The sequence below is a fragment of the Schistocerca piceifrons genome, chromosome X (genome assembly GCF_021461385.2).
Source record: "Schistocerca piceifrons isolate TAMUIC-IGC-003096 chromosome X, iqSchPice1.1, whole genome shotgun sequence".
Classification (NCBI taxonomy): Eukaryota; Metazoa; Arthropoda; class Insecta; order Orthoptera; family Acrididae; genus Schistocerca; species Schistocerca piceifrons.
In genome coordinates, this window is record NC_060149.1 from 751,201,228 (window position 1) to 751,489,585 (window position 288,358).

Genomic DNA, 288,358 nt, shown 5'->3' on the forward strand with positions numbered 1-288,358 from the left:
GGTAATATGACCTAATTGCTATGTCTGAAATGCACACAAATGATTTCACCAAACATAGAAGCTCTAGTAAAAGTGAAGAAGAGCAAGAATATCAAGAGTGAAACAGCTGATTAAGTAAAATTGGAAATATGTACCTACTTAATAAGAAAATTATATGGCAGCATTACGTTTTTTTAGTTTATTTTATAGTGGTGAACCTCATTAACAGTGACTAATATACTTCTCGTTGCACAATTAACTAGCCTGAGAAACACACAGTGTCTGCCTCATCCTCTCCCAAGTCTCCATGCGGCTCCCCTCTCCCTTGCCACCACTCAGACAATGGAGGTGGTACAGCACTCACTCCTCTACTACTATTACATGCCTGCATTCGCAGAGCACATTGGCGATAGAGTTATGTTAGGATAAGCAGCAGACTTGCACAATGAATAAAAAGGCTTACATTTTCTTTCAGGGTATATAATATATCTGTGACCACACAGTGAAAATCAGTGATAACCTTCAAAGTTGGTGGTGGAAATGTTGGAGATTATACAGGGTGTATCAGAAAGAATCATCCAATTTTAAAAAATCATAACTATTATGTTATTTGAGATATGTGCGTGAACAACATACTACCAGAAAGAGCAAACTCTCAAGTTTTACATGGTTCTGCTAGGTAGCAGCAGTGTGCGCCCAGTTCAGTTCTAGTAAAAATGGTGTCGGGACAACAGAAAGTGTTTTGTGTTCTACATTTTGTGCAGTGCGGGTCAGTAATAACTGTTCAGTGTCACTTTTGTACTAGGTATGGTGTGGATCCTCCTACAGTGTGGAGTATTAGATGATGGCACGGACAATTCCGAGAAACAGGTTGTTTGTGTAAACGTAAATCACTGGGGCACCCCTGAGTGTCCAACACAGACATCAAACACATCCGACATAGTTTCACAAGGAGTCAGAAGAAATCCATTCGTTGTGCAGCTCGACAGCTTAACATGCCCCCGATGTCCGTCTGGTGTGTGTTGAATCAACGTTTACACATGAAACCATGCAAAATTTGGCTACTGCAAGCTCTTTGTGAAGGTGACAAATAACAATGCATGGAGTTCTGTAATTTTGTTCTTGGCAAGATGGAGGATGGCAGTTTTCTTCCACACTTAGTGTTTAGTGACGAGGCAACATTTCATTTAAATGGAAAGTGAACCGTCATAATGTGAGAATATGGGGTACAGAACACGCACATGAAGTTGTAAAACATGAGAGGGACTCTCCAAAGTTTAATGTGTTATGTCCAGTTTCACAGGATAAGGTCTATGGTTCATTTTTCTTTGCTGAGAACACTGTTACAGGAAGCACATCTCAGCATGCTTGAGAACTTTCTTTTCCCACAGTGGAAGACTGATTTGAATGACTTCATTTACCAACAGGATGAGGCACTGTCACACTGGCATCTGAATGTGCAAGAATTTTTAAATCAAAGAATTACTGAACGATGGATTGGTGACACTGGACCAAATGATTCAGCCTTACATTACTCGCCTCCAAGGTCACTGGACCTGACTGTATGCGACTATTTCTTGTAGGGATTTATAAAGGACTCTGTTTTGTTCCTCCATTACAATGAATGAACTGTGACATCACATAACAGCAGCTGTGGAGGCTGTAACTCAAGACATGCTCGCTGCAGTGTGGGAACAATTTGAATACCGCATTGAAATATGCCATGTTTCTCAAGGGGGACATATTGAACAAATAATTTTTTGAGTTTCCTGTTCATCAAAAAACATAATTATTGTATATGTTTATTAGTTTCAGAAATGTAGATGTGCCAAATTGGATAATACTTTTTTGATACACCCTGTATAACAGAACAACAGTAATTGTTATTTGCAATAGAATAATAGAGTTTCTCAATATTTTAGAATGCTGTCAGCCAATCTGGGTTCAAATACATACAAATCTTGAAAGATGACTAACACTCTTTTGAAATAAAAACAAGCACCAAAAATATCATCAAAGTGAAATTCATAAAAAGCTAATTTATTACGGAATACAGTGAATTTATTACTGAATAGAATTGTAGGACCGAATCAACATGTAAAAACTGAAGTGTGAGAAGTATTTAATGATTTGCTAATTTATCAAAACTCACATTGCTATCACACTTAGGTCCTGTTAGAGGCAGGTGGCCTAGAGTGTGATTAATCTGAGTGTCACACATCAGATATGTAACTGTATAGTCTAGACAGTACATTACTGTGACGACTGTTTCTTTCAGTCAATTGCTTATTATGCTATATTAAACACGAAGACATACAAGTAGCAACAGTAGAGGCAGAAGAAGAAAAATTAAGGAAAAAGTTAAGAACAAAGAAAAATGGCTTGATTAGGCTAGTAAAAAGTCTGTAAAAGCTGGAAGCAAAGCAAGAAAACTATATCTTATCTCTATGACAATCAGTGTGAGAGTAAAAGGGAAGCAGTCAAAAATCAAAAGAAGCAGATAGCTGAAACAGTGCACAGTGAGAAGTGGAAGTTCAGGTTGTAGACGACAAAAGAAAGAAAGAAAAACAGACAGAAAGAGAGAGAGAGAGAGAGAGAGAGAGAGAGAGAGAGAATGAGCAGTAAGAAAGATAGCAGACAAATGTTCAAAAGAACATAAAGCAGATAATGAATGGATAAAGGAATCCAACACTGATTAATAACTGTAGAAGCAGACATGTTCACTAGTAAAGAGAAGATATAGGGCAGGTGTGTGAATATTCTGAATGTAGAGGATCCACTTAAGAGGTTCCCAGTTTCTGAGGATGTAAACAAGATGGAAGAAGAAGTTGAACTCACTGAATAGGATGTGAGTGGTGATTAGAAAATTTGAAACACAGAAAGACCCCCAGCCACAGTGAGAACAAAATAAACTGCATAATTGTTGAAGACAGGAGAGAAAACACTGCAGAGCGAACTTCTAATCTCATTCAGATGGTGGTGATAATTATCTTAATGCCCAAGAAGAAGAGCAAAAGGGACTGTAAAAAAATAATATAAAAGGATGTCATTGTTGAGTGCGCAACACAAAATCCTTTCATTAATCTCATTATATAAATTGAAGAAATCGATTAAACAATTAGTTGAAGGTTACCAGGCACTGCTTCATGCAGGAGGACCAACTATAGAGCAAAGATTTACCATGAGACAAATCTGGGAGCATTGGGAGTTGAACAAATCACTGCAAGGCATGCGATAGCATGAAATACCACTGTTGTAATAAGATCAGCAAGACCTTTTTTTTATTTATTTATTTTTTTTAATTTTATTTGCCACTATGAGTTTGAAGCAGTGGCTCATTCTCAAGTGATATCTTATAATGTACTACATGAAAATGGACCATTGCTAGAAACCAGTAGTGGCAATTACAATATAAAAAAGACAACTCTGATGGATATTATTACAACAGTGCACACTAATACAATCTGTTAAGACTGCAGAACAGCATACAGAAAATGTTCAAACCATATGACAATGTCCACAGTCAAGCCTGTAGAACTTCCTGATGCAGCATGGCATACCAAGGAGTTGAATGACGCAAAATTGGATGTTGAGAAGTATTAGTAGTTGAACGAACAACGTTCAGGGATTTCTGCAGCCCACAGCAAAATGTAGATGACATTAACCAGTGGACATTTTCAGTCTTCTCAGACTATATTTGAGCAAGAGTCTTCCAATCATTGTACTTAAATGTTAAAACTGTCTCAAGTCTTGTATGAGAGGCGTTCAATGAGTAACATTTTTCTAAAAGCAGGTTGGTTTTATTCAGAATTCCAATGCACCATATTATTCCCCACTCTTTGGGCTACAAAACCCTAGTTTTCAACATAATCTCCGTTCAATGTGATCGCCTACACCACCGGTTGGGGGGGGGGGGGGGGGGCCTGTATGCCCACGTGGTACCACTCTACTGGTTGAAATCAGTGCCAACATCTTGCTGCATCAATGACCACCAATGTAATGTGCAAGCAATTCTCCACTGATGATCCTTCATTCTATTTACAGTCTTCCACTAGGTGACAAAGAAGCCTGCAGGCACACACTCTGAGTACCCCAACTGAACGATGAGTGTGTCACCACCACTAGAGACGTCCAGTTGTGCAGCTATGCATTTCATTGTGATCCATTGATCACCTCAAATGAGTGTGTCCACAGATTCCAACACTGCAGGAATCAAAGCTGTGTGTGGCTGACTGGCAAGTGGGAGATTGAGCAACCTTGTTGGAATTATGACAGACACCTCACCCAACGACTCACTATGCTTTTGTTCACTGCCTTGTCTCCGTAGACATTCTGCAAGCACCTATGAATATCTGCAATGATCTCGTTTTCTGCCAAAAGAAACTCACCAACAGCTCTCCACTTGGGACATGCCTCCATTGCAAATGGAATTTTGAAGCCTACATACAGTGCTGCCACCTATCAGAACTTCATGAAACTGTAGGGGCTGAAGAGGGGATATTCCATAATGTTCCACAACAAACTCTGCATTTTGCAATCAAAATAGGCCAAGAAAAAAAAATGTGTTGCATTACTTATTGAACACTCCTCATAAACTGACACTAAAGTTCTAACTCCATGTCACTAGAATCACCAACATTTTAACTGTTGAGAATAAAACAAGCTCTGTATTTGCATTTGAAACATTATTATTCAAATTAAGGACCTAAATAAACTTGTAAAAGGGAGCTGAAATGCTGACATAGCTGAACAGAACTGTAAAAATTTAAGCAATCAGAAAAATAAAGAGGGGGGGTGTTAACAGAGAGAGGAAATCAGTGAATGCCTTACTGTCGGAGGGGTAAGTTAATATACGTAATTTGGCAATGGAAATAGTAACCAAAGTTAAAATGCAGAGAAAGACCTTGATTGCAAAATGTATAAACTGCAGTAGAAGTATTTATTGTACCTTGAAAGCAGGTATAAAAGGATGGTCAAGGCAGTAAGAAAGGACACCTGAATCAAAAGCCTTCTGGCAACATACATGTGGTTTCAACAGAGATTTGTGCACCTGTTAAAGTAATGACTGACCAGCTTCCCCATATCGAGTTTGATTCAGCAAACAATCTAAAACAAAGGCAACTCACATTAAACTATGAACAAACAAATAATTTGACTCCTGGAAAAGGCCAAGTTATTGAAACCTCGGCCTAAATTATGATAGGAAAATTAATTGTAAACAATGAGACCTAAATGAGAATGGAAAAACAGAAACATAATAAGATGGCTATAAAGAAATTTTCCATTTAACCAGAATTTAATTTTCTAATTTTTTTTTTGTTAGTGCACAACACTGTTAATAAAATCACTCAGAGAAGAAACTGTTTCAGTTAAATTTAACCATGACATGGAATGTATTGATTAGGCATTGTGGAAGGAATCTGCTCAGAATTTGCCTAGGGTGGTATATGAAAACTGTTGATTACATCAGTTAGTCAGAATAACCTGCAATTGCTGCTTTGGCAAAAACAAGATATTTGAGTGGCATCTCATCAAGCATTCAGTTTTTTCCCTACACTAGTATGGAAACAATAAAAAAACCATGTACAAAGACATTAATAGGTTGTACTTATTAATACATGAAGAAATAGTTCCACTGTAAGGAAACCATGAGTACAGAATGAGAATTCTCGTTTTTTAGGTAAAAATTGGTTCTTGAGTGCTAGGAAAACACAGTGAAAACAAAAGGGTTTGGAGAATATTTCTCTTGTTGATAATTACTGAAGTGGTTGTGTGAATCTCCTGCCTCTGGTCAATCACTTGACAAATCTTACACTAATAAAGTAAATTCTGGTCCCTTTACTTTCACCTTATGTACTGCTGGTGATTTCTATGTGAGATTAGGTTCAGTCTCGTCTTAATGGAGCAGATATGTTCTTTCTTACTTCATTTGTTCAACACAACTAACTTGTTCCCTTTTCAACTCACATGTACAAACTCATTTACATCTTCACTTCCTTTTTGTGACCCTCCCCGCTTGTCCCACGCACTTACTCTCTTCTTCTAGTAACTGGATAGCATATTCATGTACCCCTTCCACAATTTAACTGCTATTACTGACATTTTGACGCTTACATGTCCCTTAATTTGGTCTCGAGTTCCCTGTACGTTTACCCTTCCCACTACAGTATGCTGAGTATTTTTTATTTATCAGTGTTCAAATATTCCATAAAAGAGTGATGAGGTTACACTATATTAGCATTTTTGTTCATAAACTGTGTGACTAATCTATCATTGTGTTCCTGATGGAACCAGTAAGTTCCTTCAGATCAATGCAAATGAAAATTTGGATCCAGATGGTTGGACTGTGATTATATTCTTTTTTTTTTTCCACCAGATAAGTTAACGGCATTTCTTATCAATATTATTAAATGAGGAGAATGTCGTCGTCCCCCCCCCCCTCCCCCCGTACTATGGCACTTCGGAGCACTAATCCATAGTAATCAAGAAATTGCAACAAGGTGAAAATGAGGTTAAATGATGTTAAGGTGTTGAAGTTCAGGTATTGTGTTCTGTACTATTATGTCATATTATCGTAATACTGGATTTTCTAAAAGATAACTATTAAAAAAAATAAAAATAAATAAATACTCTCTTACATACGAGAGAATACAGATCTGTGTAAATTAGTGTACTGCAGTCAGCTTGAGAATGTATATTAAGTGCTGGGATTGTCTACAATAGCAAGTGCACCTTGTATTTCCACAGCAATTTTAATTGACAGGAAGATTAAGAGGGACTACTGTTGAACATCCTTCTGATTATTTAATCATTTGAGACAGGGCAGTGGCTTGGTGTGGCTAACGGTGGGCAGGAAATCAGTTATGGACTTTCCAAAGATCCCAGATTTAGAAAAACCTTGGGAAACAAGAATCTGGACAGACAGGTAGGAAATGACATGAGCAACCGAGTCCACTGCCTTGACTACGACCACAATACCAGTTTAGTCAGCATATTCTAATGGACAGTAAGTGAAATTTGATAAAAATACGAGGGTTGGAACTTTAATAGTGGTAACTATTTACTTACAGCTTGTACAAAATAGATACGTGTTTCAAAGTTTTACTGACCTTCAAAGTAGTCACCAGCATTGTGTATAACTAATTGCCAGCGATGTGGTAGTCGTAGGATCCTCTTAGCAGTGCCAGTTGAGTTGACAGTTCGAACAGCGGGGTCTATTGCCCAATGAATTTGTAGCAGTTCTGAAACAAGTGCCGTGAACTGTTTCCTTCAGTTTAAAAATAGAGTTCAACTTACGAGGGCTTAAGTCAGGGGAGTACAAACAAATCAATAACGGCTTGCAATATATGTGCTTGGGCATAGTACTACAAAGTGTGGGTCAGGTCCTTGAGAAAGTGTCATCACTTCTGTCTCTAAGCTGGTCATAGGTTGTGTTCCAAAAATGAACAAGATAGAGACAGAAGTGATGAAACTTTCAGCAGGACCTGACCATCATTTTGCAGGACAAAGCTCAAGTATGTACAGTGCAAGCGGTTACTGATTTGTTTGATTGATGGGGCTGCTAAGTGCTATCCACATACTGCACTCCCCTGACTTAAGCCCTTGCAAGTTCAACACGATTTCTAAACTGAAGGAAACACTTCACGGCATTCGCTTCAGAACTGCTACAAATTCGTTGGGCAATAGACTGCACCGCCCAAACTGTCAACACAACTGGCACTGCTAAGAGTATCCTACAACTTCAACATCGCTGGCCATGGGTTATACACAATGCTGGTGACTACTTTGAAGGTCAGTAAACCTTTGAAACACATTTCTATTTTGTACGAGCTGTAAATAAGTAGATGCCACTATTAAGGTTCCAACCCTCGTATGTTTTAGGGTAACATCTCTGCCTAAAAGGCACTTTACGTTCTAAAAGTATTTTATGCCATATGAATCTAAATCAGTTTCTTCTGTTTCCCTCATCACAGTGTATCAGAGAAAAATACTTCACAAGTAGGTAAGAAACAAAGAGCCTACATCCATAACACACAAGCAAAATGTCAAATCTATATGGTAATTAGGTTACCATTACTATTGTAACTGTTTTAAAGTAAGTTTAGTTTCAGAAATTTATACTGTATACTTCAATACAGAAATAAACCACCTATCTGAAATGCAACAATGTCTTCTCATGCAACATCAAGAGTTGGTACACAAAACAAATATAATATTGATATGAATATTCGATAGGTGGTAGGTAGCAAAACATGTAATTTTTTGTTTTTAGATATAATGCACTAAAGTATTTTTCAAAAATTTGAATGAAATATTTAAAAATTCACAACTGTATAAAATGGTGAGAGGCACTTAGCACAAGAGAGATGCTGACCTGCAGTGCAAAAAGTAATTGCTGTAAATGTTTCATTTTCTGATTGTTTCTGTTGGGCATTAAGCTGTGATGAAACCATAAATAGTTTTCTGACACATTTCCATCTGACTCCTCTGAACTGAAAACAAAATGGAGGGATGGGAAAGGGGGGGGGGGAGTAGTGGAGGGGAAAAAACTACCTTACACATCTGTGCTAATTGACCCACATGACATACTCAACTTTACATCTGTTCACACAACCTACTCAGAAGTGTTGTTTAGAATGTACGTCATACTCAACTTTATGAACTTTACAAGGTTAACACTGCAAGACTAGTCTTAACAAACTGTAAATGTTAAGTCTGCAAAATTTTCAGGAAACTGCCTTACACTATGCTGTCTCACTGTGTCCATAATGTTGGTTTCTTTTCTTTTCACTACAATATACAGAATGTCCCACTCAAACCTCCCTGATTTCAAGGACCCAGGAGAGAAAAACCACAGTAGATACGACAATGAAAGAAGCACCACATTGTAGAGCATCTCAAAGAATTTATATTCACACATCAGAAGGGCCAAGTATCATCGCCAGAGTGCAGCATGGTCGCATGAACTGAAAATGGCGACTCCACAACAGTGCGCGCCAGCAGTCGTGTGGTTTGCAGAAACAAAATCGCAGATTACTGTGCAAAGAAATTATCATCATGTGTATGAATATGATCCACCTTATGTGAAAACAATTAAGGAATGGTATAGGAAGTTACTGGCAACGGGAAGCATTCTGGCAGTGCATGTTACGGAGTTTCAGAAGAGACAGTGGAAGACATCAGACAAACATTTCTCAGAAGCTCACATAAGTCAATTTGTCATGCATCTAGGCAACCTGATGGACCTTGATCAACATTGCATCGTGTAGTTCACCAGCGTCTTTGTATGTGTGCTTACAAAGTGCTAATTCTGCGACATCTGATGACAAACCATGCCAACAACAACTTGCTGCGGATACGCTGCAGCGTATTGATATGGAACGATGTTTATTCTCAGATGATGCAACCTTTCATCTATCAGGAAGGGTTAATAGGCATAATGTTTGGATTTGGGGTTGGCAAAATCCGCACGTTGTCATTGAACATGTTCATGATAGCCCTAAACTAAACGCTTGGTGCAGGCTAATGCACGAAAGGATTGTTGGACTGTTCTTCTTCACGGATCAAACAGTGAATGGGTCAGTGTATCTGGACATGTTGGAGCAGTTTATGTACCCTCAGATTCATGACTTGCAACCCAACATCATTTTTCAGCAAGTTGGAGCTCCGCTACATTGGTCAACGGCTGTTCGCAAATCCCTGAATAGGAAATTTCCCAATTGTAGAATCAGATGCAGAGGACCTGTTGCCTGGCCACCACATTCAGCCAACATTATATCGCTTGTTTTCTTCATGTGGGGATTCGTGAAGGACCGTGTGTATGCAATCAAAGTGGATGATATTCCTATGTTGCGACATCGTATCACTAATGCGATTGCATCAATAACAGAGGAAATGTTACAAAGAACTTGGCAAGAAATTGCATATAGACTCGATATTCTTTGTGCTACAAATGGTTCACATGTAGAGGTGTACTGATGATAAATAAATAAATTCTTTGAGATGCTCTACAATGTGGTGCATTTTTCACTGCCGTATCCACTGTGTGTGTGGTTTTTTTTTTTTTTTTTTTTTTTTTCTGGGTCTTTGAAATCAGGGAGGTTTGAGTGGGACATCCTGTATTATTTAATAAATTATGGTTAGTTAAATTACATGAGAAGTAAACACAGATTTTTTATATTTCACTTTAATTACATTTTAATACATGCAGAGCCCTGCACTTAGAAAGAAAAAAATTAATGAAGACTATCTGAAGCAATGTACACTAGTTTCTTATAAAATCTATATCATGCAAGAAAATACCTCATTTCTGACAAAAAAAAGAACAATAAGTAACAGCTTTGCGCACAGTGAATGCAAACTTTCAAAACCAAGTTAACAGAGGTTTTGAAATAAAATTTTCACCACTATTGTTAAAAAAAAAAATGCATAGAAAAGATATTACATCACAACACTTTATTAATTTTGTCATACTGTACATGAACCGCTTTATCATTAGTGGAAAACCAAAGTCCTATCAAATAATATCAAATCTAATAAAGTTTTGACCCAAATCTCTAATGAAAAGTATTTCGAAAACTGCATTCAGTATGCTGCTATGTAACTATACATTACCAAAGTAAAACTTTCAGTAATAGTCAAAATTACTGCTAAGCGATATGCATATATTTAGAATTACATGGTATCTTATTCTAAAATTGTATTTATTTATATCAGTTATTACAATTTTGTGAGGTATACTCTTTCATATTAATTATGCATGGACTGACATTTGGTCCTCTTAATTATACTTAAATTTATGAATATCAGCTATTTGTAGCTGCTACTCTTAAGAAGCTTGTATGTCACTATCAAAATTGATGCTATGGTGCTTGAATACCTACTATCATACACTCTTTCTTTTAATCTGATGGGCAAATATAATTCCGAAAATCTTCTCAGTGTCTCAGCCAGCTGAGAAGTTGAGAAGGTTTCCCGAATTATACACAATGCTTATAAAATACAAATGTTCTACTTATGGTGATCTATATTTCAACAACGTATCTTAAAATTTCAAGTATAATATTCATAAGTACTCTTGTATTATTTATGTGCTACACATCATTTAATAAGTATTATAACCATCACACATATAATCTACAATTATCAATACAATAATTTTATTTGATTGTTCTTTTTACAAAATGAAATTTTTAAAAATGAATAATTGATGTATCTGTTACGTATCAGTAAACAGATGATGTGCATTTTAATCCACTGATTTGCTCTAGCCCACATCGCAATCAAGCACTCAACTGACGTATTATCACTTGAAACTACAAGCAGCAGCAAACACACAGTTCACACTGCTGTAAACATATGCACTGTCAATAAAGGAATCAGTTTCTTCATTTGCACATTCATACAAAACAGATTTTTTTTTTTTTAAAAGTGAAATATCACCTAAAACTCCACATTTCATATAGGACTATGCATTTGTTAGTTTTATAATTGCACCACAGAACTCCATTATTAATGACTATTAACTCATATACTGAACATTGGTCAGTAATTAAGACGACAATTTGGTGTTGCTCCTGTATAGGCACTTTTTGACAATTTATATTGAAATAAAAATTACATTTTCAAAAACTTACAGTTAAGTCATACCACGTAAACTTCAGCACTGATGCATAACTACATACTACACTCACCTTCCTGTTTCTCCTCATAATCAAAGTTTTTCAAGTGTGTGTGTGTGTACTCCTAGATAAAATAAATTATATTTCTTAATCAATTCACATAACTCTTTACAACATGCTCTGTTGTGTGAAAACAGTAGGCTTTCATTAATTAATCATCAGATGCTGACAAGTTCACAAGTGTTGCCAGGTTCTTTCACAAAGGAAAAACATTAAAATGATTTTTTTCTAAATATTAATTCTGACAAGTAACATTTGTGGACAACAACTCATTTAAAGGTTCCTACAACAATGTAAATTGCTTTTCATCTGCTATAATAGATTATTCTTTTCTCCAAGACTATAAGAAATAACTCTCACTACATCTGCCTCTTTCCTTATCATAAAGACTATTTCCCTACATCAGCTCCAATAGCAGTTATTGGGACTCCTTTCTTTCAAGTGAAATTAATCCGGTGATCAGATGAAACCATTCTTGGTGTGAGAAAATTTTGCACAGCAAGCAGCATACTAATCATTTAACGTCCACCAGAATATTAGCAAAGCTGACTAAGGAACCAGACTGGATAATTATTGACTTGCATACATGCATTCATATACTGGCTGTAATTACAAATATGAATAATCACTTTTAGTCTTGTTTAATATTAAATACAAAGACATTAGGTTTGAAAACAATTATTGGATTATATCTCTTCCTTAATTCATAACCATTGCTTCATTCTAAGGGATAAACGTTTTACAGGACCTAAATTGGAGCACCTGTCAGAAGCATGCGACGTCATCAGTCTCTGTTAACCCCTGTAACTGCACTAAATTTCTTGCAAATTTGGTACATCCCAAAAATGTTTCAAGATTATTCTAACCATTACACAAAGCAATGTATACTAATTATCTACAACTTTGTTGTTTAACAGTAGGAAGTTAGTAGTCTCAGAGGTGAATCATTCTTTCACAATACATACAAACGTTTAAATATTAGAAGGTATTTGTTAATTACTAAGCAACATGTTCCACCACTTAAGAAAAGAAAATAATGTTGACCGATTCATCACTTTTGTTTCATAGAGGCACCAAAACTATTACTATTGATTTCACTGCTACTGATTCTGACAACACTCATGACCTTCCCAGTGAGGGTGGAATTTGTCCTTCAAGAGTGTTTATTATTTCATTTAAATCTCAACTGCATCAAGTTCATTTTCCCTCTTAAATAATGATTTCAGAAAAGCCAACAGTTCTAAAAGCAAACAAGTATTCTCATTGCGAGTTATGAACTTCTGCGTGGCAATATTATTATTTTTGATTCATTAGTAATTACATTCTGATACCATATTTCTCCCAAAGAACAATGACAAAGGCACAAATGACTAACTAGAAAATATTTAAAAACTCTCATTTAATTTTAAACAAAAATGTTACTATATTTGTACATAATGGAAGACTATTTATGAATGGTTGTCAGGTCCTGACGGACACCTGCAGCTCAGCTGACAGCAAACTGGTATTTATCCTGAAACTCTGCACACACTGTCCCCATGCTTTCCATTCAATTTAGAGATTATTACCCGAATTAAAGTTGGCCAACAGACACACAGACTTTTAAAATGGCCCTGTGAATACTTTACTGGCCAAGTATACTACCTAACTGAAGCCTAGATCATTGTTCACTCATCACTCCTGATATCACATGGCCTTAAACTAGTATCAGCATACGCCTTGAGACTCCAAAGTGAAAATACTACCTTCAGTCAAATGGCATTTCAATTTGCTTCCGTTGCAATTCTGAGACACAGACTGACATTACCATACATAATTTCCGATGGATCATTCATCACTGCTCATTTAGAATATGTTTATGATAGGCTTGTTGGTCTGTATGTGAACTGAGATATAGAAGTAAAACAGAAAATTATCATACTGGCATCACAAACCACCAAGACATTCACATTCACAAAACCTGAGAGAAAAATATTTTCTCTTAATAAAGACATATTTGCTACAACTATTAGTAATTCCCTGTCCCCCTGGTGTTCACACTGCCTTTTAAATGTTAGACATAAACAATTCTTGCTTATCTGGTGTTTTATTAAGGCACAGAATCGTCTTATGAAACATTTAACACTAATTAAAAACTTGAGTTGTCTTCACAAATTAGGTAATCAGATGTTTAAAATTATATTAAACTTTTGTTCACATCTGTGTAATCCTATGCATCAGAATGGAATGACTTCACCTGTAAGGCATATATGTTGCATTATTTTCAGACACAAACTGACCATTCCAACAATATGCATACTTCTGACTGAAAACTCATGCAGACCTCATACTCAAAAAGCTAAATCATAGCTGCAAATAAAATTTTCACCCGGGATCACTCTACAATCATGGTTAAAATAATTACAACCCGTAATGCAACTTTCAAAAGTCAATGACACACATTTACATATTTAACATGTGTGTGAAAGATATGGCACGCATGAAGAAAACTCACTATTACAAATTTTGTGCACATTAATCTTTCAAATTTATAATAATTTGTTCTATATGACATGCAATGCAAAACAACAGTGCTCGTTCTCAAGGTTTACCACAGTTGGAATTCAATTGCCACACTATGACTAGTGCTCTTTGACATTCAAGCAAAAAATTGAGTACTGGCAGTGATCTCCATGAGACAAATGCAAATACATTTCTTTAACAGTACGTTGAAAAGAAAATGTGCAACAATTTTATCCAAAATACAATGACACATAAATTCACAGAAAACTTTGTGAATAACTAATATACACTGTATCCTCTAATCCTTCCCCCATCCGGCACACTTCTATTGGGATTCATATTAGTCATTACAATGTTTGAGTGTGACAAGCTTAAAAATGGCTTAAAAAATTGATGACAGTAAAGCCATTATTTTCCAAAACACAAAATTTCTCACACTTACTTAAAAATTGTATCTGTAGCTGTATTTACAAATTGAAGCATTAATTTGAATTTTGCAGTTTACCCCAAATGGAACAACTGTGCCTGGTAACAGAAAGTACAAGGTTCATCTCCACTTGGTACTTTCGGATATTCATAAGCAATATTACACTAGTTATTGCTTTTTGTGGGCACTTCCATTGATGGGATGTAATTTTTTTGTGGTGTTTTTTTTATTTTTATAAACATAAATGTCATTTTAAATTCCTTGTAATTCTAGCCTCTTTCGAACTTCAAAGGATGGATTCATTTTCACCACGTTACTCCGCTATAAATATTTTTGTCACAACAGACTAGAAATCTAATTTGTTTCAATGGCATTTTCATACTACTAAATAGACTGAAGGTCAACAGCTACTAACTGCTTAGAAATTGTTGTTCTCCCAAAAATGGTATGTTAAAAGGAAGAAAATGGAGAAGCGAGTATATTTTTTGATGAGCTGCGTACAGTTCCCAATAAAATTAGGTGTCCTGCTCAAAAATCAAGGGTGTAGAAACACAAATTAAGTTTGTGAAAGTTAAGTTCATCATTTGTATTTATCATCTATCTAATATTACCACTATATATGTAGCATCTAAAAGCAAATCATGCACTTCACACCACAACCTCAGCTAGTATCTGGTAACGAACTCATTAAACAGTTTCCAAGCACAGCAGGGTATGTCGCCCAACAAAGTGCTGTGCCCGCGCATGCGCGCACACGCACGCACGCGCACACACACACACACACACACACACACACACACACACACACACACACGCACGCACGCACACACCTCAGGCAAGCAATGGATGCAGAAATAAAGAATGGTTCACAACAAATGATGTTAACCTCTCTGTGTGTAGGAGGGAAGATTTGGGAGAGGGGGGGGGGGTTTGTAGGTGTAGTGGCAGCTGTCACGTGCATGGATCAGAGTAGTGCATGCACACATGGGCAGTTGGCAAAAACCCTCTCAATAGTTTTCAGACTGCAGCAAACCCACAACCAAAAATCATTCACTACTTATGTTGCAAAAAAAGAATCCAATTATACTGAAACAACCCCTAAGGTAATAATAGTGAGAATTAACTGTAACCCACCATGTTACTTATTGAGATAGGAAATGAAATAAGCCTATAGCAATCATTCAATACCATGTAAAATTCAGGCTAGGAACCACATTATTGATAAACCATTAGACACTTTTAGACATCTGCATGACGAGCAGAGATATTATGAGCAACACACATGTGATAGTACAATGATGGGCAAGCGAAGATGCTTCCAATACCAAACCATATGTAACCATTCATTCTGAAAGAAGAAGTAATAATCACAATAATAACGAAATGTGTTGAAGCCAAGCAAAATAACAGCTGGGAAAGGAAGTTTGGATAATTATCTTTAGTTACAATAGAAATTAATGGCTTTACAAAGCAAGTCATGCCCACTATTTGAGCAGATATTCGCATTGTGGCAATAACCCGATACACCAAAGTGATAAATAAGAAGAAGTGAATTTAAAGTGGGAAGTGACCTCATGTGTCTTCTCAGTTGGAAATGTAGCATTACAGAAATAGTTTGTTGTACTCAAAAGGTTGAATGAAATTTAAATAAACAAATCCATTACTGTAAATGTAATGCATTGAGAAGTGGCTACAAAAACACGTTCATGTCAAAAACTGAAAGAAGTTATTGTATTAGGCCAAATTGGATATACGCAGAACAAAATTGATATATAGTTGCCATTTACAATCAAGATCTCTGCCAAAATAGCAAACAGATCCTGCAAATAATATGCATTTCATAGTATTTTGTTAAGGAGCATTAGGATTCACAACCCAAATCATTATTTTGACATGTTTACAAATAAATTTAGGAAAATATATTTGACAATTGTTTAGGTGATGTTTACAAAAAAAACACTTATGAATAGATGAAAGATTTTAGAGAAGTACACTGTTCATGCCACTTTCATATAAAATTATTTTAAGTGGAATTATACTCTCAGCTGGACTGAATGCAGATGGCCAGTGGTTCATAAGAGTGAACACTGGCCATCAAACTGTATTACAGCACAGATACAAAACTGATGGACAATACACTAATGAATATTTAAGAGTCCTAGTTTCTTACAAGAATTATGACTTTAGGAGTCAATTACTGAGGGAAAAACACTTCCACTGCAATGGCAAATTAATGGAGCAACACTATCTTCTATTGCTGTTGCAAATAGTTACATAGCAATTTGTGGCAAGGAACTTGAAAATCATTTTTAAAATATAAAGAGTGTTTGCCAAGACATTTGCTATAAATGGCCTAATTCTCTTAATGTAAGGAATGAGGCAACATGGATGATATAAAAACAATAAAAGCTCTTTAAGAGAGAATTGTGACATGGAAAGTACCCAATTGCTTGTAAATAAAGTTACAAAATGAAAAAAATTTATCTGCGTGAAGTTTTCCATTTCTGTGGAATGGCCCAGGTAGGGAGAAGTGCAAGATCATGCCAAACATTGTAAAATATGAGAATCATAAAAAGGGCAATAACACACTAATACAGAACTTATGACATTTACAATTTGGCTAACACCCTCAAAAACAACTACCAGTCATGATGTTTTCTATTCACACTGGAATTTCCTCACAAGAAGACTACCAGAATGGCAAGCTCTAGCATAAGAACTAATTTATGATACTTCCCCAAATTTTAGCCAATATGGTATTTTACATGATAGCATCTAATGTATTAATTTATGATTTCTTCACTGAATCACGTATTTTGTAGATACAGCTCTGATACACAGCTGTCAGTTACTTACAAATGTACAATTTGTGTTCTCTGTTAGTATACACCAGTCATTTATCTCTCAATATATTGGAAAGTAGTATGAATCACATGGGAATTTAGGGGAAAAAAATCACAAATATCAAAAGGAAAATTCACCTGAGAAACATGAAAAATTACAAGATGACAGTATGACTGGCCAATATTTACATTCTGGAGGTGAAATTCTAGTACCAATACTGCCAATAGACGCAATAGAAGTAGAAAAAAAAAATTATTCCTACCTTTCAGAACGGTCAGGTATTTCATGGAGAAAAGAGGGATGGGTTAGGTTAGACTGGGTATGTCAACCAGACTCCACGATGAGAAGAACCCATTCAATGCAAGGAGAAGGGGATTTCTCCCTCTTTTCCAACTTTCCAAAATGTAACTATTACTACTCCCTGAAGAAGGAACTATAACAGTTCTGAAAGCTGAGAATAGTTTTTCCTATCTTCATTGTGTTTACTGGAAGTATTTGAATTTTGTCTCACAAAGGTAAGCACTGGTTAACCATACTGCCACCTTGGGGAAAAAAATCATGACAAATACGTGCCCAAAATAAACTGGACTCTGCAAATATTTATAATATAAGTTACACAGCACTCATGACTTCACTCATCAAAACTGGACATATCCTGCTTCAACTGTTTAGGAACAGATAAAACTAATTTCAGCAGATTGTATCATGAACTTGTTAATGACTTTCTCTGTGACTTAAACAAACCTAATCCTGACATTATGTATCCCATTCATCAATAAAAACACTAACCGTGACATCACTCAAGTAAACACAGCAGTAAGTTTCAAAGTGACTAGGAAATTTTTAAAAAATGTATTAAAGGGCTCATTATTTTGAACTCTAAACCATAATATAAAATCATAGCTGATAGGAAACTGTCCTCATAATAATAATAATAGCATATTAATAAACAAATCTGTCACAGTGTTACCAGAACCTTTTTTTACAATGATCATAACTTTTAATCCAGAAGGGAATTTACTTTTAGACTGCACTAGAGCTTGCAACACTACACAAAACATGCAGTACTTTCAGTTTGAAACATCAGTTGTAAATCACAAGTTTTGCATGTATTCCTGGAGAGGATGATGATGATCATGCATGCTGAGAGAGGAGCCATATTAAATACCAATTATTTTACAAAACCTGGTATGAAAAAAAAACTTTTTTCAACTCTCTCTATAATCTGCAATAAATTATTAATAAACCCACTATTTAACTTAATATACTATTGAGATTGATTATATGTTTGCCAACTCAAGCTGTTCTAAAAGAGAAAGCCAGGATGAGCATTCAACTGCAGGCAGTTCATAAGGAAAGGCAACTGTAAAATTCAAGCATTGTCATCCATTCTCATGTAAGATTAATACTAAATATGATTTCTGTACACATATTTCAGTTATACCTACTTCAAAGCTTAAGTTACCAGATGTCTTGCATGAATATAAATGAATCTCACTATCCATTCCTGTAATTACTATTCATCAACTGGTACAGAAATGGATTATGATTTAAGATCCTCAGCAGAAATTTGAGAAAAATGTAGTATGCTACCAAATCTGAGTTTTGTTGTTGTTCTCATACAATAACATGGGGTTTGTACTTTTATCACAAAATCCTATACAAAGACTTAATAGGCTACATGACAGCTTCCACTTTCCACTTTATTAATCATAGCATTTCTTACTTCATGAAGATAAGGCTGTCTGCAGTATGGAACTGACAATAAAGGCACCTCGGCTTCTTGTTCATATTCTTAATAGCTTCCATAACATACATACCATCCTGACACATTAAATATGTACATCAAATTACGGTGTATGTTTCCATAGATTAGTAGGATTACAGCCTACAAAAAATATGTCAATTTAGAATAAAAATGTTGCTCATTTTTCACTATGATATGCAGAACTGAGAACACGTTACATCAGCTATTGAATGTCTGTCGCCACTGAATATTATGAAACAGTGCAACAAAAAATTAGAAAAAACACACAACAGTCCTTTCATACAGTTCACATACCAGTCATATGAACATTGCTCTGACAATAGCAATTAAAAATCCACTCCATATATATCACTGTTGTGACTATGTCTTTTATACTGTTTTCTTCATAAGAATCTCAATTCGTGATCACAAATTACAATACCAAGATTGGTAAGCTCAACTGAAGCAAACCAATGAGACGACTTTTTCTGGTGCTGTAGGTTGAAGAAAAAAATCTAAAAAAAGGTACAATATGAACAGGTAACTTATTTAACAAGAATATTTTTGCAAAGAGCTGATATGAAATAAATATATGTAGCCATGCTGCATCATACTTATGAAACTATAAAATGGAAGATTAATACAGAAATTCATCTGCAAAATACTAACATACAAAAGCCATATATATAGTGCAGCGCTACCTTCATGATATTTTTAAGAAAATCAAACCAAATGAATAAACAAAAGTACATTTCTCATGCAAAACTGTACATTAAAAAGGAACTAACAATCTTCTTACAACTTAGGGTGCTGCATCACAGATAGTGCACATTTTTTTTCCCTTCTAGTTCAAATTCACAGACATGTCAAACTGTGTGCACATTTTTATACATACATGTATACTCTGCATAATGCTCATGCATGTAAGTCATACAATCATACAGACTGATATTAATTATTAGTTTTCATGAATTACAGAGTTATTACCAAACAATTTTAACAAGGGCACTTCCTAAACAAAATTCTGCACCCCATCCATAAATGAAAATTAAAGTGCCACAGTACCTTGCACTTGTCACTCAATTTGAGTGCAAGCACGAGATCCCCCTCCTCGATGTCAGGTGATGCAGACGTGAACACAGGAACACCTACCTTTGAAGTTACTTATGCAACTCAGGAGATATCTAAATGATGGCTGGTTATTCAACTTAAGATTTGACAACAGATTGTTCTGCATCTGGCAATTATGTATTTACCAACCAACAAAGTTGCAAAAACTATGTAGCTGTGTTTGTAAGGACACAGAAAACCACACTGTGATTGGTTTAAATGTACATCATGGAAATTGGCAAACTCCTGTACAGCAAACAATGAACAATGCCTGCTATTACACTACCCATTATGTCACGAAAACTTCAGATTTTATAGTCACAGTAAGTGTACTACTTACAATGGTACATTTGATATGAATTGGTCTTTATCATTATCTACTAAATACAGTTAAAAATTACGCACACTGTGCTAAATCATGTTTTAAATTGCATTTAACATTTTTCTGGGTCCCATTTCTTTTCTGAGGATTAAGTATTTCAGAAATGAGTAGAATTTAAACGAGAGAGCCACTAATTACCTATTCACTGGAGAGACTTTTTACTTTCAGATTTAAGCTATTCAGAGGAGTGTACACATTCGCATTCTCTGCCAAAAAGAGAATCAATGAGATGATACACACAGTGACACAGCAACTATAAACTTCTAACACATTGAAAAAATGCAGTAGATTCTCAATTATAAACTGTGGTATTGTTTTGTTTATTCGATTTATACTGCCTCAACATAATATTGAGCACACAGTTGTCCAAAATGCTGTTTCTTGATTAACTATGTTGGAATATAAAAATGAATTGCTTCAGATGATCCAATGAGTGCAAAAAGTATGCAGTCACTGAAAAATTTTTAATAATGAAAACTCATTCAGCAGTTAATGAATGACAGAACTAATAATTCAGGATGGAGAATTAATGCTCTTCTTCACAAAGACTGTCAGATGCAGCTGAGCAAAAAATACATTCTAGGTCAAGTTATTCATTGCGATTAAGGTCCTTTTGTGTCCTTTTGGCAAATCATTTTATTTATGTCTACGTTAGAATATGAGTAGAAAGTTCACATTCTCCTGCTGTCTATGGTGTATTATGGAATATCTTTTATATTACCTGTATGGGGGAGTTGAGGTTCAACAGGCCAGCAAATGAAGTAAAACATTTTTTCCTAACAAATATACATGCATGACTGATTTATTCTGAATACACAAAATGAAGGTGGTATCAGATGGTTACCATTCTTTAGGTGTGAAGTAATGGCAACAAACATGCCTGTAACATTTCTGGCATTCAGTTTGTGGTCCTCGAATATCCTTATTCAAATATTCTTAATTTCATGACTTTCAAAAAGTACTATGAATGGTTTGTTTTGCTTAATTTTTTGAAGCACAGCATAGTATGTTAACTTGCCTATGTATGACCTGATCGAGTACTATAAGAAATAGTTGGAGGTTAGAACATAAACAAATTAAAATTAATTAATTTAAAAGCAATTTATTTAATGAAGCTACTTTTAAATGAAAGAAATATTTATTTTCTGATTGAGAAGCAGGTCATTAGTTTTATTTTCTTTACAATAATCAAAAAGATATAGATCAGCATCTAAGAATCGTATAATTCATCAGAAAAACTGATGTATTTTATGAACATAGATGTAGAACAGGTGTCCTGATCATAAAGATGCACCTGAAGTATATTTTCACAATTTGGCTCATAATATATTATCCATGTTAGGTTCCATGTAGTTAACATTAGTAATATGAGTCAACTCTCACAAAGGCAAAACACAGTATCTAGAAATCTTCAGTCTCTCACCTCATAAACCTTCTTACAGTTCAGCAGCATATTTTAGTCACTTCAGCATTTGCCTGTTGAAACCTCATTCATCTCACTCCCATGCACACTATTATTAATGGTGATAGTTACTTAATCTCACACAATACTCCACAAGTGTACGACTGGCACTGGTCATATTTCCTTTATAATCATGTCACTTAAACTAATTGTGTACACAGATAGACATTTCTATAAAGCCAGCAGCAATTTCAGCAAAATGTGCACTGTTTACTGACAAAAAGAAAAGTCCCTCAAATTTAATGAGTTCTGAATTTTGTCTTGTGGATTTATCAGTACTAATTTCAATAACAAATCAATTACATCAATATGTTTAATACGTTGCAAACTTTCCCTTCTATCATACACATTTAGCTTACAAAGTTATAACTGGGGGAAAAAAAAAAAAGAGAAAAACCAACTACAGAAAAACTGTGCGCCTGAATTGTAATGGATTCTCTCTGAAACTGAATCCAACAAATACCTTGGGATTAGGTCGCCATAGTGCAGAAACCCACAACAGACAAATATTTACATGAATGAACTAAGACCAAACCTGCAGGGTACCAAAATGAAGTGGAAAACATGGAAAATGTGCTGCAAAAATAAATTATACTTCAGAAAGATGGGGTTGTTACATGCTGACAGACAGCCAAAAACACTGACCCTCTCAGAGATGAGGGGGATGGGGGGGGGGGTTGATGGGGGGGGGGGGTGATGGGTGGGGAGACAGAAAGGGAGAGGGGGGCAGGGGGAGAGGGTGGGTGGGACGGAGGGAGGGAGGGAGAGAAAGGAGGGGAGGGGAGGGAGGGAGGCAAAGGGAGAGGGAGAGGGAGAGAGAGAGGGAGAGGGAGAGGGAGAGGGAGAGGGAGAGGGAGAGAGAGAGAGAGAGAGGGAGAGGGAGAGGGAGTTTCTACCCATAAAAACATGTCACTTCATCAGATAAATTTGTGTTATTGCACAAAATCCCAATAAGCACAATGTACAGCACACATAATATTGATAAATAAGAAATGCACTATTGCCCACTTGCTGCAGATAATGTTTATACATACGTATTTCTTCCTCTGTTTATCTGATTGTGTCCATTCTTATTCTGATCAACTGAGTGTAGCAAATGTTATGGGCTGATAGACAATAATTGAGAGCTACTTCTTTCACTTAACCAATAACTAATTTGTCTATTTCTTTATATAAATTGTAAACCCAATCGCACAGATGCTTATCATTGGCCTGCAACTTCAGTAAAACAATGTTTTTGGTACAAGTCTATCTCTAGTGCACTCAAACAACTGTTTTATTTTTTTGAACCTTTTATATTCAGTATCAAAATAAATATTTTGTAATGCCCTAAATATTTAACTATCCTAAGAAAAGTGCCATCACCAAGCAGTGTTGTCAAGATTGGCAGTAACATAAGAGTGTCAATGGTCAAGCTATAGTTCTTGAAACAGGTCACTTGTGCATTTCCTACTAGTGGAAAATAAAAGATGAGATGTATAAAACTGGAACACAAAAAAAGTACCCAACAATGGGTGTACATTCAGAAATGAAGTGTATATCCACCCCCTTTGTCCCACCATCACCATTTACCTAAAACAAAGAAATTCTGGGTTGCAAATGGTGGTCAAAACATCATAATAGTGAAGTGTAAAAATAAAACAGTTTTTTAGGCTCAGAACAAATAGAAAGGCACAAAACATTGGATTTTTATCTGAAGTTGTGTAAATATGATACTGCAAAGATCATAAAGTTATTTTTTATCAGAATCTGTCCTAGAATTACACCTAGTAAAAGCTATTTAATGTACAATATCAGAACTCTCACTCCACCCAAGAGACTAGAATACTAGAGCACATGATACTGTCATCTAAAAAATTAAAAGAAATATAGTGTGCATATTACTAATGTTAAGCTGAATTAGGATTGTGGAGAACATTTTCTACTGTTGCAACCAATATTTTGAAAAGAAACAACCAGGTAAAATGAAATGAGGATTGAGCACAAAAAAAACTTTCTATATGTATCATCATCATCATCATCATCATTTCCAAGAGCTGAGGATAGGGGCAGTAAAATAGCGGACAAGTATATTAATGATCTAGTGCACACCATTAGTTGTAGTTCAGAAATGATTTTGTCTTCATGGAGAGATTTAAAAACAGAAGACTTTTGCAGATGATACACAGGTTTTTCATGTGTTACAGTAACACTAGAGTATATCTGATGACAGATGAGAAAGCACTGAACTACATGTAACATTTTACAGCTAAATCTGTCTCCGGCTTTTTCTGAAGATAAATGGGTATCATACTACTTAATGGCACTCTGTTTCTGTTTTTCAGTTGCTGCTTTTCTGTATGCATTAACTAAGGCAATGATTAATACGAGTCCAATGTTATACCAAGACTTCACCACTTTACCAGCCATGAAAAGTAAAGCAAAATTTCATACATATGTAGATATGATTTACAACTGAATGGAAACTATTTTGGGCGACATCGCATGAAAATGTAATTTTTATGCTACAGTAGATACATCACCACATCCATATACAACTGTGAAATTTGCGAAGTCTTTCAGTCACTTGTAAGTGAATTTAAGCATAGTGAAAGAGAAATTCAAGGTTTGTAATGTCATTGAGGTTCCCAATAATGAAATAAGAAGAAAAGCAAGAGCATTCCCAAGTGCTTGCACAACACTGCATGTCTTGTTTGGTGTTCAGTAGAAAGCAGAGATGAGAAATTATTACAAAAATAAAGAGGTATTTTCTATATGGTTATTCTACTTCATTCGTTACACTTTATGGACCACTCTCACTTTTTAAAATAACACTCCTAGCACACACAGAATTATTTACACAGCCTGAATTTTGCAGAAAATGCTGCTGGCTTTATTGCAAAATTGATACATAACATCATAACTTGTAATGAATTAGAAAAATAGGTATGTACAAATAGATTTGTAAATATTGTACCCATTGTTTTCATTATACATTCCCGAACACTGACATGAATTGGGAAGCCTGACCTACACGACAGTTAAATTTATAATGTCAACTGAACAATTAAAAGAAAGGGTCCCAACTAATGATGACATTAAAAACTTTTAAATAAGGAAAACGCTTCTGGATGAACAAAGGGAGGGAAATGAATGAGGTTTATTATTTATATAACATATCACTCCGAACATTTTGTCTTTCTATTGAGGGAACACATTGTGTCAATAATAAAAATAGTTCAGATTCTCAGATGCTATGTGGAAAGAAAGCATGTTGAAAACCAGCCATTTTGCAACTACTCAGAACAGTTTGGAAATGAAAACTTTTAATAAAACAACATTTTCATAAAACACTATGAATAAAAACTTGATCATAAACCAATGTGGTTATTCTAAAAAATAACTAACTCCACAAGAGTTGCTTGTATATATCACAGATAAAAATTTCTTTGTCTTTATTCAAAAATTGTCCTGTGTTCACTTGCATGCCCAAAAACAGTCTTTTAAGGATGGCAATTTTCGTGCACCTTGTACTTAGAATTCTATCATAAGACTTAACAACATAATTAATTTTAACTGCAAATATGGTAAATTAATAGTATTTCACCATTACATTCATCAATCAAAACAAGATGGACGTGCACATTTCAACACAGAAACACTATTAAAGGAGCAACAAATTAGCAAAACATACAAAAATTATTAGTACACGAAATTTTAAAATATTTGTTCCAATCTCCTCAGCAAGTACTCCTTTACATTACACAAGAAAAACACAGATATAACAAATGTGTGTCACACAAACACCATGGGGTGCTCACACATTTAACTGCACAGGAAGTCTTCAACCTAATACAGGCTTAAGCTATGATAAAATGTGACAACATATATCTAATCAAAATATCTCTTGAAATACTGTAACTGAAATACGTATGAAATTATGGGTTCCTAGGTATAATTTGTAGATCTGAAGAAAAAGTGCAAGCTTTACGTCATCATGTCAGAAAAAAGTCATTTTATGCTCTAAGTTGAAATCTTCAAGGAAAAAAAGATCTGAAAGGAGAAAGGGCACAATGAGTCATGGTGACTGGGGAAAATGAAATTACAGCTGAACAAGAACGCAACTGTTCACTGTTATATATTAGGAGCAACATAATAAATTTTTGAATGACACTGTGTGTTTACCTTCTTTTACTTATATCACGTTGTATTTGATTCCTTTTTACAAAGAAAGTCACACTGCAGTTCATAGGAAAAAATTAATTGACAATTAGAGCATTCACAATTGTTTTCTAGTGAAAAATAAATAAATAAATAAATTGGGTCTGCACGTGTCCTACTTATTTTTTGAACATGGAATTGACTTATTTACTTGAAACATTTCCGAAAAAGTGACACAAGAATGTAAACATGGGATTATTAACATGCTTTGCCATTGAGCCACAAAAGTTTGCATGCAAGCATTGTATTCTTTTGTTAGAGAGGGTTGTTTAAAAGAAGATACTGAAATTACAAAATTACCATTGACGCATTCACAGGAAGTGCTCCCGGTGAGCAGCACCAACTTTTTGATGAAATTAACTGAATTTAAATACAGAGAACTATCACGTAAATGCAACTAACTGTAAGGACACCTGACAAGTGGACCGTTTTTGAAATGCGTAATACCTTTCAAAAATGTAAACAAAATCTGTGACTGATACAGCAAAACATCTTCATTCATAGGATGACAAGATTGAGATTTCTATTTTGGAGGCAACAGAAACAGAGACTAAGCAAATGCATTACATTTCCTTTCAAATGATTTTTATAAAATGGAACATATTGCAATGAGTCAACAGGAAAAAATTATACTAAAGAGCATAATGAAACAGAGAAATAGGATGGTTGGCACACATTACAAAATTTGTTGTTTCTAAAAACCATAGTTGAAGGAACAGAAGGGGGAAAGAATCTCACAGGCAGGTTTAGATATGAGTGCAAAAGGCAAACCATTAATGACATGAGGTGCAACAGTTATACAGAAATGAAGCGAATAGCTGATAAGTGACAAGAATCAACCTTGTGATTGGTGACCAAAAAGAGACATTCTTAACATAAGACAATAACTATCAAAAGTAAGAAATAAGGAGTGACCTATAACCCAATTTACAGTAATCTGATTCTTAAAAAGACTGAATGATTGGGCATCAGTAAGTCGGAGACTACCTGTGCATTATTACTTCAGTTAAACACTTTTATCAGTTTTCATTCCCCATGTTTCTGTGAATTAGTCTTGAGACTAAAACATCATTCACATTTAGTAGTTGAGGAACTGGAATATCTGAAAATAAGAGTGTTTCAAAAAATTTTGCGGGGTAAGAGAAATGTATCAAAATATTTGTAAATATGTAGCTTATTATGCTGAAGTTTCATCACTATGAGACGCTTGAGTGACATCAGCATCAGACACTTGAGTGGTGTCATTATCAGATAGTTGAGTGCTTGGAGTTTGAGATACCTCTGTGGCCTCAGTACGAAACACATCAGCAGATTCTGACTGAAACACTTCATTGGTGTCTGTACTAAACACATCAGCAGTGTCTGTATTAAACACATCAGTAGTGTCTGTATTAAACACATCAGTGGCATCTGACTGATACGGCTCAGTGGTGTCAGTCTGAAATACATCAGTGGCATCTGTCTGAAATGCCTCAGTGGAGTCTGCATGAAACTCATCAGCAGAATCAGCATGAAACTCATCAGTAGAATCAGCATGAAACCCTTCAGTAGAGTCTGGATGAAATGCACTAGTAGAGTCTGCAGGAAAAGCCTCATTTGGATCTTCATGAAAGGCCCCATTAGTTTCTTCACAAAATGCCCCACTGATGTCTTCATGAAATGCCCCATTGGTGTCTTCAGGAAACGCCCCATTGGTGTCTTCATGAAATGCCCCATTGGTGTCTTCATGAAATGCCCCATTGGTGTCTTCATGAAACGTCCCATTGGTGTCCTCATGAAATGCCTCACTAGTGTCTTCGTGAAACGCCCCATTGGTGTCTTCGTGAAATGACCCATTGGTGTCTTCGTGAAATGCCCCATTGGTGTCTTCATGAAACGCCCCATTGGTGTCTTCACGAAATGTCTCATTTGTGTCTTCACAAAATGCCTCATTCGTGTCTTCACAAAATGCCTCATTTGTGTCTTCATGAAATTCCCCAGTGGCATCTGTACGAAATGTATCGGCGGTGTCTCTATGATATGCCTCAGTGGTCTCAGTATGAACCAACTTAACGGTGTCGGTGCGAACTACCTCAGTTGTGTCAGTATGAAGCACCTCAGTGGTGTTAGTACATACCACTTCAGTAGTGTGAGTCACTTTAGTGGTGTCAGAATGAACTAGTTCAGAGGCGACAGGAGAATTAATCTGACTGGTGTCAGTATGAATCACTTCATTGGTGTGAATCATTTCAATTCCGTCAGGGAAATTGACTTCGGTGGTATCTGTATGAGACAGTTCTGTGCTGAGAAACACTTTGGAGGTGTCACCAAAATTCTTTTCTCTGGCACCAGAAAAACTCACTTCTGTGGTATTATCAAAATTCACTGCAGCGGATGACTCTTGATCATTTCCTGGTTCACCTTGGGAACTTACATGTGATTCATTATCCATGACTTGCTTTTGGTGGTCCGACTGATTGTTACTTGGACAAGGAGTGTTTTCCCCACAGTCTAGATCTGTTGCAGATTCTGAAGTCACACATTTCTCAGAATTAACACTTTCTTTCTGTTCACAGTGCTCTTCAGATTTTATAGAACACACTGATGATTCATCTACTGCCCCTGACCTTTTAAACGTAGTGTCACTATTATTTTCCACACCAACTTCCTCAAACTTGTCTTCTTTAGGAGAAGCACTACTCCACCGGGACCGCCTATTACGATCCCTTTCTGATTTTCTAAATACCTTCTCCTCCTTACATTTTTCTGCGGATGGCAAATCCTCAGCTTTTGCACGCTTTGCTGGACTCTGAAGTAGTGGTGACTCCTCCTCACGTCTACGGTTTCCTGCATGAGGAGCAAATCCAGGTCCAGGTGTTCCAGGACCTCTTCTTGGACCCTGTCCACGGCCCCGTGCATGCCTCCCATCTTCCCACTGCCGCCGCTCCATGTCATCAAATGGTGGTCTCTGAAAGAATCCATCTGGCGGTGGGCCCTCGCCAGGAGGTCCTTCGAATCCTCTTGGTGGATACATAGGAGGTCCCTGATTATCCATCCACATACCTAAAAACACATAAACACTACATTATACAGTTGTCTATTACATATGAGATTATAAAATTATAAAAAATTCTGTATTTCAATAGCTGTAGTTGAAAACTGCAACAGCTTGATAATTTCTCTCTTTGCATTTCTATACAACAGAACACAGTGACAGTCCATAACCTAATTGTGCAGATATCATGCAAGCTCTTAAATCTGTTACAATTGTAATAAATGTTCTTACTAACAGAACAACAAAAATGAAATCATTAAAAAATTTCACAATGTTCTTTGCTCTCTAGCTTCCTATAAATGAAATTTGTTTTCCTAACCTATGCACACTATAGAAGAAAACAATATTATTAAAGAAAATATTCATTGAATAATTATATTTACCAGGTCTTGGACCAGGCCCTGGTCCTGGCCCCGGTCCCGGTCCTGGTCCCATTCCTCTCATTGCCATTGGATGAGGTGGTCCTCTTGGGTGGAACATGGGTCCTACAGAGTTGCAGAAATAATGGACAAATAAGTTGGAAGTCATTTTAGACCATTAATAAACATACTGACAGCAGGACACAGTCTGACATTTATGTCTTTACATGTTCTGGTTTCCCACTTTATGATAAAATGCTGTAAGCTGATTCAATATTCTCTTAATTTTGACAGACGAGACAGCAATCATTTGGCTAATAATAATGATGATGATGATAAATAATAACAACAATAACCTTCTGTTCTCATAACACAATGCATAACGATCTATATCAGCAGCACTACAATGACAAGAGATTTACACCAATGAGATAACAAATTAACGTTAATTAAATGAAAAATTTCTCATGATGCAGACTCTCACAAAAATATCATTAGTAGTAGCATTTAATTTACTATATTAAGACGATTGTAGGGGAGATATAAATGCTAGTATTTACAGTACAGTCATCAATGTAGTTATTAACCATGAAACCAGCATTTAGTAAACTGCAAGAAGAGCTGCAGAAGACCAATATTTGATGGAGGAATTGACTGTTGACCATCAACATAAATAAATGTAATATATTCCACATAAATAGGCAAAAAGGCCTGTTATTGTATGAGTACATGATTGCAGAACAGTCACTGAAAGCAGTCACTCTATAAAATACCTGGGAATATATGCATGGGGCAATTTTAAAGTGGAAAGACCACATAAAACTAATCACAGGTAAAGCAGATGCCACATAGATTCATTGTAAGAGTCCCCTAGAATTGCAGTCTACCCACAAAGTATGTTTCATTACAAGTTCATTTAGTATGTGTGAAAGTGTCACAAAGACACTCGGTCAACTCCAGTTGCAGATGCTCGATGCTATAAGTGAGGCATTGTGGATCATGGTGTGGTTTGCTGTAAAAATGTCAAGAGTGTACACTCCTAGTAAAGTCAATCAGTATAGTACTTACACCTCCATATACTGTATCTTGTGGAAAGACCACGAAGATAAAATTAGAGAGAGCTGAGCTCAAACAGAAGCTAAACAATAAACATTCTTCCCATGGACTATCCACAATTTATAAAGAAAAGGGAGGAAGTAATGATAGTGCACTCAGTACCCTCTGCTGTGCACCATAATGTGGCTTTTTTGGGATGATGCAGATGCAGGAAAGTAATGGCGAATTGATCTCATGCCAGTTAAAATCCACATGTTCCTAATTATGCGTGATATCCCACAAAACATACAGAATGACCAAATTAGTAAAACATTACACTGAAAATACAGTCCTTACTTATTGTTTCTATCAATATCATTATGCCTACCACCTGATCAATTTTCAAAAAAGGTACGAAATCATGGAATAACAGAATGACTAAAGCTGTGGACTTTTTAAATGTAATTAAGAGCGTCATTGCGTTGTGTTTACATCATTGTGTATAACTACATTAGATCTGAAACTTTATGACAGATTAAAACTGTGTGCCAGACCGACACTTGAACTTGGGACTTTTGCCTTTCAAGGGCAAGTGCTCTACCAACTGAGCTACCCAAGCACGACTCACTGCCCGCCCTCACAGCTTCAATTCTGCCAGTACCTCGTCTCCTACCTTGCAAGCTTCACATGGCTAAGCCATGTCTTCGCAATATCCTTTCTTCCAGGAGTGCTAGTTCTGCAAGGTTCGCAGAAGAGCTTCTGTAAAGTTTGGAAGGTAGTAGACCAGGTAATGGCAGAATTGAAGCTGTGAGGACGGGTCGTGCTTGGGTAGCTCAGTTGGTAGAGCACTTGTCTGCAAAAGGCAAAGGTCCTGAGTTCGAGTCTCGATCCGGCACACAGTTTTAATCTGTCAGGAAGTTTCATATCAGCACACTCCGCTGCAGAATGAAAATCTCATTCTGGTTCTCCACTAGATTTGTTAGAACAAGGGTCAACACAGTTAAGAACTGTACGAAGGAATACAGAAAGCAGTGGAATGAAATTTTGCCTGGAATGCAGCAGAAATAGAAATATGCAGCAGAAATAGAAATGAATGTTGTGGGAGTGATGGTAGTGGACATCATAAAGGAACCATAAGTATTTGGCATCACCCACCTACACCTACAGTTCTAAATGATTAATGATGCACGATTTGCATGATTTCACAACACAACGAGAAAACGAAAATCCACTGACATCAAGTACAAATGTTGCACATTTCTACCCACTGTTACTATCAATTTTTCATACCTTTAAGCAGGGAACAAACTCAATGGGAATTACACTTAGGATCTTAGTCTGTAAACACATATATTCTTCACTACTTCTTTTTTCTCTATAATATTACCCTCTGTAATACTTGCACCTTATAACAGAAATCAAACAAGTTTCATAAAATGTAGTAAATACAAAAGCAAGACTGCTAATGTCACGTTTGATATTATTATTACCAAAAGGATAATCTAGAGAGGCGTGATTACAACTAGATTACACTTTTCTTTCCCCTCTTCTTTTTTAAGTTCTGTATCGAGTGCTTTAAAGTCAAGCTAGGCAAAACACACTTACTATGGGTACAATAACACCCTTTTCTTACAAGATAAACAAAAATAATCTTGCCAACCATTACGGACACACATTCCTCCTAAATTTGCTGGAATTTATATACGAAAGAACAACAGATAAACATTTTAATTGTAAGAATTTCAACTTACCAGGTCCACGCATTAGCATTGGACGAGGTCCAAAGCCTTCAGGTCGCATTGGACCTCTGGGGCCCATCATTCCTCTTGGTCCAAACATTTCTGGGCCTCGAGGTGGAAACATGTCTGGTCTAGGACCTCGCACACGGCCAAAGTCATCAGGATATGGGCCTCTCGGTTCAAACTCTTCAACAGGCGGTCCACGGGAAGGCCCTCGGCGTTCAAAATCGTCTGTTCTCAAAGACATATTGAAATCTTCTGCATGGTGTGGCCCCCTTGGAGGAAAATCTTCATGACCTCTTCTATGATCAAAGTCTTCCCTGTTCTGTACAAAGTCATCAGGTCTCTGTCGACCTTCAAACATCTCATGAGGTGGTGGTCCCCTAGGATCAAAATTCTCTCTCTCATGTCCTGGTGGCAACGGTTCAGTAACCCCTCTTGCTAAAAACTGTCCTGGACCTGGTGGCCTAAAACCCATTTGTCCTGGAGGAATGAACCCATCAGGACCTGGAGGCCTGAAGTCACTTCTAGGACCAGGAAACACTGGTGGTCCAGTAGCTGAAAGAAAATGGAAAGGAGGTGTTCACAATGACAATAAAAACTACAAATATTCTTAGAAACTGACATTATTTTATCATATGATGTAAAGAGAGTTCAGCAAAATTTACATCCTAATAAGTTACTACTCTAAGTGCCCATCACAAACAGTTGGTGAGAGTTTAATATGGTGTATTAGATGACCCAGTCCACAAAATAGTAGGCATTTGTTAGAGAGAACACACACCGATATGAGGTCAGAAAATTTACTCAAAATTTCAGTTTTTCCTGCTCCTTGGTATATTTTCCCCATTTCAAAATAATCTCGGCTGTAGGTTTTGCTACCAGACCTCTTCCCAGTCTTCAACATTAGTTTGATCTACCCTGCATGTTGAGGAGAGTTAGGCACAGGCGAATTCATAAAATTCACACAGGGTCACTTGTGCACCACACCAATGGGTAAATATGACACTTAAATGGTTCACATTCCCAACACTGAAGGTAAGCACTTGATGTATACCAGTGGAATCTATATATAGTTCCCACTGTGTTATATTCACTGTTAAGTTCAGGGACAATCAACGTTCCAAATTATAGCTTGAGCACCTATATTTGTTATGGTGTGCTAACTGTGTGTAGTATGTCAGGGGGCATGCAGATGTTGTTGTACATCTACATTCTTGATCAATTAATGCAAAAGTATTATTTGTGAATGAACTGGATTGATTATTTTGGTGGCAACAACTTATTTTTTGAATTCTGTGTTCATTGGATAAAATATTTACTAAAATGGTCAGCGGTTTCAATCAATTACAATCATATGCAGAATAAATCTCAGAATTACAGATGATGTAACAACTTAGAAAACAATGAAGTTAAAAAACTAAGACCAATAAAATAACGTAAAATTAATGGAAAGATGTTTATCCCAGGTGGTGAGTACAGACGGCAGTCAGAGCACGAAACATATATGCAAAGATACAAATGTCAGTTGCTGAAAAGCTTGAATACACCACAATTATAAATTTGAGCACTAAAAATTAAAAATAAAGACATTAAATTACATCAGCATTAACTGGTACAAGCCGTAGTTGATCAGTAAAACAATGATAAAAAGTAAATGCAAAACAAACTAGTAACAATCAGTTATATGCGTATTAGCTGCCCTGTGTGAACAGTATGTAAAAGTGTAAAACAAATCAAAGGAATACGCAGTAAAGATGATTAAAAGTGAAGCCATCAATTGTCGTGGAGATGGCACAAAGAGTATCAATATGGTACGTCATTGGTAAGCAGACTATAAACCAAAGGTGTAATGCCGACAGGTGACACAATCTGTCGCTACACGGACAAAGTTTCGGTGAACCACTATCGCATCGAAATGGATGCCACTGATCCCCGTGGAGATGTATACAGTTGATGAGACACCAGGAACTGATGAGTTTAAAAGTCGTATTTCTGGTATCTGTGGTGATGTACATGTTGTGCCATTGTTGTTGTGCCAACAAGAAGATGCCACAGGACACGGTGGAGATGCGAAGATCGGTGAACAAACTGGAGTATGCAGGTTGAAAAGTTGTTGGCCTGGAACTTTAACACAGAAAACATATACCAGCAGCCAAAATATGCTGTCTAAAACTAGTCAGCTGGGAATTGGAAAAAATATACAAATAGCCAAAAATAATCAAAATTACCACTAACTGGGAAATAAGTACAGTTTGAGACACTTTATACCATCTATGTATCATGTAGCCCAAGAATAAAATAAGACTGAAACCGATAACTAAAAAAATGTAAAAATATATGTTATGTTATGTTATAAAGATGAAATAAGATAAAAAAGGGAAACAAAAGAGCAGGAATATTTACTAGCAGACCATCGAAAAGACAATAAAAATGTTTTTAAGTCCAGTTGCTCATTTAGTGAAGAAAGATGGCTCATTTTTGTAACGTGCATAAATCTCGATTTCCTCAAGGATATTAGGAAAGTACCCTTTGGGGGCATTATGAAGAATTTTTAAGTTTTCCGGAGAGAACCTTCAGAATGCTTATTTTGCATAAGGTGTTGGCCAAATAATGATTTACCACAGGCACTACCTGTGTGTACTGTGAAGTGGATACGGAAACTTCGGACAGTTTGCCCGATGTGTTGTTTATCGCAGCCATCACAAAGAACTTTGTAAATACCAGACTTTGATATTCTAGCTACCAACTGCAAGTTTATGCACCTTCTGTAGAAAATTGTTGGTAGAGAAAAATATGGTGATGTCAGTACTGTTAAATAATTTATTTATATTACCCATATCAGTAATTAAAGTAAATTTTAAATTCATTGCATTTTGAGAGTATCAATTTCCATAAGTTATCGACCAAATCATCAACTTCATTAGTGTTGAAATTGTTGGCCGTAGCAATCTGTTTAAGAATAGCTATGTCTTTTTGGATTTTGTCTGACTTTAGCCAAAATTTTAATATTCTACGAATCATTGAATGAAATAACACTTTTTTATATTTGAGTGGGGAAAAAAAGTTTATGATAACATCTGTTGCAGTTGGTTTCCTGTAAATAGTAAAATAAATTTATGATTGTGATTAGAAATGGTGTAAGAGCAAGAAAATTGATTCTTCTGACATTTTCATGTCCTGCAACAAATGAAAGTTTGGGACCAATGTATTTAAAAGTTAGGCTGAAGTATGTTTCATCTTTTTTGAAGCAACAGTGTATTGTCACGACATATTTCTTATAATTAATGATTTACTGGTAATTTCAGGATTTTCTTCAAACAGTTTAATTTCGAAATGATTAACAAAAATGTCTGCTTAAGTCCCAGTTAAAGAATTCCCCACTGCTAACGCATTTTTTAAAATAAATTTTATCACTGAAATAAATGTAATCAAAAGCAAGTGTATTTTCAAGCAGTTCAGTACGTTCAATTATTTCTCCTATGCTAATTATATTGCTGTTGTTGTTGTTTCTGTCTTCAGTCCTAGGACTGATTTGATGCCGCTCTCCAAGCTACTCTATATTGTGCGAACCTCTTCATCTCCAAATAACTACTGCAGCCTAAATCATTCTGAATCTGCTTACTGTATTTCAGCTCTTGGTCTCCCCCTATGATACCCCCCACCCACTTCCTTCCAATACTATAGAGGTGATCCCTCAATGTCTCATAATATGTCCTATCAACCGATACCTTCTTTTGGTCAAGTTTTGCCACGAATTTCTTGTCTCCCCAGTTCCATTCAGTACCATCTCATTAGTTACATGGTCAACCCATCTAACCTTCAACATTCTCCTGTAACATCACATTTCGAAAGTTTCTATTCTCGTTTTGTTTAAACTGTTTATCGTCCATGTTTCACTTCCATACATGGCTACATTCCAGGCTGATCCTTTCAGAAAAGACTTCCTAACACTTAAATCGATATTCGATGTTAGCAAATTTCCGTTCTTCAAAAATGCTTTTCTTGCCATTGCCAGTCTACATTTTATATCCTCGCTACTTCAGTCACAATCAGTTACTCTGCTGCCCAAAATTCATATACTATTTTAAGTGACTCTTTTCCTAACCTAATTTCCTCAGTATCACCTGATTTAGTTCTACTACACTTCATTATTCTTGTTTTGCTTTTGTTGATGTCCATCTTATATCCTCCTTTCAAGACATTTTCCATTCTGTTCAACTGCTCTTCCAAGTCCTTTGCTGTCTCTGACAGAATTGCTGTCATCGCCAAACTGCAAGGTTTTTATTTCTTTTCCCTGACCTTTAATTCTTACTCCAATTTTTTCTTTGGTTTCCCTCACAACTTGTTTAATGTACAGATTGAATAACATCGAGGACAGGCTACAACCCTATCTCAATCCCTTCTCTACCACTGCTTCCCTTTCACACCCCTCACCTCACGTAACTGACGTCTGGTTTCTGTACATGTTATAAATAGACTTTTGCTCCCCATATTTTACCTCTGCTACCTTCAGAATCTCTAAGAGTATTCCAGTCAACATTGTGAGAAGCATTCTCTAAGTCTACAAATGCTATAAATGTATGTTTCCCTTTCCTTGACCTATCTTCTAAGATACGTTGCAGGGTCAGCATTGCCTCGCCTGTTCCTACATTTCTCCGGAAACCAAACTGATCTTGTCTGAGGTTGGCTTAAAACAGTTTTCCACTCTTTTGTAAAGAATTCATGTTAGAATTTTGCAAACATAACTTATTAAACTGATAGTTCCATAATTTTCCCATCTGTCAGCAACTGCTTTCTTTGTAATTGGAATTATTATATTCTTCTTAACGCCTGAGGGTATTTCGCCTGTCTTATACATCTTGCACACCAGATGGAATAATTCTATCATGGCTGGCTCTACGAAGGCTATCACTAGTTCAGAGTATCACCTACACCCGGGGCCTTGTTTCAACTTAGACCTTTCAGAGCTCTGCCAAATTTTTTCTGGCAGTATCATGTCTCCCAGTTCATCTTCTTCTACATCCACTTCTCTTTCTATAATCTTGCCTTCTAATTTGCCTCCCTTGCACAGACCCTCTATATACTCCTTCCATTTTTCAGGGAAACTTGAACCTTTTTTTATTACCGGTTTCCCATCTGAGCTTTTGATGATTATACAGCTGTTTCTCTTCTCCGCAAAGGCCTCTTGAATTTTCCTGTTGGTGGTATCTGCCATTCACCTAGTGAAATACACTTCAAAATCCTTACATCTGTCCTCTAGCCATCCCTACTTAACCATTTTGCACTTCCTGTTGATCTCATTTTTTAAACATTCATATTCCTTTTCGCTTGCTTCATTTGGTGCATTTTTACATTTTCTCCTTTCATCAATTAAATTCAATATCTCTTGTGTCACCCAAAGATTTCTACTAGGCCCCCTGCCTCCAATATTTCATCTCTTAAAGCTATCTATTCACCTTCTACTGTTTTCCTTTCCCTTTTTAGTCAACCGTTGTCTAACGCTCCCTCTGAGACTCTCATCACCCTCTAGGTCTTTCAACATATCTATGTCCTATCTCCTTAATAACCCATCTTGCTTCAATTTCTTAAGTTTTAATCTACAGTTCATAACCAACAAATTATGGTCAGAGTCCACATCTGCCTCTGAAAATGTCTTATAATTAATAATCTGGTTTCTAAATCTACATCTTACCATCATATAATCAATCTGAAACCTTCTGGTGTCTCCAGTTCTCTTCCACGTATACAACGTTCTTTTACGATTCTTATACCAAGTGTTAGCGATGACTAGATTATGTTCTGTGCAAAATTCTACCACGCGGCTTCTTCTTTCATTCATTTCCCCCGAGTCCTACTATTTTTCCTTCACTCCCTTTTTCTGCTGTTGAGTTCCAGTCCCCCATCACAATTAAATTTTCATCTCCTTTCTTTAACTATCTGAATAATTTCTTTTATCATATATATTTCTTCAATCTCTTCATCACCTGAAGAGCTAGTCAGCATGGTCTTGGCTATGATATGCATGACTATGCAGTTCATATTAGCTTACCCACATTCCTATTTTCTTTTCATTATTAAACCCACCCCTGCATTACTCCTATTTGATTTCCTATTTATAGCCCTGTATTCACCTGATCGTAAGTCCTCTTCCTCCCACCACCAAACTTCACGAATTTCCACTATACCTAACTTCAAATCCATCCATTTCCCTTTTTAAATTTTCTAATCTACTTTCCCAATTAAGAGATGCTCATGCCCCGATCTGTAGAATACTAGTTTTGTTCTTCCTGATGATGACATCCTCCTGAGTATTCCCCACCCAGAGGTTCATATGGGGGACTATTTTACCTCCGGAATATTTTACCCAGGACAACGCCATCATCATTTAACCATACAGTAGAGCTGCAAGCCATCGGGAAAAACTGCAGCTGTAGCTTCCCCTAGCTTTCAGCCGTTCACAGTACCAACACAGTAAGGCAGTTTTGGATGATGTTTCAAGGTCAGTTTAGTCAATCATCCAGGCTTTTGCTCCTGCAACTATGAACTATGGACCTTGCCCCATGTGGAATGGCTTGTGTGCCTCAGTGACACAGATAGCCATAGTGTACGTGCAACCACAATGGAGGGGTATCTGTTAAGAGGCCTCATTATATTATGTCTTATCAAATTATTTTTAATGATGTCCATAGCTTCTGAAATTCGTATGCTGGTGTATAAATCTGTCAAGGCTAATGAGGCAAATGTAGCAAAATCGGGAATGTCTGTGTTATACATTGTTTGGGCAAGTTCATAGTTATTCTTAATGTTATTTTCTTCATAAATGCAACAGATAATAAAACATCATTAAGATTTTTGTTCAATTTATAAGGAGAACATCTTATTTGTTCACAATTAGAGTATTTGCATATTTTGTGTAACTTAATTTTTGGCCTTAACTTGGATGATTACGGATTCATAATTTTCAAAGAAATCTCTTCTCGCAAAAATAAAAAAAAATAATAATAATAAAAATAAAAAAAAATGCTATGATCAATTGGCATTTTAATTGCAGTTTTAAATTTTGATAATACATCATTATTAATTTCTATGATGTGATTTTCATTGAAAAATTATGGAAATACACTCACCTTTTTCTGCTTTGGTTACAGTTGTTGTATCTTTTGTCAATTTACTATTTAGACTTTTTACTTAGTGAAAATCATTATTTAATTTGTGTTTACTTACTTATTTTGTAATAAGTTCTCCAGTTTCACAGCTTCAGAAAGCAAAGAACTTATTACAAAATAAATAAGTAAACACAAATTAAATAATGATTTTCACTCAGTAAAAAGTGTAAATAATGAACTGACAATACTTAAAGCAATTACAACCAAAGCAGACAAAGAGACTACATTAGTGATTACTAAAGACTAATATGTTTCCAAAACTTAAAAATTTTTCAATGATAATGATATGGAAATTAATAAAGATCTAACAGCTTAAACTTCAAACTACAATTACAAAGCTAATTGATAACAGCATTTTTTAATTTTTGCCACAGGAGATTTCTTTCAAAATTATGAGTCCAGAAATACCCAAGTTGAGGTCACACTTCAAGTGACACTCACAAAATACGTGTATGCATTGAAGCGGGAACCTATACATAAAACAAAAACCTAATTGATATTTTAAAATCTGTTTCCATTCATGAAGAAAATTTTAATATTAAGAATAGCTATGAAGTTGCCCAAACAATTTATAACATTCCCGACGATGCTAGATTTGCATCATCAGACATGACAAATTTATACATCAACATACCAATTTCGTAAGCTATTGAAAGCATTAATAATAATAGCAGATGGTTATAATTAAACTTTCCCTAACACAGAAATTAATTACTGTACGAGGACCAAACTCGGTAGCATTAATGTCAAGGACATGGGGAAGAGAAATACTGCAGAATCAATTCAATTGAAACACTTTTAATGTGCTGCTATGGTACATCATACCATTACATACCTGCACCATTGCTGCTACAAAAGGGGCTCAATATGGTGGCCATCAGTGTCCAGAAGAGTCTGAAAGCACAGGATTGGATTCTGCACAGCAGAACGATGCATGTCCATAGGTATGCTGGCTACCTGTCTTGAAATGCTGCGTTTCAGATCAGCACTTGTGTGAATGTTCCCCTGGAAAACCCTGTTCTTCAGGTAGCCCCACAACCAAAAATCAGAGTGAGATCAGGTGGTCATGCCGGCCAAGAATTTGGAAACAATCAGATGATAAGTCGATCATTTCTAAATGTGTTTCGGAGAAGCAGATGAACTTCACAAGCAAAGTGCAGTGGGGCCTCATCTTGCATGAGAACTGTTGATTTCAATGCGTCTCTCTCCTGTAGGGCAGGTATGATACGTTGGTGACGAATATCACAGTAACGCTGGCCAGTCACACTGCACGTCTTTGGTCGTTGAGCACAAACCTGTTCAAAAAAGGATGGGCCAATGATGAATGTAGCCGTGAAGCCACACCATATGGTGACACATTCACCACACCAAGGAACTTCATGCACAGTGACTGGGGGTGAAGATCCTGACACTCGGCAATTCTATGTGTTCACCTCCCCCATCAGAGAAAAATGAACTTCATCTGTTCATAGGATGGTCCACTGCCAGCCCTCGCCAACTCCAATCCTTGCGAGAAAGTGGAGAGCAAAATCAACATGTTATCACACATCCTGTGGTGCAAGCTGCTGTACAAAATAGATTTTGTACAGATACCACTTGAGAAAGTTCCGAAGCACATTTATGTACAGTGGATCATGGGCTGTTCAACTGTCATGACACAGCATGCGCACTGCCTGATGATCGGGAATTGTGGGCAGCGCTGCCTGCCATAGCAACAGCAATTTCATCAGGAACCTGTGGTGCAACCAGTCATCAGCCTCTTCCCAGAGCAATGCCCAGTTCTCCAGTTGATTTGAACTACTACTTCATGCTCTGTACAGCAGGTGAGAAAGAGGACCCTCCTGTAATCCTTTCAGCTGTCAATAGTCTCGAAGTATATCTGCAGCATTACTGTTGTTTTGATAATAGAGCTTCACCAAAAATGCCCTACTCCTTTTCTCCAAGCTCATGGTGCCACGTCAACAATTGCACTGTGACTTGTCACATGTGTAAGGCTATGAATTATGATGAATGGTCACAGCACCTGGTAGGCGTAGTTGGAAATGGACAGTGGCACGGTGACACGTGGAAATCATGCACCCCATACGCTGGTCATTAATGCTACCAAGTTTGGTACTCATACAGCAATTAGTTTCCATGTTAGAACACATTAAACAGCAAAATTTTAATTATATTAGTTTCTTTCAGTGATAAAATTAGCACTGCATTAGCAGTGGGAAATTCTTTAACTGGGACTTAAGCAGACTTTTTGTCCATCACGTTGGAATTAAAATTTTTAAAGAAAATCCTGAAATTACCAGTAAAATCATTAATTATAGATGTGACAATAATAGGAAATATGGTGTCACTGTTGCTTCAAACTGGCTGAAACAGATACTTCATCCAAACATTTCAACACATTGATCCTAAACTTTCATTTGCTGTACGACATAAAAATGTAAGAGGAATCAGTTTTCTTGATCTTACCATTTCTAATCACAATGATAAACTTTTTGCTACTTACAGAAAACAAACTGCAACAAATGTTATCATAAATACAAAAAAGTGTTGTCTGATTCAATGATACCTAGAATATTAAAATTTCTGCTCAAGTCGGAAGAAATTCAGAAAGAACTAGCTATTCTTAAACAAATTGCTAGGGCCAACAGTTTCATTACTAATGAAGTTGATGATTTGGTCAATAAATTACAGAAATTGGCAGTCTCTTAATGGAACAAATTTAAAAGTTAGCAAAAATACTGATATGGGTAATATAAATAATTGTTTTAACAATACTGACACCACCGTAACTTACTTTACTAATACCTTTCTACAGAAGGTGCGTAAACTCACAATTGGTAGTTACAATAACAAATACTCAGATTCTGGTTTTTACAAAGTTCTTTGTGATGACTGTGGTAAACAACACATCGGGCAAGTGGTCCGAAGTTTTCTTATCCACTTTACAGAACACATTACAGGCAGTGCCTGTGGTAAATCATTATTTAGCCAACACCTTATGCAAAATAATCATTCTGAAAGTTCTATCGAGAATAACTTAAAAATTCTGCATAATGCACCCAAAGGGTACTTGATAATAATACCCTTGAGGATATTGAGATTTATGCACATTACAGAAATGAGCCATCTTTCCTTACTAAATGAGCAACTGGTCTTATGAGAAAAACATTTTTATGATCTTTTTCATGACTTGTTATTAAATATTCCTGCTCTTTCTTTCCCTTTTTATCTTAGTCTCTCTTTATGGCATAACTTGTATTTTTACATTTTTCACTTATTGGTTTCAATATCATTTTATTTCTTGGGCTGCATGGTCCATAGATGGTATATAGAGTCTCAAACTGTACTTTTTCCAATTACTGGTAATTTTTATTATTTTTGTCTGTTTGTATATTTTTTCCAATTCCTGGCTGACCAGTTTTAGGCAGCATATTTTGGCTGCTGGTATATGTTTTCTATGTTCAAGTTCCAGGCCAACAACTTTTTAACCTGCATACTTCAGTTTGTTCACCTATCTTCACACCTCCACCGTGTCCAGTGGCATAATCTTAATGGCACAACATGCGCATCATCACAGATACATTCATCTGTTCGTGGCGGCTCATCGACTGTATACATCTCCACAGCAACTAATGGCATCTGCTTTTCGACACACTAGTCATTCACCAAAATTTCGTTTGTGTAGCACTGTATACAGTCTGCATTACACCTTCGGTTTGTCGTCAGCTTACCGAGGGTGTACCACTTCGGTACTCTTTGTGCCATCTCCATGACAATCCATGGTTTCACTTTTAATCATCTTTGCTGCAGTCGTATTCTACAATTAGTTTTATTCTGTTACTTACTGCCCATAGAGGACAGCTAATAATCCCATAACTGACTATGACTGGTTTCTGTATTCACTTTTTATCATTGTTCCACTGATTAACTACTGCCCATAGCAGTTACTGTTGATATAATTTAGTGTATTATTTCTATTTTTTAACACTCAAATCTATTTTTCTAATATGTTTGACATTTTTACCTCACATATCGCCTCAATGGGTCTTACGATTGTCACGCAGCAGGCTGTCTGAGAGGCTTCTCCTATTTAAGCCATAGTGTATTGACACTTCAGCATTCAACGTTTATGTCTTTGCACAAATGATTTGCACTCTACCGCTGTCTTTCACTCACTCACCATCTCAGGGTATACACCTGTTCATTAATTCTGTTTTCCTTTACGGTGTTTTTGACTTCATTGTTTCTGTGGCGTCCTAAATTGCAGCATTATTTGTATTTCATAGATCTGTCTTAAAGATGATCATAATCAACTGAAACCGGTACAATTTTAATAAATACTTTATGCATTCAAGACTGTTTTAAATTTTTAAAAGTATATGCCTATATTTGCCAACTTTCACTGAAAATCACAGAAATATTGCAAGGTATGTTAGTGGGAACTATTTATCCCACTGAACTGTATGTGAGGTGCTAGGGGTGAGGCTGTGGAATCAGCATTGTGTTTATTTTACGTTTCTCATTTTTAGAATGTGTGCACACCAAATGACATTCTGGTAATTTTGCACTCTGAAATCAGATGATGTAGAAGACTCAGGCTGCCATACTGACTCGATTCTCATGAAGACATTAACTCACCAAATAGTTAACAGGTTTCCAATGAAATAAATGATAACATTATTGTACCAAGTGATGTTATGGGTTTTGATTTGAAAACAGAAGCTAGTGAAACTGGAAATGTGTCTCCTTGTCATAATGTATCCAACTCAGCCCTGGAAGGAGATGCTTCCACATTTTCTCCTAGTGCTAACAATGGAGTGAGAATACTTCTCATTTTGAAAATCTTCCAATGACATTAGGAGGAGGCACAGAAAACCAAGCTAGCTTCTGAGAACGTGATATTGAAATAATATATTTCCAGCCTTTATTTACAGAGATATTTTGTCACACTTTTGCAATCAAATGAACTGATCTGGAGAACAGAAAAGGTGTGTAGGTAAGTCAGGGAAGAAATCATGTAACTTCCAACAGGTAATACATTACTGTTCCTGAGCTAAAAGCTTTTATACATTACTGTTCCTGAGCTAAAAGCTTTTATGGGAATTATTACTTTTGATGGATATACATCAGAGCCCACACTCCTGAAATTATTGGAGTAACGATCCTATTGCTGGTGTTTCTGCAATCTTATCAATGATGACAAAGCATGGGGGGGGGGGGGGTTTGAGCATTTGCACTCCAATGACAACAGCACGGCTGTCAAAAATGGACAACTGGGGTATTACAAGCTGCACACAGTCTGATATGTCATCACCGCTCTATCAAAGAAATTGTGCCAACTGTGGCAACCATCTCTTGTTTTGGCACTTTACAAATGTAGGGTGGCCTTCAAAGGACATTCAAACAAATAATATATGTCAATAAAACCAATCATGCATGGCTATAAAGTGGTGCCTAGCTTTAGGCTGGGTACATTATAAACTTTGACATCTACACAGGAAAAAGATGATAGGTCCGAATTTTTGTTGGATGAAGAAGTTGCTTATACTAACCAAATGTAATGGTTGGAAGCAAAAGGCTGGTGGCATTTGATAATTATGCTGCAGATGCTGAGCAAGCATTTAAGGAGACCAAACAGCTATTCACCCCCCCCCCCCCCCCCCAAGGACACAAGCAATGTATCCAATTTGTCTGTGTATAGAATAAATTGTGTGTGGAAGTGTGAAAAAGTGTTTTAAGTGTACGCTTAGCATGTATTTGAGGCAGAACATGGGAACCAGCTCAGTATTCACCTAGTGGAATGTGGGAGACCACCTACAAACCACATCTATACTGGCTGGCACACTGACCCCTCACTGTTAATCTGCTAGGTTAATTTGATCCGGAGTCGGCACACCTTCCTGTTCTGCAAGTGGTCACATTAACACACACACCTACTTCGGTGGGTTTTGGTAATTATTTTACAATTTATGAACAATTATTTTACAATATATCGAATAATGGAAGAGTTACAGTCTCACGGACTTTATGATATTGGAACTGTTCATTCAAACAGGAAGGATTTGCCAGATATGCTGAAAAAAAAATCACAACTTAGCAGAAGAGAATTTTAATTTGCTGTCAGGTCCTGCACTGCAGCAGCAGTCAAATGACAGGATGGTAAACCTGTGTGAGCATACTATCAAATTATCACAAACCAAAAACATAACTATCGTTTTGAGAACAAATGAAAATGGTAGCAGAAATGAAGTATTCTAACCTCTGGCTGTGTCAGAGTACAATAAAATAATGGGAGGAGTTGATAGATACGATCAGCTGCAAGAATGGTATGCTGTAGGTCATCGTTCATTGAAATGGTGGCACAGACACTTTGTTCCTACATTACATGGAAACTTCATAGGACACAGATGGACAAGCTACCGTATTTACTCTAATCTAAGCTGCACTCGAATCTAAGCCGCACCTGAAATTTGAGACTCGAAATTCAAGGGGAGAGAAAAGTTTTAGGCCACATCTCCAAATCGAAACAAAGTTGGTCCATTGTAATATGAGACACAATTTAGGTCGAATGAATGACGATACAGCTACAGTAGTTTGGTTCGAGTCGTAAGCTTGGCAGTTTAAGCTTTACCAGGTAGCCACTGCTATGCGTCAGGCGCTCCATCCATATTTATACGGGTACCCTTCCCTTTTCACGTGCTTTGTCTGGTTTGAATTGATTGCTTATTTTTCTTTGATCTGATAAGCGCAGTTTTCTTTGTTATAGGTGTTTATGTCACTTTAAGCTGAAAATGCATTACTGTACTGTGTCATGCATTGTTTGTCGCATTCTGATAGTGCGTGTAGAGAGAGAGAGAGAGAGAGAGAGAGAGAGAGAGAGAGAGAGAGAGAGGGAGGAATCGTCTCATTAGCGAAACAATGGCAAGAGACTTCTATTCGTTGTTACTTATACTGCTGCTTTCTTTGATAATGATCAACAAGAACCAAATAATAGACTGCGTATGATAGAAGATGTTCTGAACAAGAGTTTAGCGAAAATTTTTCTCCATTTGAAAATCTTCACAGGCGCCTCTTTAGTACATTACGTTCTGCACAGAAATTAGAGTCATCTCAGATTTAAAAATCTAGTCAATTGCCGTACTTCATTTCTGACTGTATCACTGTTAAGTACAAGAATAATACGAATATAAACATGACATGATATGTATATTCTTCCGCGTTTGCTGTTGTCTCACTCTAGTTTTGTGGTTTATTAGGCAGACAGGATTTAAATGAGATAGCAGCAAACACGAAACAATACATGGCAAAATGTTTATATTCGTATTATTCTTATGATGACAAGAATAATGCATCTGATTCTCAATTTATAAAAGTTCCTATTAGCAACCATCTCTTCTCACAGGTAGGAAAAAATCCAGAATGTAGAGTTGGCCATATTGACAAACATCCCAAACAGTCTTGCCAGTCGGGTTTTCGTAGTACATTGAAATGCTGCTACATTCGAAGATGAACAATATGGAATTTGTATTTACTTCGTTGGATAATGTATGAAAATGCAGCGGTTGAAACTCGGGGCGGAGAAAAAAGCTCGTCTTTCAGCCTTTTTTTAAGAATTTATTTACTGACGCAGAGGTTTTGGCGCCAGTATTTATCTTTGTACCTACAAAGCATGCCTGTGTAGCGCTACATATATTCGACAGCAGAAGTAAGTTGTGGCGGCACCCACCAACACTTTTCAGAACTTCCGCTTGCTTTGCACTCGATTCTAAGCCGCAGGTGGTTTTTTGAATTACAAAAACTGGAAAAAAAGTGCGGCTTAGATTCGAGTAAATACGGTACCTTTAAGGTTGCAGTTGGCAAGGCAGCTCATCTTTGGCTTCTCAAGTCAGAAGCGAAGAGTGCATTTCTGAATGCTGACAAGAGGAATGTATGGAGTTCCATATGCAGAAAGTAAGGACTCATTTGCCCAAAAAAGATGCAACAAACAGAATATGCCACCAATATAGCACAAATAATGAAGAAAAGACAACAAACATAACATGTAGTAGCTGTCAAGTACATTGTGTGCAATACTACGCCTCTCTAAGTTCCATGGTAGATCACCTCAGTGGGCTCAAAGGAAAACAGAAATTAACACAAAAAATGTAAAATAAAGACGTTTTCTGTACTTAGAAATAAATATTTTCTTTTAAATTCTCAAGTTGAGGTACTCAAGCATTTAGTGGGAACAATAACCTACATTCTTTTTTTTTCCTCCAAAAGACTAATCTCTCACTTTCAAGATTTAAAAAGTGATTTTATGAGTGATTTCTTAGCTCAATAAAGTGCTCATAAAAAGTCCACAAGTTTTGTAAATAATTTGGTCATGATAGGATTAAACTAGCTACCAAATTATCACTGCTTAATGAAATAGGTGTCAATAAATATTGTATAATTGTTTACAGAGGTTCTGTGACACACGACATGTCTTCTCAAACTGACTGAAATACAAGTAGTTAATAAATATCATGATTTTGTCATCATGGCGACTAGTCACTTTAAAAACTAAATGAATTATTGCAGAAATTTTTTATTACTTGCTGAAATGAACAGTATGTTTTACAAAGTTACTTCCATTTCTACATGGATTGTTAGATACTGTTATATCTTCCTGTTTTTAAATTTTGCAATAAAGAAGAATGATATTTTATTATCGATTATGCAAGGTGTCCAAGGAGGATTAATATTCAGGGATAAGAGGGGAATGATCATTCGAAGCAAAAATGTCTAATAGACATGGGCTCTAAAATGTATACCTTAAGAGATATAAGCACTACTATGTCTTTGAGACTGTGAAACAAATCCATTCTACTACATGCTCTTTGCTTTCCATATTTTGAGAGATGGTAGCATGGACCAAAACAAGGAAAAAATGTCCAATAAACATGGGCTCTAATGTGCATACCTTAAGAGCTATGAGCACATATTTATCTTCCCTACTATGAAACACCTCTTCCACTGAAAAAGTGCTCATAAAACTTGAAGTATGTGCTTTAGAGTCTACGTTTACTCGACTTTTTTGCTTTGAATGAGCTTTCATGTCATATCCCTGAATATTGATCATTCCTCCTGGGACACCCTGTATAAGTTCTCTAACAGTAGAAGCCATGAATGGAGGAAGAAGTCGCACTTTACTTACAAAGTTTCATGTGACTGATGATATGAGAAGTCATTTGCAGCTAACGCACAGCTCACATCTAGTTATCATAGTACATAAAATAATCTACATATCATTGTATATGCCCTGGCAATCATAAAATACAGAATTATGTAATTTTGTCACTTATTCTTACTTACAGTTCCATAGGATTATCAAAATCATAACTCTGATGGCTATGAAACAAAGAGGCAAGGTTACTGTTAAAGATGTCATTGATGAAGAGATAATTAGGATTGAAGTACAAGCTCACATTGTACAAGAGAGTGGAACAAAATTAGTCATATAGTTTTCAGAAAGCACATCCTCACATTCATCTTGAGTAATTCAAACACCTATGGAACAAGTTAACTCATCACAACATACAAGCAGTGTTCACAGAAGTTACATTATCACTATTATGGAACTTGAATTGTGGTGGTAATCACCTTCATTGGTGTATATATATAAATAATAAAACCATCACTAAATCATAGTTTCTGTAGTTAGTTATATGTTCTGTAGGTCATTTGAATGATTCTTTTATGGAAATGATGTGGAACGAGTCAGTTTGTGGGATATGTATACGTGATTAGTATTAACATAAATGATCATATTTATCATTTTATTCCTACTCATGCTTGAAAACAAGCTGCATTTTCAAAGTAGAAATTTGCCAGTGGAATAGGACGAGTTGTCCAGGATAAATAATTTTCCTTTTTGAGACACTGACAACAACTTTAATAATAAAGGATATTTTTCCCTCTAGTACTGTGTGTATGTTCCTATTCCTCTCAAACCGTAAGGGATTATTTATGACGAATCTCATTAGCGGAAATATGTACTCTGATGGCATAGTTAAAATGCCTAGCTTCTTCAACAGGTACCTACACGACATTCATGGGTGAACACGACATACTATTCTTACTGCTCGCTTTTGCGCAAGCAATACTTTCTTTCTAAGTGATGAGTTACAAGAAACAAGATGAGTTACAAGAAAAGTATTCTGTATGACATTATCAAGTGGAAATATGCAAAATATGTCATGAGGTTGATATGTCTTGTTTCCAAGATTATCAGAAGCAGCTGAACTTAATTGTTTGAGAAGCTCAGTAATACACTTATTCCAGTTCATATTTTCATCAATGTGTATACCCAAAAATTTGGAGCAATCTACTCTACTTACTGATACACACTCATGTGCTACATCAGTTGTTGGTATGAGTATTTGTTGTACAGAACTGACTGATGTAGGGTGTCTTTGTTTTCTTTTCTTTCTTTTTTCCCTCCCCCTTCCCCCTCCTCTCAAAATTCTGATAGAGTCCATTATCAGAGAACCACTTAATAATTATTTGGAAAGTATAATTTACAACTCTTCTGTTTCTTTCTCTCTAAATGGATTTACTGTAACACAAGTATCGTCTGCAAAACATACGAATATTTCTTGTAAGTGGAAGGTTATTCACATATACAAAGAACAGGAGTGGATCCAAAATTTTACCCCAGCCACCAAAATTTTCTACCTTTCCAACACTGTCTGAATTATGCAGAAAACCTCTTGCATTCTGTTTGTCAAATATGATTCAAATCAACTGTGTGTGAAGCTTTCAGTTCCATGAAACTAGAGTTTTTCTAAGAGTGTATCATGACATTTGAAAGACTTTGAGGGATCACAAAAAAACAAACTGGCAATATATTATTAGACTTATGAAACGGTAATGTAGAGAAATTTATTTGTGCAAGATAATTTTGTCAGGTGTCATGACAATTTCAAAACTTTTGATGGAATTTAATATCAAGGCACAACAAAGTTATATGGAAGAATTGTGTAATTTTCATTACAAAAATGGTTTTGCAATTATTTAGGTTCTTACATTAACTTAAAAGCTGAGAAACACAATATATTTCACAAAACAAAAAACAAACAAACAAAAAACTCACTGTGAATAGGGTACAACTTTTTAACTTAACACAAGTTTTGGGGGTGTTTATGTAAAATAAACGATGTTCCCACACAAACATTTAGTCTCACCATGTGGCAAAACCATAAATCAGGTAGCCATTGTAGACATTAATAGCTGTTAGAGTCCAAGGTCTTACACATACACCATTTCCTGGTCATTTGCAAGCTGGATATTGAATTGAAAACCAAGTACAGGAGAAACAGCAATAGACTATCTGGTATTAAAAGAAAGAAACTGAACCACAATAAAGTAAGGCTTGGTTACAAATTGTAAATTAGGAATCAGTTTGATAACACAGAAGAAAGAAATCAACCAGAGGGTGAAGATGCTGAATAAGGTATTTGATGACGAAGACAGTGAAGGCAACTATTGAACACAACAGAAGAGAAATTAATTAAAAGCACGTCAACTTGTTTAAATATCTGGGTGTAATGTTGCAAAGCGATATGAGATGGAAGGTGCATGAGAGAACTGTGGTACAGAAAGTGAATGGTCAACTGCAGTTTATTGGGAAATTTTTTAGGAAAGACAGGTTCACCTGTAAAGAAGACTGCATATAGGACACTGGTGCGACCTATTCTTGAATACAGCTCTAGTGTTTGGGACCCGTACCAGGTCAGATTGAAGGAGACATCGAAGGAATTCAGAGGCGGCCTGCTAGATTGGTTACCAGTAGGTTTGAACACACACACAAGTGTTATGGAGATGCTTCGGGAACTCAAGTGGGAATCTCTGGAGGGAAGGCAACACACTTTTCAAGAAACACTAGTGAGAAAATTTAGAGAATCAGCATTTGATGATGACTGCCAAATAATTCTCCTGCTGCAACATACACTTAGACAGTAGTTTTTCTCTTGCTCTGTGAACGGAACAGGAAATTAAATCAAAAGTAGTGGGACAGGGTACCCTCCACCATGCACTGTACAGTGGCTTGCAGAGTATCTACATAGATGTAGATGTCAACACACAACTGATTCAGAAGGAGGAGAGTTGAATGACTAGCCATTGCAATCATTGACAAGAGGAAAGAACTTTTCTGGGAGGCCAGAGGGGGAAACGAAGATTAATACAATCAGAAAAAGTAAGTCGGTGACAAACTGAGGCAGCTCTTCTAAACAATTAAAAACTCAAGAAGAAGAACTGAAATGAGAGCCACTTTTATTCTAGATAGGAATAGTTGCTTAGTGGCCAGTAAAGACAAAGTTTTAAAGACAACACTTCACCACTTAAATTAAGCTCCACAAGATCAATATAATGTACTGAGAATCACGAGGTTAAAGAACAACATGACATCTGGAGAACATGAAATTGTGGCAGAAATGCTGAAAGAAAAGAAATTTGTGATCCAAAGTGAAATACTGCATTTCACTCATAAGATATGAAACACAGGAGGAAATGTCTTAATAATAGAAATAACTCTGAAATACACATTCTCCAAAAAAGGCCAAAAGACAAACTGCTGCAACTAACAAGGCATTCCCTCTGTAACGTAGTATACAAAATATTGCCTACATATACAACTAAGGGCAATGTATTCACACTATGAGCATAACATGAACTTTTCACCCTATACATCGACTTTAAATAGGAACAAAACAGAATTCACATAGAGAGACTAAATAATACTGCAAGAGTGTTTAATGACACAAAAATCTGGCCAATCTAACAAGAATGTGCATACAATGGTTTGCAGTGTGATGGAAATGTGTCAGACACTTTAAATGAAATACAGCTCAGAGAGGGTGACACAAACTTCTTCTTCTTCTTCTTTTCCCCAATCTAAAGCTGCAGTGGGCCATAAGGAATGCAGTGGTTCAGAATTGAACGTACCCCGTACGTGGTGGATGTATGTAAATTATAATGTAGGAATATGTCAAGACAAAGATGAGCTGAAAAATGTGACAGAAGAAATCATATAGCATGCTGCAAAATGTGCAACTGGGCCACCTGGTAGTTAGAATACAGTGCCTGTGTCTGCCCATGAGTGAGCTGATGTGCACCCTTATCCAACGGGGCACTGTCGAACACCCTTCCCCAGGATTTCTAAGTCCTGGCACATACAACAAAGATAAAGATAGATAAGACATCATCGTCAACCCATTGTGACATACAGCTCATATGTAGAAAGATAAGTATGTAGAACAACACTTGCTTCCTTCAATATAAGGGTTATGACAAGGATATTCAGACCAGTTAAAGATGAAGATGAGTGGAGACAACAAAAAAATAAAGTAGTCTATTATATGATGGATAGGCATTAGATTACATACACTGTTAAAAAGCAAGCAGACCTATTGAACTAGTCACATAGCATTGTCACAACAATTCATGAGAAGTAAACAGCATATTATTAGACTACTCACCATCCCTTTCTCGATCCCGGTCAAGATCACGTTCACGGTCTCGATCCCGATCACGTTCCCTGTCTCGACTGCGTTCACGATCTGGTTCACGCTCCTTTTCTCTATCGCGGTCCCGACCACGATTACGGTCCCTCTCACGATCCTTAGGCCGTTCTCTTTCAGCAGATGTTCTTTCTTGTGTTGCTTTACCCTCTCTTATGTTGAAACCATGCCTGTCAGAGGAAGTATGATCTAGTCAGTCATTGTTTACATGAAAATTAAAAATCATTCACATCAAAAACACTGCAATTTACAGTATTTTAATGTTACACAGAAGAACATCAACGAAAAGTTTTGCAATATGACTTGAGATGAACAAGGCAGAAGCAACTTTTTGTTTCTGTTTGGGTCATCCATAAATGCACTGCAGCCAGAAGCTTTACCTTCTCCAGGCAGTTTTGCCACAGCTATTATTGGTTAAGATCGAGTAACGTTACAGAAGAAGAAAGAAGATAAATTAGTAGTTTCACAATTTGCAACAGACTGACAGCTGTTCAATGCTTAGGGGAAATATTTCCTGTGTTTGCAGAAAACTGTCTTCATTGTTCCACCATATTCCAATGGTTCAATGACAACCACCTTCACTGGTTCTTGAAGGGAAACTAATGAAGATAAAATGTTATGTCAAAGAGATGTAGTGCTAACAACAACAACAATTATTATTATATATTATTTATATTATCATTATTATTATTATTATAACAATAATTAAAGTTGTTAGAAAGTGGTGTGCAGGACAATGCCTGCCTTGAGTTGCAGATGCCTCAACACCATCCAACTAACACCGAGAGCCAAGAGCTGGATCTTTAGTCACAATGGTGTTCCAACACATTGGTTAAAATTCATATTGACTCAGTATGCTGCAAGATTCTGTGGTCCCTTCCTTGATCTTCCCCGGTGTGACTGCTTGCATTTTCAGAAGTGAAAATTTTGTATGAAGGAGGGTTGTTTACCAGTGTGAAACAATGAATGTGTTCAGCAGATTGAAGAGATGCAATTATTTCAAGAAAGTAAAATAAATGGGATAATATGGAAAAGTATCCTATCATATTCATAGTCAAATAAATCTGAACTAGTTTAGCTCACCTACCTCCTCCATGACTGCTACATACTTGAAATTAAGGAGCATCAATTAAAATTTTGCTTTACCTGGCTTCCTCTTTGTTACAAGTTGCAATTCCATCATTCGCTAGGCTCCTTAGGCGTTCCAGAAGACTTGGTTTCTCTCCTCTTTCTGACCATGGTGTAGAAGGTGTATCAGGAGCTGACGGATCTTTCCTATCTGGCCTGTCTCGATCCCTATCACGATCACGGTCACGATCTCTTCTATCCCTATCTCTGTCACTCCATCTACTGCCACGATCTCGATCCCTGTCACGTTCACGATCACGATCCCTATCACGATCACGATTTCTGTCACGACCTCTGTCTCTATCACGATCTCGATCACGTTCACGGTCCCTTATATCTCTTTCCCTATCTCTGTCTCTGTCACGGTTCCTTTCTCTGCCGCGAACCTGTCCTGGATAATCCCCACTGCCCTCTTTCAGGGAATCCAATTCATTTACAAGCACTGAATTATTCTGACGACTATTATGATCACCAAGATGTTGACCAGAGTTCTGATGGTGTGACAATGGGCCCATGTGATTTGGCGGAGGTGCCGAAAATGGTGACATTCCATGGCCAACACCTGCAAGAATTTGACCAGCAACCCTGAAAAAAAGAATGTAAAGCAAAAAATAAAATTGTGGGAGAGTTGTCAAATTGATAAAATGAATACATCACAAGAATTAAAAATGTTTCCACACCATAATGATGAAAACAGTGTGTCTCATAGTCAAAGTTTCCTGTAAATAAAAATTCAAAACAGAGTGGGCAGCGGAGGGGGAGGCGAGAGGGGGCAGAGGGGCGAGAGGGGGCAGAGAGGGGGCAGGGGGGGCAGAGAGGGGCTGAGAGGGGGCAGAGGGGCAGAGAGGGGGCAAAGAGGGCGCAGAGGGGCAGAGAGGGGGCAGAGGGGCAGAGAGGGGGCAGAGGGGCAGAGAGGGGGCAGAGGGGCAGAGGGGGGGCAGAGGGGCAGAGGGGGGGCAGAGAGGGGGCCAGAAGGGCAGAGAGGGGGCAGAGAGGGGGCCAGAGGGGCAGAGAGAGACAAGGGGGGAGGGGAGAGATGGGAAAGAGGCGGGGGAGGGGGGAGTGATGGGGGAGGAGGAGGAGGCGGAAGGGGAGGGGGAGTGATGGAGGAGGAGGGGGGAGGGGGAAGGGGGAGTGACGGAGGAGGAGGGGGAAGGGAGGAGTGACGGAGGAGGAGGGGAGGGGGGGAAGGGGGGAGTGACGGAGGAGGAGGGGAGGGGGAGTGATGGAGGAGGAGGGGAGGAGGGGGAGGGGAGGGGAGGAGGGGGCAGGGGAGGAGGGGAGTGACGGGGGCGGAGGGAGAGGCGGGAGGTGGGGAGTGACGGAGGAGGAGAGAGAGGCGGAAGGGGACGAGGAGGGGGGGAGAGGTGGCGGGAGCGGGAGAGGTGGCGGGAGCGGGAGAGGTGGCGGGAGCGGGAGAGGTGGCGGGAGCGGGAGAGGTGGCGGGAGCGGGAGAGGTGGCGGGAGCGGGAGAGAGGCGGGAGCGGGAGAGAGGCGGGAGCGGCAGGGGAAGAGGGGCGGGAGCGGCAGGGGAAGAGGGGCGGGAGCGGCAGGGGAAGAGGGGCGGGAGCGGCAGGGGAAGAGGGGCGGGAGGGGGAGAGGAAGAGGGGCGGGAGGGGGAGAGGAAGAGGGGCGGGAGGGGGAGAGGAAGAGGGGCGGGAGGGGGAGAGGAAGAGGGGCGGGAGGGGGAGAGGAAGAGGGGCGGGAGGGGGAGGGGAAGAGGGGCGGGAGGGGGAGTGGAAGAAGGGAGGGAGGGGGAGGGGAAGTGGGGCGGGAGGGGGAGGGGAAGAGGGGAAAGGGGGAAGGGGGAAGGGGAAGAGGGGCGTGAGGGGGAGAGGAAGAGAGGCGTGAGGGGGAGAGGAAGAGAGGCGTGAGGGGGAGAGGAAGAGAGGCGTGAGGGGGAGGAGAAGAGAGGCGTGAGGGGGAGGGGAAGAGGCGGGAGGGGAGGGGGAGGGGAAGAGAGGCGGGAGGGGAGGGGGAGGGGAAGAGAGGCGGGATGGGGAGGGGAAGGGAGGCGGGAGGGGGGAAGAGAGGCGGGATGGGGTAGGCGGGGGAGGGGGTAGGCGGGGGAGGGGGTACGCAGAGGAGGGGGTTAGGCGGGAGGGGGAGAGGAGGGGGTTAGGCGGGAGGGGGAGAGGGAGGGGGTTAGGCGGGAGGGGGAGAGGGAGGGGGTTAGGCGGGAGGGGGAGAGGGGCGGGAGAGTGGAGAGGGGCGGGAGGGGGGAGGAGGGAGCGTGTGGGAGAGAGGGGAAAGGCGGGAGCTGGCGGTGGAGGGGGGAGAGGTGGGAGCGGGTGGGGGTTGTGGAGGGTGGAGAGGCGGGAGCGGGTGGGGGTTGTGGAGGGGAGAGGCGGGAGCGGGTGGGGGTTGTGGAGGGGAGAGGCGGGAGCGGGTGGGGGAGGGGTGAGAGGCGGCAGCGGGTGAGGGAGGGGTGAGAGGCGGGAGCGGGTGGGGGAGGAGGGAGAGGCGGGAGCGGGTGGGGGAGGAGGGAGAGGCGGGAGCGGGTGGGGGAGGAGTGAGAGGCGGGAGCGGGTGGAGGAGGAGCGAGAGGCGGGAGCGGTTGGGTGAGGGGGGAGCGGTTGGGTGAGGGGGGAGCGGTTGGGTGAGGGGGGAGCGGTTGGGTGAGGGGGGAGCGGTTGGGTGAGGGGGGAGAGGCGGGAGCGGGTGGTGGAGGGGGGAGAGGCGGGAGCGGGTGGTGGAGGGGGGAGAGGCGGGAGCGGGTGGTGGAGGGGGGAGAGGCGGGAGCGGGTGGTGGAGGGGGGAGAGGCGGGAGCGGGTGGGGGACGGGGGAGCGGGTGGGGGACGGGGGAGCGGGTGGGGGACGGGCGAGCGGGTGGGGGACGGGCGAGCGGGTGGGGGACGGGGGAGCGGGTGGGGGACGGGGGAGCGGGTGGAGGGGTGAGAGGCGGGAGCGGGTGGGGGAGGAGGGAGAGGCGGGAGCGGGTGGGGGAGGAGGGAGAGGCGGGAGCGGGTGGGGGAGGAGGGAGAGGCGGGAGCGGGTGGGGGAGGAGTGGGGGAGTTAGTGGGTGGAGGAGGAGTGAGAGGCGGGAGCGGGTGGAGGAGGAGCGAGAGGCGGGAGCGGTTGGGTGAGGGGGGAGCGGTTGGGTGAGGGGGGAGCGGGTGGTGGAGGGGGGAGAGGCGGGAGCGGGTGGTGGAGGGGGGGAGAGGCGGGAGCGGGTGGTGGAGGGGGGAGAGGCGGGAGCGGGTGGTGGACGGGGGAGCGGGTGGGGGACGGGGGAGCGGGTGGGGGACGGGGGAGCGGGTGGGGGACGGGGGAGCGGGTGGGGGACGGGGGAGCGGGTGGGGGACGGGGGAGCGGGTGGGGGACGGGGGAGCGGGTGGGGGACGGGGGAGCGGGTGGGGGACGGGGGAGCGGGTGGGGGACGGGGGAGCGGGTGGGGGACGGGGGAGCGGGTGGGGGACGGCGGAGCGGGTGGGGGACGGGGGGGGGAGAGGCGGGAGCGGGGAGAGAAGTGGGAGCGAGAGAACCGGGAGGGGGAGGGGCGGGAGAGCCGGGAGGCGAGAGAACCGGGAGGGGGAGGGGCGGGAGAGCCAGGACAGGGAGGGGCGGTGGAGCCAGGGCAGGGAAGGGCGGGGGAGCCGGGGCGGGGATGGGTGAGGGGAAGGGGTGGGAGGGGGAGGAAGAGCTGTGAGGGGGAGGGCAGTGAAGGGGGAGGAAGAGCTGTGAGGGGGGAGGGCAGTGAAGGGGGAGGGGGCTGGGAGGACGGGGAGGGCTGGGAGGAAGGGGAGAGCTGGGAGGGAGGGGAGAGCTGGGAGGGAGGGGAGAGCTGGGAGGGCTTCACATAACCTCCCCCTCCTCTCACCTCCCCCTCACCGCACCACCTCCTTTTCACCTCCCCTCCCCTATACTACTCTCTGGCCCCTCTCCTCCCGTCCCAGCTCTCTCCCCCTCCCCACTCTCTCCCAAGTGGAGATGGAGTGGGATATGTGAAGCTCTACGGAAAAATTTTCACGTCAGATATATACTTTCAAGATGGATGAAATGTAAGTTTTGTTACATTGGCACATTTTGCAGTAACATGTCAACTTAATTGATGGAATAGATTTGTTTGTAATTTTTGTGTGTACTGTCTACTTTGTGCAAAAAATAAACTGGAACACCAGGCCACTAAAAAATGATATGCTCCATATATTTTATCACTGATGCAAATTTATCCACAGTCTGTGAATATTTTTAGGAATCTTCACCTTTACTTGGAACATATAAGAAATGACCACTGAAATCAAATGTGGCCTTACTGCTCAGAATATGATGTGCATGGAAGACAACCCAAAAATTCCACCACATGTGAATTCATTATAACGGGGCACAATATGGTATTGAACAATTTGTGACTAAATATATATGAAAAACCTTACAGCAAAGCTATGTTAAAACAATGAGTATGATTTATTTTACATGAAGAATTGATAGCTTTCAGTAAGTTGGGTGTTGCGTTTGCTGAATGCTGGCCCAAAACAAATGCGAAAAGAATTTCCCAGCAATGTTAGGCTTTAAAATAATTCAACTGACCTTATTTACCAATGTGCTACTGTAGATAACATTTAGATTAATTACTTAATATTATAAACAAAACAGCAACCATAATTGTGTGTGGATGTTGTGCCCCTGCACCAATGTTGATCTGCCAGGAAGAATATAGCCTTTGTTTTCTGTGACTCTTAATGATTACTTTATGACAGTTGAAACAGTAAGAGGAATATACTAAGCACGTTTTCTGGAATAATTTGATGAAAATATGTGACCACAATTGTTTTGGCAATGGTAAAACTAAGCAAACTGACGTACAAATTGCTGGACCATCTATCTACCTTATTAACCAGGTTTGGCAATCTACAACTCTCAGTTATTGATACATAAAATGAAATTTGTGTCCAGAAAGCTGTTTTGAATCAAATGAAGTTATGGCAGTCATGAATGGGTATTCAGCACACCTTCCAAAATAACATATCAATGAATGTGTTCACGATGAGAAGAAAGTGGTTGAACAAAATACACTTACCTCAAAGGGGGTTGTGTCGGAAAAGAAGTGCATTTTTCACATAAGACACACAGTTTTAGACCATGAAATGTTTCCCCAGACCCTGTATATAGTCTTTTGGGCACCACAGGCAATACCTGATGATAGTTTGGAGCTTAAATAAAATAGACTTAAGAGTATTGCTTGAATACTACAAGCTCCAGACTTCTTAATGCTAACTGGAAAATTATGTCAGACTAAAAAATCCAAACTATTTATGATAGTTTCTTTGCATGTATGTCTCCTATAAAGGATATCAGCAGATGAGGTGTAAACTGCTTGTGGCTAAAATAAAAATATCCTTATGATCTCAACAGTAAATTATCACAGTCTAGCCTTAAAGCATAAAACTTTTAATTTAAGGGACAAGCTTGAAGAGACATGTGTGTGTGTGTGTGTGTGTGTGTGGTGTGTGTGTGTGTGTGTGTGAGAGAGAGAGAGAGAGAGAGAGAGAGAGAGAGAGAGAGAGAGAGAGAGAGAGAGAGAGGGGGGGGGGGGGGGCAGATGCACAGCAAAATTAGATGTCTACCTGGATGATGAGTCTGCAGAACTGTTTGCTTTACCATCAATATCTTCCATATCCATATCCATGTTGGAAGTGTCATCACGGCTAATTCTAGGCACCTGAACACCTGCAAATAAACCAAAAATGTTATACACTCTTAACGTGTGTAACTCTCAAAGACCCAACTTACTTCTCCACTCCACAGATTTTCTTTGATACTAGCAACTGACAGCACAAATAATAATAAAAAGAGTTTCTCTGCCGCTTGAAGTCTCAGTTAAGTATATCGTCTCCAGAAAGAATTTATCAGATGAAATTTTTAAATGTCAGTTATCAGTTAGGACAATTAAAATGTGTCATCACTAATGATCATAACAGTCAACTATTAACTGCTAATGACTCATCATATGTGGAGGATAGTGATGAAAACTGATTGCACGGGAAGAGCAAGGATTAACTTTTTGTAACATACCTGGTAGTGAAACAAATGACGAAAGTTACAGCACCTTCAAGAATAGAAAAATTAAGTCCACGATATACATAGAACTACTTACACTCCCGTCACAGTGAAAAACTGTAGTCACATATCATGTCATAAAGGTTAGTAATAAACATGGTAATGGGCTCAGCTTGCTCATACATCACTAGCTAGCACAATTCACATAAAAATATGCATTATATTTGGTATTACTGTCAAATTAAGTTACAACTTACTTTCACATATATGAATTCCATGTGTAAAATGAAAAATGCAAACCTTATGCAGGTCTTTGTCACTAAGTCAGTGTAAACTACACTGAAATCCGTTAGCTCGCATTTCAAATAAAATTGCACATTACATGTTTAAAATCCAAAGCTCAAAAGACCTTCATGTCGAATTTTACTGGCACAATTGTGTTATCATAGATATGAAAATAGCTTGAACAAAAGACATAAACACTTGGTCAAAGGCATATGCCTGAACTACAAGGGGTGTTCAATAACCAGTGAAACACTTTTAGCAGGTTAGTTCTATTCAGGATTCCAATACACTATATTATTCTCCACTCTTCTGACTACAAAACCCTATTTTTCAATACAATCTTCATTCAATGCGATGGCCTTACACCACCTTATTAGGAGGGCCTGCATGGCCACGGGGTAGCCCTCCACTTGTTAACGTAGGAGCCAATGTTTTGCTGCATCAATACCCTCCCTATCATCCACATACTTCTTCCTGCAGAGTGCATCCTTCATTGTCCCAAACACACGGAAATCGGAAGGCATAAGATCACAGCTGTAGGGCAGATGACGAAGAACAGTCCAATGAAGTTTTGTGAGTTCCTCTCGGGTGTGCAATTTTGTGTTACCACACAGAGGAGCAGTTTGTTTACATTATTGTGGCAATGAACATGCCAAAATCGTTTCTTCCGTTTCCTGAAGGTAGCACAATATGCTTCAGAGTGGACCGCTGCACCATGATGAAAGACGTAAATCAGAATAATCCTTCAGAGTCCCAGAAGACCGTCACCATGACCTTACCAGCTGAGGGTGTGATTGTAAACTTTTTCTTGAATAAGATGCGGTGTGGCGCCACTCCATGGATTGCTTTTTAGGTTCCTGTTTCGAAGTGATGAACTCATATTTCATTGCCCGTGAGGATGTCTGACAAAAAATAATCACGATCAGCATCATAATGTGCAAGGAATTCCACACAGATAGGCCTTTGTTGTTCTTTATGGTCCTCTGTTAGGTGGAGAGGAACCCAGTGGACACACACCTTTGCATACCCCAACTGGTGGACAAGTGTGGCAGTAATACCAACAGAGATGTCCAGTTCTGCAGTGAGGTGTTTGCTTGTGATTCATTGACCACCTCGAATTAGAGTGTCCACACATTCTGGCATTACAGGAGTCACAGCTGTGTGTGGCCACCGGAATGCCAGAGATCAGAAAGGTTTATGCAACCTCGTTGCAATGATGACAGACACCTCGCCCAACAACTCACTGTGCTTTTGTTCACTGCCAGATCTCTCTAGACATTCTGCGAACCTCTGAATATCTGCAATGCTCTGGTTTTCCAACAACAGAAACTGAATGACCACTCTTTGCTCGGAGCACACCTCCATTACAGCCACCGTTTTGCAGACTACATTTAACACCACTATCTATCGAAATTTTATGAAACTATATGAGCTGACTATTTCACACTGCACACAAAAAATTCTGCATTTCTTCAACTGAAATTGGCTGAGAAAAAATGTGTTGCATTAATTCTTGAATGTCCCTTGCCAATAGCACAAAAGCATGAAATAAAGTGTTTTCTTTACAAAATAAAAACAGCCTATGCAGGGCAGTGACTTCCTTCACGAAATTAGCAGCAGCTCTGGACACACGTATACAAAACACTACGCATGCATTACCTCACGAGGTATTGGGTAAGGAGCTCAAATACCACTGAAAAAAAGTTAAAATAATTCAGCGTATAGAGAACATTCATTTTAATAAGATGTGTTTGAAAGACAAGCTTGTTCCTAATTACACTGCAGTTACTGCGTAGCGTGGAGCACAGACACACGATGCAGGCCAGGGCACAACTACACAGAATGGAGCAGAGTGTTCATTGTTGCGCAGCAATGTTCCAATGAGCATCAATAAAGTTGGAAAACTAGAAGAGCCATCCAGAGCACACATGAACAAAACAAAAAATTTCCTTTGATATACCAACACAGTGCAAAACCAGTTCATTGTTGTGCAGAGTTACACAGTTTCAAGTGAACAATGCACACGCCATGCTGCACTGAACCTCCTTCCTTGGTTTTGTGTGTTACAGTAAAATGCATAAAAATGTACTGTGAAGTTAAGTGGTTTAAAGAGGAGATTCGTTATCAATTTAAGTGTAAAACTGATTACATTGTGATTTGTATTTAGCTCATATGGCGTCGGGTACATCTCTGACAGACACACAAGTTGACACGTGTACAAATAATGGAGCCAATACTTTGTACATCTGGTAAACAAAGAGGTCAGTTCTAGGCACAAGAGGAAGTTAGATGATCTCTATACCACTAAATGTATACAAGTTAGTGACATTAAGGATGAGAAAATAATGTTTCCAACTTAAATTTAGTAAACAAGGAGAAAACCTAACAAACATAATATTTTCTCAATCTGAGCTTAACCTACTCAAGAAAGGCCTTAAATTTAATGTAGAGCCCACATTTAAAGACAGTGTGATCAACCACTTAACAGCTAACACAAAAGTAGCACTTGACAAGACTCGCCCGCGAATTTACCACAAAAAATAGAATTACAAGCAAAATCGCTATCTTAACTGAAGAGCAGCTAAAACATGACAGGAATACCAAACATAATAGAGATTACATAAACAAAGTAGTGTGGTATGAACAAGAATGTAGAACCACAGTACAAGCTTTTGACGATAATAATAATAATGTTATAAATCTTGAGAAAGATTTGACAAATTTAATGCAATGATTAAAAAACTCCCAGCAAAACTGTGGAATGTTATTCTCAGCACAATAGGTTAGGGTCTGTGTAGTAATCAATCCCAGAACTCCCACTCTCAATCAAAAATTCACAAGCAAACTGCATTAACAGTCCTGCATATCTAATTAGTAAAAAATCGAATATAATAAAAATGAGTACACTTTTGAAACAAATTACTCAGATAAAAATGTTGTGAACACGGTGAATGAAATAAAAATAGTGGAGCAAAATTTGTCTCGTTTGATATTTTAAACTTATATTACAATGTGCCAGAAACAATTAATATTATAAAAGATAATCTACTTCCTTACAGAATGGTTATTATAGCAGAGATAGATGAAACTGTAGGATTAGGGCAGTTGATCTTATCATTTAACTACTTTTTATTCAATGAGGTGTACTCTCAACATGAAGGTGTTGACATGGGTAACTCTATAGCTGGCACATTAGTGGATATTTTTGTAACTCACACTAAGAACAAATTTTTTAACGAATACACATGCATAGGTGAAAAGATAATTTACTACAAAAGACATGTAGACAACGCACTTGTCTTATTCAACTGAGGCACACATGAAATCAATACAATGGTGGCTCAACTGAATAGTTTGCATCCTAAGATGAAATTTACTGTGGAAATAGAGCAGCATCATAGTGTTACCTTCATTGACCTGACCCTCGCCAACATTAATAGTAGAAACTATTTCAGTGTTTATTGAAAACAAACAACAGACACTGTCAGCCACAGCCAGAATTACATAAGAAAGCTAGATCCCTGAAAATGTCCATCAGACAGGAAGAGTGTTATATTGAAATAAGTCACTGTTACGAATGGGTATTAAAGCAATATATTGATCAGTTGGTCACAATGAAGAAACATGGTCACTATAAGATGCATTCACAAATGGAAAAGAGTAAAGAAATACCAAGATATGCTGTACTGCCATACTACAACAAAATATCTGACAGAATAGCTCGTTTGCTCAGTAATATGGGCGTGCACGTCAGTTTCTGAACCCTCATCTCTTTAGGCAAGACAATCAGGCGTGCTAAAAAGAAAATTACCGAGTTGGGATTTACAAAATCAGCTGTGACACATGCGATAATTTCTAAATCAGAGAGATGATTTAATACAAGATTGAGGGAACATATTCTTCTAGCAACAGCAACACTTCATCAAAAGTCTCACCTGCATAGTAAGAGCTATATCACTAAAGATACTGATGCTGCTGTGGATCAATCACATAAGGTAGGCAAAGGATGTCTCACGAATATTTTAGAAGAGATCGAGACTTATAGTGATTTTAATAAACACACAGAAAAGATTTTAAATCAACAGAATTGAAAAACAGATGGTTTTTAGACAATTTTTATACAACTTTGAAACAGTAATAATATTATGTTGTTCTTCCGTCTCACTTGGAATGCATCTCCCTATCTGTAAATGTATATGATGTAACTCTTTTATAATGGACCTTCCTAAGATGTAATTATCACCATTTGTAATGATCTCCTGCCACAATTAGTAGACAATTCCCAGATATCTGAGACAATTTTATTTCATTATACTGTGACCATACCTATATCCATGCTTCAATGTTTTGTTTATTATTTGTATTATTGTTTTAAGAGATCCCATTTTGCAAGGTAACATGCAACGGTCATATGAAATGGTCCCAACGGCTGAGGGAGAACTGCACGCCATCACTTACAGAGACGGTAGAAGACTTTGAGAACGCAGTCCCTTGTTCCACATATGCACTGTAGCAATTTTGTGACTGGGCCATGTTTTGATAGTGTTTTGACTAGCTCTTTGCACCCTAAAATATGCAATAAAGGCCTGCACAATCCCCGTCTAAATCATAAAATTTTTTGGAAGCTTCAAAGCTTCATGTGTCCCCAATATTAGCATGTTTCACTAATGAGATTTTCTGAATAACTTTTAGTAATGCCTTTGACCAAATGCGTATTTCCACTGTTTAAGCTATTTTTATATCTCTGATGATACAACCATGCATTAAAATTCGTTCAAATGTATGTCATTTGATTTTTGTCGTTGACCATATTATGTTTAGTTTTATTTGAAATGTGAACTAACAGATTTTAGTGTGGTTTACAATGGCACAGTGACAAAGACCCGCATAAGGATTGCAGTTTATCATTTTACATACCAGAATTCATATCTCATAAGCTATATTTTTACATTTTTATGTGAATTTTGCTAACTAGTGATGCACATGCAGGTTGTACCCATTACCACAATTTTCATTAGTAGTATTCATTAGAGAGAGCATTAGATGGAGCTTCCTGCACACTAATGTGTGGAAGATACGATACGTGACTACTGTTTTTCACTGTGGCAGAGGTGTATAAATAGTTTTTATGTATGTTTCTGACTTCATTATTCTGTTCTTGAAGCTGCTGTAACTTTTGTGGTTTGCTTCACTACCAGGTAGCTTGAAAATACTTGGAGGAGAAAGGGGGGTGGAGAGAGAGAGAGAGAAAATTAGCTAATAGTGTAAAAGCATGAAATAACACGTTTATTTCCAGTATAAAAACAGCCTACACAGGACACTAACTTCCCTCACGATATTTGCAGCAGCTGTGGACTCATACACACAAACAACTATGTACGAAAAACGTTGTCTGCTGAGATTTGCAACAATGGCTGTAGCTCTTTCAATATGACAAATCTATGACACACTATGACGGAAATAGTGAGAGTGTCAAAGTAAAATACACCACTCACTACAGCATTTCTTCCTCATCCAAATGTTCTTAATCACTTCAACATTATTGTATGTAAATTCACATGAACAGTGATCTACATTAAATAATATAAGACAAAGTAAAAAATACATTTGGCCACCATGACAATACAGACGTTGAGAGTGAAAACAGTGACAATTCCTAAAAATGCTGAACATTTCTGGTTAACACTGCTACTTGAGTATCAGAACGATTCAGCATCAGTTTAAGGGTTTGCAGCTCATGTTCTAGTGGCTAGCGTTGCTGCCTCTGGATCACGGTGTCCTGGGTTCGATTCCTGGCTTGGTTGGGGATTCTCTCTACCCGGAGACTGGGTGTTTGTGTTATCATCATCATCATCATCATCCATGACAGTGGCTAGACTGGATTGTGAAAAAATTGGACTGTGTAAAAATTGGGACTTCATACGGGCACTGATCATCGTGCAGTTGAGCACCCCACAAACCAAACATCATAATCATCATCAGTAGTTTCAGGTCACCCATTCAAAAGCAAACAGATTACCCACATCATGGAGACCAGCATGAGGCATATCTAATAAGACAGCAACAGAGACTGCTGGGTGGCAGCACTGACTGTAGTGGACCAGCCCACCAGCAAGCCAGAATGAACGAAACATTGTTTGGCCACTCTGACACAACAGATGGCTGATACACTCCACAGAGGGACTGATAGCATGGGCACACTGGCTGTTCTGCAATCTTTCTTACACCATTTTAAAGAAACTATTAGGTAAAAAAAATTATTCTTTTTTATCATGTAGCTTCAGTCTTCAGTTTCACAGTGAAGTGCCCATCATTTAGTTAATGGTCATACTTACTGTGAAATTTCCCAATGAACTAACACACTGCACAAAATTCAAACAGATTGCGACAAAAAATAGGAGTTGCTATGAATTTACACTTTGTGCAGGTTAGGTCATACACTGCTATAAATGAAATGTAGCTAACATACTCAATTTTTCTTTAAACTTGGGAGGAAATCTATATCTAACTCCAATCTCATGAAAATGGATTTTAAGTAGCGGGTTCACTTTTACTCATGCACTCTTAAAAGTACAGTAGTAATGAAATATTCATAACATCTGTTGTATCTCCTAACTTGTTTGAGATACTGAAATGGGTTTCTCGCACACAAAGAGGGGAGTCTTTCACTATACGATTAACACAAAATCATAATTAATGGAATAATCCATTTTTTGCAGGGACAGCGATAGCTGTTGGAATGAGAATTAGTGTGGCTTTGTAACAACACAAGTGAAGAAATTACATACTTATTTTTATCCTGAGAATGTGGTTTTTCATTAGCTGTTCACCTGATTTGTCCTCCGTTCCTTATTTTATTAAACCACTGTTTCATGATTCCATCACAATTGCAACTGCATTAGCATGTTAGTGGGATTCCTGTGTAAACTTCACTGTGTTTTGCACAAGCAGTAAATTTTAATGTGACAACAAGAGAAATGTAGATGTTACTCAAAATTCACCACTGACAACACTTCTCTGAATGTAAAGAAAGGTTAATAAGGAAAACGAAAATAAACAGCTCTTGCTTCAATTTCAATGGAATCTGTAACCCAGTAAGTTTCTAATAATGAACAGCTTGGGGCATGGTGGGTTATTCTCTCATTATCCATTAAACAATCAGTCCATATGCCTAGATAGGTTTAAGGTTGTCTGCCCCTTCACGCTGCAATGGTAGATACTTGTTTAGCTGACAAATGCAGTGTTGACGAAAATTCGACTACATACCTACCACGCAAAGGCCACATAACTCCAGTCCATGAGCAGTAGCTGAAAGTTGGTTAAACTTGCACGATTCATTTGAAAAAATGTCTACAATTTCCTTTAAGTTGGTTTGTTGTCATTAAAACACAGAAAATACCTTTCAAGCCCATATTTAATATCCCGACATCATTATGCAATTCTACTGACATCTCTGTTAGTAAAGAAGTGCTCACTATAATGTCTTGTAATCAGTAGGAAACACACCACGTGGAGTTTATGTATGAAATGTGATGTTCAAATGTGAATATCTCCTAAAATCAACTACTCTCAAAGCTCAAACTTTCCCAAAATACAGGATACTGTACTCGCTTTTCATCAACGACACGTAGAACCAATCAAACTGTGCGAATTTCTTAATTTTGGTATAAATTTGATCAGCATTGTTTAACGTAGGTGTTTACCAGAAGATTGCTCCCAAGTGACTATACTGACTCATAGATTTTAGGCACAGAGCCCGACTTGAATGTGCGGAAAATGCTAAATTCCTACTAGCTAGTATGTGAAGCAGCCAATCTAATTACCACAAGTAATTTAGACTACAAATCTCAATGTTGAAACTAAATAAAATTTAATGAAAAAATAAATACAATTACTTTCCACAAAATAAATTACTAATAAATTTAATACTCAACACCCCTTCTGGGTGCCTTTTACAAAATCACGTTGACTCAAACATACATCACAAATCCTCCTATTGCACAACAACCTTCTCACATACATTTACACAGTTTCAATAAAATACCACATCCTCACTTTAAGTATGCCCTTCATTCACTCTCCCACTCTCCCCAAAACACTCACACCACCACAACACGATGAAACAATAATTTTCCAAAAAACTTTTAACTATTTCAGAAATTTGTGGTAATGAAACCAAACATAATTCCAGAAAATCAGATTATAGGAACCTATCCTCTTGGCTGTAGTTTCAAATGAAACTATAGATGTATACATTACAGTTCCTTATTCAGTTTCTCAATGCCAGCACAGGTATTGTGTGTTTTAGGTAAAGAATTACATCTCCGAAAGTACTGAAGTTATTGATTTGAAATTTTAACAATAGGGTTGTGTTACCCATAGAATTTGGTACACTAAGTGTGAAAAAGTTCGATTAATATTTAATGGTACTTCTTCAGATGCACAGAGTGTATGTGTAATGTACTGCATGCAGTGCTAAGTAAGTATCTGGCTCGCTCAGCCCAGTAGCCAGCCCCAGCTGTGTCAGTGTGAGAACGAAACATCAGCTCTCCTCCCAGCTCCACGGCAAGCTATGCTTTCAATGCAAGATGACAACTCATAATAATCTGCTATGTTAGAACATGGTACTGAAACTTAGCGAAGTATTTACTTTCTACACCTCAATGATCTGAGAAATATGAAAAATTCACACCATATTTTTGGTCCTATGAGGCAAGGACTAAACTTATTCACCTCAGATATCTTTTAGTTTATATAAGATACTGACAGTCTATTTTCCCCTTGACAAGCAGTTGGCATGATGCTGCAAGTCGGTGAAGTGATAACAGCTTCAAAGTTACAACATACATTGCCTCAACAAGAAGAACTATTCTGTAGCCAAAAAGGAGCATAGTTCTATTTGTTAAAGCACCATTAATTCCTTTTATATGCTGCTGTAACTACTCATCAAGGCCAAAACAGATTATATCTTTAACGTATCAAAAAGATCTTTTAGGTGAAATAGTTCAGCAACACCATTTAAATGGGGCTAAGACCTGTGTGCTGCGAATTGTTTTCGTATTTCTCACTGGAGCATAGAAATAAAATCCCTCAGCCACTATTCATTATTACACACACACTGGGTTACCAGAGTCGACTAAAACTGCAACAGGAGTTATTTATTTTCGATCAACTTACTGAACTTACTTTACTTTCTGAGAAGCAACATCAGTGGTGAATTTGGAGTAACACTAACATTTCTCCTGTTGCCATATTAAAATTTGCTTATTCTGCCATAACACAGTGAAATTTACATACTGTCTCCTCACTAACATGCTATCGCTGTTGTGATAATGACAAAATCCTGAGAGAGAGTTTAATTAAACAAGGAACTAAGGGGAAATCAGGTCAACAGCTTATGAAAGAGAACATTCTCAGAAAAAAATAATTATTATCATAAATGTGTATCAGTAATTTCTTCACTTCTGCTGTTGCAAGGCACACTAATTCTCATTTCATCAGCCATTGATGACCCTTAAAACATTTTATTACCATTGAAAAAGTGTGCAGTTACTGAATATTGAAAGAACTGTGACAGACACCCAAACAACAGGGAACTGACATGCATTGAGACTACCAAATAGTGCATTGATAATGGCTAGGCACTAGCCAAAATCTGGATTTGCCAAATGAAACCTGCAAAAAAGGATGACTGACTGCTGTGCTCTATCATTTATAAATCAGATCACTGTCACTGAGTGCACCCACGTTCCTTATGGAAGGTAACCTGATGAATTTCTACAGAAACAGAAACTACTACATAATAGGTATAAAACAAAGCATAGGGCTATAGACAGAGATGCTGAATGAAACACATTTGTCAGGCAAGAGAGCAATGCATAAAACCTTCAGTGACTTACTGTAGCAGAATATTGTCAAATTAGCTTTGACAAAACCCACAGAAAGTTTCATCATATGTAAAGGCTGTTAAGTGGCACCAAAGTTAATGTCCCATCACTCACTGACAAGACTGTAACTTAAGCTGAGAGTAGCAAAGCAAAAGCAGAAATGCTCAACTCTGTTTTCAAATATTTCTTTACAAAGAAAAACCCAGTATTGCCCCAACTTAATTCTTGTACCACTGAGAAGATGAATGAAATAGATATTAGTGGCAGTAGTGTTGAGAAACTGTTGAAATTGTTAAAAATAAACAGAGCTCCAGTGTCCGATGGAATCCTTATTAGATTCTATACTCAATTCGCTGCTGAGTTAGCCCCTCCATTAACTGTAATCTATCATGGATCCGCAAACAAAAAACTGTGCCAAGTAGTTGGAAGAAAGCATAGGTCAGACCTGTCTACAAGAAGGGTAACAAAAGTGGCCCACAAAAGTACCATCCTATATCCTAGACATCCATGCAAGATGACAACTCATAATAATCTGCTATGTTAGAACATGGTACTGAAACTTAGCGAAGTATTTACTTTCTACACCTCAATGATCTGAGAAATATGAAAAATTCACACCATATTTTTGGTCCTATGAGGCAAGGACTAAACTTATTCACCTCAGATATCTTTTAGTTTATATAAGATTCTGACAAGCTCCAATGTAATGAGGTATCTCGAATAGAATGACCTCCTCCATGCCAACCTGCAAGGATTTCGCAAACGTAGATCATGTGAAACCCAACTCACACTTTTCTCACATGGCATCCAGAAAGCCATGGATCAAGGCAGTCTGGTAGATGTAGTATTTCTCAATTTCTGAAAAGCATTTGACTCGGTACCACACCTATACTTTTTATCAGAAGTTCTATAACAGGGGGTACCAGATGAAATATGTATCTGGATTGAGGATTACTTGGTAGGGAGGACACAGCACATTATCTTGGATGGAGAATCATTAACAAATATAGAAGTAGCTTTGAGTGTACTGCTTGGAAGCATGTTGAGTCCCTTGCTGTTAATGTTGTATATTAATGATCTTGCACACAATATTAATAGTAACCTCAGACTTTTCACAGATGATGCAGTTATCTACAACAAAATACAGTCTCAACAAAGCTGTACAAGTATTCAGACAGATTTTGATAATATTTCAAAGCGGTTCAATGATTGGCAGTTTGCATTAAATATTCGAAAACGTAAAATTGTGCGCTTCACAAAAATAAGGTACCCTATGAATGTAATATAAGTGAGTCACAGCTGGAATCTGTAAACTCAGATACTTGCATGAATGACTTAGTAGGGACATGAAGTTGAATGACCACATGGGCTCAGTCATGGGTAAAGCAAGTGGCAGACTTTGGTTTACTGGTATAATACTAGGGAAATGCACTCCGTTTACAAAGGATACTGCTTACAAAGCAACTGTGTGACCCATCTTAGAATACTGCTCAAGTGTGTGTGGCCTGTACCAAATAGGACTGGCAGAGGCTATTGAACGTATACAGAGAAGGGTAGCAAGAATGGCCATAGGTTTCTTTGACATGTGGGAGAGTGTCATGGAGATGTTGAAAGAACTGTACTGGCAGATTCTTTAAGATACACAGAAACTGTTCCCAGAATGTCTACTAATGAAGATTTGAGAACAGGCTTTAAATGATGACTCTGGAAATATACTACAGCCTCCTACATATCAGTCCCATAGGGCTCATGAGGATAAGATTAGATTAATTACAGCATGGACAGAGGCAAAAGAACATACCCTCTGCCACGCACTTCACAATGGTTCACAGAGTATAGATGTAGACATAGAACAGTGTCACATGACTTCACTTCACGAGACACTGCAGGGAGGTTTGGAATTTAATCCAAGACAATGGTGGAAAGACTGGTGATCGGAAACTTTACACCACCACCTTTCCTCTCCTTGACAGAGAAATACTGGCAGCGAAAATTTCATCCCCGGTTTGAACCAGCTTACCTCCGAGTCGAGTGCTACCCCAGAGGCACGAGTTAGCGACCTTGGCTATGGAGGCACGTAAGTAATGCACATTATACAATAAAAGATTACTTAGAAGACTCAGAGTAGAGAATAATGATGAAAAGAGAAAACTATAACACCGTCAAATTATACTAAATAATGACAATGCAATACTCCTGTAAGAAAATGTGCCAAGGTCTATAGTGCATAACTAATGTCTTGTCAATCCTCTGAATTCAAAATCTCGCTCCTCAGAGAAGGAGGAAACTCTGATGGTCTGAAAGGAGTGTGTCGAGACATACATGTTCTTGGTCCTGGAGTAACCAGTGGGTATTATGACAAATCCTGTATTATTGTGAGATGAGCCCTGGATGAGTAAATAAAAGATTACTAGCTACCAATTAGCACAGCACCGTACACACTAATGTACTCCCTAGACGGCTGCAGTGGCCGAGCGGTTCTAGGCGCTTCAGTCTGGAACTGCGCGACTGTTATGGTCGCAGGTTCGAATCCTGCCTCGGGCATGGATGTGTATGATGTCCTTAGGTTAGTTAAGTTTAAGTAGTTCTAAGTTCTAGGGGACTGATGACCTCAGATGTTAAGTCCCATAGTGCTCAGAGCCATTTTTAATGTACCCCCTACCGGGTGCCATCTTTGGTTTGGTGTTGGTGGACTAAAGGAATGTGTATACTCAGTTCACAGTGAAATAATTTGCTACCTAACTGTGGTTGTAGACAATGTGACACTTGAGACAGTGCACCAATGCTGTGCCAATAATAAAGATGAAGATTTTGAAACTTCTGTTCACCTCAACCCATCTTCTACTCATGCATACACCTATCACTAGAGTACAACTGCATTGATGAGCCAAAACACTATGACCACTGCCCACTGCAAGACTGACTGTTGCCTAGTGTCGCTGTCGGTACATGATGCAGTACAGAAAGTATGTAAGAGGAGCAGGGATGAATGGGGAAATCCACTGACATAAGCGACTTTGCAAAAGAGTAAATTGTTTTGGCCCAGCTCCTGGGAATGTGCATCTCTGAAATGGTGTAGCTGGTTGGCAGTTTTCATTCTATTCTTATGACCATCTATGGAAAGTGGTTTAAGGACAGTGAAACCATGAGTGGGCAATTAGATGTTGGACTCAAAGCATCATCACAGAATGTGGAGGTCTGAGGATTGTACACGCTGTCCAAGCAAGATAGTAGGTGATCTGTGGCAGATCTGATGCCAGAGTACAACGCTGGTGCAGGCACAAGTGTTTTGAAGCACACCTTTCAGTGTACACTGTTGAAAGTGGGTGCCTGCAGCAAACAAATACTGTGTGTTCCCTTGCTGACACACTAGCATCATCAATTATGATGGCAGTGAGCACAGGATCACTGAGATTGGACCATGGATCAATGGAAAGATGTTGCCTGGTTGCATAAATCATGTTTCTTGTTACACAAGGCTAATAGTAGTTTATGGACACCCTTTCACCTTGGAGAATGGTTACTCGAAACACGCACTATGCCATGGACACAGTGCAGTGGGAACAGCATTATACCACAAGGGATGTTCACCATAGCTTCCGTGAGACCTCTGCTAGTAATCAAATACACCTCAACAGCTGTGGACTGTGTGAATATTATTGCAGACCATCTGCATACCTTAATGCTTTATTTCTTTCCTGATGGAGATGGCATCATCCAGCAGGATAATTGTATGCCTCAGAATGCCACAATCATGCTACAATAGCAAACTGACACTTACGTCCTGGCCATCAAATTTGCTTGATCTGAACCCAATTGAACATCTGGAACACTATCAGATGACAGTTCCACACTAACAAATCACCAGTCTGTCATTTACGAAAATTGCGTGACCTGTGCATAGACATCTAGTGCCACATACCTTCAGAAACCTAGCAAGAATTGTCAAATCCACATCATGTAGTCTCGCTGCTGTATTGCATTCCAAAGGTGGACCAACATGGTATTTATTACTTGGCAAAGTGAAGTGGCAATCTCACCAAGGTGGCAACACTGTCGCACTTATGCCCAAGAAACAAAAAGGGGAAGTAATACTTGTGCACACACCAGTATTCTTACAAGTGGAGCACTGTTACATGTAGTCTGTTTATCACCGCTTATACATGACACAATCTGTGGAAGATGAAAATCTAATTTTGAAATCAGTATCTGATGTCTGCTATCGTGTTTACATGTTAGGCCTGAAACTATTTTGCTAAACCAATCAAATATCAGTTTTTGAATGTCACTTGTCAAATACGATTTTTTTTTTTTTTTTTTTTTTTTTTTTTTTTTTTTTTTTTTACAGAGAGAGGAGCAAGAAGAGATATTCAAAAGTCTTATCCATGCAAGATAGTTTTATTGCTCTCACCAGATCACTTGCATTATGGAAACTGAACATTATTGTAATGAAAAATTTTGGACACTTACAATGGCTAAAAATATTCAAAATGGAAAATGGTTCAAATGGCCCTGAGCACTATGGGACTCAACTTCTGAGGTCATTAGTCCCCTAGAACTTAGAACTACTTAAACCTAACTAACCTAAGGACATCACATACATCCATGCCCGAGGCAGGATTCGAACCTGCGATCGTAGCAGTCGCGCGATTCCGGACTGAGCGCCTAGAACCGCTAGACCACCGCGGCCGGCTTCAAAATGGATATAAATATTGTCACTTATCACATAGTGAACGCATTATTGTGGCCAAGACAGATACGAAGCCCACACCTACTACAGTAGTACAAGTTTATATGCCAACTAGCTCTGCAGATGATGAAGAAATTGAAGAAATGTATGATGAAATAAAAGAAATTATTCAGATTGTGAAGGGAGACGAAAATTTAATAGTCATGGGTGACTGGAATTCGAGTGTAGGAAAAGGGAGAGAAGGAAACATAGTAGGTGAATATGGATTGGGGGACAGAAATGAAAGAGGAAGCCGCCTTGTAGAATTTTGCACAGAGCACAACATAATCATAACTAACACTTGGTTTAAGAATCATGAAAGAAGGTTGTATACATGGAAGAACCCTGGAGACACTAAAAGGTATCAGATAGATTATATAATGGTAAGACAGAGATTTAGGAACCAGGTTTTAAATTGTAAGACATTTCCAGGGGCAGATGTGGACTCTGACCACAATCTATTGGTTATGACCTGTAGATTAAAACTGAAGAAACTGCAAAAAGGTGGGAATTTAAGGAGATGGGACCTGGATAAACTAAAAGAACCAGAGGTTGTACAGAGATTCAGGGAGAGCATAAGCGAGCAATTGACAGGAATGGGGGAAAGAAATACAGTAGAAGAAGAATGGGTAGCTTTGAGGGATGAAGTAGTGAAGGCAGCAGAGGATCAAGTAGGTAAAAAGACGAGGGCTAGTAGAAATCCTTGGGTAACAGAAGAAATACTGAATTTAATTGATGAAAGGAGAAAATATAAAAATGCAGTAAGTGAAACAGGCAAAAAGGAATACAAATGTCTCAAAAATGAGATCGACAGGAAGTGCAAAATGGCTAAGCAGGGATGGCTAGAGGACAAATGTAAGGATGTAGAGGCCTATCTCACTAGGGGTAAGATAGATACCGCCTACAGGAAAATTAGAGACCTTTGGAGATAAGAGAACGACTTGTATGAATATCAAGAGCTCAGATGGAAACCCAGTTCTAAGCAAAGAAGGGAAAGCAGAAAGGTGGAAGGAGTATATAGAGGGTCTATACAAGGGCGATGTACTTGAGGACAATATTATGGAAATGGAAGAGGATGTAGATGAAGATGAAATGGGAGATATGATACTGCGTGAAGAGTTTCACAGAGCACTGAAAGACCTGAGTCGAAACAAGGCCCCCGGAGTAGACAATATTCCATTGGAACTACTGACGGCCGTGGGAGAGCCAGTCCTGACAAAACTCTACCATCTGGTGAGCAAGATGTATGAAACAGGCGAAATACCCTCAGACTTCAAGAAGAATATAATAATTCCAATCCCAAAGAAAGCAGGTGTTGACAGATGTGAAAATTACCGAACTATCAGCTTAATAAGTCACAGCTGCAAAATACTAACACGAATTCTTTACAGACGAATGGAAAAACTAGTAGAAGCCAACCTCGGCGAAGATCAGTTTGGATTCCGTAGAAACACTGGAACACATGAGGCAATACTGACCTTACGACTTATCTTAGAAGAAAGATTAAGGAAAGGCAAACCTACGTTTCTAGCATTTGTAGACTTAGAGAAAGCTTTTGACAATGTTGACTGGAATACTCTCTTTCAAATTCTAAAGGTGGCAGGGGTAAAATTCAGGGAGCGAAAGGCTATTTACAATTTGTACAGAAACCAGATGGCAGTTATAAGAGTCGAGGGACATGAAAGGGAAGCAGTGGTTGGGAAGGGAGTAATACAGGGTTGTAGCCTCTCCCCGATGTTGTTCAATCTGTATATTGAGCAAGCAGTAAAGGAAACAAAAGAAAAATTAGGAGTAGGTATTAAAATTCATGGAGAAGAAATAAAAACTTTGAGGTTCGCCGATGACATTGTAATTCTGTCAGAGACAGCAAAGGACTTGGAAGAGCAGTTGAATGGAATGGACAGTGTCTTGAAAGGAGGATATAAGATGAACATCAACAAAAGCAAAACAAGGATAATGGAATGTAGTCGAATTAAGTCGGGTGATGCTGAGGGAATTAGATTAGGAAATGAGGCACTTAAAGTAGTAAAGGAGTTTTGCTATTTGGGGAGCAAAATAACTGATGATGGTCGAAGTAGAGAGGATATAAAATGTAGGCTGGCAATGGCAAGGAAAGCGTTTCTGAAGAAGAGAAATTTGTTAACATCCAGTATTGATTTAAGTGTCAGGAAGTCATTTCTGAAAGTATTCGTATGGAGTGTAGCCATTTATGGAAGTGAAACATGGACGATAAATAGTTTGGACAAGAAGAGAATAGAAGCTTTCGAAATGTGGTGCTACAGAAGAATGCTGAAAATTAGATGGGTAGATCACATAACTAATGAGGAAGTATTGAATAGGATTGGGGAGAAGAGAAGTTTGTGGCACAACTTGACCAGAAGAAGGGATCGGTTGGTAGGACATGTTCTGAGGCATCAAGGGATCACCAATTTAGTATTGGAGGGCAGCGTGGAGGGTAAAAATCGTAGAGGGAGACCAAGAGATGAATACACTAAGCAGATTCAGAAGGATGTAGGTTGCAGTAGGTACTGGGAGATGAAAAAGCTTGCACAGGATAGAGTAGCATGGAGAGCTGCATCAAACCAGTCTCAGGACTGAAGACCACAACAACAACAACAACAACAACAACAACAACAACACAAAAACTATTTCACGTGATGTTCTACATAATTAAAATTAATATTCATGTTCAAAGCATTGGCACAGCATGGTAGTTAAGATACAATCATAACAAGCAAAGGCTTGTGGGTTGGAATAGTGTCAGGTGCTTTGAAATTTTTACTTTTTAATCCTGAGGAAAATGACTTGATTAATTATTTTTACCCAATTGATTGTATTTATTTTAGTTCCAATCCTTTGTCATGTCATTTAACCTCTGTGTTAAGTTTCTATTTGCCCATTATGCTACAGATGGTTTCAAAAAGTCGACTCCACATCTTCACTTGTAAGTTACCGGATATTTTGTCACCAGGAAACAAATGTGGACAAGTGCATTTGCCAGTAAGAGAAAGTGGGTATAATAATTTAAAAATTAACCCACAACAAAGGATAATACAGCTGTCATCAATTAGTCTAATTTTGTTAGTTCAGAAGGTATTTCAGCATGTGTGTATCTCGTTTTGTAAAAGAAAGAGAAAATTTGATTCTCCTCAAATAGATAAAGTAAAGACTTCACAATTAGCAAAATGCTTTTCTTCCCTTTATTCCCCACAAAATCACTTCCACCAAATAATCAAGAGTTTAAAAGGCGAGAAGAAATCTTGTAACTGCCGTGTTGCAGGCAATTTGTTTTTAAACTCATATATGAGAAGTGAATCCAAACTGAAACCCACATCACTGCCTTGCATGCAGAACAATAGAATACTGACCAGCACTTTTATTCAACAATACTCACCTGACACTGTCACTTTGCCAACATTTGTTTACAGTGCAATGTGAGTGAGCCCGTGTTTCATCAAAGTAAATCTCTGTCCATTTTGTTTCTGGTGCTTTTGATTGTTGCAGAAATGGCATACTACATTAGGTCCCATAAAAACCTAATATAATATGTCCTTTCAGCAACTATGTCCTCTCATTCACAGATAATAGCACTTTTACTTTGGCACCTTTTAACACTAAATCTCATACAGAAAACAATTTTTCTACAAGTTTCTTTGCTAGCTTTGAAGCTTGGTTATGTATAACAAAACTTGTGTGGTTTTTGCAAAGTTGCTATCTTTTTATGTTGTTTGTAATAGCGTAGAAATTGCTGCCTGATGATACCTTTCTTCGCACTGTCAATGGAATACTTCTTGCAAGGATCTTGCTTCTCCTTCCTTAGCACCGAAACTTGAATTCCAGTACCTCCTTCCATAATTTGCAAACCATTCTGTTGCTTAGTTTTTAACTTTCTGGCTGTACGTTCCATCGCCTTCTCAAACAGCACAGTATGTCCCTTTTCTTTCTCATTGTCAACAAATTTAATCACATTAACCACAAGCAGTCATGCCAGCCACAAAGACTTTTTTTTAGCGTCCATCTTCTATGCTTGTACTGTGATGAAACAATGCACACTACATTAATTGGAACGTGGTTGTATCCAATAATGTGGTTACGTTAGTTCCTGACATTGCTGAATTACCACTTTGCCTTGCCAAGTACTAGCACGTGATCATAATGGTTTGGCTCATCGATGTGTGAGTCACACATGCCACCATTTCACCACCATGAATCACATTAAGAAAATACTAAACATTTGACCTCTTTAAAATTCTAGAAACTCACCACATAGTACAGTATAGTGTTGACAAGGCTTAGCAATCTCCCCTGCTCTACTTACGACAGATAATTACAGAAACAAAACTTTTACGATAAACATAGTGACTGAATTCAGTGGACAGTGTAATATCATATAAATAAAATAGCCTCTTTCTTTGTCCCTCATTATTTAACATCAGGATGCTTCAATAAGAAAATTTATACAACAGTACAAGTCAGTTAATGTTTGAGATGCCCTGCTTACCTGCTAGTTGTTGCATCTGTGCAGGTACCCCAAAAGGAACTCTGAGCAAAGCTTCACTAATGCCTGGAAGGTTTGCCTCCGATGTGGGAGGTGGAACTCCAACAGGAGCAGGAGGAGTACCATGTGGAAGACCAGTTGCTGTTTTATCCTGTGGAGCAGCAGGTGCAGGCAATGGGATCTGTGAAAGCTGTCCATGCACTGGGCCTGTCATCATTCCCACTGGGCCACCAGCAGCTGGAAAGTCAATCACACTGGAGATTCACTTAACCATTTTATACACAGTACAGTAAATGATCTTGTTATATATAATTTTCACTATGGGCAAAATACATACACTACAAATCTTTAACAACTGCACATAACTTGGCAACCGTAAGCACACTGGTCTTAGATTGTTCTTACATACTCACTGGTGCACGAGACTGGCCATAGGCGACACTGCATGATGTGGGCTGAGGTCAGTTCAAGCCCTACATTCATAACATTCAAACTCCACAGCAGTACTCTGAATAGTGCCAACCTGGCTAATGCCAGAGGTACACCAATCATCCTGCAGCGTTTGGGAGGTTTCCTCCTTTACCATCACATCATACGCAGCTTGCTACAACTTGCAAATAGTATTGTGTGAACACTGCAAAAATGTGATGTCCTTGGACATATCTTGACTGACTATCAGTCACCTCTGTGGATTCTGTCATTATTATTCGAAACACTATGTATCTGTAGGCGGTATTTCCTTCTTTCTGGTAGGTTTCTTAGCAATTCTGGACTCAGAATATGACGGTGATGACCAAGGTGAAAGCAATTAAAATAAATAGGAATTCATACATGAAAAAGATATAAATCATAACTTATGCTGTGTTAACAGTGGCACTGACAACGGTCGCCAGACACAGTCACCACAGGCTGCCTGATAATACTGGCCAACAGTTTAGTCACAGTGCGTCCAATCCCAGTCGTCAGTTTTGGCAAGACTAAGGAGGTTACAATCTTTTCAAACCAATATTAGCCTTGAAAAGAGCATGAAGATTACTATACAATCTTTTGTCAGTTATTAGACAACCAGACAAATTTTACAAATATATGACATGAAGGGAGAAACATGCTATTACATACTTGAGATGATTGGTGGTGCCTTTAAAAAGCAATATTACAAACACACTGCACAATTTCAAATAAATTCAGGAAAACAGACATACATCAATCAACCTTTAATGACTGTTACACATTTGGCTTTCAGACAAAGCCTCCTTAAAACACACACACACACACACACACACACACACACACACACACACACGGTTGCCATCTCCAGCAGCTCGGACCAGGATTGACAGCAGGCCTAACCTTGTTGGCAGGGATTAGTGATCACAATTTCACTATAGCGATGGTGGTTATTCCAGTTAATACAGCCATAAGGAAGGCCAGGAGACTATTTGTGCTAGAACAAGTAGATAAGCAGTTGTTAACATCCCACTTAGACAATAAATGCACATCATTTAGCTAAATACAATGGATGTAGCAGATTTAAGGGTAACGTTTAAACTGATTGCAAATCATGCTCTGGCAATGTATGTGCCTAGTAAGTGAATTAAGGATGGAAAAGACCCTGCATCATTTAATGATCAAATTCAGAAAATCTTAGGAAAGAGAGACTGTTGCACTCTTTGTTAAAAAATGAATGCACAAATGTTTACAGGTAAAAGTAGAAAATCATGCGTCCGTAAGATCAATGCAGAAAGCATACAATAATTTCCACCATCATATGTTAGCAATAGATGGTGCGAAGAAACAGAAAATTTTGGTCACACATAAAATCGCTAAGCAGATCAAAGACTTCTATCCAGTTATTTGTCGATCAGTCTGATGTGGCAATAGAAGACAGGGAAAGGAAAGCTGAAGTTTTAAATCTCATGTTTAAGAAATCATTTAAGCAGGAGGAATGTACAAACATTCTGTCATATGACTGTACGTTTTACAGAGAATACTCTGCAGCACTGGCCCTTTACTTAGCTTGCTTTTATTACGAATCTCTTGCCCAGAGCAAAGTCCCATGCAGCGGGATAAAAAAAGTGCAAATGACTCCTGTTATAAAGAAAGGTAAAAGAATAGACCTACATAATGACAGACCAATACCCTTAACAGAATTCTTGAACACATACCGAGTTCAATTATTACAAAATTCCTTGAGAAAGTAAATCTTCTGTTCACAAATCAGCACAGATATAGACAGTATTGCTCGTGAGAAACTCAGCTTACCCTTTTATCACATGATATTCAACAAACTATTGATGGAGGGCAACAGGTAGATTCCATATTCTTAGATTTCTGGAAAGTGAGTGACACGGTGCCCCACTGCAGACTGTTGACAAAGGTCCGAGAATACAGATTAGGTTGCCAGACACGAGGGTGGCTCAAAGACTTTTCAAGTAATAGTACATTTTCCTCAACAGCAAGTTCTCATCAGAGCCAAGGGTGTTGTTAGGAATGCCGCAGGGAAGAGTGATAGGATCACTCTCATTCTCTATATAAATAAATTATCTGCTGGACAGGATGAACAGCAATTTACAATTGTCTGCTGATGACGCTGTGGTGTGCAGGAGGGTGTCATCATTAAGTGACTGTAGGAGGAAACAAGACGAATTAGACAAAATTTATAGTTGGTGCGATGAACGGCAGCTTGCTCATGTGGATGAATAGGAAAAACACCCTATAATGTTCGATTACAGCATTAGTAGTGTGCAGTTTGACACTGTCACATCAATTAAATATCTAGGTTTACTGTTGCAAAGCAATATGAAATTGAATGAGCACGCTAGGTTGGTAGCAGAGAAGGTGAATGCTCAACTTCGTTTTATTGGGAGAATTTTGGGAAACTGTAGCTCATCCATAAAGGAGACAGCCTATAGAACACTAGTGCAACCCGTTCTTGAGTACTGCTCAATGGGTTGGGATCCCCACAAGTTTGGATTAAAGGAGGAAATCGAAGTATTTCAGAAGCATGCTGCTAGATTTGTTATCGGTAGGTTTGATCAGCATCCAAGTATCACAGAAAGGCCTCATCAACTAAAATGGGAATCCCTGGAGGGAGGATGAAGTTCTTGTTGAGAGGCGCTATTGCGAAAATTTAGAGAATCAGCATTTGAGGTCAACTGCAGATTGATTCTACTGCCCTCCAATGTACATTTTGCGTGGGAATCATAAAGATAAGACGTAAGAAATTAGGGCTCACACAGAGGTTTACAGAACGTCACTTCTCCCTTGCTCAATCTGCAATTGGAACAGGAATGGAAATGACCAGTAATGGCACGTGTAACCCTCCGTCATGCACCATAGATGTAGATATATGGTGTAATACATCCACAATCAACTTCTTATGACTTCCCACAGTGATCATAGGAACCCAACAAGCAGTTGTAAAAATGAACTGAAGCCTAAAAATGATGCTACAGTTTGATTTGTTATGTATCACACCACCATTCGTGTTGCTTCCCAAAATACCAACTCAGTTGCTCAAATAGATGTACAAACATTTTTCTGTGTAGCTCGTCTATCAGTCAATCATTGGTAGAGACCTGGAAAATCTGTTTGTAGTAAATACAAATATAGATAAGAATTCTACCTCAAAATAAAAAAATGCAAAATTATCTAATAAATACTAATTCACAGCAAATCGTACTGAGGAACCATTTTATCAGAGATACTTTGAAACAGATTTATTTTCAGAATGCAAATATAAAAAAGCAACAAATTTTCAGTTACTGGTATCTCACAACTTTTGGCAAAGCTCAATTAGGAAAGAGTATGAACACATTTGCAAAATAAAGAGGGCACTTGTACACGAAAGCAAGGACATATCAGTGCACCTGTTGAAGTTATAAACTGCTGCCACATCAATTCCATGAGATTTAGCATTTTAGAAGAAACAAACACATAAATCTAGCTGCTGGCTAAACCTGGTATTTAAGCAGGCACTTCAATGTGCCAGTTTTAGGTGGGGATATTTTGAATTGTGGTTGTGTAAGATTCCAGAAGAGGTTGGGCCTGAACTACTTCATTTACAATGCTGCAAACCTCAGCAACCCGGTAGTTCATTACCAAATGCTACACACACTCTGTTTTGATTTGGGTTGTGTGTCATTTTCTTTTCTTAATAATGGCCAACCATGAGGTTCAAGCACGGCACACACAATAGCGGGAGGGATTGGTGACCACTGACCATGTGACAGTTCTGCTTTCGCAGAAACAGAGTACACAGATGTATGCTGGCTGCCCATCAGTAGAGTGCTGCATCTGAATGGCAAATCTGTATGAGCAGCTTTCATTTACATCAATCCCTGCACACGAGCATGCAAAATTATGTGGCTGGCAGTTCACTCATTGGGTAACACGTTGTGCTCACTGATGGAGTGACAGGCAACAGCTGCATGGCCCTGCCATGGGGCTAAGGAACCAAAGCCTCTACCTATACAGCTTTGACACAACGTAGTAGCATTAATGGGCCTGGTAAGTAATCAAATGTGTTTAGAATTAGAGTTTCTTTTAAGCTGTCAATTTTCCATGTTTTATATAGAGAAGGTGCGTGCTGTACACCTGGGATTCACCAAGTGTTACAACAGTACCGTGAAAATTAAGTGATAACCAAATATTGAATGTTATTGTTTCAGCTATGGAACTGTATATTTCCATGAAATAATAGCTAGCGAGCTTTCAGTCAGCTGCTAAAATCACATTGGACTTTTGAACAGAATAAATCCAAAATAATTATGTTGAGGAGTGTGACAATAGACTATAATTGTCAACTTTGTTTATAATTAACAAAAGAAACTTCAATCTAGCAACACCATATGCTTTCATGAGTAAATTGAGCAAATTAACTACAGTAAAACCCCGTATTAACGAACCTGCTTTTAAGGAAATACCGCTTTTAAGAAATACTTTTGTTGGTCCCGGCGATAACGCCATAAAAACAGTGTTCCTGAAATTCAGTTTTAACAAATTGCACTTTCTTTTAAATCCCGCTTTTAAGGAATAAGTGTGTTACAATTGGCATATTAAAATATGGTCTGCAACTGCATTTCTTGTTTTCGGACATTAAACCGTAACGTTAGGCTTTGATCATTTGCATTCTTAAAATCAATGTCCGCGTTAGCGTTCTGATATTGGTCTCGTATCGATAGCTGTGAAGTTATCGAGATTTGAAAACACAATTCTTCAGCGCTACTGCGCTCCAGCTGACGTGTCTGACGCTATAAAGTGAAAGCATTAAGTGTATACGGTAGTTGTGTAGTCTACTTACAATAGTGTTTTTGTACATGTAATATGGCCAGCAAACGAAGAAAACTGACAATACAGCAGAAGCTAACAATTATTCGGGATTTTGAAGAGAATCACAATACCTGTATGAAATTATGCGATGTTGCAAAGAAGTACGATTTGCCGCCATCATCTTAGTGCAGAATAATAAAAAATAAGGAGGCTTTATTAAATTTAGAAGCACACGGTTCATGTTCATCAAAAAGGAAGAATATTTGTGAGTCGTCTTTCAAAGCCGTAGAAACTGCTCTTTTAGACTGGTTTCAGGGAATAAGAGCCGCAAATATTCCCATAGGTGCCAATGTGTTGCGTGAGAAGGCGAGAAATTGCACTGAGGATGGGACATGAGAACTTCAGTGCATCTATCGTTTTTAAAAAAAACATGACAATCTCTCAACCCAAAATTTAAGTGGAGAAAGTGCGTCTGTGGACAATGAAAGTGTGGAGCACTGGAAAAGTTATACTTTGCCACATCTGATTCAACGGTATGATTCCAAAAATATTTTTAATGCTGATGAGACTGGTGTATTTTATAACCTCCTTCCATCTAAAACACTTTCAATTAAGGGTGAAAAATGTCATGGAGGACAAAAAAGTAAAGAGAGAATGACAGCATTATTGTGAGCGAACAATGATGGAAGTGAAAAGTTGCCACCTTTAATTATTGGTAAATTTAAAACTCCGAGGTGTTTTAAGAACATAAAGACACTTCCATGCAAATATGAGTTTAACAAAAATTCCTGGATGACGAGAGATATTTTTATAAGGTTTCTGAGGATCTTGGACTCAAAGATGGGTGCAGCAGGAAGAAAGATTGTACTTATCCTACATAGATGCCCTGCTCATCCCAAAGATACCCGATTTTTTAAGAAATATAAATGTTGTGTACCTTCCTACTAACTGCACAAGTCACTTGCAACCACTGGACTTAGGCATAATCCATTCAGCTAAAGCTAAATATAGAATGGCTCTAGTGCAGAAATCAATTTCATTCTTGCAGAGGAAGCAAGTTACGAAATTGAATATTTTACAGGCCATGCATATGTTTGTTGCCCCCTGGAATGCAGTCACACAGCAGACTGCCATAAACTGCTTTGCAAATTCTGGCTGTGGTGCAACATCATTTGTGGAGGACGATATCCATGAAGAAGATTGGAATGTTATACATGTTCCTGAGACTGTGACATTCGAAGATTTTATTTTGTGTGATGATAATGTCCTTACTTCTATACCCACTATGGACATGAGTGAGCTGTTTGTTGCTGATATTGGTGTAAAAACTGAAATTGGTGGTGACGAGGATGATGATGATGAAGATGTGGACTCACCAACACCAAGTTTTTCTGCAACTGTGGAAGGACTTGAGACTGTTTTCGGAGATGAGGCATTTGGGTTATCTGAAAACTGAATGCATCCTTATGGAGGAAGGAGTTTAACAAACAATAAAAGAACCTTTACATACCAACTACCTCAGACTAAGTATTTTACAGAATGAACTTTTGGCACTCTGGCAAATAAATGGAGAATGCAGAATTTTCCATTGCCCAATGGATGTTCGAAAAGAATTTGTAGCTTCCATAATACGTGTGTGCTGTGTTTTATAAAATTATGTGCCAGAGAGATGGCTACAAATTTGAAGACACATTGAACATCCTCCGGAACTGGAAATTCCCCACATGTGTTCTGCACTAGACACCCTGGTCACAACCACCTGTACAGAGCCATGTGGCTACTGTGCAGTCTGATGTGTGCTAGTGACTGCCACAGCCAGGAAACTATAGTTGCCCAGTACACAGACTACAATGCACGTCACTTTTTTATTGGCTGCTGTAGACAGCTTGGCAAGCGCTTTACAGCCCTTGCACTACTGGCTCAGAACCCTTCAGCTATCTCTGCATCTGCCAATACGTTTCCCCCTCCCACTGCTCACATGGTGCAAGTACTCTACACAAGCAGCCAACAATAACTCTCCATCTTCAGAACCTTTCTTGGATTGCTAACAATATCAGATAAGCGTGTCTCCTTAGTATAATTACGCAAATCATGGTTGTAATGCTACAAAATGGGTGAACCAAGCAAGGGCACAGTGGTTCCTAATGATTAACATCGTCAGACGTTTAATAAATGTCTCCTAAAATGTTATGGAAAGCCCTTGGAAGTTCAAAGTCACCCAAAGTCTTTTAGGATTAACTCTGAGTAAGTTTGCTGTTAGAATACGGAATAGTTTTTTTTGATTCAACATCTGTTTATGCAATTACACAGAGCTCTGAGATTCAAAAATTTCAGAAGAGACTCTGAGTTCATGTATATAAAAGAGTTCGTAATATTGCACTTGCAACTTGTGTACTGTGAAAGTGTCAAGATACAATTAAAAAACATTTTTGCCATTCTATACCAAACAAAATTCTTGAAGTAAAGTCTTACATGTGATTCAAAATAGTTGTAGTTCGCCTCTGTTGGCATTTATGACCAATGGAGGATTACAACAAACTTCCAGCATATAATAGCCAAAGAAATGTCAAAGAAATTGGGTCACGAGTTCTGAGTGACATTATGATGTAAAAAGAAGTTTTTGTTTGGAATGTGAGTTGAGCAGCAAAGTTAAAGTGGCATCATACCAAATTATTCAATGAAAACTACCGCGGGATCGATGATTTCTCAATGTTTGCTGAAGAAGCTCGTGAGCTGAAAGTCACGCAATGAAGTCATGATTAAAGATGAATTCCAAAGTGCATTGCATGTGTAGAATGTATTACTTTATTGTCACAACAGTAAATCTCTGTCAATCAAAGTTTCTGATGAGGTGTTTCAAAGTAAGAGTTTTTATGACCACTAATTTAAAAGAAATGAGAAGTACACTCATTTAATAAATGATAAAGAAGTGAAGCAATAAATGCAGTTGGATTTCAACTTTATCTATTATTCTTAACACTTTTTGTTCACTAATACGAATAAGTGTTTTCATTTGTGTAAGTGAATAATGTTTTGAATAACATTTGTTATTCACAAATAACAAAGAGTAATTTATATCCTCTTTCCAGTATTCGCATAAGTTTTGCCATAGTCTGGTGCTAAGCGAAGTGCACTGAGCATGTGCACACTACAAAATCACAACCTATGCGTAAGTGGGTGGAGGCATGTGAAATTCCCATGACTGCGGACAAGCCCTCATGCACTGTGACCGCCCTGCAGCTGGTGTACATGTGCTCACGCAATTGTCATTATTGTCTATCTTCAGCAACTTCCACCAATGTATGCGAAGTGTATTCACACTCTCACTTGCACACTGCCAAGTACATACGAGCCGCCAGCTTGCGGGGCTCTACCAGGTGAGCAATAGGTGGAGCTTCTCCACGCTGCTCCTCGCCCCACAGATGGTGGAAGTTCTCATTTGGTTATGCTAGTGAGCGATTATAGTGTATGTACTATACAGTCCAGAGACAAAACTGGTAATGTATTTTGACCACACAGAGTCTTTCTGTAAGCGTAAATCAACACTTTTTGGTCCTACTTATACTTAAGCACCTTGTCAGTTCTATCTGTAGCATTGTCAAATGTCGATTATGAGTTGCACAGCTTTGAATCACCATGAAAAGGCTCTCTAATATGCTAATCAGGGGCTATATGCTACTGGTTCATAAGCAGTGTTCTACAGATCTTTAAATAATCTAAAAAGATGCAAAAAGACGAATAATGTTGAGAAGAACCTGAATTCAGAAAACCATGTAAGAAAAAGAAAAAAAAAAGTGTTAAAGGTTTTGTAGAAGCACCAAACGCTGTTGCTATAAGGATTTAAAAAAATATTTATTCTCTTTTGTTTTATCTTCAATCAGCAGCATTCAAATGAAAATGTTGAAACTTTTGCAGTACAATGCCTAATATTTTCTGGAGCAGCCTTTATGGCTTGGTGTGGAGTTGCATGTTACGTAGAAAAGATATTATTTGTTACTTTTTAAAATGCTTATGCACATACATTACCTATGGGACAATTTCCACTTTAATGTATCTGTGCTTAGTTGTGTTACTCCTATTTTATGTGTTTACTGGGTTTTCTTCCATTGCAAGTTCCCTTCTGGCTAAACACTTCAACTCAGTACAACACACAATTCATCTTTTTCCACCATATCTCTATTCAATCAGATAATGGTACTGTCCTAGTGCCCATCTCGTATCTTCAGTCAAATGCGGCATAAAAGTAAAGCAGCAAAAAAGTGAGAAGAGTACTTAACGATCAATGAAGTAGCTACACATTCAAGATGCATAGACATGATTTACCTTGATTCATCTGAGTTTATGATTAACACAGTAATTTGTTCCTTTCTGCAATTTTTATCATGATTATTGTCTACATAACGAAGATGCGTGACAACAAGACATGATCTTTGGTTGTATAAGCATAACTGCTTACAAAGGTTCTTTCCATGTGTAACTTGTTCATAACAAATACATTTTCTCTAACACACAAAACACTTTCACAGGTGTGATGAATCCTTAAGGTGTCTTTACTTCCTGAAGGTCAGAACTCTATGGATGAAAACGTGTATCCATATAAAGAGCGCATAGTTTGGGCATGTGATAATAAAAATTGCCAAATGTACACATTATAGATATTTCATTTATGCAGCTTCCAACTGTGACATCTTTTAACACTTTTGCCACCAGTGAAATTGATAAAGACACATATTAACTGAAGTAACTGCCTCCTCTAGTCATTTATCTATGACACAATACACTTATTACACCAATACTATCACTACAACAATAAATGCAGATAGTGACCAGTCAGTTCTAAAAATAGAACTCTATCAGACACTAAGAAAACCTGAAAAACATGTCACAGCACAAATTTCTCAACAAATTCTGGAACAATTTCACCATATTCTGCTGAATATTAGAAAACTGCACTGCTATTTTTTATTAGAAATTTACAGGCAAGGAAAACAAAATTTCAGATGGTATTCAAACCAATGACTGATGTTAAATCACCAGAAAACCACATACATCAATGCCAACATGAGGAGACATACAAAAACTGTCCACAAATTTATCAAACTACAGATTGTCATTGTTTACATCAAGAGTTGGACGAGAATTCCCATTCCTAAAATTTGTAGATGTCACTATTATTTTCTGAATGTCGTACGTATACAGCACTCACAAATTATGATTCTAAATTTTACAATGATACAAACTAACAATATGACAGCACTATATGCCTCTTTGTACATCTGTTTCACTCACTTGAAGTAAATGGGGAGTTCACTGGTTGAGGTACCCCACCCATCATCTGCTGGTGGTGGACCATCTGATTCCCAGGCATCAGCAAACTCTGCATACCTGGTGGTGGTACTCCAATTGGCACACTAGGCATAATACCATGTCCCATTGTCATGCTAATGGGTGCTGAATTGTGAGAGGAAACATCACACATTAGAACTGCTACAAAAAGTGAACATTATAATCTTACAAAACAACTAGCAGAATAATCTAAGTTCACATGAAAAGTACATCCCCCACAGGTATTCATAGCATATAATTAATTAAATGCAATAGGAAATTTTCAACAGATCCATAAGCAAAACATAATGCTATGTTAATTCACTCACATTTCTGCCATTAGGTTGATTTATCTTGGTTTATTCTCTCTTATCAGTCTTTAAACATATTATTATTCAATTTCTGTCATTCAAAAAATTATACAATTTATTACCAATTATTTTTGTGCACCACAACTATATTGAGAACACAGTGCAAACAGGTTTTTTGTTACCAATACCCGTTAACACTCAATAAACAGACGGGCTAAAATATCTAAACTTGCCTCGGTCAACAGTCATTAACAGCAGTAACGTAAAGTATGAATAATGGAGGATGATTTTTCTCTAAACAATTTCTGAAGAAATACAAAATATTACATCAAACCATCAGTACAGCTGATCTTCATATCTATCTCATCATCAGTTAGCTGAAGGGGGAAAAAATTCTTTAAGTAAACATTGCAAAAATTTGGCTTTGGAAATATCAAAATCAAAGAGAAATCAGTAGGTAAACTGAACATCACCGATTAGATTGCCTTATTATCCTTACTGTGTACCCAATTAATGCTTATAAGGGGATTCATTTTAAGGGACATTAAAGTCGAATTGCTACTAACATCAATCAGATGTTGAAATGACAGTTTTAACTCTAAAACACTTGGAATTTTCCACTTTATTCTCAAGATAACTTACTGTGAAATATTCCTCAGTACTTTTTACACACATCAAAAAGCATTTTTCACTTAAATGACTATTCATTAATAATCGATTACAAAAGAATCTGCAAAAATGCGAATACGATTTTTATCAGTGACATCGATATGACAAAAAGACGACTTACGAGGCACATTAGGAATCCCAAATGGTGTTACAATGGGCACTGGAGGTCCAGAGGGTGGAGGAACAGCAGTAGGAATTTGTGCAGGCAGCCCAGGAACTCCAGCTGGAGCTGTTACACCAGTTATATCAGCAGTTCGCAGTGGAGGTGGCTGGGAGGTGTCAACATTTTGGGCAGCTGTGCTTGGTACAGGAATTCCATCTGGTAGCGGAATATAAGCTGCTGGAGCTGGGGCTGGGGCTGGAGCTGGGGTTGGAGCTGGAGACAGAGCTGAAGATACTGCTGGGTCTGATGCGGTGGTCTGCTGTTCTTGCTGCTGCTGTGGTCCAGGTGGCGGGGGAGGTGGCGGTGGCGGCGGTGGTGGCGGCGGCTGCTGTTGCTGAGTCTGAGCTACAAATTTATTTTCATTGTATAGTTAACAATGCCATTATTTTTGGATAAAACCTGCAGAATAACAGATTGTGGGCAACACATTAGTTCTGAGCATTCTGCCTCTTACCTCTAAGCAAATACAAAGTTTATTACCGTATTAAGACAAAACCTCTGACTGTTTTATAATATATTGATCATTGTCCATAACAAAAAATGGTTCAAACGGCTCTGAGCACTATGGGACTTAACATCTGTGGTCATCAGTCCCCTAGAACTTAGAACTACTTAAACCTAACTAACCTAAGGACATCACACACATCCATGCCCGAGGCAGGATTCGAACCTGCAACCGGAGCAGTCACGCGGTTCCAGACTGAAGCGCCTTTAACCGCACGACCACACCGGCCGGCTGTCCATAACAATAATAAGGCAAGTGTTGATGCAAAGAAACAACTGTTACTTTTTTAATTATCTTTATTGTGTCTTCATATGGAATAAGTTAAGGGGTCGTTAGGCAGAAATTTCTGTTTGACCACAAGAAACTTTTACAGTACCACGAAAACCAGAGGTGACAGTTTTCTACAGGGTGGAGCCAATTTTAAAATCTCTGATGTAGATTAGGATCTACATTTTAGTCATCAAAGGATGAATTTGCACCAAGAAGTATTAAGATAAAATACAAAAATGTTAGAGTAAAAAATTTAGTGAAATGAGGATTTCGTCGTAGAAATTAATTAAACACCATATGTGCTGAATAAAATTTGTGTGAGAATGGGACAAAGGTTTAGATGATGTACAGGATTTTGTGTTTGCAGTAAAGTTCCCATTCCCTCTACACGCTATGTCAACAGCTTCCCTAGTTGTCGTCCTCAGGCATTTGCTGCTTGCTATGTGCTACCATAGTTGTCGTTTCCTGGCACCATTAAAAAAATAATTATATATATATATATATATATATATATATATATATATATATATATATATATATATATGGTTATTCTGTGTGTATGTTTGTGTTTGTTTGTGTGTCTGTCGACCTGCCAGCACTTTCATTTGGTAAGTCACATCATCGTCTTTAAATATGTCTGCTTGTGTCTGTATGGGTGGATGGATATGTGCGTGTGTGCGAGTGTATACCTGTCCTTTTTTTCCCCCTAAGGTAAGTCTTTCCGCTCCCGGGATTGGAATGACTCCTTACCCTCCTCTCCCTTAAAACCCACTTCCTTTCGTCTTCCCCTCACCTTCCCTCTTTCCTGATGAGGCAACAGTTTGTTGCGAAAGCTTGAATTTTGTGTGTATGTTTGTGTGTCTATCGACCTGCCAGCGCTTTCGTTCGGTAAGTCACCTCATCTTTGTTATATATATATATATATATATATATATATATATATATATATATATATATATATATATATATATATATATATGGTAAGTCACATCATCTTTGTTTTTAAATATATTTTTCCCGTGTGGAATGTTTTCCTCTATATATATATATATATATATATATATATATATATATATATATATATATATATATATATAGGGAAACATTCCACACGGGAAAAATATATTTAAAAACAAAGATGAATATAGGGAAACATTCCACACGGAAAAAATATATTTAAAAACAAAGATGATGTGACTTACCATACGAAAGCGCTGGCAGGTCGATAGGAACACAAACAGACACATACATACACACAAAATTCAAGCTTTCGCAACAAACTGTTGCCTCATCAGGAAAGAGGGAAGGAGAGGGAAAGACGAAAGGAAGTGGGTTTTAAGGGAGAGGGTAAGGAGTCATTCCAATCCCGGGAGCGGAAAGACTTACCTTAGGGGGAAAAAAGGACGGGTATACACTCGCGCACACACACACACACACACACACACACACACACACATATCCATCCACACATATACAGACACAAGCAGACATCAAGTTATAAGACATAACTAAAGCAAAAGGTAATGATACAATTAGAAAAGTCTTCATAGGATGTAGAGCCTCATTTATGCGATTTAAAATGTTTACCCAATGAGATAACTTTGCATATTTTCTGAAGAGTTACTTATAGTGTCAATATTTTCCGAGTTATGATACAAAAACTGGTAGCAATTATTAAATTATTAAGCATAGCATACACTTTTAAAACGTAATAGGGGTTTGAGTACAAAAACATTATGTCTCACACTAAGTTTAACTTAATTTTGTTTTCCTCTGGAATAACAACTCAAAATTTTGCTCTTATTATTATTATTATTATTTTGTCCAGATAGCTCACATTATGAAGAAAGTTTTCCGAAATAGCCAATGAAATTCTTCAACTAAAATGGACTACATTACCTTACTGAAGAAATTTGCTAACTTTAATAAGAAATTGTACTTACATGAGCACAAGAAAAGTTTGCAAAGTAGCAGCATAATGTTGTTAACAGGCTATAACAATAAACCTCTTGCCTTGAAAGAAAGGTCCTATGAGCCTGAACAATCTAACAGGCATAGTCCGTATCAATTCAGGCAGGCTAGGAAAAAATCTTACCTTCATAGTCTCGGATGTTATTGAATTTAGCATATGTTAAAATGAAGGACAAAGTAAGGAACACGTGTTTTCTGCAAAAATATTTCTGCTACGAGATACAGCCCGCCAACGATGACACTGCGCATACCATTTTGAAGATGTGGATTTTGGAAAAAATCTTAAAATGCTGTCTCTCTGGAACAGTTGAAACATAATTGCTTTATGATTACAAATAAATCCTCCATGTGGACTTACCTGCCAAAGTTCTTTTACTATAGCATTCTGAACTTTTTTCATAATTTATGAAAAGAATTTTTTTTTTTTTTTTCAAAATGCCAATCCATAAAATTTTGATTTTTTTCTGTTGGTTAGTGCCATATAGATCTACATACCCTCAAAAGGAGAGCTTCCACTTTTAGGCTGAACAGCTTTTATGAACAATTGAAATTTTTGCCATACATAAAACCTGTTTTAGTACCACATTATCACATAACAGGCTCATAAAAATCAAAACATAGCCTTATTTAACATAATTTTAGTTTTGAAAGATGAGAAAAAGTCTCATTTTTCAAGAATTTTAAATAGTTCCAAAATGTATGTGAAAGGTCCAAAGACTTAAAGGTTTCAATTTATACAACTTCTGTGCACTCTGTGTTCCACTGCTTCAGTATCTCCTTGTCCGTCCCCAGTAACTGAATGATCAGCGTGACGGACTGTCAATCCTCTGGGCCCAGGTTCAACTCCTGGCTGGGTTGGGGATTTTCTCCACCCAGGAACTGGGTGTTGTGCTATTCTCATCATCATCATCCTATCATCCTCATCGACTGTAGGTCGCCCGAGTGGCGTCAAATTGAAAGACCAGTACCCAGAGAATGGTCCGCCCGACGGGGGCAGTATCTTTCTTTGGTATAAAGTGATGCCTTCCTGTTGAACCAATAGGAACTGGAGCACTTACGAACTTCAAAACATTGTGAACAGGAAGTGAGCACTGATGGAGTTGTTGCTGTCCTTCAGCTGGAAACCTATATCCAGCAGCTAGTCCAAATGGTAGCATAAAGTTCACTATAATTTCGTTTAACTCATAACTGGTGTCCATAATCTCTGCAATCCACAACTCACAGTCATACACACATGCCACAAACATCCCCCTTCAAAGATTGTGAATCTGAATATTACCTTACTGTTTCTGTGGTGTTGGTAAAATGAATGAAATTTCTTCTATTTTGCTCTTTCAAGTGTGTGCAATATGAATTTGCCCATCACTTCAAGTCCAAAAATGTGTATTTTGGCTTTCTTTTACAGGATTAGTTTGTTTGGACTATTCTTCTTTTTTCTGCTCATGCAATTCTTCAATATCCTCTTTGGACAAAAGAATGAGGGCTGTGGATGTGTAAGATTAAACGACTCTCATAAAATCCTCAGCATTCTGAATCACAGCTGTATTTGGTCTGCAAAGATTATGTTTTGTAGTATGGTGCTTCAGTACACTACACCATAACATGACCCCTTCCTGTGACCAGTAGCACTGTATACCCAGTCAGTTTCTGCAAACTACTTACTCAATTCAAACAGCTGGTAATGAGTTTTAAAATTACTAGGAGCACAATTAGAAATAATAATGATCTGCTCTGCCCCTGTTTGCAGTTGAAGAATTTTGCGCATTGCTTGCAAAGCTTGGGCTGAGTCATGTTCTGTGCCATCACTCATAACTGCAACACTTGTGGTCTTGTTTTGAAAATATGTAAAAATTGAAACCTGGTCATTACTTCAATGATACCCTTTGTACTTCTTTTGGGAGAATTACAGACCAGTTCTCAGCAAAATCACAGTGAAGCACTAAACATAGTTCTTCAGCCTGTACACACCCTTTCACTTCTGCAATGTGCTGTTGTTGCAATTTCTTCAGATGCTGGTGTGTTACTACTTTCACTGACCATTTACCAGGTTCATCAATGAAACTGTCCTTTATTTTCCTTCAATGTCGCATATGTAATTTTTGCAGAGTTATCTACTACGTCTTCCAGGCCAAGCGTCTGTAAAGACATTCCTCCTTTTCCAGGGCAGTCAGATTCTTGAAACAAACAAGTCTCTCGTTTTACGTCACAGACTACTAATTACTTCACACACCCAACCAAGTAAGGTCTTCAAAGTTACCACACAAAGTTCAAAATTTGCGCAGTACACACATAAACAGACATCTCTAGATGGGTGTGGAACTACCCTCTTAGGTAGTAGTGCATAAAATTGTGATCTTCCAGTATGATAAGTTGTATAGTTGCTCTTATGAATTGCAAAAGTTTCTTTAATACTGTGAGTCATGTACCTCTTCGCTTTCACAACTTTTTGACCTTCAACTGTTACAGTTCTAATGTCGTCCTTGTTGGCACTCTCACGAGAAGAGTCCCATTTATCTTCCAGATAAAATGACTGCACTATTTGAACTTGAGCTACAGAATACCATAATAGGGATCTGGTCTTCCAAAGACTCCTTTTACAGACCTCACATTTCTTGATTTGTCTACCATTTACTTTGATACTGATGGAATGTGATTAAAAAAAAAATTTTTTTTTTTGAAAATTTTTCTGGAATAACAGTTAAAACTTGCATCTTTTCATTGTAGGGTGCACAATATTCAACAGCTGAATTGATATTTGTGAAAAATTCCTGGCAAGAGGTGCAAGAGTGCATTGGTTCATTTTCTTCTGAAGATGGAATTTCTACTGTGAAGAGTTTGGTCAGTTTTGCTGTAGTGTATTCATCCACACTTCAGTCATTTCTCTGTGCTTTCTTGATGCATAGAGCTTACGACTTGCCTTCACTGACCACAGTTTCTTAACAAGATTAACACCTACCTCTGTAGCTGACTGATTCAGGGTATTTAATTCTTCCTCTACTGATGCAAAATCTGCATCATATGAACCATTGGAGGCTTCACTCTTTTCAGATACTATCATTGTTGTTATTCTGTCAAGACATTTAGAACACAAAAGTCGTCACTGGAAACACCTTCAATTTGAAACAGTCTTCAAATGAGAACACTTTATTCCCAACCTGAACAAAGTCTGGTTTCTTGTTTCTCTTAAATATCACTCTTTTATGGATGTGCAAATAGTCAGCACACTCCACTCTCCTATGGACCCAATCAGAAAACATTTTGAACAGCCCTTTCCACAAAACACTGCAACTGTGTCCACTGGCAAATTCCTCACGAAAACACTGAACCCACTGGAAGGTCTCAGCTTTCTTAAAAGCCTCTTCAGTAAACAAATTAACACTGAACGACTACAATACAGAAACTTACTATGAACAAACATGACAAAGAAACTGACAAGAAACTACAACAAAGTGTAAGAAATATCTGCAACAATGAAAGTGAAAAGAAATAAATGCAACAAAGAAAGTGATAAGAAATAACTGCAACAAAGACAATAGAAATGAATGTTGTAACAAAGAAATTAGTAAGAAACAACTTCAGTGAAGACATACATTACCCTTGAAAGTTAAAAAAAATGATTTTTTAAAAATAAAACCTGTCCAACTTAAAAGTAGAAGCTCTCCTTTACGGAGAATATAGTATTACATGGTACCAACCAACAGAAAAAAATCTAACTTTCCTGGATTGGCATTTTTGAAAAAATGGAGGATACCATTGAAATCAAAAAGCAATTTTTTTCAAATAAAAAAAACTCTAACAAAATATCTAGAACTGTTACAGAGATACAGCATTTTAAAAAAAATTCCGAAATTCGCATCTTCAAAATGGTGTCTGTAGTGTCATCTTTGGATGCCTGTATCTCAGGGCACTTTTTTGTGGAGAAAACAAAAAAAAACAGTGTTTTTTACTTATGCCTGAATTTTAACATATGCTAAATTCAATAACATCTGAGACTATGAAGGTACCACCCCCCCCTCCCCCCCCCCCCCCCCCCCCCCGCAGTGATACACATGCAAATAGCACATTAATATTTAGCTTTTACTGAATGCAGAAACCTTTCATACAGCCTTGAGGCTGTAGTGTGCCAGAAATGTCACACAACTCTTTCTTCAGATTATAAAAATACTATGTAGTGTAAATAAAACAAAACTGCAACTGGAATATAACTTAGTAATTTAGTTACCTGAAGAAACTGAAACCACATATAGCATCTGATATTAACTACTAGATTTACTTTAAAAAACTACAGGAGTTGTGAATAATCTTGAATAGAGCTCATTCTTTATGATACATATTGATCTCACCACTGTATCCACTGCTCAAAACAATGTTTTTCCTTCATCCTTTTCTTGTTTGTTTGGAAAATGACAAGAGGCAAGAAAAATAATGTACACAGTAGTTAGACAAAATTCTCTCTCAGTAGTTTTTGTTAAAGCATGCTCCTGATTTGCCACATTTAACACAGAATTTGATGTATATCCTCAACTCGTCCAATGACAAATGTGACTGATAGCACTACCGGTTACAAAAACAAAATTTTAAATTAGTAAAAATCAGATATATCATGGTTTGTGCACTACAGGTTTAGAGGAAAACCTCAACTCAGGCTGCTTAAGTTTACATTACTCTGCTCCAGGTTCATGATAGCAAATGAAACAGATGATGATGTGTTTACATTTGAGATTTAAATAAATTTTAGGTTATTGTGTCTTGAATGAAGTGTACAGTTGTTGTGAGTTACGTAATAAGTTTTCAGTTTAACCAACACAGTATGTTCATTTTGAGATTAGTCAGATTATGATATTTACGCACAGTCATGCACATACCAACAGACTTATGGCTCCACACCTGTATCAAAATATGTTCCTAGATGAAAGATACCACTTTTCATGGTATTTATTTCAATACGTCTGAGACAGGATATCTACCATCACAAATGGTGAATCAAGGTAGACCGACATTTGCTTGTACCCCTGAATGCAAAGACTGCATCATGCAAGCTGTCTATGAAGATCCAGTGCATGTGAAACTTGTTACAGGACAGAATGGAGGGCATTTCACGTAGTCACATTATCTTCAATGTGTCAAGAGTCTTCCATTGATGATCACTGACCAAAGAACAATTTGTGCTGATGGTTTATTGCATGAACTGTCAATCTATAGTCTGTATCTTCAATTTTATTTACAAAAAAATGGCTCTGAGCACTATGGGACTTAACATCTGAGGTCATCAGTCCCTAGACTTAGAACTACTTAAACCTAACTAACCTAAGGATATCACACACATCCATGCCCAAGGCAGGATTTGAACCTGCGACCGTAGCAGCAGTGCGGTCCCGGGCTGAAGCACCTAGAACAGCTCGGCCACAATGGCTGGCATTTTCTTTACAGATAAGGTAACTTTTGAAAGAGGTGAAAGAGCAAATTTTCATTACATATATCTGTAGACGTATGAAAATATCTGATACAATTTAAGCTGAACATCAGCAGCAATTTAAGATTAATTTGTTGCAGAAATGCTGGTTCACTGTTGGGTAGATCCAAACGTTCTTCCATCACATCTTGAAGATGTGGTGTACAAGAACATATTTGGAACCCTCTTCCCAATTTGTCACTATAATAAGAGGAAAGATATGGTTTGCATGTAATGGAACTCCAGCACATTTTGGTCATATTGTTTGAGACACTCTAGATGATATCTACCATGACAGACAGACAGTTACAAGAAGATTAGTTTTATGGCCTGCACATTCAACTGACCTCAATCCTTTCGAGTACCTGTCAGACAATTGAAACAACTGGTTGTGCAGTCATGAAAGGTTGTGAAACCATCTGACATTGTCCTGGATTTCTTCAAAGTAGCGTGACGATACATAAACCAATAAATTAATTCATATGTTGAAGCAAATGGACATTTTTATTGTCTGTTACAAATTTCTGATTTGAGAACTATATAAAACACTCTATCATCAATAACTTTTAAGAAAATGAAGGACTTTGGAACATTATGTTCCCATGGACTCTTTAAGGAATGACAAAGACATAATGACTCATTTTTCTAGTTTTTGTCCAAGGAATACTGCTCTTCCTCTTCCGCCCCCCCCCCTCCCCCAAAAAATTGTGTACACCCTGTATGAAAATTGACCTGAGACACAAACAGTGAAGAAACCTGTCACATGTTACCATTAGAATAGCACTTTCTGAAGGTATCACATCAAATGTAGTGTAGTTTATGGTGCAATTATTATGAAAATATTAATACATACCTTTCAGAAAATCAGGCACAGTTTCTTCATCAATCATGCCACCTTCTTCTAAAGCATCTAAATCTGCTGCTTGAGTGAGCTTATCCCAAGGAATGTAAGATACTCCTAAATCAACTTCCCAGTAATCCTTCCACTCTTTCCCCTTCACTCCTTTACCTGGGGCCCACGCAAGCTAAAAATGAAATTCACACTTTAAAACTCATCTATGTACATGAAAGACTATAATGTAATGAAATACTACAAAGCAGGGCATGACCCATGCTTTTAAGTAAAATTCTTGGTTCATTTGCGATTTAAGCTCAATCATAATAGGAGCACTCCAAAATTATGAGAGTTTAAAAATTCCAACTGATTGGCAATCCTGATTAAATTCCAGAAGACAACAAACTTCAAATGATGTGTTGGACACATACCTTCCAAATAATCATCATACAGTTGTTTGCATTTGAGTAACAGCACATTAAAATAATCGGGAAAGTTGGAACTCCTAGCAGTAATGAAGTCTGATCAGCAGTTAGGTGTATTAGTGTGATTGTGTAACACACTGTAAATTGTGTGAAACATATCACTATACAAAATTTATTACATGAGAAATGATGCCATGGCACCATGAATTGGGGAAAGCCAGTCAAATTTTCATGATGAAAAATGTGACATGCTTTGAATATAAATTGGCAATTTCAATTTCATGGTGTGTACAACCAGGAAAGTGAAATTTTCACCCTGAATCATTTATCCTTTCAGGAAGTTTCAATTCCAAAACAGTTCAAAATTTTAAATGTTATGAAGTGCTGGGGGCAATTTTTCCTCATTTGTAGTCTTTACCACATGGTGCAGTTTCACCATTAAGTTTACTCACATTCAATGTGGCTGACTACCTCACCTCCCAAAGCTATCATAGTGAACGGCCTACAGCAATTTGTTTGGCAGTAAAATGCTGTTGCAGGTGCAGATGTATCTTACAATAACTGAGAGTTTTTTCAGCATAATAATGACAACACACTAAGCACTTTAACTGAAGCTGTAATCCTCTCTTTCTGCACTTTAGTACAAATAGTAATGGAACATAGACCGAGGAGAAACGAATAATATGAGGAGGCACCTGGTAGAATTTTGCACACAGTACAATTTAATCATTGCTCGTACTTGAATTAAGAACCATGGAAGAGGTTAGTATATGTGGAAGAGATCTGAAGACACTGGAAGGTTTCAGACAGAAAAAGAAAAAGATTTTGAAATGACATTTTAAATTGTAAAACATTTTCTGAGGCAGATGTATACTTTGACCATATTTCATTGGTTATGAAGTGTAAGTTAAAACTTGGAAATTGCAAAGAGGTAGGAAAATAAGGAGATGACACCTGGATAAATTGAAAGAACTGAGGTTGTTGAAGAGTTTGAAAAATAGAATTAAGCAATGAGTAACCAAAACAGGGGATAGTAGTAGCGAAATAGAAGGATGGGTAGCTTTCAGATATGAAATAGTGAAGGCAAATGAGGATCACACGAAGAATAAGACAAGACTCAGTAGAAATAAATGGATAGCACACAAGATACTGAATTTAACTGACAAAAGGAGAAATATAAAAATGCTGCAAATGAAGTAGACAAAAAGGAATATAGATCTAAAAAAAATGAGATTGACAGAAAGTGCAAAGTGGCACAGCAGGAATGGCTAGAGGAGAAATGCAAAGCTATAGAAGCATGCATGAAGGAAAATCAAAGAGGCCTTTGGTGAAATGTGAAGCATTGGTACGAATATTAAGATCTCAGATGACAAGCCCGTACTAAGTAAAGAAGGGGAGACTGAGAGATGGAAGGAATATATAGAAGATTTATACAAGGTTAAAGACAGTATCATAGAAAGGTAAGAAGTAACAGATGAGTATGTGATGGGAGACATGACAGAGCGTGAAGAATCTGACTGAGCATTGAAAGACCTAAATCAATACAAGAGCTCTGGAATAAACAATATTTCCTCAGAATTATTTAGAACTTTAGAGGAACCAGCCATGACAAAACAATTCTACCTGGTGTGGTAGATATATGAGGCATGTGAAATACTTAATTTTTTTGTAAATATGAATGCAATTCCAATTTCAAAGAAAGTAAGCAGTGACATGTAAACATTATCGAACTATCAGTTTAATACATCACAACTGCAAAGTACTGACACAAATTATTCACAGAAGAATGAAAAAAATCTGATAAAAGCCGATCTTGGCCAAGTGAGTTTGGGTTCCGGAGACATATAGAAACAAGTAACACAATACTGACCCTATGACTTCTCTTAGAAGATATGTTGAAGAAAGGCAAACGTAAGTTTATAGCATTTGTAGATTTAGTTAAAGATTTTGACGAAGTTGAGTGCACTACACTCTTTGAAACTCTGAAGGCAGTAGGGTTAACATACGGGGAGTAGGGGGTTCACAACTTGTTCAGAAAGCAGACTGAGAGCTACAGGAAATGAAAGGGAAACAGTGGTCGAGAAGGGAGGGAGGGAGGGAAGGGGCAGAAGAGAGAGAGAGAGAGAGAGAGAGAGAGAGAGAGAGAGAGAGAGAGAGAGAGAGAGAGGGGGGGGGGGGGATTGTAGCCTGTCCCCAATATTACAAAAAGTGTACATAGAGTAAGCAGTTAAGGAAACCAAGCAGACATTAGGAAAGGCAACTGAGGTTCACGGAGACGAAATAAAAACTTTGAGGTTTGCTGATGGCATTGTAATTCTGACAGTGACAGCAAAAGAACTTGGAAAATCAGTTGAAGGGAATGGGTAAGATCTGGGAAAATGTTTTAAGATGGACATCAACAAAAGTAACACAAAGGTAATGGAATGTAGCCAAGTCAAGTCAGGCAATGTTGATGGAATTAAATTAGGAAATTCTACCCTAAAAGTAGTAGATGAGTTTTGTTATTTGGGAAACAAAATAACAAACAATTGGCAAAATAGAGAGAATATAACATTCAGAATGGCAACAGAAAGAGAAGCATTTCTGAAAAAGAGAAAGAATACTGAACATAAAATAACATTTTTGGAAGTCTTTTCTGAAGGTATTTGTATTGTGTGCAGCCTAGTTAGGCAGTGAAACATGAGCTATAAACAGTTTATATAAGGGAATACAAGCTTTTGAAATGTGGTGCTACAAAAGAATGCTGAAAATCAGATGGGTAGATCGAATAACTAATGAGGTGGCTGTGAATTAAATTGGGTATGAAAGAAATTTGTGGAAGAACTTTACCAAAAGTATGGCTAGATTGATGGGACACATCCGGAATCATCAATTTATTAATGAAGGGAAGTGTTGGGGGCAAATATTGTAGAGGGATACCAAGAAGTGGCTACAGTAAGTGAATGAAGCTTGCAGTAGTCATGCATATATGAAGAGGCCTGCACATGACAGACTATCATCGTGAGCTGCATCAAACCAATGTTTGGACTGAAGATCACTGCACTGAGGAGCCAAGCGAGATAATTAAAAGGCCCTGTCAGGTCAAGCACTGCCTACTGAGCACCTTTGTAGCATGGCCACACTTGCAGTTTGTGATGCAATATACTGACAAGACTCCTCACTGGCCAGTGCAGATAGCATTGAGAGAAAAGAATATAGCCTACAGTGCCTGGTTGGATAGTGTCACATGCTGTCAAGTAAACTACAGGAAATCTTACTTCATGTGGCACAGGTTTACGACGTGTGATTTTCGAATGTCATTGCTCATACAGAAGACTCACACTGCAAAATAATAATCCTGGTCCACCTACAAAAACTAGTCTCAAGAGAAAAACTTATGTTCAGGAACCTACACTGAAGCACCAAAGAAATTGGTATAGGCATGCATATTCAAATACAGAGATACACTATGTGATCCAAAGTATCCGGACACCCCCAAAAACATACGTTTTTCATGTAAGGTGCATTGCGCTGCTGCCTACTGCCAGGTACTCTATATCAGTGACCTCAGTAGTCCTTAGACATCGTGAGAGAGCAGAATGGGGCACTCCGCGGATCTCAAGGACTTCGAACTTGGTCAGGTGATTGGGTGTCATGTCATATGTCTGTACGCGACATTTTCACACTCCTAAACATCCTTAGGTCCAATGTTTCCGATGTGATAGTGAAGTGGAAATGTGAAGAGACACATACAGCACAAAAGCGTACAGGCCAACCTCAACTGTTGTCTGACAGAGGATCGTAATGTGTAATAGGCAGACATCTATCCAGACCACCACACAGGAATTCCAAACTGCATCAAGATCCATTGCAAGTACTATGACAGTTAGGCGGAAGGTGAGAAAACTTGGATTTCATGGTCAAGTGGCCGCTCATAAGCCGGTAAATGCCAAAGGACGCCCCACTTGGTGCAGTGAGTGTAAACACTGGACAATTGAACAATGGGAAAACGTTGTGTGGAGTGAAAGAACAATTCGGTGATGGCGATTGCGTCTTTCAATACGATTGAGCACCTGTTCATAATGCACGGCCTGTGGCGGAGTGGTTACACGACACTCGCCTGCAGAGTCCTGACATGATTCCTATAGAACACCTTTGGGATGTTTCTGGAATGCCGACTTCATGCCAGACCTCACCAACCGACATCAATACCTCTCCTCAGTGCCGCACTCCATGAAGAATGGGCTGCAATTCCCCAAGAAACCTTCCAGCACCTGATTGAATGTATGCTTGTGAGAGTGGAAGCTGCCATCAAGGCTAAGGTTGGGCCAACACCATACTGAATTCCAGCATTACCGATGGAGGACACCACGAACTTTTAAGTCATTTTCATTTTCAGCCAGGTGTCCGGTTACTTTTGATCACGAGATTGGTTACTGGTGCTACAATCGCAGATTATCAAGATTGAAGTAAGTTTGAATGTGGTCCTATAGTCAGCACGCAAGCAATGGAACACAGCATCTTAGAGATAGCAAATGAAGTGGGGATTTTCATGTACAACCATTTCAAGAGTGTACCACGAATATCAGAAATCTGGTAAAAATATCAAATCTCCGAGATCGCTGCGGCTGGAAAACGATCGTGCAAGAACAGGACCAAGAACAACTGAAGAGAATTGTTCAACATGACAGAAGTTCAACCCTTCTGCAAATTGCTGCATATTTCTAAATTGGGCCATCAACAAGTGTTAACGTGCGAACTGTTCAACAAAACATCATCATCGATATGGGCTTTTGGAGCTGAAGGCAGACTCATGTACCCTTGATGACTGCACAACACACAGCTTTACGCCCCGTCTGAGCCTATCAACACCGACATTGGACTGTTGATGACTGGAAACATGTTGCCTGGTCAGACGAGTCTTGTTTCAAATTATATCAAGCGTATGGAAATTTGTGGCTATGGAGAGAACCTCACGAACCCATGGATTCTCCATGGCTCAGCAGCGAACTGTTCAAGCTGGTGGAGGCTCCGTAATGGTGTGGGACGTGTGCGGCTGGAGTGATATGGGACCCCTGATTCGTCTAGATATGACTCTGAAAGGTGACATGTACGTAAGCATCGTGTCTGATCACCTGCAGCCATTCATGTCCACTGTGCATTCTGATGGACTAGGGCAATTCCAGCAGGACAATGTGACACCCCACGTCTACAATTGCTACACAGTGGCTCCAGGAACTATCTTCTGAGTTTAAACACTTCTGCTGGTCAACAAACTCCCCATACATGAACATATCTGGGATGCCTTAAAATGTGCTGCTCAGAAGAGATCTCGAGCCCCTCGTACTCTTATGGATTTATGGACCACCCTGCAGGATTCATGGTGTCAATTCTCTCCAGCACTACTTCAGACATGCCACGTCATGTTGAGGCACTTTGCATGCTCACGGAGACCCTACATCATATTAGGCAGGTGTTACAGTTTCTTTGGCTCTTCAGTGTATAATGTGCCTTTTGTGGGTTTCTGGAAGGCTTTATAGATCCCTCACATTGCAAGCACTTTTTTAAACAATTTGAAAAATGAAACAAAATACACTCAATTAACAATGGTTACTCTGAAATTACAATCCTTCACAATTGCATGCGCCAGCATAATTTTGTTTTCACAATGATCATGTACCCTGTGAGTATCACCAATCTCTTCCAGCATCACAACACATGTATTACATTTTAACAGTTTCAGGAAAAAGAAATTGAACATTTCAGTGCCATGTTGACAAAAATACCAGGCAACACACTTCTAAGTCAATGGTTAATGACTTTGTTTACACTAAAACTACCATTTTATTTGCAAATTTCTATTTATTGGATCTACATTAATAGCCAGTTTCGTGCCAATAGGTTACTTTAAAGAGCCGACAAATGTAAATCAGTGTATGAATGCAAAAAGAAAATGTTTAACAGGGGGTTTGAAAAGAATTGTTGTGAAGCAAAGAGCTTTTGAATTAAAGTGTGGTTACATAGAAAAATGAAATGCATATGTACGATACCTGAAAAACAAAACTCTTCATTTTCATGTTTATTATTTCTACACAGCTAATCAGCTCATGTTCCTGGCATGTTCCCCTTATATACCAGGACACAATTTTTCTTCTTGTAAGAATGCTTGTAATGGAAATTTGTGACTATTAAGCCAGAATAACAGTAAGAGTTAAAAAGCATGTACAACAATGTATACAATCCACACTTTCTGTAATCCTTCAAGTTTTGTGGTTAAAACTGAGAAACTTTTTGGAGTAAATCGCTCTGTTTTTTTAAAAAAGAGAGAGAGGCAAATATCTGATCTGGTACAGAAAAATTGCACTAACTTAATCATACATTCTTTAAAGGAAAACTTCATCCCCAGAATGTTAGTTCCAACTTTCACAATCGTTTTATTATTACTGGACTTGAGCAGTATATATTAAATAACATCTTTGTGTCAGTTCTGCAGTCCATATGCCTTACATGCTAGACTACTACATTCCTTTCACTGAAGCTGTTCAAAAACTGAGTATGAGGCTTGTCCAGATATTACGAATACGCAATTGTTTACAAATTGAAAAGACAATATATTTAGGAAAAACTTACAAATTCACAAATTTACATGAAATATTGTTTTTCAACAGTGTCAGCTTCATTCCCAATCCATGAGCTGAGGGATGAGATTTCTTATACCTTTTTCAAAAAGTCTCCCTTCACCACTTTGGCCAATTGTTTGATAGTACTCTGGACCTCGGTGTCAATAGAAACAACTTCAGGCACCTGAAGATGCCAGATCAGAGCGGTGAATGGGGTAGCTGATGATGTCCCAACTATTGGCTACGTGCGGACGTACATTGTCACGCAACATGCGCAATCCCTTTGATACCATCCCCTTGTTTTGTCCTGTATTGTCCTCCAAAGTTCTTTTAAGCTTTCACAGTACTGCACAGTATCAACTGTTTCCCCTGGGCAAAAAATTCAGAGAGGAGAAACCTTTTTACAGTCCCATAAAACTGAGGCCATGATTTTTAAGGTCAAAACAAGGGTTTTGAATTTTGCACTGACAGAGAGGAGGGATGTCGCCAATACATGGATAGTCTTTTCACCTCAGGGCTCTAGTGGATCACCCACTTTTCATCACCAGTAACAGTAGTCAAGGAATTGTTCATATTCCAGTTTGAACCGATTGTGAAGTATCCCTGAAGATACAATACTGTTGATTTCGTATTGATTGGTAAATTGTTTTGGTATTCAATTCTCACATAATTTTTGAAAACCATATGTTTCAGTAATGACTTAATGCAGAGACATTGTGTTCATCTTGTCTAAAGTCAATTGAAAAGGCAATATATTTAGGAAAAATTTCATGTCATCGGTCATAATTGACGGACACCCACTCCTTTGCTCATAATGAACAATCATTCTGCCAATTTTAAACTCACAATATCACTTGTACATATCAGTATGATTCAACACACCACACCCATAAACAGTTCCAATTTCATTAAAAATCTGAAACAGCACATTTCCCTTTGCAAGAAGAGACTGGATTATGCTCTTCACTTCACAGCTGGTGGGATTCAGAACAGACACACTTATTTCAACATGGGACCAAAACATGAGTTTTCAGTTGACTGAGACAAACAACAATGCATTCTACTGCCAACACATTATCCTTGAGAACAGTACTGGCAACTGTTGAAAAAATTCCCTTTGAGTGTAGAAGGCACAGTACTCTCACTTTCTGGACATGCCTTGCACAATTAGGCCTGAATGGAAAGAACTGCAGTCCAGCACTAGGAAAGAATAAACCACAGAACAGGTTGCAATACAATGTAAGGTTGAAGAACACACATATGTTAAATAAATAATAATTTTTGTACTTATAAAGCTTCAGAGACACTTATATGAACATGGAACCACAACAAGAGTTTTCAGCTGACTGAGACAAAGAAGCATGCATTCTATTGCCAACACATTGTGTCTATCCAACACACCTACTAGTACATTCAATCTGCTCTTGGAATCAATGGCAGCTGCCTGTAAAACCTTCATGTCCAGAACATTTGCACATGCACATCACACTATTCCAGGAATAGAAGGCTCTGTATATAATGTTCTCTAACAGAGCCAGAAGCATTGTAGAAGGTGAAAACAATACCATGAAAAACTCTATGCAGGAAATACTGAAGATCTGGAACTGGAGAATGCTGAGAAAATCAAGAGTAGCAACGAAAGCACTGCAAACAGATGTGAACAACACAGGACTCTCAGTTCGGTAATATATGCCTCGAAGATCTTGATCTCTATCATTTTATGGCAGACAGAAGGCAAGATAGATGTATTGATAATGGACAACCAGTTTGGCTTTAGAAGAGGTGTACGCACTAGAGAAGCAATACTCAGCTCATGATTAATTTTTGAGGAAAGAATAAAGGATGGTCAAGATACACATATCGCCTTCATCGACTTAGAAACAGAATTTGATAGGGTAGACTGGTCACATAGCCTTTTAAAAAGCTGAGAGAGATTGGCATAAAGTATAAGGACAGAAGAGAAGAGGTGGGTGGGATAAGGTGTGGAGAACATCAAGAAGAAGCTACTATTATTAAGCAGGGTGTACAACAGGGTTGCGCACTCTCTCCTGTCTTGTTCAATGGATACATTCAGGGGGCAACAGATGAAGCTATGGAGAAACTGGGAGCCATAGGAGGAATTGAAATTCATGGTCCGAAAAAAACATGTTGAGATTTGCTGTGATATCACAGTGTTAAGTGAATATGCAGAACAATTAGAAATGGTGCTGGCGCAGATGGAAACCACTCTCAGCTCTTCCTATAATATGAAAATAAATACAGGTAAAACAAAAATCTTAGTGGTGAGCAGACAAAACACTGTTGCCCAGTGCTCACACAACAATGAGTGACTGGACACTGCTCACAGAGGGAGTAAAAATACATAATATGGAAGGTCAAGGAAGGATATTGCAAACCAGGCAAAAGCTGCTTTTAACAAGAGGAGAAACCTTTCCACGTCCAGCAGCAAAGACAAACAACTTAGGAAAAATCTAATAAAGACGTTCGTTTGGAGTGTGCTGCTGTACGGAAGTGAAACATGGACACTCAGAGAAGCAGAAAACGTAAAATAACAATCTTCATGATGTGACGCTACCGTAGAATGCTCAAAATTTTCTGGGTAGACAAGATATCCAATGAAGAAGTGCTCCACAAAGTGGATGAAGAGAAGCCTTTTCTCCCGAAGGTAAGTGAACACAGAAGGCACTATTAAGTTGGTCAACTAATGAGACATGATAGTATCATTAAAAGTATTGTTGAAAGGAAAGTAAAAGGGAAAAGTATGAGAGGAAGATTGAAACTAGAATACATCAACTAGATCATGTAGGATACCAACTGCACCACCTACACTGCTGTCAAGAGGAAGGTCAAAGACAGAAATACATAGTGAACTGCTGATAACCAACCTGATGGTTGAAGACCTAAGAACAATAACAGACGCTCAACAGGTATAATTATGATATTCGGTATCTTAACTTGTAATTAAAGACGGATGTATCTATTTATTATTGAAATGAAGCAGGAGTCATCGAAGGACACTTATCCAACACAAGAGAAGAGAGTGAAGAGTGTTAGCAAAAGAAAAGAACACTGTAGTTTCTTCAAGGCAACAGAAATTAACTGTCAAAATTACACTACAAGAAGACACAGTAATAAAAACTAACTGTGTCTGCTGTAGTGAGCTTCCTTCAGCTTTCCAAACAAATAGCTGGAAGCTCAAAATCCATATACACTCCTGGAAATGGAAAAAAGAACACATTGACACCGGTGTGTCAGACCCATGTGCAGTTGACGGACTTTGAGCAAGGGCGTATAGTGGGCATGCGGGAGGCCGGGTGGACGTACCGCCGAATTGCTCAACACGTGGGGCGTGAGGTCTCCACAGTACATCGATGTTGTCGCCAGTGGTCGGCGGAAGGTGCACGTGCCCGTCGACCTGGGACCGGACCGCAGCGACGCACGGATGCACGCCAAGACCGTAGGATCCTACGCAGTGCCGTAGGGGACCGCACCGCCACTTCCCAGCAAATTAGGGACACTGTTGCTCCTGGGGTATCGGGGAGGACCATTCGCAACCGTCTCCACGAAGCTGGGCTATGGTCCCGCACACCGTTAGGCCGTCTTCCGCTCACGCCCCAACATCGTGCAGCCCGCCTCCAGTGGTGTCGCGACAGGCGTGAATGGAGGGACGAATGGAGACGTGTCGTCTTCAGCGATGAGAGTCGCTTCTGTCTTGGTGCCAATGATGGTCGTATGCGTGTTTGGCGCCGTGCAGGTGAGCGCCACAATCAGGACTGCATACGACCTAGGCACACAGGGCCAACACCCGGCATCATGGTGTGGGGAGCGATCTCCTACACTGGCCGTACACCACTGGTGATCGTCGAGGGGACACTGAATAGTGCACGGTACATCCAAACCGTCATCGAACCCATCGTTCTACCATTCCTAGACCGGCAAGGGAACTTGCTGTTCCAACAGGACAATGCACGTCCGCATGTATCCCGTGCCACCCAACGTGCTCTAGAAGGTGTAAGTCAACTACCCTGGCCAGCAAGATCTCCGGATCTGTCCCCCATTGAGCATGTTTGGGACTGGATGAAGCGTCGTCTCATGCGGTCTGCACGTCCAGCACGAACGCTGGTCCAACTGAGGCGCCAGGTGGAAATGGCATGGCAAGCCGTTCCACAGGACTACATCCAGCATCTCTACGATCGTCTCCATGGGAGAATAGCAGCCTGCATTGCTGCGAAAGGTGGATATACACTGTACTACTGCCGACATTGTGCATGCTCTGTTGCCTGTGTCTATGTGCCTGTGGTTCTGTCAGTGTGATCATGTGATGTATCTGACCCCAGGAATGTGTCAATAAAGTTTCCCCTTCCTGGGACAATGAATTCATGGTGTTCTTATTTCAATTTCCAGGAGTGTACTTCTGCATCTACATCACAAGATATCTGCCCCCTTAAGCTCCCCCTCTGTGCTAAAACAAAATAACCAACTGTACAGATTGCTAGAATCCTTGGAACAAAATGTTTCTGCCTTCAAATCAATCTGGAAAATCACATCACAGTGTGTTCACTACATGGTTTAAGACAGTGTAATGTTTACTGTGTAGTGTATGCAGCGAATTTAGCTTCACAAACAATTTAAAGAACCAAGAATTTTAAATTTTTTGAACTCACTGTCCTAATGAGTCCTATGCCTTTCTATGCTTATAGCATTTATTACTTTTCTTTATATGGACAATTGTGAAGATTTTGTATGAAAATGAGGATTTCCATGGCAGAAATTATGCTAACAAATAAGTACTATTAATCTTTTTCGTATGTACTACTTTATATACAGCCATTAACCTAACAATATACGAGGGCAGTTCAATAAGTAATGCGACACTTTTTTTTTTCTGAAACAGGGGTTGTTTTATTCAGCATTGAAATACACCAGGCTATTCCCCAATCTTTTAGCTACACAACACTATTTTTCAACGTAATCTCCATTCAATGCTACGGCCTTACGCCACCTTGAAATGAGGGCCTGTATGCCTGCACGGTACCATTCCACTGGTCGATGTCAGAGTCAACGTCGTACTGCATCAATAACTTCTTCATCATCCGCGTAGTGCCTCCCACGGATTGCGTCCTTCATTGGGCCAAACATATGGAAATCCGACGGTGCGAGATCGGGGCTGTAGGGTGCATGAGGAAGAACAGTCCACTGAAGTTTTGTGAGCTCCTCTCGAGTGCGAAGACTTGTGGGAGGTCTTGCGTTGTCATGAAGAAGGAGAAGTTCATTCAGATTTTTGTGCCTATGAACACGCTGAAGTCGTTTCTTCAATTTCTGAAGAGTAGCACAATACACTTCAGAGTTGATCGTTTGACCATGGGGAAGGACATCGAACAGAATAACCTTTTCAGCATCCCAGAAGACTGTAACCATGACTTTACCGGCTGAGGGTATGGCTTTAAACTTTTTCTTGGTAGGGGAGTGGGTGTGGCGCCACTCCATTGATTGCCGTTTTGTTTCAGGTTCGAAGTGATGAACCCATGTTTCATCGCCTGTAACAATCTTTGACAAGAAATTGTCACCCTCAGCCACATGGCGAGCAAGCAATTCCGCACAGATGGTTCTCCTTTGCTCTTTATGGTGTTCGGTTAGACAACGAGGGACCCAGCGGGAACAAACCTTTGAATATCCCAACTGGTGAACAATTGTGACAGCACTACCAACAGAGATGTCAAGTTGAGCACTGAGTTGTTTGATGGTGATCCGTCGATCATCTCGAATGAGTGTGTTCGCACGCTCCGCCATTGCAGGAGTCACAGCTGTGCACGGCCGGCCCGCACGCGGGAGATCAGACAGTCTTGTTTGACCTTGCGGCGATGATGACACACGCTTTGCCCAACGACTCACCGTGCTTTTGTCCACTGCCAGATCACCGTAGACATTCTGCAAGCGCCTATGAATATCTGAGATGTCCTGGTTTTCCGTCAAAAGAAACTCGATCACTGCCCGTTGTTTGCAACGCACATCCGTTACAGACGCCATTTTAACAGCTCCGTACAGCACTGCCACCTGTCGGAAGTCAATGAAACTATACGAGACGAAGCGGGAATGTTTGACAATATTCCACAAGAAATTTCCGGTTTTTCCAACCAAAATTGGCTGAGAAAAAAATGTGTTGCATTACTTATTGAACTGCCCTCGTATGTCCACATTTTTCTGTAGTTGGCTTTGCTTTCTTTTGGTTGATACAGATACTGAGAAGATGGTATATTACCAAAATCAGTAGTAGTAATAAAAAAGTATTAATACAGTTTTGTGTGATGAATTTTTTGAACTATATTACTGTTGTTGCAAATCATCTTCAATAAATAATGTTCATTTAAGAAAAATATTTTCAGAAGATATGAAGGATTTTTATATATATAAAAGGAGCAGACATTTGCATTACTTTCCCCAAAGTTCGGGCGTAGGCCTTACTATTAAATCTACAGTAACAATATTTCATTCGCCCTAAGTCTACTACACAGGGTGAAGCGAAATTCGCGCACTCGGGCTTCGCAGCGTGACTCCTTCCATGCCAGTGATGAAAATAGGTCTCTTACAAAATTTCATCCAGCGAGTACATCCAGCCGAAAACAGACGTTAAAAAGTGGAAATCTGGCAACGCTGTAACCATTTGTATGTTAACAGCCTCTGTCAGCAAACAATAATCGTGCTGTGCAGTTGGTGCAGTGGATAGTTTCGGTTTAGCATGCAGGTCAAGGGTTCGACCCTGGGTTGGGGCGCATTTTTTTTCTTATTTGCTAATTTCATTCTGACATTTCATACTATAATATACACCATTCCTTAGGTCACATGTATTCTAAATTTACAACATTTTGTAATGTTGAACATAACAAATATGTGATTAGACAAATAAGAAAGAGACAGTTGAAACAAATGACTTGTCATAGGGCAAAATAACTACAAAAACATCATCAATTTCAAGATGCTAAAGACGACAGCACAGTAAAATAACACATCTACTTGTCATTTATACTACATGTAATATGAGCGCTCAGATGACGCACATTAGCAAGCGGTGACAGTAACAATGTCCAAATTAATGACCGCATGACCTTCACAATAGAGTACTTTGTCCTCAGAACAACAGATTCCCAAAGCGACCTCCAACCGCTGTGCAATCCGCCGCAGCTCTGGACCCTTCACAGAAAATCTGCATCCAAAGTAAAAAGAGCAGCATGAACAAGCACTACCCATTCTTCCATATTCATTGGCGGAGTAGAGTATACGTGCTCCTTCAGGTGTCCTCACATGAAGAAATCCAGGGGATTTAGGTCAAGTGAACACGGTGGCCATACAACTGGACCTCCACGTCCAAACCATTTCCCTGGAAATGTTCTGTCCAAATACTGTCGCACATTAATTCCAGTGTGTGGAGGCATACCATCGTGCTGCAACCATATACTCTGCCAAACATGTAGTGGAAGATCTTCCAGTGCATCAGGAAGATAGTTTGAGAGGAATGAATGATATCTTCGTGCAGTCAACTAGTCAGGCAATATGTATGGCCCAAACACCTGTTACTCAATATTCCGGCCCAGACATTGATACCAAAGCAAACTTGATATCCACAGTTGCAAGTGATGTACAGGTTAACCACACACCAATGGTAGGCATTGTGCGAACTGAAGACACCCACAAGAGGGAATGCTGCTTCATCTGGCCATATTACAGTGTTCACGAAGTTGTCATTGGCTCCCTGTTCTTGTTGGAACCACTTACAGTATTCGCAAAGCATGCTGTTAGTCCTACTGGTAACATAAGACCCTAACGAAATGTAATGGACCTGAACGAGGCAAGAATAATACTCAGTATTAATTTATGGTACCATTGGAGAACGATACAAAGAAAACAAATTTCGCATCTAGTAAATGAAGTGGTGAGAAGAAATTCACACCCATAATGTGGAAAGGGCTGCTTTAAAAACTGACCAATCTTCCACCTTCTAAGACAGCCGTTTGGAACTGCAAATGTCTTCTAGAGGACCTGCTGTAGTCATTGTTGACAATTAAGTTGCCAAGTACCGTACCACCTGCACTACATTTACCAAATTAAAACATATGCCTCAAACCAGGATCGAACCATTGACCTCCTGCATGCTAACCCAAAACCCTACCCACTGCACCAACTGTACAGCACAAGTAATGTGTGCTGACAGAGGTAGTTACCATACTGTGGTTACAGTGTTGCCAGATTACCACTCTTTAATGTCCGTTTTCTGCTGGATGTACTCGCCGGACGAAATTTTGAGAGACACTTCTTTTTATCGCTGGCATGTATGGAATCGTGCTGCGAAGCCCGAGTGCGCGAATTTCGCTTCACCCTGTATATAAACGATAATGTCAAGGTTTTTACACACTGAAACTCTCTGCTTCCTTCATAATATAAACACATGGAGATTTTCTGAAACAGAGCTTTGGAAACCTGTTTTTGGCCAAATATTCTCCACACACGTAAGCACAGCCTTTAAATGAAAGTTATATTGTGACAAAAGATGAATTAGTTTTCTTACTGTAATAGCCTTTCCTTGTAGTTTGTGATTTTTTAGTTTTTGTAGTGCTCTAAAAGCATCCTGTCGTCGATTCATGCATATGAAGGCACAACCTCGAGGTGGTATCAGATCTATTGATACTATATCACCATATTCTCCAAAGGTGTCTGATAATTCTTCCTGATGAACCAACTTTGACAAATGTCCAACCCAAAGAGTTGTGCTACAAACTGAAAAGCAAAAATTTTTTCACAATACATTTTTAAATACACTTCCATTCATACAAATGCACAATGTATGAAATGAATCCTTACCACTCAAATGTTCTTTCTTACATGGTGGCAGACCTTTTTTTCTTCTCTCCCTCTCCTTCTCCCGTTCCCTCTCTCGTTCTTTGTCCTTCTCTCGATCACGTTCTTTGTCTCGTGACCTTGACCTATTATTAAAAAGCTAAGTATCACAAATTTTCTCAGAATATTATCTAAATAGGAAAAAAAACAATTTTATCACACTATACCTTCTCCTCCTTTGCCTTGACTGTGATCGTGCTCTGTTGTCGGATGATTTCGACCTGGATCTTCTACCATGGCGACGATCTCGTGACCGAGAACGACTGTGCCTACGCCTGTAGTTCTTTGAGTTGACTGATGGACTGCCAGATCTGCTGCGATCGAGGTTTATTATTTCCACTGAGTTCCCATTCTCCTGTTGCCTGTTATTGGCACATACACACACACACACTTGGAAATACACCTATTTTATGATTAACATTTTTGACACTAAAATGCTACAGAAATAAGCAAAGTGATTTACCATGTTTACCAGAGTATAAGACTTACCAGAGTATAAGACAACCCTGAATATAAGACCACACCCCCCTCCCCTTTTTTTAAGGCTCCTGAAGAAAGTTTTATTTTTAACATATTCCAACTAATCAAAGGTACAAATTGTTTTACTGGTATAAAGTAACTGGCTAAAAATTTTAACATTATAACTATTCTAAATTAATGCTGTTTATTGATTGTGTACATTCTGATAATACAATAAGAAACAAAAACAAATAGCTTACCACCACCACCACCACCACCACCACCACCACCACCTACTCCTCCTCCTCCTCTTAAGCCTACTGGCATTTCTTTCTTCCTGATACTCCTCTCACAGTATGTCATCTTATGAGCAATCCGGAGCACTGTATATGCAGCACTTTTTGAATCCTTTCATAATAGATTCACTCAAGATTCTACCACAAGCAGTAAGGATCCACCAGCCCAGTCTGGATATTGACAGTTTTCTATAACTTGCCCTCCTGGAGAGAGGTGATGGTCTCCTTGAAGCAGCCACTCATCGTAAGGCTGTTGCAGGTGAGCCTGAAAAGGTCTATTCACGACAACATCCATTACTCAAATTATGAGATTATGCCACCAGGAATTATTGGCAGGTCTTTGTTGTTCTTTGCTATCAGATCTTTAACTTCCTGGGTGAGGTATCCCCTGAAAGAATTCAGCACCAACATCTTCCTTCTGTTAAGCAAAGACCCTGGTATTCTGTTCCAAGGCACCTTCAACCAATCTTGATGGTCATTTGTCATCCATCACTTTCTTCAGCAGTTAAAGATAACTTCTGTGGGCAGTTTTACTTTCGCTATCTTTTCCCTGCAAAGATTCACATATGGGGAGAGCTTTCTTCCATCCGCTAGCACACCCAGCATTACTGTTATTCTGGCCTCTTTACTGCCAGACCTTATACAAACACTTAATGCTGTTCACAGTGGCAGCAACATTTGACAGCATATCAAAATAAACAGGCACCTGATTGGCACTGACCATATGGCCTAGCGAATGGTCGTACAGTTTCCTCAGGCTGATTATGCAACACTGATATACAACTGGTTTTTCATCATACGCCGTGGGAAGTCACTGGGCTAGTGTTGTTCTGCGTCATAAAGTTAGCCCTGCACTCTCATCATCCTTATGCACCAGCTAGTACTCACTTTGAATCCCGCAACACATGGAGTTGGAAAATTCTTCTTGATCTCCAGGGTCTTCATTCTGATAATTTCTCTAGTAACCAGGATACCTTCATTGCATTTCTCTTGCAAATACTGAAAAATCTGCTGGTACAGTTTGTGAAACTTTGCCTGCTTTGGTCACCTTAAAGTTCGGTACATACGTCTGGTGCTCTTTCATTTATTCTGCATCTGTGGCAGTAACAGAGTTGCTTCTGGCTTCTGCTTCATGAATCACCCATTATTAACTTAAAATTAGTGTCATATTGTCTGTGTGGACTAGCGGCGAACTGTGAACTTGTAGATCCGTACTTCTCAAAAGTCACAGCTGTAATTTGACATTAATTATAGAGTTCTTGCAGCACTGGAAATATAAGCAAATTGAATAACAACAATACCATAACTCATCCTCTCAGCTCTCCCTACAGTTGAATGGGCAGAATTCTCAAGACTTCTATAATACTGTAATAAATCATGAAAATCAATAGTGCTGTACAGCTGTTGCACTTTTATTTGTTGTGTTGTGTTTCAGGTGTTCTGTATGAACACATTTTTGTTAGCATTAACTTGTCTCCTGGGCTGTAGCTTACACTGGGGCCACTACCAGTCATGAAAGAGTGTGTCTAATGCTCACAGGTTCGCAATGTGTCAGGTATGCATTGTCAATGGGATGACAGTTTCACCTAGCGATTTTGCATCTGTACACAATGTATCAAAAAAGACTTTACAACTTTGAAAGTTAGTAAAAACTTATTATTAATTACTTACACATTTAGTCTTGATGTCATCTTCAACGAAAATAGATCAAGTTTTGACTCACGTGGTATGCTACTATAGAACTGCACGAACGCAAGCACTAGTGGCCGCAGCAGCAAAGATGACTGCCTTTACCGGTCCCAAGTATTCTCGTTGTGTGTTCTGGTTTGAAGAGGAAGTTTGCGACAACTGTGCAACATAATTTTCGTACAGTGTGTGGTAAAGATGATCCCAGTAGGCCTACTATTTATGGGTGACGTACATGTTTTATTAAAACTGGATGTTCAGTAAGACATAACAAATCCTCAGGTTGTCCCCATGCATTTGACGTCATTGTAGAGCAAGTGAGACACAGCTTTGTGAAAAGTCCAATAAAATCAACCCTGTGTGCTTTGCGAGAGCTGAGCACCCAACATGTGACTGTTTGACGCGTGCCAAGAAAATGGTTGAATCTCAAACCATGCAAGCTTACAATGGTGTACGATCTAAATGACACAGATAGGATGACTCTTAAGGACTTTTGTGTGGAAATGTTACATCAGTTGGATGAAGATTTCAATAGAAAAATTATCTATAGTGCTGAGTCAACTTGTCACCTAAGTGGTAAAGTTAATACACTCAACTGTATGATATGGTGCTGTGAAAATCCATGGAAATCTCTGGTACATGACAGCCCAAAAATGAACGTGTTTTGTGCATTAAGTAAGAGCAAAGTTAATGGATTGTTCTTTTTCCAGGACAAAACTGTCAACATAACTATGTACTTAGATATGCTGGAAAACTTTTTAATCCTCCAGACTGACATTGGTGACCAAGAACGCAGTGTACAGCTTATGCAATATTGTGCACCATCACACCAACTCTCCGACGACATCCAGGATTTTCTAAATGTCCGCTTTCTAGGAAAGTGGATGGGTCGAGATGTGCCAACTGCATGGTCCCCATGTTCACCAGACCTGACACCTCTTGTCTTTTTCTTTTGGGGATTCATCGAAGATATCATGTTTTTTCCACGATTACCGGTTCCTCTACCAGAGCTCACAGCTAGACTATCTCGCAACTGAACAAGTCATGCCTGTCATACTGCAGCAAGTCTCGCAAGAAATCAACTTCAGATGGGATATGCGATGCATAACCAATGGAAGTCACACTGAAGCTGTTTATGTGAAAGGTTAAAAAGCTTTATGTATTTTGCTATAAATGGACACCAAACTATTTCTACAAGTTAAATGAATACATCAATATCAGTTTTCAAAGTTGTAAAGTCCATTTTGATAAACCTTTTATAGATGTGAGAATGTGACAATATTACTTCGTCTTTGCTTCCAAACATATCATCTGCCCACTGCTCTCTCACTGGCTGTATAGACCCAGCAGCTGACAGATCCTCTTTTGTTCCCATCATATCTCACAGTGACAACTGTGTTACACAGGGCAAGAAAGTATGCCACTGGCCCCTACCTAGACTTTTATCATCTCCTGCAGGAACACACACTATTGTTGAGAATTTGTCCAATTTTAAAGTCATTTCAATTCTGACTGCAAGTAGGTTCAGGTAAACTGCAGTTTAAACATGACATATGTTAACAAAAAGCCGAGGTATGTGTTACATGGTTGGCAGCATTACGAAATTCATCTGTTCATCTCTCCCCTCCCCACATTTGCCCTAGTTCTCTGCCAAGCTGGTGTCCTAGTTACCTTTTCAGTCCTTCCAAATTCTTCAAAATAAATCAGCACATGACCTCAATTGCCAAAGCTTCATCTGCAAATGTAAGATGACCCTACATTTTTTGCATGGCAAATTTAGAGAAAAACCTGATCTTATAATCAGGTAAACATGGTATACACTGCCAATATATATAGAGTACCATCTATCTCTCAAAAATCCTGTAACTTAAGCACTCCTTGTACACATCACATTTTTTTGCACTTGATAATTATAAAAAATTGTCAATTATTGTAGAACAATATTATGAAAAATAAGCTTTCAGTCAGTAAGGCCTTTGTCAGAAATAGGTCACACACACACACACACACACACACACACTTGACTGCAGTCTCTGACAACTGAAGCCACTGTCACGCGCGCGCACGCGCGCGCTTGTGTGTGTGTGTGTGTGTGTGTGTGTGTGTGTGTGTGAGAGAGAGACCTATTTTTGACGAAGGCCTTGCTGGTTGTAAGCTTATTTGTGACAGTCTTTTTGTTGTGTAGCGTGCGCGCGCGCGCGCACGCACACACACACACACACACACACACACACACACACACACACACACACACACGACAGAGTCTTCAGTTGCCAGAGACTGCAGTCACATGTGTGTCATCTATTTTTGATGAAGGCCTTGCTAGCTGAAAGCTTATTTTACGACAGTCTTTTTGTTGTGCCTATCTGCGACTCAGCATCTCCGCACTACACTGAGTAGCAACTTTCCTTTTCATAATATTGTTTATTACAACCTGCATTTTCCAATTGTTGTAGAGTCAGTGAGTCGGTACAGTTAAAATGTAAGAAACTCAGTTCTCTGCATTTCATAAAGCCTCCCAAAATAATTCAGGAAATCAAATCTGCAAAAGTAGCCCCATCATTTCACCTACACGAGATCAACTATAGGTCGACCATTTTTTTTCGCCCCACCACTTCTTGCATCTCCCAAGTAAAAATAAATACAAAATAAAAGATATTGTAAGTACCTAGATGTTAAGTACACATTCTTGCTAGGTTCACTCACACAAACTACATGATGGAAAACACAGACCTCACAATTATCTATAAATACTACATGACATCCTGCCATGGGGAACAAGATCATCACTGAACAGTCTCTATATCAATTAAATGGAATTCAGAATCATCCCACGTGAACTATAATGATTACTGTCACAATCATCTGCAATTTACTTAATAGAAAGTAAGGGCTTAATTTAAAAAAAAAAAAAATAAAAAATAAAAAATAAAAAAAAAAAAAAATGAAGTGGCATTAAGCTAAACAGGGTTTCTGTAAAAGGAAGGTGGTTCTTACAAAGGATCCACTCCACATCTCTCAGAATAAACGCTATAGCCAACAATTTTATGGCTCTATAACTGCATCATCATCTTAAATTACTATGATCTACATAGATTCCAGAACAAATACAGGTAATACAATGATAAAAGTATCAGAAAGACCGTAAAATTTATGCTATTCTACCCTAGTTTCTCTCATAAGGAATAAATAAAACTATGAGCTTGAATAAATTGACTGTACTGAGAACTTACTGACTGAAAGAATCCAATAAATTACCATGGAGGCAGATCACCAGAAACAAATGTAACTATAAGAGTGCTCCAAGAAAATACAAAGGGCTGCTGATATTCACATTACACACAACTGATTCAACAGAGATCACTTTAAATATCAGTTTGTGTGTGTGTGTGTGTGTGTGTGTGTGTGTGTGAGAGAGAGAGAGAGAGAGAGAGAGAGAGAGAGAGAGATTCTGATTCTGTTTACTGTGGTGTTAGGCTGACAATGAAGCAGTAGTGAAATATAGAAGGTGATGTAATAACAAATATCTGCTACACTGAGCAGTAGCTGATAACATCTCAATAAAATGTGTCACTTGCCACAAGCAGATGCAAAGTTTCACTATCAGCATTAAAACAAAATTAATAACATTACACAACCTAAAGTTTCCACTTGAACTAAAATAGTGTGTAAGTGACATACAAAGAAAGCTTTAATGTGGCATATCTCATCCGACTATGGTTCATTGCTGTCAAGACTGCTGACACTGTCACAGCATAAATGATGCTGAAATGAATCCTGTATCATTACATTTCCCACGTAAAACTGGAAGGGTGTGGCCACAGAGAATGTCAATCACAATCAGTTAAAAAATCAAACACTGCAACACAACTAAGTACATCACTATATTTTATAAATTAAAATCTCCTGCCACATTTTTCTGTTTGTATGTGAAGATTAATCTCAGGAACTACTGCAGCAATTTTTATATTGTTTTCACTAATATACAGTGTGATTCACGAGGAAGGTTTGTGAGTACAATTTATTAGCGCTACACCAGACAAGTTGTCCAGCTATTGGTACTTAGTGCTGCCCATGTGAAGTTGGCGCAGGTCGTTGGTTACATTGTCAGACAAATTGCAAATGATAGTTTTATTTAAACTTAGCTCAGTATACAACTTCAATGCTGAAACAGAAATTCATCGTGAGGAGACTTGCTCCTCTAACAACGGGCACAATGATGCTGGTGTCAACAAGGTGCATGGTATTTCTAAATCAAAATGTGATTCCCATATAGGGCGACCAGCTGTACTGAGTGTGCTGTCAACTCTGTAGATACCTGTTGTTCTTCCAATTTTCATCTATTTCTGTATGTCACTTTTGCATTTGCACAGTGATCAGTGACTGGGAATTAGGCCAAAACATAAATTTCATGAGGCAGAATTTTGTATTTCACCCTCCATTTTATGATCTTTCTTTTTGGTGCCATCATGATCAACAAGCAATCCAACAGGTAACTTTGACAATTCACAGTTTTACATAGGAGCCAAACGTCTACGGTTTCTTGATAGTTTGGCAGGTCAAATCTTGCTTTCAAATTTGCTGAATGTTTTGCACTTACCTGCCCTTATGTTATTCAGCTTGGTTTGCCAGCAAAAATTTGGCTTTGAATGTGCCACAAGGATCCTTGCTTGTGTATCATGTTGTTTGTTGTGGTCTTCAGTACAAAGACTGGTTTGATGCAGCTCTCCCTGCTACTATGTTCATGTAAGCCTCTTCATCTCTGAACAACTATTGCAACTCACATCCGTTAGAACCTGCTTAATGTAATCATTTCTTGGTCTTCCTCTGAAATTTTTACCCCCCCCCCCCCCCACACCTCCCTCTGATTATAAATTAACAATTTCTTGATGTCTCAGAATACTTTTTATAAACCAATCCCTTCTTCTAGTCAAGTTGCACCACAAATTTCTTTTCTCCCAATTCTATACACTATCTTTTCATTGGTTACACGATCTAACCATTTAATCTTCAGCACTCTACTGCAGCACCACAATTCAAAAGCTTCTATTCTCTTCTTGTGTGAACTGCTTATCGTCCACATTGAACTTCCCTAAAAGGCTACACCTCAGACAAATGTCTTCAAGAAAAGACTTCCTGTCTCTTAAATTTATATCCAATGTTAGCAAATTTCTCTTCATCAGAAACACTTTTATTCTCATTGCTATTCTACTTTTTATATCGTCTCTACTTTGGCCATCATCAGTTATTTTACTGCCCAAATCACAAAAAACACACACTACACTGCGCGACACAATTATAGGGCCACTTTCTTGAAAATCCATCTTTTCTCTCTTCTGTCCGATTGTAACACAGAAGTTCGAAACTTGGCTCAAAGGTTGCCTACAACATTCCTCTGTAATGGCGCAAACGCGCAGTACTGTGACGTCACCCTCAGACGTGACAATGCTCCAAAAAGTTGGGTTTCAACACATGCAAAAAATAAGCCAGAGCTCATAAGTTCAAGTGAGGTGTAAGATGGGTTAATGATGTCACACTGGCACCAAATTCACCACAATTCTGCCCAATGCCACTGTGGACATGTCACACGAAAAGAAGGTCATCACATCCCCTCTTACCCACATTTCACACCTTCTTTTGGTGCCTCTATGATTTAGGTCAGTACTACAACACCCAGCATTGAAACCACAGTTTTCTTTTTGGTGGCCTGAGGAAAACATTTCAGATACACCACTGCTCAGTTTCAACATGAAAAGGCCTCAGAGGGTCGCATAAAGGACATCGATAAAGCCACCCCTTTCCTAGGGGGCATTGATTCCCACACATTTTGTGGTCGAAAACCACAGTTCTCAGTGAAATGAGCAAAAAGATGACATTCTTGACAATCTCTGACATTGCTAACACCCAACAACTCCCCCGTCCCCCACCTGGACAATTCAACCCTTCTCTAAGGACGTTATGGGTCTGCCAAGTGATCACACTCAGGGTGGAATTACTAGGGGCATTCAAAACCATTTGACAACATTTGAATGTGAACCAAAACAGCAAAGGGTGTTTATACTTATTCAGCCCTCCTGTTTCACACCCTTCCTGTGGAGATCGTGGAGGAGGCTGAGGTGTGCAACACTGACACATGTGTGACTAAAACGTTAAATGGTCCCTCTGAGATCCACCAGTTTGGCAACATCCTCAATGCCACTCACGCACCTTTGATGAGCACTTTAAATCTGTACCTGTACAAAGACAGCTAGTGACTGATTATTAGGTGCTGGTGTGACAGACAACTATTTCAACACCCTTGATCTGAGTGGCCCTATGTTGCTGAACTAGCAGCCGCTAGCCAAATGTGAAATCTAGCGGTTGTCCAACAGGATGATTGTCATGCTGGCACCCTATTATCAGTGACTGACTGTCTCTGAAGAGCTCGACAAAGGTGTGTGGGTGGCACCAATTGTGTTACCAAACTGGGGGGAGGGGCTGCATTGCAATGGGAGACAAATACAGGGTTTCAAAGAAATGACTCATTAAGTGTGTTGTGCAGTGTGCTTTTAGTGTCTAATTTCCTAATTTACTTTCCTCAGCATCACCTGATTTAATTGTTTCATTCCTCTACCCTTGTTTTGCATTTGTTAATGTTATTCTTATATCCTCCTTTCTAGACGCTATCCATTCCATTCAAATGCAGTTCTTTTGCTATCTTTGGCATAATTACTATATCAGCAGCACAACTCAAAGTTTTCATTTCCTCTCCCTGCACTTTAATTTCTACTCCAAATTGTTCTTTGGCCTCCTTCACTGCTTGCTTAATGTACAGACAGAATAACATCGGGGATAAGCTACAACACTGTCTCACTCCCTTCTCAAATACTTCTTTCCTTTCGTGTCCCTCCACTCTTATAATTGCCATCTGATTTCTGTACAAGTTGTAAATAGGCTTTTGCACCCTGTATTTTACACCTGTAACCCTCACAACTTCAAAGAGCATGTTCCAGTCAACACTATCAAAAGCTCTCTCTAAGTTTACAATTGCTAAAAATGTAGGTTTGCCTTTCCTTAACCTACCCTTTAAGAGAAGTCACAGGGTTAGTATTGTCTTGCATGTTTCTACTTTTTGCCGGAATCCGAACTGATCTTCCCTGAAGTTGGCTTCTACCAGTTTTTCCATTCTTCTGTACAGAATTTGTATTAGTATTTTTGCAACCATGACTTGTTAGACAGACAGTTCAGTAACAATCACACCTGTAAGCACCTGCTTTCTTTGAAACTGTAATTATTACATTCTTCCTGAGGTAGGAGAGTATTTCACCTGTCTCATACCTCTTGCACATCAGATGGAATATTTTTGCTATGGCTGCCTCTCCCAAGGCTATCAGTACTTCAGATGGAATGCCATCTACTATACTTGTTTGGGCTTAGCCCTTTCAGAGCTCTGTCAAAGTCTTCTCACAGTGTCATAACTCTAATCTCATCTTTATCTAGGCCTACTTCTTCTTCACTTTCAGTAACATTGTCTCCGAGTTCATTTGCTTTTAGCACCTCTGTATAATTGTTCCCTCTTTCAGCTTTCCCTTCTTTGCTTAGAACTGGTTTTCCATCTGAGCTCTTGATATTCATACAGCTGCTTCTCTGTGCTAGAAAGGCCTCTTTCATTTTCCTTTTGGCAGTATCTATCTTTTCCCTAGTTATACTTACACTTGTCCTGTGGCCATACCTGCTTGGCCATTTTGCACCTTTTGTCATTCTCATTTTTAAACGTTTGTATGCCCTCTCACCTGCTTCATTTGTGTCTATCTCGGCTATAATAAGTGTTCACTATGCTGCTGCACCACAGCTTAACTGCATTCCTATTTTCTTACTCATTGTTACACCTACTCCTGCATTACCTCTATCTGATTTCATATTTACAACCCTGTACTCACCTGACCAAATGTCCTGTTCATCGTCCCATCAAACTTAACTGATCTTCACTACATCTAATTTCAATCTCTCCATTTCCCTTTTTAAGTTTTCTAACCTATCTACCTGATTAAGGGATATAACATTTCACATTCTCATTTAACTGTAAAGTACAGCTGCATGTCCTAATGGCTGTAGTTCTCCCTAGGTTTCAGCCATTTGCAGTACCAGTACCAGCACCAGCACACAAGGCCACGATGGCTGATGTTACAAGACCAGATCAGTCAATCACCCAGACTGCTGCTGAAACTACTGAAAAGGCTGGTGCCCCTCTTTCAGGAAACAAATTAGCCTCTCCACATATACCCCTGCATTACGGATGCACCTACAGTATTGCTATCTGTATTGATCTAATGCTGCTCCCTCATTTGTATTGAAAATTTCCAGAGTATATTTTTGAGAAAGAAATTTAGTACACAGTAACCTGAATTATTAGCCTTCCACTTGTTCTAAACAGGTGCTTATCTCTGTATACAGCTAGCAAATTGATCTCTTTCCTCCTATTGTTCAAATGTGTGTGAAATCTTATGGGACTTAACTGCTAAGGTCATCAGTCCCTAAGCTTACACACTACTAAACCTAAATTATCCTAAGGACAAACACACACACACACCCATGCCCAAGGGAGGACTCGAACCTCCACCGCGACCAGCCGCACAGTCCATGGCTGCAGCGCCGTAGACCGCTTGGCTAATCCTGTGCAGCTCTTTCCTATTATTATAAAATGGTTTGACAATTTATATAATATATTACAAGCTGTCTCTAAAGAATTCCACAGCTTCGATGTGTGATGTGAGTGGCCAAGAGAAATGTAACTATTATTGGCTCCACTTTTTTCACTAAATTCAGCCAGATTATTTGGATTTAACTCTGTATTTGTCCCATTACTGAGTTTTTACAGCCGTACGCACATTACCATAATTAGAGTCCAACTTATCTCTCAGAAATATAGTCCACTCAGAATATAGGGTTTTGCTGCAGTTTATTTGTAATCCCAGGTAGCTTTCTGTTCAAACTATTGTATACTTGTTAATAGTGTTACTAAGCGAGAGTAATTTTGGGACGGACCTTTTCTAAATGTTTATATAGCAATCTCACATTAGGTTTACATTTTCTTTTTCTGATCTCTACAGATGTGTGACACCTCTATAGCCATTACAAATGCCTTGGCTCCCATAATGCTCATTGGGTATGCTTAGCACTGCACTAAAAATAATTTCAAATACAAAAGTATTACTATTTTCTCTTACATCTACCTGGAAAGTTACTTCACACACCAGCAATAGAAATCTGCAATAGAAATTTAGCTTACATTTTCACAAAACAAGCCGAAGTACTGAGAAAAAGTAGTTCTATTGCAGCCCATGAACAAATTTTAAAACAGAGCAAAAATATTTACATGTTTTTACTTACACAGTTCTGTCAACAAACTCCACTTCAGAATCAGCATGTTCACCATCTTCCAGTGGACTTTTGTGATTATCAGTTGTTGCAGCATTACTGGTTTCTGATATGAATCCTGGTGGAGGATGAGACATGTTGAGAACTGGATATGTGTATGCAGGTTTGTGCTGTTCTATTTCAACTTTTTCAAAAGGAGTCGGAGTAGTGGTTTTAATGTCACCTGCCGTTCTAGGATCACAGTCTGAAGTGAAGGGGTGGCTCTGAAAGTAAAGATACAGATTTCTAAGCACCTGAGTACAAGAATGTCCTCAATTACAGCAGTAACAACAAAAACAATAATTGTGATACAATCGATATAAGTCCTTTCTTGATGTTTAAAGATGTTAACAACTTGTGTACAATTTCAAACTTCGTGCATCTCGTTTATTCGCTTCTCCACTGCTAGTATCTTTGCCTTGGTTTTCATTTTATACTATACTTTGCTGAATGTGTGTCACTGTGTTACCATACACAAAACGAAAACATGTTCTCTGCAAAAAAAACACCTCAATAGGTTTTTGGCCCAGTCCAATACGTCTTGGAGTACTTGATGTTAGCAATTTGTTAAGTACAAATACTCTGTCGAAAGACTGCAGTTTCAGTGGTGGCATGGAAATGGATACAGCAAGACTCATAAACATCAGGTAAGTTGAAAGAAGAATCTAATTGGAACACATTGAGGTACAAAACAAGTGTTTGTTTGAGAGGTTATTTCAGGAGTATTTGATTATGTTGAATGTAAGTTAGTAAAACCCAAACGTAGTTGCAGAAGGTACATACCTGACAGAAAAATCAGTACATAAATCTGCTTTTTTTTTAAAAAAAAAAAAAAAAAAAAAAAATCCAGTTAGATGGTTATGTGACAGAACAGTTGATAATCTGACAACACAGCTGGTAGCTTATGAAATGACTTCATAAAAAAAAAGGACAGAAATATCTACATCACAAGGGACACAAAAATACAGAAGAAATATTGTACTGAGCTCAAGCAGAAGGAGAAAATAATATAATTGCTACAAAAAGGCAATTCATGTGATTGATGTTGAAAGTGGATAGCAGATGAAATGCCAGCAAACTTGAAAGTAGCTGCGATTCTTTAAGTTGACAATGTTGCACATATTTGAATATGGAGCTGCTTGCTGTAATATCAGTTGTGATGTAATCCGACTCCAATAACAAAAGATGGTAATTGGATACAGATGAAATCTGAAAATCTTTATACAAATAAAGGCCGTAAATACACTCCTGGAAATGGAAAAAAGAACACATTGACACCGGTGTGTCAGGCCCACCATACTTGCTCCGGACACTGCGAGAGGGATGTACAAGCAATGATCACACGCACGGCACAGCGGACACACCAGGAACCGCGGTGTTGGCCGTCGAATGGCGCTAGCTGCGCAGCATTTGTGCACCGCCGCCGTCAGTGTCAGCCAGTTTGCCGTGGCATACGGAAGTCCATCGCAGTCTTTAACACCGGTAGCATGCCACGACAGCGTGGACGTGAACCGTATGTGCAGTTGACGGACTTTGAGCGAGGGCGTATAGTGGGCATGCGGGAGGCCGGGTGGACGTACCACCGAATTGCTCAACACGTGGGGTGTGAGGTCTCCACAGTACATCGATGTTGTCGCCAGTGGTCGGCGGAAGGTGCACGTGCCCGTCGACCTGGGACCGGACCGCAGCGACGCACGGATGCACGCCAAGACCGTAGGATCCTACGCAGTGCCGTAGGGGACCGCACCGCCACTTCCCAGCAAATTAGGGACACTATTGCTCCTGGGGTATCGGCGAGGACCATTCGCAACCGTCTCAATGAAGCTGGGCTACGGTCCCGCACACCGTTGGGCCGCCTTCCGCTCACGCCCCAACATCGTGCAGCCCGCCTCCAGTGGTGTCGCGACAGGTGTGAATGGAGGGACGAATGGAGACGTGTCGTCTTCAGCGATGAGAGTCGCTTCTGCCTTGGTGCCGTGCAGGTGAGCGCCACAATCAGGACTGCATACGACCGAGGCACACAGGGCCAACACCCGGCATCATGGTGTGGGGAGAGATCTCCTACACTGGCCGTACACCACTGGTCATCGTCGAGGGGACACTGAATAGTGCACGGTACATCCAAACCGTCATCGAACCCATCGTTCTACCATTCCTAGACTGGCAAGGGAACTTGCTGTTCCAACAGGACAATGCACGTCCGCATGTATCCCGTGCCACCCAACGTGCTCTAGAAGGTGTAAGTCAACTACCCTGGCCAGCAAGATCTCCGGATCTGTCCCCCATTGAGCATGTTTGGGACTGGATGAAGCGTCGTCTCACGCGGTCTGCACGTCCAGCACGAACGCTGGTCCAACTGAGGCGCCAGGTGGAAATGGCATGGCAAGCCGTTCCACAGGACTACATCCAGCATCTCTACGATCGTCTCCATGGGAGAATAGCAGCCTGCATTGCTGCGAAAGGTGGATATACACTGTACTAGTGCCGACATTGTGCATGCTCTGTTGCCTGTGTCTATGTGCCTGTGGTTCTGTCAGTGTGATCATGTGATGTATCTGACAACAGGAATGTGTCAATAAAGTTTCCCCTTCCTGGGACAAAGAATTCACGGTGTTCTTATTTCAATTTCCAGGAGTGTAGATCTACAAACATTTCACTTGCGCTACTGACAGAAATAACGTATCACTTATTCCTAACGTCCTTACTGCCATAATTAAAAACAATCACATGGAGTGTGGCTTGTTCCAGCTCAACTTCTTTTGATAAGATAGAATGTCATTGCCCAACTTCTGGTAGATAATGTGCATAATTTTGCTTGCATGCTTAATATGAGGTTACATATATAATCAGGACTTCCATGATACATTAGCAACGTTGTTTGGGGCTGCATAGTAAGTTTGTACTTGGCAGCAGTAACAGTGCTGATGCTGATCCTTCTTCTTCTTCTTCTTCTTCTTCTTCTTCTTCAATCAGTATTAGCAGTACATTTGTTTACATGTAACATTCTACTGAATTACTTGAAGTTAGTTAAATGGATGCTGCTGAAACAATAAGCCAAGAGTCATGAAGTACTGACAGATTATATTCTTAATAAACTTTTTTTTTCTTTCTTTCTTTTTCCCTTGAAGGTTATAACGAATCACCCTACTCTATCACCACCTTTCTTTTTATAGAGATAACTGACACCATGTGTACTATTGATTCTTGCATAGGTTAAAATTATCTCAGCTGTTTCACTAAAAGAATTCATGCGATTTTGTATACGATGTATTGAATTTCAGACTAAAATGTATAAAAAAAGAAATTAATGTGTTACAATCGATATGTACTAACAGTCAAAATTATTCTTCTTTCAAAAATATTAGAAATTACAAAATTTCTGGTATATTTAAAATTCATATTATTAATTGTACACTCTAACTCTGATTATTGAATTTATTTCTTGATTTATGTATAAAATAATTTATAATTTGGTGAAGTTTATTCTTTGATAAAGAAAGTTTGTAAACTCTTTTGCCTTGTAAATTCTTTGGAATAATTTGAGTACCGCAGAATGTAAGTAGTGGTGGGCATGCCTCTGATGAAAGTAGACTTTTCTAAATTCGTCACCAACAATGTAATTACTGGTTGTTTTGAATGTGGAAAACGTAAAAACAGTGTGATGTTGAAAGATGTGACAAAGAATAAAATTCAAGAATAATATAGACAAATCTTCATCAGTTATTTAGTCATCAAGAACCTACAAAATCGAAATTTCAGCTGCAAGAATGTACCCCTAGACAAGACTCTGAGCCATCGACAACAACCAGAGATAATGAAGATAAGTAAATAGTTATTCTTTCATATATCTTATGCCTCTCAAAGCTTGCAAAATTTGTGCAAAGACAGGGAATTTTAAGAGTGATGTGTGGGAGGATAAGATTACAAGGTGAATTGCTGACATGCCTAACTGTGAGTAATACTATTACCATACACAGGTGTTCAAAATAAACATTTAGGTGTTTTACGAAGCAACCAGATGCAACAGCTGCATCTCTGAGCAGTTTTATTCTGGATCTCATACATAATGTACAACTTCATGTATCTCAAAATGACATTGTGTAGTAATAGAAACCTGTTTCACAAAATTTGTTGTTACTGTGTGTGTGTGTGTGTGTGTGTGTGTGTGTGTGTGTGTGTGTGTGCATCCCATCAACATCGAGGTCATTAGAAATGGAGCACAAGCTCGGATTGTGTCAAAGATGGGGAAGGAAATCAGTCATTCCCTTTCAAATGAACCATCCTGGCATTTGCCCAGAGCAATTTAGGGATACGAGTTTGAAACGTCACTCTTCAGAATGTGAGTCCAGGGTGCTAATCACCATGTCACCTCGCTTGGTAATGGAAGTTACAAATTTGTGAAATAAGAAGTGAACATATGGTTCCTACAAACACAGGAAATTACTATTATGGTGTTAATAATAATTAAAATTTTTGTTATGAGACTTTTTGTTTATAGGGCTGTGACTATGGTCACAACAATTTTATGCTAATATTTTTAACTTCAGCTCTCTCCCTCAAATAACTTATATTCTTTAGACTTAAGTGACTAGCCTTTATTACAAAATTATTTTCTAAACACAAACAAAGATTTTTTTAAATAAACCCTATTTGCGGTGTTGCCGATAGTGGATAATGCCGCACCAAGGTAAACCACTGCAAAGATGCTGCAAGTCCAAGTAGCATCATTGGCAGATCAAATCTGGACGAGGCGAGAGCCGTGCCTCCCGAAGCTGCCAGACGCCACTATGGTGCGAGTGTTAAAAAACATAACTGCAAGGATCAGGAGAGAGAGTTTTGTGTGAGTTCCAGCTTCGGCAAAATCTCTAGTTGGTGTTCTAATTCTGCCTCCAGAGCACAGAGTCAACACATTGGCACTCTGCTGAGCTATAACCCTTTGGCTGCCGCAGTTGCATGTGCGACTGGCCCGTCGAGCGTGCTCTTGAGGTCGCCTAATCCGTTTGTCTGTGCTGATAGCCATCTTCGCAGACTGCTGTCTGCCTGAGCTCTCTGCTTGACTGACCTCGCCCTGTGCTGAGTATTTCAGGAGCCAGTGCGATCACGATTGTCTGGCAGTCTGAGAGATCACCGACATTACAAATAAACACAGTGTATCTGGATATTTATTCCATAGCTTTGAATCTGGAGATGAATTGCACGGGTGATATAATGTACACTGAGACTGCCAATGCTGCTAACTCCTCATCAAAGGCTTTCTTTCTTCTGCATGAAGTTCTTGGGAACCACATAAGGTTTCTGTATACATCTGAATTTCATTTGATGTACTGATACTTCTGGGTCTGAACACTATGGGAATTAACTTCTGAGGTCATCAGTATACTGATACTTAATGTCAGTTTTTTGTACATAACTTATGATGTAAACGCTGGAGAATCCGTAACAATCAAACGTTGACATTCGTCTGTAATTTGCCCACAAACAACTTTTGACAGAAGAGACTGAATGCCAAGACACACTTTTTAAGCTAATTGCTATATTTTGGGACCACTAACTCAATAAATTACCTCCAGAAAAACTTCAAAACCAAAAAGTCAACATTTCTGAATTCTTTTTATACAGTAGAAACAGATGATGATGTACAACCTTTGTTTAAGAAATCAATAAAGAAATACTGAAGTTTCTACACCACCTAATTAAACGTCACTTCTTTCTTTGTTGAGGATTTTAACGATTTTCATTAGTCACAATTGAAACGATCGATATGAATAATTGTTTTATTTTTTTATTTGTTCATTATTGTTAAAGCATCCGGTCTGTGTGTGTCAGCGCACAGCGACTACACTTGCATTGTAGTCGACAACACATTGCGGCTTCATTACTGTCTCGACAGTCTTCCTGATGTTCTTTCCCATGGCATACATTTCTATAGTGTTACAGGTAGTCAATATCAACACTCCTTCCTTGTCCCATAGCTTGATGGCAAGCATTGTGTCAGTTGACATAAATTCAACTTCTCCTCGTTTCAATTTCTTCTGTAGCTTCGGCAAATTGTGTTTGTTGCTATGTACAGTTCTGCATGCTGTTGTTCTATGGTTGTGCAGCCAGAGGAACAAGTCTGGACTTGTATACCAATTGTTGACATACAGTGTATGTCCACGTTCACAGTATGGCTCCTTTAGTGTCGCCACTATACAGCGGGATGTACCCAAATTATGGACTTCAATTCCTACTGTTGTGCCCGTGTATACAATGTGAGACATATCCACTTTTATAGTCACGCAACACGAATTTCTTGATTCCAAGTCTACTTCGTTTCAAAGGAATGAATTGTTTAAAAGATAAGCGACCTTTGAACAATAATAGGCTTTAATTGTTGCAGAAATTTTTGTACAGATTAAACACACTGTGGAACACCATACAAATTGTATCAATTATTTTCCTAATTTTAAACAAACTGTCATCTCCATGACTAGCACAGTTGTCACTAAAACGCAACATTCTCAAAAGTAACATAAAACGGTCACGGAACATAACTTTGCTGAAAATTAGAGTGCTCAGTAGTACATTTTTGGACCAATAATTCCTTACCCTCAACTTCTTAACCATAGGCCACGAGAAGCCAAATACCAATAAAGCAATACAGTGTCTCAAAACCAGTATCTTCCCAGTTGGACAGTCGAGAATGAACTAATTCCGATATATTTTCCATGGCAAAAGTGTAAAATTAGTTTGTTTCAAGTGTTACAACTTTCACCAGACTTTTTGATTGAAATAGCATGAAGAAGGATATCACGCTTGAATCAGGTGCTTGTTGGCAATTACGCCCTGAAGATAAGTCATCAAATGCGTGCAGTGCCAAACTGAAATCACGCTTTTGCCAATCAAATTTGTCACTAAGGCGTGGTCTTTTACTGATCGATTCGTCTTCACTTTCAGTATTTGAAGATGCCACACCCAATGTCACTGTCACTGCTTGTGCGTATCTAAAGTATCTCTTCGCCAGTACAACCATGCCAAAGTGCCATTTCTTTGTGGAACTGTACTAGGTGACGTACATGGACGCATATTATTACGAGATTCTTCTGAAGAACCATCACCATCACTACAGTCTCTGAAGATGCCACACCCAATGTCACTGTCACTACTTGTGTGCATCTCCAGTATCTCTTTGCCAGTGCAACCATGCCAATGTGCCAATTCTTTGTGGAACTCAAAAAGTGGCAGCACTCTAAAAATCCTGTGGAATAGGCAGAAAGCTAAACACCACCACAGATGCAGAATGCAGATGGTCACACGAACCAGCTAGCGTGAATGTCAAACAGCAACCGTGAAATCCGACGGAAACACCACTGAGCGGCAATAGACATCCGCAAGACCACAGGTAGCAGAACCGGCTGATGGTAAATGCCATCATTAGGACTCAGGTACTGGCCAGGTCACGATGGTGAATGCCATCTGCAGTGCCCATGGGAAATACCACTGCAGCAACTAATGGCGTCCACAGCTCCTGCAGAAAGGTGGAGTGCGGCAGAATTTCACATCTGCAGTGCTCCAAGTGTTAACAGACTTGTATTTATACAGTGTGTTAACTTGTGCCCTACGGACAAGGAATGTTGATCTATATTCAGACATTCAGAATTCAAGACACACACTGATCATTATATGCTGCTCTGTGCCTACAGCTGTTTCTTGTCTATCGTGAATTGTATTTGTATATACTCTTCCACGTACGCTTAGTCCAGTCATAGCAGTGAAGAGCGATAAAGATTAGTTCGATTTTCTATTAAATAAAGTATTTCGTTATTTGACTGTTGGTGTTACTAAACTGACTTTTCTCTGTGTTCACCTTAGTGTACAAGCATAGAATACAATAGTATTTACTAAATTTCTTACTATTTTTAAAAACTTCAACCTCAATTTAAAATCTGATACTGCCAGAACTTCCACGAAAAATGTTTGTAACAATATTGTGGATAAATTGTTTTTGAGCTGTGGTGCAGCTTTTCACAAATTTCAAAATTTTATACTTCACAAAATACTCTTACATTAAGGAAATTACCTCTTCACACATACACCTTGCAAAATGACCATCGCAAGAAAAATTAGGGCTCACACAGACTTTTATCGACAGTCATTTTTCTCACACACCATTCAAAACAGAACAAGGAAAAGTGAGTAGGAGGGGATGACAATGGTACCAAAACAACTTTTTGCCAGGTACCATAATGTGGCTTACAGTATATAGATGTGTAAGTAACTAATGGAGCAACAAGCCACATTACCAATGAAATAACAGAACTTTGAACCATTTGAACAATTTTTGTCTGCAGATGGGCTTACTGATGAAGTGAGTGGTAAAGAACTGGATATTGAAGCAGAGGTAAATAGAAATTGGTAGAAACTGACACTGGGAGACGAGTAGTATGTGCCAAAGATTCAAAGTCATTTGCTTTCTGTTCATCCTGCACAGTACAAAAATCCAGATACTAAATTTGTAACATCAGTAGTAAAATACAGTTTCAAAATTGACTCAAATATCTTACTAGTGGGGATAGTAAATGGCTTATTCAAACCAGGTATGAAAAGTATTAAAGCCCATTTTCTTGCTGTAGTGAATGCATCCAATCAAGACAATGTACTACAGTTGCATCAACAAAACATTTGGACATCAAAATAAATATCACATGAAAGAAATTATTCACAAGGAGTTGAATCTCAATGCTGATCTGGGTTTCTTAGGAGGTTGTGTTTATGGAAAAGTTCATACAATTCCTTTTGGCAGAACAGAAAAAGCTACAAAACCAGGAGAAATTATATATTCATATGTTTGTGGTCCAGTTCAAATTTCTGGGTCCAGATATCATTATTCTGTACTTTTTAAATATGATTACACAATATTTCAATGTTTATTTGATCAGAAGAAGATACAAGGTTATTTGTGACTTGAGGAAATTTATAGCTGAACCAAAGACCGATATTTGTTAAGGTGCTTTTGAATGATAATAGCAGGAAATTTAGATAAAAAAGGTTAGAGGAATTCTTCATAAAGAAAGCACACTTCTACATTTGACAATGCCCCACACTCAGCAGAAAAATGGCTACTGTGAAAGCCATACTCTTCTCAAAACCGTTATAGCCATGACCCATGCTCATGATAACATCTAGTATCTGTTCTCTGAAATGGGATTCAACAACACACGTTTTAAATCTAACAGATTCTTCAAATGTATCTTAGGTATCTCCATACAAACTGTGTTATGTTAAGAAATTTAGAGCAAAGCATTTGCATATACACTGCCTGACAAGAAATGTGAAATATCTGAAGACACGGCTGGATGCCAGTTCTCTGTAACAGGTAAAACAGCCAGGAGTGTGCACTAGTGTTGTTACCAGACCTGGAATGGCATTTAAGAGGTGTGAACAGAATCTTTGAACGACATGAAGATGCTGCATATCTGTGTCATTGTCAAGGTTCCAGTCAACCACATCTGACCACAACAAGGGAGGAGTGTCATATTGTGCACCAAGCATGTCATAGTCTCTTTAAATTTGTGCCTTTCATCCAACAACAAAAAATGGACTCCAGCAATATTCTGTATTATGCTGCACCATCGGTCAGAGACCAGCAGCGGCTGGACTAAGGAATTACTGTCTCGTGCATCAACTACATCCCAGTGCCAGTACCAAAATATCAGGTACCAGTTACAACAGTTGTGGGCAAGTTTGCCTAAGGAGAGGATACAATGGCTTACCAAATCAATTCATTCATCCGTGCCAGATTGAGTGCAATGTCATTTTGGTAAGTTGTCTCATACTACCATATTATGTCTAGATTTCACTCAATATAGTAATCACTGGAATAACATCACATATCTCTTGTAAGTGAAGACAGCGAAGATTTAGGGTAATTTATGCACTCGGGATGTGTCTAATTTATGCGATTGGAAGTTCAGTCGGTTTCCTCGACCAATTGCTATTTCAGTATCTGCAAATGAGAACCTGCTTGATTCATTAGTAATATACGAATTCTGAGGGCGACGGCCTTGCCGCTGTGGATACCATGGACCTTGCCGTTGGTGGGAAGGCTTGTGTGCCTCAGCGATACAGATAGCCGTACCGTAGGTGCAACCACAACGGAGGGGTATCTGTTGAGATGCCAGACAAGCATGTGGTTGCTGAAGAGGGGCAGCAGCCTTTTCAGTAGTTGCAGGGGCCACTGTCTGGATGATTTACTGATCTGGCCTTGTAACACTAACCAAAACGGCCTTGCTGGGCTGGTACTGCGAACGGCTCAAAGCAAGGGGAAACTACAGCCATTAATTTTACCTGATGGCATGCAGCTTTACTGTATGATTAAATGATGATGGTGTCCTCTTGGGTAAAATATTCTGGAGGTAAAATAGTCCCCCATTTGGATCTCCGGGCGGGAACTACTCAGGAGGACGTCGTTATCAGGAGAAAGAAAACTGGCGTTCTACGGATCGGAGCGTGGAATGTCAGATCCCTTAATCGGGTAGGTAGGTTAGAAAATTTAAAAAGGGAAATGGATAGGTTAAAGTTATATATAGTGGGAATTAGTGAAGTTCGGTGGCAGGAGGAACAAGACTTTTGGTCAGGTTATAAATACAAAATCAAATAGGAGTAATGCAGGAGTAGGTTTAATAATGAATAAAAAAATAAGAGTGCGGGTAAGCTACTACAAACAGAATGGTGAACGCATTATTGTGGCCAAGATAGACACGAAGCCCATGCCTACTACAGTAGTACAAGTTTATATGCAGATGATGAAAAAATTGATGAAATGTATGATGAGATAAAAGAAATTATTCAGGTAGTGAAGGGAGACCAAAATTTAATAGTCATGGGTGACTGGAATTCGACAGTAGGAAAAGGAAGAGAAGGAAACGTAGTAGGTGAATATGGATTGGGGCTAAGAAATGAAAGAGGAAGCCGCCTGGTAGAATTTTGCACAGAGCATAACTTAATCATAGCTAACACTTGGTTCAAGAATAATGAAAGAAGGTTGTATACATGGAAGAACCCTGGAGATACTAAAAGGTTTCAGATAGATTATATAATGGTACGACAGAGATTTAGGAACCAGGTTTTAAATTGTAAGACATTTCCAGGGGCAGATGTGGATTCTGACCACAATCTATTGGTTATGAACTGTAGATTAAAACTGAAGAAGCTGCAAAAAGGTGGGAATTTAAGGGGATGGGATCTGGATAAACTGAAAGAACCAGAGGTTGTACAGAGTTTCAGGGAGAACATAAGGGAACAATTGACAGGAATGGGGGAAAGAAATATAATAGAAGAAGAATGGGTAGCTATGAGGAATGAAATAGTGAAGGCAGCAGAGGATCAAGTACGTAAAAAGACGAGGGCTAGTGGAAATCCTTGGGTAACAAAAGAGATACTGAATTTAATTGATGAAAGGAGAAAATATAAAAATGCAGTAAGTGAAGCAGACAAAAAGGAATACAAACGTCTCAAAAATGAGATCGACAGGATGCGCAAAATGGCTAAGCAGGGATGGCTAGAGGACAAATGTAAGGATGTAGGGGCTTATCTCACGAGGTGTAAATCAGTTGGAAACCCAGTTCTAAGCAAAGAAGGGAAAGCAGAAAGGTGGAAGGAGTATATAGAGGGTCTATACCGGGGCAATGTTCTTGAGGACAATATCATGGAAATGGAAGAGGAGGTAGATGAAGATGAAATGGGAGATATGATACTGCGTGAAGAGTTTGACAGAGCAGTGAAAGACCCAAGTCGAAACAAGGCCCCGGGAGTAGACCACATTCCATTAGAACTACTGACAGCCTTGGGAGAGCCAGTCCTGACAAAACTCTACCATCTGGTGAGCAAGATGTATGAGACAGGCGAAATTCCCTCAGACTTCAAGAAGAATATAATAATTCCAATCCCAAAGAAAGCAGGTGTTGACAGATGCGAAAATTACCGAACTATCAGTTTAATAAGTCACAGCTGCAAAATACTAACACGAATTTTTTACAGACAAATAAAAAAACTGGTAGAACCCGACCTCGGGGAAGATCAGTTTGGATTCCGTAGAAATGTTGGAACACGTGAGGCAATACTGACCCTACGACTTACCTTAGAAAATAGATTAAGGAAAGGAAAACCTACGTTTCTAGCATTTGTAGACTTAGAGAAAGCTTTTGACAATGTTGACTGGAATACTCTCTTTCAAATTCTGAAGGTGGCAGGGGTAAAATACAGGGAGCAAAAGGCTATTTACAATTTGTACAGAAACCAGATGGCAGTTATAAGAGTCGAGGAAAATGAAAAGGAAGCAGTGGTTGGGAAGGGAGTTAGACAGGGTTGTAGCCTCTCCCCAATGCTATTCAATCTCTATATTGAGCAAGCACTAAAGGAAACAAAAGAAAAGTTCGGAGTAGGTACTAAAATCGATGGAGAAGAAATAAAAACTTTGAGGTTCGCCGATGACATTGTAATTCTGTCAGAAACAGCAAAGGACTTGGAAGAGCAGTTGAACAGAATGGACAGTGTCCTGAAAGGAGGGTATAAGATGAACATCAACAAAAGCAAAACGAGGATAATGGAGTGTAGTCGAATTAAGTCGGGTGATGCTGAGGGAATTAGATTAGGAAATGAGACACTTAAAGTAGTAAAGGAGTTTTGCTATTTGGGGAGCAAAATAACTGATGATGGTCGAAGTAGAGAGGATATAAAATGTAGACTGGCAATGGCAAGGAAAGCGTTTCTGAAGAAGAGAAATTTGTTAACATCGAGTATAGATTTAAGTGTCAGGAAGTCGTTTCTGAAAGTGTTTGTATGGAGTGTAGCCATGTATGGAAGTGAAACGTGGACGATAAATAGTGTAGACAAAAAGAGAATAGAAGCTTTTGAAATGTGGTGCTGCAGAAGAATGCTGAAGATTAGATGGGTAGATCAAATAACTAATGAGGAGGTATTGAATGGAATTGGGGAAAAGAGGAGTTTGTGGCACAACTTGACTAGAAGAAGGGATCGGTTGGTAGGATATGTTCTGAGGCATCAAGGGATCACCAGCTTAGTACTGGAGGGCAGCGTGGAGGGTAAAAATCGTAGAGGGAGACCAAGAGATGAGTACACTAAGCAGATTCAGAAGGATGTAGGCTGCAGTAGGTACTGGGAGATGAAGAAGCTTGCACAGGATAGAGTAGCATGGAGAGCTGCATCAAACCAGTCTCAGGACTGAAGACCACAAGAACAAGAACAACAACAACAACATCTGTACAAACCATCAAGTTTCATTTTATTTCCTCCTCCTCTTTTCAGTGCTTCACTTTATTTGTCAGACAGTATAAATGGATCTGTTTGCTACACTCTTGTTTAATGGAAAATAAGAAAGAAAACAGGAAGCTGGAAAAGAAATCTTGATTCATTAAGACATGGAAGATTATCATATGTCATCAAAAAATAAATTAATCGGATCAAGAGATATCATTCTCAGGAAAAGACATCAACTTCAGAAGAAACGCGTGCCTGTTATAGTAACTATGGATACTCCTTATCAAGAATTTCAGGTAAACTCCAACTGAAGATAACCCTGAAGCTGGCGTTCAACGTGAAGATTGCAAAAGAAAACTGACAATGATGCTACAAGACAATAATTAACAGAAATACAGTTACATGATTGGTCAGCACTCATACAGCAAATAACAAAGCTTATATAACTTTTGATTTAAAAGATTGTGAAGAGCCACAAACATTTCACAAAATCATGAGATTAGATAAACAAGACAACTGGAAGGAAGCACTCGACCAAGAAATAGATGCACTGCAAGATGATCAGAGCTGAATTTTGGAAGCTGTTCTTTCAGGGAAAAGAACCATTCCTTGCAAATGGATTTACAAAACAGAAATGAACACTAATTGTTCTGTTGATAAACTTAAGGCTGGATTGGTAATTAAGGGTTTTTCGCAACAAAAAACTGTTAATTATGATTAGAATTTTAATACAGTGGCATGTACATCCACTATTTGCACATTAGCAGTTGTGGCTACAAATGAGCATTTTAATATTACCCAAATACATGTGTCTACTACTTTTTGTGTAGCGATTTGCAGCAGACCATCTATGTGAAACAATCCAAGATGATGTGAAACAACCTGAGATGATGGCTCTGATAAGGTGTATCATTTACAGAACATTTTATATGGACTAAAAAAAAGCTTCTGATTCTTGGAATAGAATATCCAACAACCACATTACTGAGCTAGGTTTTGAAAGAACTGAAGCTGATCCTCGTCACTTTGTTAAGCTCAAACACTCCAGTCACTTTCCCCCACTTACAGTGACAGTGACTTAATAGCAGGTAACAGTGAGAAAGAACTTAATACATTAAGATGGGACTGTATGTCAAAATTGACAAAATTTTACATTTCCTGTTTTCTATTCCATGATGTACTTTATCTCCTGAACATTTTCGTTTATCATTAATTGAAGACAGACAATTTCAAGATCCTCAAATAATGTTTTTAAATTTGACATGTGACTGACAATTTCCACCACCTCATATACATTTTCAGAATTGAAAAATCGTATTTTGGGAACTACACAGCCTAGAAGGCTGAGAATGCCATGTTTCCATGCCACTGTTATGTCTCAGTAGTTAACATTACAAATAAACTAATCAGTCCTTCATTTCTGGCATGTGTTTGTCAGAAAATAATGTCCTATCCAGTGATTTCTGTAGTTTACTTGCTTATATTGTTATTCTATATAATGACTAAGCACAAAAGAAATGCCAATTTGTGGGTAACAGATATGTGAGAATTGAAATTGCATCTCTATTTGTAGAAAACTTGTGTGTAAGCAGTGAAGGGAGCATAAATAACAAGAATAATCTTTCTGGAGTGACCATTTTCCATAGTGTTTGGCATAAAGTATAGGAAAGCCAAATTTTCTGGTAACCTAAATGTATGTATACATAAACATTCTCTTCCTTTGACAGTAATGGTGGCAATCAAACCTATATTCACAGATTTAGCAAATCCAGAACTACTATAGAAATGTTTGCATGGGAAGACATAGAATGTGACTGTTTCCTTCAGTAATGTTGTGTAGTGCCACATGCTTACAATGTTATTGTTGGTTTCATGACTCTGAAGTTAGCAGTGTCTATTGCTGTAATAACATGAACGCTGGGAACTATAAAATACTGAAGGTTCTGGAGAAGTTCAGGCAAAACACAGGGGTTATGGAGAAGTTAAGGCATACCACACGTAAAGGACTGTGAAAACTACATGTGCTTCACATGTGTCAAGCAGAGTTTGCTGTTCAGTAAATGACAAAGGGAGCACGACAGTAAAGAAGAAGGCTAGCATTAGGTGATTGTAACACTGAAGAGGGCACAGAATATTGTCCAAGACAATTCTGGAATGCCAGAGTCAGGGCTGGTAGTGTGTATAAATGTCTGTAATTAAAAAAATTTGTACAACATCCTTGAACTACTTTTTATTTTCCTTCTGTAAATGACCCATTACCTCAAAAAGCACTGTACATAGATCCTATTTTGTTTAGTTTTTATGTTCATTTATTTATAAAATTCTGCCTGGAGAATTAAGTGTTTGTGGAAAATATTGTAACACACCTCATATAGAATTTTTGTAATAAATCTAGTTCAGTTTATCTAAAAAAGTACAGTCATTAATTGTGAAAAATAGGAAGTAGTTGTCTTGAAAACTTTATAAGATAATTGGTCACAAAGTTTGATACTTTAACATTGGCAGCATAGGACAATGTTCCCTTCATATGTGATTTGATGAAAGAGTTCAGAATTGCTTCAGAGCCAGTGCCATTTAAATTCGGCTTGAAAATTCATCAAATGTAAGATGGATATCTACAAATGGGTCTGTTTCATTGCACGAAGAAAATTTTGGAATGCTTTATTGTGAGTGAGCATAAGCCTACAGAAACTAAACTCATTGAGGACAGTGATACAGAAGAAGGGTCACCTAATGATTCCCTTACAGGCAAGCAGCAGGAGTTTTTGTGTTCCTGATATGTGGAACTTGACCTAATGCAGCATATGCAGTAATAACAATACCTAGAAAGCTAGAAAACCAAATAGTTCACAATGTAATCCAAGTCAAAGAAATCCTTCAGTATCTGTAGGGCATTTCTGATCAAAGTATAATGAACAAAACCAATGCCAGCACAGAGATTCTGGTGTGTTATAGTAACACTGATCACAGTGGTGATCTTTGTACACGACTACCCACATCCAGAGGAGTTTTGTCTTTACACTGGTGTGCCGATTATCTGTACTAATTGACAGCAAACATCAGCTGCAGTATCCGGAATACCAGCTCAGATTATTGCCGATAGTAAAGCAGCTGTAGAAATCATTGGACTACATGTCTCCCAACTGGGCTTAATAAACTGATCACAGTGACAACGATAAGAGTTGACAATGAAGCTGTTACTGGAATTATTCAGAATCAAGGACTTACAAAACAATAAAATGTGCGAATGGTTCTTGAGCACATGGATGGAAGCTACTAGGATAGATATAGAAGCATCTAAAGCAATAGTCAGAAAACTGGAAATAGCTTTCCAAACTTCAATAAACATTTGTGCTTTCACATAAATAGCAAAATAATGTAATTCTAAAATAGAGAAAATCAAAATACAACATGAAAATATGGAGTTTGGTTTTATGGTAAACTACAAAGAATGAAGGCCTGCAGATACATGAACTACATCTTCAACATGCAGAACTGTAATAAGCTGATACATAAATATTAAAAACGATCAAGAAGAAATGAGTATCTGACCTGAAGATGACAGATCTAAAGCCTCTTCATGACAGCTATCAAAATGAACAACATGATAGATGCAGTGAATTTATGAAAAACATCTGATTGTGGTCCTTAGAGAACTAATCTACATAATAATAATAATAATAATAATAATAATGATGACAGATGTGAATGAGGCACCAAAATACATGAAAACTGATAATGACAGAATAAAGAAGGCCACAAAATTTAATTATGTAGGTGAACTAATACAACCAAATGCTTTGGACAATGAAACTAGCTTAGCAAGGACAACGAAAATGGAAGTAGCTTTTCAATTAACAAAACACCTGTGTAACACGAAATCTATTTAAATGCCACACTCAGGCACTACAACAACTACAACACTATCATTAGACAAGAATGCCCTTATGCTTCAGGATGCTTTCTGTTAAATACAGACACACAATTGGTGAAATAGAAATGAAGCAAAGGAAAATAATCAGGAAAATCTTGGGGTCAAAACATGACAATAGAAAATGGAAATTAATGAGTAATAAAGAAGTTTACAAAAGAATAAATCCAATATTGGACACAATGAGGAAGAGGAGAGTTGTACTCTATGGATACCTAAAAAGCCTAGGCGAAAAAAAAAGAACAAAAAAAATTACAACAAAAACAATTTTTTTACTTTTCTGACAGAAACTCAAAAACATCAATGACGTGGATCCTCAGCAGACCTGAGGAAATAGAAATAATGGAAGAATAAATAGGAGAAAATGAAAAGTTCAGGGCAAAAGTAAAACGTTTCACAGGCTTCCCCAAGAAAACAAAGAAAAAGTGCAGTATGGACAGATGAAAAAAGAGAAAAACATAGGAAACAATAAAAAGCTACTGGAAAGAAAAAGAACGAAAGAAAGATGTTAAGTTATTTCATGTGGTCCTCAGTACGCCAAAGAAGACAAAATAATAATACCCACTTCACCCTACATAAAATAAGTAACAAGAGTCTATTCTGTGGTTCTGTTAGAATATGGGTAGCTAAAGGGCAATCTACAAGCACTCCTGCTACTTCTCTTGCTTATTTGTGATCTCATCTACAGCCTTTACTAAATTTCAGTAAACACTCAAAAATTTGAAACTTTTATGTTGTTTTCAGAAAATCATTCAGAAGTTTGTTTCTCGAAAAATTAAACTCACTACCACAGCCAAGGTGACTTAGCATGTCCGTGTGGTGGCATTTAAACCCTGGACAGTTAAATCATATCTATGTAGTGTAAGAAATTTTCATTATCAGAATATGATCAGTGAGGTGATAATACAGGGAGAGACATGGTGACTTACCTTCCAGTCAGCAGACTGTGCACAATGTCTTGGTTTAAAATCTATTTCCTGTAGCGCATTGTGGAACAAGAGCATGAGACAATGTTGGTGGTGACTCATCTTTTGTATGGGAACATGAAGTAAAGGAGCCAAAGATCTCTTATCTAGGTCCAACATCAACTGGAAATACCATTTCACTAAACAATTTTAACCCCCAATCAAATAACTGAGACGAACAGTTTCAACCCAAATCCCATTGGGATTCTCCTCCTCTCCCCCAGGATTTCGGGAATTCCTCACTTCTTTCAGTTTTCCAACCCCTCCTGAAAGGTATGACAAAAAACAATGAGTACGGAGACATCTGAGATCCAAAGGCACTCTTATCACCACCCTCCCTGCAGACAAAAGCTGCACCACTGAGGGGAGTACATGGCAAAGAAACTTAGCTTTTGAGCACCTCGACACACAAAACTATTCTTAATGACTCTAGTCTTTCCATACAGACCAACCTGCAGGAATGCCAGAAAGTGTGGGCTCCTCAAAAGGTGATCATATCTGTCTACACAGAACTCCCTAACCCCCCCGCCCTCCCCCGCATATACCATACACACCGGGCAGCCACCATTCTTACATACATGTACTGCGGGTGGCCACAGACCTGTCCCACTAGTAACACAAACCCATAAGATCGCACAAAAATGGCATACATCAACACAAATCAGGCTGCTTTCAACCAAGTTTCACATAGCCTCCACGGCATTGGGTGGTGCCAGCCATGCCGATACGCAGTGCACAGATCGGAGTAAACAGTGCTGCAGTCACAGGCACCACTTTCCTACAGGAAATCACATGCCCTATGAATGCCCCACAAGTATGCATCCATTGGTGGGTATTTAGCACAGACTCTGGGCTCAAGGCTGGCGGCATCTGCAGCCCATCAAATGGAATCATGTTCGCCATTGCCCCGCCATGAACACCAGCTGTTCAACATATCAATGGACTTCCGTCAACGCCATGGAGTGCCTCATTACATTGGACCTGTGTCACTGCCATAGTGAAGCTCAACACAAGGGACTTTTGTATCAACTGCCCACAAGCCTACGGCCCTGAGAGACCTTATTGCTAATCATCCACCATCACCCAATCTGCTCACTGCCGACTACGGGGGACAGATGACCTCAGATGTTAAGTCCCATAGTGCTTAGAACCATTTAGAGCCAAGCCGACTACGGCATTCTTGGACCTCATCATTGTGAGCACCTATAAGACAACATTAGAAATTGGCTTTTCAGTTTGGACACTCACCCACAGAAACAGTGTACCAAGTTCCATTTCTTAGTTAAGAATAAACAGTTGTTATTACTAGCTGTGCATTTTAATTGTGACCTGTTGCATGCCTTGGCCATGGACACTAAATCATCCATGTCACAACTTCTACCGTGTGTGTGTGTGTGTGTGTGTGTGTGTGTGTGTGTGTGTGTGTGTGTGTGTGTGTGTGAAATAAAATCCTCATTGTAGCAGGTTTCAAAGTCCCTGTCAAACACATCTCAGGCCTGGTAAACCTTCCAAACCCCTCACACGGAGCCTCCCATTACACAAAAATGACGCTAATCAAGCTCTGATCAGCCTCAAATCCAATCCCACTCCTCTTTCTCCTGGAAATCACCTGAAAGTATCTAAAAAAAACTTATTGTCATCCCAGACCTACTACCCAGTTGTTGCGCATGCTCTACCCTCCTGACTGAAGGTACCCACTACTAGCTCTCCTGAACTTCACAGATGGGAATCTGCTCTCCAACATATCCTCATATACTGTCACCCTCCTGAACTTGATCACTACTACCACCCCCCCCCCCCCAAACTCCCTTTTTCCCAATTTTTCTTTCTTTTCCCTTTCATTGTAACTTTCTTCAGTTATTTTCTCAATTATTCAATCAATTACTTCTTGTTTTTCATCTTTGTAACCCCACTTTTTCTTTACATTTTTTTTTCATTTTCTTTCTCGCTTCCATCCTAACTCTTAACCCTTTCACTGCTGTGGACGTGTACACACACTCTGCTACGTCATTCCCCAGGCGTTGTGGACATGTAGACTTGCACCGCTCGGGTTTTCCTACATTGCTATGGACATCCATATGCATCTTGAGCCACTGACCTCTCACCACTGCAGGTGAGTTACTTCCATGTCTCAGTGAACAATAAGTTTCAAGTATTTATCATACAACATCTGTGCCTCATTGTGACCTATCATTTGCATAACACACACACACACACACACACACACACACACACACACACACACACACAACAAAACAAAAACTTGCTTCAATATCTTGAATGATTATGGGATATGAAAATTGTTATGACCACATGATTTGTGATGTGCAAGGACGTGAATGCGTACATTGCATGCAACTGTCTGTCAGATACAAAATCCAATAACTTGTGAATGAAATGAGATATCATTCTGCTCACAATTTTGTATAAAATTTTTATATCTTGTCTACACGTCATCCACTGCAATGTATGAGCTAAGATCAATCACATTCAAAGTTTACGCAATGCGTTTTTTCCTCTAAAAACACTTTAAAATTTTGTAAAGATATGCAGAAATATTTTTTTTTCAGCAAATAGTTTTTAGAAAAATTGGATGATATGTATTTCATATAAGCTGGAACATTGCTCCTCAGCACAGGCACCAGCATTTTGCAAGCAGGACAGCCATAATTAAAGCCGCCCTCAGCAAGGAATGCAGACACCATGTCTGTACCATGAATGGGTTAATTTCACTATTCATTTCATTTCTCATTCTTTTGATACTTTTTTTTCTCCTTACTTCACCTTCTATTAAATCTGGAACAAAACCAGGACATTGCTTGCTAATGTACTGCCTTTGAACTTCTACTTTCCCCGATGTCTCACCCTTTAGATTATCTCCCCTCACCCTCCAGGCAGGCAGATCTCGCTCAACCTGGTGTCTATTTGGCCTTCCCCAACCAATCCTCCTTTCCTCTCTGAGGAAGAAGCTAATGGGTTCAAAAGCTAGGATAGTATCTCCTCTCCCCCCAACCCATTTTCATATCTGTCTATTGTCAGTACAAAGAATTTCGACTCCTGAAAGTTACGTGCTTCTCAGTAATCCATAATACATAATGGAGTAAATGTATAAATTGATACAAAAATTGTCAAATTATTCTAGCACTTATATAGTCAAGCATACCATTAGTATCTGACATGACAATGTATGGTTTGTATGATGTAGCACATGAAAAGCAGGAATAGCAAAATTCGCATGTTACACCATGTTGTGAGGGAATTGATGAGTGAAGTAATCTCCACATAGGCAGATTAATTTAGTCAGGCCTGACAGAATGGGAATAGTTCCAAGGATGTTATTAAATTAATTCAGTACTTATCCTTAAATAACACAAGTGTGCTATTTTTTCTATTAGTAGTTTCTCTAACAATATTAACTTTTTTCACCTAGTGTTTTAATTTCTTTTAAATACATCTAGTACAGGTATGTTTGTTTAAAAAAATCACATTTCTTTGCAACACCAGTACGCAGATGATTACCAAAAGTGTTGCAAGTGTCCTGAACATGTTTGTTTGTTTCTTTCTTTCTTTCACTATTTCATCTGTGCTATTGAGTCTCACATGTGGACCTGCAGTTTAAATCTTTAAAGGGGAGAAAATAATGATCATATATCATATTTCACTTAAGATTTAGCAAAATATGCAAACACGTCAAATTGTGGCCAACGACTTGCCGCATATGCCATTCAACATGGTGTGCTTGTGCTTGGCTTTAAAGGGTGCATCACAGCTTATGTCCCTATGAACACCACCTTCTCTGAATTTCTGAAATGTGCATGTGGAAACTCTCCTGCAACGTATCCCTGATCCCTAAAAGACTCCTTGCCTAAACCTTCACTTGTCCACATACCCTTCATCTACATCACATCTACTTCTACTTAGATATTTCACATGTCAACATACAGTGCGTGGCGGAGGGTACCCAGTACCACTACTTGTCATTTCCCCTCATGTCCCACTCACAAATTGAGCAATGGAAAAATGACTTCTGTACGCCTCTGTATGAGCCCTAATTCCTTGTATTTTATCTTCATGGTCCTTATGTGTGATGGATGTTGGCAGGAGCAGAATTATTTGGCAGTCAGCTTCAAATGCTGGTTCTCTAAATTTTCTTAATAGTGTTTCCCAAAAAGAATGCTGCCTACCCTCCAGGGATTCCCATTTGAGTTCCCAACATATCTCCATAACACGTTTTGTTCGAACCTACCGGTAACAAATCTAGCACCCCTCCTCTGAATTGCTTTGATGTCTTCCTTCAATTCGACGAGGTACAGATCCCAAACACTCGAGAAGTACTCAAGAATAGGTCACACCAGCATCCCATATGCGGTCTCTTTTATAGGTGAACCACTCTTTGCTAAAATTCACCCAATAAACTGAAGTCAACAATTTGCCTTCTCTACCACAGTTCTCACATGCTCATTCCATCTCCTATCGCTTTGCAACATTATGCCCAGATATTTAAACGAGCTGTGTCAAGCGTGGCACTAGTAATACTGTATTGTAAATTACAGGTTTCGTTTTCCTACTCATCCACATTAATTTCAATTTTTCCACATTTAGTGCTAGCTGCCATTCATCACACCAACTGCAAATTTTGTCTAAGTCATCTTGTGTCTTCCTATGGTCAGTCAACTTCGACACCTTACCATACACCACTGCATCATCAGCAAACAACCACAGACTGCTGCCCACCCTGTCTGCCAACTTATTTATTTATATAATAGAGGGAAACATTCCACGTGGGAAAAATATATCTAAAAACAAAGATGATGTGACTTACCAAACGAAAGTGCTGGCAGGTCGATAGACACACAAACAAACACAAACATACACACAAAATTCAAGCTTTCGCAACCAATGGTTGCTTCGTCAGGAAAGAGGGAAGGAGAGGGAAAGACGAAAGGATGTGGGTTTTAAGGGAGAGGGTAAGGAGTCATTCCAATCCCGGGAGCAGAAAGACTTACCTTAGGGGGAAAAAAGGACAGGTATACACTCACGCGCACACACACACACACACACACACACACACACACACATATCCATCCGCTCATACACAAACACAAGCAGACATTTGTAAAGGCAAAGAGTTTGGGCAGAGATGTCAGTCGAGGTGGAAGTACAGAGGCAAAGATGATGTTGAAAGACAGGTGAGGTACGAGCGGCGGCAAATTGAAATTAGAAATTAGCGGGTGTTTGTTGGTAATGAGGATCACCCTGTGGCTAAACATGCCTTGGTGCATGGCCAGCACATCTTGGCACAGTGTTACACTGTCTGGGTTATCTGGATACTTCCCACTAACACCAACCTGTCAGAACTCCGGAGATGGGAACTTGCCCTTCAGTATATCCTCTCTTCTCGTTATCCGCCGCTAATTTCTAATTTCAATTTGCCGCCGCTCATACCTCACCTGTCTTTCAACATCATCTTTGCCTCTGTACTTCCACCTCGACTGACATCTCTGCCCAAACTCTTTGCCTTTACAAATGTCTGCTTGTGTCTGTGTATGAGCGGATGGGCTCCCGGGATTGGAATGACTCCTTACCCTCTCCCTTAAAACCCACATCCTTTCGTCTTTCCCTCTCCTTCCCTCTTTCCTGACGAAGCAACCGTTGGTTGCGAAAGCTTGAATCTTGTGTGTATGTTTGTGTTTGTTTGTGTGTCTATCGACTGCCAGCATCTTTGTTTTTAAACTTATTTATTTATATAGAGAAAAACAGAGGTCCTATCACACTTCTCTAGAGCACTCCAGACAATACCCTTGTCTCTGATGAATACTCACCATCGAGGACAACATACTGGGTTTTATTATTTAAGATGTCTTTGAGCCACTCACATATCTGTGAGCTTATTCCATATACTCGTACCTCTGTTAACAGCCTGCAATGGGGCACCATGTTAAATACTTTCTGGAAATCTAGAAATATGGAATCTACCTGTTTACCTTCACCCATCGTTCTCAGTGTATCATGTGAGAAAAAGGCAAGCCAAGTGTCTATGAGTGATGCTTTCTAAATCCATGCTGATTTGTGCACATAAGCTGCTTAGCCTCAAGAAACTTTATTATATCCGAACTGAGAATGTGTTCAAGGATTCTGCAGTACACAGACACTGGTCTGTAATTATGCTTGCCTGTTCTTTCACCTTTCTTATACACTGGAGTCACCTGCGCCTTTTTACAGTCGCTTGAGACTTGGTTCTGGGCGAGAGATTAATGGTAAACGCAAGCTAAGTAAGCGACCAATGGCATAGTGTACTCTTCTTAAAATCGAACTGGGGTTCCATTCAGAACTGGTAATTTATTTGTTTTCGAATCTTTCAGTTGTGCTTATTCCAATGTCGTCCACACGGGAGTCTGTCCGATGGTGATGTTGGCATGTTTGTATGGTTCTCCTGTGTGAACGATTTCTTGAACATAAAATTTAAAACTTTGGCTTTCACTTTGTTTGTGTGTCTATCGACCTGCCATCATCTTTGTTTTTAAACTTATTTATTTATATAGAGAAAAACAGAGGTCCTATTACACTTCTCTAGAGCACTCCAGACAATACCTTTGTCTCTGATGAAAACTCACCGTCGATGACAACATACTGCCACACCAGTCTGGTCACCAAAGGACTGAATGGAACTCTTAGACCCGCTTAGCAATTTTACACACAACCAGAATTTTCTTGGGTTCCCTGCCAGATCTTTTACCAAGGTGTCATGGTGGTAGCAGTTGTATGCTTCACGCATAGATCTTTTCACAGGCACACGAGTCTCTACTAACCTTTGCTAGTCATCATTTGTGCAGCCCCTCTTGAACCTAGAGTGCAACAGGCTCTGCTTCCTCAGCATCTTACAAATTTTGTTATTAAACCATGGTGGGTCTTCTCCATCCTTTATCCACTTACTAGGCACATAACTCTCCAGACCACGATCTACAATCTGCTTACACTTTGTCCATAATGCCTCTACCTCCGTCTTACTGGTGCTACGTGATGCTGTCTAAGTAAGATGTTAATAACTTCTTATCCGCTCCATCTATCAGAAACACTCTCCTAACCTTCTTGACCGATTTATTAACTTTTGTAATCATAGTCGCTATAATGACATCATGACCACTAATCTCAATTTCTATACTGACATTGTTGCTAAGATCTGGCCTATGTGTAGCTACAAGGTCTAAGATATTTCCATTGCATGTGGGTTGCTGAGCTAGCTGCTCTAGACAACTTTCAGAAAACATTTTCAAAAGTATTTCCCATGATTGTCTATCTGTACCCCCCCCCCCCCCACCCCACCCGCAATAAATCCATAGACATCCCAGTCTATAATCGGTAGATTAAAGTAGTCACCAACTACTATTGCATTATCTAAGTATTTACGCGCTATTGACGATAGACTTTCTTTGAATGACCCTAAAACTGCCACAGCGGAATCGGGTGGCCAGTAAAAACATTGAAAAATTAACTTAAGTTTCACTTACACCTATTATATGTGACCAGACAGTTTCGCTGTCACACCCAACTTTGGCCTCAATAGAGAAAATGATTTTGTCAACTGCAGCTTACACACCCCCTCCTATGGCCTTTAATCTGTCTTTCCAATATATGTTCCATGATTCGCTAAATATCTCGGAGCTTTCCACTTTGGGTTTCAGCTAGCTCTCAGTGCCAAGAATAATCCGAACACGAGACCTTTCCTGGAGGGCAGTAAATTCAGAAACTATATTACAAATACTTCGACAGTTTACAAATAAAATTGTGACAGTCGGTGTCTTTATTCTGAATGCCATTTGACTTCACTTGCTGTAAATCAACTGATGAGCAACTAGCCTAAGAAACCCTCATGTGCACTTCACAAATACTCTTCTACCCAAGTAGCTGCTTCCTTCGTGTAGTGCACTCCTGACCTATCAAGGAAAGTTCATCACAGAGTCGACGAAGTTTTTGGTTAAGATCTTCCGCTTGGCTCCAAACCAAAGGACCCCAATAAACTCTTGGAACAATTCTGCAAATTGCGAGCTCTGCTTGCATCCCGTGGATGAGGCCAGCAGTCTTCACCACCTCCGTCAACCACCTGTACGAACTGAGGATCGCCTCAGAACCCATGCGACAGGTATCGTTGGTGCTGACGTGAGCCACAAATTGCAGACGACAGCACCCTACACGCTCGATAGTCACCAACAAGGCCATCTCCACATCTTTGATGAGGCCCCCCTGGCAGACATACAAAGTGCACATTGACTTTCTTTCCAGCCCTGAACGCTATCTGCCTAAGGCGCTCCATAATACGCATTACACTGGAAGTCCCAATAACCAGTAAACCCCTCCCCCTGTGAGCCTGCTCAGACCCTGCTGAAGGATCGGCCAACTGTCCACTAACAGGGTGAATTGGCAAGACCAGGCAGCCAGCCTCCACATTGGCCCTCCGCTTCAAGCGACGCGAACGCGTTACCACCCGCCACTTTACCCTGCTGTGAGGGCAGATCCACTGCATCGTGCGTGCTAGGAGGTGCCTCAGGAGCTGAGCCCGTGAGCAAAACAAGTGACACCTGAAATGTCCCACGCAACACACCAGATTCTCCTTCACCACTACACACCGAGGCAGCAGCCTGAAGGTGACTGACCATACGTAACAGCACGTTCACCTGTTCACGAACTGCAGCCAGGTCTTACTGCATCCACATACAGCATGCACACATCCTACCCTTCCCTGTTCCCACTTCATCCTCACATGTCTACTAGCCCCACCCAGATTATCAGTATATATTTTTCTCTCTCTATGCTTCTCGTCTCACTTCCCTCCACCCCTCCCCCCAGCACACCACTCCCAATGCTGCAGTCTAGCAGCCCAACATCCTGTACCAGCCATGCCTCAGTTCATTCCTACAGGCTGTGCAGCAGCATCTTACTCCACCCTTAACCCGTTATCTCTCCACCTCCCCTCAGCTCTTCTGGATCCACTACCTACCTCATCTCAGATTGGTACTCGTCACAGCTCCAAAACTTAACAGTGGCCCTGCGTGCATGCATGCAAGTATGTCAGAGTGATAAAGGACTTTCTCTGATATCTATTTTAAAAATCACTAACAGTCTACTTTCAAATGAGTCTGAATGATGTTCAACATCTCCTCTATGTGGTAGGTAGCAATTTATCCAAATTCATATTGTTATTTCACTGTTTTTGTTAATGTTATAACTTGGACACACAACACAACCAAGAATGTTAGTACAACTTTATTAGACTGTAGCATATACACCAATCACCATAACATACATTGAACACAATAAAGTAAGCCAAATGTATGCAAGCGGTAATAACATATAACTTAGCGTGAGCGTAGTGCGGCAGGGTTTAAATAGGCACTTGACTGTGGTGGGCTCTATTGGAAGTTCACAATATTGCATTTCACGGCGCACTCTCACGGATGATGACATGCTGCTAATGTGCATGGCTATCAAGTATGCAAGCAATACTCCATTCCTCTTCCCTTGGGGAACAGCTCCAATTCTTGAGATGTCCATGGCATCTTCCTCCACGAGGCTCTGACTGAGATGACATGCTGCTACTGGGGCATATCGTCGGGAGTACATGTGATGTGAGTAGTGTCACAGTCTGCCTTCTAACGTCAACCCAGATGGTAGGATGGCTGGTGGAGTGAGCTTCATGTCCACATAATGTCCAGGGCCTGCTGGTGGTGGTGCCCCCACAGTTGGCAGGCTGAGGCGGAGAACACGGTTCCAGTGTAGACAGCAGCCGCACCGTTACTGGTTGCAGTACTGGAGATGCTGCACCAGGTTCATCCACCAGTGATAAGGGATCCCTTGTATGTCATGGCAGGGACTGAGCCATATCAGGTGATCCATTGAATGACGCAGACTGGCATGGCGAAATCAGTGTCCCAGCCAGGGTCATCCTTGTCCACACGCAGGCATAACTGGTCATAATCACATGCACAGAGGCCCTACTCCGTACAGACATCACAAGAGACGGTGGCCGCAGCATCAGGAGATCACGGTGAGAATCCATTTTGGGCAACAACCAAACCTGCATGCCCAGACAGCCACACTGGGCTGGAAATGGGCCAACGGCTGCACACGTTGGCATACCTGGCTGGGCTACAGGAGATGCAGGAGTTCCCGGGGTTGACACCCTGACACCCGTGGAGCAGTTTGGCGAGACTGTCTTCGCAGAACAGTGTGAACCAATAGGAAAACAGAAACTGATCCAAGGCCACGTCAAACAGTGACCAAGTCACATACTTTTTCCATTTGCATTTTGAATGTTCTAACTAACCTTTTGGCCTCAACATTGGACTGCAGGTGGAAGGGCGGGGCGAAAATGTGGTGAATCCCACAGGAACTGCAGAAGGAGACAAAACCCCTGTGATGAAAACTGAGGGACAATATCAGAGACCTTCAATGGAAAAATTTTTTTGACAGGGTTTACACGGTGGTAGAGGCGGAAGTTGACAGGCAAAAAACAACATATGGGAATCGAGAGACTGCATCAATTACTATTAACCAATACGCATTAAGCAAAGGGCTGGTAAAATCGATGTGGAGACAGTCTCCAGTCTGCGAAGGTTGTGTCACAGAGACAATGCTAGCCACGGGGCAACTTGCTGCATGTGCATTGAGAACATACCATAACCAGTGATGTCGCTGTAGAAACCAGGCCAAAAAACATGACCATGGGCTAATGCCTTGGTGCGTGAGACCTCCCAGTGATCAGAATGCAGCAACTGTAGGATCTCCAAACAGAGAGCCAAAGAAACCACTACACGAGGACTTCAATAGTCCATATCAAAGGATAGAACACCATCAAATGACAGAGAAACGATGCCAAAACACATAGTAGTTACGGAGAGGTTCGGAAGCCCGTGATGGAGGCACATCAGGCCATGTTGTATGCAATGTATCACTTTCTGCAAAATCGGATCGGTACCACTATCTTGTACCATCCAAGCACTGGTGATTGGAAAACAATCGACAGTTTGTCGAGCACATTCGTCAACGCAGAAACAGAGTAGCTCCTCCCAATCAAAAATGGATCTGGACCAACCAGAAAATGGGCAAGCGTGTCAACATTTGCATGTTTAGCCACGAGGCGGAAGTGAATCTTGCAGTTGTACTGAGAGAGGAATAGTGCCTAATGTTGAAGGAGATGCGCTGCTGTCTGGCAATGACGCTGAGGGGTTAAACAGCAACACAAACGGATTGTGATCCATGATGAGATGGAATTTTACACCACACAGGAAAACATGGAACTTCTTAAAAGCATAAATAATGGCGAATGTTTATTTCTCTATTTGTGAATATCTAGTCTGAGCCGAATTAAGTGTCTTCGACGTGTATTCAATACGCGTTTGGAGCCATCAGAATATTTATGAGCTAATATCGCCCCCAGCTCATGCTAGGACACATCTGTTACTAACACTAAATATTAACCCAGTTGGTCATTTATGAGTCAAAGTGCAGATTGTAACACAGACTTCAATTTGGTTGATCTTGGAAAAATACTGAGCACCAGTGAGCTTAGCAAAAAGTTCATCAGGGCACACCAAAGAAAACAAGTCAACGATGGACTGTACATTGACAGAAACTTTGAAACCACCGACAGCTTCTTGACAATGACAATGACTAAGAGGGTAGTCCATTTGCTGGATTTAATCAGTTGGTCAACCCCAGAGGCCGTGAGGCTGTCGAGCTCTGCCTTGACTTGGTCATGGAGTGCCATTGGCACTGGGCGAGCCCGAAAGAAACTGGACCTGGCCGAAGGTTTCATGGTGATGTGGGCTTTGAAATTATTGGCAAAACCCAAGCCCACAAAAAAACAGGGCAGGAAATTCAGAGCATAAAGAGTTGAGTTGTGTATAAGGCTCTTGATCAGAGACGAGATTAACTTCATCAGAACTAGTAAACCTGGAAAGTTAAGGGTGTCCAAACCAAACAAATTTCCGGTGCATGCATTGTTCACAACCAGAAAAGACAGTGGATGAACCACAGAATTCTATGTGATTGGGGCCGAGAAACTACCCAATATCAGAATGAGTTGTTTACTGTAGGTGACTGATGTACATCATGCTGGTGGTAAAGGGCGAGAAACCAAGTCCATGTACAACTTACATCTGCAAAACCTTCTGATAAATCCTGACATCAATAAAAAGACTATTATTTGCAATGGACATTGCCAATACACAACTGACATCCACGTCAGCGTCTGCAATAGGCTGTTGGAATTTTGCGTTACAAACAGGAGCAATGAGGACCATTTTCTAGTACTGGCGGCAAACAGCGCACTGCTTAGAACAATCTCACCTATCATGAGTGACAAAACGCAATGGACAAGAGGAACACATGGAGCGCTTGCGCTGTCGTTCATTATCGGGCCTGCTGTGCTACTGCTGCAGGTGTGGCCGCCGCAGTGAGTTGGGGCGGCTGTCGAGACGTTTCACTTACGTGCGAACCACTGCCACCGTATCGTCCCCCTGTGAAACGTCTGACAAATGGCGGGGGAAAGTGGGTTCAACTTCTGCAACCTCACACTACAATTCAAATTGAGTACCCGCAGCCCTCGAAATCCCAAACGATTGTACAGTAGTCAGAACGTTGGAGAGGAAAGGGTTTTCACATTGAACGAACCTCATGACTGGGGGCCAACCAAATGATCGCATCATGAACCGTTTAGTCATTGTACAACTCCTTACGTACATCAGCGACAAAGACGGCTTAAACCATGAAGTTTAACTGCCCAAGTTTTATATGTATGTTCCAATTTCTTGCAGCATAAATAGAAATCAACTCGAGTGGCAATAACATGTGTCTGTTTACATTAGTACTTCGAAAGTAGGTCGTACATGTTATCAAAAGAGTGTAAAGATGGATCCCGCAGGGGGAACAGTTGACAAAGGAGCTGATAAATGCAAGGCAGCAACCAAGACAAATAGAAAGCTCGGCATAAGATCCGTCAATCAATCCAAATGCATGAAAATGCTGCTGGAACCGTTTTTCGTAGGCTTCCCATTTTTCAACATACTCATCGTAAGCCGGAAACCGTGGGGATAAACGACCAGCGTAGTGACAGGCAAAACAGGAACAGGAGGTGCAAGGGGTGACAGCGGGTGATGTAGACTGAGACTGACCCAAACAGAGGCAACCATTTGGAATACCTGGGTTTGATTGTGTTATGCTGTGGTGAACACCTCCTGTTTTTGACAGAGATGCTGCAACGCTGCAGTAAGAAAACCTTGCTGATCAACCAGCCAGCGTAAAAACTCGTCAGTGGTACTGTCAGATATTATAGGTGCAACAGAGGGCTAACCAGATATTGAAAACCGCACGGACAACAATCTCACACTCATCTTCACTTGTGTTGTAACTTGCACGCACAACACAACTCAGAACGTTAATACAACTTTATTAGACTGTGCCATGTATGCCAATCACCATAACATACACTGAACACAATAAGATTAAGCAGTAATAACATGATAACTGAGCGAGAGCGTAGCGCGGCAGGGTTTAAATAGACACTCGTCTGTGACAGGCTCTATCGGAAGTTCACAGTATTGCTCTTTTGCAGCACACACTCGCGGACGACAACACACTGCTAATGCGTGCAGCTTTCATGATCTTTGTTCACAATTACCTGCACTGTTTGATTCAAATGTTTGTCAAATTCCTCTTCTTGCTGTTTCATTTCTTGTAACTTCCTTAGGTTATCCTCAGATTCTTGATTGACTGGTTGGAGTGATATCTGCTGCTGTATGTTCTGAAGCTGCCGTATGAGTTCTGGGTTTGATAAAATGCTGTAAAAGTATCTCTATTAGAAACTATTACGGTAAATACTCCTTTACGGTACAAGTAACTGAATCACTGCTTCACTTCATTAAAAATTAAAATTACTTCAGTTCCTTACAAGCATGATTTATAAATTTCAAATATAACTATCTGAAGGCAGTTTTTGTTAGCCAATTGTAAGGAGATGACAATTATTCATCTTGCACAATATGTGGTTGACTAGTTTCAAAACAGAACAGCAAACAGTTTCTGCTTGTCAGTGTATATCACCCATAATATCAGTTATGCCTGTTAAAAAGTCAAAATTAGATGCTTCCACAGAAAAAAGAAATAACGACCTGGAACTGAAATTAGAGTTCAGCTAATTGTTTGAATCTATAACTCCAAACGAAACTGTTGCGAGTTAAAAAAAATACAAAGTACCAAACCTGTCAAGTCCAGTAGCTGATGGCTGTGAAGTAACGGCAGATAATATTGTGTGAGTCTGAGTTTGAGTTTGAGACTGAGCCTGCGTCTGCTGCGGCACTTGCACAGCCTGCATTTCAACTGACTGCACTGTTGTTTGGTGCTGCTGATTCTGTTGCTGTACTTGTTGAGACAATGGAGACTGTATTTGTGGTTGCTGCTGCTGTGGCTGCTGTTGTTGCTGCTGCTGTTGCTGTTGGTGCTGTTGTTGCTGTGGCTGTAGCTGTGGCTGTTGCTGTAGCTGTAGCTGTGGCTGTTGTTGCAGCAACTGCTGCTGCTGTTGCTGTGACTGTTGTATTTGATGTATGGGCAGCTGCTGTGTCTGCTGTTGTACCAGCTGCTGCATGAATGTATATTACCATCACAAATTTCAACCACTTAAAACTTCATAACATTAAAGTGACAGTGTCTAGAATGGCAACATCTCACTATTAACAAAGAACGATAGTTTATAAAAAATGCAGGTTCGAGAAAATGGCAACACAGTCAAGTATGATACATAAGGTCAAGTATGATACATATGACTGAAAAGAATTTTATAACGCAGATTACACACACAACATAATGCCAAACCACCACATTTGCATTTTTCTGCTACACTATCCAGCAACCCAGACTGCTCGATAGCATTCAACACAGTAGTGTCTATCGCCTGTGCGCCTATCACTGTGGAACGGGTGAAAGTGGGATCCATCTGAAAACAAAACATTTTGGTGTGCAGCATATCAGCAACAGCATTGAAGAGAGTGCATGCTGATGCAACAGCATGCATACCATCTATCCACCCCAACAGTGTTGTGCATATAATCAACACATATACACCCACCCCAACTACACTGCTGGTTCTGCAAATATGAGTGTAGGAATGTGCCCTGTATAAGCCAAAAATGTTATGGTATGTCAGTTTGTCACATGCTTATCACTGTCCCATTTTAACTCCCTCATTCTCTGAGACTGTAGCCTTTGATGTCAAAGAGGAATAAGGGTACTTGCTGCTTCATTTCCCCTTTGATATCTTTTAAATGACAGAATGGCATAACACTGACCTTCCACATAATATTAGAGGGAGTTCTACTGGATCTCAGTCATCCTGAACACTTATTGCTGGTACACTCTTCCACATATCTTCACAGTTTGGATCGAATGAGACCATTCTTTCAGGGGGTTGCAATATTCACAAATAATGCTGTACATTAATCTGGAGATTCCACAGAACAAGGCCCCAGTAGCTACTATTCTTACTCTGGATTTTTTTCATTTTAGAGTTCTAGCTGAACTTGCGAATAACACAAATAAGAAATAAAATAGGTTTTCTTTACCAACCCTCTGAAGTAGAGGAAGACAAAGGAAGGGAAGGAAAAAACTGCAGGCTGTTGGCATCTAACTATTTGTCTCTCAGGTGACAGAGTTAACATTGTAGTGGTAAATGTAACAAAGAGTGCTTTCCATTGCTTGGTATGTTTACCTACAAAATTGTTATAACAAGTTTAAGGAGAAAAGTGTTAAATTTTATGAATGGTTAGGTTATTGCAATTACCCCCAAAATAAAGATACATTTATCACAAACAAGAGAAGGGCCTTGCTGAGTTAGTTACTGTTAAGGGGAACGTAAATAAATCTATCTTCTATACACAATTTACCATGTGAACTTTTAACCTATTTGTATACCAAATAAACATGTGAGGCATTTCATGATCGAGCTCCAACTTCCCCTTTTCTTTCCAACTTTGTGCTGAGACTATAATGGGTAAGAGAGACATGAGATTTTGTCTCTGCCTAACATGATTTGTATTTCTGTTCTAGTTGCTCACATTAGTTATGTTATATGTTGTCAAATCAGCATTTTTGGTCCCATTTCCTCCAACTCAGTTTCAATTTTGACAAGATTTTGTTTGTGGGAGGTAGTGAACACAGACAGGTAGGCACAAGGTATTCTGTTTATGCATGGCATGGAGCACACATTGGAATGAGGGTTGGTTAACTATCTTCAGTGGCATAATTCTGAAAGGGAGAGATGAATTGACAGTCGCTGTACTTAATGCTACATCAGTGTAGGTTTTGTTACAACTAAATTAAAGATTGAATCTTTCAATATTGGTGTAACAGAGATGTAAAAATTGGCGGTTACAAAGCTTTGTAAAATTTTCTTCACTTCAAGGTATGTATGCTGGTAGATCTCCTATATGTAAAGTATTTTCTTTTTCTAAAAATATGAAGGCCATCCCCAGAAAAGCAAATGAGAAAATAAAGTTAAAGCAGTAGCAGACTTTAAAAAATATATGGCACTCCTAACTCATAAGACGTTTCAGCAATTTTTTTCCTAGTCGCATCCTTTTTATAGATGTGAAGGTGATATAGCCCCAGAAATGGCATTAGAAACTGATGTGGGAGCAGAGCTATGCTTTAAGGTGAACAAACTTTGTTTCATGTATTACAGTAAATTCATATCAAGCTTTTTTCTCTAGCCAACCATTGACTATTTTCATTATGTTTTCAATCATGGTACTCTTTTCATGTAATAATTCATTTCTCCAATTACTCATCCGCTTGTGCATGATGTCCCTCCATATCACACCACTCCTGTTGAAAAGAGCTCATAATGTGGCCCTTAATAATAATTTTTAAGTACAAACATTTTTATGCTGGACATCTAGTGGTGCTCTGAAGTTTCTGAATTAAAAATAACATTTCATAATTTCTTCAGTAACTTGGTATGTAAGAATATTGTTTCTTAATGCAAAGGAATATATCTTTTCCCACGCCATTTCATCCATCTTGTAATTACACAGACTCTAAAATACAATGCTACACTTCCCAAAGAGCAAGTAGATTGTTTTCTATCTGGTCCTCAAACACTGGTTGTCCATATGTGCGACTGGCCTTGGGCACCTGTACTAAAATCTAAAATACAATACTACATTTCCCAAAGAGGAAGCAGACCGTTCTCTCTTTGGTCTTCGAGAATTGGTTGTCCTATTGTCCCACTGGTCTTATGCACATATACTAAAATCTTTTAAATACTACAATTATGTTTCCAGTCTGTTATACAGACTATGATAAAAAGCAAGAATTCAGTTAAATTATCTAAAATATTAAAGCAGAAAAATGTGGCATGCAGATTCATGGCTTAAAAATATATGAGCCTGCTACTCTACAACATATTAAACCCTTGAACCAATAAGCTTAGGCTTGAGTCTCAAAGTGGTCTGGTCACTTGCAACCAGAAGTGATTAAAGCAGGGAGGAAATTATTACCATCAAAACTGAAAGTGGGTACACACAAGATATGGTGTTTTATTCATGACACCATTCACAATCTTGTTAAACATTTATAACATTCTCCACTGAGGTGAAACAAAATTTCTATTAAGTAAATGTTAAAATGTAATAGTATAAAGCTACATGCAAAACGAACGATAAAAACTTCACTCTGATTCTACATTATATGTAATTGAAGAGCCTACAGATATAAAAAAGATTCCTGTTAGTAACTAAATAAAACAGCATACAGTCACTCAAGAACCAAATGTGAAAAAATGTATTTCATTTTATTTTTCAGTTAGTGGTGCAGAAATATTACAGAAAAGAGAACTGAATGTTACCACACAAGGAAACTTACCTGATCAGTTTGAGATCGAGAACCAGACTCCTGCTGCTGCTGCTGCTGCTGCTGCTGCTGCTGCTGTTGTTGTTGTTGTAGCAGTAACAACTGTAAGTGTTGTAGCTGTCGTATAAGAGCCGGGTCACATGCTCCATTGCCAGAGACCTAATGATTCAATCCAAAGAAAAAGCAACAATTACCTTAAGTGGAACAACAAACCTACCTCCCCCGCCACCTCTCCCTCCACTTACTACAAACCAACAAAGTGCTCCAGTCAACAATGTGTGGTTTCTGGGCCTAAATACTATTCAATGTTGCTTCTACAACATACGTTATCTTTCTTCATAACACATACCTCAGTTACTTCTGTACTAAACAAGAGGTAACTGTAAATGATTTGTTAAAGATTTGCTATTAAAACTGTCCGCAGTATTAGCTACATTCTCAGCTAATAGTATTGCACACATCCTCTCCAAAATTATATTCACCTATGCTTCCTTTTCACTGACATTTGGTGACAGTAGCAATACTTTGGCATCTCCTTTTGGTACCATTTTAAACATTTACAAATATGGTTTCACAGTGCATCTTCAGCAACTGATGTTTCTCCATGTCAGTACTACACATTTAGTCAGTTGACTACACTTATGTGAAAAATTGAACTTTTTCATGTCAAACTCTGCATTTTTTGGGTTTCTAAAATTTTTCATTGTATTACACACAAATTCTCCTTATATGATGCCCTTTAACTGCATCAGCATGGCAGGCAATTGAACCCAAACATTATCCTTTCTGTTTACATGTTTCAGAATGTATATTACTCTCTTTTTATTTTCTACCAAAAAATGGAGGATAGTATATGCTTTCAAAAGGGTCACAAACACAAATATGAATTGACATGCCAAGAAACCCAAAAAGATTTCGCTCAACATGCCTATCAAGGAGATTAACTAATTTCAGTAAAACGTGGAATGATTCACCTCAAATAAAGGTAAGTAATTTTCCAAATTAACTGTGCAGTGACAATACGTAATTCTTTCAACAGTACATCGTCAGCTGAATTATCGCTACAATGCTTCTTGGTTACAAGTTTTCTTTTTACTGGCACATACAAATACACGCTGTAAAGTAATACCTGGTGTAACAATGATTTAGCATGCCCACACCTGAGAACTTTCTGCAATGAATACATACAGCTATTGGTCTTTTATTTTATTATATTAATATGTTATAGCTGCAGTTTGTCATCCACAATGGATACAAAGAATTTTTGGAAGGCTAAGACAAGGGCCGCCTGAACAACTTAACTATATGTCACAATTTCAGCCTGTCTGATACAGAAATATAGCTTCCTCAGACTGTGGAAAATATCTTTATTCAGTATAACACAGTCAAAAAATATCTCATTAGGAGAAAATAGTTGAGAGAAGTCTTACATGTGAGTAGTAACACCCTTTTCAGAAAAGTAATGAATCTGTATTTAAATAAGCTATTAACTTCATTGAATGTAGTATTATCAAGTCAGAGAATAAATGGAATTGTCAATGCCGAATACAACACCTGCAGCGGTTGGCGTATAAGCACTTTGACAGCTGCAGCGCCGGCCGGAGTGGCCGAGCGGTTCTAGGCGCTACAGTCTGGAACCACGCGACCGCTACGGTCGCAGGTTCGAATCCTGCCTTGGGCATGGATGTGTGTGATGTCCTTAGGTTGGATAGGTTTAAGTAGTTCTAAGTTCTAGGGGATTGATGACCTCAGAAGTTAAGTCCCATAGTGCTCAGAGCCATTTGAACCATTTTGAACAGCTGCAGCAAAAACAAACACACAACTCAAATGCAGAAGACGGCAAAACTGACTGCTACAACAGTCTCTTCGGGGAAGCGGAGCATCATCCAAAAAAACTGTATGGAAGTGTGTGCATCATCTGGAACTTGCTGCGTGTTGTGGAAGCAGATCTGGGTTGGGGAGTATCGGTACTTGTTGCTGAGGCTGGTTTTGTGGTGCATCAGTTGGCAGTGCATCTGGGAACACAGACGCTGGTTGGACTCTGTCAATGGAAACTGTAGAGGGTTTGCTGTTTACTATTATGTCCAGTGTTTGTGCTCCTCTTTGTCAGAGACACTACAGACCTGTGTAAGGTAGGTGCTGAGAGCTTAACACAACCCCTATGTAGCATAACATGCATGCACGTTTCCAAGCTTTGCGAGGTCAAATGCTGGCTATATGACCTCTCAATTGATGAACAAATTCTGCCTTGTCTTGGTTAGAAGGCTGCAGGAACTTTGTGTCAATAAATTCTCCAGGAAGCCGTAGCACTTCACTGTAGACTAGGTCTGTTGATGAGGAATCCAAGTCAGGCTTGTACGCACGCGTTCCACAGACCAAGTAGAATTATTGCTAGAGTTGTCATCCAATTAGTTTATGACACATCAGTGCTGCTTTTATGGAATGGTGCCAACATTCAATCACTCTGTTGCTTGCCAGATAATAACTTGTAGTTTTGTGTGCACACTGCCAGAAAGTTTGGCAAGTTGGGGCACACAGATCACATTCGTATTGTCAGCAGCAGTCTGTTGTGATATGCAGTGGGCAATCGAAACGAAATATCCAACTTTATACACAGGCAGAGACTAGCATTTGTTTAGTTACAATATGCTCAATTACATAATATTTGTAATACGTAGTGTGTGTGTGTGTGTGTGTGTGTGTGTGTGTGTAGTGATGTTGGTGAGAGAAGGGAGTGGGGGAACCCCAGTGCCAACACATAGCCTACTCCTCGCGAATAGTACGAAGGGGGCCGCCAAGCTTAATGTCCCCATCCAATGGACTGATCACCATCAACAGTGCCATATGTCCTCACTTAATGAGACATTGTGGAGAGGTTTGGTATTTAAATGAGGACACTGGCGAAAAGTATGGTGAGTAGGAACTTTACGCCACCACCTCTACTCCCCTCACTGACCAAATACTAGCAGCGATAATTTTTTCCACCACCAGGATTCAAACCGGCCTACCCCCGGGTCGGGTGCCATTCAAGCATGCATTAGTGATCTCGGCCATAGAGGCAGGTAGGCTAGCATTTCTGCTGAAATGTTGTCAACTGGCACTGCTTCCAGCCAGCAGGCGAAGTGATCAATCATTTTTAGAAGGTAAAGTTGACCATTTGATGAAGGTATTGAACCTACAACATCGATGTGCACATGCAGCAATCGTGAAGTTATCTAAGTTGTGTCGTAAAAGTCTCCCACTGATGAATGCAAGTGACAGAAGTGTTGACACTGGAAACACGCACAAGTCCATTTGTAGCAGTTGTTTTGCATTCTAGGCCAAATAAAACATTTCAAGACCAGATTAAATGATGGTCTGACTCCTGGGTGGCACAAGTCATGCAAGCAGTCAAAGGTGCACTTGTGAAATGTAGTTGGTAAAAAGGTAAAAAGAGGAGAGCCATTCAACTTGAGACATCGCAGTATAACTTGACATCTCTGCCAGGAATGTCAACTAGTTGCAACTCCAAGGTTGATGATATGTCACTGAAGAGATTCTGGAGCCCCTTGTCTGTATGTTGTGCCTTGGCAAATTGTGCGAAATGAATGGTGCTTGATATATTGATGACGCAAGAATGACAATCAGCTACCACATTGTTGATGCCCAAAATATGCTTGATATCGGTACTGAAGTGGGCAATAAATTGCAAATGATTTTATTCATATGGTGAGCAATTGTTGTTTTGTCAAAAGGAGCAAGTGAGTGGCTTATGATCTGTGAAGCTGGTGGACACACTGATTTCTAATTATGGGCAAAGGTACTCAACTGCCTCACAGGCAGTGAGAAGTTACTGATCATATGTGCTCCACTTGTGCTGCAATGGTGACAACTTATGCAAATATAAAGCGTGTGGCTTTCATGGGCCACTGTGTAATTGTTCCAACGCTGCACTGACAGCAGTCCGGCTCGCATCTACCAATAACACAAGAGATGCATCCACTTCAGGGTGTGCCAAGAGCATAACAATCACTATGCTCTGTTTATAATCACTATGCTCTGTTTTGCCACTTCAAAGGCAAAGCTCATTGTATCTATCGACTGAATTGGAGAATTTACTTTGGTTTTGGAAGCAGCAAGTGCTGCAGTCAGCAACTCCTGTACTTCAGTGGAATGTGGCAAATAGTGACGATAAAAATTCGACATACACAAAAAGTGGAATAATTCTTTAACAGTGTTTGGTCATGTTATCTTCAAATTGGCTTCTACTTTTTCTGGTAATGCCAGTGAGACTGAAAAGGAAACCCAGTGGCATAAAAAGTTAATTTGCAACTGGCCACACACACACACACACACACACACACACACAACACACACACACACACACACACACACACACACACAGCAGTGTTCAGAACCACTCCACTCTTTTCCAAGTGTTTGAAAATGTCGATTAAGCATTGTTAGTGATGCACTACAGTGGCCAAAAAGACATGGATGCCATCCAGATAGGTGAAACAAAATGGTAGACCCTGCAGTACTTAGTCAATAAACTGTTGTCATGACTGCAGCATTACCTAGGCTCAATGTCATGAAAAGACTCTCAACAGGGGTAACATAGAATGGTCCGGTACTGTGCCTATGTTTCTGCACGGGTGACATGCACCATACTTCTTCGGCAAAAGATGGAGAGGAGTTGACCATGGACTAATTGTTATGTCCTAGCCAGTAATGCCACCCGAGCCCGCTGCCAAAAGGTTGGCAGCATCAAAGTCCGGACGCCGTCCGCATAAGCAGCGCCAGCGAGACAGCAAATCGCCGCAAGTCTGCGCGCGCCACCGCTGGCTTCTTGCTTCTTAAGCGCTGGAGTCGCGAGCGCTAGGACAGTTCTGCATTTGCCGTTCAGTTGTGTACTCGCCACCGAATTGTGTACTTGCTAGTCAGTTGTGTGTTCATCGCAGCAGAGTTGTTGTTTGTCGTCAGCCGACGCTGACCTAGCCGCTCCGACTTGAACTAGACAGATTTCCGTAGACACGGAGTTCACGACCTTGTTTCTGTATCTTAGTGAATAAAGATAAGTACCGACTTTTATTTAATCTGAGTGTTTGGGCTTTCATCTTTCTGTTCACTGTTCCAGCGGACCGGTCGGCCCGCTATTAAAAGTGTGGCGGTGACTTCGTAAGCCATTTCCACAGCCAAGTGTTTGTCGCTACGAACACCGCCACAAAACTAATTAACAGGCAAATAATGCTTTCCTTGAGCATGGAATCAAATTCTGTCTTTGCAGTGTCCAAATGGTTGGGAGCTAATTGGCTGGGTCTACACGAGATAGGTGGTCCATCAGTGAACAACGCTATGCACCACTTGCCACTTGGACAAACTTAACGGTGTGCATTGCTGCACTGCACCGGAAACCCATAGCGGTCAGGATGGTAACACTATCAACAAGTTTTGCATTCACCATGTGTGGCAGCAGGCGGTAGTATGCTAGGAAGTCTGCTCTAGTTATCAGTTCTGTTATGTCAGCAATCAAAGTCCCATGCTAAGGCACAGCATAATCAAATATCTAACTAAAACTGCTGCGTACTATATTGTTGATATTGAAGAACTATTTGCCACAGACAAGAAGAACAAAGTCTGTCGTCACCAACCATGTAACAAGGTACAATACACAAGTGTGATCCAGTGTCCACCAAGAATCTCTAACCCGACCTTCAATCACTGATAAATAAGCGCCATGACTGCCTGGCAATAGGCTGCAGATACAATTACATCCCACAGCACTGTGCAAGGTGAAGTGCACTTGCAAGTCTGGTTTCCAAATTTTTTGTGATACAAATAAATGGACTGCTGTTCTGCACCAGGAGTTGAAGAATTTGTTGAGGAATAGGTAAGTGACCTCTTGCGGTAGTGTCCCCTATCATTTCTAGAGTCACAATGAGACATTTTACCAATTCGTTTCGTTAGCACATGGACCTTGGCTGTAAGAGAATCATTGTCCATGTGTGTAAAAATGATGCTGATACACTGTTACATGGCACTGTCACTATACGGGTAGAAGTGGGTGTCATGGCTTCTTGTATTTTGTCAGCCAGGTCTATGACTGTGTCTAAGGGCACCTCAGCTTGTGACGCTATAATAGCCTTGACTTGCAATGGAGGTGGCTGCTGCAGAACATGAGTAGTAGGTTGTCTGGCACAACGTCAGTATTAACTTTGCTTCTCAAAATCTCAGGCACTTTGGTGGTTTCCTCTCGCTGACGCCTTCCTGTGTCAAAACTTGGCATATGCATTCTTCTTGTGAGGCAGAGACACTGCAGAGCAGTTCTGCCTCTAGTTTTTTTGTAGGAGTTAATCACAGGTCCTGAACCTCTGCAGTGAAATGGTGATCCAGTTGACTGACCTCTAAGGCACACTTCATGTAATCTGTGGAGATTCCAGCATAATGCAAACTTGCCTTGACTTGCGCAGACCATAGTGTGGGGTTGTACAGCCAGCAAGGCAGCAATCGCATGGCAAGTTTGGACACTGAAGGAATTGTCTCAGTCGGTTCATCTATCATCTTTTGACTTGATTTTATGGAAATTCTTGCATTTTCTGTGCTGTTTATGCAGGCCAATCATGCCGGAGGCATCAGTTTCAGAACGCTACGGTGAGGGCCGTGTGAACAACTTAACTGTATGGGTATCATAATGTTCAGCCTGTCTTATAAACAATACTTAAGTTCCACGCACCAAGGAAATTACCTTTATTCTGCATAACACAGAAAGAAAATATCTACATCCATGTAGAAATGTCACTTCTGAAGAGTAATGGATCCTTAACAAAACAAGCAATTAACATCAATGAATGTAGTAGTATCAAGTCAGAGAATAAACAGAATTGTTGATGCCGAACACATCGCCTCTCGCAGTCAGCATGTAAACACTGACAGCCACAGCAAAAACAAACAAATAACACAAAACAAATTGAGCAGACGGCAATCTTGATTGCTATAGAATGATAATAAGTGCTCCATACTTTAAAAAATACACTTATCATCGGGAATTTTATACACTGTTTACTTCCGCACACATCACTTCTGCTTCCCCCTATGACTACCTTTTCTCACAGCCATTTTCTTTCATTTTCACTTCCCTCCATGGCATAAAAAGCTTCTTATTTTACTTTCAGTCACGTTCCTCACTGATCTGCTGCCAACAATCAACATCACTTGGCCTGAAATCATGATACTGATCTGCTTTGAAATCCATACTACTAATCAAAAGGCAACTGTATAGCAGAATTTGTGTCAGCCATTCTGTAAATTATATATGTCCGAAAGAACAGATACCATTGGTGATCTTGCAGCTCTCGAAGAATGAAAGTACAATAAAACCCAGACCATTAGCTGCTTACATGTGTTGATAAATATCAACGGGGACAGTTGAAAATGTGTGACCCGACCGGGGCTCGAACCCAGGATCTCCTGCTTACATGGCAGATGGTCAATCCGACTGAGCCAGAGGATAGTGCGACTGCTGGGACTTCTCTCTGGCATGCTCCCCGTGAGACCCACATTTCCAGCTTACTGTCCACACACTACATTTGCAGTGCCCCTGCCCACTATACTCATTACTCGCAGCAGTCAATCTACCGATTCCCATAAGTGTTTGAGCAACATGAGTGCATCCAACTGAAGATCACGGGCCAGTAAGCCTTATCTATATATGAAGATGGTATCTGTTCTTTCGGACATGTTCAGACATGTGCCTTATCTATATATGACAATGGTCTTGCAGCTCTCGAAGAATGAAATTACAATTAAATCCAGACCATTAGCTGCTTACAGGCATTGATAATTATCAACGGGAACATGTCCGAAAGAACAGGTACTATCTTCATATATACGTAAGTCTTATCGGCCAATGATTTTCTTCAGTGAGAATGCACTCACACTGCTCAAACACTTATGGGAATCGGTAGATTGGTTGCCACTAGTAATGAGAATAGTGGCACTGCAAGTGTAGTGTGTGGGCTGTAAGTTGGAAATGTGGGTCTCACAGGGACTGTGCCAGAGATAAGTCCCTGCACTCGCACTATCCTCCGTGTGCTCGGTGGCTCAGTCGGATAGAGAGTCTGCCATGTAAGCAAGACATCCCGGGTTCGAGTCCTGGTCGGGGCACACATTTTCAACTGGCCCTGTTGATATTTATCAATGCCTGTAAGCAGCTAGTGGTCTGGATTTCATTGTAATTTCATTCTGTAAATTAGTGTCTGATATAAAGACCACAGAAGAAAGTATGTTTTGTGTCTACAGTAATAATTTACCCATATTTTTGCCCTACAAACTACTCAATAATGTGTTTCAAGACACGATACTCTCAGGTTGCAAAACTTTGCCCATGACATTAAAACCCTAACATGTCTACCAACACAATTGTGGTATTCATAAAATAAAATGGAATCAAAACACAGTGGACTATAGATCCTCCTCTTATAATAAAACTGATGAGTTCTGTCTGTGGCTGTCCCATTTGGCACTGCGCAATGCATCAGGCCACGTCCTACTGATCTGCTCTGGGCTCCAAGAATGTCATTTCATGCTTATGCAGAGGTCCAAGGGTTGTTTGTTGTGAACTGACATGCCTGTAGTACTACCAAGTAAGTGCAGCTATTGGCTCAATCATAATTCTCTTCTATTGGTCACCTTCTTTTACTCATTTCCTACATCTACGGTTGTCAGCTTCCAGCTATTTTGTTGAAGAGGCATTGTGTATTTATAATTATGAATCTGCCTTGAAATAATTCTACAAAATTACTATTTACATTACGAAATCTCATTCCATTGTCATTACATTATGCACCCACAATATTGTCATGTTTCTTTATAAATGGTGATCTCCAATTCTTCCAGCAAGTTTGATCTGTTCCATAACACAGCATAGTGACCCTTTTCATTTTTTTCACGAAGTTTATTCTTTCCGGTGTTATTACCTTTGCACAGCAATTTATTAACAATTCCTATACTTTAACTGTTATTAACCACTACTGTCTTAATGGTGCCCCCTCCTGCTCATTGGCATGTTGATTGTCCTGTCCACTAAACTACCGAAGGAACATTCTTTATGAGCCCTATGTATGGTGGAACAGTTAGTTGTTGTCAGTTTCCTATAAACGGTGAACACATGCTTATTACCCTGGCCTTTAATTTTCAAATCGAGGAATTACAAATTGCTGTCAATTTCATGCTCCACGGTAAACTTACTGTTTCTATTGGCATTGCTGAACTGCTTTGCTATTTCTTGTATATCTTCCTCATAATTGTCAATGAGTAACAAAGTTTCAGCTACACAACATTTACAATAAACAATTTTACCCATAATGGATTGGTCGAAGTTTAAAACTCTATCTTCTAGGTCACTGATAAAAGTGTCAGCCATCCATAATGGATAATATTAAAATGTTATGGGTTACTGGATAAAGCATACTTTACGAAGGTCATAAGAGAGAAGATTAATTCAGATTTCAGTCACATCATACTAATATGGGAGACCTGGCCACAATACAAACCACAACAATCACAACACTCTGATGCTGGCATTTACAAAACACCTTGAACATCAGTGTATAAGAAAATGAAATTCTCTAACTATGGTTGGTGGGATAACTTCCTTGCAAAATGATTACCAGATTAAAAAAAACTGTAGTATAAAATAGAACAACAGTAATGCCAACTTACATTAAAACCAAGACACCACCAATTTTTGAACTAGCTGCCCTACCCCCTCCTCACCTCATCCCCATATGCTCCCACAAGCAGCACTTTACTGGCCTCCACCCTACCCACCCCAGCTTCCTCTTTACCCCCACCACCCAGGTTGCTTCTATCATCAAGTGCTGCTGCTAGCAGTCTGGTCTCAGCAGCTAGAGACTGTGGTTGCGGTTTTTTTTATTATTATTTTGTGTGTGTGTGTGTGTGAGAGAGAGAGAGAGAGAGAGAGAGAGAGAGAGAGAGAGAGAGAGAGAGAGAGAGAGAGAGAGAGATTCCGATGAAGGCCTTTCTGTCCGAAAGTTTATTTGTTTAATAGTCTCTTTATTGCACCTATCTGTGACTCAGCATCTCCACTATATGGTGAGTAGCAACTATCCTTTTCATAATTCTGTCATCATTCCATCCTGGATTTTCCATTGTTTCATTCTTGAACTACTGTATACAAAATGTGATGTCAACCAAGTAAAGGAGACTCTGAAAAAATAATTAAAAACCAATATTTCTTACGTAACAAAAGTTGACCACATACTTAAGGAATTTGGACTGCTACCTGTGTTCTTTTGTTCTGTACTTTAAACATTTACAAGATCACACAATGTCCTTGAACCAGCTTACCCACAAACTTCTTAATACATGTGTCTCTTGTAATGTGTACATTGTACACAATTTGTACAAACTGAATTAGATTTCTCCTTACTGATTTATCTGCCTAAAAAGATCTGTAAATAACATATAGAGTGAATATGAAATTTGCTCTGTAAGATTACCTACCCTCAGCTGGTACTACTGATACCACACAGCTGAAATAAACTGCACCACATAGTAGGGTGCAAAGACAACACAATACTACACAATCACGTATCTCAAGCACTGAACTTGACATACTATACCTAGATCAGCATGGTAAAAGTGATTGACAGTTATTAGTTTTATTAGGTCATTTTCGCATGTACGTAAACACTTGTTTACATTATAAATACGAGGGATAATCAGTAGGTGTAGCTTACCATAGGTTACTGTTTAATTTGTTAATAATATTCACTAGACAGCCCCTAGCAGTTTATTGTAGGTCACTGTCTTATTCTTTAGTATTCACTAGACAGCCCCTAGCAAGAAAATAAGCACCAGATCTAGCTTCTACCATACATTTTTATTGTTTTTCATTGTTGAGTGTCCTTTCTGCCAACTAGAGTGTACCTGTTAACCTTGTGTGGCAGGAGGTTTCCTTAAGTTTCTTATAGTAAATCAGTTATTAGCTGGATGGGTACGGACTGTGTCTTTTGTCTGCAGATGCAGGAGTAGGTGGCCAAAGTCCAAACGCACCTGCAAGCTTTGTTGGCCACAGTCAACAAGCTCCAGAGTGCCACCTTGAGGTGTGACGGGGATGAGGTGCCTGGGGCAGCCTCTGCTGTACTAGATGTGCAGGGGGGGATGTCACAGCTCTGTGTCACTGGGCAAACCTCAGGTGCGACTGAGCCGGCCGGCCAACTCTCACCTCAGTGTGGGTGGTGGACTGTGTCGAGGTCTCGAGCCTCAAGGCAAAGGCTGAGGCTGCATGGGGGACGCAGGCTCCTGCCAAATCCCATGCACTTTGATAACAAATCCAGTGTGCTATCTGATGCTTGGTGGTTGGGGGGGGGGGGGGGGGGGGGGCTGAGCCGGATCAGAATGCACCTTCTGCCACGATGGTGGCCGCTCCTTCAGCAAGGTCTGGACAGGCATGTGGGGACAGGGGTTTGTTAGTTATTTGGAGCTTCAATGTTAGGCGGGTCATGGAGCCCCTCAGGAACATAATGACTAGGGTGGGGAAGATGTCCAATGTTCACTCTGTGTGCTTGCTGGGGGGCCTTGTCCAGAATGTGGAAGAGGCTCTTCCAGCAGCTATCGAGCATGCGGGGTGCAGCCAGCTGCAAATTGTTGTACATGTTGGCACCAACGATGCCTGTCGTTGGTGTTCTGAGGAAATTCTTGGGTCCTTACGACTGGCTATATTGGTGAAGGTGGCCTCCATCTCCCGAGGAGTGGAAGTCAAGCGTGACGATCTGCAGCATCGTATCCAGGGTGGACCGAGGTCCTCTGGTTTGGAGTCCGGTCCTCTGGTTTGGAGTCGAGTGGAAAATCTAAACCAGAGGCTACATCGACTCTGTGACAAAAATGGTTGTAGATTCCTCAATCTATGCTTTGGGATGGAAGGTTGTAGGATGCCCCTTTATAGATCAGGGGTGCACTACACACAGGAAGCAGCTACATGGGTAGCACAGTACTTGTGGGTTTTTAGATTAGGTTCCTCCCCACGGGAAACAAACAGCTGGCCTGAAAAATTACCAGATCATGACACTGATGTGGGTCTGCCAACTGTAAAAATTGTTAGTTCACCTAAACAGGTCATTCCAGAGGATTTAAATATGCTACGTCTCATGTCAGTAAACTGTCGAAGCGTCTGTAACAAGCTCCCCAAGTTACTCCCTGAAATAAACTGTAGCCATGCCAATATAGTATTAGATACCGAAAGCTGGCTGAAACCAGACAAAAATAGCAGTGAAATTTTGAACTCAGATTGGACAATGTTTAGGAAGGATAGGACTGATGCTACGGGAGATAGTGTGTTTATTGCAGTTAAAAGCTGTTTAAACGCAGTTGGAATCGATACTGGGTCAGACTGTGAAATAGACTGGATAAAGCTGTCAATCAGACAAGGAGTGACCATTGTATTAGGATATTTTATAGACCACCAGCATCCGCAACAAATGTCGCAGAATGTTTCAGGGAAAGTCTAGAGACTTTGGCGCGGATTGTGCCCTCCGCCACACACCGCTTGGTGGCTAGCGGAGTATATATGTAGATATAGATGTAGAACCCCAGCAGCAGCCAATCAGAGAATGAACTTGGCTATGCCTTCTGTTCTGTAGAACAGTGTCATAACAGTATGCTATATCAGGTGCCAGTTGCCACTGTCAGTTCCTGAAAATACTTACAGCTGCAAAAGTATTTGGTTGATTGGTTCACTGGGAGTTAAGGGTCTAAACAGCAAGCTCATCAACCAATCAATCTACGAGTAGTTCATCAAGAGTTAGTGACATCCACAAGGAACACGTTCTGATGATGAAACTACACAGAAGCGGTAAAATCGAGGCTTTGAAAGCAAAGCTGATGCCATAGCCAGTACATAGGTCACAGCAGATGAGGAGTCTCCGAGGACTCATTCTTGGTGAGAGAAACCCCTTGCCGCTTCTGACCCCTGCCAACCCGATGAAGTACGAAGGCAGTTACAGAACAAGGAATGCCTTCTAGTTGGCAGATTTATCCACTGGACTACCAATAATAAAAACAAAATGAGAGAAGTAGGTAAAACACCAAGTGGGTGTCCTTGGGGCTCTGCATGCAACACTATAGCCATCCCATCACTGATACATTATTGTCAAGGTGCTAAAGAGTGCCCACTATTCAACAGGGTGGTACCCCCAAAACGAAAAATAGGATATAACAGAAAAGGAAGAAAACTGCATTTAAAATAGAATAAAAGGGAGAGCTGCTCAAAAGTTGACAAAACAGGATTGGTCCCGATTGGTCCCCTGCAAAGTATTTGATCTAATTTGTTTTTGTCATGTGCTTTGTTTCTCTGTGCAATGAAATGAAATTAAATGTGCCTAAGGCTTTTGAAGCTGGAATCACCCTTCTGGGGTATTTGGCAATCAGGTGCAAGTCTTTTTAGTTGATGCCACTTTGGCAACTTGCCCATCGATGATCACCACCACCAACATCACGAAGACAAAAAACATGCACACAAGTGCAAAGAATCCCCAACCAAGCCAGCAGGAATCAAACATAGGGCCCCGAGATCAAGTCAGCAATACTAACCACAAGACCACAAGCTGATGACTCTTTGTGCAGTATCTTCATTTAATATAACAACATGTCTTGACGGTATCAATAAAAATGTGCAGAAAAGTGATAAGGATATTATGAATCCACAAAGTGAAATTCCATCATCTTAAATTTTTATGCTCTGTTCTAATGTTCACAGAAAATAATGATTAACATGGTCTGCATTTCTGCAAGAACATGTTTCCAACTGTTGTGACATCTTCCGTGAGTGTGTATTTACTACTTCTTATATTACACTTAGTCTTTCCTGTACCTGGTTACCACTTGCAGGCACAGGTCTATGCTGCACGTAGCTTAGACCTGTAATGGAAAGCAATAATAAAATCACAGGAAAGACGTTATGTAATGAAAGTAGAAAAAAAATGACCCCTGAAGATGCCACAACAGTGGTGAAAAATGGTTGTGCATAAATAAGAATAAAATTGTGTTTTTACTAAGAGTTGGATCCCTTTATGCAAAACTGCTTGTTAAAAGAAAGCTTTTGACAGTATTCAGTAATAAACCAAACAACTGTGACCACAAGTTATACTGCATGAGCAAGTAATAGCAAACTTACAACATTGCCTTTCTTCATGCTTAACCAGGTTCCATTATCAATCATGTAATTATTCTGATCCAGATACAGGCAGCAGAAGTTAATTGCCAGACAAGGAAATGGTGGGGAATGGGGATTTGCTTTTTTCCAGCTGCAGATAGTTCATTTCACATCTAACTTTTAAGCTGTCATAATTTTGGACTGAACTGTGAGAGCAATACTTCCTTTGTTCCTTTTCAAATAACAAGTATGTGTACTACCAAATATAACTAATAGCATAAAACTGCCAATTGTCTGTGGACTCACCACTTCTGCACACACCTGATTGCTATTCAAACTTGCAGTGTCAACAGCTTGGTTTGAAACTTGAAGTGAAGAACTGTTGCTTGAATCACTTTGAGATGTCCACAAAGGTGTGCTGCTATCGGTTGATTTATTATTTGATGAAGGAGTCTTGTTTGGTGTTCTGTTTAACTGAGGTGGTGTTTTCCCAACATTATTCATAGTTGTTATTGAGCCATTATTTGGGGTGTTTACTTGCGCCTGCTCCTTGTGTATCGGATGATTTGGATCTGCAAGATCAAAAAGAGGTTGTATAACCTCAGATTGGAAAACGGAGTTCTTCTGCCACAAATTCAGCACCCTGACAATCTTGCTCTGTAACAAAAAAGTCAACATTCACAAATAGTATAACAATAATTCAAGGACTACTCCCCCTCCTAAAAGTAGCCATGAAGTAATAGCTGACAACCAACCTTTTCTTCTGGTGGGCACTTGAAAAGATGTACAAAAGTATTTTGCAGATTTTTTGCAAATCTGGGAGCAAAAACATCTTTGTCAGCTCCAAACTGATGCCTCGACTGCCGAACAATTGAATCAATAACATATAGTCCAGGAACCTTATACTCAGGCCGGCACTAAAAAAAAAAAAAAAATTCAGTTACATTAGTGAAAAATAGTATCACACTTAAAATAATGTTATTTAACTTTTACCGTATAATGAAATAGAGACCACACGTGTCTTGAGTGTGCCTATCTGGGCAAATGATACTGATATGAAAAACATGATTTCATAAATTACTTTAGGAAAGTTAAATATAAAACTTAATATCTCAGTAATAAATACCTCCCTACTAAGTATATCAGTCTGTCAACGTTGTCCCATTGCAATTAACAGAACATGTTCTTCATTATTAACCACACATTAATATTACTCTAACTCAATGAGCGTACTTTCTACATATATCAGCTTGATAAGAGATGTGAAAAACAAAATACAGCAAAAAAGGTCATGATTGATAATCATTCTAAATACCTTCTGAATGAATTTTTCAACACTTTGAACAACATGTTTGTAGAATTTTATGGCTTTGATAGCTCCTTTAGTTATGCTAGTCATTTTGGCTTTTGATATAGGTGGTTTCACCTCATACAGAGCTGACAGCTGCAACAGAAGAAACAGACATCAAAGGATATTTATATGTCAACTATGTTTGGTTCCATAGGGAAGTAGTTAGTCAAATGACGTTGATTGCATAAACAGATTTTGGTCACAGTATGGCCATCATCTGTGCTAAAAAAGACATAAAAAGAAACCGTTACAATAAGGTAATGTACATGCCTCATTAAATGTAGAGTTGTATAAGCTTTAAATGTGTCAATCAGAAATACATATCAATAAATGCAAGTTAAAAGTTTAAAACCACTTTATATGCACAGTCCCAAATGGACTATTCATGTCAAAGGCCAATTTTGCACTGAGATTGCTGTTTACAGTTACAATGCAGATGGCTTCAGTGTTCTTCATATGAATCTACAATGACCTCTTTACATGTGTGATATGTTGAAAACTTTACTTTACTTTACAATTAGTAAACTCCCATGCTATTATTTTATACTTTTTTAAAAACTTATTTACATAAAACAAACAAGGTGTAACTACAAAAGGTGACTAATGTTTTTCAGTTAACAGTTAACTTATTGTAACTGGTTCTTTGAGCAGTGAACATGGCCACGCAGTGACTGAAGTCTGGATAAGCAATAAACATTATTTGCGACTGACTACTGTACCTTTTACTATTTGTTGTGTGTCAACACTTTTAGTGAAAGTGAATGCGCTTGTTGGGGGGGGAGGGGGGAGGTGATGCCAGTCATATAGGTTTCAATAATTTTTAATTTCACAATAACGAAATGCACTTAGTTGAAAGAAAAGAAGCAAAGTGAATAAAATTCTGACATTACATTCAAATTACCAAAACATTTATTTTTCATTTAGTCAGTCACATAAGGTATGTAATATACCCAGAATCGTTTAAAATAGAAATATAAAAACAAAATGCTGACTATGAAATAATAATAATAAACATACAGCATAAGAATGTACCTCATTTCCTCACGCTTAATTATGGGATATGAAAGGGAAACATGTCAGCCTTTGCCCAATGTTAGGAACTATAGCGGTATTCACCTGGAATTAACGGGGAAAACCCCAATTGGCGTAACTGGATTACATAAACAAGCCTGAATCTTCTTTACATCAACAGTTTCTTTAAATTTTGAATTCATTTTAATAGTTAACAGTAACCATACTTTCATGGAATGATACTAAAATATTTAGAATTTTTGTCCACTATTCCATTCATTTTAGTGAATTCATTAATAAATCACAATTAACCTTTACTTAAGCATTCCTGGATGGAATAAGTCACCTGCTCCGAGAAAAGCTTTCAGTTTCAATTTAAAAAACCTGCAGTTTTTCTCGAACAGCCTTCATCTGTTGTAGTTGTCTACTGAAACTGTATACAGCAAAGTGCTGTGCAATGTTTTAACCTTACTTAAAGATATGCTCACGACAAAAACTGTTCGTCATCTTATGACCAACTGAATAGCTATCACTGCCCTTGTTAACCAAGTTCCTACTGTCAATCACAAATCTCATAAGTGAGAAGATTTATTGTGGTGTCAGTTTAAGCTTATTACATAGAGGTTAGGTTGCTCACTTTCTGGTTAAAACTATTTTTTGTGGTTGAGCAGAATTGCCCACAAGATGATATCCTCTACCACATCAAGGAATAAAAGTATGCCAATAGGATGAGGAATTCCGTCTTATGCGAGACACCTTTTCAGTTTTGTTTTACCCAGACATGTTTCAGCACTTTTTGTGCTTCAGTGGGTTATTTTATTTTCTTAGCTTACATGAAGCTATTGGGTATTTATGTTGATAACTAGTCTGCTACACAATGTAAAACTTGTCATGGCTTTGATAATATAGTGTTTTCTCATATGTTTTGGAGAGGTGAATACACTGATTTCTGTGACTTATAGTCGTTTGATAATGCAGTTTCTATGAATTTTCAAACATGGGTAGAGTTTTGTCACAATTCAATGGAAACACTACAACATCAAAACCATGACAAGTTGTAGATTGTGTAGCAGATTAGCTACCAACATAAATACCCAATAGGTTCATGTAAGTTAAGAAAAGAAAATAACCTACTGAAGATATCACAAAAAGTGCTGAAACATGTCTGGGTAAAATGAAACTGAAAAGGTGTCTTATATAAGGCGGAATTCCTTGTCCTATTTTCAAAGACGTAAGAAGAACTGCACCACCACAAGATGATAAAATTATGCAAAATAAACAAGTTTTAGTTTGTCATTGGCACTAACTGTTGAAAACATTTTAACTGTAAATATAGTGGCATTCAGTTTCTGCAACAGTTCATGAAGATGGGCCTTTAGTAAGGGATCTCTCTCTACTATCAATACCATATATCTGGTATCCTCTACCTAAATGATCAGATTACCATTGTAAGAGAGTTGAAGGACAGTGTAAAACGCAACTTGCGTAAGAAACTAGATGTTCTGAGTTTTACTGCACTTACAAGCCAGCCTCTTAGCTGTGAATCAAGAGTTGCTTCCCTCCAAAAGATGAGATTATGTTATTCATTTTCTTACCTGCATGTGAAACAAGCATAATGGCTATATTTGCAAACAAACCAATTTTAGACTTGTCAGCAACAAATTAATGCAAGGCACGACTAAATATTAAGAAAGGATGCAACCTGAGTATGGGACTTTGACGAAGATTCCATTACAGCAAATTGCTGTTCTAAAAACCAAAAATGCCAACAGCATATTTCTTACAAAGATCCTTGTGTTGCTGTCATGCTATGGCTGCCTTTATTTTCAAATAAATCAAATTGAGAAAGCAACCCCCAGACTGGGTACATACATAAAGTGGTCTCTCTTGGATGATTGTATACTGCCCCCACCACTGCTGCATTACTATATCACAAAAGCATTATGTGATGTAGCAAACCACACAATACATAGCTTAAGAAAGAAGCTACAAAATGGTAATTTTGTGAGTAACTTATGAAAACTCTACATGTTGATACGAAAGACACAAAAGCATAATTTGACATTTATTCTTTCTAGATACGCTGTTGAATGATTTATCATTAAGCAATGAACAGATAAAAGCCATGCCAAAAATATGGAAAACCCTGTGTCAATGAAGCTCAATGCATCTGCAAATATCCGTTTATCGACAAGATGGCAGAGAGCCTCTGAATTCGAAACTGTTGCATATGTGATAGGACTTAGGCCCTACTATGACTTTCAGAGTCCCAGGTGGCTGCTGTTTTCCTTGACTTAATACAGTTCTGCATTGCCGTTTAGTGAACAAAATATGAGCCTATTGAGTATCGGCCCAGATTTGTGACTGAATTCAAGACTTCCTTGCAGATACATCAACATGTGACTCTTAATAGGATAAAATCAACAGATGTAGAGGTAGTTTGAAGAAGCTCCATATTGCTGTTTGCAGATTGTGCAGTTGCTTATAACAAGGTATCAAAGCCAGAAAACTGAAGTGAATTATAGGAGGACCCGCAGAAGAGATCAATGATTGATGCAAGGGACTGGCATTTAGCAAGGACATAAATAAATGTAACATATTTTGCATTAATATGCAAAGAAATCCACTACCATATACTTCAACTATTGGCGAGAAATCATTATAAACGATAACTACTATAAAATACCTATGAGTAGCCATTCAAAGTAACATAAAGGTGGAATGACAACATAAAAAAAATTATATGGAAAGCAAATGCTAGACAGTTTCATAGAAAGAATCTCATGGAAATGGATTTCATCCAAGAACGAAGTGGCTTACAAACCACTTGTTCAACCTATACTTGAGAACTGATCATCAGTCTGGGACCCTTACCTTAACACAAAACCCAGAGTTATGTCTTTTTTATTATTTTGACAGAAACTTAAAATCTGGAGTATACTTGGATAACTTAAGAACAGAGCTTTGAAAAAATAAACCCTTGCTTATAACCATTTCAGCACTGATAGTTATGTGTTCGGCCACTAGAGAGCATCTGGTCCTACATTTGTAGACCGGCTGTCATTTTATGATTAAGGTGGTTGCCACTAGATATTGTCTTTACTGTGTGCAGCTTTGGATACTAGACAACGAAATGCGCACTTCCTGTTCTCTCCTGCATTGTCGTTTAGACAATGGTTTCAGGAAACTGTTGTGAAATAAATGGTTAGGTTAGTCTTCACAGCTACACATAAACTAAAAAATTGACTTCAAGTTTCAGGCTATTATAGTCAAAGTCTAGCGCACGAGTATACTCAAGATTTTATTACCGGTGATGTTCAAAACTTTGTAACTCATTATTTTGAACTTTAAAAGCTATCTTTATACAGCTATATGTAATGCTGTTCATTGTACGATGTTTCTCATTAATAAAAAAATAATATTTTTTGGCACATAATTTGAAACAAATATCAATATGTTAAGGGGTTAATAGAAGAACCAGAGAAGCTCCAATGATGACTAATATGTTTCTTCTTGAGCTTGAGAGTGTTAAGGAGATACTCCACAACCTCTAATGGCAAATGCTACAAGTGAGAGATGATGTGCATCATGGAGAGGATTACTATTGAAATTCGGGGAGAGTTATCTCTCTCTCTCTCTCTCTCTCTCTCTCTCTCTCTCTCTCTCTCTCTCTCTCTCTCTCTCTCTCTTTTTTTTTGCTGCGGTAGAGCGCGCAAAAGCAAGCCATGCCGCGAGCAGCGACAGGTCGTAAACACTCATTATCAGAATGCGACAAACAATGCATGATACAGTACAATAATGCATTTTCAGCTTAGAGTGACATAAACACCTATAACAAAGAGAACGGCACTTATCAGATCAAAGCAAAATAAGCAATCGATTCAAACCAGACAAAGCACATGCAAAAGGAAGGGTGCCCGCCTGACACATAGCAATGGCTACTTGATAAAGCTTAACTGTTAAGCTTATGACTCAAACCAAACTACTGTAGCTGTATCTTCAAACCATTCGACCTCAATTGTGTGTCATGTTACAATGGACCAACTTTGCTTCGATTTGGAGGGGCAGTCTAAAACTTTTATCGCCACTTGAATTTCAAGTCTCAAATTTCAGGTGTGGCTTAAGATTTGGGAAAATCTTTTTTCCTCGATTTCGAGTCTCATTTTCCAGGTGCGGCTCAGATTCGAGTAAATACAGTACCATACCTCCTGCCCTGAACATGTTAATGAATCCACTGCAGCTGCACTGAAGCACCTCAAGTTAATAGCGCAATGCAGAATGGGCGCCCTCATCAGAACTCAATTTTTGGGAAAATCAGGTACTGAACTTGGGGCCCTGTATGTTATGATAAGCCAAGCTCATCAGTGAATAACAGAGCTCTTCAATAAGTTTTATCTATACATCGCGTAACTACTTTTTAGAGTAACTTCTGGTTGCAGACCACCACCACCACCACCACCACCACCACCACCACCACCAAGGTATTTGGAAATAATATCTCATGTGTTACATGTGAAAATTGGTAAGTCAATAGGAAATTTGAGATGTTTAATGGACAAGGTCCTCTGTCTAGCACTGGTAGTACTACCTGGAAAATGGATGATGATTAAAATTTCCAGACAATGATCTTTAGTTTTTTATGTTGTATCAAATGTATACATTAAGAGGGCAGCATACGCCTCTCATGGCAAAGGTGGAGGAGAAATTAATAAAGCTTTGTACAAACAATTTTGGTGTGTATTTATATTAACTCTAGAAAATCACAAGAAATTATAGCTGAACACTCAGAATGGGACTGGAATCCTTTCCTCTAAGGACTCCGAGAACATTTTGCATGGACCAAATAACATAAAAAAATCAAAGATGTTGAAGGTATTTGTAAAAGTATTTTGTAAAACATGGTTTATAAACCATGTTTTACAAATACACTTTGATTGTAAGAATATGGAAAGTAAACCACACAAGGACTTGTTATAACACACTCAATGTGGAAGGAAGAAAGGTTGGTTTTCACCTATTAATTTCTACGTTATGCTCTATAAATTCAATAATAAAAGAGAGCCTTCAAGGGTGTTCATCAAGTCTAATTATAGGTTAATTAGCAGCTTCTGTAAACTATAGCAACGACTTATTACAACTAACGTTAATCTGCCGAGAATCCTTCCGGGTTGTATGGCTGTGGTCCATGGAAATCTTCTATCCCTGACGTTTCGTCCAAAGTTATGTTGGACATCTTCGTAGGTGTTCCTGGTTGTGCCGAGTCTTACCGACTGACGAGTTGGACATCAAAGAACAGCCTAAATACCGTGGAAAGTGGTTGTGGTTTGGATTTCACGTGATAGCAGAGATAAACCTCGTCAAGGATAAAATGTAAATATCAATCATAGTACATCAAAGATAAAAACTTGTCATCGATTCTGTAGCGCCACTGTCCATATATCGCTGAGTTTCATAGCTTCTTCTTTTTTGTTAAAATTATCCCCATGTTTATATATTTCGATGGCTTCTCTATATAGACGTGGATTTCGATGGCTTCTCTATATTGACGTGGATAATAGTTCGTTCAGTTTCTGAAAACTTCACTAAGTGATCACCTGACTGAAGAGCATGTTCCACCACGGCTGACTTGACTGTTTTCCCTAGTTGGCAAAGACTTTTATGTTCTTTCAACCTTATATTTACACTTCTCTTTGTAGTTCCAAATGCAGACCCTACCACATGTACAAAGAATCTTGTATACACCACTTACAGAAGGGGGGGGGGAATGTTTATTCTTAACGGAACAAAGTGCTTGGCCTATTTTCTTAGTTAGTCTGAAGGTTTATCACTGTTATCAAGTGAAATACAGACCACACCCACTTTCCACGGAATTTGGGCCATTCTTCGACATACAAGTCGTCAGTCAGCAAGACTCAGCACAACCAGGAGCACCTCCGAAGATGTCCAACATAGCTTTGGACGAAACGTCAGGGATAGAAGAGTTCCATGGACCACGGCCATACAACCTGGAAGAATTCTCAGCAGCTGAAACATCCAGTCGTGAAAGCCTTGATTGTATAACGTTAATCTACTCACACTGGTAATTATGGGAATAACTTCTAGATTAATTAAACTGTACCTCAACAGAAAAGCAGCTACATTAAAGAGAGATAAAAAAATAAAAACACAGCTCTTTCTCTTGGTGTTTCTATCTAAAACTTCAAACAAAGCATATAATAACTTCACTGAGAACACTACCAGCTTTCTATACACTGAAAAAGTTAAAAACATGTTTAAGGTGAATGTTAATGTAAACTGGAATTTACTTACCAGTGTCCAAATAATCCAACCAATAATAGTAAGAGTGGCAAATAACATTTTCTTTTACTTTAGTTTTCAATATCGGAGCAGTTCTAATTCCCTGCCTGATGCCTGCCAGCAACCCATAAAAGAGTTTAACATCAGAATAGAAAACTAATTTCTGAAATCTAAATGTAAGTGCACAGTCTATTTGGAAATTATTTTTACTTCTAGTATTGTGGATGTGACTTTTACACTTCACCCTAAATTCACACTTATAACAACAACAAAGACCATTGGGGATTAAATGTATTCTCACATTAGTGTAAGAATTGCAAGGTCCCTGGCAAAGCTTCTACAGCCTGTAGAATAAATACTAGTTTTATCCTTAGCTGTATTGCTCTTGACAATTATGCAATAGGACAGTACTGACAAAGTCTGAAATGTATGCCAGTAAATCACTTCTGCAGGTCAACACAAAGAGAGATTTCTAAATGCAAATCAAGCAGAACTGAACTTTCTCCATTAACTTATCCATGTACTTGAGTCATCTCAGTGTATTATTCATCTGGATGCCTAAGAGCTTCACACGCAGAGCCTCATAAAGGTAGTTCTACTTCAACATGGTCCAGTCACATTAATGTGAGCACCAACTATGTTCAACGTCAACGTGCAATAACCACACGCAGGTGACACTAGCAGTAGAGGGTATATAAAGTGTGCTGGGGGGTCGCGGAAAACAGTGCAGTCGTTTTTGTAATGTGGAAACGGAGTGATTTAGCTGACCTTGAAAATGGCATGATCATTGGCTTTTGGGCCAGTGGAAGCATTTCAGAAACAGCTAAGTTTGTAGGCCGCTCGTGTATAATAATGTGTAACATATACCATACATGTCAAAATGGCACCATGCAAAACTGGCACCGAGGTAACTGCAATGCACTACAGGCCGTAGATGACAAGAGTGCATGATAGATGTGTAGGGCAAGTCAACATGTAACTGTTGAGCAACTGACCACCCACATGAACCAAGGAACTGCCATCAGTGTCTCCACAAGGACTATTCGGTGAGTGTAGCTGTGTATGGGCTTCCACAGCAGGCACCTGATTCATGTACCCATGATGACATGCTGACTGCTGTCCATCAGCAATCAAAGCTGGAAGGAGGGAGCGTTATGGTCTACGGAATGTTTTCATGGCATTTCTTAGGTGATTTCGTCATTCCGGAAGGCGCACTGGATCAACACAAGGGATCATGTCCACCCTTACATGCAGTTTGTTTCTCCTTGGCATGCCGGCATGTACCAGCAGGACTATGTAACATGTCACACAGCTCGCAATGTACACGATGTGTTCGAACACCACCACAATGAGTTTGCCTCACTCTCGAGGCCACCAAACTCCCCAGATTTAAACTCAACTGCAAATCTGTGTCACCACTTCGATCGGGCTATACACTGGAACACACTCATCATTTTCAATTAATTCAGGGGTTATTTTTGGCCAAACACAACACACCCGTAGCTTGCCAGCCTAGCTATTTCCCTGACCTAGCACCGGGTGTCTTCTGGCTTTTCCCTAAACTGAAAAAGAATGTGAAAGGAAGCAGATTTTTTAACAGGGAAGATATTATGCAAAGAATTCAATGGAGCAGTTCCACATCATACAAAAAGGCACTTTCCAGCATTGCTTCCAGCAGTGGCAGCAACATTGGAAGGTGTGTGTAGAAGCTGAAGGAGATTACTTTGAAGGTGACTGATGTCAAACAATTTTATCTGAATAAAGATTTATTTACAAAATCAAAGTCATATACTTTTTGACCATCCCCTAATGAAATCTGTCAATGATGACAAACTGATAGGAACAATGTTGTTCACAGCTGCAACAACATAAGGAAAAAAGTTACATTTATTACTCACCACTAAAGGTATCAGTGTCTCAGAAAGGAGATTAACACACAGGCAAAAATATTATTGTTTGTCCAACAATCTATAATGTCTGATGGATAGCAAAACAAATTTCAAATCTAGACTAAAATAATTTCTTCTTGATAACTTCTATCCCGTAGATTAATTTTTAATTAAAAAGTGATAGTAAATGTAGGTTAAAAAATAAAAATTGGTAGTTAAATGACGAGTGTTAAAGGCTAATACATTTGTTATTAACCTATGGTCAGTGAGCTATTAAAAACCTGAAAATGGCCAGCAGCCAGCCATATTCACAAAAAATCATATGTATGTAGCATGTGAACTGACTGTTCTCCATCATTATGATAAAAACGTGTAAATTATCTACAAAACATTTAACTAATTATGACTGTTGTATGTATACCATACACCCAAAGTGCATTCTTTAACATTTATGGTAACTAAGAGTAAAAATCGCATATAGACATGCATTTTACAAATGATCACACTATTCTATGACTCTGGAAAATGCTAGAGCCTTCTAGGGATCTAATTTCTTTAATTTTAGCATTACATTCATTACATGTCCTATAGGGAACAGAATTAAAACACAAAAAACTACAGTATGACCAGAAGAAGGCAGGTGCCACCAAACAGAATAAATTTCCCAAAATATGCATAAGTTGGAAATGTATTGTTCTGGAGCTACAGCCATAAAACGGCTGTCTGCAGATTAACAAGTGTATGGTATAAAGATGAATGTTCCATACTATTCAGCATCTTACGAGTGACATAGGAAACATATGACAAACATCGTAAACAACATGGAGACTATAATACGATACCAGTGGCGATATTTTCGGATTGGCTAAGCTACAAATCAGTCACCACAACCAGATTCCTCTGGTTTCACATACATCAGCTTCAACAACTAACAATCAAATTGTGAAAGTAGGCACCAAAAGGTGATGTAACAGCAGCCACTGACATTACATCACTGGTCAATGCCAATGACTAGTACTGAATATTCCTCTTCACCCACTGTATGGAAGTAACTTGCCTGTTATGCTAAGAAGCACAGATAATGGTTAATTTGCATAAACCAAACAGTTAAAGTCAGGGAAATTTCAGATTTGTAGCCAAGGCTGGTAACAGTAAATCCAATTTTTTCTGGGATGTACACTATGTGATCAAAAGTATCCCGACACCCCCAAAAAACATATGTTTTTCATATTAGGTGCATAGTGCTGCCACCTACTGCCAAGTCCTCCATGTCAGCGACCTCAGTAGTCATAAGACATCATGAGAGAGCAGAATGAGGTACTCTGTGGAACTCACGGACTTCGAACGCGGTCGGGTGATTAGGTGTCACTTGCGTCATATGTCTGTAGGCGAGATTTCCACACTCCTATACATCCCTACGTCCACTGTTTCCGATGTGATAGTGAAGGGGAAATGGGAAGGAACATGTACAGTACAAAAGCGTACAGGCCGAACTCGTCTACTCACTGACAGAGACTGCCGACAGTTGAAGAGGGTCATAATGTGTAATAGGCAGACCATCACACACGAATTGCAATCTGCATCAGGATCCACTGCAAGTACTATGACAGTTAGGCGGGAGGTGAGAAAACTTGGACTTTATGGTAGAGTGGCTGCTCATAAGCCACACATCACACTGGTACATGCCAAACGGCGCCTTGCTTGGTGTAAGGAGCATAAACATTGGACGATTGAACACTGGAAAAATATTGTGTGGAGTGACGAATCACGATACACAATGTGGTGATCTGATGGAGGGGTGTGGATATGGCAAATGCCTGGTGAACATCATCTGCCTGGAGTGTGTAGTGCCAACAGTAAAATTCGGAGGCAGTGGTGTTATGGTGTGGCCATATTTTTCATGGAGGAGGCTTGCACCCCTTGTTGTTTTGCATGGCACTATCACAGCACAGGTCTACATTGATGTTTTAGGCACCTTCTTGCTTCCCACTGTTGAAGGGCAATTCGGGGATGGCAACTGCATCTTTCAACACGATCGAGCATCTGTCCATAATGCGTGGCCTGTGGAGGAGTGTCTACATGACAAAAACATCCCTGTAATGGACTGGCATGCATAGAGTCCTGACCTGAATCCTATAGAACACCTTTCGGATGTTTTGGAAGACCGACTTCATGCCAGGCGTCACCAAACGACATCGAGACCTCTCCTCAGTGCAGCACTCCATGAAGAATGGGCTGCCATTCCCAAAGAAACCTTCCAGCACCTGATTGAACGTATGCCAGCGAGAGTGGAAGCTGCCATCAAGGCTAAGGGTAAATCAACACCATATTGAATTCCAGCATTATCGATGGACGGCACCAAAAACTTGTAAGTCATTTCCAGCCAGGTGTCCGGATGCTTCTGATCACATAGTGTATATCTATTAAATTAGCTATGTTAGGAGCACCATAACTCCAAAAATTACTTGCACTGCACAACAGAAACAGCAAAACAGTGAGAGTGTTGAAATAAAATACTGTATGTTACAATGCTGTTAATAATGAAATTTACAGGCAGCATGTATTAATTTTTGCCATAATAGTGGTAACAGCAATGAAATTTCATCTGAAGTGCAGCACAGCAACTGCAGCAAAACACAATACAACAGCTCACTGAAACAAGACTATAACACTGAACATGGTCAACCTTATCCTCTGACCAGACACACTACTGTGCACTTGTCACTGTCTGGCTGGCATTTTATGGCTGCAGCTGCACTATTGCAAAGTTCTGGTCTACAGCTATTAGACCAAATTTGCTTGATTTGATTCCCCATTATGCTGCTATGATATAAGCACCAAGATTTTTTTCTGTGCCCTGTATATGTCTGAAGTAGTGTGTCTTATCAAAAAGAGGGTTATAACTGAGAATATTATGAGTAAGCACCTTGGTGATACACAATGTCCTTTTTTAAGCATCTGCCCTGATGTTTGTTGAGAATATCTGTAACATTTTCATTTTAACAAGATAAATCAGGGACGAATCACACAGTCCTTTGAATCTTTTTCTCTCTATACTGTTACTTCTGCTTGCTAAGGATCTCAGATAATGAAAGAATACTGAAGTGTATGTCAGAAAAGCATTACTTAAGCAACTTCTTTTGAAGTTTATTGTACTGAAACATAGTGTGGTGTATCCTTTCCTAACAACTAAAGTTATGTGGTCACTCCAACTTAATCTGCTGTAAATGAAAATGGCTCAATATAACATTACATTTGCTTATATTGAGATTCAGATGTCACCCTTTGATGAACTGCTGATAATCTGTACAGCTTCTGACATTTGCAACAATAATGTGCCAATGCCACTTCTCTGTGCAGCAATATTGTTCCAAACAAGCTCAGAGAGAGACAATCATCATCTATTACATTATTATTATTATATACTGTGAAAGTCTTTCAACACTTTTTTGTTGTACGCTCAATACTAATTTCACATTAATGAAGGTTCTGCAATGAAGAAAAGAATGCTGAACACTGAGTGTTAGAAAATCTTCAATTTTGTCATGTATCTGATGTGATTTTCCTTTTGTATTTTGTTTATAAAATAATTATGAAAAAGTTAATCACAGCCCTTCTGCAAGGTGAGTAACAAGGTGCAAACATCTTGTCACTTTCTACAGTTTTCTTAGTGTGTTGAATGAAATAGGTGAGCTGAAAATCTTACAGCTACAGCTCCTAAATCCATGTTGGCTCTAATACAATTCTTTCGTCCCCAAAAGTCATCACAGTCATTAAAAATGAGTTCAGTAATTAAATAACAAACCAATATGAATGAAACTTATATATGCATAACTGGCAATAATTGTGTCTTTTTTAGTTTTTCCAGCAACATTTAACAAATGCTGGCTACAAGTACTGTTGTGTAATCAATATAGAATCTACTAGGTGTCCCATCATGTACCACAGCCTCACTATATACCAGAGTGGCTACACGAACTTGGGAAAGAAAAAAATCCCTGAGAATTCCAGATGCGAGAAGGAAGATAGTGTCAAGAAGTTCCTGATAAATTAATCATGAGCAGCGATGGGGAGGGGGGCAGAGGGTGGGGGTCCAGCATATGACAGTAATGACTTTAGTTTCTTCTCAGCTCTGAGCTATATGGCATCCACAAGCAGCAGATTAACTGCAGTTTTCAAACATTGATAATTTATATGAAATAATACTCATATAATTAACACACTTTGAATTAGTAAGTATTTTAAAATTTGTGGTTTGTAAGTCAATCAAATTCAGTTTCAATGCTAGGTTAAAAGTGCAGAATTCCTTGAGATTTCCCTGATCCTTCCAGGTAAAACATAATTCTCTGAGAATTCAGAGTTTTCCAGGAGAATCACCACGCTAAGTCATTTATACACACACACCAAATAAAAGTTTTGCATCACCTCGGTTCCAGGAGTTCTGGAACATGTACAGAAAATTGGAATAGAGATCAACATAAACATCATTTCTGCCCTTTTTATTGCTCATGAAAACCACACATTGCATGTCGTACCACCATACAGAGAGACCTTCAGAGGTGGTGGTCCAGATTGCTGTACACACCGGTACCCCTAATACCCAGTAGCACATCCTCATGCAATGATGCATGCCTGGATTCATCATGGCATACTACATACAAGTTCATCAAGGCACTGTTGGTCCAGATTGTCCCACCCCTCAATAGCAATTCGGCATACATCCCTCAGAGTGGTTAGTGGGTCACGTCATCCATAAACAGCCCTTTTCAATCTTTCCCAGTCCATGAAGACGAATGCCTCGCCAATAAGCTGCCGATATGGTTACACTATCGGTTGGAGGATGGCATTCAAGTAGCGTACAGCCAGTACTGCACCTTCCATGACCACCAGCAGCGTAAGTCAGCCCCACATAATGCCACCCCAAAACAGCAGGGAACCTCCACCTTGCTGCACTCGCTGGACAGTGTGTCTACGGCATTCAGCCTGACCGGGTTGCCTCTAAACACGTCTCCGACGATTGTCTGCTTGAAGGCATATGCGACACTCATCGGCGAAGAGAATGTGATGCCAATCCTGAGTGATCCATTTGACATGTTGTTGGGCCCGTCTGTACCATGCTGCATGGTGTCGTGGTTGCAAAGACAGACCTCGCCATGGACGTCGGGAATGAAGTTGCGCATCATATAGCCTATTGCGCACAGTTTGAGTCGCACAGTGTCCTGTAGCTGCATGAACAGCATTATTCAACATGGTGGCGTTGCTGTCAGGGTTCCTCCGAGCCATAATCTGTATGAAGCGATCACCTATTGCAGTAGTAGCCCTTGGGTGACCTGAGTGAGGCATGTCGTTGACAGTTCCTGTCTCTCTGTATCTCCTCCATGTCCAAACAACATCGCTTTGGTTCACTTCCCTTGTTGAAAGCCCTCCCTGGCACAAAGTAACAATGCGGACGCGATCAAACCACCGTATTGACCATCTAGGCATGGTTGAACTACATACATCACGAGCTGTGTACCTCCTTCCTGGTGGAATGACTGGAACCGATCAGCTGGTTGGTTGGTTTGTGGAATTGAAGTGACCAGACTACTAGGGCCAACAGTCCCTTTTTCCACGAACTTGAAACACCCACAAAGAATAAGAACCAGCAATGGAGATGACAAGAGACGACACAGGACAAGAAAGACACAGACAAAGATCAGAAAAAAAGGAATTAAAATCACACTGAGTGTAACAGTGGTTGATCGACCATAGAAACAAAAAAAGAAAAGCCGACCACCAAGAAACGCACTAAAAACCCCAGTCTTAAGTCGTAGGCCAATGGCCATTCAACACAAAAAAAAGGGCCAAACACTTATTAGATCAAGCGATAAAAACCCCCTGCACGAATATAACTCAAAACTAAATCTGCCATCGCAACGTCATCTGATAAAAGTGCAGGAAGCGTATCAGGCAGCGCAAACGTCTGCCTGAGCGGAGTTAAAAGCGGGCAGTCCAACAAGATGTGGACCACCGTCAAAACTGACCTGCAGCAACATAAAGGTGAGTCCTTGCGGCGCAGTAAATAGCTGTGTGTCATCGAGGTGTGGGCAATGCGCAGCCGGCACAGGACAACAGAGTCCTTGCGAGAGACCCGCAAGGAGGAGCACCACACACCGGTAGCCTCCTCGATGGCCCGAAGTTTGTTGGGTGAAGGAAGGGTGTGCCATTCTCCACCCCAGGTGTGAAGTACCTTCTGCTGCAAAACTGACCTGAGGTCACTCTCCGAAATGCCAATCTCCAAGGCTGGTGCACCGACAGCCTGTTTGGCCAGCGTGTCAACACGTTCATTTGCCGGGATGCTGACATGACCCGGGGTCCACACAAAGACCACAGAGCGGATGCAACGGGCAAGAGTATGGAGGGACTCCTGGATAGCCATCCCCAGACGAGAACGAGAGAAACACTGGTCAATAGCTCGTAAACCACTCAGGGAGTCACTACAGATAACGAAGGTCTCACCTGAGCAGGAGCGGATATACTCCAGGGCGCGAGAGTTGGCGACCAGCTTGGCAGTGAAAACACTGCAGCCAGCCGGCAATGAGTGTTGTTCATAATGATCACCTACAGTAAGACCATAACCAACACGACCAGCAACCATCGAAACGTCAGTATAGACAACGTCAGAGCCTTGAAACACGGCAAGGATTGAAAGGAAGCAGCGACGGAGGGCCTCAGGAGGGACTGTGTCCTTCAGGCCCTGTGCCAAATAGAGCTGAAGGCATGGGTGGGGCACACACCATGGGGGTATACACAGAGGGGCTCAGAAAAGAGGTGGAAGAGGGAAAACCTCAAGCCCAGAGAGAAGAGCTCTGACGTGAACTGCAATTGTACACCCTGACTGGGGCCGCCCTTCCGGAAGATGGACGACCGGCTGAGGGAACAGGAGACGATAATTGGGATGCCCAGGCAAGCTACAAACATGTGTAGCATAAGCGGCCAGTAATTGTTGGCGGCGGAATCGCAATGAAGGGACACCTGCCTCCACAAGTATGTTGTTGACAGGGCTTCTATGGAAAGCTCCAGTGGCGAGTTGGATCCCGCTGTGAAGGATGGGGTCCAGCAACTGCAACGCGGAAGGGGATGCCGAACCGTAAGCTAGGCTCCCATAATCTAGACGGGACTGAATTAATGCCTGGTACAGCCGTAGAAGGGTAGACCGATTGGCACTCCAGCTGGTGTGGCGCAAGCAACAGAGTGCGTTAAGGTGCCGCCAGCACGTCTGTTTAAGCTACCGAATATGAGGGAGCCAAGTCAACCGGATTTCAAAAACCAATCCCAAAAACTGATGCGTCTCCACCACAGCAAGAGGTTTACCGTCACGATAAAGCCATGGCTCAGGGTGAACAGTGCACTGCCAGCAGAAATGCATAATGCAGGTCTTGGCAGCCGAAAACTGGAAGCCATGCGCTACAGCCCAAGACTGTGCCTTGCGGATAGCACCCTGCAGTTGCCGTTCAACAGCTGCAATGACAGTGGAGCTATAGTATAGGCAGAAGTCGTCAGTATACAAGAAAGCTGAGACAGGTGTTCCCACTGCCGCAGCGAGCCCATTAATTGCAATTAAAAAGAGGCAGACACTTACGACAGATCCTTGCAGTACCCCATTCTCCTGAACTCAGGAGGAACTATGGGAGGCCGTAACTTGCACGTGGAAGGAACAAAGTGACAGAAAATTTTGTATGAAAATCAGGAGCGGACCCCGAAGACCCCAACCATGAAGCATAGAGAGGATGTGACGTCGCCATGTCATATTGTATGTCTTCCGCATGTCAAAAAAGACGGTGACCAGATGCTGACGGCGGGCAAAGGCTGTACAGATGGTAGACTCCAGGCACACCAGATTATCGGTTGCAGAGCGGCCCTTACGGAACCCACCATGAGACGTAACCAGAAGGCCCCAAAACTCATGTAGCCAACTCAACCTCTGGCTCACCATGCGTTCAAGCAACTTGCAAAGAACGTTGGTAGGGCTAATGAGGCGGTAGCTGTCCACCTCCAGTGCGTTCTTGCCAGGTTTCAACACAGGGATTACGATTCTTCCCCGCCACTGCGACCGGAACCCACCCTTAACCCAGATATGGTTGAAAAGGTCTAGGAGACGTCGCTGGCAGTTACCGAGAGGTGTTTGAGCATCTGACAGTGGATGCGAACTGGCCCGGGAGCTGTATCAGGACAAGCAGCTAGGACACTTTGGAATTCCCACTCACTGAATGGAGCATTGTACGATTCAGGGTGGCGCGTGTGAAATGAAAGGCTCCAACGTTGCAACCACTCTTTCAGGGAGCAGAAGGCCAGTGGGTAATTCACAGAAGCGGAACTCTGAGCAAAATGCTCCGCTAAGCGGTTTGCAATTGTGTCAGAGTCAGTACACACTGCTCCATTCAGTGAGAGCACAGGTACGCTAAAGGGGGTCCGATAGCCATAGAGTCGCCTGATCTTGGCCCAAACCTGCGATGGAGAGGTATGGAGGCCAATGGTGGAGACATACCTTTCCCAGCACTCCTGCTTATGTTGGTGAATGAGGTGGCAGGCTCACGCACAGAGTCGTTTAAAGGCGATGAGGTGTTCCAACGAGGGATGCCGCTTGTGATGCTGGAGTGCCTGCCTGCAATCTTTAATCGCCTCAGCGATATCGGGCGACCACCAAGGCACAGTCCTCCATCGCAGGGACCCAGAAGAACAGGGAATGGTAGATTCTGCGGCAGTAACGATGCCGGTGGTGACCGAGTGAACCACCACATCAATTGCGTCATTGGTAAGAGGCTCGATAGTGGCAATGGAGGTGCACAAGTCCCAGTCAGCCTTATTCATAGCCCATCTGCTGGGGCACCCAGGAGAGTGATGCTGTGGCTGTGGCAGTGACAGAAAGATCGGAAAGTGGTCACTACCGCACAAGTCATCATGCACACTACATTGGACATATGGTAATAGGCTAGGGCTGCAGATCGAAAGGTCGATGGCTGAGTATGTGCCATGTGCCACACTGAAATGTGTGAAGGCACCAGTATTTAAAAGAGAAAGGTCGAGCTGTGACAATACTTGCTCAACAATGCTGCCTTGGCTTGTTGCCACTGATCCACCCCACAGACGGTTATGGGCATTGAAGTCGCCCAGTAACAAAAAAAGGTGGCAGCAATTGGTCTATCAGCGCAGCCAGGACATGCTGCGGGACATCACCATCCGGTGGAAGATAGAGACTGCAGACAGTTACAGCCTGAGGCGTCCACACCCAAACAACGACAGCCTCTAAAGGTGTTTGTAGAGGTACAGACTCGCCATAAAGAGAGTGAAGGACATAGATGCAGAAGCCACCAGATACCCTCTCCTAAGCCGCCCGTTTCTTATAACAACCCCGATAGCCACGGAGGGCAGGGGTTCACATCACCTGAAACCATGTTTCCTGAAGAGCAGTGCAGAGGAAAGGGAGAAGGCTGAGAAGTTGTCGGAGCTCAGCAAGATGATGGAAAAAACCGCTGCAGTTCCACTGGAGGATGACATTGTCCATGGCCGAGAAAGGTGTGATGGGACCGAGGAGGCAGATTACGCCGCTAGGTCACCTGCTGCCACCGACTGAGTACCGACGGGAGCGATGTCCATCATGTTTGAGGGACCGGCGAAATCTAGGTCCTCAGCAGATGCCAGAATCTCCACCGCGTCCTCAGATGCAGAGCTTGTAGGTAGCGGTGGAGTGGGTGCCACCACAATTCCCTTGGTATTAGGGGTCTTTGATTTTGATTTCTCATGCTGTTCCCTTGGTTGCCCTTGCTGGGAGGGCTTCTTTGATTCAGTCTCCGGGACTGAAGAGGACCGCGAAGCCCTACAACCAGCTACCTGGGCTCCTTCAGCCCCTGGCGGATGTCTGGTTTGCCACTGTTAGGAACCTGGGACCAAGGGATCCCTTGCTACCGAGAGAAGCCGGAGAAGACTTACACTTCTCCAGCTTAGAAGTGGGGACTGATGTCCCTGATGGTTGAGGGGATGCTGCTCTCAAGGTAGGTAGTGTGGGAGCAACAGGGAGGGAAGTGCCCCTCACCATCAAAGAGGCAGGTGTGATCCTTCGGCTCTGAGAGTTGACTGTATGTGGTGCAGTGGATGGACCTGTAACAGGAGTGACAATGGCAGCATAAGATGACGTCATAAGCACGGGATCAAGCCGTTCAAATTTCCGTTTAGCCTCAGTGTAGGTCAGTCGGTCCAGGGTCTTGTATTCCATTATTTTCCGTTCCTTCTGTAGAATCTTACAGTCCGCAAGCAAGGGGGATGGTGCTCTCGGCAGTTGACACAGATGGGAGGCAGGGCACATGGAGTATCGGGATGGGATGGATGACCACAATCGCGACATATGAGGCTGGAAGCACAATGGGAAGACATATGGCCAAACGTCCAACACCTGAAGCACGGCATCAGGGGAGGGATATATGGCTTAACATCACAGAGGTACACCATCACCTTCACCTTCTCGGGTAATGTGTCACCCTCAAAGCCCAGGATGAAGGCACCGGTGGCAACCTGATTATCCCTCGGACCCCGGGGAATGTGGCAGATGAAATGGACACCTCGTCCCTCTAAGTTGGCACGCAGCTCATCATTGGACTGTAAAAGAAGGTCGCTGTGGAAGATAATGCCCTGGATCATATTTAAGCTCTTGTGGGGCGTGATAGTAACAGAAACATCCCCCAGATTCTTACAAGCGAGTAATGCCTGTGACTGGGCAGAGGCTGCTGTTTTTATCAAGACTGACCCAGACCGCATTTTTGACAAGCCCTCCACCTCCCCGAACTTGTCCTCTACGTGCTCTACAACGAACTGAGGCTTTATGGACACAAAAGATTCCCCATCAGCTCTCGTACAGACTAGATACCAGGGCGAATATGTCTCGCTGTCATTCATAGCCTTTCGTTCCTCCCATGGTGTGGCCAGGGAGGAGAACGATTTGGGGTCATACAAGTTTGCATTAAAGTGAGCCCTCAAACGCTTAGAGACTGCTGGTGGTTGGCCACCGGCAAGAGAAGATGTGCCATGCTTCATTGCGTGTCACCCACCCTGATGCCACCTACACCAACCAAGGGCCCTCCCCACGGGTGCCACCCAGCCACGGCAAGGGCCACCTGGCAGGATGGCCATTGCCGGGAGTCCCAATGCCCCAGGGAGACAGGCATCCACTCCTTGGCATATGTGGGGAGTTAACAGCGCAGGCATCAGTAGAGCGAGCCTGTGTTAACAGGGGGCTACAACCAACAGGGTACATGGCAGCACCAGCACAACGGACTGGCTATTGTGCTGGGTATCAGGTGCAAATAAGTCCATGGTCGTCGTCAACACAGAAATCGGCACTGCATAGTGCATGGTGGAAGATGCACCCAGGAAGGTGTCCTCGCCCAAGAGATGGAGAATGGGCAGGACTGTAATGCGACGAGGAGAAAATTGGCTAAGGATCTCAGTCCACAATGGATACAATGCACCTTGTAAGGCACCCTTCCCCAATTGGCTCGCTCTTCGAGAAAATTTTGAAGAATGAAGGTCAAACCGTACACAGGGGACCGTCACATAAAGGCCAAAACGTGTGAAACTCCTTTTAGTCGCCTCTTACGACAGGAGGAATACCTAGGGCCTATTCTAACCCTCGGACCCGCAGGGGAAGGAGGGCGAAGGGGGGGGGGGGGGGGGGGGACCGATCAGCTGTCTGACACCCTCTGTATAATAGGCACTGCTCATGCGTGGTTGTTTACATCTTTGGACGGGTTTAGTGACATCTCTGAACAAAGGGACTGTGTCTGTGATACAATATCCACGTCAACGTCTACCTTCAGGAGTTCTGGGAACCGGGGCAATGCAAAACTTTTTTTGATGTGTTTATTTGCTACTCTATGCTTCCTAATCTCACTGGGAAACAATGGTTAATTTTTCTCATTATTCACTTTCTTTACAAAGTGAGAATGGCACTTCTTACGGCACTGGATTTCGGATAAAAAGGGTTCAAAATTCCAGTCAGGCCTTCCACAACTCGGTTTTCCACAGTTTCCTTAAACTGCAGTGGATGAATGTTAAAATGATTCTTTTAAAAATGACACAGCTGAGTTCATTACCCAGTCTTTTCCAATTCCAGCCTGTGCTCAATCTTAGACAATACCAATGGGATTTTCAACCTGTCTCCCATTTTCACTATCTTTTATAGCATGTATTTATCTTTCACATAGCTTAAATACGTTTTATGTGGAGATATAGTTACTCCACATATTTTTTCTCAAAGCTGAATCTTTTATGCTGGGTGAGGGGGACAAGTAAACAACAATCTGTTTCTTTCTGATGCTGCTGGATAAAACACACAAACTGAAAGTTATACGCTCACATTGAAATGCAAGTAATTTGCACCGACTATACAGACTGATCGAGTTTTTTATAGGAAGTGGGAGGGGGAGTGGGGGGTAGGCTATCAACTGCAGCATGCTATATGCATTTCCTGAAAAAAAAAAAAAAAAAGTATCAGTTGTGTTACAATGTTTCCTTTGTACTTCTCAGTAAAGTTTCTTTACTCTTCTCAGCCAAGGGGGACAAAACGAGCCTCGAGTATATCTTTTAACCATTCATTGGTTGGCTGGTTGGTTAAAGGGACCAAACTACTAGGTAATCAGCCCTACATGACTGTATATCAGAGATGGCCCACCATGAAAAGCCTAGGGGAAGAAAACCCCAAGGTCTAACACAGATCAACAAAGGCTAGGAAAAAAAAGAAGAAGAAGAAAGGGGGGATATGGGAAGAAAAACAGGCAAGGTGCCCCATCTAGGGAGCAGCCGGAAGCCCCCAGAAAGCAGCATACAGAGGTACCACACTCACTCAGAAATTGCCTAGGAAAGACTAGCAACATGGAGAGAGGAAGAGAAGCATGGATAGACGTAAGACGAACAAGTTGAACAGATCAGCCAAGAAGGGAAAGGGGGGGGGGGGGGGGAGAGAAGAGTAAAATAGCAGGCAGTGTGAGAGCCAGGGTGGACCAGGAAGCCTGGACAGCAGCAGCCCAGTCTGAGAAGAGGAGGCATCAGAGTGTTCTACCAACCCCTCAATGGGCCGATAAGGTTAAGTGGCACTCCCTTAAAGAGACTGGTAAAAGCCCCCTTCATGAATAAAACATAAAACTAAGTCAGCTGCTGAGGCATCGTCTCCTAACACCAGGAGTAGCAAGTCTGGAAGATTGAAGTGTTTGCCACAGGGTGGCTATATCTCGACAGTCCAGAAAAATGTAGACCACCAGCAAACAAGAACAACAACACAACAACAGTGAAGTGGGTCCTCGTGATGGAGGAGATTACCACGAGTCAGCCAAGTACGGCTGATGCGGAGTGCACAAAGGACGGTAGAATTCTTGCAAGAGGCCTGCATAGAAGACTGTGTAGTCTCGTTTATCACCCGTCATTTCTTTGGTAAAGTCAAAGTGAGCCATTCTGTATCCCAGATCCCTCATACTTGATGGTGTAATGTAGATCAGAAGTCTGTTTCTGGAATACTGATCTCAAGAGTTGGCTCACTGGTAGCCAGTTTGGCCAAGCTATCAGCAAGTTCATTCCTCGGGATCCCAACACAGCCCAGGGTACAGACGAAAGTCACTTAGTGTCCACACTGTTCAAGGGCATACAGAGAATCCAGGATAGCCATGACCAAGGGATGGCGAGGGTAACAATGGTTGAAAGCTTGTGAACTGCTCAAGGCATCGCTGCAGATGAGAAAGGGCTCACCAGTGCAGGAGTGGATATGCTCAAGAACACGAAATACGGCTACCAAATCCATAGTGTAAACAGTACAGCCATCCGGCAAGGAGTGCAGTTCAGTACGTCCCACCTGAGTATAAGCAAAGTGTACGTGACCAGCAACCATCAACCTATCAGTATAGACTACTTCCGAACCCCGGGATGTACCAAAAATGGAGAAAAATTGGCGGTGGAGGGCCTCAAGATGAACCAAGTCTTTCGGACCTTGTGATAGGTCAAGATGAAGCTGTGGGTGAGGGATGTGCCACAGAGGTGTACATGAGTCGGCCAAGAGGAGAGGTGGTAGAGGGAACAAAAGGAGCTCAGAGAGGAAGGACTCAATGCAGATTGCGATTGTAATCCCTGATCTAGGTTGCCACTGCAGGAGATTTGGATACAGGATGATACTGTGGGAAGCGGCAAGTCAAACCCGGAAAGTACGGTGTGATACGAAGTTCTGGATAAAAATCGGTAGCAGACCCTGGAGACCCCATTCATGTATGGTAGCTAGGATTCAGTGTAACCATGTGGTGTCATGAGCCTTTTGCAGGTCAAAGAAGGTGGCTATAAGCTGTTGACGTCAGGCGAAAGGTGTTTCGATGGCAGACTCCAGGTAAACCAGACTATCAGTAGTGGAATAGCCTCAGCAAAAACCACCCTGGGATGGAGTCACAAGACACCGAGACTCAAGGATCCAACAAAGCTGTCAGCTCACCATATCACAGAGACCATTGGTGAGACTAACTGGGTGATAACTACCCATCCCTATAAGGTGCTTACCCGGTTTCAGTACTGGGACAATGCTGCTTTCCGCCACTGCAATGGGAACTCGCCCTCACTCCAAATGCAGTTAAAGATGGCAAGGGTATGACACTGACAATCCAGCGATAGGTGCTTAGTCATTTGGTTGTAAATGTGGTCCCTCCTGGGGCTGTATCAGAGCAGTGGGATAGGACACTGACAAATTTCCATTTGCTGAACAGAGCATTATATGGCTCCAGATGGCGCCCAGTAAAAGATAATTGCTTTCGCTCTACACACTGTTTTGGGACACGAAAGGCATGTTGATAATTCTCAGACACAGAGGCTCGAGCATAATGCAGAGTAAAATGTTTGGCGACGGCATCTAAGTCAGTGTAGACAGTGCCCATTCAAGCTAATACGAGGTACACCTGCAGGTGTCTGGTATCTGTAGTGATGTCCCATCTTGGCCCAAACCTGTGAAGGAGATGTGCATAGCCTGATGGTTGAAACATTCTCGCTTCTGTCGTTTTATTCGGTGACGGATCCAGACACAGACCTGCTTACAGGCAATGAGGTGCTCCACTGACAGGTGACACTTGTAGTGTTGGAGAGCCCCACCTTAAGATCTCTAATGGCTTCTGTGATTACTGATGACCACCAAAGTACTGTCTTAAGTTGGGGTGGGCCCAAGGAACAGGGGATCGCTAAAACAGCTGCTGAAAGAGTGTCTGTAGTTGTATTGTGGATTGCCTTATTGATATCTCCATGTGGTGGGCTGCCAAGGGTGACAGCAGAGGTGAAAGCACCCCAGTCAATACTATTGAGAGCCTTTCTGGGCAGGCATCCAGGGGAGTGACATTGAACGAGCAACAGAAAGATCATAAAGTGGTCACTACCACAGGTCATCGTGAACCTCCAGTGGATGGATAGGAGAAGACAAGGACTGCAGATGGAAAGGTCAATGGCAGAAAAGTTCCATGTGTCACACTGAAGTGTGTGTGGGCTCCAGTACTCAAGAGGCAAAGGTCAAGTTTTGCCAGTAAGTTTTTAAGGTCTTGACCACAGCCAGTGATCGTGGTTCCACCCCACAGAGGGCTATGGGCATTGAAATCACTCAAAACTAGAAAGGTGGGGAAAGCTGAGAAACCAATGCAAATAATATGTTCTGAGACACTTCACCACTGGGAGAGAGGTAAGAACTGCAGATAGTAATATCCTTAAATGCCCTTACCTGAACAGCCACAGTTTCCAAAGATGTATTAAGAAGCACAAGTGTGCTATATAGAGTGTCCAGAGCATACATGCAGAAACTGCCCGCCACCCTGTCATATGTAGCATGATTCTTAAAATAGACCTAGCATCCACAAAGGGCTGGGGTCAACATTGCTGGAAACCTAGTTTCCTGAAGGGCAATGCAGAAGGCAAGGGAAATGCTTAAAATATGTCTTAGTGCAGCCAGATGATGAAAAAAACTACTACAATTCCACTGGAGAATAAGGTTGTCACTCTACTGTGAGGCCATGAAGAGATGAAGGAGGCAGGTTATGCCACAGGGTCACCTGCTGCCATTGGTTGAGGGGTTATGGCATCAACATACACAGGTTCTGGCTTCCGTTGTGTGGTGCGACCCGGGGACTCAGGGGCTGCCGGACTCTCCGCCTGGACTACAGGAGTGGAAAATGTGGGATCTGGTGGTGTAGGGGCCACTGGAATCTCCTTCTTCTTGGAGGTCTACTTCTTATCTTTCCTCTCCTTAGAGAATTTGTATGATTGTGAGTGCTTCTCTAAATCAGTTTCAGGTAATGATGATGATTGTGGTGGTGGTGGCGGCGGCGGCGGCGGCAGTGAAGCCCTGAAACTGGCAGTCTGTGGCTCCTGTAGCCATGTAGCCCCCTCAAGTGAGCTGTATAACTCCAACAGAGAAGTAGAACTCTGAAGAAGAACTGCACAAGCAGGTGAATGGACAAAATAGTCATCAGAGACTTTAATGCACGTGTAAAGAGTGAAAGACAGGAGTATGAAATGTACTGGGAACAGAAGGATGGGGAAGTAGACATGAAGAAGGAATTCTGCAAGAGGAATGGTTTAGTAACACTGATTTTGGAAGAAACAGATCCACAAAGTAATGAGGTACAGCAGGAATATAGGGCAACAATATTTGGTGGATTACATGCTCTATGACTGGGAAACGAAGAGGACTGTAACGGATATAAAGCTACTACTGTCTGCGGTTAATGGCTGGTACCCCTGGCTACTGGTGAAGAGTATGAGAATCATGAAGGAATCATAGACAACAGATAACCAGAAAATGACTAGAGTACAGAAACTGAAGGAAAAAAAGAAATCTAGGAAGAATATCAGGAGATTATAAGGGAAAGATTACCAAAGGATGAACCAAAAACCTGAAAAGAGGAATGGGGACAATTTAAAAGTGCTATGGTAGAAAGTGCAGTAGCTGTATGCAGAAGGATGAGTGGCAGAAAACTGTAGAAGGAGACACCATGACGGAATGAAAGAGTCAAGCAGATAGTGGGAAAGAAGACCAAGACCTTCAGGCTGTAGTTCCACGAAAGTACCAAATTAGCAAGAGAGGAGTATAAGAAAAAGAACGAAGAGGCAAGTAAGAGGGTCACTGAGAAGAGAAGAAAGTGGATGGAAGAATGGACAAAGATGACTGAGGCAGCTAGCAGAGGAAGTCAGAAACCACTATATATGGAATGGTCAAAAGTAAGAGGAGATGTTTGAGAGAGGATGCAACTATGATGAATAAAAATGGGAAGGAGTTTAATAACAGAGAGACACTAAAGATATTGTGGAAGGAGTGTCCTGCTAAATCCAAACAGAGTTGGAGATGAGGATAACAAACTGGAGGAGGTAGAAGTAAACTCGGGGGGAGGAGGACCTGAAACGCACAAGGTGAGAGGAGGAATAGAACCAGGTATGGATGGGCGAAGTGTCGAAATGGTGTAGGCAGCAGGAGAGGTTGGGAAACAGTGGCTGTATCATGTGATGATGGTAGTATGGAATGAGAAGATTGGAAGAGGGCACCAACTGTCCCTATATTCAAGAAAGGTAGTAGGAAGGATAGTAGAAACTACAGGGTAGTCACACTGATACCACACTGTGCCAAGGTGTATGAAAAGACCCTGGAGGGCAGAAGTTGAACAAGAATCGAGAACAGATTGAGGGAGGAACAGCACGACTTCAGATCTGGCAAGTGAACTGTTGATATATTTGCAGAGAGGCAGCTCCAAGAGCACCATTATGAATCTGGGGAAGACCTTCTGATGGCCTTTCTCGATACAGAAAAAACATTTGACAGCATCTGCAGAAGAAGCAGGGACTAGAAAAGAAGGGAGTGGAAACAGAGACAACAAGCAGAGTAGTGGAGGAGATGTCTCTTCAAGTATGACTTGTGTGAAAGTGGGAAATGAAGGACAGATTGGTTCTAGCAAACAACTGGTGGGAAACAGGGCAGTGCATTGCCACCTCTGCTCTTCATTGTGATCTTGGATGAGATAATGACTAAGATGGCAGAAAAAACTGGAGAAGACAAGATGAAAGCAATGCTATTAGCATATGACTTCATGATCTGGGGAAAGAGGGAGAAGGTTCAGGAACAGCTGGACACCTGGGAAGAAACTGTGAGACAGTACAGAATGACATTTAATGTGAACAAATGAGAGATCCTTGTTACAACTAGAAAGAAAAATTGACCAACTAGCAGAATATGGATTACAGGTGAAAGAATGAAGAACATGGAAAGCATCAAGTACTTGGGAGGTGCGACAGAGGAAAATGGAAATGGAAGAAAGATATCACTGAATGTGGCACACAGGCAGAAGAATTCGCACGAAGTGTTAGGAGCCTGATTTGCAACAAAGACATCCGACTCACTCTCTCTCTCTCTCTCTCTCTCTCTCTCTCTCTCTCTCTCTCTCTCACACACACACACACACACACACACACACAAAAGACGTAATAAACAAAAGTTACCACATCCCAATACTGACCTACACATCTGAAACATGGGTAGTGGAGAAAATAGATGTAAGCAGATTACAGGCATGTGAAATGAGGTTCCTCAGAATTAGGATAGGAGTAACAAGGAGAGACAGGATGAGGACTGAAAAGGTGATGGAAATATTGAAAGAGAAGGCCCCTGCAGAGCAGGATAGAAAATAAATGCTAAGGAAGAAAAGGGACTTAAGCAGAAAAAGAAACGAGGATTCCCAAGAAGGTACATGAAATGGAGATGTGAAGGAAATTAACAAGAGGAAGACCAAGGGATAGATGGCTGAAAAGTGTGGAGGATTATGTTGAAAAAAAGGTCAGGACTGGACCACAGTGAATACAGAAAGATAGTGGGAAAACAGGTCTAGATGGTGAGGTTTATGTTCCAAACTGATTCAGCCTGGGGCTGGAAACTGTTCAAGATGATGATAATAATGGTGATGATGCACAATGGGTGTATTTGTGGAGCACAAATGTAGATGTAACTACAAACAATAATTTCTCAGCAATCCCCTAAAATACAGATTGTCTGCAACAATTCCTGCAAAAAAAAATAAAACTCTTCTTACAAGCAAAACCAACTTTGTAAGAAACTGTTATTCCAAGACAATAAAATATACTAAATACAAGTATAAAATTGTCAGAGGGTAATTAAGTATTATGAGCTATGTGGAACGAGTACGGCATATACTTAACACTGAAAACATCAATTAAGAACCAAATATCTGTTTTTCTTTATTTTTCTTGAGGAAGTGGAAATGACATACATTACTGGATTCTATAGCTAATATGATGATTTAATTTCATTTAGATTAAATTTCTGCAGCATGTATCGAAAATTTACAAAATTAGTCAAGTCATTAAAACACCAACACAACAAGGAAAAGGCAACATGGGAAGAAGACGGAGTAGCACTGAAAAAATATGAAATAACAAAGAAATAAGAGAAACTGAAGTTTTTACATGACCCACGTTAGTCAATACAGTCAGTCCATGTCAAATCACCTAGGCCTCCCTCGTCGACCGTCATTGATTTCACTGAAATTTTGTGTGAACATTTACACATCGCCCCAATGAACATTGGTAAACTTTGACATTTGTTGGAGCAGTGCACGGCAAGAAACAGTCACTTATGTATGAATTTCTGGAGTCTTTGAGCTGTTATCCCTCGGGCAGTAATTTGTTGAAAGAAACGAAATTTTGCCACCTTTTACAACTTTATGCGCTCTCTTAAAAATAATACTATAAAGAGTTACAAGCCATATTCAGTCAGAAAATTTTAGACAAAATCGCCAGAAGAAATATCAGAGTTTTGCTTGTTATATCTCAGGAACTAAAGGTATTATGCAAGTGAAACTTGGCATGTAGTAAGCGAATGACACAAGGTTCGCAAGCACAAAGTTTCATGTATGCACTACTTTCCCATAATGAATATTTTCAACCTGATTTTTCCAAAAAACTATGTCCTGTGAAATTTTATAAACTGAGTTCATTAGAAAGACCATAGTTTTAACCACCAAAATAGCGTATTTGATTATCCAAAGCGTACTAATAATGCTAGATTGTGTAAAGCAAAGTTGGGCACAAAAATCCCAGCATTGAAAAAATGTAAACTTGAGATTCTTATATCTTGTAGAGTAAACACATCCTGAACATTAAACTTAATACACAATAACTTGGCGGCATAACGATGTGGTATACAAAATTTCATTCACTTACAATTAAAGATGATTTTTGTGAAAACGTAAAAATAGGGTATATTCGACACCTCGTTTACAAGTATCATGTTGTATTAAAGCTTCAAAACAAGTCTCATTTGAAATAACATGTTTTAATCCATGCCTCCAGCCCCGAAGAGAGGGTTTAATTTCCAACATGGACTAGCAATGCTACATAAATTGAAGCAAACCAGCCAGAAGTATCGCACTGTGGATAAAGTTTTAACTTTTGCTTCTTATATTTCATTGATTAAAGGTATGATAAACATGAAACTTTGTAGGCAACAACTTAGTAACATAAGGTTTTCCAATACAAAATACCATTCACGTACTGATTTCTAAATTTCTACAAAGTCAGTCCAAACTTGATTTTCAAATGGTTCAAATGGCTCTGAGCACTATGGGACTTAACTGCTGTGGTCATCAGTCCCCTAGAACTCAGAACTACTTAAACCTAACTAACCTAAGAACATCACACACATCCATGCCCAACGCAGGATTCGAACCTGCGACCGTAGCAGTCACGCGGTTCCAGACTGCGTGCCTAGAACCGCGAGACCACCACGGCCGGCAAACTTGATTTTCGTAAATATTACAATGATAGGTCACATTCAATTTGCTTTTAGAAAATCTGTTTTCCATTAATGATTTTAAACTAATCACAGTTGGAAGGAGTATGTTTTCAACCAATCAGAAAATCTCATTCTACCTTCCAATGTGGGTTAACAATACCCGAAAATCACGGACAAATTTGAGGGACTCTTATCAAGCAAACAGGCTATATTGCAACAACCTGTTATCCATGTTTTGTTGCATGTTGATTTTATTTTTAAATTGTTAAGTAATATATCACTATATCACATTGGTCCATGTGAGACATTGTCACTACCAGTTCAATAACACAAACCAACAACCCCAATGCCACAGGGATCATGCCCAATAGCTGTGCAATACAAGCCACTGGTGGGTTTCTTCATCCAGTTTCCCAAGCCTGTAATTTGGTTTCTTAATTCAGGTTCCAAAACCTTGTGGTGATATCTGCCTGCTTACAAAGTCATTTGTCATGTACCTCATTTATATATCTTATTTTAAAAATAAAAAAGTAAATAAATAAAAAAAACATTCCACGACACACAGAGACAGGTTGCTATAACGTAGAATGGCCTGACGGGCTCCCTCAAATTTGTATGTCATTTTCAGGTATTGTTAGCCCACATTGAAAGATAGAACGTGATTTTCTGAATGCTTGAAAACACACACTTTCCAACTCTGATTGGTCTCAAATTGATTACAAAAAAACAGATTTTCTAAGACGAAATTGAATATAATCTATTTTTGTAATATTTACGAATTTCAAGTTTGAACTGATTTTGTAGAAATTTAGAAAGCAATGTGTGAATGATATTTTTTATTGGAATACTTTACGATATTAAGTTGTTGTCAGTTTCATGTTTATCCTGCCTTTAATAGTGAGATATAACAAGCCAAAGTTAAAACTTTATCAGCAGTGTGATTTTACCGGTTAGTTTGCCTCAATTTACACAGCACTGTTAGCCCATGTTGGAAATCAAACCCGGTGGGGTGGGGGTTAAAACACATCGTTTCTAATAAGATTTTTCTGTAGCTTCAACATAAAACTGTGTTAGTAAAATGAAGTGCTGAATACACACTACTTTCACCTTTTCACAAAGATCATCTTTTCGACTAATTTACAGATTACTGGAACACAGAAGGTGAATGAAAATTTGTATGCCACATCCTTGTGCTGCCAAGCTATTGCATATTAGGTTTCATGTTCATCATGAATTTACTCTACAAGATAAAAGAATCCGAAGTTTATGTTTTTTCTGTGCTGAATTTTCGTGCCCAACTTTGTTGTACACTATCTAGCATTGTTAGCGTGTGACTTGTTTTGACGGTTAAAACTGTGGTCTTTCTAATGAGCCCGGTTTATAAAATCTTACAGTACACAAGTTTTTGGGAAAATGAGGTCGAAAATATTGCATTTTTTTACATTTTCACAGGATCTTCAACTCTGCACTTCATTTATTCAGTATGAGAAAGTGGTACATAAATGGAACTTTGTATTTGAGAACCTTGAGTTGATTGGTTACTACATGCCAAGTTTCACGTGCGTCATACATTTAGTTCCAGAGATATAAGAAGCCAAACTTTTAATATTTTTTCGACAACTTTGTCCAAAATTTTATGGTTGAATATGACCTGTAAAATTCTTTCCATTATTATTTCCAACAAAATGCATGATGCCATACAAGATTATCAAATGTTATTTTTTTCAAGAAAACATTGCCAGAGATATAACAATTCATATTCACCAGAAATTCATCCTCGGTCTGCGCAAAGTCGCGCATGGAGTCAAAGAAGTGACTGTATCTCAATGAGTATTTCTTCGACGAACATGAAAGTTTACAAATGTTTATTGGGGCCATGTGCGAATGATCACACAAAATTTCAATGAAATCCACGATGGTCGAGCAAGACAATGTTCCAAATTGGCATTGATGACCCAACAGAAATATGAAAAAAAGGAGAATTCTACATAAAATGAGCTCCTTAAAACCAAATTCAGTAACCAAGAAATCTTCAGGATGGTTAAGTGGCACACTAGAGGGGGTAGTTCCCTAGATGCTGCCAGGAAATTAGTTTGTGTGGGGTCATTATCAATACCAACTGAGAATACATAATACTATAGTGTGGGTGTCAATTGTACAGAAGAAAAACTGTATGTGGATACCCGAACTTTCTTTCCCCAATAAATGTCTAAACCATAGAAAAATTTTTTACAGTCTCTACAGAGTGCTAACAATAAATTACTTAACTCAACCATAATATTAACTCAAGAGACGTGCATCACTCATAGAGAATAAATGGAAGGAAGGAAAGGGACAACAGTGTGAATATCTAAATTACACCTACATGCATATTCCGCAAGCCACCGTATGGTGCGTGGCGGAGGATACCCTATACAGCTATGCAGTCTTCTCTTTTTCTGTTCAAAAAGAACGTCACCTTCCCTCCAGGGATTCCCATTTGAGATCACAAAGCATCTACGTAACACCTGCATGTTGTTCGAACCTCCTGGTAACAAATCTAACAACCCGCCTTTAAATTGTTTCTATGTCTTCCTTTAATCCAGCCAGGTGTAGATCCAAAACACTTGAGCAGTACTCAAGAACAGTATCCTAAAAATTCTCCCAATAAACTGTAGTTGACCATTTGTCTTCCCTACCACAACACTGGCATGCTCATTCCATTTCATATTTCATATCTCTCTTCAACATTACATCCAGATATTTAAATGACGTGACTGTCAAGCAGGACCTACTAACACTGTATCAGAGCATTACGGGTTTGCTTTTGAGCAGGCCTATCACATTTCGCCAGGGCAGTCCTGGCAGTACCTTTGCCATCAACAGCAACATACTGGGTTATATTAACAAAGAAGTCTCTGAGCCACTCACATATTGGGGGACCTATTCCATATGCTTGTACATTCATTAGCAGTCTGCAGTGAGGTACCGTGTCAACTGATTTTTGGAAATCAAGAAATATTTAATCAGCCTGTTGCCCTTCATCCATAGTTCGCAGTCCATCATGTGAGAGAAGGACAAGCTGTGTTTCACAAGAGAGATGCTTTCTGAAACCGTGCTGATTTGTGGACATAAGCTTCTCAATCTCTAGGAAATTTATTATATTCGACATCAGATTATTTTCTAGAATTCTGGAGCAAACCAATGTTAAGGATATTGGCATGTATCTTTGCAGGTCCATTCTTTTGCCCTTCTTGTACACAGGAGTCACCTGCATTTCTTCCAGTCGCTTGGGACTTTAAGAAGTGCTGGGCGAGAGATTCATGATAATGCAAACTAAGGGCCCAATGCCTTAGTGTACTCTTTGCAAAAGCAAATTGGGATTCCATCCGGTCCTGGTGGCTTATTTGTTTTCAACTGTTTCTCTACGCCAGGGACGCTTATTACTATGTTGTTCACACGGGACTGTGGGTGATGGTCAAATGACGCGTGAATGATTTCTTGAATGCGGGATTTAAAACTTTGGCTTTCGTTTTGCTATCTTCAACTGCCACACCAGACCGGTCAATGAGTAATTGGATGGAAGCCTTAGACCCTTTTAGCGACTTTACGTAGGACTAGAATTTTCTCAGGTTCTAGGCCAGATCTTTTGCTAAGATATGACGGTGGAAGTTGTATGCTTTGCACTTAGATTTTTTCACAGATGCTTGAATTTCTACTAACCTTTGCCTCTTATCATGTGTGTGTTCTCTTTTGACAAGAGTCTACAAACAATCTTTGCTTCCTCAGCATTTTCCAAATCAAATTTTGTTACTAAGCCACAGTGGGTCTTTTCCCCATCATTAATCCACTTACTAGGGAAATACTTGTCCACAGGACGATTTACAATCTTTTTAAACTTTCCCCATAATGGCTCTATGGAATTGAATGATCGCAATTCATTGTCATTCATGTGAATATTACTTCTAAAATAAACAATGAATCCTCCAAATACAAAAATGCTTACTGTATAAAGCACGTTTAGTCTGAAGTAAAATTATAAAGCAACAGATAAATTATTAACCACCAAGCTTGCATAATTGTAAAAAAAAGCAGGAAAAATTTCTTTTGGTTGGCTGGATCTGTTAAAACCATAATCATGAAACACCTGAAGTGTCCAAAAGAAACATGCATCACTAGCAATAAAAGCATGGTGAAGATACTGGATAAGTATGTGGCAGATATTGAAAGGTAGTAAAGGTCCATCATAAGTCAACAAATATAGTAACTACAGTGTTGGGCGCACTATAATTTCAAAAGAAATTCATGGTTTTCAGATAAATAAAACTTAAATTTTGCTCATTGTTTAAATCAATTTTTGAAGTGATATTTGCAAAAGTAGCCATTTCTACTGCTGCAGCTAAGGAAAATGGATGGATAATTGTGGATATTAAGAACTCCTCAGACACACTTTAATTTCTCAGTTCTCAAGAACTATCATAAGTATAAAAAAATATACAGGAAGATACTGCTTGAAGCAAAAATCATTCAATGTAAAATTAATATATAATGCAGAAAATAAAGGCCAAGTAGTGTAACAACATACAAATGAAATGGAAATGAGTGTTTGGCATCATTGACCAGGAGGCCCCTTGCAGGGCAGGACCAGACAACTCGGTGCAGGTCTTATTACATTCGATGCCACATTGGGCGACCTGCACTCCGGATGGGGATGAAAAACAACACCCAGTCCCTGAGCGGAGAAAATCTCCGACCCAGCCGGGAATCGAACCCAGGCCCGTAGGATGGCAATCCGTCACGCTGACCACTCAGCTATCAGGGCACACAACATACACGTGAAAGATTGGGATAAAACAACAGAAAGTCCTCAGGAATTGGCAACTTTTGTCAATGATAATTTCTCTGGTATTAGAGAGAGAGAGAGAGAGAGAGAGAGAGAGAGAGAGAGAGAGAGAGAGAGAGAGAGAGAGAGAGAGGGAGGGGGGGGGGGGAAGGGGGGGGGGAGAGAGAGAACAGACTGTGTCCATCTTTAAGTACTAATATATTGGTCATACAAGTTAATATTTTGCTTCACAGTAGTTCAGTACTGTGAAGACAATTTTTCAAAACCAGGCAAGATCAATGTGTGCCTATGGATAATGAAAAGCAAATTAACTATATAAGTTAACATTGTATTTTCTTTTCTCTTCTAGGAACTATGCATTATCTCACAAGTTAACCTATGGTAGTGGAATAAAAGTTATTACAAATAACACTCAGCTACTGAGTCAGTATTTGAAAGGTGTGATTATTAACACAAAGCACCATTATTAGCATTCATCTACCAACTGATTACTACATTAAAGCTGTTACTTAGTATCGAAAACACAAGCTTTGTGTTTTGAGAGGCTAGTCACATTTGTACACTTACTGAACATATACTCCATACTCAATTTTCAGTGCATTGCATAAAGCATTTTGTATCAGTATCAGATTTCCTGTTCCCTTCCATTTGCACATGGAGTGAGGTGAAAAATGACATCATACACTTTGGTATGAGTCCTACTCTCTCTTAACTTATTCCCATGGTCCCTTTGTGGAATATACAATGGAGGAAGCAAAACTACGAACAGTCTTCCTCAAATCACTGTTTGTTATATTTACCCAGCAGTTTTTTTTTCCCCAAGAAGTGTAACTTTTATTATAAAGACTCCTATTGACGTACCCTAAGTATCTGTGTTTCACACTTTTTGTGCGAGCTGAATGAATCTTATGACCATAGAAGCCTGCCTCACAATTAGTTTGTCATCTGCTGGCAATTGTATCTGTTAAGGACTCCAAATGCTAGAGTAATGGCCACACTACCCTCTTGTGTGTGGTCTTATTTATTCTTACAGCAAAAGTAGTTGAACTGGAAGAGGCTATATGTTTGTTTTCCAATTCTGAGCATCCATCAATATACGTACTTAAGAATTTAAGTTGTTTTTAATCTTGTATAGTATTTCCTATTGGTGCCATATACAGTTTCCTTTATTGTTGCAGTACTTATTTGTAATTTCCCCCATCCTCAAAAATATTAGTCTTTCCCTTCTCTTCCCTAGTACTGATTCCTCGTATTCAGTCCATTTTGTATTATTAGCCCTAAGATACTTAACACTCTGACAAATAACAATCAGAAATTTAAGAATACAAAGTCTACATGTTTGCCTCCACCTAATATTTTCAACACATGGGGTGTGTGTGTGTTTGTGGGGAGGATGAGGGGGGGAGGGGGGGAAGGGGGGGAAGCAGTGCTTCAAGAAAGCTGGTTTTGCAAACATATGCTGAGATTTTTTGAGATGCTTGTTTTCCTCTAGTGCTGACGATATTTTTGAGCAAAGAATATGCTCTAAGATTATGCAAAACTGATTTTAGTATTACTGCTCTGCAAAACTGCCCAAATTGTCTCAAAACCATTTTTATACATAATAATTCCATGCACCTTTTTCCAATCACATGGGGCTATTCAACAAATAAAAGCCAATGTGTTAATTCAACAGTCTACTAGGTATAAAAACCTATCTGAATTCTGTCAGGGCATGGTATCTTGTTTGCTCTGAATAATTTAAATTGGATTTCAATTCCAGGAATACTTGTTTCAATATTACTCATTTCTGGGTTTGTGCAGAGGCTAAATATTATAGTAGTTCAAATCATATCACTTACAACTAAGTACTGATCTCTACCGTATCACACTGTTCTATGGATACAACACTGTTAGACAGCTCAATGAGTTTCTAAAGTATTTTACCTCAATAATCCCACCAAATGCCGAAGAACACTATCCTCATTTGCCATACCTGAAGTGTTTGATATTTTAACATCTGTGTAACAGTTGCTACATTTCCTGCTTGTGTAAGACCTCAATACAACAGTAAATCATATTCACTACAAAGTCATGCATTCATGCAGGTTTATTCACATTAGCACAAAATTTTCAGGTTTTCTCCAATTGGTATTCCTGTAACTCTGAACAGGATACTGGTACAAATGTTTTGGTGATCCAAGAGCAATAAAACACTGAATAATTTACTACTAGTCTCCACACACAGAAACTGCATCCAGAAACTCAAAGGAGAATTTTAGTTGATGAAAAGGGAGAGGGTAGTGTATACCAGAAAACATTAATCAATGCGAGAAAAAGTATCTTCTAAACATTACACTACACCAATTATGTGTATTTAGAAGTGTGTTAAATTGTAGAAATAAAATCTGTAATGCTTATAGAAGCTAAATAAGAGCTTGTTAAGTTCACGACATAATGCACAAAGTGAACATCATGATTTTTGTCAATATTTACAATACTAAATTTTACAGTATCAATACAGACAACTGAAGTAACATGGCAAAGCAAAGGATTCAACTTTTACTGCGACTGACTTTTGATGTCGATTCAAAACTCTACATTGCTCCAATACACACATTCAGTCTTGGACATATATTGTGATTTCAAAGTACTCTCCTGGGCAGTGACATGCACAGCACACAATTGAAAACCATTTAGGCCTAATGAAGATTTATAAAAGGTAATGAAAGGTGAGAAGGGAGAAGAAATTCGTAATGTATTAATTAGCACAAGGCTGATGATGTATGAAAAATGTTAATGCAGTAAGTAAATAAAGATTAACCAATGGAATAATTAAATAAACGTTAACCATCATACTTGGGCAAGGTATAAAATAGGCAGTACGCTATCACCGTTTCTTTATACGAAAATCATCAACGACAACTGAAAAAAATACTTTAATTTGCCCGGGCGGCGTTAGTAATTATAATAGGGCACAATACTCCACGTTGAAAAGAATTTTTGCACTTGACCAGCTGTTGAAAACAAAAACCACGCGGGAAATTTATGCGTGGGGGGTCATGAAATAGTACATAGTATACATTTCACACGGGAAGCAAAGAGAAATTTTTTATCTTTTATTTTAGTCTTTTTTTCTTTGCGGAACCATGGCGGTGAATTACTTCAGTACATGTATTCCACCATCTCATAGACACTGTACGATATCCTGTATGGAAACTGCTCTATACTAGGTATTTTAAGTGATTAAATACAAAGGTGAATAAAAAATACGACATGCAACTATTTACATATAAATTAACGGAGCCACAATCAACCATGAGACTACAGATAATTTGTTTTACGAGGCAAGACATGGAAATACGGATCAGCGTTACGTACATTTGAATACAACAATTAGACAGGAATTTGAAGGTGCAACAAATATTCTACTATTTAAAAGAGTACAAAACATCTTTTTACACGAAACAGAATTCAGAGAAAGGGCAATTAACGATGCGTTGACTGGCAACCGAGTATAATCTATCGGGCTTCAACACGAGGCAGGACATTTCGAAAGAAGTGTACAAACAATAAAAACAAATAAATACGTCACTTCAGAACTATTTACATAATTTAACTAACCTCTGCGTTGAATGCTCGGACTGAATCCATGGTTTTCTTTCTTTAGGACATTGTAATAATTGTAAATTACTCCTCACACGTCTTTAACATTCTACTAATATAATTAAAATAACACTAGTACACTTGTTCATCACTTAATTATAAGAAATAATACATATATTGGAGTCTTCATTATTGGGAACGAATATACACCACCGTCCTGAGTACAATTTTCACAAAAACCTTCACACGACGCTAGATGGGTTACGTCATGAGGAATGGCGGAGAGTTTTCGCAAGATGATTGAATGCGTCATATTTTCCAGCTAAAAGGCGTGATTGAACGTAAATGTTGCCATTTAACATTGAAACAATATGGATGATACAACATGATAGAAATAAACACATGGATGTACATAAATAAGCAAAAAATAAACATCCAAGACTCTACGACCCGCGTGTACCTCCTTCCGACCTCAGTCGGACACTGAACGATGGGAGTTAAACAAATGCCCGTTACTTCTGTGGCGCGAAATTCATTTCTAAAGTGCAGTCGTTTTTTATAATTAATGTGCAGCTGTGCCGTAAAACAAATACATGAGATGGTTGCGATTAATACCAGTCAGCTTGCACACTGCTAATTCACTGTATATCGTGCTATAAGGGCCCGTTACCAATAAGCATGTTTTGTATCAGACTGTAATCCTATATTGTTTTGTAAGCTTTCATTATTTTGGAGCGATTCATCATCGAACTGATTGTGTTTGTGCAAACGTCACAGTTCTTGCCAGCAGCGGTTTCTCAGCCAATACTCAGAAAATTATGTTTCATGCCGACGTACTGCTTCCAAATCTTTTTAAGAGCTCAATCATTTAATCAATTTCAATCAAAATTCTTTGAGAAAAAAACATGATTAGTTCTATTCTTTATACTTTCTGCCAGTGTACTTTTGCACTGAGTCCAATATGTCCAGTGAGTTGTGAAGAAGTAGTTGGACTGGGCGCAATGTGTGCAGTGATTCGTGGGAAGATCTGAATAAATGAGGTAACATTAGTTTAAGGATTTACTAGACCCTTAAGTTACCGTATTATATACTCGCATGTTTATTAACTTTTAATTGTTTTCTTGTTGTACCAAATTAACATTTCTAATACAATTGTAAAATGATTACTGCTGGCTGCATGGTCAATGTTGCTTATACCCAAATTAAATAAAACAAGTGTAAAATGTTCTGTGGTTGAGTAAACAACTAAGGTAACATACCTACAAACATTCTAATGATTTTTTTTAATGCTGTCAGTAAGCTTGATATGTTTCATTGGTTTCTTGATGTATTTGTGGTTTGCACTTTGGTCGAATCTCAATGTACATATACTTGGTTCTCGGTCATCTTATAACTTATCGATACTTACTTCAATCGTACTAGGCAAGACGGCAGCAACAGAAAATTGCTTATATTTTCTCTGAAATAATTGCAAGAGGAACGAGGAAAAGTGATCAACACCTAAAGAAATGAGATGTCTGTTGTGATGGAATGCGCTGGACGAGTTTTACTGTCAAAACAATTGGCAGAGAAGAAATGCAGCGACACAAATGAAATCCCACATGAAGCAAGTACTGTAAATCGTTTCACATAGCGTGAGGGCTGAACTAATGGGTATCACTTCTAGTGCGTAAATGCCAATTCGACGTGAAAGATGTTGTATTGCCGAAAATGTAAGGATGATAGGAGGAGGGAGAGTAGCTGAACTGGTAGCTGAAAAGATAAGGGGAATGGGGGCACCGTCAAAATGACAGAATTAGCCTACTCCGATTTCAGATGTTATAGGTAAGCGTTTTCTGCTTCACCTAAAGAGACTGCCGTAAAAGAAGTCCGGATAATAGGTCACACGCAAATGAAATTTGTTCAAATAAGCTTACCCTGATCCATCAGGATGTCAGAGGAGAAAACAAAATAAGTTAAACTTCTTATCTGTTTATGCGATCTAGGATGGCAACAAAAAAATGATGTACGGTACTATGTTTGAGCATCATGTAAACACAGGACTGTAAATGTTAAATATAGACACAATAAATTAGAACCTCTTTCTGTAGGTAAAATATGGAGAAAGGAGTTGTCGTGCATGTAAAAAATAACATGAAATTCAACTCTGCTGAAACCGGTAGTTTCTGCTTAGATCAATAGCATAATTATTACAGTATATAAATCTCCACTGGAAAGTTGTTAAATATCCTTAGGAAAATTTGAGTGACAAACAGAAAAAAATGATAGTGCAAATTTTCGTATTAATTCTCTGAAAGATTCTTAACCCTCCTAATACCATGGGGTCTATAATGACCCCAGGCCGTAATTTTCTGTAAAATATACCTTATTTCCTATTCCTAAAAATTACGAAAAATTTGGACATTTCCTGAATTAAGTAATGGGTTCGTAATATATTAATATAACTTTTTGAAAATATTCAGTTTTGCAGAAAATCAAGAGAGAACCACTGAATACCATTGGGGTTAAATGCGACGCCATTTCTCTCTTGCAGTATTATTGGGTAATAATGCTGCATTGAATCCCTAACTGTTGCTATATTTCCTTTGTTTTATTCTTGTAAATATTGTTGTAACGTGTGATTGTTGCCAATACTTTACAAACCGACAGTTATTTGTTCCATATAAGTGGAGACTATTATTGTGTGTTTTGCATTTAGTGAAAAAGTCTCGTCACCTTTCCGAAGACGAAGTGCTTGAAATATTACTGCAGGATAATCCTCTATCTGGAGAATCAAATAGTGGTATCAGCGATATAGTTTCTGATGTCTCATGCAGCGATGGAGAAATTGATGTCTTAGAAGAGAATATTCCTGGACCAGACGGAAGTTTAGAAGAAGATTTGGACAGCGCAAATGTCCAGCCTGAACAGGAAGTAACACATATTTCTGACATATGTAAGTAAACATTGTATTTTCGTAAATGTGCATTAGGGTCTAGCGCCAAGATATACCCTTCGTATTTTTTATTTTTTGTTATTTTGTGTAGGTCTAAAAACAAAGAAGTATTGTGGCACAAACACGAGTTGAGAAGAGCTTGTGGAAGAGAAGAGAGATGGAACATAATGCTAGTAAAGCTAGGTCCAACAAAATTTGCAGTGAAAAATGTAGACTCCATAGAATCAGCTTTTCAGTTGTTTCTTAGGAGAAACATTGTTGATGTAATTCTAAAGTGGACTAACAAAGAGGGTAGTCTTGTTTATGGCAGTAAATGGAAACCAGTAGATGCCATTGAACTGAAGTCCTTTATCGGTGTCTTGACCCTAGCAGATGCTTACAAGGCCCATAATGAAGCAGTTACACATCTGTAGAACAAAGAGGATGGTAGACCCATTTTTAGTGAAGCAATGGCTAGAAATCCCTTTACGCAAATTTCAAGGTGCATCCGATTTGATGACGCAGATGTGAGACATCACAACCAAGCTCCTCACAAGCTGGCTCCCATTAGAGAAATATTTGAAATGTGGGTACACACATTTCAGGAAGCATATGTTCCTCACAGCAATGTAACAATTAATGAACAACTTGTGGCATTTCGTGGTAGATGTCCATTTCAGCATCATATTCCTTCAAAACCAGGAAAATATGGGTTGAAATTATGGGCTGTATATGATAGTGTAACGTCTTAAGTTCTCAATCTAGAAATTTACACTGGTCGACAAGAGAATGAATCTCGTGAAGTTGGTCAAGGCAAGAGAGTTGCTTTAGATATGGTGAAAGGCTTAGAAAACAGTGGCAAAAATGTAACAACTGAGAATTTTTTCACTAGCCTTAGTTTGGCGAGAGAACTTCTGAAAATCAACCTCACACTCCTAGGAACAATTAGAAAAAATAAAGGAGTACCACAAGCTTTCACTCAGACCAAAGGTCGAGTCAAATATTCATCTATTTTTGGATTCCAAGAGTATGCTTCAATTGTTTCATATTGCCCAAAAAAGGAAAAGTTGTAACTTTGCTCAGTACAATGCATTCAAGGAAGGAAGTGGAAGATCATGAAGAATGCAAGCCAGTAATGATTCTGGATTATAATAAAACAAAATCAGGGGTAGATACCATGGACAAGCTGGTTAGAACGTACACTACAAAGAGGATGAGCAGAAGGTGGCCAGTGGTATTATTTTACAACATGATTGATATCAGTGCACTGAATGCTTTTATCATGTGGCTACATCTTACACCAGACTGGGCAGAAACGACCAACTACAAGAGACGGGCATTTATCATAGAATTAGGAAAGCAGCTCGTCGGAAGAAAGCCAGACAAAATTATTTCCCCACCACTTCCATCAACAGTACAGACAAAAAAAAGAGGATGGTGTCCGTTTTGTAAAAGGTCTGAGCATAGAAAATTCACAGATAAATGTTCAAAATGTTGATGTTCTGTGTGTAAAAACCACTCTGCAATTTATTGCTGTAAGTGTAATGCGTCATAAATGTCAATTCGGAATTTAATCAAAAATGTTTGTAGATTTATTATAATCGTTTGTAAATTTTACAGAAATAAATAATTTAAAAAATATGCATTTTAATTTAATGTAATGTCACTGATATCATGTTTTAGATTGTGGAAAAAATAAGGAATGTGATTTTATTCTACTATTATTAAAACTATCCTAATAAAAAATAAATTCCGTTGGGGTCACTAAAGACCCCAATGGTACTCAGTGTAACAAAAAATACTCGGTATTAGAAGGGGTAAACAAGAAACGACTTCGAAACGTTATTCAACATTTGTAACCGTAGTTCCCTTGTTAATTATCCCTCGTTAATTTCACTGGAAAACAGTAAACTAATAGGCAACGTATTTGTACGTGATACATTTAATCAGTGATAATATAAGTGTTCAGCCAGTAGGGAATGGATTCTCTGTCCATAGTGCATAACTAGCTATACTAAATAAATAGCTATACTAAATAACTTTACTGATTACAACGAAGTGGTATTGTGGAAAATAGTTTCAGTACTTACCAAAAAAGCAAAGGAATATTTCAAGACAGCCTTACAGGAAGCTGACTAGACGGGCTTTTACAACATGATAGTTATTAATGCCAAATTTAATATATCTATAGATGGGTTTCTGTCAGTCTTTAAGAGCTGATTTCTCATGAAAATCAAAAAGTTTCGGATTACAAACGGAAAAATGAAATGAAATGATCGTATGGCATTGTTGGCCAGGATTTCGTGATTGTTCGTTCTATTTGTTAGGGGCGAACGTCCCATGAAGCTTGTTCAAGTTCATGTAGTTCCATTAACTCAGTTTTTTATTTACAGACGGCGGTTAACCGTCTGACTGAATACGCTGAGCTGCCGTGCCCGTTAATCAGCTAAGCAGGTGGACATTACAAATGTAATTAAAGTATATGGAAGGAAAAGGAAATGAAATGAAATGATTAGGGAAAACAAAGAAGTGGGACTGATTTCATGTTACAACAATTAATTTGCTGCCTTAAGGAATATTACAAAATACAAAAAAATTAGAGTGGTCGTCCGGTCTTCTCTCAACCATGGCATCTTACTCCTGACAAGCTATAATTCACCAAGGCGGTATTCATGGCAATAATTCACACAGGCACCGAACAACTGTCAGAAAGCAAGTAGATGTTGCCACTGCTGTTGGTAGCAAAGAAGCCTGTTTGTTGGCGCCCATCCAGTAATTAATGCTCTTACGATTCTCGACTGTTACCTGTAGTGAAACATTGGATTTCTACATGTCACCTTTCCGGTTATCTGGTAATTTTCACACTGGATCTTATCAGGGACTAAAACCGAATCCCAGTGGCCCCAAAGGACACATAAAAACGGCTATTACAATACCATTTTCAGCCTTTGAACTCCCTTATCTGTCTTACAGATTGTGCAACGCTACACACATTCCAAATGTTTATTAATGAAGTGTTACGGGGCCTAGACTTCTGTATTGCCTACAATGATGGCATGCTGGTAGTATCATCTCCGCTAAAAGAACACAAACATCTTCTCTGAGAAGTTTCTCGTCTTTTTGACTACTATAGAAAACTACTGGATTCCACCAAATGTGTTAGTGGCACTATAGAAGTGATCGTCATCGGATTAAAGATATCTGCTGCTCTTGGAGATTATCTGGTGACAACAACAATGTGAGAACTGTATGGATGTCTAGGCATGGTATACTTCTATCGCCATCTTATACCTCGGGCTGCGAGTGTCAAGATGTCACTCCACATGGTCCTTGCCAGCTGGCCCCACACTTCCATATCTCTCAAGCTGATGTCAGGAGAGATTCACACAAGTTGCTTTTCTTGCGCATCCGTTTGCTCTTGGCAATTTTTTTCAGATGCTTTAATTCGTTCTTTCAGTGTGGTTCTGCAACATTGTATGAACAAAGCATTTGAACCCTTGGGCTTTTCTCCAAATAACCGCCTGAAAAATGGTGTTCTTGTCTATCATATACACAGTTCCCCGTTACCTATAAAGCCATAAAAAGTTACTTGTTTAGAGCCGAAGGCCACATTTTCACCATACATACCATCCATTAACTGCTGATATTCAAATTTTTCTGTCCCAGAGCAGTTACCTGCCAGTCTAACTTAACCACCTGAATTTAATTGTCCACTTCACAACCCACATTAGTGGCGCAGAAAATGTGATTGCTAATGTCTTGACCAGAGTTGGTGCCATATCTCAGACAATAGATTTTAATGAGCTGATAATGGCACAGAACAACAATGCAGAACTGACGTAGCTGCCGCAAGGAATGTTGCTTGCCACCGCCAGGCACCAATGTCACCCTTTGATGTGACAAAACCACAGGCTGGCTATCTTTGTATGTACCTGCATCACTATGCTGCCAAAAACTTAGTCCTTGCACGGACTAAGCCAAAAGGCATCAAATAGGCATCTGCTCTACAATGACATGGGTGCCACAATACTTTGTGTGACCTGGTGTGCTGCAAGATTGCCATTCATGGACCCAGGAATGCAGCCCCCCGTCAGAAGGGCAAAGAGATATGTTACGAACAAGTGCCACATGGGACCTTTGTTAACACCAATATAATTTTGCACATCTGTATGTGGAGCCATTTGGCCCACTACCTCTTCCCCGCAACTCCTGAAACTGCCTCACAATGATTAAAAGGTTCACAAGGTGACCAGAAGTTTGGCCACTACAAGATCATTCAGTGGAAATTATGGACTGTGCCTTTAGCTTAGGCCAGATAGCATGTTTCTGCTGTCAAGAATAGGTGATATGAAACAGAGTCGCCAATGGAAGGCAGAGAGCTTCTGTATCATGGTACTATTGTTCAGCAGAACAACACCATATCAAGCAGCTTCTAATGGCATGGAAGGAGGAATTTCAGGCATCTGTGGTAGATCTCATGTATGGTGAGACCCTGTAGTCACCACATGAGTTCTTCCTCCAATCTGTCACACCAGGCTGTACAGCACCTAGATTTGTAACGAACCTCCAGAGGACGATTTGCAACCAACGCCTGCCTTGCACCATAATGAACAACTCATGTTTGTTTTCAAAGACCTGGCCGCGATGAAACATGTCTTCTTACGCTGAGTTACACTATATTAACACATTCCGGTCGCTGCCCCCAGAAACTATGGGCGCATTGTGATTTCCCTAATAATCGACGCACGAAGAATTTCTGCATGTGACTTCCCTAAGTGTTAATTCTAGATGCATTATTTCCGAACAGTAAAGGTGTGGAGTTAGTTGTTCGCTCTTTTAGTAATTTTGAAAGCCGCTAAATGGATGTTCGTGCTTCCACAAAGTGCTACACGACTTAAAAAACACATTATGGGCATAATAACCTCCCGCATAATCGTTGTTGCTGTGCGCTTCCGTGGTTGTCTCGATCACAAAAGTATGTCGTAAAATGGGAGACAGTTTGACTGATGAATATCTGAGGCTCCTTGAAGAGTCTGGTTCTAAAATTGATGATAATGCTTTTGAAATCGATGACAGTATTTCTGAAATGGACAGTATTCTGCTTGATACTTCATTTATAAGCAGGCGCCACACAAAGAAGTCCAAAAGGTGTATGACATCTGGGGGGCTGTAACAGTGACTGTGGCTAGACTGGAGTGTGTTAAGCATTGGAGCTGCTTTACTAAGGCCCCTTCCTGGCCATAATTCAGGTTGATGGAGCACTGACAATCCATGTAAAAGAAGAAAGAAAATCGTGCCCATTGATCGATTTAAAGTGGCATACCTGAATGCCATTGATGTTACTGGATCACATTCCATGGCTTCACAGGCCCAACAGCACTTCTCATCCTTACCAATTCAGTCAGCACCAACGCCACATCCAGACATGGGCACTGCATCATGATAGATCCCAGAAGACAAGGGCGCAACGGTGATGATGCAATATGGATGAAGAGTGCAATTCCACCTGGACCCATGAGCGATCTTATGCGCTTGCCATTATAATTTCTTTCTCATTTCGCAGGAAGTGGTGTGGTAGTGCAATGCCCCACAGTTAAACTTTGCGGAATCAGCAACATCAGGGCACAGATTTACCTGGTATTACGAGAGACTACCCGCAGTGAAGGAAAGCTGCCGTTTAAAATCTCGTGTTTAAAGGTTAAAAGAATCATTCATGCAGAAGGACTGTACAGACATACTACCATTTGACTACTGTATGGAGGACATACATTGATCAGTCAGAACATTATGATCACTAACCTACTATCGATATAAACCCATCCAGGCGATAGAAACATCACCTGGCGAGGAATGACTGTTAGTCAGACACACACACGGTGTAAGTAAGTATCAGTGAGTGTGCTGCCCACGTGTGGAATGGGGAAGGCAGACGATCTATCTGAGTTTGACCGAGGGCAGATTGTGATGGCCCAGAGGCTCGGTACAAACATTTCGCAAATTCCACTTGTCAAATGTTCGAAGAGTACTGGGGTGAGTGCCTTCAATATATGGTGAAACTAAGGTGAAACCATGTCCAGGCATCATGGGGTTGGGTGCCCAACTCTCATTACAGATGTCAGACGTCGTAGGCTGGGCAGGCTGGTAAAACAAGACAGGCGGCAAAATGTGGCAGAACTAACATCAAACTCTAATGCTGGGCAGAATATGAGTATGTCTGAACACACAGCGCACCAAACACTCATAATGATGGGTCTCTGCAGCCGATGATCCATGCACGGGCCAATGTTAACACCACGTCATCGGCAACTATGACTGCAATGGCCACTTGACCATCAGCATTGGGCGTTAGTGCAGTGGCAGAGTACTGCATGGTCTGCTGAATCCCCATACTTTCTTCATCATACCGATGGGAGGGTGTGAATCCATCGTCTTCGAGGGGAACAGGTCCTTGACACCTGTACTATGGGACAGAGACAAGCTGGTGGCGGCTTCATTATGTTTTGGGGAACATCCACATGGGGATCCATGGGTTTTGGAGCTCGTGCAAGGTGCCATGATGGCTAAGGAGTATCGTACACTGGTTGCAGATCCCATACACCCCTTCATGACGGTCGTGGTTCTTGTCGACAGTGGCACTTTTTAATAAGATAATGTGCCATTTCACAAGGCCAGAAGTGTGTTAGAATGGTCCGAGGAATACAGTGGCGAGTTTCAATTGATGTGCTGCCCCTGCCCCCGTCCCCCCAAATCGCCAGATCTTAATCCGGTCAAACACGTCTGAACGTTACGTCAGAGGTCATCGATCTTCTCCCCGGAATTTTATGGTAATTAGGTGATTTGTGTGTGTGCATATGTGGCGCCAACTCTCTCCATCGACCTGCCAAAGCCTCACTGCTTCTAAGCCACGACGCGTTGCCGCCGTTATCCTTGCCAAAAGTGGACATATCGGCACTTAGGTAGGTGGTCATAATGTTCTGGCTGATCAGTGTAAAGTAGACATCCCTAACGTTGAAAAGCAACGGAGAGAGTTGAAAAATAATAAGTCACTAGGTCTGAATGGAATCCTTTTCGGTTCTGCTGAGAGTACTACTCAGCATTGGCACCTTACGTAACTTGCACTTATCGTGAAACTCTCGTCCAGAATAAAGATCCAAGCAAACGGAAAAATCACAGGTGACTCTGATATATAAGAAGGGTAAAAGAACATATCGACAAAATAACAGACCAATATCCTTAACGCTGGTTTGCCTGCGAATTCTTGAGCATATTCTATGTTCAAATGTAATAAATTTCTTTATGAGGAAAAGCGTTTATCTAAAACTCCGCTCGGATATAGAAAGCATCGCTCGTGCGAAACTCAGCTTGCTATTTTCTCTCATGATATTCTGCAAACCATGGATTACAAGCAACAGGCAGAAGCCATATTCTCAGATTTCCGGAAAGAGTTTGACACAGTGTCACAAAGCAGACCGTTAACGAAGGTCCAAGCATATAGAATAGGTTCTTAGGTACTTGAATGGCTCTAATATTCTTTAAGTAATAGAACACAGAACTTTGTTCTGAGATGCAAGTCTTATCAGAGGCAAAGGCATCGACAGGAATGCCCTAGGGAAATGTGATAAGACCGTTCTTGCTCTTTGTATTTGAGCCTGTTGCTAATGATGCTGTAGAACACGAGAAAGTTTCGTCGTTGAGCAACTGTAGGAGGCTACAGGATGACTTGAACAGAATTTCTATTAGATATGATGAATCACAGTATGCTCTAAATGTAGGAAAAATAACACCTCAATGCTCGAATACAGTATTTATTAGTGTTGTAATGCTTGACACAGTCATGCTGATTAAATATCTAGGTGTAACTCGCAAAGCGACATGAAATGGAACGAGCACATAATGTCAGTTGTAGGAAGTGCGAATGGTACATTCTAGTTTATTGAAATAATTCTAGGAAAGTGTAGCTCATCTATATAATATGTCTCGTGCAGAACACCTGTGTGACCCATTTTTCAGTGCTGCTCACCAGGTCAAATTAAAGGAAGACAATGGAGCAATTCACAGGGTGCCTCTAGATTTTTTACTGGTAGATTCAGTTAATGAGCGGATATTATGGACGTGTTACATTAAGTCAAATAGGAAACCCTGGAGGGAATAAAAAGTTCTTTACACAAAACAATCTTGAGGAAGTGTAAGAAAATCGCATCTGTGACAGACAGCAGAACGATTTTACTGCCACCAAGGAACGTCTCATATAAGAACGACAAATTCAAGACACGAGAAATCAGGGTTCTTACAGTAGCACAGACAGACATTCGTCTCTCCTTTGCTCCATTTGCGAGAACAGGAAGGGGAATGACTAATACTGACACAAGACACTCTCCGGCATGCACAGTATGGTGGTTGGAGGACTATGTACGTAGATGTAGATGTAAGATGGGCAGTCTGCACCTATGTGGTTACCAAGCTGGATGCTGTTTGTAAGCGCTACTACGAGGTCGGTTCAAACAATTCCGGAACTTTGTCCACAAAATTTTTCTACGCTTACCTTTTACTTATTGTACACGGTCTCCTTCGAAAGACTGTCCTCGACAATTGATACACCGCTCGTAAAGCCGTTTCCAATTCCGGAAGCAGTCATGGTACGCCTACTGCTGGATCACGGGAAGCGCCATCGGCGAATTTTCTTTTGTCACGTCTGTCGTTGCAAATCTTCGTCGCGTCAATGGCGTTTACAACTTTGACCACAAAAAAGTCCGCAGGGGCCAGGTCTGGTGACTACGAAGGATGAGCGGAGTGATTTCGTTTTTTGTGCTATAGTCATGCACCAACAGGGACGCGTGTGCTGGTGCGTTATCGTGTTGCAAGGACCATGAATAGTCTCTCCCCATTTCAGGCCATTTCCTTCTCATAGGATTTCAGGACATGATCCAACTGAAATTCTACATTCTTCTACAATCTCTCAACCAGTCAGTCTTCGGTTGCCACGCACAATTTCGTGACGTTTCTGACAAGAACGTCGGTAGACGTCGAAGGGCGTCCTGGATGAGGGCCATCTTCAACTTCCGTCTGGCCATTTTTAAACTATATGAATCATTCATAACACCGGGTGTGGCTTAAGCACTCATCACCGTAGGCTTCCTGCATCATTTTGTGCGTCTCTGCAAAGGTTTTCTTGAGTTTCACCCAAAATTTAATGCGGACGCGTTGCTCTTCTAACGCGACCATGTTGAAATTCGCAAACTGTACGACACAACGTTGCACTCAATACAGCACTGAACAATATCTAACAGGCATACAACAATGAAAATTCTGGCAGTTACACATTAAACACAGGCGTTGTTAACCGCATTTCGCAACAACACATTTACGAACGTTCCGGAATTTTTTGAACAGATCTCGCATGCATAAAGTTAAGCAAATAAATCTGTGAGCTGTTTTATGTATTCTGTGTGTATTTGTATCCAACACGAGGAAAATTGAGTGCATAAGTAGGATCACACAAAGGAGTGTATTGTGAATACTACATTCAGACACATTTCATCCATTTTACACTCTACTCCAACAACAGTTTCATTGCAATGACTTTCAAAAACAGTTACAGTGCTCAGTATGACGTTCACGGAAACTGGAAAGTGATGCAGCGTTTCTATGCAATATATAGTTTACAAATGAAGCATCGTTAGCAAACCATGGGAAGATAAATCTTCACAACTACTAGCCAGTTAAAAATCCGCACTGGCTGAGAGAAGTGGGTAAGCAATGAGCTCGGCTTGTCAATGTGTGGTGCAGGCTATTCAGGGGCGGATTAACCGGTCTCAGTTTTGTTGACTGGACTCCCAAGTACCTACAATACTCAACAGATATGCTTCCACAGTTATTGTAAGACATAGCACTAGTCATAAGGCAATTAATGTTGTGCCAACATGACAGATGTTCTGTCCACTCCATACAAATCATAAAATACCTTTTTAACAGAACATTTGGAGATCACTGGACAAGTCATATAGGAAACACAAAATGACCTGCACACTCATCAGTTTTAACACCTCTGTACTTTTATCTGAGGCTGAAAAAAGAAGGAAAAGAAACACGAGAGATCGACAAGGAAACATAGATGTCTCATAAAGATATGAAATTCCATACAACACGAGCTTGTGCTGCAATAACTCCAATCAAATTCAACATGTAGCATTGTCTGTCTTAAATCGCTTTATATGGTGTATCAACGCACAAGATCAACATTTTGAACACTTCATATGATTGTCATAGTAAGTAGAATAACACTCGCAGTTCTGGGCAGATAATAGCTAATGTCAGCACTTTTTGGTGTCAGCATTTCAGGAACTGATGTCAGCACATTCTGGTATCAGCATTCTAGGAACTGCACTTCCAATGCGCTGAGGCAATTCTTCTTGTCATATTCAAGATCACTCGCCACTTCTCTCCCTGTAAATGCCATCATGCTCTCAGCCAACCTCTGGGGGGGGGGGGGGGGGGGTGGGGGGCTCCACTGTTTTCAGGCAAATTTTCTGTCCTTTCTAGCTTTGTACTCTGTAGTTGGAGGACCATAATTAACTGGAAATTTATTTGTCAAATTCATAGGATAAACCAGAAATGTAGATGTAACCGTCCAAAAATTTAACTTTCCATGCTGATATGTACCTCTCTTCTGCAAATTGTGTAAATGCGTGCATTCCTGTAGAAAAGACAGGTACAATAGGATGTAACTGGACATTATAAATAATTAACTGCTTGACTTTAAGTGTCTGCTCCTAGCTCACATCATCAGGCTCACGTTACACCAACCTCACACTGACATCAGAGTAATGTTAATGACAATGTCATGCCGACATCAACGTCACATTACATGCATGGCACATTAAGTCAATGTCGTGTTCCACTGACGTCACCATCGTGCTCTCCAGTAATCGCTGCGGAGAACCCACTGCTCTCGAGGCAGGAGGAAATTAGTGTTTAGCGTCCCATCGACAATGAGTTCATTAGAAACGGAACACAAGGTTGGATGGAGAGGGAAGCATCCTGGCATTTGCCTTAAGCGATTTAGGGGAATCACGGGAAACCTAAATCAGGATCACTGGACACAGGTTTGAACAGTCATCCTCCTGAATGTGAGTCCAATGTGCAAACCTCTGCACTGCCCCACTCGGTCCTCTGCTCTCAACCGAAAACCAGTTACACTGTAGCCTGTGCTCAAAATTATCTGAATTATTTACCAATCATGCGCTGTTGCTCTCTGCTAGTGGCTGCAGTGCTCCACTGCTCTCAGTCAATTTGATCTCCATTATCTGTCTGTGCTCCGTAGTAAGAGGATCAGGCTATGAGTATTTGTTAAAACAAATTAATTTTTTTGATATTATGTGAGTCTTGTCATTCATTGTCAGTACGCTGCAGAGTTAAAAAATGACTGCAAATGTTATGAGGTAAGACACTTTCACAGAACAAAATTAATAACGTCATAGCATGTTCTGCAAAATTGTAGTAAATATTGAAGTAAGATACTTTGATATTACAGCGTGGGCATAATTTGATGATGTCACAGTCAAATGGCTCTGAGGACTATGGGACTTAACTTCTAAGGTCTTCAGTCCCCTATAACTTAGAACTACTGAAACCTAACTAACCTAAGGGCATCACACACATCCATGCCCGAGGCAGGATTCGAACCTGCGACTGTTGCAGTCGCGCGGTTCCAGACTGTAGCGCCTAGAACCGCTCGGCCACCCCGGACGGCTGTCACAATCCATTCTGCAAAAATGTTAATCATCTAGGCAAATTGTGTGTAGCTGAGTGCTATCTTGTCTAAAGATCCTAGCCAGTATTACCGTAATTAATGACTGCCTTCAAGTTTTCTAACTTAATCGACACAATTAGCAGCAAAGTACTGGACACATTCTGCAGTTTTCTATAATTGTAGCTGATTTTGTTACACAAATACCCATTCCAAGTTCAACAAATAAACTATTCCTGTGTGTAAACACATTTTGCACTGCCTTCTGCGTGTATTTACGAGGGCGTGCTGAAAAGTAATGCTTCCGAATTTTTTATCTGTTCTCAATATCAGTTGAGGTGTTAAATGCGATGCATGTTACTCAGTCGACTTTCCTACTTCGCTGATAGACGTTGCAACCCTCTGTCACTAGCTGTTGTTGTTGTTGTGGTGTTCAGTCCTGAGACTGGTTTGATGCAGCTCTCCATGCTACTCTATCCTGTGGAAGCTTCTTCATCTCCCAGTACTTACTGCAACCTACATCCTTCTGAATCTGTTTAGTGTATTCATCTCTTGGTCTCCCTTTATGATTTTTACCCTCCACACTGCCCTCCAGTACTAAATTGGTGATCCTTCGATGCCTCAGAACATGCTCTACCAACCGATCCCTTCTTCTAGTCAAGTTGTGCCACAAACTCCTCTTCTCCCCAGTTCTGTTCAATACCTCCTCATTAGTTATGTGATCCACCCATCTAATCTTCAGCATTCTTCTGTAGCACCACATTTCGAAAGCTTCTATTCTCTTCTTGTCTAAACTATTTATCGTCCATGTTTCACTTCCATACATGGCTACACTCCATACAAATACTTTCAGAAACGACTTCCTGACACTTAAAGCAATACTCGATGTTAACAAATTTCTCTTCTTCAGAAACGCTTTCCTTGCCATTGCCAGTCTAGTGACAGTCTGTCACTAGAGGGTTTCAAATTGTAGTGTGTAACATGGTGGTGTGTAATGTAACAATGTCAGTGTGTGAGAAACAGCGTGAGGCAATCGAGTTTCTCACAGCAGAAAACGTGCTTCCACTCATGGTGCACCATCTCCTTCAGCATGACAACGCCACACCATACACAAGCGCTGCGACATCTGCAAGAATCCAACGTCTTGGGTTCACTGTCATTGATCATCGTTCATACAAACCGTCTTGACCCCCTCCGATATTCATCTGTTTCCAAAACGTAAAGAACACCTTTGAGGACTTCACTTTGGTAATGATGAAGCAATACAAGCAGAAGTAAGGTTGTGGCTCCGTCAACAAAGACCAAAATTCTACAGTGACGGTATCAACAAACTGATCTCTCACTGAGAGAGGTGTGCTCATCGTATGTTGAGAAATAAATATATGGACATGAAGAATAACGATGTAGATAGTTAATAAAGTTTGTTCTATTTAAAAAGCTTAAGAGTTTTCACATAAAAAATTGGGTCGCACTATTTTTCAGCACACTCTCTTGCACTAAACATTAGAGTGCTGTGGTCTACATCATGTGTCAGCAGTCACGAGAGAGAGACTTGAGCCACTGGTATTTGAATGATAGGTATGACTCTGTAGAGTATTTGTTTGGCATACACGCCAATTATGTAGCAACAATCCTGAACTAGGATTTTTACACGTCTCAGTCTGTATTGTGAAAAGCAAACTCTTCTCTACCAATGACTGCTAAAGTGTTGACTCGCTGACTAAGTGCCTTTTGAAAGCCTTCAACTCATCAGGTCTCGCTGATATGAAAGTGCGTATGGACATTTCGTCTATTGATCGAATCAAATGTCTTGTGTAAACTAAAAAATGAAGAGTATGCCAATGCCATTGCGTTAGTGTTATATTAAAGAAACATGACAGACATATTTTTCGCCACAATACCATCAAATAAGACTCTTACTGAATTATGATTTAATCCTATCAACATGTTATTCCGTAAGTCTTAAGAAAAATAACCAGTATGTAGAATAAGCTTAAACCACTGCATTTAACAAGTGTGATCTAATGCCAACTGTTATCTGTCTAGCCGGCCGAAGTGGCCGTGCGGTTAAAGGCGCTGCAGTCTGGAACCGCAAGACCGCTACTGTTGCAGGTTCGAATCCTGCCTCGGGCATGGATGTTTGTGATGTCCTTAGGTTAGTTAGGTTTAACTAGTTCTAAGTTCTAGGGGACTAATGACCTCAGAAGCTGAGTCCCATAGTGCTCAGAGCCATTTGTTATCTGTCTGTCTATAGTTTTAATTAATTAATGAGGAAATCAAGACGTTGTTGTATAGGAGGTGGTATTACGTATTACAGCACATGTCTGATCTGATTACACTCTTTTGTGTGTTTGTATGTCACTGTTGTATAGGATGTGCTACCACGTTTTGCAGTATGTGTCTGATCTTATTACACTATTTATTGTGTTTGTTTGTATGTTACGCTTCGATTTATGACTAAAGTGTTAGCCCTACACATACCAGGAAAATATTAATGGAATAATGTTATTCCTGAAGCTTGTGCTACTGCAGTGCAGGTACACTGTAAATGACCTTAATATGTACACATGCCGTCCTTGCCATGTTCCATTCCATTGTGTTTATAATTATTTCGTTGAGACTGTAAATTTGCATGTCATGATGTATAGGAGAAGAATGTACGTCAACGAAGCAACTCCTGTTTTGCGAAACATACTATAATGCTTCACACAAATGCCTAGCATTTGCCAAATAGTACCTCGTTTATTACTCTTCTGAAATCCATGGACATAACTGTCTTTGACACGATACTGTCTATTCAGTGACTCGTGCTCTTCTGGTCTTCTGTATCGAGTCAGATGTTCACAAAAAATTAAGCTCCACTTCCAGTATCCTTGCAAACAAGTAGCTTGAAATGCAATGATATTTCCTCAACACATTGGAAATAATGATCTTATGAGAATCTAAGCTGAAATTAACTTAACATCAACATGTCCAACAAATGGGTATGTTCACATGAGAGTATTAGCAACATTATATATTACAGAATGTCAACTAAATCACACACAGTATTGTGAACGAGCAGCCATCGAAGGAAGCTAGCCTCACATCATATGTTCAAAATGTAGGGCGAACAAGCCCAGTGTATTGCACTGCACGACGGTGCTGATTCAAAAGATGAATGCAGGTGTATTCCGATTCTGCACAGACTACAAGTGACGTACAATATTTGACTCAAAATAGCTGTGACTCAGACATCCATTGTGTTAGGGAGTGTGTTACCTTCGAAGCTTCTTATGTATACACTCGAAAGAGTCAAGACTGCAGAAAGCCAGGCGACATGAAGAAAATGTTTTAGTAAGATGATTACATATTGAGAAATGGAGGCGATGTGTAAAAAATTGGAACGGAGAGAGAAATAAAAAGATTAACACCAAATGTGTATTTCACATTTTTTCATGATTCAGGAACATTTACTACAACAAGGTAAAATCCGTAGTCTCCATCGCATTTACTCTTTCACTATAAAACATATTTCCATTATTGAGGAATACTGATTCCTCCTCACTCGTCTTGGAAAATCGTGAGAGAAGAAACACTTTTTCCATGATCAGTTCCACAAGTACAGCATGTCCGTATGGTGAGGTTACTTTTTAACTTTCATGATTTGAAACGTCTTGTTTATGTGTAGTACTGAAAGCCTTGTGACAGGTTGCCAAAGGCTGACTCCACTACCAATAGCGTTAAGTTTCTGCAAAGAAGAATTCTTGTCTTGAAATATAAATAATGTTTTCTCACTGTAATGTTAGTGTTTAACTGTACTGAAATAATTGTGTGTACTCTTATTTCCTCATAGTAGATGAAGCTCCTCTGCAGTATATAACACTGATGTCTTATAAAAATGTCAAGACATTCTTCCATTATACCGGGTGAGTCACTAACTATGGGCACCAAGAATGACTCTGAAAGTATGATAGTAGCTGAAAAGTTTGTGGGACAAATGTTGCATGGGACAACGGGGGCCATAATATATATGATGTTGTTTTTTTTTTGTTGCTAGGTGGAGTCACGTCAGACATATGAAGATCAACCTTGTTTTTTTTTAAAAAAAATGTTATGTCATAGTTTGGTACTTATTTCCTGATAGCGGCTATCGAGACGAATCCAATGATGTGCAACAGCAAGGCCTTTGAAGGTCAACGAAGGTCACAAAGGTGGCATGAACGTCCATTTACAGAAGGTGTCCGAAGTGATGACGATTGGTATCGCTGCATTGCTGCGATCTTCTTATGGTGGATTGAGTGGTATTCCTTATCACTTCGGCTCTTACCGAAGCATATGCACCGACAATTCTCTCTTGTATGTTGTGCAAATAGCAAGTATTCGCCGAATACGGCGTGTCCATCTTCCGTGCCACTTACATGTAAACATCATTCTACGGTTTCGCAATACAACACTAACAGGAACGGTAAGACTAGTATCGTCGAATCAAGCGAATGTGAATGATGTATTCGCTACGGACTCAGGATCGAATTCCGCCTCGGGAATGGATGTGTGTGATATCCTTAGGTTAGTTAGGTTTAAGTAGTTCTAAGTTCTAGGGGACTGATGACCTCAGAGGTTAAGTCCCATAGTGCTCAGAGCCATTTTTTTAAATGATGTATTCCTTCCAAGAACAAGTCGATATGCTTCTCATTTACGGAGATTGCCAACGAAATTCAGTGAGAGCTAGAGACCTATACGCTGAAAAATATCCTCAACGTACTCACCCTACACGTCGTACATTTAAATATGTGTATGATAAATTGAGAACAACGCATCGGAAATATATCCGGCAAAGGAAAATTACTAACGAGGAAACGGAAATTGGTACTCTTGCCACTGTGGTTCGAGATCCTTGTGTTAATTCGCGTCAAATCGCAAGGCAATCTGGCATGAGGCAGAGTAGTGTTGTTCGAGTTCTGCATCCCCATAAACATGATCCTTACCATATCAGTCTCCACCAAGAATTAACTGGTACGGGTTGTATGCGTCGCACTGAATTCTGCCGATAGGCTCAACTTCAGATTTAGAGGGATGATACATTTATTAATTTGATTTTATTTACAGACGAGGTTACATTCACGAACCATGGAAATGTTAATTTGCGTAACATGCATTATTGGGCAACTGAAAATCCATGTTGACTGCAGCACGTTGCACACCAGAAACCGTGTTCGGTAAATGTATGGTGTGGGATTATGGAGGACAGAATTATAGGCCCCTATTTCATCGAAGGAAAGCTTAATGGTAGGAAGTACACCATATTCCTGCAAGGAACATTAGGTCTGTTGTTGGAAGAAATACCTTTAGGAACAAGGAACAGAATTCGGTACCAACACGATGGGTGTCCGGCACATTTTTTGCTGATGGCTAGAAATGAGCTTCAGAGACAATTCCCAAATCGTTGGACTGAACGCGGAGGAGATGTGTCGTGGTCGGCTCGGCTCGTTCGCCAGACTTGACGCCTCTGGATTTTTTTTATTTATTTATTTAAATGTCAAGTTCCGTAGGACCAAATTGAGGAGCAAATCTCCAAGGTCATGGAACGTGTCAGTACATGAACTTACAACATAAAAAGTAATAACAGATAAAAATAAATGTTCATGAACCTGAAAGAAAATCAGTCCATAACTTTAAGCAAACGCTATCTGCAATACAATGAGTATCATCTTAATTTTTCAAGGAACTCCTCGACAGAATAGAAGGAGTGACCCATGAGGAAACTCTTCAGTTTCGATTTGAAAGCGCGTGGATTACTGCTAAGATTTTTGAATTCGAGTGGCAGCTTATTGAAAATGGATGCAGCAGTATGCTGCACACCTTTTTGCACAAGAGTTAAGGAAGTCCGATCCAAATGGAGGTTTGATTTCTGCCGAGTATTAACCGAGTGAAAGCTGCTTATTGTTGGAAATAAACTAATATTGGTAACAAGAAACGACAATAAGGAATATACATATTGAGAGGCCAATGTCAAAATACCCAGACTCGTGAAGAAAGGGCGACAAGAGGTTCGTGAACTCACACCAATTATTGCCCGAACCGCCCGTTTCTGAGCGAAAAATATCCTTCTAGAATAGGAAGAGATACCCCAAAACATAACACCATACGACATAAGTGAATGAAAATAAGCAAAGTAGACTAATTTACGTGTCGAAATATCACTCTATTTCGATACCGTTCGAATAGTGAAAATGGCAGTATTAAGTCTTTGAACAAGATCCTGAACGTGGGCTTTCCACGACAGCTTACTATCTATCTGAACACCTAGGAACTTGAACTGTTCAGTTTCACTAATCATATGCCCGTTCTGTGAGATTAAAACGTCAGGTTTCGTTGAATTGTGTGTTAGGAACTGTAAAAACTGAGTCTTACTGTGATTTAACGTTACTTTATTTTCTACAAGCCATGAACTGAGGTCATGTACTGCTCTACTTGAAACTGAGTCAATGTTGCACACAACATCCTTTACTACCAAGCTAGTGTCATCAACAAACAGAAATATTTTAGAGTTACCCATAATACTAGAGGGCATATCATTTATATAAATAAGGAACAGGAGTGGCCCCAACACTGATCCCTGGGGCACCCCCCACTTGACAGTACCCAACTCAGACCCCACATCACAGCCGTTATCAACATTGTGAATAATGACCTTTTGCTGCCTGTTGCTAAAGTAAGAGGTGAACCAATTGTGAGCTACTCCCCGTATTCCGTAATGGTCTAACTTCTGGAGCAATATTGTGTGATCAACACAGTCAAATGCCTTTGTTAAATCAAAAAATACGCCAAGCGTTCGAAACTTTTTGTTTAGCCCATGCAGTACCTCACAGAGAAAAGAGAATATCGCATTTTCAGTTGTCATACGACTTCTAAAGCCGAACTGTACATTTGGTAGCAAATCGTGTGATATAAAATGATCAATTAACCTTACATACACAGCCTTTTCGATAACTTTTGCAAACACTGATGGCATAGAAATAGGTCTAAAATTATCTACATTATCCCTTTCTCCCTTTTCATAAAGCGGCTTTACTACTGAGTACTTTAATCGCTCAGGAAACTGACCATTCCTAAAGGAAAAATTACAAATATGGCTAAATACAGGGCTAATATGTGCAGCACAGTACTTTAATATTCTACTAGACACTCCATCATAACCATGAGAGTCCTTAGTCTTCAGTGATTTGATTATTGTCTCAATTTCCCTCTTGTCTGTATCACAGAGGAGTATTTCAGACGTCACTCTCGGAAAGGCATTTGCTAAGAAATTTATATGATTTCCTGTAGATACTAAATTTTTATTTAATTCACCAGCAATGCTCAGAAAATGGTTGTTAAATACTGTACATATATCTGATTTATCAGTAACAGAAATATTATTACTGCAAACTGACTTTATATCGTCAACCTTGTGCTGCTGACCAGACACTTCCTTCACAACAGACCATATGGCTTTAATTTTATCCTGTGAATTAGCTATTCTATTTGCATACCACATACTTTTTACCTTGCGAATAACATTTTTAAGCACCTTACAATACTGTTTGTAATGGGCTACTGTAGCTTGATTGTGACTACTTCTAACATTTTGATATAATTCCCACTTTGTTCTACATGATATCCTTATCCCACTAGTCAGCCAACCGGGCTGTCCATTACTGCTAGTACCCCGTTTAGAATGATCTAATGGAAAGCAACTCTCAAAGAGCATGAGAAATGTGTTATGCAAAGCATTGTATTTATCATCTACATTATCGGCACTATAAACATCTTGCCACTCTTGATCCTTGACAAGTTTTGAAAAACTCTCTATTGCTGTTGGATTAACTTTCCTACGTAGTTTGTAATTAAATACGACATTGGTTAGAGTACAAAAACCTTTTAGTGTTAAAATTTGTGCATCATGGTCTGAAAGGCCATTCACCCTTTTTCTAACAGAATGCCCATCTAGTAATGAAGAATGAATAAAAATATTGTCTATGACTGTGCTACTGTTCCCCTGCACCCTAGTTGGAAAAAACACAGTTTGCATTAGATCATATGAATTTAAGAGATCTACCAACATACTTTTTCTTGCACAATCATGTACAAAATTAATATTGAAGTCACCACATAGAACTACTTTCTGGTACTTCCTACAAAGTGAATCAAGAACCCTCTCTAGCTTAAGCAAAAATGCTCTGAAGTCGGAGTTAGGGGACCTATAAACAACAGCAATTAGAAGTTTAGTTTCACTAAATTCAACTAATGCTGCACAACTTTCAAATATCTGTTCAGTGCAGTGTCGTGATACGTCTATGGATTCAAATGAAATACTGTTTTTTACGTACAGAGCCACTCCCCTACCCCGCAAGGAACTCCTTGAGAAACAGCCAGCTAATCTGTAGCCTGGTAAAGGAAGCCTCTGAATTATCAAATTATTTAAGTGGTGCTCTGATATACCAATAATTTCAGAGTTAACATCTATTAGCAGTTCACTAACTTTATCTCTAATACCTCTTATATTTTGATGAAATATGCTAATTCCTTCTCTACTTGGAAACATTACATCCTCTGGAGGTGAGCCCTTAGTTAGAGGCACTTCCTTTCAGCAGGTATACCTATCAGCTGACTTCAGTCTAAAAAAGGTGCAGCTCTAACACCAACTACTATAGGAATATTTCCATGAGTGATACCACTACCACCACCACCACCCACTACACTGTCACCTATAAGCTTAGCCAGCCTCCCTTTCCCATACCTATTGAGGTGCAGGCCATGCCTAGTGAAACCCCATCTACTGATAGACCCAACTGGCACCACTGAGATGTGATCCATGCCCTCCGCCATCAGTGCCCTCCCCAGCCCCACATTAACGCGCCTAACAGCCGCATTAAGGTGAGACGGATCATGACGTTGAAACAGTTGCACGAAATGCACATTAGTACCACCAGTTTGAGTAGCTATCTTAACCAAGTCACCACTGACATCATATTCCCCGTCCCTATCGAGACTGTTCCCTGCTCCACCCACTATCACTACCTGATCCTCTTTCGTAAAATTCTTACATAACTCCCCTATGCTTTCAGTCACCTGAGCCAACCCTGCACTAGGCTTCACAATGCTGGTGACCTGGTACTCACTCCCCAACACTTCCTGCAACTGCTGGCCCACACCTCTACCGTGGGAACTACCTAGCAGCAGAACCTTCTTTCTGCTAGACTTTGCAACTAACCTAGGCCTCTCAATTGCTGAGGACTGCTGCAAGTTACCTACATCTAAGGCTACACGAGGCTCCTCTCCACCCAACTCTGACAGTTGGTCGTATCTATTGCATGTATTCAAAGTAAAACTGTCTGAGTACCTCCTCTTCCTAGCTACCTTCTTGCCAACTGCCAGTTCCCATTTCCCACCACCCTTCACCCTCCTCAACCTATCTAGTTTCTCCTTTGCGCATTGTAACTGCACCTGAAGGGCACATATCTTACGCTCCTGCTCCTCTACTGATTTGTTTCTACTACAGATTCTACATTCCCAGGAGAGGATCTCCCTAAAATGACCACTGGCTTCCCCACTGCATTCCCCCCAATGAAAATACTTTGAACAAATCCCACACCGTAATCCACTACTCACAAACCTACGACAGAGCCCACACTTTTCACTCATGGTAAATTATACAGTCACTGAAAAAAAACTATACGTCTACGTTACCAAAGTTCAGTTACACCAGTAGAACTACATATTTAAGAACTAGCAATAATGGTCTCGAAATTCTCTGCTTACTAAGAAAGCAGCTACTTGTATTAATACTACTACAACACAGCCGATACCAATACCAGCAAAACTTCACAAAATTATTAGCTACAACCAAAAAATTAAAACTACCACTGTAACACTAAGCGAAGTTAAAACACTATATGAAAATTTTACTGAAATATTTCACTAGAAAGAATAATAAACGTCAGTAGAAAACTAAAGCACGAAAATTACTAACGACTTCAACACACTGAAAACTCTCTAAAACACAGCGAGCGAACGATTACAAAAGTTTATTAAGTCGTTATTTCGCCGCAAACGGCACGCAACACAGCTGAAAACTATTAAATTTAATAACTGTATTACAGAGCACAAATAAGTTTGTCAGTACTTAGCTTATAACCGCTACAGCTGCAATGCACGCCGCAAAATGTAAACACACTACCGCAACCGGAAGTGAATTATTCTGCAACACGATCTAAGTAAAACTAGAGATCGTGTCGTTGCAACAGGCTCGCCAGAGACTAAGTCCCGTTCAAGGTCACCCGCATTAAGATGCGAAATGTACATAACAAACAATACCCGCCCACCATCCCCACTCCTAAACACAGATAACCACCCAAACAGCCTAACAATCATTTAACTGCATAATATAATCACCCTGATAAGGAGACCTCACTAACCGTGAGGCCATTTTCTAGGAAGGCCTTCGGCTGTGCGTCTGAGAAGGACTTGTGGGGATTCGTAAAAGACATTGTTTATCAAGAGGTTCCAACTACATCTGAAGATATGTGAGAGAGAATTGTCCGAGCATGTGCTTCGAGAAGTGCCGAAGTGATAAGGACTACCATTCAATCCATGATAAGAAGACCTGCAGCACTGCAGTGATACCAATGGTCATCACTTCGAACACCTTCTGTAAATGGACGTTCATGCCACCTTTGTGACCTTCGTTGACCTTCAAAGACCTTACCGTTGCACATCATTGGATTCGTCTCGATAGCCGCTATCTGAAAATATGTACCAAACTATAGCATCACATTTGAAAAAACAAAGTTGACCTTCATATCTCTGAAGCGACCCCACCTAGCAATAAAAAACCAATATCATATTATGGCTCCCGTTGTCTCATGCAACTTCTGTCCCACAAACTTTTCAGCTCCTATCATACTTTCAGAGTTATTCTTGGTGGCAATAGTTAGTGCCTTACACTGTATAGTAAAATTAACATAAGGTTACCACTCACAATAATCATGACGCAACTGGCTATGTGTCAGCGAGACACCAATGCATAATAAACATGTATAGGGTGCCGTTGAGGCACCAATGCGAGAACCATACATATTATAAACATGGGTGTATATGTATGTGTGTATTTATGCATGTTCCACATCTCCTCCTAAACCACTGGACCAATTTCAACCAAACCTGGCACATGTATCATTTACCGTCTGGAAAGTATCGCTGTGGGGGTAAGAATCACTGACTTATCAAAGAGGTGGGTTTGGAGTGAAAAAGCAGTGTAGCACATGATGTGTGAATGCCCATATTTTAGTCATCCAGTGTTTGAAAATCGGAAATTTGTGGTAAGTTCCTATGGGACCAAACTGTTGAGGTCATCAGTCCCTAGGCTTACACATTACTTAATCTAACTTAAACTATCTCATGCTATGGACCACACACACATCCATGCCCTAGTGAGGACTCGAACCTCCGAGGGGGGAGCTGCGTGACCCGTGGCAAGACGCCTCACACCGCGCGGCTATCCCGCGCGGCTGCAGTATTTGAGAATGAGAATACTTAGTAACTTGCAACAAACCTTAAACGTAATTTCAAACTCCTAACAAAAATTATTCGCTGACAATCAACACAAAATGGCGAAAGGAAAAAAAAGTTAATCACATATGGTCCAACATTTTTGCAGTCCATGCAGTAAAACTGCTGCATGAAGCATGACGTTTTAATTTATTACTCCTTTACTACTAATTACATTCATGACACATTTTACAGACATCATTCGCATATACCACTGAATGCGCCAGAAAAATTATATTACTGCACGACACGTAGGGTAGGAGATATGACATCATACACACTGAGATGAGCCCCTCCCGCCGCAGGTTCGAGTCCTCCCTCGAGCATGGGGTGTGTGAGTTGTTCTTAGCGTAAGTTAGTTTAAATTAGTTCTAGTAGTGTGTAAGTCTAGGGACCCATGACCTCAGCCGTTTGGTCCCTTAAGAATTCACACACATTTCATTTTTCAAACACTGAGGTGTGTGAAAAACTGCTACATTCTTACTGTGGTGTCACCGCCAGATACCACACTTGCTAGGTGGTAGCCTTTAAATCGGCCGCGGTCAGTTGGTATACGTCGGACCCGCGTGTCGCCACTATCAGTGATTGCAGACCGAGCGCCGCCACACGGCAGGTCTAGTCTAGAGAGACTCCCTAGCACTCGCCTCAGTTGTACAGCTGACTTTACTAGCGATGGTTCACTGTCTACATACGTTCTCATTTGCAGAGACGACAGTTTAGCATAGCCTTCAGCTACGTCATTTGCTGCGACCTAGTGAGGCGCCATATTCAGTTACTATAATCTGAACAGATAATATTGTGAATCATGTACCGTCAAGAGCGACGTTCATCATTAATGGATTAAAGTTAAGTATCAAACTAATTCCGTCCGCTTTCTGAATTCTAATTCCATGTCATGTTCCAGACCTCACGTCAGTATAGTCCTTCCCTCCTCACGCCAGCCTGCGTGAGCTAAAACGCGTGCATTTCGGCCTCCTCTAGTAACACGGTGTTGGCTCTTCTGCCAACACAACACTTACAGTCATTTACATTTATTATTTCTTTGCTAGTAAATCTGTTTGCAACATTTTTTGCAGACAGTATCCACATATACCGCTAAATGTACCTACAAAAATATATCATTTTGCAACACATAATTCACAAGATATGATGTCAAATACTGAGACGCGCAAAAAAACTGGTGCATTATGCATGACTTTTTAATTTATTACTTCTTTACTACCAACTCTCCTCACGGCACGTTACGCAGACAACATTCATATATGTCGCTGAATGTACCTACAAAAATATATAATTGTACGAGACATAGTTCAGGAGATAAGACATCAATTACTGAGATAATAGAAAAACTGCTGCATCATGCATGACGGTTTAATTTATTAATTCTTTATTACTGACGGTATTCACAACACATTTCGCAGACAATAGCCACACGTACCACTGAATGTACCTGCAAAATTACGTCATTGTAAAAACAAATTTTTCAGGAGAGGCAACATCATAAACTTTGAGCTGTGTGGAAATGAAACTGTAGGGTGAAATTCGCTAGAGATACAGGTGAAATATTCGTACAAATACATATGAACTATGTTAAATATATGTGAAATATATTTGATATGTACGTGCATGGGCAAAGTCACAGGTAAAAAGCTCAACCTAAACCCCTGGAGCGCTTTCAACCAAATTTAGTACACGTCCAGTTACGATCTGGAAAGAAATACTGTGGGGGTAAGAACCACCAGCCTACTACTGGGACGAGCGTGATAAGGCAGAGGGAGAAGGGGGTGGAGCAGATGGACAGACAGAGAGGGGGAAGGAGGAGATGGATGCAGATAGGTGAAAGAGGAGATGGACAGAGAGAGGCGGTGAGGGAATGGACAGAGAGAGGAGAGAGAAGGAGATGAACAGAGATAGGAAAGAGGAGGAGACGTACAGAGACAGGAGGATGAAGTGATAGGCAGATAGAGAGGGGGAGGGAAAGATGAACAGAAAGAGGGGAAAGAGGAAATGAACAGAAAATTGAAGAGGTGGAGATGGACAGAGAAAGGAAAGAGGAGGAGGTGACCAGAGAAAGGGGAAGGACAAGATAGGCAGATAGAGCAGGTAGGAGAAGTTGAACAGAGAGAGGGAGAGGAGAAAATGAACAGAGAAAGGAAAGAGGAGGTGAGGAGGGAGAGGGGGGGAGAGGAGATGGACAGAGAGAGGATGGTGGAGGAGTCAGACAGAGGGCCAGGAGGGGATAGAGAGGAGGAAGTGGAGGAGGTGGACAGATAGTGGGGAGGAGTAGATGGACAGAGAGGAGGGGGGGGAGAGGAGGTGCACAGAGAGAGAGGAAAGGAGGAGATGGACTAACAGAAGAGTGCAAAAAATACATACCTGAGCAATGCTTGGTACTCAGCCACTAAGCATATATAATATAATGCTGATACTTCATATGTCTTTAGGTGGGACCAGTAGCATGCTGACAGGATCTGACAGGAATTTACTATGCGCTTGCACACCACAAGAAACATCGCTTTTGAACAGCAAAATGCATGTGTACTTTTCTAAGAAATCTCTTAATGAAATTAGTAGGACTTTCGGAAACCTTCCTATCTGCAAGAATTCGTACATGCTTAATGCTGTGAGGACGGTTCAAAAAGTAACGTCCATTTGGCTGTAAATAAAAAGTGGGCATGGAAAAAAAATTATTATATGCATCTTGAAACTACATCTTTTTGCTATTTTCCAGCATAGTCACCATTTAAATTTAAGCATTTGTCATGGCGTAACAGTAAATTACAAATTCCTTCTTCATGAATTTTTGCCCGCTAGGTGCACAATCAATCTTTCACAACATTTTGAAGTTCATCATTATCGAAGTACTTTGACACAAGCAACTTGTTCATGTGAGCGGAGAGATGAAAATCATTTGGCGCCAACTCTGGTGTGTATGGGGGATAATCAAAAACATCCCATTTCAATTGCTTCAGAACCTCTAGAGTTTCCCAGACACTGTGGGGACGAGTGTTGTCATGCAAAAGCACAACACCAGATGTCAACATAACGCGAAGTTTGTTTTGAATGGCTCACTTAAGTTTCTTCAAAGTTTCACAGTAGGCATTTAAAAGTTCGTCGTTTCCCTTATTTCACTAATGATGGTTGTTTATCCATATGTAGGTCAGCGTCAATAAAATATTTTTGAATTCGGAGGAGAAAGTTGGTGGTTGAAATTTCGTGAGAAGGTTCCGCCGCAACAAAAAACGCCTTTGTTTTAATGATGTCCACTCCAAATCCTGTAACGTGTCCGTGACGCCCTGTTTCTCGATAATACAAAACGTGCTGCCCTTCTTTGAACTTTTTCGATGTCCTCCGTTAATCCTACGTGGGAAGGATCCCATACCGCGGAGCAGTACTCCAAAACAGGACGTAGAAGCATAGTGTGGGCAGCCTCTTTAGCAGTAGACCTGTTGCATCTTCTATGTGCTCTGCCAGCAAAACGCAGACTTTGGTTTACCTTCCCCACAACATTTTCTTTGTGTTCTTTCAAATTTAAGTTGTCCATAATTGTAATTCCTAGGTATTTAGTTAAATTTGTGGCGTTTAGGTTTGATTGATTTATCGTGTAACTGTAGTTTAGCAGATTCCTTTCAGCACTCGTGGATGACCTCACACTTTTCAAAATTTTCGCGCCATACAGATATTTTATTTAAATCGTTTTGCAATTGGTTTTGATCTTCTGATGACTTTATTAGACGATAACGACAACATCATCTGCAAGCAACCTAAGACGGATGCTCGGATTGTCTCCTACATCATTTGTATAGATAAGTAACAACAGAGGGCCAATAACACTACCTTGGTGACTCCAGAAATCACTTCTGTTTTACTCGGTGACTTTCCATCAATTACTACAAACCGTTACCTCTTTGACAGGAAATCACGAATGCAGCTGCATATCTAAGATAATATTCCATAAGCAAGGCAATTTCATTACAAGCTGCATGTGAGGTACGGAGTCAAAAGGCTTCTGGAGGCCTAAAAATACGAAATCAATTTGAAATCCTTTGTCGAGAACATTCAACACTTAGAGTGAGTAAAAAGTTAGTTGTGTTTCACAAGAGCCGGCAGGTGTGGCCGTGCGGTTCTGGGCGCTTCAGTATAGAACCGCGAGACCGCTACGGTCGCAGGTTCGAATCCTGCCTCGGGCATGGATGTGTGTGCTGTCCTTAGGTTAGTTAGGTTTAAGTAGTTCTAAGTTCTAGGGGACTGATGACCACAGATGTTAAGTCTCATAGCGCTCAGAGCCATTTGAACCATTTTTTTTTTTTTTTTTTTTGTTTCACAAGAACGATGTTTGCTAAATCCGTGTTGTCTGTGTGTAAATAGACCATTCCCTTCAAGGTAATTCATAATGTTCGATCACAGTATATATTCCAAGATCATGCTGCATACAAACGTTAATGATATCGGCCTGTAATTTAGTGGATTACTCCTATTGCCTTTCTTGAATATTGGTGTGACCTGTGCAACTTTCCTGCCATTGGGTACGGATCTTTCGTCGAGCTAGCGGCTGAGGAGGAGGAGGATATTAGTGTTTAACGTCCCGTCGACAACGAAGTCATTAGAGACGGAGCGCAAGTTCGGGTGAGGGAAGGATGCCCTTTCAAAGGAACCATCCCGGCATTTGCCTGAAGCGATTTAGGGAAATCACGGAAAACCTAAATCAGGATGGCCGGAGATGGGATTGAACCGTCGTCCTCCCGAATGCGAGTCCAGTGTGCTAACCACTGCGCCACCTCGCTCGGTGCTAGCGGCTAAATACGACTGTTAAGTACAGACCTATTGTATCAATATACTCTGAAAGGAGCCTAATAGGACTACAATATGGACCGGAAGACTAGCTTTCATTAAGTGATTTAAGTTGCTTCACTACACCGAGATTATCTACTTCTAAGTTCCTCACCTTGACAGCCATTCTTGATTCGAATCATATTTACTTCGTCTTCTTAGGTGACAGAATTTTGGAAGGCTGTGTTCAGTAACTCTGCTTTAGCAGCACTGTCATCGATAGTATTTCCATTACTATCGCGCAGAAGAGACATTGTCTCTTGCTGCTAGCATACTTTACATACGACCAGAATCTCTTTGGATTTTCTGCCAGGTTTCGAGAAAAAAATTCGTTGTGGAAATTAATATAAGCATCTCGCATTGAAGTCCGCGCTAAATTTCGAGCTTATGTAAAAGATCATCAATCTTGGGACTTTTGTAAACGTTTAAATTTGCATGCATTTCACGTTGTCTATGCATCAGTGTCCTGACCTGTTTTAAGTACCATGGGGGATGAGCTCCGTCGTTTGTTAATTAATATTTCACTTGCTGTCGACACTAGTTTGGAAGGAGTGGAGATTGTCTCTCAAGTTGGCGTCAAGCGAATTTTTACTTGCTTTTTTGAATAGCAATATTTTTCGTTTATTTTTGGTGGGTTCGGGAGTTATGGTATTCAGTCTCGCTACGACAACCCTGTGTTCACTAATCTCTGTATCCATTTTGATGCTCGTTAATAGGTCAGGATTATTTGTTGCTAAGACGTCAAGTGTGTTTTCACAACCATTTATTAGTCCAGTGGGATCGTGAACTTATTGCCCGAAATAATTTTCTGAGAATGCGTTTAACACATTTCGGATGATGTTTTACGCGAACCTACGTATTTCAACGTGTATTTTCGCAAACATATCGAGGGTAAATTGAAGTCACTACCAATTATAACTGTATGAGTCAGGTACATGTTTGAAATTAGACTCAAGCTTTTTTTTTAATCTTTTAGTAATTGTATCATCTGAGTTGAGAGGTCGATAAAAGGATCCAATTATTATTTTATTCCGGTTGCCAAGAATGACTTCTACTCGTACTAACTCAGAGGACCTATCTACTTCGATTTCACTACAAGATAAACTACTTCTAACAGCACAACACACGGCACCGCCAACTGTATTTAGCCTATCCTTTCTGAACACCGTTAGGTGCGTCGCAAAAATTAGGGCTGAACTAATTTCTGGCTTTCGCCAGCTTTCGGTGCCTAAAACGATTTGAGCATTAGTGCTTTCTGTTAGCACTTGGAGCTCTGAAACTTTCCCAACACAGCTACAACAATTTACAACTGTTATACCGATGGTTCCTAGATCTACGTTGTTCCTGTATTCGACCTGTATCCTCTGAGACTGAAGCCCTTTCTGTGTTTCCCCAAGGCCCTCTAACCTAAAAATCCGCCCAGTCCACTCCACACAATCCCCACTACCCGTGTAGCCGACTGCTGCGTATAATGGACTCCTGACCTATTTAGCGGGATCTGAAACCCCACAACCCTATGGTACAAGTTGTGGAATCTGCAGCCTACATGGTCGTAGAACCGTATGAGCCTCTGATTCAGACCCTCGACTCGGCTCTGTACCAGAGGCCCGCAATCGGTCCTGACGACTATGCTGCAAATGGCGAGCTGTGCTTTCACCTCGCTTGCAAGACTGGCAGTCTTTACCATTTCTGATAGCCGCTCGAAATCAGAAAGAATCTATTCTGATCACAAGCGACACACATCATTGGTACAGTTTGAGTCACCACCTGCAGTTGGCTGCGCCCAATGCTCTTCTTAGCATCTGGAAGGACCTGTTCCATGGTCCATGATTGAAGTTTTCGACAAGAAGGATCGCAGAATCGACCTTAATTGTAAATAAAACTTTGAGTACCGGAACTTTTAATACCGTCCTTATTCTACATCTACATCTACATTTATACTCCGCAAGCCACCCAACGGTGTGTGGCGGAGGGCACTTTACGTGCCACTGTCGTTACCTCCTTTTCTGTTCCAGTCGCGTATGGTTCGCGGGAAGAACGACTGTCTGAAAGCCTCCGTGAGGGCTCGAATCTCTCTAATTTTACATTCGTGATCTCCTCGGGAGGTGTAAGTAGGGGGAAGCAATATATTCGATACCTCATCCAGAAACGCACCCTCTCGAAACCTGGCGAGCAAGCTACACCGCGATGCAGAGCGCCTCTCTTGCAGAGTCTGCCACTTGAGTTTGCTAAACATCTCCGTAACGCTCTCACGGTTACCAAATAACCCTGTGACGAAACGCGCCGCTCTTCTTTGGATCTTCTCTATCTCCTCCGTCAACCCGATCTGGTACGGATCCCACACTGATGAGCAATACTCAAGTATAGGTCGAGCGAGTGTTTTGTAAGCCATCTCCTTTGTTGATGGACTACATGTTCTAAGGACTCTCCCAATGAATCTCAACCTGGTACCCGCCTTACCAACAATTAATTTTATATGATCATTCCACTTCAAATCGTTCTGCACGCATAATCCCAGATATTTTACAGAAGTAACTGCTACCAGTGTTTGTTCCGCTATCATATAATCATACAATAAAGGATCCTTCTTTCTATGTATTCGCAATACATTACATTTGTCTATGTTAAGGGTCAGTCATGTAGAACCAGTAACTGATATTTTCCATGTATCCAGTATCGCTCAGTAGGCCAAATCTTTACAAGGTTGGACCTTGTGCTTTAATATACGGCATACGGGTTTATTCAGTGTAATACTAGGGCATGATGTGAAGCAATAATGGATAGCCGTAAACAATAACATAATAATAATAATAATAATAACAATGACAATAATAATAATAATTGCAACGCATTTTGCTGGTTTCGGTGAGTCGACAGATAGGCGGGAGAATTACCTGCACCTATTCTTCCTGCACTGCCACGTAAGAAGTATAGTCTATCAAGATGATAAGATCGCCTTGGAGTTGTCCAGCAGAGCAGGTTTATATAAAGTTTTTGAAAATTTGAATTCCTCGTCTTAGCCTAAAATCTTTCCTTTGATAGCTATGACTGTTGCTTATGCAGTATTTTGGCTATCAAACCCACGTGGTGGCAGTGTTGTTGCAGGTTAACCAGCACCACAAGGGCCCTGGGAAGTCACATATGGTCAGGATCACTGATTTGCAGGCCCTCTCGCACAAGTGTCGTTTTGAATGTCCCAAATGCGCTTCCTCTTATGTAGACTCGCTAACTCACAATCTGACTGTCCTGGATGGCTCCTCATCATGTGGTTAAGACTTAGGCGTGACCTTTTCTGACCCATCTTTAGCTGACATTGCCCAAATTGCGGAACTACATGAGCTTACTTTCTGATGACTGCCAGGTGACTCAGTGCCCTGTGCGATATCCCAGGTGGCCTCGCCTCCCGCCTCCCTAAAAAGGCTATGTAGGGCCAAAAATACGAGGACTGTGCTGCAACTTCAGCATGAAACTGGGGAGGTCTCTGGAGAAATCAGAGGCAGACCAAGCGCCAAAGAGGACAATGCTGACACTGATGGCTCAGCCGAAAGGGCAGAAAGGCATGGGGGCTGCAGTAATGGGGGATCCACCAATGGCAGTGGAGACAATGCCACCTCCATCAACGAGGGGTGGAAGGGTATAGGAGGAGAAGGGTGGCTCAAAATCCATGGGCTGCACATTGGCAGGCATAGATGCAGGCTCCACTGGGTGCCACTGCTGCAGACAACAGAAGTACTGGAGAGTGCAGGGTGGGGCAGAATGGGGAAGTACGCCGCCACAAGTGGGAGACATCAACCAGAACAACATGATGACCCAACCTGCTGCCCGGCAGGCCAGCATACCATGGCAGTGAAGTCCCAACATGGCATGGGCATAGCTGGTTTGCATGGCGGGTAACTTGTTCCCTACCAGCATCACCCAAACAACTGCTGACCTTTGTGGCCCACCACGACACCTGGCAGCCATTCCTGCTGCTGACCGAAGGACCAGACCCAAATGGCAGCCCCAGGAGGAAAGACAGTAGTCCACAGCGATCTGTGGGACAAGATTCAGGATGCAGTAAATCCAGGACACCCCATGACTGGCACCTGTGCAAATGTTCCACCAAACTGCGCTCACTGGACAGCATCGCCCAGTATGTAGCCAGAAATCTCGATAATGCATCATCACAGGAAACAGCAAAAACAGACTTCTTTATTTGGGGCTTAAATGTATGCAGGAAGTGCTCCATCTCCAAGTTAGAACCTAGGTCAGACGGGGTGGTATTCACATGCTGAACATCACAGTAAACGCAAAAGTCCTCAAACTCTAGTAACACAATTTGCCGACCATTATAGTGTACCAGGGTCCTGGGAGATAACGTAATGACAAAAATAACTGACAATGCATGAACTGCAGTAGTGGATGACATGGAGAACAGCTTGGCTATGTATGGGAGATTGGACGATTCATCAACCACCAATAACCAAATCTTGCCAGAAAGGTGCTGGAGAAATCGACATGCACTATGTCCCAAGGATGCTTTGGGATCAGCCAAGGAGAGAACTGGTGCGGTGGTGCGCCGTGGTTCTGTGAAGAAGCCCCACAAGCCACAAGATGTTCAGGGTCATGATCAATCGCCAGCCAGTAGATGTGACATCCACCAATGCCTTCATACAAGTCATACCCTAGTGGGACACATGCAGCAACAGTAGCAGTGATAGCACATCAGCATTGGCATGCTGGATGGTGGAGCGCCAATGAATGTCATAACAATAGTTACTGAGAAAGAGGTAAGCAATGGGCTGTTGCTGTTCAGTACTGCCTGGAATGTGACGGAACAGGATGGCTGCAGTTCCATACTGGGATACGTCGCAGGCCAGGGTTAAAGACTTGCCAGGTGTAAAGGAAGCCAGATAAGTAACAGGGCACCAAAGCTGTCTGAGCCGGCGCTTCATTTAGGTTAGTTAGGTTTAAGTAGATGTAAGTTCCAGAGGACTGATGACCTCTGGTGTTAAGTCCCATAGTGCTCAGAGCCATTTGAACCATTTTGAACCAAAGCTGTCTGAGAGACTTAAAGCCCATTGACAATTCGCAGACCAGAGAAACTTATCGCCATTCTGGCTCCTCCCAAGTAGTGTCTGTGACCTAAACTGAAAAAGTCCAAAAGAGATACTGAAGACCAAGAAAGTCTGGGAAACTGCATCCAGCCGCAACTACAGGTAAGCACCGCGCTAGTTTATGCAGGAAATATACTCGCTCCCTGACAGCTATGCCAACACATTGCTTGCTGATCATCTGTTAAAAATCACCAGTCGCACGGGTGGCCGCGAGGTTTGCGGCGCCATGTCACGGATTGCGCGGCCCCTCCCGCCGGAGGTTCGAGTCCTTCCTCAGGCATGGGTGTGTGTGTTGTTCTTATCATAAGTTAGTTTAAGTAATGTGTAGGTCTACGGATCGATGAGCTCAGCAGTATGGTCCCTTAGGAATTCACACAAATTTGAACATTTCTTAAAATCACCTCAAAGCCGCACAGTACTTTCGAGCTTCTGAATCACCACCACACCGAGCGAGGTGGCGCAGTGGTTAGACACTGGACTCGCATTCGGGAGGACGACGGTTCAATCCCGCGTCCGGCCATCCTGATTTAGGTTTTCCGTGATTTCCCTAAATCACTCCAGGCAAATGCCGGGATGGTTCCTCTGAAAGGGCACGGCCGAATTCCTTCCCCATCCTTCCCTAATCCGATGAGACCGATGACCTCGCAGTCTGGTCTCCTTCCCCGAAACCAACCAACCAACCTGAATCACCACTCGACGAAATAGGAGAAACAACGCCGTGATCCTGCCACTGCTGCAACACAGCCTTTACCTTGTCACGTATGGTGAAGGGAATGGGGCGGGAACAACGAAACTTGGACATGCATAACAAAGGGAATTTGACGAGATGACAAAACTTGGGTACTGACAATGGCTTAACAGACATTTGTGCCACGAAAATTTCTGCTTAGCCTAATGTGTTCTCAAGCTGCAAGCTGTTGGACCACAGTAGTGAGTCCAAGTCGTGAAAAGAAATGCACTTCATCAACGACCCAAAAGAAAAAACAGGCACATCAAGCCCAACGATATTTTGCGTCATTAGTGAGTTGACCACTGACAATGTAAGTTACTGTCCCAAATACTTATAACACTCCGAGATGGAGAACTGCACATGCAAAGGAATTCAGTATTTACTACAACACACAACCTGATGGAGCAGCCAATGTAACTCCAGGCACCCCAAGAGGCTGTACATATCTAAATTAATTAGGCTGACCGTCGCTCCCACTTACGAAGGGCGGTCGAAAAGTTTCTAGCCCGAGATAGGTACCGTAATGTCTGGCACAAACAACAGTACCCACATTTATGGTGACCGTTTGTAGGTGTGCAAGTCAAATTTTGCGGCTACAGCGTCGTTAGTTTTGCCTCTAGGATGCGCTGTATACCGAAGTGTAAGTAAAATGGCGAATATAGACAGAATCAAGAACCATGCTGTGATTGAATATCTTCATTTGAAGGGAAACAAGCTCAAGGAAATTTGCGGAGGACATGCGGAATACACTTAAGGACAGAGCTCCGTCTTATGCAATAGCGAAAAACTGGGTGTCCGACTTCAAACGTGGAAGAACTGGTGTGGAAGATGCTCCAAGGAGCAGAAGGGCTGTCACCATTGACACTAATGAAACAGTGACTGCAGTTCACGATACGATTTTGCAGGATCGTCGAATAACGTTGCAGCACATTGTTACCACATCTGGAATCTCCCATGTGCGTTCTCATGACATTGTTGTGGATATTTTGGGAATGCGGAAAGTTTCATCTACGTGGGTCCCGAAAGACTTGAATGCAGATCAGAGATGAGAGTGTGTGCGATGTTATGAAGAAATCGTCCGTTAATCTGAAGCGGATAAAGACGGCTATCTTGCAAGGTATGTGACAATCACAATGGAAACATCCTTCGTCCTACCACAAAAAAATTCCGGATGCAAAAATCAGCCAATAATGTGAGGGCATCGGTCTTCTGGGATGCAGGAGGGGTAATCAAGGTGGATTACTTGGAAAAGGGCGTAACTATCAATGCATCATATATTGCACCCTCCTGCGCCGTTTGAGAGAATAGATAAAGAAAAAAGGCGCGGAAAGTTGCCGTGCCGAGTTATTTTGCATTAGGGCAATGCACCGGCGCACAAAGCCCTCGCAACACTGGAAACTCTGCGTGACTGTGGGTTCGAATTACTACGTCATCCTCCATATTCTCCAGATTCGACTCCACCAGACATTTTTTCTTTTCTCATGCCTAAAAAAGGACCTCAAAGGACGACGATTTGACAGTGATGATGCAGTGACTGATGCTGTGAACGCTTGGTTGAATTCGAGATCGAAGACCTTTTATTTGAATGGTTTTCAGAAGTTATCTGAAAGTGCCCGCAAGTGTATTAATGTACAAGGATATTATATTGAAAAATAAATTAGTATTATGAAATTTCTGTCTTTCTTTATTCATTAGGCTAGAAACTTTTCGACTCCTCTCGTATGTGGGATTATACAATACATTGCATCAAATCGCTATTTCTCCCTGCTGTAATTATGTAGTCAAGCTAGTTACTGATGGGTTATACATTTTATTTTAGGGGGCTCGGACTTTTATTTTTGCAGGTGCCTCCGTATATAGTATGTTACACATCTGATTAGGGGGTGGAGGAGGGGAAAGGGAGGGGGAACAGAAAGGAGGGAAACAGAGGGGAGGATAGGGAGGGGGAGTGGAGAGAAGAGGTAGAGTGCAGAAGGGAGTTCAAAGTCATATATTATCCAAAGAGTGCTTTGCTCTCCTACTGCCTCTTCATTAGTTACTTAATCTACCACTCCAGTTTTCAGTATTCTTCAGTAGTTCCATAGTTCAAAAACTTCAATTCTCTTCTTGTCAAAACTGTTTATCATCCACATTTCACTTTGCTATCGGGCTACACTCCAAACAAATAAATTCATAAAGGCTTTCTAAAATTTAATCAAATGGCTCCGAGCACTATGGGACTTAACTTCTGAGGTCATCAGTCCCCTAGAACTTAGAACTACTTAAACCTAACTAACCTAAGGACATCACACACATCCATGCCCGAGGTAGGATTCGAACCTGCGACCGTAGCGGTCGCGCGGTTCCAGATTGTAGCGCCTAGAACCGCTCGGCCACTCCGGCCGGCTTCTAAAATTTAAATTTGTATTAGATGTTAAATATATTTCTTATTTTAGCAATACTTTTCTTACTATTACCAGTTTACATTTTATATTCTATTTACTTCTACTGTCACAAGTTAATTTTCTGTCCAAATAGTAAAACTGGTCTACTAATTTCAGAATACCAAAAAATGGCTCTGAGCACTATGGGACTTAACATCTATGGTCATCAGTCCCCTAGAACTTAGAACTACTTAAACCTAACTAACCTAAGGACATCACACAACACCCAGTCATCACGAGGCAGAGAAAATCCCTGACCCCGCCGGGAATCGAACCCGGGAACCCGGGCGTGGGAAGCGAGAACGCTACCGCACGACCTTCAGAATACCATTTCCTAATCTAATTCCCTCAGCTTCTTCTCACTTAATTCATATACTATCCTTTACTCTTGGTTAACTTATTTTATTTTCATTCTCTAGCCTCTTTTCAAGACACTATGCATACCATTCTATTAATCTTTCAAATCTTTTGCCACAGGGAACAACTCTGTTGAACTTCCTTCTCAATTTCTGCCTCCTTTTGATGTCATTAAAGTCTTACAACTGCAATCTGGTTGCTATACAACTTAAGGGTAACCTTTCCCTCTCTGTATTTTATCCCTGATAACTCAGAATTAAAGCGAAAATGTTCATTAACTAAGTCAAAACACACTCTAAGAATAAAAAAAGACGCATCATGAAGGAATTATACAAATGGGACGAAATCGGCAGATGTGAGGTACATGTACAGACAAACAAATGATTATAATTTCAGAAAAAATCGACGATTTATTCAAGAGGAAGAGCTTCACAAATTGAGCAAGTCAGTAACTTATTGGTCCACCTCTGACTTATGCAAGCAGTTATTCAGCTTGGCATTGATTTATAAAGTTGTTGGATGCCCTCCTGTGGGATAATGTGCCAAATTCCGTCCAATTGGCGCGTTAGATCATCAAAATCATGAGCTGATCGCAGGACCCTGCCCAGAATGCACCAAACGGTCTCAATTTTGGAGAGATCCGATGACGTTGCTGGCCAGATAGGGTTTGCAAGCACAGTGACAAGCAGTCGACACTGTATCTGTGTGTGAGTGAGCCCTAGCCTGCTAAATGTAACCCCAGGATGGCTTGCCATGAAGGACAACATAATGGGGTGTAGAATATCGTCGACATACCAATGTGCTGTAAAGGTGCTGTGGAAGAAGACCAAAGGGATTCCGCTATGAATTGAAATGGCACCCCAGAATATCACTCCTGATTGTTGGCCTGTGTCAGGTTGGTATCCCACCGCTGTCTGGGGCGTCTACAGGCACGGATTCGGCCTGGCATCACATTGGCCGGTGTAGAATTGTCTTCAGTGATGAATCCCACTTCCAAATTAGCCCCAATGACCAGCGAAGAGGTGTCTGGAGATGCGCCACACAGTGGTGGGATACCAATCTCGCTGTCGCCCGCCATACAGCCTGAGAACCAGGAGTTATGGTCTGGGATGCTATTTCTTTTCATAGCAGGACACCTTTGGTTGTCATCTGTGGCATCCTTACAGCACAGGGACATGCCAACAATATTTTATGTCCCGTTTTGTTGCCCTACATGTCAATTCATGCCAGGGGGTACATTTCGGCTAAGAAATGTCCACCCCCACAAGGCGAGTGTTTCTACTACAAGTCTTCATGCTTGCCAAACTATACCTTGGCCAGCAATGTCGCTGATTCTCTCCTCTGTTGAGAATGTTCGGATCATTATGGGGTAAGCTCTCCAACCAGCTCGGAATTTTGACGATCTAACACGCCAATTCGACAGAATTTGGCATGATAGCCCTCAGGAACACATTCAACGACTCTATCAACCAATGAAAAGCCGAATAACTGCTTGCATAAGGGCCAGAGGTGGGCCAACGTGTTATTGGCTTGCTCAATTTGTGAATCTCTTTCACTTGAATAAATCATCAAAATTTACAATTAGAACTAACCTTAGCTTGACTGTATCAAAGTGCTGCAGTGTCATTTAGCAAGTGAAGGGTATGAGCCTTAAATTGTGATTACATCTCGATGAGGATAAATAAGAAACGTCCCATATAGGGGCAACCAAACTGATATTTCCTCATATCTGCTTCTAGTAGACGTTCTTTAGATAATTCGCGTTTACAACGACGAGTTATTAAGCTGACGGTATAGTAATTTGCTTCTTTGGTATTTTCTTCTTCAAGCCTGAGGGTATCTCGCGTCTCTCGTACACCCCTCATTTCAGGTAGGACTGTTTCACCATAATTGGTTCTTCCGAGACTCAATTCTGAAGGAATGTCGTCTACTCCAGTAGCCTAGTTTAGATTTACGTGTTTCAGTCCTTTGTCAAATTAATTCCATACTATTGCATCACCCATCTCATCTTCATTCAATTTCTCTTTGTATAATGTTGTCATTACGTTTTTCCTCTTTATATAGCCATTCTGCATGCTCTTTCCACCAATAAACCTTCTCATCTTTGCCTAGTACTGTTTTGCCATCTGAGATCTTAATGTCCATACAGCTGCTCCTGTAGTCTACAGGTTTGCATGGTTCCTTTGAAAAGAACATGGCCGTTTTCCATTCACTCCCTTCCCAACTTCAGCCTGTGCTGCGTCTCCAATGACCTCATCGTCAATGGGACATTAAACCCTAATCCTGCTTCCTTAGTACATCTGTGTCCATATGATAACATCGTCCTGAAGAGGTCGCCAAGTGGTGATTTGAATGGAGAACTATTTTACCTTCGGAGCATTTTAACCAGGAGGATGCCAACATCACTGAACAATTTAGTAGCTCTGCATGTTCTCAGAATACACATTGAACAGCCAAAGAAACTGATACACCTGCCTAATATGGTGTAGGGTGTCCCAGCGTAACCACAAAGACCGGAACGAAGGTAGTGGCACGCAAGAGCAGAGAAGGCGGCGAAGAAAGTGCGGCCAATGGTGCGAGGAATCGGACAGCGCCGCACCAGGCGTGAAACAAGTACTGGCCATTAAAATTGCTATACCATGAAGAAATGCAGATGATAAACGGGTATTCATTGGAAAAATATATTATACTAGAACTGCCCATGCAGCTTCAACACGATACCACAGTTCATCAAGAGTAGTGACTGGCGTATTGTGACGAGACAGTTGCTCAACCATCATTGACCAGACGTTTTCAATTGGTGAGAGATCTGGAGAATGTACTGGCCAGGGCAGCGGTCGAACATTTTCAGTATCCAGAAAGGCACGTACAGGACCTGCGACATGCGGTCGTGCGTTATCCTGCTGAAAAGTAGGTTTCGCAGGGATCGAATGAAGGGTAGAGCCAGGGGTCGTAACACATCTGAAATGTAACGTCCACTGTTCAAAGTGCCGTCAATGCGAACAAGAGGTGACCGAGACGTGTAACCAACGGCACCCCATACCATCACGCCGGGTAATACGCCAGTATGGCGATGACGAATACACGCTTCCAATGTGCGTTCACCGCGATGTAGCCAAACACGGATTAGACCATCATGATGGTGTAAACAGAAACTGGATTCATCCGAAGAAATGAAGTTTTGCCATTCGTGCACCAGGTTCGTCGTTGAGTACACTATCGCAGGCGCTCCTGTCCGTGCTGCAGCGTCAAGGGTAACCGCTGCCATGGTCTCCGAGCTGATAGTCCATGCTGCTGCAAACGTCGTCGAACCGTTCGTGCAGATGGCTATTGTCTTGCAAACGTCCCCATCTGTTGACTCAGGGATCGAGACGTGGCTGCACGAGCCGTTACAGCCATGTGGATAAGATGCCTGTCATCTCGACTGCTAGTGATACGAGGCCGTTGGAATCCAGTACGGCGTTCTGTATTACCCTCCTGAACCCACCGATTCCACATTCTGCTAATAGTCATTGGATCTCGACCAATGCGAGTAGCAATGTCGCGATACGATAAACCGCAATCGCGATAGGCTACAATCCGACCTTTATCAAAGTCGGAAACGTGATTGTATGCATTTCACCTCCTTACGCGAGGCATCACAACAACGTTTCACCAGGCAACGCCGGTCAACTGCTGATTGTGTATGAGAAATCGGTTGGAAACTTTCCTCATGTCAGCACGTTGTAGGTGTCGCCACCGGCGCCAACCTTGTGTGAATGCTCTGAGAAGCTAATCATTTGCATATCACAGCATCTTCTTCCTGTCGGTTAAATTTCGCGTCTGTAGCACGTCATCTTCGTGGTGTAGTAATTTTAATGGCCAGTAGTGTATATACGCAGCTCCTGCTAGACTCGCCCGTTTAGATCGGCCCGAGTCTGCAACGTGTTCAGTGCTTCGCTGTCAGACTGTATTGTTCTCATGTCGTTTCTCGCTAGCGACGTTTGCTATAGTCAAGTTAAGTATTCTCAATTAACTTTCTGGAAATAAACTTACTAATGTTGTTTGACTGCACTGTTGTATAGCATTCCGAGAACGCTGCATCCCATAGGCACCCTATTAGCAACGACTAACGAGTCTTATCGCGGAACTATGTGCCTGTCGGCCACAGACTTGGTTTTTTTTATGTGCAGGCGCCTTAATTCTCTTTTGTCTTTACTTTGCAGTTGCGCTCGCTTTGATTTTAACAGTTTCTTGTCAGTTTTGCTAATCAGTCTTTTCAGGTGCACGTTGCAGAAGATTTCTTTGATTTTGTCATTCTTTACCTTGCTTGCCATATATATTTTTTGCATTTGTGTCTTCCAATATGACACCCCCACCTGACCCGCCCCTGCTCAGGCGCCGCAGCCGCAAGCCTTAGATGCCGCACAGCTAATGCAGTTGTTTCAGTTTCAGATTTCGACTCTTCTCAACACGGTGCAACAACTACTCGCCAACGCTGCGCGCCAGTTAGAACCAGCACCACCGACTGCAGCTGCTATATCACCTTTTCGAAAGTTTAGTGAACTAGAAGAAAAACGGCTCGAGTGGTTGTCCCAATTCGAGGCACATTTACTCGCCCACAATGTTCCAGGTACTGTGTAAATTCCTATCTATTATCAACGGTAGGAAGTGCAGTGTTCCGCCGCAGCAACAAACTTTTTGCGAGCGCAACTCCGAGTGAACTTAATTACGAACAGGTTATCGCCTCTCTAACGAACTATTATGACCAACAAGTGAATGTGGTACCAGCTAGGTATCAATTCTTTAATTGCAAAAAAACGATCAGAACAAATATATCGCGAGTGGATAACAGATTTGCAGGGTATCACAAGAAAACACAAATTTAAATGTGCTTGCTGTGCTTTATATTCAGACATTATGTTGCGTGATGCGATCGTATACAATGTGCCTGATGTCAAAGTCAGAGAACAAATTTTGAAACAGTTAGATCCATCATTTCAGCACGTAGTGCAAATATTAGAACAGTACGATTCCGGTAGAAGATACTAGAAGATATGAGATAGATTATATAATGGTAAGACAGAGATTTAGGAACCAGGTTTTAAATTGTAAGACATTTCCAGGGGCAGATGTGGACTCTGACCACAATCTATTGGTTATGAACTGTAGATTACAACTGAAGAAACTGTAAAAAGGTGGAAATTTAAGGAAATGGGACCTGGATAAACTGACTAAACCAGAGGTTGTACAGAGTTTCAGGGAGAGCATAAGGGAACAATTGACAGGAATGGGGGAAAGAAATACAGTAGAAGAAGAATGGGTAGCTTTGAGGGATGAAATAGTGAAGGCAGCAGAGGATCAAGTAGGTAAAAAATCAAGGGCTAGTAGAAATCTTTGGGTAACAGAAAAAATATTGAATTTAATTGATGAAAGGAGAAAATACAAAAATGCAGTAAATGAAGGAGGCAAAAAGGAAAACAAACGTCTCAAAAATGAGATCGACAGGAAATGGAAAATGGCTAAGCAGGGATTGCTAGAGGACAAATGTAAGGATGTAGGGGCTTATCTCACTAGGGGTAAGATAGATACTGCCTATAGGAAAGTTAAAGAGACCTTTGGAGAAAAGAGAACCACTTGTATGAATATCAAGAGCTTAGACGGAAACCCAGTTCTAAGCAAAGAATGGAAAGCAGAAAGGTGGAAGGAGTATATAGAGGGTCTATACAAGGACGATGTACTTGGGGACAATATTATGGAAATGGAAGAGGATGTAATGAAGATGAAATGGGATATATGTTAGGGCGTGACGAGTTTGACAGAGCAATGAAAGACTTAAGTCGAAACAAGGCTCCAGGAATAGACTACATTCCATTAGAACTACTAACAGCCTTGGGAGGGCCAGTCTCAACAAAACTCTACCACCTGGTGAGCAAGATGTACGAGACAGGTGAAATACCCTCAGACTTCAAGAAGAATATAATAATTCCAAGCCGGCCGAAGTGGCCGTGCGATTCTAGGCGAAGCAGTCTGAACCTGCGAGACCGCTACGGTCGCAGGTTCGAATCCTGCCTCGGGCATGGATGTGTGTGATGTCCTTAGGTTAGTTAGGTTTAACTAGTTCTAAGTTCTAGGGGACTAATGACCTCAGAAGTTGAGTCCCATGGTGCTCAGAGCCATTTGAACCAATAATTCCAATGCCAAAGAAAGCAGGTGTTGACAGATGTAAAAATTACCGAACTATCAGTTTAATAAGTCACTGCTGCAAAATACTAACGCGAATTCTTTACATACGAATGGAAAAACTGGTAGAAGCCGATATGGGGAAGATCAGTCTGGATTCCGTAGAAATATTGGAACACGTGGGGCAATATTGACCTTACGACTTATCTTAGAAGAAAGATTAAGGAAAGGCAAACCTACGTTCTAGCATTTGTAGACTTAGAGAAAGCTTTTGACAATGTTGACTGGAATACTCTGTTTCAAATTCTAAAGTTGGCAGGGGTAAAATACAGGGAGCGAAAGGCTATTTACAATTTGTACAGAAAGCAGATGGCAGTTATAAGAGTCGAGAGACATGAAAGGGAAGCAGTGGTTGGGAAGGGTGTGAGACAGGGTTGTAGCCTCTCCTCGATGTTATTCAATCTGTATATTGAGCAAGCAGTAAAGGAAACAAAAGAAAAATTCGGAGTAGGTATTAAAATCCATGCAGAAGGAATAAAAACTTTAAGGTTCGCCGATGACATTGTAATTCTGTCAGAGACAGCAAAGGACTTGGAAGAGTAGTTGAATGGAATGGACAGTGTGTTGAAAGGAGGAGGAAGATGAACATCAACAAAGGCAAAACGAGGATAATGGAATGTAGTCGAGTTAACTCGGGTGATGCTGAGGGAATTAGATTAGGAAATGAGACACTTGAGACACTTAAAGTAGTGAATGAGTTTTGCTATTTAGGGAGCAAAATAACGGATGATGGTCGAAGCAGAGAGGATATAAACTGTAGACTTGCAATGGCAAGGAAAGCGTTTCTGAAGAAGAGAAATTTGTTAACATCGAGTATAGATTTAAGTGTCAGGAAGTCGTTTCTGAAAATATTTGTATGGAGTGTAGCCATATATGGAAGTGAAACATGGACGATATATAGTTTGGACAAGAAGAGAATAGAAGCTCTCGAAATGTGGTGCTACAGAAGAATGCTGAATATTAGATGGGTAGATCAAATAACTAATGAGGTGGTATTGAACAGAATTGGGGAGAAGAGGAGTTTGTGGCACAACTTGACAAGAAAAAGGGATCGGTTGGTAGGACATGTTCTGAGGCATCAAGGGATCACCAACTTAGTATTGGAGGGCAGCATGGAGTGTAAAAATCGTAAAGGAAGACCCAGAGATGAATACACTAAGCAGATTCAGAAGGATGTAGGCTGCAGTAGTTACTCAAACATGAAGAAGCTTGCACAGGATAGAGTAGCATGGAGAGCTGCATCAAACCAGTCTCAGGACTGAAGACCACAACAACAACACGATTCCGGTGCCTTGTTGGTTCATACATTTCAGCAGTCAGCTATTTGTTGGGTTGAGTCCCTTAGTTGTGATCGTCCCATTCCGCACCGGCTGTGTGCGCTAGTCACACCACGTAAACAACACTTGTCCACGTCTTGACAGCAGTTCGTGAAACAGGTGGCTACACAGGCAAACAAAATTAAGTCTTCGCTCAAACGGCTCTAAGCACTATGTGACTTAACATCTGAAGTCATTAGTCCCCTAGACTTAGAACTGCTTAAACCAAAATAAGCTAAGAATATCACACATACCCATCCCCGAGGCAGGATTCGAACCTGCGACCGTAGCAGCAGCGTGATTCCGGACTGAAGCGCCTAGAACCGCTCGGTCACAACGGCCGGCAATTAAGTCTTGCCCACGCTGGTATACACGGCACAAACGTCTAGATTGCACCTCCCGACAAGCTCAATGTTACGCTGCTGGTAGGAAAGGACATGTGCAGTCCATATTTTTGCAAAGGAACAAACATCAGCATTCAGCGCACTCACAAAAATCTCATCATAAGGCCCATGTCATTAATGCAGGATATTCTACGTCTGCAACTATCGAGCGTGCAGTTTCGTCAGTGCTATGTCAGTCAAACAAACTTTTTGTTCATTTACATATGTGTGGGAAATGTGGGAAATTTTAGTTGGACACGGGTGCCTCCATCACATTGCTCAATCGTCACACACATGAACTGTTAGGCTCCCCACGCCTGTCTACAACTAGTATGCAACTGACGGCTTTTAATGGACAAGACATCCCCGTTCTCGGAACATGTACTTTGCCTGCCATGTATCGCTCGCATATACGAACAGTGACATTTATAGTGCTACAATCAAGCAAGTGTGGGAACATATTTGGTCTTGATTCTTTTGACTTGTTTGCCTTTAACATTCAAGACAATGTGTTGTCAGCGTCTGCATTCAATGCAAAAGACAGTCTAGCTAGCTTGCTCAAAGAATTCCCGGAACTCTTTTCTGAAGGTTTAGACAAAGCTAACAATTTTATTGCACATATTACGCTGAAAGACAATGCTCAGCCAAAATTTTGCCGGGCCAGAACTGTTCCCAATGTATTACGTGACAAAGTCGCTGCTGAACTTCAAGAATTGCAAGATAACGGAGTTATTGCGCCCATACCGGCTAGTCAGTGGGCAAGTCCACTGGGTTTACTCCCCAAACCTTCAGGTCGCATTCGCCTCTGTGTTGACTTCAAGTCTACAGTCAACCCACAAACAGTCATTGATAGTTATCCATTTCCATGGCCAAAAGATCTTATGGACAAATTAGGCACTGGACGCTATTTTTAAAGAATTGATTTGCGCGGTTCGTATCTTCAAATACCGCTCGATGAAGAATCTCAAAAAGTGTGTGTAGTGAATACTCACTTGGGCTTATTTAAACATATCCGTTTGCGTTTTGGCAGTGCTTCCGCACCCGCCATTTTCCTACGGTGTTTGGAACAGCTGACAGCACAAGTGTCAAACTGTTCAAACTATTTGGACGATATTGTAGTAGCAGGTCGTACACCTGAAGAACATATTGCAAATGTACTTGCTTTACCTGCTGATGCAGTACTAAAGAGTAGACTGCAAACAGAGTTACAGTGCCTTGGTCATGTCATAAACAGTCAAGGTGTACATCCTTTGCAGTCGCATTTGTTAGCCATACGAGACTTGCTAGTTCCTCGTACTATCACAGAATTGCAGTCAGTTTTAGGAAAAATGAACTATTATATTCAGTCCATACCGGATGCTGCACAAATCACAGCTCTATTGCACCACTTGCGTCGCAAGAATGTCCCCTTTGTTGAGACAGCAAGAATGTCCCCTTTGTTGAGACAAATGAGTGCCAAGTACCTTTTCAAAAACTTAAAGCTGCATTGCTCAGTGATCGATGCTTAGTTCACTTTGATCCTGAAAAACCATTTGTATTGCAAGTTGACGCTTCCTCTTATGGAATCGGTGCAGTGCTTCAGAATTGGTGATAAAGATAGACCTATTGCTTTCGCATCAAAAGTGTTATCCAAAGCTCAGTGTTACATTTCACAAATTGAAAAAGAGGCTTTGGCTCTTGTATACGGCGTCACAAAATTCCACCACTATTTTCATGCCAGAAAATTCTACTTAGTTACGGATCACAAGCCTTTGCACTCTTTGTTTCAGCCGACGAAACCGGTTCCTGTCCGTACTGCCCAAAAATTGCAAATATGCGCTTTGTTGTTGACTCAATACCAGTACGAGATTGTGTATCGTCAGACAGCTCAACGTGGTAACGCGGACGCACTTCCACGCCTTCAGATTGGTTCTGACACGGACTTTGACGCTTCTGCTGCATCCTGTTGTCATATCGATGCTCAGGATTCTGAATTGCTTCAGTCTTTCCCGTTGAACTATAAGAAAATGGCACAGGCCACGGAACCTGATCCCGATCTGAACATTTTGCTCAATTATATTCGCACATCTTGGCCTCACTTATTGAATAGCATAAATAACTCTGTACTGCGCCGATACTTTGCACGTCGACATAGCCTCACTGTACAAACAGGTGTGATTCTCGTTCAAAATGACAATGGGCAGTCACGTGCATTGATCCCTAAAGTTTTGCAAAAGATGTGTTGCAGTTACTTCACCTAGGACAGTGGGAAATTGTTCGTACGAAAGAGTTGCGCGTCGACACTGTTACTGGCAGGGCATGGGCGCCCAAATAGAACAGATGACGTCACAGTGTCACGCATGTGCGGAAAATCAGTCCGCTGCGTCACAAAAGTTCTCTGCTTGGCCTAAGTCGCAATCGCCATGGCAACGTGTGCAAGACTTTGTGGGACCTTTTTCGTAGACTCGCTGGTTAATTGCGGTTGACTCATTAGCAAGTTCCCTTTTGGTGTGCCCATGAGCTCGACAACGTCCCGTAGCACAATTCAGGTGTTGTCATCGATTTTTTGTCTAGAAGGTTTACCTGAAATACGGACCTCAGTCCACGTTACATGAATTTCAATTATTGTGTGAATGTAATGGCATACAGCATCTTACTAGTGCACCATTCCGTCCACAGTCAAACGGCGAAGCGGAATGTTTTGTCAGAACATTCAAGCAGCAGATGGACAACTTCGCTCTGCACACACCAGGGATCAAGCATTGCCACTGTTTGGCTGGCTGGCTCAAATTGTAAGTAGGCTGTTTAGGTTCTTATATTGGTAACGCCAACGCCACGTAGTGATCTGTATGAAAATCACTGGCTGTGCTGTGTGCAGTCTGTGGCTGGGTGGCATTGTTGGAATTTGCTATTGTAGTGTTGGGCAGTTGGCTGTTAACAGCGCGTAGCGTTGCGCAGTTGGAGGTGAGCCGCCAGTAGTGGTGGATGTGGGGAGAGAGACGGCGGAATCTTGAGAGCGGACGATCTGGACGTGTGTCCATCAGAGACAGTAAATTTATAATATTGGATATCATGGACTGATATATATATATATATATATATATATATATATATATATATATATATATATATATATATTATGACTTTTGAACACTATTAAGGTAAACACATTGTTTGTTCTCTATCAAAATCTTTGATTTGCTAACTATGCCTATCAATAGTTAGTGCCTTCAGTAGTTTGAATCTTTTATTTAGCTGGCAGTAGTGGCGCTCGCTGTATTGCAGTAGTTCGAGTAATGAAGATTTTTGTGAGGTAAGTGATTTGTGAAACGTATAGGTTAATTTAGTCAGGGCCATTCTCTTGTAGGGATTATTGAAAGTCAGATTGCGTTGCGCTAAAAAATATTGTGTGTCAGTTTAAGCCCAGTCATTATAATTTTTCTAAGGGGACGTTTCAAAATGGCTCTGAGCACTATGGGACTTAACTTCCGAGGTCATCAGTCCCCTAGAACTTAGAACTACTTAAACCTAACTAACCTAAGGACATCACACACATTCATGCCCGAGGCAGGATTCGAACCTGCGACAGTAGCGGTTGCGCAGTTCCAGACTGTAGCGCCTAGAACCGCTCGGCCACCATTGCCACTGTTTCTCGCCACATATCGTTCGCACCCTTGAGATGGACCACCACCGGTGGAATTGCTTCACGGCCGCCGCCATCGCACACTGCTCCACTTACTCCGCCCTCCTCAGCATTCGGCGCCGCAGGAAGGCCACAAGTATCGCTTCGCGCCGCATGCTATTGTCTTTTACAGGGTTATCCGCTGCAGCAGACGGTGGGCACGAGGCGAGATCGTCCGTCAACTAGGCACTTGCATGCACCTTGTTTCGGGTCCAGATGGTTTGCAGCGCTGCCATCAAAATAAACTTCGCCTCTGTCACGTACACGATGGTTTTTCAGTCTGTTCCCCCAGATTCACGGGTCCAGAGGACAGTGCAGCCGCAGAAGCCGCCGGAGGGTGTCAGTACGACACCGCGGGAGGAGGGCATGAAATTAAACGGTATATGGATGCCGGGGTTGAAGAAGATGTGTACCACCCGTCCACTACTGGGTGATGGCAACGGCGATCGACGGCGACGGACAGCGGCCAATTGCACTGACGTTTTCAAAACACGTGACGTCACGCCGCGGCGCTGGAGCGTGCGGACACGGAATTTAGCGGCAGTCAGTAGCGAGCCAGTGGGTGTGTTGGGCCTTCCATCGAGCTACGGACCCCCTTGAAGATGTCTCCCGCAGTCGGAGACGAAACGTTGGGAATCGACACAGAATTCATCAACCGACCACGGCATATCAGCCCGGATAATTATAATGGACATGATATTTCCGGCCGTGAAAGTCTACATTTTAGTATTAGAAAGGTCACTTTCTCGGTAATGGAGGCTGTAGACAGAATACAGCTTAAGTCAGTGAACCTTCCCACCGACTTCGGAGTCCTGCGAGACATACTTAAGAAAGTATTTTAAAGACGTGGTGAGAAATTTGATCTAAATGACATCTATACTCAGTCAGTGCTAGCCAACGATCGTATCGCCTTAGATTGGAGCAAGACCTGGCCTGACGACAGAATACATACTTACCTCCCGTAATGACCAAATTAACTATCGGACAACTGAACGCACATAACAGCAGACTTGTGATGCAGGAGCTGGAGGAGATGTGCTCTGCCTGCAGGAGCCGTACTCTCAAGCTGGGAAACTAACGTTTGCAGCCGCTACATGGCAGATTGTCAGCAGTGGGGATGCCCCCAGAGCGGCAATAGTCGTCACAAACCAAACCTTACGGGTAACAACACTCTCGCAACACTCCAACAGTCACTGCAACGCCGTGGAGATACAATTTCCTGCGGGAGTTATAACTATCATAAACATGTATTTCCAGTACGAAGAAAACATTGAACAACACTAGAGTAGCCACGGCGTTGCGGGGGCGAAGAATGGTTATAACAGCTGACATAAATGCAAAATCCCGCCTATGGTACAGTGGCACAAGAGATGAAAATGGTGGTAAAGTGGAGGAGATGATCATAGCTTTACAACTTGTGGTGGCTAATAAATGCCACCTATGCGGCGGGAGGGGGCCGAGGTACCAACATCGATGTGACACTAGTCACACCGAACGCTGCAAACATGATACATAACTGGAAAGTCGAAGAGAATGCCAAAAAAAGCGATCATAATCTTATTACCTTTACTTTAGGAGACAGAGTGTGCCACTGGGCCATGGGGTGGGAGCTGCAACTGAATTACAGAAGAGCAGATTGGGAGCGACTAGCGAGAGAGTGCGACATTCCTCCATTGCCTGAAGGTGACGTGCAACAGGACCTAGACGTAGACAAGAGGGCTGAAGAACTGGTGAATGCAGTAACCAGAGCGGTGAAGTCAGCCGTTCCAACCACGAGGAGCGCCGTGGCGGCCTCTCCGTCACCATGGACAGCTGAGCTAGAGGAATTGCATCAGTCTGTCACAAGGCTGAGGAAGCACTACTGGCGCAGTGTCGTCTGGTGGGAAAAGCAAAGATGGCTATTGCAATACCGGGAGGCAAAAGGGAAATTTCAAAAAGAACTTCAAGCAGTTAGAATACAGAGTTGGGAGAGCTTTGTATTAAATCAATTAGCACTGGACCCATGGGGTGTACCCTATAAACTAGTTAGGGAAAAGATCCGCTCCCCAATGATGATATCAACGATGAGGCATAGGGACGGGATGACGGAATCCTGGCAGGAGACTGCCAAGGTCCTTCTCCGATCCCTGTTGCCTAATGACGATATGATTGGAGATACCAAAGATCAGTATCAACTACGGAATGAGGATCTTGACAAACTTGTAAACGATAGAGCAGTCTACCCCTTTTCCAAAGTGGAGGTGGCTGCCCACATTAAATCACTGAAAAGAGGGAAAGCCCCCGGGCCAGACGGCATTGTGGCGGAGGTTGTGCAGTTCCTAGCACCCCAACTGGTAGCCCCACTTACCCACTTATTCAATGAATGTCTTAGACAACAAAAATTCCCTAAGATCTGGAAGGTAGCCAATGTAGTAATTATTAAAAAAGGACCTGATAAAGACCCAGCTGAAGCTAAGTCTTACAGACCAATTTGCTTATTAGACATTTTTGGGAAATTATTCGAGAAATTGCTAGCTGACAGAGTGACCGCACACCGAGTGCTGGTTGGGATGAGCAGCAGGCAGTTCGGCTTCAGGCCGGGGCGATCGGCAACCGATGCAATCGCTCTGGCGGCCGAGGTCTGTGGCTCTACCCAGTACAAGTACGTTGTTTGCATCATGGTTGACATCAGTGGCGCCTGTGACAACCTGCAGTGGCCTTCGCTCTTCTCCTGCCTGCGGGAGAAAGAGTGTCCTGGGCCGCTATATGGTTGCCTGAGGAGCTATTGTGAGGGTCGGGAGGTGTGGCTATCATCCCCTAGCAGTAAAGTTGGAATAACCTTAACTAAGGGATGCCCCCAGGGTTTCGTTTTAGGTCCCCTATTTTGGGATATTCACATGGAACCACTTCTAGACAGTTTGCAACAGAGTGAAGAGGTGCTAGAGGTGATAGCCTACGCAGATGACCTCCTTCTGCTGCTTGGTAGCCGGACCCGCGAAGACATAGAACCCAAAATAGAAAGGGCCTTCGCGAAATTGCAACTATGGTGCAGCAATACTAAAATTTCAATTTCACCAGCCAAATCAACATACCTATTGCTGAAAGGACAGCTAGTAAGAAATCCTACAGTGAGAATTGGGGGCTCAACAGTTCTCAGACGACAGGAGACTCGCTACTTGGGAGTTATCATCGATGAAACGTGGAACTTCAGGAATCACATTGAATCTGTAACCCAAAGAGCATTACAAGTATTCAATAACCTTATCTCCACAGGACACAAAATATTTCACCTCCCCCCCCCCCCACCCAATAAAATTGTACCATAACAGTATACTAACTTCAATAGTGGGTTACGGCTTGGGAGTCTGGGCACACAAGCTCACAAGGATGGTGCCTGCCAAAACAGTGAGAAAAGTACAAAGGAACATGCTGTTAAGATCTGTGGGGGCTTATAGAACATCTCCAGGTGGTGCCCTATTAGTGATAATGGGGCTCTGTCCTCTGGATATTAAAATTCGAGAGCAAGCAGCATGGTACTGGGCTAAGAAAGGGAACTACATGAAAATAGAAAATATTCCGGGAGTTCAGGCTAGGGACAAGGGAGAGATAAGGAGAATGGGTGAGGACGTATGGCAGGAATCATGGGAAATGGATGAATCTGACAGAAGAACCTTCAGACTCTTGCCAAATGTTAAAGAAAGGTTAGGCATGAGGTACTTCGAATCAACCCAGGGTCTAATTCATTTTCTCACTGGTCATAGGCCCTAGCCGACATATCTATGCCGGTTTGGGAAATGGGCTACACCTGAGTGTGACTGTGGCGCATCGGAGGGTACTCCTGACCATGTGGTTTACGAGTGCCCCCTGTTCGATGATGTAGCTGTTACATTAAGACAACAACTACCAAACAACAACACATACGACCTACTAAGACACGAAGAGACTTTTGAAACTTTGAATAACCTGGCAAATGAAGTATGGCGTAGAGTTCTGACTGCTTACCTGAGGGACTTTCGCGATTAGAACCAACTACTGAACGTGTCCTAGTACCCTACTCCTGTACCGCATGCGCGTGGACAGGTCGACTTGTTAGTTGGAACCCGCCACGTGCAGGGCTAGGGGGACTTCACGATTATGACAGCACCGGATTTGACGTAGGTTAGTTAGTAATTAGTAGGATTAGAAGTAGATACTAAAATAGGAACCTGCAGAGACTAGTAGTTTTGACCTGCCCAGTGTCAGGGGCACGATCATCGGGATTAGCACGATGAGCAAGGCCTTGTAGTAGGTTTATATCTATACTGACACATTTGTAACGCTGCAGGCAGTCGGGATTACTAACAAGTAGGTAGTAGTGTACAGTTTAACAAAATCGTAATTTTGCCCATTAACCTGCACTGTTCATACTGTCTGTAGGCCGGCCGGAGTGGCCGTGCGGTTCTAGGCGCTACAGTCTGCAGCCGAGCGACCGCTACGGTCGCAGGTTCGAATCCTGCCTCGGGCATGGATGTGTGTGATGTCCTTAGGTTAGTTAGGTTTAAGTAGTTCTAAGTTCTAGGCAAGTGACGACCTCAGAAGTTAAGTCGCATAGTGCTCAGAGCCATTTGAACCATTTGAACACTGTCTGTAGTTTACAAATTAACTATAATAACTGTAACAGCTGCAAATAACATAAAACATTGTATTAACATTAGGACCCACTAATCATTAAGGTGGTGGGTTATTTTGTATAATTATTATGTATTGCAATAAAGATTTGTTTTTTTTAAGCCTTTACCTATATATGAAGATAGTAACTGTTCCCAAAAGAACAGATACCATTGGTAACCGTGCAGCTTCTCTAGAATAAATGGTAATTAATTGACAACCTCAGCTGCCGACAGGCGTTGTTGATATACCTCGATGGGGACAGCTGAAAATGTGTGCCCCGACCGGGACTCGAACCCGGGAATGGATAGAGCGTCTGCCATGTAAGCAGGAGTTCCCGGGTTCGAGTCCCGGTCGAGGCACACATTTTCAGCTGTCACCATCGAGGTATATCAACAACACCTGTCAGCAGCTGAGAGTATCAATTAATTATCATTTATTCTAGAGAAGCTGCACCATCGTCAATGGTATCTGTTCTTTCGGGAACGGTTACTATCTTCATGTATCCTATTTTGAGTTAAAAATCGACTTTTATTATGTACTTCCTGTCAGTCTACTTCTGCAGCACAAGTTTCACAATGCTAACCACTGCAAAATCTGTAGGTGTATTTTGTATTACTTCTTCATATAAATGGCCACTTCAGCCTCAACATCACTTCAAGAGTGGTTCAAAAATGGTTCAAATGGCTCTGAGCACTATGGGACTTAACATCTGAGGTCATCAGCCCCTAGAACTTAGAACTACTTAAACCTAACTAACTTAAGGACATCACACACATCGATGCCCGAGGCAGGATTCGAACCTGCTACCGTAGCGGTCGCGCGGTTCCAGACTGTAGCGCCTAGAACCGCTCGGCCACTCCTGCCGGCTCTAGAGTGGTTCGTGGCTCCCAAAATATACGGCGTGATTTTTTTCCACCGTGCACAAACTCTAGGGATTGACTGATGAGAGGATACAGAACAAAAAAAGTCTAATCAACTTATGTCCAGAAATGCATGGTTTCCATGTTAGAGGCCATTTATTCAATAATACATTGTTACAGAGACTGCGGTCTAATACGCGCTGTATCGTGCAGCCACTGTTATAAAATAAAACTCGATCAAAGCGAAACTTGTATAATTCGGAAATCTGCCCACAACCTACAAGTATTTCAGTCCCGACGCATTCAATACACTTTTATACGCTTATATTTCGTTTAAAGCGGAACCTGCCTAACGAGGAAACGGAACGCAAATTTTAAGACTTAACTAATAATTCGGTCTGTAATTCGGAAAAGAGCTTATACAGCACTACTGTATTACATCATACATTAATTATTCACGACTCTAAAAGCACTCTACTTTTAACTCAAATGCTGTGCAGCCGTGACAATGCTGTGGAGCAGTGCAAAACTAAGAAAAAGAGTTTTGGCGCAGTGCGGCGTTGTTGGTGTAGGCATCAATCCGCGCCGCTCTGAGCGACAACGAAGAAATTGGGCGCAGTGTCGGTACACCAAATGGTTCGCTCGTTTGTCGGCTTTTCTCGTTTTCCATTATTACTGATGCGCCCTGGAGAACACTGGAAACATTGTTGCGCACTCACGAACACTCTGCTGCAAAATGCGCAGTGAAAGAACTGGGCGTTGTTCGGTTAAACAATGGCTTTACCCAGCATGGTCAAGCATTCCAAATAAATACACTGTGTGCATTATCTTCTGTCAATTTTAGTTCACTAGGAGCACTTTAAATGATACCGGTAACATGATGTCGAACAAAACGTAAGTGTCGGTAACATTTTACGAAAAGATTGAGGTCGTCGAGGCGTGTCAAAAAGAAACTCTCGGTGTGTGAAATGATAGTGCGTTTGAAATGCGGTAAAACACAATGATACCTTAAGAAACAGGGATAGGTTAGATGAAAGGGAACGGTCAAATGAAAGCGAAGAAGACGGGAAATGAAGACACTAACCAGACAGTGTGAGAATGGTTCGTAGGCGCACGAGGAGAAAAAAAAAAACTTGCCTTTGTCTGGACCCGTGTTGCAGAGTGAGGTTCTGAAAGTCGCTAAAGAGCTTGGAAATAAGGAGTTTGACATCCACATTATGGCTTGACACATTCATAAGTAATCACCACATCGTGTGACATAAAGTGAGTGGGAAAGTTAAGAACGTGAAGGAAAGAGTAGCAACACAATGGATGACAGCAATACACAACCTAATAGCGAATTAATTAAAATGCAAAACACTCCATGTAGTGCAGACGACTACATTCGAAGTGACGTCTTCCTGTCATCTCGCTCTGCTTTTACTTCAGCAACAGCAGAAATCCGCAACACAGAAGATGATCAGGAAGAAACAAAGAAAGAAGAAGAGGAGCAAAATGACGTCCCTAGAAAAATTAACACGTCTGAAGAAGCTATTGCACGCATAAACAATGTTATGCAATTTGCAGCATATGCAAATCCTCCCAAGCTGTTGGAACCATTGTATAGGGCCAAAAATTGCATAGAATAAACATACTTGAACAAGATAAAAGTTGCAAAAAAGTGAAATATAAGGCAAATAAACGCAAGAATAATATGTATGCATGTACGTACAACAATAAAAGAACTTAAAGTTAGAGAAACAATGCAGAAATGCCGTGTTATTTATCAATTTCTGTAAAGTCTAGTGTTCTGCTGTACATACAGAAAAATCAACATCTATTTTGCAAAAGTGAAGGTACGTCAATACATGCATAATTATAAATTTATACTACGGTATATTGATAATTTTTACTTATGGACCGTCTCATAGCAACTGAATAAAACACAATTTTAGTGCCATACGCGTTTCGCCTTTATTTTCTGCAAGGCATCATCAGTGGCCTGGAATATGTACATATGTTAGGCATTTAATTTACATTTTTGTCACTGTGCCTATAGGTTATAAGCAGTTCTGGTGGTTGGTATTTCCTATTAATTAGTAATGTTTTGAACTGTACTTACAGGTTGCGTGGACAATTTCTCACATATTATGCTCCTGTTGCATTTTTGGTGTTGTTCTTCTTCTTAGGAATGCCAATTTGCTGTTTTTCCCCCACATTCCACAGCACTATGAACTGAACGATTGTTTCAATGCAATGTTTTGGTTTCTCTTGCCGACTGTCAAATGTTTTTGCCAAAGATCGAATGTTATTGCCAAATTTTCGAAGTATCTGTGATCTGTTCGTGTATGCATTTGTGTGTGCGTTTGTGTATGTGTGTGTGTGTGTGTGTGTGTGTGTGTGTGTTTGTGTCCAGATGGTGTGGGGAAGAGTTTTTTTGTTTTGTTTTATGTTATCATTTCCTTTATTAAGTGTAGTAGGGAGCCTGTGCTGATGTGTGTTTGTTCATTTATCACATGTTTGTTTTCTGCTATGGCTTTCTGGATGTGGAAGTTTTATTGCGTTTGTATAAGATTCAGAAAGCCATAGCAAAAAACAAACATGTGATAAATGATCAAACACACATCAGCACAGGCTCCCTACCACACTTAATAAAGGAAATGATAATATAAAACAAAAAAAACTCTTCCCCACACTATCTGGACACACACACACACACAGTCCACAAAAAAATATACCACACCAAAATACACACACACACACACACACACAATCAGAGCCAAAAAGAAATTAAGAAATTACCACACCATAACACACACTCACTCACACACACGCACACACACACACACACACACACACACACATACACAAACGCGCACGCAAATGCATACACGAACAGATCACAGATACTTCGAAAATTTGGGAATAACATTCAAAATGGTTCAAATGGCTCTGAGCACTATGGGACTTAACATCTGGGGTCATCAGTCCCCTAGAACTTAGAACTACTTAAACCTAACTAACCTAAGGACATCACACACATCCATGCCCGAGGCAGGATTCGAACCTGCGACCGTAGCAGTCGCGCGGTTCCGGGCTGAAGCGCCTAGAACCGCTCGGCTACCAACGGCCGGTGGCAATAACATTCGATCTTTGGCAAAAACATTTGACAGTCGGCAAGAGAAATCAAAACATTGTATTGGAACAAGCGTTCAGTTCATAGTGCTGTGGAATGTGGGGGGAAAACAGCAAATTGGCATTCCTAAGAAGAAGAACAACACCAAAAATGCAACAGGAGCGTAATATGTGAGAAATTGTCCACGCAACCTGCAAGTACAGTTCAAAACATTACTAATTAATAGGAAATACCAACCACCAGAACTGCTTATAACCTATAGGCACAGTGACAAAAATGTAAGTTAAATAGCTAACATATGTACATATTCCAGGCCACTGATGATGCCTTGCAGCAAAACAAAGGCGAAACGCGTATGGCACTAAAATTGTGTTTTATTCAGTTGCTGTCAGACGGTCCATAAGTAAAAATTATCAATATACCGTAATATTACACGCAACTGAGGAAGACAGGACTACAAAAGATAAATTTATACTTTTGTGCACGATACCTGCCAAATTTTATGTAGCCTAATGAGTTTTGTGTAATCCGGAAACTTGTCCAATTCGGAAAATTGTTTCAGTCCCATGCGTTTCCATTTTGAGCAAGTTTTACTCTAGTATATGTTGAAAATAGATTCCATGTGCCTCGGCGCATGTGTGCACCCCCATAGCATGTACTGCCTCACACGTTCACATCAGCCAGACTGTGTCCGAATAGTGTCAAAGACAGCATGAGTATGCTTGTCCAGTGTCTCCACATCTGGAATGAGTTCTGCATGCAGAATACTTTTGAGATGACCCCATAATCAGATGGGTTGAAATCCAGTAAACGAGCAGGCCCTGCAACTAGACCCCCTCGTCCAATCCATCGATCAGGGAAGGCCCGATTGAGATGCGTCCGGATGTTAACGGCTAAGTGGACTGGAGCGCCATCATGTAGCAGCCACATAAGCCTTCGAATCATCAATGGCACTTCTTACATCATGCGAGGCAAAGTCACCAACAAGAAACGCTGATAGTCTGTTAGGCGACGCGGAAGGAAGACTGGTCCCAAAACATGGTCGCCAATTATCCCGGTTCACACATTCTGGCTGCACCAATGTTGATAAGTCGCTGTCTCCATACCATGGGAGTTCTACATACTACCCCACAGACGGCTGTTATGAAAGTTGAAGACACCACTCTGCGTACAGGTGGCCTCACTTCTGAATAGGATGGAGGACACAAATCCCAGAATCGTCGTTGCCTGATGAGGAAACCAGTGATAAAACTGCTCCCGATGTGGAAAGTCCGTCGCTTGTAAGACCTGCACACGCTCTAAGTGATAAGGGTAGTAACAATGCTCATGGAGAATGTTCCACAAGGTCGTCTGGTTTACCCTGTACTGGTGGGCCAAATGTCTGGTACTTACATGGTGGTCACTTTCCACAGTGTTAATCACATTTTCCTCCAAGTATGGTGTCCAAACATTTCGGCTACGTCCTTCATGATTTCCTGTGTCCTGAATTGATCTTGCCTCGGACAAACGGCGAAACACTGTTGCAAACATTGAGTGCTGTGGTAGTTGTCAGTGGGGATAGGTCTCCTGATACAACCTTGGGCCCACCATCCATTGCCATTTGCCTTTCCATAAGTAAACACCATGTCGACAAACTTTCAATTCGAATGCGGAACCATTGTGTACAACGCTGTATCACATCCACTGCAAGGTGAGTCAGCAATACAAGTGGATTGGACACAACATTCCCAATTACTATGGCAGGAGAGGGCACTACGTACATGACGTATGAGGAACAGTACCACCCTCTAGGAGGGAACCATGTATACTGTAACTGTGGCTGCATAGTACAGCACGTATTAGACGTGCTGTCTCTGTAACAAGTATAATTGAATAAATCGTCTCTAGCACAGAAACTACACATTTCTGAACATAAGTTCATTAGACCTTTCTTGTTCCATATCCTCCTATCTATCAATCCCTACAATTTGTACACGGTGGAAAAAATTACCCTGTATACGTTCTAACACAACCAGCCAAGCGGCAATACTACAAGCATGAATAGTATGAGCGCTCCGTCAGACTGCCTGAGATTTCCATGCGATCATCAGAAATAAGGCTATCGTCAGGAGTCTCTCAGGGAAGTGTGATAGGACCGCTGTTCTTCTCTATATACATAAATTAGGCAGCAATATGCAGTTGTTTGCTGATGATGCTGTGGTGTGTGGAAAGATGTCGAAGTTGAGTGACTGTAGGACAATACAAGATGACGTAGACAAAATTTCTAACCGGTAAATGGTAGCTAGCTTTGAATATAGAAAAATATAAGTTAATGCGGATGAGTTGGAAGAACAAACCCATAATGTTCGGATAAAGCATTAGTACTGTCCTGCTTGACACAGTCAAGTCGATTAAATATCTGAGCGTATCGTTGCAAAGCGATATGAAATGGAACGAGTATGTCAGGACTGTGGTAGAGAAGACGAATGATCGACTTTGGTTAATTGGGAGTATTTTGGGAAAGTGTGACTCATCTGTAAAGATGATCGCATATAGCACGCTAGTGTGACCTATTCTTGAGTACTGTTCGAGTGTTTGGGATCCATACCAGGTCGGATTAAAGGAAGCCACTCAAAGGCAGACTGATAGATTTTTTACCAGTTGGTTCGAACAACATATAAATGCTTCGGATAGGCTTCAGGAACTCAAATGGGGACCCTAAGAGGATAGGTGACGTTCTTCTCGAGGAACACCATTGAGAAACGTTAGAGAACGGCATGTGAAGCTCACTGCAGAACAATTCTACTGCCGCCAACATACATTTCGCGTAAGGACCACGAAGATAAGGACGAGAAATTAGGGCACATGCGGAGGCATATAGCTAGTCGTTTTTCCCTCGCTCTATTTAAGAGTGGAACAGAAAAGGAAGTAATTAGTAGTGCTACAGGGTACTGTCCGCCACATACCGCATGGTGGCTTGCGGAATATGCTCACCCAAGTGCAAGCTACGCAGCAATCAATCGCCCATGCGACCGACTGCTGCGATCCGTTGCTCGTTTGTACGGCCTAGTGAATATGCTATTTTGTGATACTGTACTGTGTTCAGAGTTTCAATAAAGTTTAATCGATTCTGTACTGCCTGAACAGAGAGAGAGAGAGATAGAGAGAGAGAGAGAGAGAGAGAGAGAGAGACAGAGAGAGAGTTCTGCTCAGCGCCTATACTTCTTGTTAAATCAAGCTTTCAAAACAATAACGATAAAGACTGTTGTATATATCATCACTAGCTTTTCTTTCTGAACCAGGGATCGACTAAACTGTAACTTTCCGAGATCAGTGGTTTCTGTGAATGATACTTCTCGGGCTGACCGCGGTGGTCTAGCGGTTCAGGCGCTCAGTTCGGAACCGCGCGACTTCTACGGTCGCAGGTTCGAATCCTGCCTCGGGCGTGGATGTGTGTGATGTCCTTAGGTTAGTTAGGTTTAAGTAGTTCTAAGTTCTAGGGGATTGATGACCACAGATGTTAAGTCCCATAGTGCTCAGAGCCATTTGAGCTACTTCTCGATTGCGATTTTTAGTTAACATCACTGTAAACAAATGTTTTCGCGATTTCTGCGGCTTACGCGATTTATCACGGTAGATTAGTCGCAAGTAACGACTAAGAAGCACTGGCAAGTATAATATACCTCACTGTCTGATAACTGATATTTCTGGCCTGGTGAACTGTGTCAATGCACCCACGTGATACGTTTTCGCCTGTAAAGGATCTACTAGTCAGGACCTAAGGTTATCGTTTTCAGAAACTCAACTGGTAAGAAGCTACGTTGGAGTGTATTGTTAATATTTGTAACTATTCTTCCTGAGTTGTTACATGGTATACAACAGCTGTGCTTGTGCAGAGAAAAAATTTCATGTCAACAGAACAGTCAGAACTAAGTATGGTTTACATTTCTTATTCCTTAGGCTTTAATTTTGTAATGATGGAACAAGTTCGAAAATATTAATAGCGCGTGTTGAGAATCGTAACAGAAATTGCCACACATTACGGTAAGCGTCTGTGTTTAGAATACTGATTCTAACTGCTTTGTTACGTTCGCAGATATCTGAAATACATTTTCTGTCACACAATATAGCGATAATTCAAAATAGCACAGACTGCAGAACTAGAGAAGATGCCAGAAGAAGGTGTCTTTGTCAAAAGAAAGCTTAGTTGCTACGCTTGTGAATGAACTTGGTGAGATCTCATTTATTGCCAAGTGTGAAACCTCCATCATTTTACTGCTTTCATTACTGCAACTATTCACAGATGTATACTAAGATGGTATGTGTCCTTTCGGACATGCCCGAAATAACAGATACCATCGGTGACCATGCAGCTCGACAGAATGAAATTACAATGAAATGAACACCATTAGCTGCTTACAGGCGTTGACATACGTCAACGGGGACAGATGAAAATGTGTGCCCCGACCGGGACTCGAACCCGGGATCTCCTGCTTACACAGCAGACGCTATATTTTATTTATTTATTTTTTTTTTTTTTTTTGATCGTTGTGTTTGGTCGTTGCGGACGTCGCAAGACATCCTGTTCAAGTTCGGTGGTTGATCCTTCCACTCAGTTTTTTATTACAGAGGCCAACCGGCTCTCTGACCGAACACGCTGAGCTACCGTGCTGGCTTCATTACTCGCGGCGCGTTGCCGATTCCCGTAAGAGTTCGGCCACTGTTTGTGCATTCGCATCTGTCCTTTCGGACAAGCAGAAAAGATGAAAATCTGAGGGCACAAGATTAGGTGAATTAGGTGGGTGCGGAATGACTTTCAAACCCAAGTTCTGTATAGTGTTTTTTGTCAGAATATGGGCAGACGTTATCGTAGAGTAGCATCCCTTTGTGCAGTCTTCCTGGTCGTTGTTCTTGATTATGTCTGCAACATGTCTCAGTTGTTGACAATAGATGTCAGCAGTGATGATTATACCTTGGGGAATCAATTCGTAGTACACCATACCATCACTGTTCCACCAGATGCATAACATTATTGTTGTGTCTAGACAAGACAGCCTAGACACAATGAGAGGAAGCCGAAAGGCACGCGCTAAGCTAAAGCAGGAAGGCGTGAGGTCTGAAACAGGATACGTAATGAATGCTATAAAGAAAAGTACGTAGCTTCTGGAATACTTAACTTTAATCCATCCTTTTGGTACATCTGGAGATTGTGGCGATACAAGTGAGACTCTTTAGATACATGCAATGTTACTAATGGCGCCTTGCTAGGTCGTAGCCATTGACTTAGCTGAAGGCTATTCTAACTATCTGCTCTGCAATTGAGCGAGGCTTCGTCAGTATAGTCGCTAGCTACGTCGTCCGTACAACTGGGGCGAGTGCTAGTCCGTATCTCGAGACCTGCCTTGTGGTGGCGCTCGGTCTGCGATCACACAGTGGCGACACGCGGGTCTGACATGTACTAATGGACCGCGGCCGATTTAAAGCTACCACCTAGCAAGTGTGGTGTCTGGCGGTGACATCACAATTATCTCTTGATGATGCACGCTCTGTACAGGGAGGCTTTGTTTGGGGTCAATCATTCCTTTCTTTTCCTTGTGTTAGCATAAACACACCACTTTTCGTCACGAGTGATGAGACAGGATACGAATTTTTGGTGTTATTCACTAGTCAACTGATGACGAGCAAGCGGAGATGCACATATGGCCACCCACTGATTTTTGTGATTTTGACTTACAGCATGCGGTACCCATACACCTGATTTTTGAACCTTTCGTATTGTGTGCAAATGTCGTATGATGGTGGAAAATTACATTTCATCAGATTTGCCAGTTCTCGAGTACATTGTCGTGAATTATCGTGGCTTAATGTGTTTAAATGGTCTTCATACAACCTCTAAGGTCGTCCTGAATGGGGAGAGTCACTAATGTCGAGACAATCCTCATTAAAACGAGAAAACGATTTTCTTGCTGTGGTCTGTACAATGGCATTATTCCAATACAGGGCGCAAAAGTTTCTGGCTGCCTCCGCTGCCATCACCCGTCTGTTGAATTCAAACAGAGAATATCTCGGAAATATTCCGATCTCTCTTCTTGGCAGTCCATTTTCTAGCGTCCACAGCTCCACCTACTACCTCCAAATGACCAAATGACAATATGCAAACTCAAATAGTAACAGTGAACTAAAAATAAAAAATGAAAATCGATAAATAAACCTGTAGCAACCGGAATATTAACATGCAAACAAAAACGCTGCTAATTTCTCCAACAACCTAATATAGTACATTATAGACAGATCTGAAGTCAAAAGGCAACTTATTGATCTAACTCCCATACATGGAGACAAAAAGGTAACGCTAGGGCTTTGTACAACTATACCAAAAATTGCACAGAGAGGTTTCAATTATCTGTTGATAGCATTCTAGGGTTTTGCATAGATAAAGGTCACATTATGTCACATAAGACTGAATCATTCAACACCTATCTCTTAGGTGGAATCTCAGACACAGTTGTTTACAGTTATTTTTGTCATTCATCAGATTTAGTTGATATAGTTGGTTCACAAGAAATTCTTAGCTATATCGAAGCTCTGATACAGAATATTTACAGATCTTTTTCTCACTCTCCAGAGTATATTACTGTAGTCTCAGATGTTCACGCATTCTTCTCAATTAAAAATATTAAGCAACAGTAACACAAGATGGTTAGATCTTTCGAACTGTGTTCGTGGTGCACTGCAACAAAGCAACGTCCTTGTTAAGACTTTTATTAGGGAAGCAGCATTCAAGGACTAGAATCCTGTAGAAAATATGATCTTTTGTGCATTCCAGAAGCATTGCATACAGCCTTAGCTTCATTTTTTGAACCACATGCAGTCACTAACTAATCAGTTCATTGATTTTTCAGTCACAGAAAGTCTCTGTACAAAATCCATATCATGTGAGTAGAAGATTTATCAGAATTCTGGAAATCATATCTATCAAACATTCCTTCCTCAGCAAGGGTGAGAAGTCCGACAATTTAAATGTATATGACCCTAGTGTGTTGTTCATTATTGAATAAGTTAATGTGGGGGCACAACCTGTGTTAGCACTGAAAGACTGTAATGAGAGGGTTGTTGTTGTGGTCTTCAATCCTGAGACTGGTTTGATGCAGCTCTCCATGCTACTCTATCCTGTGCAAGCTGCTTCATCTCCCAGTACGTCCTGCAGCCTACATCCTTCTGAATCTGCTTAGTGTATTCATCTCTAGGTCTCCCTCTGCAATTTTTACCCTCCACGCTGCCCTCCAATACTAAATTGGTGATCCCTTGATGCCTCAGAACATGTCCTACCAACTGATCCCTTCTTCTAGTCAAGTTGTGCCACAAACTCCTCTTCTCCCCAATTCTATTCAATACCTCCTCATTAGTCATTTGATCTACCCATCAAATCTTCAGCATCATTCTGTAGCACCACATTTCGAAAGCTGCTATTCTCTTCTTGTCCAAACTACTTACCGTCCATGTTTCACTTCCAAACACGGCTACACTCCATACAAATACTTTCAGAAACGACTTCCTGACACTTCAATCTATACCCGATGTTAACAAATTTCTCTTCTTCAGACAAAGAGCAATTCTGACTAGTTTGGTGAAATTTTACGAAAAGTGTGTAAATGATGTCTGTCAGGCTTTTCCAGTAAACACTAGTTTACAAGTTTATGTAAGCCTTAGCTTAGCTCGTGAATCAAAAAATTGCCCTTAGTCTCGATACAAATGTGTGATATGACAGAACTTGCTGAGAGGTATGACAGGAAGTATGAAATGAAGATCTATAAACCACAAAGTCATCAAAAAGATAAACTAACTAAGGGTGTATTTTTCTGGTGCAGAAGAAGAGGCATTAGGTTCAAACAATAGCATCGAATGCTGGAGTGCAGTAGGTGAAATAAAAAGTTTTGATGAACAGTATGTGCTCTCGAATATTGTCAAACTATGAAATATAATACTAGTGTTGTCACATGGGAATGCAGGTTCCAAATGGGCTTTCCCCATGATGACTAAAAAATTTAATAGGCTAAACCCAAGAATACTAAGTGACTTGTTAAGAGTACTACTAGACATGCAAAACAAGCACCATCGTTGTACTAAGTATCCACTAAATAAAGTTTGCAATATTTTACTTTTTATCCAACAAAATCACACACTTTTGTGCAGTTTTTTTAAATAGTACACATAAATGAACTGTTAGAGAATTGAATTTTATATTCTGAAAAAAATATAGTATCTCTATAGCAAATAAATTTTCGTGTGAAATTAAATTCCAGGGTTTAAACTTGTGCATAAAAATGGTCCTAGATAGGTATAAAAATAAAGTCTGCAAAATTGCATTTAGTCTTGGGATCAACTCGGAACAAATTTGATTTTAACAGCTACATTAACAATTTTATTTCAGAAACAAAAAATTCCCCATTAAAACTGTCCTGAAGTCCTTGCTCTGAGTAATCCTCTGCTAGCAGAACTGTGATCACTGGCTATTGTGAAATGTTTTCTAATAGGACTTGAAGTTCCACTTGACAAAGCTATTAAACAATTCCCATATTTAACAGTAGCTGGAAACCTAACCACAAATCCACCAAAAGAGCAGCTGTACAAAATGTTTTCATGATGTAAATACATATAATATGAAGCTGCATGTATATAGCCCAACGAGGAGCACTTTATCATCAGACACAATAGTAGATAAAGTTTTTACAAATTTAACTTTAAATAAACTGAAAGTACATAGAATTAACAGTTATTTCAGATAACCATGGTCAGGTTATCAGAAAGATAAATACTAGATACAGTAAGAAAGGGATTACCAGAGATATCACGAATGCTTGATAAGTGTTAAAATATTTGTATGAAAGATATAGGAAATGTAATAGTCAAACAACCTGTGAAATGTACATACATAAGAATAAGAACAACAACAAACTATAAGACAAGCAAAATCGAGATATTATAAACATCAAATAGGAATTTCTTCAAATATTTCTAAGACTGGTCACACATAAAAATAAGATAGAAAGTGTAAACATAGTACTTACAGGGAAGGAACTGACTGACCCATGTGAACCATGTTCCATCTTAAATCAGTATTTTGTAAATAGAGTTCAGAGGCTAATGAAACAAAACAAAACATTGATTAAAAAGAGTATAGCTTCATCACAAATAACAGAATGACTATTTCTATTTCCAACAGATGGAACAGAAGCTACAAATATAATCAGATCACTTAAAACAACGAAACAGAGGGCATAGATGGAATTTCTGCACTGCTGATGGTATTTTGTTAATCCTCTGACACTCCTAATAAACTTGGTAATGGAGAAAGGACTGTCCCCCCACATGTCTGAAAAAGAGTAAAGCAGTCCCAGTTCACAATGGCAGTGAGAAATGGAGGATCCTGGCAACTACAGACCTATAACAATTACACACACCTTATCAAAAATTGTAGAAACAGCTATTAAAACAGAGTGATAAAATAAAAATAAAATATATTCTGGATTAAGTACGACATGAGTTTAGGAAAGGGAAATCTACAAAAACATCTGTGACAAGTCTAATGACATATAATCACAGGTTTGGAAGTATAAAAAAAGTTTTTAGAGCATTTCTTGAGCTATCAAAATCCTTTGACTGTGTATGCCATACTACTCTATTACATAAAATGTGTAGATATAACACCAGGGGTAATGCACTCAGTGCAGGAAACCTTTTACATTGATCTTCAAGTGGTAAATTATGGGACAGGACAAAGCTCAATACTTAGTCCATTAATGTGTATACTGTATGTAAATGATATGACAGCTTAAGTAAAAAAAGTTATCATGTATGCAGATTATGCATCCCTCATTGTATGTAGTAGCTCAATCAGTGCTTCACAAACAAGAACTATCATGGACACAGAAAGGGCACATGAATATTTAAGTGAAAACAATGTATTTCTACTGAGAAAAACATCCTACATGGAAATACTCGCAAAGAAAACAGAAAATGAAGAGAAACTAAATATAAAACTTAAGGGCACATTGCCAACAGCCATTGACAGTTGAAAGTCTGGGTCTGATAATAGACAGACTTAGGACTTGGGGAAATCATACAGAAAAGATCAGTTCAAATGTAAGCAGCAATGTATTTGTAATGAGGAAAATGTCCCCTACAGTTGATGTAGATACAGTATTAAAAGTTTATTATGGACTAATTCATCCACATTTATTTTACTGTGTAATAATATGGGTTGGTGCAACAAA

The 288,358-nt window shown here is 40.3% G+C and overlaps 1 protein-coding gene across 1 annotated transcript; it reads right to left on the reverse strand.

Annotated features, from left to right (window-relative positions):
* Positions 1 to 24,983: 24,983 nt before the first annotated feature.
* On the reverse strand, positions 24,984 to 218,722 carry LOC124723061. Its single transcript, XM_047248239.1, has 21 exons — positions 218,271 to 218,722; positions 179,783 to 179,911; positions 179,223 to 179,384; positions 178,774 to 179,124; positions 164,328 to 164,474; positions 160,673 to 161,049; positions 160,093 to 160,252; positions 128,238 to 128,488; positions 116,595 to 116,789; positions 116,392 to 116,513; positions 116,099 to 116,307; positions 100,533 to 100,704; positions 91,440 to 91,826; positions 90,303 to 90,464; positions 79,746 to 79,979; positions 59,911 to 60,013; positions 54,361 to 54,927; positions 53,173 to 53,384; positions 32,514 to 33,059; positions 29,752 to 29,853; positions 24,984 to 29,376 (listed from the first exon to the last, which is right to left on the reverse strand). The coding sequence occupies exons 1-21, from the start codon at positions 218,298 to 218,300 to the stop codon at positions 27,512 to 27,514; spliced, it is 6,483 nt and encodes a 2,160-aa protein (XP_047104195.1). The 5' UTR covers positions 218,301 to 218,722; the 3' UTR covers positions 24,984 to 27,511.
* Between the last annotated feature and the right edge of the window lie 69,636 nt (positions 218,723 to 288,358).

Coding starts and splice junctions, on each gene's coding strand:
- LOC124723061 (XM_047248239.1), bottom strand. CDS start 218,300: ATGGATTCAGTCCGAGCATTCAACGCAGAG. Junction 160,253..160,672: donor TCAGCTACTGGACTTGACAG/GTTTGGTACTTT, acceptor ATACTTTTACAG/CATTTTATCAAACCCAGAAC. Junction 116,514..116,594: donor TCAAGGCAAAGGAGGAGAAG/GTATAGTGTGAT, acceptor TTTTAATAATAG/GTCAAGGTCACGAGACAAAG.